Source organism: Bubalus bubalis, chromosome 11, assembly GCF_019923935.1.
Source record: "Bubalus bubalis isolate 160015118507 breed Murrah chromosome 11, NDDB_SH_1, whole genome shotgun sequence".
In the NCBI taxonomy this organism is placed as follows: Eukaryota; Metazoa; Chordata; class Mammalia; order Artiodactyla; family Bovidae; genus Bubalus; species Bubalus bubalis.
The window spans coordinates 98651857-98894269 of NC_059167.1; the positions used below are offsets into that span (position 1 = coordinate 98651857).

General features: G+C 42.0%; 1 protein-coding gene, 1 long non-coding RNA gene and 1 pseudogene across 6 annotated transcripts; 2 read left to right on the forward strand and 1 right to left on the reverse strand.

Annotated features, from left to right (window-relative positions):
- The first annotated feature begins 32493 nt into the window (after positions 1–32493).
- TRIM36 (tripartite motif containing 36) lies at positions 32494–75236 on the forward strand. Of its 4 annotated transcripts, none has more exons than XM_044925502.2 (11): positions 32494–32903; positions 45502–45736; positions 49073–49102; positions 53327–53652; positions 56225–56371; positions 60455–60550; positions 63731–63984; positions 64216–64340; positions 67897–68187; positions 71285–71582; positions 73163–75236. In XM_044925502.2, exons 1-11 carry the CDS (start codon positions 32841–32843, stop codon positions 73515–73517), a joined length of 2220 nt encoding a protein of 739 aa, XP_044781437.2. In that variant the 5' UTR covers positions 32494–32840; the 3' UTR covers positions 73518–75236. The 4 variants fall into 4 exon arrangements, with proteins under 4 accessions (XP_044781437.2, XP_006047333.2, XP_044781438.2 ...); XM_044925503.2 differs by lacking the exon at positions 32494–32903 and adding an exon at positions 43153–43458; XM_006047271.4 differs by lacking the exon at positions 49073–49102 and having other exon boundaries at positions 32512–32903.
- A 5785-nt stretch (positions 75237–81021) lies between these two features.
- Positions 81022–226419, forward strand: LOC123328260. 2 transcript variants are annotated; one of them, XR_006543100.1, is made up of 4 exons: positions 81022–81354; positions 212985–213134; positions 213394–213478; positions 226377–226419. It is a non-coding gene; the product is annotated as an uncharacterized LOC123328260 (long non-coding RNA). The 2 variants fall into 2 exon arrangements; XR_006543099.2 differs by having other exon boundaries at positions 81025–81484.
- LOC102411444 lies at positions 129749–131379 on the reverse strand (annotated as a pseudogene).
- Positions 226420–242413: the final 15994 nt, after the last annotated feature.

The following is a 242413-nucleotide window of genomic DNA, read 5'->3' on the forward strand; positions in this document are numbered from 1 at the left end:
ATCAAGTCTTAAAAGCTGGAGGAAAAAGCAAACCCAAAGGAAGTAGAAGGAAGGGATTAATAGAAATGGGGAAGGGGGAAGACACATAAGATAAACAGCCAGACTTTCTAACAGAAAAAGGATAAGTTTCAGTAGCAAGAGAAATAACCGTTTTAAACCAGGAAATTTTTCAAAATTACAACACTATGTAATTTTATGTGATAAATTAGAAAATAATAGCTTTTCTTAGAAAAATGCCAATTGCCAAGATTACCCTAGTTGATACAGAAATTTGAAAACAAATGGGCTTTTTACCAAAACAATATCAGGCCCAGATTGTTTCAAGGGTAATTCTACCAGACTGTCATGAAATAATCCTAATATTGTTTAAACAATTCCAGGGGCTATTAAGAGACTCTTGAACCCCAAAGGGTAAGAAAATAGAAACAAAGACTTCTAAATTCATTTTGTAAAGTGAACATGATGGCGTTTTTTAAAACCTAACAAAGATTGTACCAAAGAGAAAATTATAGACGGCTCTTACATGAATGTATCAGTGCATGTATTGCACTGATAACATTAGCAAATAATTCAAAAGCACTATTAAGTCATGACTAATTTGGGTTTATTATAGGAATGCAAGAATAATATTAGTACATTACGTTAAAGAGTTAAGGAGAAAAATAATGATTATCTCCATCTTTGCAGAAAAGATATTTGACAGAATTGAGCATTCATTTATGTTAAGTATACTCAATAAGCAGAACCTGTTGAGTAATTCGTTTCACAGTGTACTTCTCCCCAGAAGCCAGCGTGTTGATGTTGATACGAGAGGCTTTCCAACTAAAGTCAGGGACAAGGCCTGCCCCTCCTCTACTACTTCATTTTGTGGTGGAGGTTTTAGCCTATGAAATTAGACGAAAGAAATGTGAACTGAAAAGGTAGAGGGGGACTATTTGCAAGTTTGATTTTATATCTGGAAAACCTAAAGGAATTTGTTGGAAAGCTGTGAGAACTACTAAGTAGCAGTTGCACACAGCTAATAGGTAAATATCAGTAGCTTTCACCGGGCAGAGTGCATGCTCTGATGCCATTTAGATGAAGTTCAGAACGGGCAGAATTGATCATGAATGGTGTCAGAAATCAGTGCCCTTGTTTAGTCACCACCTCACTTCTCAAGTGTCAGCAGTAATGACTTAAATCACCGCCAGTTTTTGAACTTTGAGTGGCGTCATAATCAACACATTAGTTTCCATCTGGTTTCTTCTGCCCTGGAGGGCCTGGAAGAGCACACGGCACGGCAGAGCCTGTGGTGCTGGTGATGTTCTGTGTTCTGGGTGCTGGTTACATAGGTGCATTCACTTGGTGAATATCAAGCTGGACACTTAAGACTTGTGCACTTTTCTGTATGTGTGATTTTAGTTCTATAAAAATGTCTACTAAGAAGAATAAAAAACTTTACATATAAACCTAAACTAGTTAGAAGGTGTGCTTAAAGAGATTCCTCTTATTTAATGATTGCAAAAAAAACAAACAGAAACCACCTATCTATAAACTTAAAATGGCCATATCCTGTATGGAGAAAATTGTAAAACTCTTAAAAGCCCTCCAGGTGGCTCTGGTACACATCGAAATTTGAGAACCAATCACTGATTTAGAAAAAGTACCTTGGGAGGAGGAAAAAGTAAGAACCCCATAGTTATTTGCAAATTTAAATTGTAAAAAGGTTTAGGTGACGAGTGTGGTTCAACAATGTGATCTTTGCTCCCACCCTAAAAAGGTTAGTATGATCTTAGTCTGTGGTAGTAGGGTTGAAAGGTAATGAAGGTGCAGCGGTGCTAAGAAGATGCAAATTTTCTCAAATAGACCCAGGCTTCATTTGCCCACGTCTTTGGCTATCAAAGGGTAGAGGAGGTTAAGGAGCAGGACCATTTACATTTGTCAGCTAAGTGATCTCACTCTTCTGATATCGGTGTTGTGTTTTGTTTTTTCCTTCTGCTCCTTGTTGTGTGTATGTGCCCCCTGGCAGTCCGTGGTGGGGAGTGCGGGGACTCTTGTAGGTTGCTGGCCTGATGTGGTGCCTACTGGGTGTCTGCCCCTGGTCTAGTATGGCCTTTCCGGGTGGGTTTCTGCCCTTTGCTTCTGATTACACAGTCCCATGGCTATGGCCTTTTTGCTCTAATCCCAGGCCACCACCAGTCTCCCTGATTTTAGTGAGACTCTTCTCTGTACCCACAAGTCCCCTACACACACCATCCCATCTCTTTGGCCTATGCAGAAACTCCTGGGTCTTTATCCCTGAAACATGGTCTTCATTTCATGTATCTAGTAACCTCCCCTCCCACGTCAGCGTTCCTGAGCCACGCTGGGCGTAGAGGTAAGCGAAAACTGTTTCTCCTGGGACTTCAGGTCACAGGGCCAGCACATAAGCTATATGTGTACATATTTTAACAGCTGGAATTCATGCGAGGGAATTACATTCTATTGTGGCTCAGCTGGAAAAGAATCTGCCTGCAATGTGGGAGACCTGGGTTTGATCCTTGGGTTGGGAAGATCCTCTGGAGAAGGGAAAGGCTATCCCCTCCAGTATTCTGGCCTGGAGAAGAATTCCATGGGACAGTCCATGGGGTCACAAAGAGTCAGACACAACTGAGCAACTTTAATTTTTCAAACTAACAAATACATCATGATGACAGATCAGGGGCTGGGCAGCAAGTGATGCAGAATGATTGTGAATAGCTTAAGTGCACAATTAATTTCACTTTCCACTCCAGGCCATGCTTTGGCAATGACTGTTGCTTGTTTGAAGCAGAACAGGCAGACAGAGGGAAAAGGCATCCCCTGGCTTGCCAGCCCTGGCTCCCTGCCATGGTTAGAAATATCAGCAGAATACGCATCCACTTTCTTTTCTTCTTGGAGGGAGTGTAGGGGGTGACTCTTGCACACACACCCACCCCCAGACTTGATCTTTCTCTGTGCCCCTGCACCTCTTCCATCCCAGCACAAAGTTACTCCACACAGTCTGAGCCAGGTGATCTTTGCCCACATCGTCTGTCCAGACTCCTTACCCACCAACGTCACCCTATCAAGCATCTTGGAACGGGCGCTGAAATCTAGAAATCTTGGCCTCCTCAGGGATCACAGCCCATGGCCAGCCCACTCCCCAACGTAGGCACCCTCCCACACCTTGAAGGGCCGGCTCCTTTATGCTTGTGACAAGATTCATATCGCCTCCAGCTCCCCTAGGCAGCTGCTCCGTCATCATACCTTGGGCCGCAGGGTGCGCACACACTAGCAGCACAGTCCAGCGAGAGCCACGTGCAGGTCCTGGAAGTGGGCTCCTGTTGGAGTTCCATTGTCCCTGGTACCTGGGGGAATGCTCCAGAAAGGGGGCCCGTCAGTCTCCTACCGGGAGCACTGCAATGGGGCCTCCTTTCCCAGATCGAAGGGCAGCACTGACAGAGTGCCAGCCTCTGTTCTCTTCCTGCACGCTAGTAGACCTTGCTAGTAGGCCGTCCACACACCTCCACTCCATCTCTCTCATCCCCTGCACTTCCCCAGAGCTGAGAGTAACACGATTTCTCGTGTGTGTGTGTAGCAGGGACTTCTTTCTTTCTTTCCCAACTTCTCTCTACCATCGCCTTGATATGTTAATTGGAGTTTGATTTAGAAAATTCTCAAGTGACAGAGGCTGGCTTTATGATTTTTATTTTGCTGCAGACTCGAAGGTTTATTGCTTCCCTTTCTCTTTGTTGTAGTATGCTAAACCTCTCAAGGTAAATGAGTGCCTCTGGTGGAACAGGAAATGCAAAGGCAAAAACACCGCCAGGTTGCTCAGTTAGCCCCTGCCTATGGAAGCATCCCTTCAGTAGAAGCAGGGCTGCTAAAACGAAGGAGGTGATGACACCGGCTCGCTCTGTTCTGTCAGTTTCACAGGACCACACAGCAGAACGGTTACAAGTGGGAAGAGGAGGCTTTCCAGGGGGACAAGGAATGGGCCATATGTATCACATGCAAATACTTGAGAGCCGTTCTGTGGAATAAGGCTTAGATTCATTGCCAACTCCAGAATGTGTTTGGTGTGGGCTTAGGGAGTGGCCATCAGGAAGAAGGTGAGGCCTAGAGGACTTCCCTGAAGCTGATTTGCGTGTCACCAAGCACTTTGTTTATTGCGTTTATTTGAGCTGGCTTCAAAGAGCAGGCAAGGATTGGGGGTTAATCCCTATGTGTACCCCTCGTTTGTCACAGTCTGGCTCCACCAGGAACTGGCAGCACTCAAATCTTTAAACATGTAAAACAATAATATTTTTTGAATAATGGATTGATAAGGGAATCTCTACATGAGAAAGATAAAGAACTTTGCAACGTCAGAGCTGCATGAAGCTGGAATGGAACCAGTTAGCTTCCCACCCCAGAGAAGGTGAACTCAGCTGGAAGGCAGGAACTGATCAGAGGACCACAGGCTGGCCATGCATGGCTAAACTTGCCTTTAGACTATGGTCAGTTTGGACAGCAAAATGTCAAAGAGGAAAACAAGCACTATGATTTTAGAACATGACTCCATTTCTAAAGTCAGCATTCCTATTGCCTGTTCTTGAACAAACTGCATTTTCAGAGTAAACAAATCCTAATTGATGTGGGAAAGTTCCTCTTTTCAGAAAAAGTCTCAATTTAAAAGGAATGATGGGAGATGGGCGGGGGGTGGGGGGGGTTTGAAAAGAACTATTTTAAAAATTCTCATGGATTCTAGGTAAAAATCATCAGTGGATACTGAAGCCATTAGGAGAAAAATTGATGGAAAACTATAAAATGGAAGGTTCACAATTCCCGCACTTGAGTCCACTGGTCAGTCCCACCGTCTCTAAAAGGATAATCAGTTCAGTTCAGTCACTCAGTCGAATCCAACTCTTCATGACCCCATGGACCACAGCACACCAGGCCTCCCTGTCCATCACCAACTCCCGGAGTTTACTCAAACTCATCTCATCCTCTGTCGTCCCCTTCTCCTCCTGCCTTCAATCTTTCCCCCCATCAGGGTCTTTTCAAAAGAGTCAGCTCTTCGTATCAGGTGGCCAAATATTGGAGTTTCAGCTTCAACATCAGTCCTTTCAGTGAACACCCAGGACTGATCTCCTCTAGGATGGACTGGTTGGATCTCCTTGCAGTCCAAGGGACTCTCACGAGTCTTCAACACCACAGTTCAAACGCATCAATTCTTCAGTGCTCAGCTTTCTCAAATTTCACATCCATCTACATGACTACTGGAAAAACCATAGCCTTGACTAGATGGACCTTTGTTGGCAAAGTAATGTCTCTGCTTTTTAATATGCTGTCTAGGTTTGTCATAACTTTTCTTCCAAGGAGCAAGTGTCTCTTAATTTCATGGCTGCAGTCACCATCTGCAGTGATTTTGGAGCCCCCCAAAATAAAATCTGACACTGTTTCCATTGTTTCAGCATCTATTTGCCATGAAGTGATGGAACTGGGTGCCATGATCTTAATTTTCTGAATATTGAGCTTTAAGCCAACTTTCTCTCTCCTCTTTCACTTTGATCAAGAGGCTCTTTAGTTCTTCTTCACTTTCTGCCATAAGGGTGGTGCCATCTGCATATCTGAGGTTACTGATATTTCTCTCAGCAATCTTGATTCCAACTAGTGCTTCATCTAGCCCAGCATTTCACATGATGTATTCTGCATATAAGTTAAATAAGCAGGATGACAATATATAGCCTTGACGTACTCCTTTCCTGATTTGGAACCAGTCTGTTGTTCCATGTCTAGTTCTAACTGTTGCTTTCTGACCTTCATACAGATATCTCAAGAGGCAGATCAGGTGGTCTGGTATTCCCATCTCTTTCAGAATTTTCCACAGTTTATTGTGATGAACACAGTAAAGGCTTTGGCATAGTCAGTAAATCAGAAATAGTGTTTTTCTGAAACTCTCTTACTTTTTTGATGATCCAGTGGATGTTGGCAATTTGATATCTGGTTCCTGTGCCTTGTCTAAAACCATCTTGAACATCTGGAAGTTCACGGTTCACATATTGCTGAAGCCTGGCTTGGAGAATTTTGAGCATTACTTTACTAGCATGTGAGATGAGTGCAATTGTGCAGTAGTTTGAGCATTCTTTGGCATTGCCTTTCTTTGGGATTGGGATGAAAACTGACCTTTTCCAGTCCTGTGGCCACTGCTGAGTTTCCAAGTTTGCTGGCATATTGAGTGCAGCACTTTCACAGCATCATCTTTCAGGATTTGAAAGAGCTCAACTGGAATTCCATCACCTCCACTAGCTTTGTTCATAGTGATGCTTCCTAAGGCCCACTTGACTTCACATTCCAGGATGTCTGGCTCTAGGTGAGTGATCACACCATCGTGATTATCTGGGTCGTGAAGATCTTTTTTGTACAGTTCTTCTGTGTATTCTTGCTACCTCTTCTTAATATCTTCTGCTTCTCTTAGGTCCATACCGTTTCTGTCCTTTATCGAGCCCATCTTTGCATGAAATGTTCCCTTGATATCTTTAATTTTCTTGAAGAGATCTCTAGTCATTCCCATTCTGTTGTTTTCCTCTATTTCTTTGCATTGATCGCTGAAGAAGGCTTTCTTATCTCTCCTTGCTATTCTTTTGAACTCTGCATTCAAATGGGTATATCTTTCCTTTTCTCCTTTGCTTTTCACGTCTCTTCTTTTCACAGCTATTTGTAAGGCCTCCTCAGACAGCCATTTTGCTTTTTTGAATTTTTTTTTTCTTGGCGATGGTCTTGATCCCTGTCTCCTGTACAAATGTTATGAACCTCCATCCATAGTTCTTCAGGCACTCTGACTATCAGATCTAGTCCCATAAATCTATTTCTCACTTCCACTGTATAATCGTAAGGGATTTGATTTAGGTCATACCTGAATGGTCTGGTGGTTTTCCCTACTTTCTTCAATTTAAGTCTGAATTTGGCAATAAGGAGTTCATGATCTGAGCCACAGTCAGCTCCCAGTCTTGTTTTTGCTGACTGTATAGAGCTTCTCCATCTTTGGCTGCAAAGAATATAATCAATCTGATTTTGGTGTTGACCATCTGATGATGTCCATGTGTAGAGTCTTCCCTTGTGTTATTGAAAGAGGGTGTTTGCTATGACCAGTGCATTCTCTTGGCAAAACTCTATTAGTCTTTGCCCTGCTTCTTTCTGTACTCCAAGGCCAAATTTGCCTGTTACTCCAGGTGTTTCTTGACTTCCTACTTTTGCATTCCAGTCCTCTCTAATTGGAGAAGGAAATGGCAACCCATTCCAGTATTCTTGTCTGGAGAATCCCAGGGACAGAGGAGCCTGGTGGGCTGCCGTCTATGGGGTCACACAGAGTCGGACACGACTGAAATGTCTTAGCCCCTATAATGAAAAGGACATCTTTTTTAGGTGTTAGTTCTAGAAGGTCTTTTCGATCCCATGGACTGTAGCCTACCACGCTCCTCCGTCCATGGGATTTTCCAGGCAAGAGTACTGGAGTGTGTTGCCATTTCCTTTTTAGTAGGGCTTCATAGAACCGTTCAACTTCAGCTTCTTCAGCGTTACTGGTTGGGGCATAGACTTGGATTACTGTGATATTGAATGGTTTGCCTTGGAAATGAACAGAGATCATTCTGTCGATTTTGCAATTGCATCCAAGTAGTGCATTTCTGACTCTTTTGTTGACCTTGATGGCTACTCCATTTCTTCTGAGGGATTCCTGCCCTCAGTAGTAGATACAATGGTCATCTGAGTTAAATTCACCCATTCCAGTCCATTTTAGTCACTGATTCCTAGAATGTCGACATTCACTCTTGTCATCTCCTCTTTGACCACTTCCAGATTGCCTTGATTTGTGGACCTAACATTCCAGTTTCCTATACAATATTGCTCTTTACAGCATCGGACCTTGCTTCTGTCACCAGTCACATCCACAACTGGGCATTGTTTTTGCTTTGGCTCCATCTCTTCATTCTTTGTGGAGTTATTTCTCCACTGATCTCCAGTAGCATATTGGGCACCTACTGACCTGGGGAGTTCATCTTTCAGTGTCCTATCTTTTTGCCTTTTCATACTGTTCATGGGGTTCTCAAGGCAACAGTACTGAAGTGGTTTGCCATTCCCTTCTCCAGTGGACCACATTCTGTCGGACCTCTCCACCATGACCCGCCCGTCTTGGGTGGCCCCACACGGCATGGCTTAGTTTCATTGAGTTAGACAAGGCTGTGGTCCATGTGATCAGATTGGCTAGTTTTCTGTGATTGTGGTTTCAGTCTGTCTGCCCTCTGATGCCCTCTCTCAGCGCCTACTGCCTTACTGGGGTTTCTCTTACCTTGGACGTGGGGTATCTGTTCATGGCTGCTCCAGCGAAGTGCAGCCGCTGCTCCTTACCTTGGACGTGGGGTAGCTCCTCTCAGCCACTTGTGGCTCCAGCACCACGCGGCCGCCGCTATGACCCTGAACATAGGTCCAGACAGTAGAGCCTCCTGACTGATGCCCTGTGAGGTACTCTGTACTAGCAATAAAGCATCCTTGCCAAAGACGAGGCTGGATCTACTCAATCTGCTAGACCTGACACCTAGATCTCACCGGTGAAATGGAGAAAGTAAAATGGCACCATGAGGAAGCAGGCAGCCACGTCGGAGGTACCACATCCTGAAGACGAATCTGGATTCTTCAGGAAGGCAGTGGCATGAAGAAATGGAGGGGACACGATAAGGTAGACTGTTAAGAGAAGTGAGAGACATAACACATGCACCTGATTTGAGATCGGGTCCTGATTTGAACAAACTTAATTTTCAAAAGACATTTTTGAGAGGACTAGGAAAATTTGATATGAACTAGGTATTTAGTGACACAGCTGCTGCTGCTGCTAAGTCGCTTCAGTCGTGTCCGACTCTGTGCGACTCCATAGACTGCAGCCCACCAGGCTTCTCCGTCCCTGGGATTCTCCAGGCAAGAACACTGGAGTGGAGTCGCAGTGGGTGGGAGTGGCTTCGTGGGCACCATGGGGCCACGCTCTAGGCTCTTCCTCTGCTTTCTGCTCTGGGGAAGCACGGAGCTCTGCAGCCCAAAAAAAAAAACAAAACAAAACACTGGAGTGGGTTGCCATTTCCTTCTCCAATGCATGAAAGTGGAAAGTGAAAGTGAAGTCACTCAGTCGTGTTAGTGACACTAAAGTTTTTAATTTTGTTAATTGTGATAATGGTTTATGTTATACAAAATTTTTTTCTCATATTTTAAGATTCACTGAGAATTTGGATTGATAAATTCAGAGCTGCACTTTTAAAGAACCAGAGTGAGGCTCACCTCCAAAGCTTTTTCATTCAGAAGGTTATGGTGGACAGGAATCTTTAAATACCACAGGTCATTCTGATGAGAAGCCAGGTTTAGGAGTTTATACTAAGTAATTCAAAGGGCATTTTAACCTGGATTGTAGATAATGTTAAGGTGACTTCAGACTGATAAATGTATGTATCTTGAATAATAGCTGCAAGCAGAGGTCTTTAGGAGGCAGTCAGAAGGCACGTGTGTCCCTCTCCTGCCCCGCCCCACACACGCATACCCCAAAGTTCATCAGTATTGAGAAGCCTGAAGATTTGGAAGAGGGGAAAATACAGGTAAAGGATACTCATAGCTCTTGATTTTCTATGTCAGACCTAGCTGTAGGAGGCTAATGTCCAACACTGGAGACGGAAGATGTTTTTATTGAAAAGACAGGAAGTGAGGTTTGCCTCAATGTTAGCTATTATATTGAAATGTTTTAGCTCAGCACTCACAGATGAAACCAAAAAATGCAGGAAGAATTTCTAAGTGGAGGACCTATTAATATGTAAGTAGACAAATGAGTTTTAGGAAGTATTGCCTGGCTAAGTTTTTTCTTTCAAACATTGTGCTACCTCCTATAAGGAGAAGAAACACAGATTACAGAACACAGTGCTCCAGACCGAATTATCCCAGCTTTTATTTCTACAGCAGGCATGTACCAACTTTACTTTAGTGTCTAAATGGCTTCAGAGAGCTCACTCCAATTCACTAAAAGGAGATTTCATTTAAGTCAGAGATTGCAAACTGGGTTATTATAACTGTTGCATGTTTAATACTCATAGTGTCTATGAATGTTTAATACTCATAGTGTCTATGGAAGTAGCTTCTTCTCTGCTTATAAATATATAATACCATAATGGAAACTATCCATTAAATTTTAACAGTGTAGCATCTACCTGGAATGTGCTTTGCCCCAGAGTTTTGTGATAGTATATGTGGGGAGACAAAGTGGTAGGAAGGGCATCAATGATGAAGTTAGCCTGTGTTTAAAAAAGAAAACATGCCTTTCCCTCCAGTTCTTTTTTTTTTTCAAACTTACGTCTCATTTTGATTTTGTTTCACTGTTGTCTGAAGAGAAGGCAGAAACTGTCAACCAAGGACACAGCTGGAAAAAATTCTGACTTAACAGGGAATTTATTTCAAAGATTTATTTCCTTAATAAATTACTCAGGCCCGGGTAACTTAGCTTCAGGAGACCTGACGAGTTTCTTTTTGGCCCTTGAAACACATTGAACAAGAAGAGCTTTAAGACCAGATGATTGTTACTGCCCAAACCAGCAGACTAAAGGGTGTGGCAAATGTCATCATACTTTCAACCATGGTGACCTCTGTCTTCTCTACTCTTTTTTTAAAGGCAAGCGATCATATCAGAAAAATTTTAAGCAAGACCACAGTGACATGCTGACCCCCATCCTGCAGCAGCCGTCTGCAGAGGCAACACGTGTGTCCAACTGCTAGAAATGGACCTGCAGATACAACCACATCCATGTGAATGTTTATACCCACACGCTTATATACGATGGTGACCTCGACCAATTTACTCAGCAGAAACACGAGTTTTCTTTTATTTGACAGAGCCTGGTATATTCATTTTCCATATTTCTATTTCATTCCTGAGAATACTGAGGAAGTGGGGGCTGGCTCAATGTTACTATATTGAAATACTGATATTTTATAAGAAAAAATGGTCAGTTTTATCATCTATGTTATATTTTTAGAAAGGACTAAGAAATGACTTAAAATCACTTATAAAAATAATTAAACAATAGTAACTGGGAGGTCATAGAACAAGATCTTGAATTTCTCATTTCCGCCACTCCTTTGCCACCTCTGCGTAGTGGCAACTTTGACCTCGGTAAAGTGGGGCTGTTGCAGACACCACCACAGGCTGGATGACCTGTCTGCTGCAGAGGTGGGCTGGAAGCAAAATTTCAATCTCCTGACAATGCTTGAGGAGAGAAGGCCCTGGGGCCATGCCAACAACCAGTATCAGCCGCTGAGGGTAACTGGGGTTATTTGTTGCAACACTGTGGTTTCTCAGTAGAAAACCAGATTGCGGTTCTTACAGCGAGACCTGCTTGTTTGTGCCGGCTCGGTTTCTCCACCTTCCTCACATCATAGAACACATAAGAGATTTTGTTTGTAAGCCACTCAGTCAGCCCAGGAGGCAGCTTTTGGGGGGCATCCAACATCCTAGAGGCTCTGTTGCCCATGTTGGTTGCTCAGTCGTGTGCGACTCTCTTCAGCCCCGTGGACTGTAACCCACCAGGATGTTGGCCCAGGTCCTACCTAGACCCTTCTCAAAGGATTAACAGTAGCATATCTTAGCACACAGGGGATCCATTCCAGCTACTGGAATTGGTGATTATTTGCTACCCAAGTGAGGCCTGAAAAATACTGCAGCGGCAGCATCACCTGGTGCTTGTTGGAAAAGCTGACACTCAAACCTGTCCAATCAGCATCTGTTTTAACGAGCTCCCCAGTAAGTCTTGTGAACATTAAAGTCTGAGGGGTGGAGTCCATGGAGTAACCACGTACCTCCTTAGCAAGCCGGATAAGGCCCTGGTGAGCTAAGCCCTGCCTCCCTTTGCAGCACTGCCTTTGGTCCTTCCCTTCTCTCCAACCCCTCATACCAGGGGGCACTCTGCTCTCTCTGTTCTTTACTTTGCATAGACTGCCTCTCAGCCTAGAACGCCCTTTATCTGCCCTTCTGAACTCTTCCTCTCCCTTCAACCGTCAACTTAAAAGTCAGGTTTCACCCGCCCAGCTAAATTGGGCAGAGCAAGATGCTGGCCTGTTTCAGACTTTTGCTTCCACCCTGTTGCTCCCTAGTTCTGATTATGTGCCTCTGCTAAAGAACTTCCCAGGTTGGACAGTAATTACCTGTTTACTCAAGCAGACTGTGAATGCTCGGTGGATAGTGGTAGGTGTGACAGTCATGCGCACTGGATAAATCAATCAGGGAATCTTGTTGGCCATTTTTACAAGAAAGCTATTTCCCTAAAGCAGTAATGTATATAATATTTACAAGTCATTTCAAAATAATTCTGTTTGTATTCCTCTGATTTGTGGCTGGTTTTCATGAAATGCACACTACCCCATTTCTTATCCTTCAGGCCAGGTGTACAATTATGCTCTTTTTATGATTTAATATTATCACTGTAACAAAGTTGTTACAAGAGAAATTAAATCATATCAAATAAGTTATAGATGAACACATCTTGTGATATGACTACTGTCTACTAAACCACCATCCAGTGCTTATTTTTCAACAGTGTAACTCTAAATACTGATTACCATCTTTTCTTTAAAGATGCTAAAAAAAAATCCTGATTCCTAGCTGGTCTGCATTCACTTTATTTTTTTTTTAACTTTTTAAAAATTTTTTAATTTTATTTTATTTTTAAACTTTACAAAATTGTATTAGTTTTGCCAAATATCAAAATGAATCCACCACAGGTATACATGTGTTCCCCATCCTGAACCCTCCTCCCTCCCCATACCATCCCTCTGGGTTGTCCCAGTGCACTAGCCCCAAGCATCCAGTATCGTGCATTGAACCTGGACTAAAAATCACATTCTCAGAGTGTATCCTTTTTTTCCCCTGGGTATTGTAAACTTATGTATGTATCCCCACATACATCTTCAGCCAGCCTTTTAAACACACCATTTTTAAAATCCAGCTCTGGGTATGAAAGAAATTTAACTGTTAGGAAGACTCATAAAAGGAAGATGTTATAAAAGACCAATTTCCCCCAAAGGCGGAACAATTATTGGGGTAATTTACCAAAGAAGTGCAGCCCGTGAGACCACACCGGCAACAGTGCCAGCAAATCGAGTCTCTTTCCTCTTCTGGATTTAGGGAAATGAGCATGAAGGGAAGGGTGTTAACTCTCTCGGGGTAAGATGCGGCATTGTCTTTGAGAGCAGGAACTTCTAGGACATCGAGAGGGGCTGGTGGTGACAGAAGGCTCCAAGGAGGGATGGAAGAGGGGCCCACTTGCTGGCTGCTTGCCATGTTCAGAGAACGAGGAAAAGGAGCAAATAATTTCAAAAATATATAGAATAAAACTAGCAGATAACAACTGATTTGAGACCTCCCATTTAGGGAACTGCTTCTTTAATTCAGAGACTCGCTATTACAAAGAAAACAATCTCTCGCATTTGCAAAATGGGCTTTGTACAGTACCTCAGACCACGGCCTAGAGGAGCACAGAGTTACCATGACTCCTTGCATCTCCCACAGGGAGGAAACGGACCAAGGAGAGGTTCACAGCCTACGAAGACCTGCCTGTGCCCTGCTAGCAAAGGGTGTAAGAAAACCGCATTAGTCTATGTGGTCTTGAATAGCTAATCACTAAAGGCACAAACAGAAAATTCAGGCTGTCGACACTCTCCTAAGAGTGCCAACATACCTCACAGTCCAGAAAATCCTGCACAATTTCCCTTTTCCATTTATACTTCAGAGACACAGGAGGAAGCCAAGCAAATTGGACAGTAGCTTCTTTTGCTGTTTTGCTATTCGTGTCTGTCGGAGCCCTTCCATGCTCTCACGGGATCTGGGTCACTGACTATAAGATCATTGCCCTTCCAGAAAGCGGGTTTCAGTGCTGCAGCCTCACCCCTGCCTCCACGTGACCCTAAGAGGAGGCCTGAAGGGGCCGAGAGGCCAGACACAGCAGGACCCCTAACGAACCGAGAAACACATTTCCCCTAAGCAGGCCTCTTAGGGAAAGCACTTCAGGCTGAGATTCTGTTTTCTAGGACTAAATAGCCACCTCCTTCCTGGGGAGGCTTTCCTCTCAACACATGCTCTTCGCTTGTCTGCCTTGGCACTTAGCTCTTCTGTTGAAAATAACTGTTGATATATTTCTCTCTCCCTACCCGCACCATGCAGCCTTTGAGCAGGGAGCACCTCATTCAGCTTAAGGCCAGTACTGGTGGGTGCTAGTTGACGTCGATCTCCCCACCTAGCCTGCAGGGGTACCAGGAGAGGTTAGCAGTCAGGGCTCCACACCCAGCTCGGCTCCCATCCCGGTGACCTTTAGCAAGCCATGCCTGTGCAAGATCTCATGATTGCATAACATGGGGATCATAAAATGTGCCTCATGGATAGCTCCAAATAATGAAAACTAAGGTGTCTCTCTTTATAAATTGCCCACAGCTCTTCGGACAACAGGGTTGTTGAGTTCCGTAAATGAAGAACAGTATGTTAGCCAGCCCAGCAGATTCTCACATGTGTGCTAGGACTTGACAATATTGCCCATGTTTGCTCCAAGTTAACAAGCTTTTCATTTTTAGACATTTTAGATTTACAGAAAAATGCAAAGATGGTCCAGAGAGTCCCCAAACACTCCTCACGCAGTTTTCCATATTATTAATACCTTACATTAGCAGGGTATATTGGCTACAATTACTTAACCAATATTAATGCATTCTTCTTATTATTAACTCTATTCAGATTTTCCTTAGGTTTTGCTTGGTGTTCTTTTTTTGTGTCAGGATCCCATTCAAGATACCACATTACGTTTAGTTTTCATGTCTTCTCTGGACTGTAACAGTTTTTCAGACTTTTCTTCATAACCTGGACAGTTCTGAGTACTGGTCAGGTATTTTGTAGAATGTATTCAGTTGGGATTTGTCTGATGTTTTTCTCATTATTAGACTGGGGTTATGGGTTTTGGGGGGCTTCCCTGGTGGCTCAGTGGTTAAGAATCTGCCTGCCAGTGCAGGAGACACGAGTTCGATCCTCGAGTTGGGAGGATCCTTTGGAGAAGGAAATGGCAACCCACTCCAGTATTCTTGCCTGGAGAATCCCCATGCACAGCGAAGCCTGGTGGGGTACAGTCTGTGGGGTCGCAAAAGAGTCGGACACGACTCAGCAGCTAAACAACAACAATGGGTTTTGGGAGGAAGATCACAGAAGTAAAATACATTTTTATAGCTTTCTGCTTTTTAAAAGTTCTTTCACTTCCTATCTCCCCCTGCCTCTGCCCAAACGCTGTTAATACATTGATGATGCCAGTTAGTATCAAGGAAATAGGCCCTATTCTTGCACATGTTACAAGACATCTTTCTCCTCAATCGGATATCACTAGCAGGAATGGACTCTTCAGAAAAAATGTCCGCGGAGAAGTGGCCTCGGAGCCACAGACCAGAAGTTCCTGTGGGCTTTTGATAGTGAACTCAGATAAAGGACCAACTGACGACAACAAGCCCCCAGCACAAAAAACAGTACAGTCCTGGTATTTGATCTTGCCTGAGAAGTTTTATCATCCTTTGTGAGTAAAGGAAGAGTGGAATAACAAGTCATAAAAATACGACTACAATTAAAGGCACTAGGTCAAAGAATCACACCTCCGCCCACCTGAGGCTTGAAGAGTTGAGGCAGAAGTGGAGAGTTCATGACTAGGACAGATACTGTGTAAAGGCTAAGACCGTGGGCTCTCTCCTCACTCTGCCGCTGCTTCTCCCAGGGATGCTGGGCAAGTCACCCCACTGTTTGTGGCTTAGGCAACCTCCTCTGGACACAGTGGATATGGTAATAACTGCCTTGCAGAGTTTTGTGGGGATCAAATGGGATGATATGAGTTAGCACTTACAATGGTGCTCACTCAGAGTGAGTGCCTCAGTACGTATCAACCTCTTCATTTTTATATTAAAATTGGAGTGAAGCTAATCTGAGAGGCACTCTAGAGTTAAAACCCTAAGGCTCAGAAGCCTTCTAAATAAGCCAGATGGAAAAAAAGTCAGATTTCTGAAAAAGATTTCAGAAATCACTTAAAAAAAGAAAGCCTGTTACAACCCACGTGCACCTGCTGGCAGGTGGAGAAGGCAGAGAGTTTCTCCAGCATGGCTGAGTGGCGCGCCCACATGTCTTCTCCCACACGCCTGAAACTTGGAGTGCTGTTCAGAGGGCAGTTAACCAGGGTTGAGTACACTGCACAGTCTAAGGCCATGGAATGGAACCAGCCAGCTGGCCCTCACTGGAACGACGAACTTGGGCTCCAGCCACTGAGCCCGTCAGCTAGTGACCTGCCAACGCAAACGAGCCTCAGCATTCACCTTCATCTCAGCGCTCTGGTAGGGCCTAGAGGAACTTGGTTATCTGAAGGTGTTTGCGAATCTCTGAAGTGATTTAAATTGAGAAGCATGCATTATTGTATTATCAGGGTTCTGTTAGGCCTTTTGCCCAGGTCTCTGACTCTGAAGGATGCAGCAAGAAACAAATTCCGTGAGTTCGCCTCTTCACACACACTCTCCTTTCACATTTAAACTCCAAGTATGGTATTATGGATGGTACAAGTGCAGAATAGTGAGAGACAGGATTCATTGAGCATTCAGTCTGCTCTGCTTACAATTATAATCACTGTACATGTATTAGTTCATTTAATCCTTATAACAATTCTCTGAGCCAGTCCTGTTATTTTGCCCATTTTTGCAGATGAGTAAACTGAGATACAGAAAAGTTAAATGAATAACTAAAGGCCAAATAGCTATGATGTGGTTCTATCAGTTGGGACTATATTTGGTTGCATGTAACAGAAAACTCAAAAAGAAAAGAAAGAAAGAAAGTGAAGTTGTTCAGTCCTGTCTGACTCTTTGCGACCCCATGGACTGTAGCCCACCAGGCTCCTCCATCCATGGAATTTTCCAGGCAAGAGTACTGAGGTGGGTTGCCATTTCCTTCTCCAAAAAACATAGTTTAAACAAGTTAGAGTTTAACTTCCTCTTCAGTAAAAGAAGACAGGGGTGTGGTGGGGCGGGGGGTGGGGGTGGGGTGGGGTTAGGTCGTCTAAGGCTAGAACGGAAGCCCCAAGATTCCTAGAGAACTGGACTCATCTCTTTTTCTTCTCTAGTCCTAATACATGACTTCTATCCTCAGGGTGTCCTCAGGAATCCGAGGTGGAGGCTGGAGTGCCAGGCATCAGAACTGTGTTTCAGTTAGGATAGAAGAAAGGAGAGGGCAGAGGGCTTCCCCGGAAGCCGCACCTAACAACTTCCGGTGACAGCCCATTGACTACCTCTAGCTGCAAAGACTGCTGGGGTTTTGTTTTTATTTCTCTATACTGGGCACATTGATCAAGGTTCTATAACAAAGAAGGGGGAGAAAATAAATTTGGGACTTAAGTGCCAAAAAATGCAGGCTTCGCAGGTGGCACAGTGGTAAGTCTGCCAAGCAGGAGACGCAGGTTCCATCCCTGGGTTGGGAAGATCCCCTGGAGAATGGCAACCCACTCCAGTATTCTTGCCTGGGAAATCCCATGGACAGAGGAGCCTGGTGGGCTACAGTCCATGGGATCGCAGAAGAGTCAGACATGACTTAGCAACTAAACAGCAAAACAGCCATAAAATACAGCTTTTCAGATTAGAACTGTGGGGCTGATAGCAGGTAAAGATATGGCTCTATTTCTGGTTTTATTTCCCACTTGCAATAGTCATTTGGAAAATACGAACAAGATGGTGTATGCAATTTTTAAAAAGTTATAACTTTACTAAGATTTCCAGCTTTTTCTTATCCACAATTTCAAGTCATAATTGACGAGACTCTGTAAATTCATAGTATTTAAACTATTTTTCCAGACTTTTATAATTAAAAGAAACACAGAAGTGGTATTTTAGATCAAATAATTTTCTTCCTTATTTTTATTCTGAAATTTTAATCTGAGGCTTTTTATCTGCAAAACATTACTCCCAGGTTTCCCTTTCAAAGAGGAAATGTCCATTATTAGAACTTTCTTTATCCTTTAAGGAAATATAGGAAAAGAATATTTGAATCATATTTTCAGAGAATTTCCTGAGTTATACATAATTATAGTTAAAAACCTTTCTTTTGACCTCAGTTTCTCCAGTTATAAAGTAGATATAGTCATTCATTCACTGAATATATACTTGTGGGCTTATTAGCTGTTGGATACTTTATATATGGTAGTCCTTTTTGTCTCAGTGTTAACAAAATAATGGGGTAATTATTAATTATGGAGTTTGTTACTCAATCGGTACTTTTACAGTTAAATTTCTTTTCATATAAGTAAACCAAATTTGATATATTGATAAAAGAAACTTAAAACTCCTTCTGGAATGAGATGCAAATATTTCAACTAGGTACACATTAAGTTCAGTTCAGTTCAGTCGCTCAGTCATGTCCGACTCTTTGCGACCCATGAATCACAGCACACCAGGCCTCCCTGTCCATCACCAACTCCCGGAGTTCACTCAAATTCATGTCCATCGAGTCGGTGATGCCATCCAGCCATCTCATCCTCTGTCGTCCCCTTCTCCTCCTGCCCACAATCCCTCCCAGCATCAGAGTCTTTTCCAATGAGTCAACTCTTTGCATCAGGTGGCCAAAGTACTGGAGTTTCAGCTTTAGCATCATTCCTTCCAATGAACACCCAGGACTGATCTGCTTTAGAATGGACTGGTTGGATCTCCTTGCAGTCCAAGGGACTCTCAAGAGTCTTCTCCAACACCACAGTTCAAAAACATCAATTCTTTGGCGCTCAGCTTTCTTTACAGTCTAACTCTCAAATCCATACATGACCACTGGAAAAACCATAGCCTTGACTAGATGGACCTTTGTTGGCAAAGTAATGTCTCCGCTTTTCAATATGCTATCTAGGTTGGTCATAACTTTCCTTCCAAGGAGTAAGCGTCTTTTAATTTCATGGCTGCAATCACCATCCACAGTGATTTTGGAGCCCCCAAAAATAAAGTCTGACACTATTTCTGCTGTTTCCCGATCTATTTCCCATGAAGTGATGGGACCAGATGCCATGATCTTTGTTTTCTGAATGTTGAGCTTTAAGCCAACTTTTTCACTCACCACTTTCACTTTCATCAAGAGGCTTTTGAGTTCCTCTTCACTTTCTGCCATCAGGGTGGTGTCATCTGCATATCTGAGGTTATTGATATTTCTTCCAGCAATCTTGATTCCAGCTTGTGCTTTTTTCAGCCCAGTGTTTCTCATGATGTACTCTGCATATAAGTTAAATAAGCAAGGTGATAATATACAGGCTTGATGTACTCCTTTCCCTATTTGGAACCAGTCTGTTGTTCCATGTCCAGTTCTAACTGATGTGCTGCAAATGTTATCTATTTTTTTAGAGTTCCCTCCGCTTGCTAAAGGGAAGTGTTATATTTCACAAAGCCATTTCATATTATATTGTTTACTCTTAAATAGGAAAATTGTTAATATTAATCTTCTAGTACCCTTATATGTAATGATTCACAATACATGTTTTGGTATATAGCAAAGAAGATAAATATTGTACTAGATAAGTACTAGAAGATAAATATTAACAATTTTCCTATTTAATAGTAAACAATATAATATGAAATGGATTTGTGAAATACAACACTTCCCCAGCAAGCTGAGGGAACTCTAAAATAGATAACATTTGCAACACATATTTTTAAAAATTTATATTAAAGTAGCTATATTGCTGCATCTCTAAGGAAATACTTATAGTGTCACTGTGTTCCAGAAATATGTTAGAAAGAGAATCATAGTAGAATCCTCTGCAACAGGAAATGTCATAATAATGTTTCCCCTGATAGAATTCAAAATTGTGCACATCTTGGTAAATGAAGAGAGAGTTTAGAGTCAGAGCCAGAGGATGGGGTACTGTGGTTTACTCTCAGTTTGTTACTAATTGTAATTACCTTCTGACACTGGCCGACCTAGCCAAACTCTGGACGTCCTCACTTTCCTCTGCCAGAGTACATGGGGCGGCAGCGGTCAGGGAGGAACCTTGGCAATCCTGGGAGCTTCGCGATGCGGCTGATGACCAGTGAGTGTTAGGAGAGGGGCCGCAAAAGTTATTTGAGTCCTTAAAAGAGAGCGTATCTATTTCACATCACAGAAGACACTGCTGCTGCTGCTGCTAAGTCGCTTCAGTCGTGTCCGACTCTGTGCGACCCCATAGACAGCAGCCCACCAGGCTCCGCCGTCCCTGGAATTCTCCAGGCAAGAACACTGGAGTGGGTTGCCGTTTCCTTCTCCAATGCATGAAAGTGGAAAGTGAAAGTGAAGTCGCTCAGTCGTGTCCGACTCTTAGCGACCCCATGGACTGCAGCCCACCAGGCTCCTCCATCCATGGGATTTTCCAGGCAAAAGTACTGGAGTGGGATGCCATTGCCTTCTCCGGAAGACACAGGTCCCTGCATTTCAATTCTGGATTCAAATAAGAAGCAGATGAAGTAGAGTCAGTGAGGAGAGGTGAGACAGTGAGGATAGCCAAACTTGGAAGGAGAGTGTTCCCTGAGAAGGGAGTAACTGCAGGAGTTACCGAAGAGCAGCAAGTAGATTAATAAATAGAAGTTTCATGGGTGTTCCCATGTGCCCTTAATCTTATTCAGACAAAGGTGCTACTTTTAAAATTTTGAACATACTCCATAGCTCACCTCTGCCTTGGCTGGCTAATTGTAAGTGAAAATTCTTGAAAAAGCTTGTCCTTCCTACTGCTCAAAGTCAATGTTGTTTTTATAGTATGATGTTTAGAGTCTCTTTCTTACCATTTTTTTCTACTCTGTAAATTTCTCCCCAGATATTTCTCCCCTCTATAATAGAACCCCACTACTTGAAGCCCTATCAAATATCAGTACTTGGATTAACCAGTAAATTGGTGGCCAATATTGATGTTGACATTTTAACTTCAAATTAATGGAGATATGAGCTATGTTCTTTGTTGAGGAACAATGGCACAAGAAGGAGATTTTTAAAATATGTTTTGTTGCAAAAGAAAACAATAGACGCACAATATCACTTTTACCAAAGCCAATGAACTCTGCTACGTGATAATCTTACACTAATTTCTTCCTTTGAATACAACCCCATCTCCTCACTCACTGCTGCCAAAACCGATACCAGATCTGAATCCTGAAAATTACCCCTTCTCCTTCCTCCCATGTCTTGCCTCCCACAATTCTCACAAAAGAAACAACCCTCTACAATAAACAAGGAATTAGAGGAGAATGGTCTAGAGCCAGCCCATTTATTACAGCACTAAGTAACTTCTTTCATCCCTGGCTTGTAACATCTCAAAGCAGCAATGGACTCAAGATTCTCCAGGATGGTTAAAAAACACTGATGCTAACCTGTTAGGCAGAAGAAATAACACAAAGTGGACCTTTGCCCCCAGAGAATGACTGAGGTCCTGTGGGAAGATTCGTCAGCCTTGCAAAGAGCAAACTTATGTGGCAGTAACACAAGCAAGCGTGATGAGAGAAGGAGATCAAAGAAACTAAAAACGGAGTATGTGGTTAAATTATTTATGATGATGCCGCAGCTGTATTGATCAGAGGCAGGTTCCTCTCTTAACCCTACCTTCCCTGTACTTATAGAGGGTGTGGATGTCATCCATCCTCCAAAGAATTACGTCCCAATGTGAACGGGTTGGGGACAAGGTGTGGGGTTAGTTTTCAGGACCTTAGTTACAAGAAGCCTAGTTATCTAATATAGTTCTACCATATCTAGTGACAAACAAACCAGTGATCTCTTTGCATATCCCATTTCCTAGGAAAGAAATGGTGTATCATTTCACAGTGTACCTTGCAGGAAAAAAAAGTTCTGCCCTCCCTGCCAGATCATATTACCTTCAGCATCAAAAAGTCAAATACAAAATTGAGGTTTTGAAAGCACAGCATGGTATTGAAAGGGCATTTATATTTTAAGAGTCTTGCTTATCTTGTTCACGGCTGAATCTGCACTGCCAGAACACTGCTGGTCGCACAGTAGGTGGTCAGTCATATTTGATGAATGAATGAATGAATGTTGTTGTTGGACTCAGTGAATGGACATGGAATGCAGGCATTCAAGTCTCTATGCTCAGCAGCTTGGCTGATGGGACCGCAGGCTCCTAAGATAGCTGGAACTGGCCATTCCAGGCTTCCTTCTGGGCCCAGTCTTGCTTGAGAAACAACAGTGTCCTCTGAGACCAAGGATGAATTTAGGATATGTGCACACAGTTCCAACTTTGTAGTCTGGGAAACTCTGAGACAAGAATTGATCCTCTGTCCTTCAACAAACCGCCCTAAAGCAGTTTGCCACCCTCTTTGGGCCAAAGATTGTCTGTGATAAACTTCTGAAGAAAAGAAGCTGGTAGAAAACACAATATCCTTTTGACTTCAAGCGAAAGGGGACTTAAAAGGAAAGCTCTTCTTAATGTTGCTGAGGTAACTAACATTTCATTTGGGGGGAAAACAATCCTTATTCTGATGCAGAGGGGAAAAAAAGATTGGTAGCTGATCAAGCTGGTTCATTCTAAGAAAGTCTAAGAATTTGTCCCAACTGAGTGTTGAAAAGTCATTTAGGGAAGGCAAATTGTGACTTATCTCTGTAACAGACAACTTTGGCTAATGTATTACTACCTTTATTCCTAACAGCTACATTTTATGGAATTTAACCAAAAAACCACACTAGAAAGAGAAGAAAATGTTACTAGGTAGATGTGTTTAGCTTCTGGTGATAGTTAACTAATCAGAGAATACTAGAAATTATCAGGTTCCAGCAAGAGTCTAAAATGGCATCAACCTTGGAGTTTGAGGAAGATGGAAATAGAGCCATGCAAAGACCTCTGTTCCTTCCATGTCAGGCTCCTGGAAACGACAGACCTTTTATGCTTTTTAAAAAAATTCATAGCAGTACTAGGAAACAGGAATTGATACATTGGGCAGGCCAGAAATTATTATAAGGAATCCTGAAATATATGCAAAGCAGATGGAATAATGTTAACAGAGAAAATCTACTAAGCTAAAAATGGAAATGACTTCAAATGCGCTACTGACTCGGCACATACAGGGAACAGGAAGAATCCTAGGCCCCCAGAAAGTGGGAACAGGAAGAACCCTAGGCCCCCAGAAAGTGGGAACAGGGAGAACCCTAGGCCCCCAGAAAGTGGGAACAGGGAGAACTCTAGGCCCCCAGAAAGTGGGAACAGGGAGAACCCTAGGCCCCCAGAAAGTGGGAACAGGGAGAACCCTAGGTCCCCAGAAAGTGGGAACAGGGAGAACTCTAGGCCCCCAGAAGTGGGAACAGGGAGAACCCTAGGCCCCCAGAAAGTGGGAACAGGAAGAACCCTAGGCCCCCAGAAAGTGGGAACAGGAAGAACCCTAGGCCCCCAGAAAGTGGGAACAGGAAGAACCCTAGGCCCCCAGAAAGTGGGAACAGGAAGAACCCTAGGCCCCCAGAAGTGGGAACAGGAAGAACCCTAGGCCCCCAGAAAGTGGGAACAGGGAGAACCCTAGGCCCCCAGAAAGTGGGAACAGGGAGAACTCTAGGCCCCCAGAAGTGGGAACAGGAAGAATCCTAGACCCCCAGAAAGTGGGAACAGGAAGAACCCTAGGCCCCCAGAAAGTGGGAACAGGGAGAACCCTAGGCCCCCAGAAAGTGGGAACAGGGAGAACCCTAGGCCCCCAGAAAGTGGGAACAGGGAGAACCCTAGGCCCCCAGAAAGTGGGAACAGGGAGAACCCTAGGCCCCCAGAAAGTGGGAACAGGGAGAACCCTAGGCCCCCAGAAAGTGGGAACAGGAAGAATCCTAGACCCCAAGAAAGTGGGAACAGGAAGAACCCTAGGCCCCCAGAAAGTGATTGAATGAGACAAATACGGACATGAAGCAAAAATGCTGAAAAACGTGTTGGTACATCAGTAATATCAGTAATGTACTAATAGATTTATATATCATAACCAAGCAGGGCTTATCCCAGAAGAGATTCAACACTGGAAAAAAATTAACATAATTCACTCTATTACTAGATTAAAAATGGAAATCCTACAGTCATGTAAACAGATGCCTCATGAAAGAATTCAATTAATTTCAACATGTATATCTAATAAAAAATTCTTTTTAGCATAGTAGGAATAGAAAAAACTTTCTTACCCCAATAAAAGATATTATTAACCCAAAATCCTTAACCTCCCAAATCCTCAACTACAAAGATGAACTATTTGGAAGGTTTCCATTAAAATCAGAAATAAGTCCAGAATGACTTATCTTTCTGCCAGCCAACATTATAATGAAAACTGTAACAAAATGGGCAAAAAATTCTCTAAATATTGGCAAAGAATAGGAAAAGTGAGCTATGTATATTCAGATAATATAATGTGTGTTCTTTTTTTTTTTTTATTCCAGGAGACTTAACTAGCAAACTATTAGAAATAATAACAGAGCTCAACAGTGCGACCAGAAACAAGACAGACAGACAGCCTTCAGCCTTAGACGGAATGTGTGTGTTCCCTCCAGAGCACTTGTGTGGAAATCCCAACCCCTATTGTGATGGTATTAGAAGGTAGGAGCTTTGGGAGGTGATTCAGTTCAGTTCAGTTGCTCAGTCGTGTCCGACTCTTTGCAACCTGGCATGCTGGACTACAGCATGCCAGGCCTCCCTGTCCATCACCAAACTCATGTCCATTGAGTCAGTGATGCCATCCAACCGTCTCATCCTCTGTCATCCCTTTCTCCTCCCTCCCGCAATCTTTCCCAGCACCAGGGTCTTTTCAAATGAGTCAGCTCTTCACATCAGGTGGCCAAAGTATTGGAGTTTCAGCTTCAACATCAGTCCTTCCAATGAACACCCAGGACTGATCTTCTTAGGAGGTGATTAGGTCATAAGAATGGAGCCCTCTAGAATGAGATTAGTAGCTTCTACTAAAGAGATATTTTTCTTTCACAAAAACTGTACCTCAGTTAACATTGATATTACTAATTCTTTGAATTCTTTGCCTGGTAAAGAATGAAATTGTTTATTTCATTTTTTTCCCAAGGAGTTTTCTTTTTCTCTTTCAACTGGGACAGATGCCTCTGTCTTCTCATTCTTTCTGACTTTGTCTCTCTGAAATCATGTGAGACAGTTACCCATTGTGGTCTTGAAGGAGTGTCCTTATGTGGGAGCATACTCATTTGGTGAGTGCCCAGTGGCTTTGGCAAGAGAGCTGAATCTGCTGTGGTCCTGAGTCACATCTCGCCCAGGGTGTGCTGGCAGCTATCGGCTTGGTAGGAGGTGTGCTTGAGTTGGAGAGGCTTGGGCTGGAGCCAGATGTGAGCTAGGTCTTCCTGTCTTTCCTGTGACCATCATCACCCAGTCAGGGGCCGGCTTGGGTCCCAGGTTACTGGAGCGGAAGCCTTGAGGATTGGGTCTGAGCTGGTTCCATTCCCTGTTAGTGAGTTCTCCTGCCCATCCCGGCACCAGGCCCTTCACGCTATGGGGAGGCAGTGCTGGACAAGGAGGGCTGGTGTGGGACCTTGGCATGAGTTGGGGCATGGCCTGTAGCAGTCTGGCTGGGGTCAGAGACCCAGGCTGCTTTCTGACCTGCCGCCTATGGAAGAACCAGTGACGGCTGGCCCTGCCCTGCTCAGATGTCACATCAGGCCTGAGGCACATGTGGTCTCTCTGCTGAGCCCTCTCCCTGAGCCTTGGCAGCCCCCAGCCCAGAGTAGAGCTGGTTGTGATGCAAGCCGCTGTCTCAGGCTGGGGCAGGCTCGGGGGCAGCGGTGTGCTGTCTCAATCCACTGTCTCTGCCTTGCTTCGGGAGCAGGCTGGTGGCCATGTCCTCCTCACAAGTGGAGTCCTGGCTTTCTGCAGGCCTCCTGTTAGCCCCACCAGCCCTCCAGCCAGTCAGGGGGGCTTCTCCTCCCCCTGTTGGACCCCAGGGCTAGGGTGCCGGTTTGTGCCTGAATGACTCACTCCCAGGGCGAATCTCCACCCGTGTAATCCCTGTTTGCCTCTGACACTCTCCCAGGACCGCAGGTCCCAACCTGACTGTTCCCCTTCTCTTCCCACCTGATTCTGCTGCATGTATCTTTTGTACCGCCTTGGTTGTATGGCAGTCTTCTTGCCAGTCTCCAGTTAGTTTCAGTGTGAATTGTTCTACATGTAATTGTATTTTTGATGTGTCCACAGGGGCAGGTGAGTTCTGCATCCTCCTATTTCATCACCTTGCTCTCCACCCTTTCATCACTGATTTGAAGTATCACCTGTATTACTTAGAAAATAAATATAAATCATGTAAAATCTAATCACAAGTTTTAATCTAGATTTTCTATTCTGTTTTATTTATCTACTTACTATTCTTATACCAATTGTTCTAATTATTATGGCTTCATTTTTGTATTTGCTACAGCATTGTTCTTTTATAAATTGTTTTGACTAAAATCTTGTGTATTTCTCTTTTGAATTAATTTTATAATTAACTTGGAAAATTCCTGGAAAATCCTGAGAGTACTTTTATTGTGATTATTTTGAATTTACAGATTAATTAAAAGATTGAAGAAATTTGTTGCTAACACACTGTCTTGCAAATATACTAAAGGAGGTTTTCAGAATGAAAGGAAATGACTACAGATAGCAGAAAATGATGAGTACCAGAAATGATAAATCATGAGTAAATAAATTGTGTACATATGTTTTTAAACTCAATTTCTTTTGCAATCTTAGACTGCAATGTTAGACTGTGTAAAGTGCTAATTATAAGAATGTATTCTTGGGTTTATAACATACATAGGTGTTATACATACATAATATATATGGCAATCGAGGGGGGAGAATTGGAACTACCTTCTTAAGCTGCTATATTTTACTGGTATTAAGTCACTATTAACCTAAAGTAGTAGATTGTGACAGGTAATATTTATATCATAACTCTTAAAGTAACTATTAAGAAATAGGAATTGTTAAAAATCAACAGAAGAATGAAAATAGGTTCATTAAAAAAATATTAAACACAAAAGAATACAGTAAAGGAGGAACAGAGGAAGAACAAAGATCTGAGACATGGAATTCTCTACCCAACAGCAGAATGCACTTGCCTTTTAAGCATACATGGAATATTACCCAAAACATAATATTTTAGGAAACAGTAAACTACAACCCAAGGGCCAGGCACCTAATTTTTCAAAACTATTTTAAGTGTGTAATTCATTGGCATTATTTGCATTCATAATGTTGTACAACCATCACCATTATCTATAGCCAAAATTTTTATCATCCACAGCATAGTCTCTGGACCCATTAAATGATAATTCTCCATTCCCCACGCCCTCCAGCCCATGTAATCTACTTTCTGTTCCTATGAATTTATTTATTGTAGACATTTTACATAAGTGAAATTACACAGTATTTGTCCTTCTGTGTTGAGCTTATTTCACTGAGCCTAATGTCTTTAAGGTCTGTCCATATTGTAAACATATATCAGAAGTTCCTTCCGTATTATAGACAAATAATATTCCATTATATGTATCTGTTATACTACATTTTGTTTATCCAGTCGTATGTTGATCAGCACTTGGGTTGTTTATACCATTTGGTTACTGTGAAAAATGCAGCAGTGAATACTTTGTGTGCAACCAAGTATCTCCTGAGTCCTGATTTCAGTTCTTCTGAGAGGTGGAATTGCTGGTAATTTTATGTTTAACTTTTCAAGGGACCACTGAACTGTTTTTCACTGCATCATTTTCTACTACCGCCAGCTATGTAGTAGGCTTCCAATTTCTCCATAGCCTTAATATATTTAAAAAACACTGAAATCATTTTTTTAAATGATTTTTGTTCAAATTAGATGAGAAATCAACAGGAAGAAATACGGGAAATCTAAATTATTTAGAAATTTGGAATAATTTGGAAATTAAGCAATATATTTCTAAATAGCCTATGAAAAGGCGAAATTAAAAAACATTTCTCTAAAACCTGTATGTATTTTTACTTGTGCCTGTGCTGGGTGTTCGTTGCCGTGCACAGGCTTTCTCTAGTCTTGGTGACGGGCGACCCTTTGCTGCGGTGCCCGGGCCTCGCACCGGGGTGCTCCCTCTTCTTGGGGAGCAGGGCTCTAGGGCGAGGGGGCTTCAGTGGTTGTGGCACACAGGCTTAGTGCCCCATGGCACGTGGGACCTTCCAGACCAGGGATCGAACCCATGTCCCCTGCCTTGGCAAGCGAATTCTTCACCACTGACCACCAGGGAAAGCCAAGATTGTTTCTAAATGAGTAAAACAAACCCACAGTGTACCAAAATTTATGGAATGTAGCTAAACCAATATTTACGGTTAAGATGGAGTGCTTCTCCCCTACCATTAGGAATAGGCAAGGATGTCAACTCTTGCCACTTTTATTCAGTATTATAATGGAGGTTCTAACTAGAGCGATAAGGCAAGAAAAATCAAGGTATAAAAACTGGAAAGGAAGAAGTAAAACTTCCTCTAATTACGAATTAATGAATTTTACAACATTGTAAAATACAGTCTACCATGCAATTATTAGTTGCATTTCTATGTACAAACAATAAACAACCCCAAATGAAATTAAGAAATCAATTTCTTTCACAATAATAAGATACTTTGCAATGCATTTAACAAAAGCAATACAATATATCTGAACACTAAAAGCTATAGCTAGAGCACAGCTGGAGAAATTAGAGAAAATCTCAATAAACAGAGAGATATTCCTATGTTTTAGAAATAGATTATGAGATACCTGAATAACTCCATAATTTAACAAAAATTTTACCCTTATGATTGGTGAGGTTTATGGTATATAAATTATACCTCAATAAAGCTGTTAAAAAAATTTTTTTAAATGACCTTTCTGGGTATAGGTCTGGATGCATGTGTGTCAGAAAGCTCTATTTTATTAATATGTTTGTACTCAAAATAAAGACTGCTGCAGTAAGTACGCAAGTTAAGATACTTTTATATTCCTAATTCCAGTCTCTAAGTCTTAAACTGCTAAACATTCATCATCATAGATTTCAGCTTCTAAACTTGTACAATTATTTATTTGTGTCCACAGCCATAAAAAAATTGGAATGTGTATTTTTTGTGTTATTTGTTAAGACTATTGTATTATGTTGTGTACCACAAGGAAGAGAAAATAGGGTGTCTTGGGTGAAAACGAAGCTAAAAGTTGTGGCTCTCTGCACATGCTAAGTTGCTTCAGGATTCTCCAGGCAAGAATACTGGAGTGGGCTACCATGCCCACCTCCAGGGGATCTTCCCAACCCAAGGACCAAACCCATGTCTCTTATGCCTCCTGCATTGGCAGGTAGGTTCTTTACCACTAGTGCCTCCTGGGAAGCCCGTGGCTCTCTATAGGTTACAATTACTTCAGTAATCCACTTGGCAGTCAAGCCGTTATAGTGAAAAGTTATGCCCATTAGATGGAAACTAGCAATTAGATTTCCCTCAGCGAGGGATTCTTCAATATTGCTAGACTTCTCAGTGTGAAAAATTCACACCTCATGTAATCCCTCTATTAAATATCTTCCTTTTAGGTGGGTAAGTCTCCTGTGAAGCAGCACCTGCCTTGTTACCTTAATTATTTTCAAGAAATGTGAATTCACTTTTTTCTTCATTTTGGTTTCTCTGGGGAATGAAGTTAGATATTACTTTGTATACTAATCTTACTGTCTTCTTAGAAGTAAGAGAAATAATAAAGCAAGTTTTGTTGGGTGCCTGAGCCTGTGTCTTAGAAGTCCATACAGAGAACGTCAGGGGAAGTGTTAATGCTGTTTTCATTTTGTATGCCCCTCATCTTTGAAAGGGCTTCCCTGGTGGCTCAGATGGTAACGAATCCGCCTGTAATGCAAGAGACCTGGGTTCAATCCCTGGGTTGGGAAGATCCCCTGGAGGAGGGCAGGGCAACCCACTCCAGTATTCTTGCCTGGAGAATCCCCAAGGACAGAGGAGCCTGGTGGGCAACAGTCCATGGGGTCACACAGAGTCAGACATGACTGAGCAACTAAGCACAGAGCACATCTTTGAAAAGTTCTTAATGCTCCATAGTGCTGTTCACACGCTGACTAAATGAAGAGCGGTAAATACCACCAGGCATCTGAATACATAAATGCTCAGTGTTCAACTTGTGGACACCTATCTAGACTCTCATGGGCAGTTTCACTCCCTGCCTCTACAGCAGCTGATTCTAAGACCCTTGCCCCCAGCCTTGGGGGTGGAATTCAGGCAACTGTTGAGTATATTGTGCCTGAAGTAGTTCCTAGTAGCAAGTGATTGGGTGGACAGATCTTTTATAATAGCAGTTTGTTTGGGGGGAAAAGAGGAACAGCTAGTGCTGCCAGGTGGCAAAGGGATCCTTAAATGGGAGATATTATTAGCACTAAGACCCTGAAGAGGTTAGAGACTGTTTAGGTCAACATCAGTCATTTTACAAAAGAGAAAACTGAAACTCGGGAAACTGAGTGGATTTACCCCAGGGGTAGCCAAAACTGACAGTTTCCTACTCAGTATCTGTTTCTTCTTCCTCACTAATGAACCCTGGATTTTGTTTAGAGTGGCAATGTTCCCAGAGTAAAAGAATCACCTTCTCAGCCTTCCTTGTAGCTAGGGATAAAGACATATGTCCCAGTCCTCACAAGGGAGATGTAAGCGGAGGTCATTGGATGGGGTTTTGGAGAAAGCTTTCTAAAGGGAGATGTCAGACTTCTTTTTGTCTCTTCCTTCCTCCTTCCTGTGTGCCACGCAGACACTAGTTGTTTGGCTCTAACATTGTGATTTTTATTATTTCTGGGTGTGAAAAAAACTTTCTCTTTTAAAGCAATACCTCTTTTTGGCAATCTATCAAATATTGGTGGAGAAGGAAATGGTAACCCACTCCAGTATTCTTGTTTGGAAAATCCCACGGACAGAGGAGTCTGGCAGGCTACCGTCCATAGGGTCGCAAAGAGTCCAACACGACTGAAGTAACTTAGCATCAAGTATTGGAGGAATCCATTCATGAATGTTACAGCTGGTGCTGCTGCTGCTAAGTCGCTTCAGTCATGTCCGACTCTGTGAGGCCCCATAGATGGCTGCCCACAGGCTCGCCGTCCCTGGGATTCTCCAGGCAAGAACACTGGAGTGGGTTGCCATTTCCTTCTTCAATGCATGAATGTGGAGTAGCTTAGTCATGTCCGACTCTTAGCGACCCCATGGACTGCAGCCTACCAGGCTCCTCTGTCCATGGGATTTTCCAGGTAAGAGTACTGGAGTGGGGTGCCATTGCCTTCTCCGTGAATGCTACAGATTCACAGAGATTACTTGAATTCTGTACCTAGCTTTTCTTATGGAAGCAAAGGACATACCAAGGTTCTATAGAACCTGAGAAGGACAAGAAGCTTATCAGCTAGACATATGCTTGTTTCTCAGTTTCTACTGAGCCCTCACGGTGAACCCCCAGCACATTAACTTTTGCTGCTTGCTATAAGAGGGGATCAGCAGCAACTCAGAGAGGACAGTAACACCACCAACAAAAAGGCAGAGAGGGAAGTAACTCGCTGAAGAAGGAGCAAAGTTCTGGTGGAAGAAAGGGGCAACGTTGTTAGAGTTTTATGGAGAAGTATGTAGGGAAAAGAGAAATCATTACATACTTTTGGATTTCTGGGCCAGAGAAGAAAGGTCTTTTTTTGCTTTTTTTTTTAAAGAGAAAAGTTCATGCCCTTATCACTTTTCTCCTTTTCAAGAAAGATAAAGAGACTACATATAGAGCGGGAATAGAGTAGACCTGACTTTGTTCACCAAGTTTTCTTCTCAAGAGAAGCAAAGATTGTCAGGTTTGAGTGAAGCAGAGAGAAGCCTAAGAGGCCAGTTTCAGCTGCAGCCTGTAGGGGAGCTGCTATTTTAAAAGAGAAGTATAAAATGTGAGAAAAGCGGCACTTAATGTCTAAGTCCATGAAATGAAAATAATTGGAAAGTGAGTTAGTAGTAGCAAAAGGGTGAGAATGTTTATCCAGGAACCACACCTTGATGGCCAGAATCATTTTTTTTTTTTAATTAAAGGAAAGTTGAGTATCAAGAGGATATAGAGATATAATCGACCTTACACACTTTGTGTGTTTAAAATACAATCCCTGGTGTTTGTTCTCATCTCAGGAGCGCTGGCTTGGTCTTTGTTACCTATCGGATTTCAGAAAGGCTGACTTGAGATGCGGAGTTGCCATTTCCTGGGCCCTCACTTATTCTTTTTTTTCCGGCGCTGTCAGCCAGATCCTTTGTTGTGCCTGCTCTGCATTCATTCTCTCTGCCCTCACACCTCCAGACAGTGGGATGGGAATTTTTCCCGGGCCTTGCAGGAAGAGCTCCGGACGGCCACCGTCTCAGGCATCAGATAAAGGGCAGCTTTAACCAGCCAGTGGGTGTCGGGGCTGGGTCGGCGCCACGCCGGGAGCAGACTCCCTTTTGTGTCGGTGTTTGTCTCCGCGGCCGTCCGACCCCCGGGCGGGAGGCGCGGGCCGCGACCCCCAAGGAGGCGGGGCCTCCGAGCCGGGCTCCGCCTGGTGTGGATTTCACGGTCGCCGCCGCCGCCCTCGTTTGTTCCGTTACATCGCCCTGTCCTGAGCTAAGAACGCCAGTCGTGGCTGCCCAGGAGCCCTCCATGGCCTTCCTTCCACCCAACTCTGCATTTTGCTTTCCCCCCTCGCTTTCTCGTTTTTCCTCGTTAACAGCATCCTGGCAGGGCGCTTGGCAAAACTCAGGCTAAAAACAGAGAAAAGAGAGAAAAAGGACAAATTCGGTGCACCTGCCTCCTTTCTCCAGAGTTTGCGAAGAATCTTAACCATGTCTGAGTCGGGGGAGATTAGTGAATTTGGCTACATCATGGAATTGTTAGCCAGAGGCAAGGTAAGTGCCAGGGCGCGCGGAGCTGCGGCCTGGGTTCCGCCCCCAATCCCACCCCCGGCCCCAGCTCCGGGCACTACTTGGTCTGTGGCTGCAGGTGTCCCGGGCCCTGGCAGCCCCCGGGGAGGGCGGGACTGGAGTCCCAGGTCCGTGTCCTCAGCCAGGACGCCCAGCGGCTGCTGAAAGCAAACCAGACGTCTGACCTCCCACCCTCTCCACTCCCATTAATAGCGCGGCATCTCTGAAATGAGCCAAAAAGGACTTGGCCAGCTGGGTGACGGCGGGGGCTCTGGGGGCCGAAAGGGGCAAGGGCTCAGCCTGCGAAGATGGGCAGGAGGGCCGGGCGTTGGCCAGGGGGCGCTCCTCGACGCGCCCAGGGCTCCTAAGTGTGGTTGACATCGTGTGGTTGACCTGGTCTGTCCAGGCGCAGAGTGCGGAGGGAAGGCTGGACCAGACGGTGGATAGGCTATGGAGGGTGGGATGGGGTTCACGCAGTCCGACCTTACGGCGGATAAGTAGGGGGCAGAACCCCGGTTCTCCCAGCCCTGGTGTTTTCAGGTCCTCGGCCGTTGTCCTAGGCCCGGAACATTTCAGGCATCCTTCCTTTGGAGGGGAGAGGGAGATGCAAAGGCGCCGGGTTTCAGCCAGGCACCTGTTCCTTTCGGAGTCCTTTGGAAACCCAGGCTGGCGCTGTCGGTGGCGCCTGGTGACCCCGCCCTCTGCCGGGCGGAGTGGCGCCTCGCTGAAGCGGAAAGCCTTGCCGGAGTCTGCCTTCCGAGCTACATCTGAGAAAGTGCCTGGAGAGGCTCCTATATGGTTTACAGGCGGGAAGAACTGGGAAATGTGAAGGTCCCGCGGTCCGCCGGGATTCGTCTGTGCTTAGAAAGCGAGAAACGGCGTCTGCATTTGTCCTCTGCAGCTGGAGTTTCGAGAAAAGGTTATGGCACAGACGAGAAAAAGATGCCCTGCGCAAGGTCATCATGAAAAGAAGGATGATCTGCAGCTGTGCTGTGAGCCCCTGGAACATGACTCTCGTATCTCACTAATCCCGGAAACGTGGATGCTTCAGGCCAGACAGTGCCACGGCTGGGGAGCAGGTTAACGTCCTCACCGACCAAAGGGTCCCGGGCTAACTGTGGGCCTCCTGAATTCCCTCTCTTGTTGTGCAAACAAGGAATACACGCACCCAAAACAGAATGCTTATTCACTTTTCTTTAGTAGAGTCAGTGTTTCAGGCCATCCCTGCCTTTTACAACCCGGACCAGAAGCAGAAACGGAGGACACCGGTTCGACTTTCTTTCGTGACCCGAGGCTCCATCCTACACTTCGAGGGGCCTCCAGCGCCCGCGTAGGGACATTTTGGCCAGCATCTCCAAGCTCTTTGTCGCCCCAAACAGCTTCCCCTTGGCCACGAGCACCTCCCTTCGCCACCCCCGGTCTGGAGTGCGTACCACAACCCTCTCCACCCTCTGGAGGATCGACCCTGGGGAGAGAAGTTCAGAAGAAAGTGCTGAGCGAGGAGGCTGGCTTCCAGGGGGCGAGCCTATCCTGTCTAAAACACAGCAGGACCCTGGTTGCCCAGGAACCAGACAGGGGAGGAGGATGCCTTTTGTTGGTTACAAAATCAATGGCCCACCCTAGATGGGATCAGGAGCAGAATGGCTGAGAGGTCAGTTTAGGCCCCTGGTGCTCAGGCATTCTTCAGAGTTAGCTGGAATTGTATTCCTTGGCTAATACTGTCCTTCAGTAAGCAGTCAACAATTGATATTAGGAGAGAATAGTTTTGAGGTAGGATCCAGGGATCTGCAAGTTGACATCCCAGGTGATTATGAAGCAGGCAGGTGAATTTCTCATGAACACTAAATGGGCAAGGAGGGCAGAATCATTCATGAACCCTTAAAACGTCTTATAATAAAGTCAGGTGAAGAAAATGAACCTCTTGCAATTAGCATTGTTTCACAGTACGCTCATTGTAGTGAAAAAACATGACTCAGAACCTCCTGGCTTTATCCCCTGAATTTCTCTGCCTCACTCTCCACTAGGTGGACCCTCTTCAGTAAAGCGCCTGTAGCGGATGTGGAGGCATGAGCTCAGCTGACTTCCAGAGTCAGAGGGGCAGGTGTGCCTGTGAAATCTCTGCGTTGGGAAAGTGGGCTCTCACAGTAGGGTCTCTGCCTTTTTTCTGGTGGAGTGAGGGGTCAGGAGTAGCCTCTTAACCATTACAACTCAAGCTTCTTCTCTGCCCTCTTTCCTTATAACTCTGCTCCTCCTGGTTCTGCTTAAACCCTCCTCATATATGTGATTATACAGGATTTGAACACTGAATACCTTACTGAGCATTAGCCATGGACTAACAGACCTCTGAGATTTGACTTGCTTTCTTTTTCTCTGAGAAGTTAGGTTCCACCTTGTAGCTCAAGTTGGTAATGTAAAGAATAATATGAAATGGATCTAATTACACCAGGTTCGTGAAGTTTAAAACCAAAGAGTTGAGGCTCTTGTCTTCCTGCCCCCTCCCCTTTCCTCCCCTTCCTTCAAAGTTGGGACCAGTGGGTTGACCATCATCATAACTTCTTTCACTTTTCTCTGATGGCTTTAAAATTTTAAAACATTTAATATATGGTCATTGCAAAATATTCAAACTTTACTGAAAACTTTACAAAGTCAAAGGTGGAACTTCACTCCCACCTCCAATCCACTGGGTTTCCCAGTGGCAGCAGTTTTCTTTGTGTCTACTTCAAATTAAATTAGCCTGCCGTTGTGTTCTCTGAATGTGGGAGGTGAGCCTTTCATCTCAGGGTAACATAAAACCCACATGATGAGCTTGATCAGCTTATTGGCTCTACTGTGACGATTACTTTAATCTTTAAAGTACACAGTGATCTCTCCCATTGTTGTCTTTCTGTTCATCCAACAATACTCTATGAGTGTGGGTGATACCTATGATTATTCTCAAGAGGTTTAAAAATCAATATAAACGGACTCCTTATATTTCACTATCACAGAAATGTGTACCATTTCTGGAAGCCACTTTCTGAAGTTTGTGGTTTTGTTTTGTTTTTTTCCAAAAAACTTCATATTTTGTACTAGCTGATTAACAATGTTGTGATAGTTTCAGGTGAACAGCACAGGGACTCAGTCATACATACACATGTATCTATTCTCCCCCAAACTCCCTTCCCTTGCAGGCTGCCACATAACATTGAGCAGAGTTCCATGTGCTATACAGTAGGACTTTGTTGGTTATCCATTTTAAATATAGCAGTGTGTAGATGTGGAGAAGGCAATGGCAGCCCACTCCAGTACTCTTGCCTGGAAAATCCCATGGACAGAGGAGCCTGGTAGGCTGCAGTCCATGGGGTCGCTAAGAGTCGGACGCAACTGAGCGACTTCACTTTCACTTTTCACTTTCATGCATTGGAGAAGGAAATGGCAACCCACTCCAGTATTCTTGCCTGGAGAATCCCAGGGACGGGGGAGCCTGGTGGGCTGCCGTCTATGGGGTCCCACAGAGTCGGACACAACTGAAGCAACTTAGCAGCAGCAGCAGTGTGTAGATGTCCATCCCAAACTCCTTAACTATCCCTTCCCCCATCCTTCCCCTGTTCAGCCCGCTGGCCTGTCTCACCCAGAAACCACAAGTTCCTTCTCTGAGTCTGTGAGCCTCTTTCTGTTTTGTAAGTTCACTTGTATCATATCTTTTTAGATTCCACAAATAAGGGATGTTATATGATGTTTCTCCTTCTCTGTCTGACTTACTTCACTCAGTATGACAGTCTCTAGGTCCATTCATGTTGCTGCAAATGGCATTATTTTATTCTTTTTAATGACTGGGTAATATTCCATTGGTACATGTACTACACCTTTTTTGTCCATTCCTCTGTCAACCTGTGAACATTCAGGTTGCTTCCAGGTCTTGGCTATTGTAAACAGTGCTGCAATGAACATCGGGGTGCATGTATCCTTTCAGATCACGTTTTTCTCTGGATATATGCCCAGGAGTGGGTCATATTTTTAGTCTATTTTTAGTTTTTTAAGGACCCTCCAGAGTGTTTTCCATTGTGGCTGTACCAATTTACATTCCCACCAACAGTGTAAGTGAGTTCCCTTCTCTCCACACACTCTCCAATCTTATCGTTTGTGGATTTTTTTATAATAACCATTCTGGTTAATATGAATTGATATCTCATTGTAGTTTTGATTTGCATTTCTCTAATAATTAGCAATGTTGAACACCTTTTCCTGTGCTTCTTGACCACATGTATGTCTTCTTTGGAGAAATGGCTGTTTGGTCTTCTGCCCATTTGTTGATTGGGTTGTTTGTTTTGATGCTGTTAAGTGTCATGAGCTATTTGTAAATTTTGGAGACTAATCCCTTGTTAGTCAGATCATTTGCAAATATCTTCTCCCAATCTGTGGTTTTGTTTTGTTTTTCTTCTGTAACTCATCTCTTTGGACTAAAAGAGAGCTTTCCAAATCTGTGATCAAAATCTAGCATTACACAATGCAGTGTTTTCAAACTGTTTTGGTCTCTAGAAAGATGTACCTTATTAATTTGTTATCATCTTCACACATTTATTTTTTCCACACCATTGCATACTTTTCTAGAATCATATAATGAAAACTTGATGACAGGAAACCTAGAAGAATTTATATTTAGTGTACGTCTTTATTTAGAGTTTAAACATATTTATATTTATGTATTCATAGCCAGAAAGCACTTATTTCCTACAGGTCAATAGTTACTGTTAGGGCACATCCAAAGAGTATGATAATTTGAGCAAAATAAAGAGGCTTTGGAAAGCTTACATTTAATTTTAATAGAGAAAGTGATGATTCCATTACTTGGTGAATTATTACTTTTAACTTTGAATATCTTTGTCGCACAAAGAATTGAAGAACTTTTATAAACACAAAATTTGCTTTCAAACAAGATGCTTATACACTGAAAGAAGTACATTTAGAAAACCCTCAAATCTAGTGTGAAGTCTTAAACATCTCCTGGGACTAAAGTAAAAATACCACCAAATGATCTGTCTCTGAAGACTCAATAGATAGTTGCTTACACAACCGAATCTAAACTGGGTGATAATACTAAGGTTGTGTCCACTGCAAAGTGTTCTTTAAAATATTTTTTTATATCTTGGGATTGGGCAAAGTGTGTGTGTTGTGGGGAGGAGGGAAGGCAAAGAGAAGATTTAGGTGTTAGCAATATCACTTGAAAACAGCTAATTTTGTAAATATTGGAATTTTCCTCTGATGTTTTTACTATATTGCTCAAAGATAATTTGGGAGGGAAAAACTTTCTGTGAAATGACTTTGTCAAATAATGTTTAATCACATTTTCTATGAAATTGTAAATTACATGTTAGACGCTTACCTGTGGGCAGTGGTAAAGTAGGGAGGCTAGAGTGAGTCTCAGGTTTGAATCTTAGCTCTTGGTGTGTAGGCACATGTCCTTGATGGTATTACTTAATCTCTGGATAAAGCTGGAGAGAAGTTGTCATTGTTACATGTCCCCTCTGAAGGGAAGTATACCTATTTCACAGGGTTATTGCAAGGATTAAATGAATATTTTGTGCAAAGTTCCTAACGCTGTTATTAGCACTTAGTAGGCCTTCAATAAGTAAAGCTATTACATCTACTTACTTTGACAATAGGTTTTGGTCTTGAGACACCTTATGTGCAAATTATGATCATTTAACAATGGAAGGTAGAGGTGCCAGATAAAATGCCAGATGTAGAGTTAAATTTGAATTTCAGGTAAACAACCAATTTTTTAATCTAAGTATATCCCATTCAATATTTGAGATATACTAAAAAAAAGTTCATTATGTATGTGAAATTCAGATTTATCAGGGTGTCCTATGTTTTTATTTGCTAAAACTGGAAACCCTAAGTATAGGAATAGTGAGACGCAGTTATAGGGACCTGCTAACAGCCTCTAAGTATTATTGATGTTCACCCTAAGTTGGCTAAAGGACCCCTTTGTCTACCAGTTACGCAGCCAATACACTCCTGTCATTAATGGGAACATGTCTACCAGGGCAGCGCTGTGTACCTCCTACCAACTCTGAAATTGTTGGTCTGGTGCTATCAGTTAGCCGATGAATGCCTCCTGGGTTTTCTTTTAAACAAACAAAAGCTTGAAATGGATGGGGAGATAAAGTTTATAAAACGTCAGACATGAGTGTATGGAATAAGAGCATGTAATCGTGTTAAACTGAGCAGTAAGGGGAGTGCTCCAGCAGCTCAGAGTAAGGGGAACTGATCAGTGAGAACTAGACTCATGAGGATGGAGACCAGATCTGCAGCTTGAAAGGTGAGCAGAAGCTGGCCCACCAAGGGAAATCTGAACTTCCTGGCTGGCTGGACTCCTCTCCTCTGAGGTTGTTCCCATAGAAACTCTTTATGACAGGTGAGCTGGGCCTGCCAGAGACTTAAGTCAATAACTGGTAAGTGTCATTTATTGTCCCTTTACCTGTAACTTCCTGGTACCCAGCAGCATAGACAGTGCATGTGCCAATCTACTGGAATGCCCTGTGGTTTGACTTCATTGCCACCTTCCTCACCACCTAAGTCCAGGGCTCTCTTAATTGAGAACCTAGATTGTTTCCAAACAGGGGGCAAGGTTTAGGAGTATGCTGGCCATGTCACCTGGTTGCTCATTCGTGCTCAGGATATACTCACAGAATGGTACTCTGGCTGTTTGACCTCAGACTGAACAGATGAAGAGCCAGAGGTGCTCATGGCACTGACTGAGATACGCACCATGATTAGGACATGACTCAGCCTGGAATTTAATCTCTTGTTGGGTATTAGGAATCAGTGTGGAAAGAGAGCTGGTTAATTTAATGAATACTGTATAGCCTAAAGGGTATCAGGTTTATATTTTAAGTGTGAGCTCGTGAGCATTTTTTGGGCCAGACCTGAATAATATGGGTGTGAGTGTGTGTGTGTGTGTGTGTGTGTGTGTTTCGGGAGTGGTGGTTGTTAGCAGGTGCAGGAGGAGAAATTGTCCTTTTGGACTTCATGAAACAGATTTGAAACAGCTCACGGCCCTGTGATAGAAGAGTAATTACACAATGCCAACAAGCATAAGGTATCATGATGTAGGCAAGAGTATAAAGGTCAAGGGACTGAGTGGGTGACAGATGTGGAATAGGTTTCCTTGTGTTGAATTCTGACCCATGTTTTAAAAGAAACTTGGAAAAGAAGGTACTAGGATACTCCAAAGTGAGGGGGAGGAGGCACCAAGGGATAGTATATACAGGACAAACTGGGAGAATAGTGATTTATAAAACAAAACACATCTTCTGTGCCATTCCTACTTAAACATCTTCAAAAGCTTCCCAGTACCTACTAAGAAGAAGCATGGTAGTTCTAGGCCCTCCATACAATACTGGACTCTTGTGTTTCTGCAAGAGCATTTGAAGGCTGTCAGAGAGAGGTATGGGGAAAGGAGAGAGAAGGATTTTTAAAAATCCCCCAACCCATAGGATTTTCAGTTGAGCAACTGAGAAAGATGTTGGTTCTCTTTGATAACTGGGAGGCTGAGATGGATGGGTGTTGGGAGAAAGTGATAAGATGACCCCAAGCATGGCAGCCATGGGAAGAGCAATGACTAGGTAGGTGGGAGAGTGGCAGTTTAGACTGATGGTTTTCAAATTTGCTGTCTTCTTACCAATATTCACGCTCCCCTGTTTTGCTTTTAAAAGTATATGGATGAGTTTACCTAAGTATAAAAACGGTTATGGGTTAAATTACATTAAAAAGTTTCTAGAACTAAAACAGGTACATATTATAAAGTGCAAACAATACAGTGTGGACAGAAAGTGTCTTCCACACCTGCTTCATCCCCTTACTTCTTCACAACACTGTTAGGATTTTTTGTGCTCTATTGCAGACATTTTTATTTGCTTATTTGTGTACATAAACAATATGCCTGCTTGTCTCATCTTTTTTATTTTTGCCAAAATGGCAACATACATAATCCATATGGTTTTTTTTTTGGTTTGTTTTTACACTATTTTAGAAGTCCTTTCTCATCAGTGCATTCATTTTAACTGCTAAATAGTGTTCCATGGTGTGAATGTGCATTATGAATGGTAGATATTTAATTTTTACAAATAAAGTCCCTCAGAGATCTTTGTACATATTTTTGTGCACACACACAAGTCTTTCAGTGGGAAAATTATTAGAAGAGGAATTGCTTAAAAGTAGAAGCACTGAAATTTTTTGATAGGATTTGCAAAATTTCCCCTCAAATAAACCAAACCAATCTGCACTATTACAAAAAAGTTTGAAGGTGCCTGTTTCCCCCATTCTCAACCAAGTGTATTGAGGTAACTTTTGAACTTTGAGAATAAGATGGAAAACGGCAACTTACTGGCATTTGATTTGCATAATGGAAGGACTTTCAAGTTTATTTGCAGCCAAATGTTGTCTCTACAGTTTTTTTCTTTAGTTCATGTTAACGAAACCTTCTAATCTCTTTTAGTCTGTACTTTAACTGATTCGTTTTGGACTAACGCACTATTCAAGTGGGGTGGTGTAAGATTAGAGCGACAGGGTAATTATTGAACCCAAAGACCATAATTAAAAACAAAAATTGGTTTATGATGCTTATTAATGGTTGAGCCTTTTAAAATCTATACGAGAACATGGTGTCGGACATCGTACAGGCTACTAAGTTTCGCAGGCATTTATTTTCCTCAGTTCCCCCGGATTAGGACGATTCAGACCCCGTGGGGAGGAAGCAGCCTCAACTCCAGCCTGTAAAGCCACGCAACCAGGCATTACTCGCTGAGGTGTTCATCCTCTCTGCACCTTATCTGTAAACTGAGGGCATTCCATTAAAGACCATTGCTCTGGTCCATTGCTGTTCTCAATTGTACCCTGCCACACTGTCATTTAACTGTCGTCTGGAGAAGAGGCTACCTCTGCTGACAGTGCTGTGGAAAGACGGCGGAACTGGTCACAGCGAGAGACTTGTCCCAAATAGGAAATAAAAGTGGGAAGCGCGTCAAAACCTACTCGGGATTCCGCGCTACAGCTCTGCGGTTCCCTCGCCCAGCTGTTTGTTTAGAGCGCCTGTTTTCTCAGTCTATACATAAAAGAATGGAATTATTTAGCCCGCTGGAAGGGCAGGGGCGTGATCTAACAAGACGGCTTTCAACAACCCCAGGTTCATTTGTTTTCGAATTGTCTTGAAATCTGGAGGAAACGCGCTTGGACTTCAGCAGGTGAATTTTGCGCAGCTAGTCTTCGAGCTGGAGAAGCTGGGCCTGACCACTGGCTGGGCGCGCCCACCAGCGGGTGCGTGGGTGCGGGAGCAGTTCAGGACCACCTGTCCCCATTTCCCCGCACCCTCCATGCCGGGGCTGGGTGGCAGAGACCCGCAGAGCAGCGGCGGCGTGGACGGGACGCACACCCTAGGTCGGGTAGGAACGCTGCCGCCTCTAATTCCTGGCCAGTACCCAGGGAGAGGGACCCCAACCCTGCGGCGTGTCCAAGCGCCACTTGGCAAGAACGTGCCGTGCGTGACAGCGCCGCGCCTTGGTGTGTAAAAGCAGAAGCAGAGCATGAGTGCCTGGCGAGCAGTTAGGGAACGTGCAGCTCGCCCTGCGCATCGGGCCGAAGAGGAGAGCTGCGGGGCCCGGGGCAGGGACCCGCTCGGGGAAACCCCCGGCCCGGGTAGGGGCGGTGTGAGCCGGCTCTTTCCCTGGTCGCCTCTCCGCCGCGCGCGGCACCGGTGCGACAACACGGGGAAGGAGGTCTGGGCTCGGCCTCGCCCCACCGCCCCGTCTAGAGTCAGGAAGTGGTGCTTGTCTGTGATGCTCAAGGCGCGCTTTACCGAAGGCGCGGACGTCCGGAGGCAGAGCCGAGGGATGGCGCGGAGAAGCGGCCCAGGATGCAGGCGGCTGCGGCGCCGCGGGACCGCTCCACCTCGGCCCCGCCCCGGCTCGGCCCTCCGCCGCCGCCGCCCCTTCCCCGCCTTCGCTTCCGCCTCTCCGAGGCTCCCGACCCCGTCAGGGGGCTTCGGCCGCGGCTCGGGCGGGCGCGCCGGGCGGCAGGGAGAGGGCCGAGGCGGCTGCGGAGCGGGGGATCCCAGCACAGGCCACACCCGCCGGCCGCGCGGCCGCGGGCCTCCCCGCCCCCTTTGTGCGGTGGGCGCTGTCGCCCGGGCGACGCCGCCGCCCCGCCCCGCCCCGCCCTCCGCGGCCCGCGCCTGGGTCTCCGCGCTGCCGCCCGCCCCGCCGCAGTCCGCAGGAGCCGCCGCCGCAGCCGGTCGCGGGCCGCGATTCCCGGGGCCGTCGCAGGAGCAGAGCTCGGCTCTCCGCGCCTGTGCTGTCGTCCGCCCTGGCCGCCTCCTGCCCGCGTCGGTCCGCTGACCGGGGCCGGCTGACCAGCTTGCCCTCCGGGTCCGAACCGAGGCTCGGCGGCCGCCGCGGGGACCCGCCCGCCAGAGCCTCCCCGGGGCCGCGCGTCTGCCTGCTGGAGCCCTGCCGTTGATGACACCGAGGCTGCCATGGAAGGGGACGGCTCAGACTCGCTGGTGGGTAGGGGCGCGGGCGGCTGCCTCAGCCCCGAGGGCGGCGCGCCGGGGCCCCGCGCGCTCGGTCTCCGCTGCCCTGAGCCGGGAGCGAGCCTCTTTTCCCGAGGAGCGGGGGCGGGCGTGCGGTGGCCCCGCTTCCTCTTCGCCTTCCGCGCCCCGGGCCGGTTCTGTAACCCCGGGCGCCCCCTGTCTGCCCCTGGGAGGGGAGGGTCGGATTCGAGGTCACCCGGGCCCGGAAGGGGGCGCCCCTCGGGCACGGCGATGGCCCACCTGAGAACCTCGGGGAGTTGGGGAGGGGCTCTCCAGTGGCCTTCAGACTGCCGAATTCGCCTTAAGGAGTCAGGGGCCCGCTGCGGCCCCGGGCGCCGGGACCGCCGCCCTTTGTCCCGGAGCACGGCGGGGCTGGCGCTCGAGTCCTCCTCGGACCCCCGCGAGCCCGGCCCGCGGTCGCCGCAGCGCTGGCTCTTCCCCGGCTTTGCCTGCCCGCGCGGGGCGGGCTTGCTCCGGCAGCTGTCGGGGTTCAAGTGCTTTTGTTTCAGGGAGTCGGGTGTGCAGTGCAGTTCTTCTCAACTTGTTGGTTTTCCGTCGAACCTCATTTATTTTGAAATGGCTTAATTGGGGGAGCCACCACACCACATTTCTCGTAATCAGATTGCTTCCCTTCAATGTATGTAAAATGAACACTCGTTTTTCTTTTGCGCAAGAATTGCTTTATATCCATCGTGATTAGAAAGCTTATACACTGCTCTGTGTACATGAAAAGTGGAAATGATTTTAGATCTTCCAGTGAGAGGTAAACCTCCCATAAAATGAGGCGTGAGAATCTGTTTTGGATTTTGAAAGACAATATTTCCCTTTGAATTAGGTGTCAAATTCTTTATGAATTGAGATAGGATGTGAAGATTCTGTATTCTTTGATGTGAATTGTGAAGTGTGGATATCTTCCAGATTTTCTAAAACTGACGTGATGCGGGCTTTTACTAAATAATTTATTGAGTGATGCAGCAAGAACCGCTGCATTGCACGACCCATGGACAGTGATAAAGCCCGTTGGCTTAAGTACTCTCGTCAGGGATTATTAACTCACTTGGTGTGATTTTAAGGGGAATAGACTCGCATACATTTTTATTTAACTAAAAGAAGTGAATTGATTCAGTTTTAATTTTCTGTGTGTAGTTGAAATGGTTGACTAACGTTGTACCATTATTACAATTGCAAGGATGCTAAATATAGATTCATAGCACCTGAAGCTTGGGATCCATGAAGGGAAAACTGCACAGGCAAAGGATGGGAAAGCTGGTATGATGTCATTAGACCTTTATAGTTGTGATGAGTCTTAAGTGTTTCTCATTGAAAATATTGCAAGCTTGTAGCATTGAGAGCACTTATAGTGGTTCTTTGTAATCCTCCCTACCCTTTTAGTATTCATAAAGTGCTTTCAAGATAACTGCTTTGGTATTCAGCCTGAGAACCTCAAGTATTTTACATACATTACAGTTTCTGCATGTGGAAAATGGTCACGTTTAATGTAGAAAATTGCTGATAATTCAGCTTGTAAGTAGATTTTAAATAGGGTCCAGGAACATAATGGCTAGTCTAGTTTTTACCAGCTTCTGTTACTTGTCAGTTACAGAGCTAATGTGCTAAATAGGAATAATCCTGTTCTTAGTGCTGCATTCTTTTTTTTTTTTGGTGCTATGTTCTTAATTTTTATTAAAGTAATCTACTTTCAGAATTTCACTGAAGGCAAAATGTTATGGATGCCAAATATTTTATGCTAATTTTTCTCATATTTCAAATATATATATATATTTTTACCATCTCATGTAAAATCTCATGTCTGTTCACTTCTAGGCCATGCGATGATGAGGGGGTGGATAAATAATGGTGTAGACTTTCATAGCCCAAAAAGAAACTTCAGATTTTAAAAAATCTTTAATTCTTTTAGGTAGTAATTATATATGTATTTATACACGGAGTATAAGCAAGTTAATGTATTTACACACTAAAAGCCTTTTGTTCTGATTTCTGCTTCTCATTAAGGTTACCATTAAGAATATCGAAAGAGAGCTCATTTGCCCGGCATGCAAGGAGCTGTTCACCCACCCGTTGATTCTCCCTTGTCAGCATAGCATCTGTCATAAATGCGTGAAGGAGCTCTTACTGATGCTTGATGATTCATTCAATGACGTGGGGTCTGACAACTCCAATCAGGGCAGTCCTCGACTTCGGCTTCCCTCCCCTAGCGTGGATAAAATTGACAGAATTAGCAGACCAGGTATGTGGTAGAACTGGCTGATGAAGCTTGTTTATATGTTCAGAGATAATTGTAGAAGGGAAATCTCATCATTTTGGGGGTTAATCTTTCTAGGTGAATAAATGAAAACTGTACTTATAAAAGAATCTCTCTTAAAATGAACTTTTAAAATGTCAGAATGAACTTTTAATTGTCTTTTGATATTCATTTAAAGTGGATATTGGATGTTGAACACCAGCTTTGTGTTAAACCCATTGTTAACTGTGTCTGTATTTTAGGGCATGTTCTATAATCCTGTGATGTCCTTTATAGGAGGGTTGAAATAATGGACTACTGAAGTACTTACTAGAGACTCTTCTATGTTTGGTAATAGGTAAATAAATATGCAAAATTAAAGGATGAAACTACGTAATGCCTAGTCCCAGAAGCCTTTTTAGAGTAATGTTATTTGGTATCATTCTAATACATTTTATTCTTCAGCCATTTTTTTGATCCAGATTTTAAAATAACGATTTTGAACATCAGCTAAACAGTGGAATTCTTTAATAGTTTATAGAAGTAGATCTCAGTTCAGTTCAGTTGCTCAGTCGTTTCCAATTCTTTTCGACATCATGGACTGCAGCATGCCAGGCTTCCCTGTCCATCACCAACTCTGGGAGTTTACTCAAACTCATGTCCATTGAGACGGTGATGCCATCCAACCATCTCATCCTCTGTCATCCCCTTCTCCTTCCACCTTCAATCTTTCCCAGCATCAGGATCTTTTCCAAGGGGTCAGTTCTTTGCATCAGGTGGCTGAAATATTGGAGTTTCAGCATCAGTCCTTCCAGTGAATATTCAGGACTGATTTCCTTTAGGATGGACTGGTTTGATCTCCTTGCAGTCCACGGGACTCGAAAGTCTTCTCCAACACTATTGGGATGGTGTTTTTTTCTTCTGAACATCTATTGCAGGATTAATGTAGATCAAAATGAATTTGAAATCACTGGGAACAAGGCCATTGGAAAATTAAGGGCCAGAATGAGCAGTGAGAATCAAGGGAAGGCAAAGGTTTGGATAGACATGTCACAGCCTTCCGTTCAGCACTTCCTTCCTGTTGAGGAGAGTCCTCTAGTGGCCATGAGCACCAGATCTCAGGCCTTCAGCTCTGCCCAGTTTGGGCTTTGAAGTTTCCAGTTTCATCCTTTGTCCACTCTATTTCTCTCTCTTTCGTTTAGGAGTAACTTTTTAATATTGTGAAAAAAAAAAAAACAACCAAAAACAAAACGTTTTTTTTTAAATCAGAAAAGGATCTTTTTCTCATTTGCGTGCTAGAGAATGTCACACGTCTGGTTGTGCTATGATACGGAATCTCCTTGGGCAGTGTTTGTGTCTGTGTGTTCCATTAGAGAGTGGGTAAGAGGAGATTTGTGCTAAGAGTGGCACTATGGTATTTTAAATCCATGAATTTTTCTTTAAATGGGAATCACTAGTTGCTTGGAGGGTATTTTACGCACATAAAAGTTGTATGTGTATACATAAAAGGGAGCATCGGGTAACTGGGAGGTGCAGGGTGCATGAGGGTGGAGAGGGCTTTGCTGTTTGTGAAGTCATCACTTTCATGTTTTCCTCCTGAGAGGAGACTGGTGTGCTGAGGAGGGTAGGAAAGACGGTGATAGCTTGAAACCATTCTACCAGATAAAAGTTCATCTTCTATTAGCAGATTCTTAGAGAATAATTAGGGACCCTGGCTTGATTGACGAACAAGATCCACTTTTTGTATATTAATGTTCAGCCCAGCCCATTAAATGAGATTCTAGTTAAATACTAGTATTTTTACTGATCTTTAGATTGAGCTCACATGTGTATTTCATGAAATTCTTTATTATATTTAGGCTTTTAATCTTAAGACTTGGTTAGTTTTTGTAGAATCGGTATAAAATATGAATAAAAAATAGTTAACTGTTTGTTTCCAGGAACTTCCCTAGCCCAGCAGTTGGTAGCCATTCAAAAAATATTCGTCGCGTGGATGTTGAATGGCAAACGTCTGCTATGAGATTTGTATAGAGCATGCCATAATGGCTTATCTTCAGTGATAATAGCATTGTTTTCCAGGACAAGAGATCAAAAGTAGATTTACTAGGTATGTTCTTCCCTCTTCTTTAGGAAGAGCCCTTTTAAGCTGAACTGTGTCCTGACAGGGGACAAGTTAGAAAGCTGCTCTGTGGAGAATGATTAAAGGAAATAAGAATGTTTAGCTGGGAGAAGGGTGTGACTGCAGAATATGATGGCTGTCTCATGGGAGAGTAGTAATGCTCTAGGTATCTTCGCGGCAGACGTTCCAGATCTGTCCAGTATACTGGCCACATATGGCTGTTGAGCACGTGAAACACAGTAGTCTGAACGGAGGGATACACGTGGAGCTCTTAGAAGGAAAAAATGAACATAAATATCTCTAATCAATAATTTTATATTGATTACATTTTGAAATGATAGTTTTTGAATATATTGTATTACTAAATATGTATTTCTAAAATTAGCTTCACTTGTTTATTTTTACTTTTTTAATGTGGCTATTGGAAAATGGAGGAGGAAATGGCAACCCACTCCAGTATCCTTGCCTGGAAAATCCCATGGACAGAGGAGCCTGGCTGGGTACAGCCCGTGGGGTCACAGAGAGTCGGACATGCCTGAGTGCACACACATTGGAAAATGTAAAATGATGTGTGGCTTACACTTTCACATGCATTTCTTTCAAATTGCATTGCATGTTTCATTTGACACATTTTAAAATAAAAGGATGCCTTGAAAGGAGAGCAAGATGTGTGTCTATAACATTAGCATATTAAGTTGTAAAATCTAAAGGAGCTGTATAACTGTTTTTGGTCATGTGTGTGTGTATATTATACACACACACAAGATTTTTCTCCCATTTTGTTGTCATGTCCCATTTGTCTGTTGTCATTAAGATACAATCAGTGTTAGTAATATTTATTTATTGTGCTGATTTCGGTCACTTAAAACAAGCAAAGATACTTTACTTTGATTTTGTATTTTCAACAGTTACCATTAGTAATTGTTTAAAAACACAAATGTGTGATTGTTTAAAAACACAGATCCACAGGATGAAGTATAGGCTCTTAATTGCTGCACCAACAGTGTTTAATTCTGAACTGTGATAAAATAACCTCGATGACTGCTTTACATTGGTGGCTTTATATAAATACCATGTGTACCAGGAGGAATACATTTTTTACTGTCAATTCAATAATTGTGTTATGTGTAGGACACAGTTACTGCTTTATCTTTTGTTAACATGTTGTGAATCTTCTCTTTGAAATTAAATTCTAAATCCAGCTTTCTGTTCATTGTTCACAGCATCACAACGGAGATCTTTGGGGTGGAGAGGTAGAAAATGCTTTATTGCTTGTGTGGCCGCAGGCAGTATAGTGTTGGATTTAAATTAAATAACTTTATAGAGATAAATTAAAATCATCATCAGTGGTCAAGTCTTCAAAATCATGTAGAAAGTGAACAAATTGGGCTGACATGACTTAAAGGTCAACAGGACTAAATTTTCAAGCAAGTTCTGATGTTTTTAAAGGGAGTTCTGATTATTAGTGCTTGCATTTTGTCATATATGCACACACACGTGTATGTATCCATGATGGGATATTTTTAAAGAAAAAGACATCCCCTTGTTACTGTTTTTTTTAATGTTACCTTAAAAATGCTTTACATTTACTTAATGGAGCAAAGCTTAAATTAACAGCCATATTGCTGCCTTGGGGAGGTTAAATAAGCCAGTACCTTAATTTGCCTAAATGTATTGATAATTTCCCTGGTGGCTCAGATGGTAAAACATCTGCCTACAACGTGGGAGACCTGGGTTCGATCCTTGGGTCAGGAATATCCCCTGGAGAAGGAAATGGCAACCCACTCTAGTACGCTTGCCTGGAAAATCCCAAGGACAGAGGAGCCTGGTAGACTACGTCCATGGGGTCACAAGGAGTCGGGCATGACTGAGCGACTTCACTTTGTTTCACTTTATTGATAATTTTGGTAGTTAATACCATAAATCTTTGCTTGTTTATGCATATGGTGTATTTTTTGTTAATATTTTAAATTATTTGGGATCTGAGTTTTAATATTTGGGTCTTTCTCATTGTGAATAAATAATGTACATTGCTTTTGTGTGAAAGGTGGGCAAACTCATCATATTAAAATAATTTCTTTTTTTATTCCAGTTGACCTTTAAAGTAAAATTGGCTACTTTTTTTTTGAGGGAAAATGCTGGTGATACCTTAAATTTTGGTGGAGAAAATAAACACCTGAAATATTACCCTTTTCTGTTTTCCTCACCTTCTTCTACATGCCTCAATTTAAAAATCTTAAGCCACTTCTAGAAGCCACACGTAATCCATTCTCTTATAGGTTTTAGTGAGACCCTGAGAATTTGAAGTGTTGAAACTTAGTAATTAGGAGGAGAGGTAGGAACAGTTTGCTTAAAAAAATAATTGCTCATTACCCACTTTTGATTCAGAGGGTAGTCGAGAAAGTTTTTGCAATTTGAAAATCTAATACTCAAAGGGATAATGTAACTCATAGGCATCAGATGGTCAGAATGTGGCTGCATTAAGGTGGTGCGTAAGGCGGCAGCCTTTGCACAGCACCAGGGAGCCAGCGTGATGTCAACTGAGGAGATACCGTCTACTGTGTGGCCAGGTAGTAACAGCGGGGAGTTGTTTGCAGCCAGAATATGGCAGAAGATAATGCAGTTGGAATAGGTCTGGGATTGGTGATGAATGTTTGTTTTGAAGTACTCTATTTTGAAATGCTTTATTACTATTTTTTATCATTTAAATGGAAAAATGTGATGGAAAGATGACTTTTGAGGGAAGATTTGCTATAAACCAGTTTGAAATAATTTTGGAGTCTTCATTTTTATACTTAACTGGTTTAATCTGTCTTTGAAGTTAAAGGTATAGGGGTAAAGTGTTGATTCTGCAAAATGACAGTGTTCAGATAATTAGCAAATATCATTAACCCCATGAATGGAGTTTGACTTGGAAAGTTGTCTCGCTTGGCCTATTTTGCTGCTTTACCTAAGTGGTCATTGCTCCCCTCCTGTTATACCGCGCTTTTGGGTAGTGCTGTCCATAGGCCTTTGTATGATCGTGGAAACGCTGGACCCTGTGCCATACAGGATGGTGACCAAAAATGGCTTTTGACAGTTTTAAATGTGGGTACTACTAAGGAATTGACTTTTTATATTAAATATTAAGTAAATTTAAATAGCCACACTTGGCTAATAGTTACTATATTAGCAGAGTTATAGAGAAATATTGATTCTGTTATGTTTTATTCTTAGTTCTATTGACTTGATTTTTTTTTTCCATCTGGCTTACTTCTCAGAATATCTTTAGATTTGTCTTGTTTTCTTTATTGCCCTGAAGTATGTTTTATTGTTTATTTTTGTGAAAACAATGGTAGAAGATAAGACAGACAAAATAAAAGTTGAGTATTCATAAAAAATTTTTGAGAGCTTTTAAGATCTGTTTAGAAAAATAGCCAAGATATATTGATTTAATAGTTTGTCTGGTTTAAGTAGTTCAGTGTGATGCCTTACACCTTGTTTTTTATTGTAAAAACAAAAGAGGTTTACAGAAAAGGGATAAAACTTGTTTTTGAAATTTCTGAACATGAGGGTCAAAATCTGGGTGTCACCAGTGTACATGTTAAAGCATGATTTTACTGGCATAATTTAGTTTTGTTTTTTCCCCATTACTTAATTGAGCACAACCTTCAATTCATAAAACCAATAATTCATTTTTTTAAAACATTGACTGTTAAGATTAGTTATCCATTTTAATTTTTATCACCTAGTTCATGTGTGGAAGCATGTAACTAAATATGAATTTCCATTTGTTTAAACTTGACCACTGCACTGTATCACTTCCAGAGTTATTTGGCTTGTTTTTTCACTAAATGAAATTTTCATTGGCATGTGTTTTAAAAATAGTTCTGCTGCTTATTTTATTATGTGCCTGCTGTGGTGTGAAATAGCTCATACTATATTGCATGTTTTTGGAATTATTACAAGGATATATTTTACATAGGATTTTCACATTTTTATGTGACTGCTTTCTCGGGTATATTTTTAAATGTAAAGTTTAAAAATGTCTTTAAATTTTTTGAAGATATTTAAAATTTAAAATAATGCAGTTGCATGCTTGTGGCATAAGTAGCTTTGGGGGCCTAATGCTGTTTTGCATGTTGTAAAGTCACTTCAAATGTCTCATACCGTGGACTGATCACTAAATTTTTACCTGTAGTGATTTATGTAGTGATATGTCAGACATCTTTTAAGATAGTCTTCAGTGATGATCATAATGTTGCCTAGGCGATATTAATACAGCTGTTTAAAGACATTTTCTAAATGTGATTTACTAGATTTAACCACTCACTTTTGATATTGGATAGTAGTATGAAAGAACGCTATAGCCAAAACAGTTTGTGTTTGTACTTAGGGAGTTATTTTGTGGGCAACCAAGACTACCTGCTTGGACTAGATTTATACAGGAGAGGAGGAAGCAGGATAGGCATGCCCCTGTGTTAAACAGACCACCCCAGACTCCTGCGAACCTGTGGGTAAGGACTGTCATGCCTTGGTTTCTTGATTTGTTAAAATCAGGATACTCCTGAGGAAAGGTGTGTTGTAAAGTTACTTGTAGTATTTTTGGTATATCTTTTGGCTTACTGAATTAAACAATCTTAATGATTCTTTTTTTCAGGTCATAAGAAGATAATAAATGGTTGGTTCCTCTTAAAGTCACTACATTCTAGGTCTATGAATAAGCTTTTCACTCTCTCATAGATTGCACTGAATTAACTAATGATTTTGCCAACTGAATTTTCTAGATAAAACAATACTACAGTGGGATACCCTCTATTGCTTCTTAATAATTTTGTTGTCACGTATTTTTCTGAGAATCTGAGCTATGGATTTGATTGTTTTTTTAAATTTTTTAATTTCTTTTTATTTTTTTGTGCTATGGCTTGTTTAATCAGAAAGTATGTATGGATACATAGATACAAAATTTTGCATGCAATTTCAAATAGTTTACTAAACTCTTTGAATCTTCCTGGAATCAATCCATGGACACTGCCTGGGTTAAGGGCTCCTGCCCTTTTATGTATAAACTCAGTTACTATCAATCAGCCAAGGATATTTTCATTTAAATGCAAACCACATTCCTTTGGGTATGATGTATAAAAATAACCATGTTTATATAATTGTGTACTTTCAAAAGATCTTGACCCTGTGTAGTATTGTATGCTCCGTCCACATACCTGATTTAATATGGGATTTATATGGGATTTACTCTAGAATAATTTCTTTCATCTTTGATTTGATAACGTAGTAGCTTGGGCTTTTGTATACCAAGGAAAAACCATTAAAAAAAAAAGAATTTTCAGTACACGAACTGATTCATATGCAGCCACTTTGAGTATTATGTTCTTGGAATATATATATGTAGATACATACCTTTGCAAAACATGGCTCCTTTTTTTTTCATTCTATTCATTTTCCTACCTATGTAACTAAACAAGAACTTATTAATTACACAGGCTGGAAGCGCAATTCACTGACCCCTAGGACAACCACTTTTCCTTGTCCTGGCTGTGAGCATGATGTGGATCTTGGAGAGCGGGGTATCAATGGTCTGTTTCGAAATTTCACTTTGGAAACTATTGTTGAAAGATATCGGCAGGCAGCCAGGGCAGCCACAGCCATTATGTGTGACCTTTGTAAGCCACCACCTCAAGAATCCACCAAGAGCTGCATGGACTGCAGCGCAAGCTACTGCAACGAATGCTTCAAAATTTACCACCCGTGGGGCACTGTAAAAGCGCAGCATGAGTATGTGGGTCCAACCACGAACTTTAGACCCAAGGTGAGTGACGTTTCTATGAAGTTAGTGTATTAAACTTAATATGATGAGATGAATTATACCAAGTCCAGAACCTGACAGAAGGAAAATAATTTTAAAAGCTGAGAGGAGAAATTAAGGCCTTATAGTTGGAGTTGCTGCCGCTGCTAAGCCGCTTCAGTCGTGTCCGACTCTGTGCGACCCCATAGACGGCAGCCCACCAGGCTCCCCCATCCCTGGGATTCTCCAGGCAAGAACACTGGAGTGGGCTGCCATTTCCCTCCCCAATGCATGAAAGTGAAAAGTGAAAGTGAAGTCGCTCAGTCATGTCCCACTCTTAGTGACCCCATGGACTGCAGCCTACCAGGCTCCTCCGTCCATGGGATTTTCCAGGCAAGAGTTAGTGTGTTGCTAAACGTCCCCAGAGCTTAGAAGGCAGTAGTATGGTTCACTCTATTAAAACACAATGATGTACAATATCGAGTATTTGTAATGATTACTAAGAAATAGAGGAAAAGTTCTGTCAGATATACTCTCTATACTCTTAAGACTGAAATAGTTAAAGTTAAAAAGATTTTGTCCTTTAATATGACAAGCCTGTCATTGTCTAAAAGGTGTGATTGGGCAACATCCTGACATTTTTAGTTACCTAAATTGTACCCTGAATAAATAAGAGTAATTACAGCCGAATAGTTTGAAGCTTATGACATAATGGTTATATAGTATCTGAAGTGGAATTTGCATTTTTAAATATTTGGGTAGTTTCTGTAATAATGTACAAAGGAACTTCATGAATGAAGTTATAGATGAAACAAAGTTGTCTCTGAATGGATATTTGTTGAAGCTAGATAAAGGATACATTGTGATTTATTTTATTATTCTTCCAGGTGAATAAATAAATAAACATTACTCTGTTTTTTGAAAAAGGATTCTATGCATTGTGGTTTGCTCTACTATGTGATTCAAAAGCAGAATGTGTTTTTGACATCTTCACTTAATACTGCTTTCTGATTTTATATAGATTTAAAACATGTAATTGATTCTTTTGATTGCTGTTCTCATTCCCCTAAACCTAGTAACTTGTGTGAATTTGAATTCTATTTATGTTCTTAAACATAAGACACTGAGCATAAGACATTTCCATAGAAAAATGGAAAAAAAAAAACTAGTCTTCAAAGTTATCTTGAAACTGTGAGCTGAATACTTCTCATTTCATATTAAATGGGGTAGGCGTAGTGGATTAAAACAAGAGCAATCTGCGCCTGTGCTTTTTAGAATGACTTCTTTCTCAAATTATGCCAGTTTAGCGATAGACTTATTAAATACTTTAAAATTCGCTATTATATTCCTTAGCTCAGCCTAAATGCTTACGATCATAGATTTTTAAAAATTTATGACTTCAACCTAGTGTTTGATGTGTTTTTTAAAATATTAATTAAATTGATTAGTACTATTCTATTATGAAGGAACCTATAATTATTAAGTATGTTGGACTTTAGTTTTTAGGAGTTAATTTCATAAAGTTGACCATTTTTGACTATAAATTACAGTCTTGTTCTGTTTACAAATGTAAGATTGATAAGAGAATGAAATATGAATAAGTTATATTGAGGAGAAGTTTTTTCCCTCCAAGTGTTATTCACTGTAGTAAAATTCTAAAAAGGTGTCTCTTATCCTATAGAATATTTACTTGTAATTTACTTGTAATTTTGAGTTCTTGCATTCTTTGCATGAAGCCAAGCTTTATATTCTAATTGTAATGGCTTTGAGAATGTAGGAACCTGGATGTGCCTAAAAATTTGAAATCTTTTCCATTATTTTTCCTGGAGCTACATATTAGTATTAGGACTTTTTGTATTAGAATTAAAAAAAAAATTTTCTAAGCTATCAGACCAGTTGTAGCTGCTTAAAATATTATCTTTTGGAATAATTAACAGCTTTTTGATTAAAACAATCCTTTTCTTCCAAATGAAAACAGCTATATTATATAAAATTCAGTTGAACTATGATGATAGTTTATGGAATAAATAAAAAGGTAGAAACTAAAATCAGGAAAGCACAGTCCTAAATTTGTTCATTGTGTGGTTAAACAATATGTTAAACCAAACATTTGGAACCTTGTATGATGAAGTGTTCCAAGTTCCTTAGTAACAGATTTCTTGTGAGGATAATGAAGCAATAGGTTCTCATGGTTGTTTGTTTTAATACTTTATAAACATTGATCATAATCATGAATAATTGCCTAGTCATTGTGGTCAGAGGACCTTTCTAGCTTGTTTAAGCATTTTACTTAAGTCTGATAGGAAAGGAATTTTCAACTTCTTAGCACTGAGTTTAGGGGAAATAACATTTACATAATTAATTGACCATTTGAACCCTTAAATTAAAAAACAATAATTCTAATGTAGACAATTTTCATACAATGGACCAAATGCTTTTATTTCTTTTTATACTTTTGTTACTTTAGATGGCTTTAGTTAGTGATTTTATAATGCAAATCCTTGTGTTTTGGTACTTTATCCAATTACTTGACGTCTTTTGAGTGTCATGTAATCTATGAGGACCCTTGATCCCACTTTTATCCTTTGTTCAATAGATTTTGATGTGCCCAGAGCATGAAACAGAGAGGATAAACATGTACTGTGAATTATGCAGGAGGCCAGTCTGTCATCTCTGTAAGTTGGGTGGGAATCATTCCAATCACCGCGTAACCACCATGAGCAGTGCCTACAAAACCTTAAAGGTAGAGCTTATTTTAGAACTAAATTTTGATTCTTTGTAACTTTAGACCTTTAACTTTTTTTTCTGTATAAAATCATGGCAGATTGTGTGATCTGTTTTACTGAAATGAGTTAATAGTCTGAAGCATTACTTAATGATCTGCTAATATTAGGTTGTTAGTATATGTGACCAGGCAGCTCTTTGTCCTTGTAATGTGCTAGTTCTAAAGTCTGAATGCTGAGAGGGACAAAGGACTCTTCATTATGATCCATCCCTGTGTGAGCCCAGCGCCATGACCTTGAGTGTGGTTAGTAGCTTTTTTAAAACGCTTGATTCTTGTTGCTTGCCAGTAGAATAAGTATAAACTTTTTTTGTCTCTTCTGTGGATACTAGCTAAACCTGAGTTACTTGCTGTCTGTTAACATTATACATGGCCCTCTTAATACTTTTAAATTTGTTTTTTTTGTTTCATTCTTTTTTCCTTTTTTAAAAGGAATTCATTCATTTATAAATCTACCACCCATGTAAACTGTTGTCTCCTTTAACAATATACGTATGTGTTTTTGGCCTGTATCTAGTTTGCATATCTACCTACAGTTTCATGTTTTGTGTTTTATGGGTCTGTCATGCTCAGCCTGACCTCTTGAACACGTGGGTTACAGGTTCTGTTTATTGTCCACCTTTGTTTACCTAATTCTGTCAACCTGTGTCCTCATTTTCCTGATTTTCCTCATCATTTTGAGTTGGATTCCCCTCCTGCCTTGCAAGCCTGGCAACTTTTGATTGGCTGCCAGGTATTGCAAAGCTTACCTTGTTGAGCCCTGGATATTTTTGGATTCCTACAGTTCTTTGAGGGTTTTCTTCTAGTGTATGATTAATTTACTTGGGAGCAATTTGCTCCTTTTGGGTCTTAGTGTTAAGCTTTCTTAGACAGGACAGAACAGCATTTCGGTCTGGGACTAATTTTATCTGACTATTAAAGTTGTTTGTTTACTCTTCCCAATGCCCTGTGAATTTTGAGGGTTTTAATGTTTTTTTTTTGTCTGACTGGTGGGGAATAGGCACTATTCTCAACTTGTGTGAGCTCTGAAATTGTTCGTTTCAATTCTTGTGGGTGATATTTTCCCCAGCCTGTGGCAATTTCCTTACACACATGAATTGACCAAAGCTCTTGTGAATAAAGCAGAGAGGCCCTTGGTAAATCTCTGGAGTTCTTTTTTTGGTGGCTATCTGTTCTTAGGTGTTACAGTCTATAAACTCTGGCTTTCCCAGACTCTGAGCTCCATTTCCTCTTCTCACAGGAGATCCTGAGCCTAGTTTGAACTCTCTGCATCTCTGCATCAGGTCTGGGAAGTCTTCTCCAGACAATAAGCCGGGGCCAGCATATTCCCTTGTGGCTCAGATGGTAAAGAATCCTCTTGCAATGCAGGAGACCCAGGTTCCATCCCTGGATCAGGAAGATCCCCTGGAGAAGGAAATGGCAACCCACTCCAGTGTTCTTGCCTGGAGAATCCTATGGACAGAGGAGCCTGGTGGGCTACAGTCCATGGGGTCGTAAAGTCTCAGACGCGACTGAGCGACTAACGCTTTCACCATAGGCTCATCTTGTTTCCCATCCCTCAAGGTCACTGCTTTTTGTTTCTTGATGTCCAGTGTCTTGAGAGCTGTTCCATTTGTTCTGTTAGTTGTTTCAAGTGAGGGAGTAAATCCTGTCTTAGTTTCTCTCTTGTGCCTTACAGTGGCAATATACCACTGTTTGCTAATTTTAACTTTGGCTTCTTTTTTGTTTGTTTCTTACTGGTTGAATATTACACAAGTTGTTCAGAAAATTTTTTTTTCTGTTACCTGGAATTAATCTTTGGCAATAATATACACCTAAGTTAGCCTTTGTATTCTGTTGTTAATTTCTCTCATTTATGTTTCAGACTTTAGAAGAAATAGACTCCCTATGGAGTTTTCAGTTTATTCACTTTTTAGTAAGGATAAAATGATTTGGGTTGGCTAAAAATAGCAAGAAGATCTCCTAAGATTGTCCTTCTTACTTGGTTTTAGGTTTTACGTCAGAGGGCTTCATGATCTAGGTGACAGGTTTATGATATCATTTCAGTTTTGCTCGCTGGAGTGTTGCAGGGGGTGATTACACACTCTGGTGGGCCTTAGAGTCTCCTGGGACACTTGGTTAAGTTACAGAGGCCAGTGCTGACCTCCTTCAAAGAGCTTGGGCGTCTGTGTTCTCATGGGCTCTCAGGAGATTGGTACTTACCAACATTTGAGAACCAAGCTAGCTTTGAGCAGCTTTGGGTTCCTTGAGAATTTAGCCTTTCATCATTCCTGGAGAGCTGGGGTCTTAGTAGAACCAAGGGGTTTAAACCTGCTCCCCAGATGAGATGAGCTTCCCAGGTAGAGTGTCTAGTATCCGTGTCTGCTGCATATACTTTTTGGAGGCTTATGAATAAATGGGCCACTGATTCTTGGTTAAAACAGATCTAGCCTTAACACAGACTGCCCAGGTTTAAGGGGACTCGGAAGACTGGAGCTGTCTCAGGTAAAGGCTGCTGTGGGCTGTGGACTTGCTCTCAGCATCACAGCTCACTGGAACCGCTCAGACCTCGGACCGTGTTTCTGAATTCTGTCCTCTCTCCTCCTCTAGCCTGTTTAGCCCTGCTAACATCATCTGTTGACTTAGAACTAAGTCCAATTCAGTTTAATTGTCCAAATTCCTTTCTTTGCTGCTGTAGCTAAAAAGAGCGCCAGCACTCACACCCAGTGGGTTTGGTCCTAACCTGGGCCAGACAGGGGTGGGGTCCTGGAGGGACTGTCGTCTTCCGCACGGCCTGGTGCGGAGGCAGCGTGTCTGCCTGTGGCAGCGTGGTTAGTGTGCATGAGGAAGTTTCCAGTTCAGCCTCTTACTGTGGCATGTTTGTGTTCCGCTTTGGTTTCCTCGTCTGTAAAATGCTGTATTAAGACACAAGATTTTAATGTCTCTTCTGATCCTTAACATCCTGCAGTTTCCTTCTTGGTCCCGTCCTGCCCTGATTCCTTAGAAATCTTGTTTTGCACCCAATAGGCCTTTCCTCTGTCCCTCTATCGAGTCGTGAGGGAAACTCACTGGGTCTGATCCTGGGTGTCCCAGAGAGTTGTAAAGGTGGGTCCTACCAGAGAGACCTGTTACTTTGATTTCTGTACACTTTCTCTTACCCTGTAACATGGTCTAAGTTGGGGGGCGGGGGAAGATGATATAGGAAAGAGATTCATTCCTAAAGCTTTAATTCTCTGCCCTGCTTCTTAATAACCCTTTTCAACCCTTGGTCACCAGTTGTGACCACGAATGCCCAGAGCTTCTGTGAGGGCTACAGCTTTGCGAGGTGTTTTCTGGATTTTCTTAGTCTTGCTCAGACTCAGAATACGTTGTCTGTCGCAATTTTTTAGCCCGTCACGCTTCAGGGTATGGTCGTTTGTTTTAAAATACATTTTAGGCATACTGTGTTTTGTGGACTGTGCTAGTGATCTCACCAAAACCTGTGACTGTCTGTGTGGTAACCTGTGCCAGTGCCAGGATGACTGCTTTATAAGCAAGCTATTCAGTGAGCTCTGCAAGTTACCTGTTATTTATACATCTGTATTTCATCACTGTATGTTGTATGGCTGTTTAATGACTATCTAGGCTGGGATGGACCATGCAGATTATTTTGAAAGGCTCTTTGTTGTTTTTCCTGTTGTGTGTGTGCTGTGTCAGTGTTTATGAGTGTGTTGTAAAATCTAATGGAAGAAAACACTATTTGGATTGCTACTCTTCTATTTACTTTGAAGCTTTGTGAGGAATCATTCTGGGAGTAATGATGGGAGACAACAAAAATGTAGTTTGTAGACTCGGAATTTTTGAGTGATTTACCTTGTTCTTTTTGTTTGTGTGTTTTTAGGTAACCTACTTCTAATTGCTCGTGTATCTTTGGGCCTGTGTGCTTAAAGCCACTAACTGTTTACCCTGGGTTAATAACAGTAATCACTATAGTTGAGAGAGGAGGATGCTGTGTTAGGAAAATTCTGCAAGCCCTTTGTTCCACTTCTCTTTCTACTTATTTGTGTTTCTAATGTGTTCTAACAGGAGAAGCTTTCAAAGGATATTGATTACCTTATTGGCAAGGAGAGCCAGGTGAAGAGTCAAATTTCTGAGCTAAACTTGTTGATGAAAGAAACAGAGGTAAGTGATGTTTTTCTTTTCTTTTATATTTCAGAGGTGAGGTTTGCATATTTTTCATTCATTCATCTAGACATTCATTTATTCATTCATAACCCTAAGGATATATTATGAGCTGGGAGTAGAGTTGTGTTAGATTTCCACCCCTGCTTTTCTGGGACTAGGAGAACAAAGGTAAGGAATGGAATGCTGTGTGATCGGTGTTGATAGAGCAGTGATTAAATGATACTGGAACACAGATGAAAACATTATTTTCCTTATGTTGCTACTTTTGAGACCTATCTTTTTTTTTTTTTTTTTTTTTGAGACATGTCTCAAAAGTAGCAACGTAAGGAAAATAATAGCTTTCAAAATTATTATTTTTTTTTTACAAAACTAACAAATTGCATTTGAAAGATGTATTGTATGTTAATAGGACTAGGTTTATTTAAATTTCCCAGATATTCTTAAATATATACCTGTCATATGTTCACCAAAAGACATGTATTAGAATGTTCATAGCTGCAAAAAAAAAAAAATCAGAAAAGGGTGTTTGTAGCTGTGTTATTTGTAATAGCCACAAAATGGAAAGCACTCAAAAGCCCATCAATAGTGGAGTGTAAATAGCAATGATGAATGAGTATCTACAACTGTGGGCAATGATGTAGATAAATCCTGCAGTAATATTGAAAGGAAGATGCCAGACACAAAGGAGGACTTGCTGTGTGAGGCTAAGAGAGGCGAAACTAGGCTGTGCTGTTCAGGATAGGAGTTGTTGAAGAGGTGGAGGGTCAGTGTCTGGAAAGGTTATATGGGGTAGCTTCTGGGATACTGGTAGTATTACTTAATCTGAATGCTGGTCACATGGGTGTGTTCACAAAGACTCTGTGATCCTTACACTTATGTGTACATTTTTCTCTTTGCATATTATATTTCAGTAAAAAATTGGAAAAATTGATAGCATTTTAAAAATATAGCAAAAGAGGACAGAATTAGGTTATTTTAAAATTATAAATATTCTTCACTGACTTTGATCCCTGTTTTCTTTTCTTTATTTGAAATAAATTGAAGGTCATTTACTCTTGATCCCTTTAAAAGTTTTAATTAAATATAAAAATATTCTGACTAGCATGAGACTTATGTCTTAAAACAAATACTTTCTAAAAGTGGGTTAAATTATTGAAAAATTGGGTGAATTAGCACATTACCAGTATTGCTTTAGTTTTTAATATTTTGCTGATTGCTTTCACCATCCTAAGTAAGTTGGTTTTATGTGTAATTTAAAAGGTAGGGTTTTGTTTTTCATATTTGTGTCTGACTGACAAACTCTTCACAGTTTACTCTAATCCCTAACACGTGGCACATTATCACCCAGGCAGGTGGCACATACCACCCAGAGATTGTTATCTGTCGTCATTTTAAGTTTGTCCTCATAGTTTTCTCAGTCATCTGCCTTTATTTTTTAAAATGTATTTTTGGCTGTGCTGGGTCTCCACTGCTGTGCAGACTTTCTCGCGCTGCGGCAAGCGGGGGCAGCTCTTGGGCGCAGTGCAGGGGCCTCTCATCGCAGTGGCTCCTCTCGTTGTGGAGCACAGGCTCGAGGGCATGCAGGCTTCAGTACTTGCGGCGCACGCGCTTAGTGCCCCCACGGCGTATGGACTCTTCCTAGACCAGGGATCAATCCGCGTCCCCTGCATTGCCAGGAGGACTCTTATCTACTGTACCACCAGGGAAGTCCTGCCTTTGCTTCTGAGATAAGGAAATCCAGTGCTTATTTTTGAGTTTGTCATTCAGTAGCTTGAAAACTGAGGAATTCAGGCATTAAGTATTCGTGTAGGCACGGACTCCTTGAGATCCTGGAGACATCATTTAATGTTTTTTGTACCTTTGACCTAAGCTGTATTTGTAGGGTTATCCGTAAGAGTCTTCTGTACTAGAAAATTTGTCTCCGTTCTTGGTGAAGATTGCAACACAGTTTTTTATCTATAATTATACTTTGCTGGAAACAGCCTCCTCTTTACCTGTGTATAATGATATTTCTGAATTTAATGTGCTATGTCACTGAAAAACTACCAGAATGTCATCACTTTCTTTCTCTCTTCCCATCCCCCCTTTAAAAGATTGGCTGTTGGGGTTAGAAAACAAGAGAAGGAAATCTGGAAAAAATTTCCTTTCATTATAAATGTTGGCCAGAAGCCACTGAAAAATGTACAGTGCACTTATGCCATATATTGTCAGCTTTTAAGAATGTTCTCGAAGACTCTGTACTGTTGGCTGCTGCTATGAGTGTATTATGAGCGCTTGTAAGTGCTTTGCAGTCTTATTTCCAAAGTCAAGTCAATCTCTGATTTTGTGGACATCCAAAATGTTCAATAAGCATCTTATAGAGAGGATCATTTTATGGCAAAGTAGTGGAACAGCTATGTATATAGTGAAAATATGTGACATTGAGGTATGCATTTATGTATTAATGAGTAATCTTTCTCAATCTTCAGAAAAGCCTACATGGTCTCTCTTATCCCTAGTTTTCAGAACAGAAAAATAAGAATAAAGAAGTTAATTTGCATAACATGTAATTAAATCAGTATTAATTAAATTACAATTTATTTAGAGTTACTGGGTTGTCTGAAAAGTTCGTTTGGATTTTTGCATAAGATGGTACAGAAAAACCCAAATGAACTTGTTGGGCAACCCAATATATCACTAATACTAATTTGAAGAGAAAAGTTACAATTTTATATCTTAGTAATGTACTTTTTTTCAGTTTTATATCTGTGGGTTACCTTTTTAAAAAATTGGAATATGGTAGAAAGAATAAAATTTCTTGAATTAGAAATGAATAAATAACTGCAGAATTTTTTTTTCCTGTGTCCTTAGTTAAATCAGATAATTTCTGCCTACGTTCCTTCATATACAAATTGAACGTTGCTTTTTATTTCATTGAATACATTGTTTATTGCTGGACTTTGGAGATTGAAAGCTTAAGGAAATACAGTTATTATAAAATCACAAACTACGTCTAAAAGTTGCTCATCATCCCTCATTAAGTGCATTTGATGTCAGGTTATTGTTCTGACAGCTTCAAGGCGTCAGACAAAATCTTCTTCCTTCCAGGATTTGGGTTTGTTGTGCTGAATTTTGACTCCTTTTGAAAAGGCATTTGGATTTAGCAGATGAGCTAATGCTTTGCTTCTTTTACAATAGTGTAATGGAGAGCGGGCTAAAGAAGATGCAATTATACATTTTGAAAAGCTCTTTGAAATCCTAGAAGACAGGAAATCATCTGTTTTGAAGGCAATTGATGCTTCTAAGAAACTAAGATTAGACAAATTTCAGACTCAAATGGAAGAGTACCAGGGGCTGCTGGAGAACAATGGGCTCGTGGGGTACGCTCAGGAAGTGCTGAAGGAGACGGATCAGTCTTGCTTTGTCCAGACGGCAAAGCAGCTCCACGTCAGGTATTTTGATTTGAACTGACAGTCCTTCTAGCAGCGTCATTAAACGCTGCTCCGAGTTTCCGCTGTAGCTCTGATGGCTTCAGAATGCTGTGCCGTGTGCAGTACCTCTTGCTTCACTCTTAACCGAGTGCTGAGTGAAGTTTTCTTTCGTTAATCTCATTGCAGATTTTTAGTCTGATTTGCCTTTTTAAAGAATCATTTTTATATAAAACATTTTATATCTGTCTATAGAATACAGAAAGCTACAGAGTCTTTGAAGAGCTTTAGACCTGCGGCTCAAACTTCTTTTGAAGACTATGTTGTTAACACATCTAAACAAACAGAACTTCTTGGAGAATTATCTTTTTTCTCAAGTGGTAAGTTTTAATATCAGCATACCTTCACTTTTTTGGTTGGAAATCATACTGTGTAGACGACACATGGGCTTTCCTGGTGGCTCAGCGCTAAAGAATCCGCCTGCCAGTATAGGAGATGCAGGTTGGATCTCTGGGTTGGGAAGATCTCCTGGAGAAGGAAATGGCAACCTACTCCAGTATCCTTGCCTGGGAAATCCCATGGACAGAGGAGCCTGGCGAGCTACAGTTCTGGGGGTTACAACTAGTTGGACTCGACTTAGCAGAATACACACAAATTCTCTTCAGCTTGACACTATAAAGCAGCAACTCAGTTGCCCAGACCTTCCTATCCTAAAATTGTATGCCATTTATGTTTTTATAACCATATTTTTATGCCCCAAAGCTAGGTTCTATTGGTTTGTATGTTTTTAAACATTGTGTGAATGGCATCACACTGTATGTGTCTTTTTTGGTAAATTGCTTTTTTGAGAAATTAAGTTTAGGATAAATTTTTGTTAATATATGAAGTTCTGGTTTACAACTGTATTTTAGCTTTACTATTCCATTATATAAATAACTTTCCTACTGAGCGACAGTCTGTTCCTGTTTTTTATCTGTTGTAAACAGCTCTATCAAACATCTTAGTCAGTGTTTCTCTGTGCCTGTGTACGAGTTTCCCTAGGGCAGAAGCCTGGAAATGGTATCTCCAGGTTAAAGGTGACTCTAAGATGTTTAAGCGTTTACAGTGCTGTATGAGTTTGCTAGGGCTGCTGACACGAAACACACTGATTGGGTGGCTTAAACACCAGAAATGTGTTTTCTGCGATTCGGGAGCCTAGAGGGCTGAGATGAAGCTATGGCAGGGTCGGTTTCTCCTTGAAGCGCAGGTGGCCGTCTTCTCCCTGTGTTTTCACACAGTCTTCCCTCCGTACGCATCTGCATCCAGATGTCATCTTAGAAGGACTCCAGTCATACTAGTCATATTGGACTAGGTCCCCCTTACGGACCTGATTTTAACTGTGGCACTTGTTTAAAAGCCCTCTCTCCAAATAAAGGCACACTCTGAGGTATTACTACCAGGGGCCAGAACCTTACCATGTGGATTTTAGGGCGCATGGTTCAGTCCCTAATGATTACTTGTGTTTGTGTTCTGCTGCTCACCAATAGGGAGGTAGTCCATTCCTTTTTCTTCTCATCTTGTTTATCTTCTTCAGATTTCTCTCCATGGTGAACAGTTACTCTTTGGAAAAGTATCTGTGTGTGTCCTTAGTTGCTCAGTTGTGTCTGACTCTTTGCAACCCCGTGGACTGTAGCCCGCCAGGCTCCTCTGTCCAGGGGATTGTCCAGGCAAGAATACTGGTGTGGGTTGCCATGCCCTCCTCCAGGGGACTTCCCAACCCAGGTCTCCCGCATTGCAGGCGGATTCTTTACCATCTGAGCCACCAGGGAAGCCCAAGAATACTGGAGTGGGTATCCCTTCTCCAGGGGACCTTCCTGACCCAGCAATCGCCTGCATTGCAGGCGGATTCTTTACCAGCTGAGCTACAAGGGAAGTATAAGCTTGGAAAAGTATAAGCTTAATTATTGTGTAGATATAGATGTGTACATTTGTATTTAGTCAAAGGAAATATGTCTTGTTATAAAGTTAAATACTGAAGGATTATTACTATGACCATCTTTCTCTTCCAGTCAGTGCCTGAATCTCCTTTTGACTATATACTTTTCTTATCTAGTCTCTTTTTCCAAAATATATACTTGAATTGTTTTTTATATATATGTTATTGTTTGTTTACTTAGGAGTACAAGGTCCTTCCTCCTCTGGCGGGGTGGGGGTGGGGGGTTGGGTGGTCCCGGAATTGTCTTTTGAAAGAGGAGATTGAGGTTGGGTAATCTCAGGCTATGCCAGTGCATAACGCAGAACCAGTAAAACCTGCGGGTCAGGATGTAAAGTGGTCACCCGTCTTCCGCCTGCTGGGTGCTCTCCTTACTGTTCCCTGCATAACATTTTTTTAGTAAGCTGTGGTTTAAAAAAAAAGAAACGAAAAGAGGTATAGGGTGAGGCATACCAGTCATGATGGTTGTTTTTTTTTTTTTTTAACTTTAAAATGTAGTTTGGATGACTTTTTAGATCCCTTGGCTGCACAGAGGCATACACAGACACACTTATGCTGTCCATTGCTTGTACACAGCTGGAGGATAAAGGAGGCTTCTGCTTTTCATTTCACGTGTTTCTCTGTGATTTGATACAAACGTGTGTCTGTTGATGTGTGCATGTGCATGTGTAACCCTTACAGCTTTTTTTTACCGTATGACCAAAGCAGTTAAGCTGTTTAGAATTTATTCTATGGAAAAGATGATGAATACACACAAATATTTAGCTGTGAAATTTTGATCATTGTATTTTTAGTGAAAAATTAGAAACATGTTTCTGAAAATAGTCAAGTGTTGCTATAGTGGAATACCGCTGGGAGAAAAATACTGGCAGGAGCTATACAAAATTATTTTAGTGATAATCTTTGAATTACTTAATTTGTGTATGTGTGTGTTTTATGTAGTTTCTGATTTTCTTACCAAAATGTGTATCTTGTTAATGCCAAGAAAAAGTCATTTTAAATTGCTTTGCAATTCTGAGAAAGATAATACAAAAGGAAATTATATAACATTTTGACATTTGTTATTATACTAACCAAACTTAGATTTTTTACTAAAGTTAGTAACTAAGTTACTAAAATAACTTAAAAGAGGACAGAAATTAGAAATTTCACATCCAGGGTTGTTTTTTCAGTAAATGGGCATTGAAAGGTATATGGTTAAAAATTTTGATTTATGACATTAAATGGCAACCCACTCCAGTGTTCTTGCCTGGAGAATCCCAGGGATGGGGAAGCCTGGTGGGCTGCTGTCTATGGGGTCGCATAGAGTCAGACATGACTGAAGCAACTTAGCAGCAGCAGCAGAATTAATATGGAAAGCTAAAGTTGTTTTACTAATTTTGTCTTATTTTTCATTATTCTTTCCCCTTTCAGTTTTAAACATAAATATACACTTTGAAAATCTCTATTTTATTTTTTACTTTTCTTTTAAAATTTTATTGTAAGAAAACTTATCCTGAGATCCACCCTCTTAAATTTTTGGTATAGAATGTGGTTTTGTTGTCTATGGTCACAGGGTGTACAGCAGATCTCTAGAGCTTATTCATCTTGCTTAACTGAAACTTTATGCCTGTCTATTAATAAGCACACATTTCTCCCTGCCCCCCAGCCCCTGGTAACCACCATTCCAGTCTTTGATTTCGTGAATTTGGCCATTGTAGATACCTCACATAAGTGGGATCATGACATCAGCATTGGTCTTTCTGTGTCCTTTTTGCTTCATTGAGCCTGTCCTCAGAGTCCATCCGTGTTGTTGTATTTGCAGGAATTATTCTTTTATTTATACACCTTATTATAAATACAGAAAGTTCTTGGACAACAGAGAAATCCTTTAGTTTTTGTCAATAAATCATTTTTACTGAGGGAAAAAATAAAGGTTCTGAAATAATAGTTTAATGTTGTTTTCTGTTTTATAATTCTTTCAGGTGTAGATGTGCCAGAGATCAATGAGGAACAGAGCAAAGTTTATAACAACGCTTTGATAAATTGGCACCATCCAGAAAAGGATAAAGCTGATAGCTATGTCCTTGAATATCGCAAGATTAATCGAGATGAAGAAATGTTGCCTTGGAATGAGATAGAAGTGTCTGGCACAAGTAAAGTTATTTCTGAACTTGAGAGTAATTGTAACTATGCTTTCAGAGTAAGAGCCTACAAGGGTTCCATCTGCAGTCCTTGCAGCAGAGAACTGATTCTTCATACTCCTCCAGCTCCAGGTAGTGTGAATACTGGGGATAAGAAAAGCGTACAGTTGGAAGAGACCATGATAAAAAATAAACCTGCTGATGTGTCTGTGCAGACCTACATTAAAGCCACCTCTCATTTATAAAAGATTCTAGAAAAGTAGATTCTATATCCAGCTAGGATTTAGAAATAGAATGAATACTTGAATTTCACCATGCAGGCTGAGAATAGGATTAGACTTCTAACTGATAACAGATACAGAATAACATAACATTTGAATGTGTAGGGTTATTAATTTGGAATTAAAATAATGTAAATGCTACCTTACAAGTTTTAAATAGTATAATTCTATTTTTTTGATCAGTTTATAGAGATCTCTATTAGCATAGGATCTGGGTAGATATTTTAGAAATTTATTGGTATAATAACATGAAGTATAATTTTAGTTAACCTAATTCTGACTTGTCTGGCTTTTCTAACCCAGTGATTGCCAGCCCATGGGGATGGAAGGCACATATTAAAGCCACATGGATAGCCCTCCTTCCCCTTCCCCCCACACCAAGAGCTCCTTCTACCCAGCACTGCCTCTCCTTTCCAACCTGGTAACCACCAATACTACTTAAACAAGGCCTGTACATTTTTATAGAATGAGAATGACTTACAGGTTAGTTGATGTTCACTACAGTGCTTCCACGGATAAGGGACGTGTAGAAGAAAGTTATGCTCATCCTAGTGACCAGGAAATCATTTTGCCCTTAGACATTCCTTCACTTGGCTTTTAGACCCCATCACGCCTGCCCATTTTAGTGGCTTATGTACCCACTCTGCCCTTCCTTGCCATTTTGTCCAGGGTGTGCTATTCACTCTTTGTTTTTCATGTATATTGTAGCTAATTAAGAAAAAACAACAACCAAATGCATAAGGTTGGCTAAAATTATTTTTCTTGAATTTTAATAATATCCATAAGAGAGTTTTAGGGTACATTTACAAGTATTAAGTAAATATTTTATGGTTTATGCAGTTTCCACTTTATTTTCTAGTCTGACTGAAAGCGGAAGGAAAAAGAAACCTGAAAGCAGCTGCTGTTTTCAGTGACGAAGTGGAGGTGGGTGGAGGAGGGGGAACATTAAAAGCTGTCTTCCTTTTCTTTGGGAGAAGCCATATGAATAGGGTAACCATCTAAATTTACTTTGCAAACTGGGAGACATTTGAGATTGAAAGCAAGAGTGAATTGTCATGCCAGGACAAACCGGGAAGACTGGGCAGATCTCATTCATGGAAAATGGTTTTAGCTTGTTAGCAACATGGCACCCCACTCCAGTTTCCTTGCCTGGAGAAGCCCCATGGACAGAGGAGCCTGGCGGGCTACAGTCCATGGGGTTGCAAAGAGTCAGACATGACTGAATGTTAAAAATAGCCATTTTAGCTATTTTTAACTGGATGCATCAGTGGTGTTAAGTACATTCTGTGCACCTATCATTATAGTCTCTGGAACTTTTTCATTTTTCCAAATCAATACTGCATCCATTACGTGGTAACCCCTCCATCCACCCTTCCTTCTGCCTCTGCCTCTATGAATCTGCCTCTTCTAAGTACCTTGTGTGTGAATGGATTTGCATAATCCTTTTGTGACTGGCTTTTATTTTCAAGCTTCCTTCATGTTGTGGCACCTATCAGAATTTCCTAACTTTTTAGGTTGAATGGTATTCCATTGTATGTATATCCCACTGTCAACTTAAAAAAAAAGAAAGCCCAATGTGAAAGTGTTATTGGGGGCAAATTGAGGACTGCAGTCTGGGAAAGCAGCCGCTCAGACAGCTCTGAGAAACTGCTCCAAAGAGGCAGAGGGGGAAGGTCAACACATGTATGATTTTGGTGAAGGGAGAATCCGTGCAATCAAGCACTTATTTTTTTATTTTTCAGAAGGTTTCTGCTAGTCACAAGGAGCAGTCGTCACCATGAAGGATTTTAGTGCTTTTTTAGATAGGAGGCGATAACAAGAACTGGGCTCATAAACTAGGCTCCTGAAAATAGAGCAGGCCTGCCAGTCCACCCTCCCCGCCCGCCCCCTGCACCGAGGGCCTTATTTCTGCTCACCACCCTGAACTCATTTCAGGGGTGTTGAAAACCAGCAGCTGCAGCAGCACATGATTTAATCCTTGCAGAGATAGATGGCAAGTCCCAGTGGCAAGTGCCAATTTGAAGTTGACACCACATTTTCTTTGTGCATTCATCTGTTGACGGGCATTTGGGATGTTTCCACTTTCTGGGCTAGCCGCCAATGAATGTTAGGCTTAATGGGTTTAAGTTGATAGGCTTAGGAGAGTAGTGTTGTCTCCATTCTGCAGTTGAGGAAATTAAAGTTTAGGTTAAGCTCCAGTTAAATGTTTGAGCTAGGAATTCAAACCCAGGTGTCTCTGAACCCAAAGCTTGTGCTTTTTTTTTTTTTTTTTTAAAGCAGAACACTTTCTTGTGTCTGCTATCTTGATTGGTAAGGAGAAGACCTTATTAAAATTGCTAATATTTTCCGTATTTATAAAATTTGGGCTTCCCTAGTGGCTTGGTTGGGAAAGAATCTGCCTCCAATGCAGGAGACCTGGGTTTAATCCCCGGGTCAGGAAGATCCCCTGAAGAAGGAAATGGCAACCCATTCTGGTATTCTTGCCTGGAAAATTCCATGGACAGAGGAGCGGGAAAGGCTACAGTCCATGGAATTGCAAAGAGTCGGACATGACTGTGACTAACTTAAAGATAAAATTTGGAATAAATTTAAGAAAACATGCAGATATTTTTGAAAATATACAACCCCTTATTTTAGGGATAAAAAAGAACAGATTCAGTAGTATAAGGTGTTTAGGTTTGCTGTATCTATTCCAGGGAGCTACATTCATAAATTTCTCCTACACTGAAAATGTTTCTTCCACTTTGAAATTACTGAAAATTTTCAGGTATAGAGAATTTGCTGGAAATCGTTTCTAAGTTGGGGTTTTGGTTTGTGAGTAGGGTAGGATAATATTCTTCCTCCTATCTCTTTTTAGTAATTTCTGTTTGAAAACCTGTTAAATTTAACCATAGAGTGTAGAAATGCTAATAAATAATTTGCAGGCTCATTTTAAGCTCTGTTTGCAGTTTTCAGTTTCCTCTTTGATGAAAAATGCGGCTATAATAACGAACACCTCCTGCTGAACTTGAAGAGAGACCGTGTGGAGAGCAGAGCTGGCTTTAACCTCCTGCTTGCTGCGGAGCGGATCCAAGTGGGTTATTACACCAGCTTAGACTACATCATTGGAGATGTTGGGATTACTAAAGGGAAGCACTTCTGGGCCTTCCGTGTGGAGCCGTACTCGTACCTGGTGAAAGCGGGCGTCGCTTCCAGTGACAAACTGCAAGAATGGCTCCGGTCTCCCCGGGACGCAGTGAGTCCAAGGTAGAGTATTTTATTGATAATTCTTTAATTCTGTAAAATGTAAACATCCTGGTTTAGCACGGCAAGCCTGAAAGTGGACTTGGATTTACTTCCTGCATTTAGAGTATTTAGTATGTAGAGGATGCCTTTCTTAGATTCAGAGGTTTTGGCTGTGCTTATGTGGCTGGCTAAGAAAAGATGTCACGTCGTCTTGTATCACAGTGACTAATGAGCTTTAGCAGTTAAATTCTAATGCTGTGAGGAAACAAGTCTTTTTTGGGTACACCTCTTGATTATGGTATAGCTTTGCAATTTAGAATATTCAAAGGCTTTCATATCAGTTGTCTTAATTATAAATAAAATTGCATAAATGTTTTTTATTTATTTTAGTCACTCAGTCGTGTCCGACTCTTTGCGACCCCATGGACTGCAGCCCTCCAGCCTCCTTGTTCCATGGGATTCTCCAGGCAAGAGTACTGGAGTTGGTTGCCATTCCCTTTGCCTCTAAAGGCCATATTTCACAATTGGTGCTAAATGGATACAGTTTCTTTAAACAGTCCTATAAGTACTTTAAAAATGTGGTCACGGTAAACATGTTCCCATGGCAAAGAATTTCAGTTTCTTGAGAGTGACTGTTTAATGTTCTGTACAGTTTAGTTGTGTTACATGATGTAGTGTGAACTAGTCCAGACAGACAGTTTTTGATCATTTATGTCTACAGAAATCCCAGAGTAACAGTCTGAGTGACAGGAAAAACTTGTTGCCCTAAGATGAGAAATTGAAACAATAGTGAAAATTGAAATACAGAAATAGTTACTTAAACATAGTGGCATGTCTACTTGGTAAATTATTAACAATGTTAAAAAAGTTTACAACATGAGAAATACTAGAAGTGAAAAGACCTGATTGAAATGGTTCATGTACTGTGTTCACAAGTGTACTAACATAAGAAGCACACTGCACAGGGAAAAGTGGAAGGAACTTTGTATCAAAATTTTCTTTAAGGTTTTACTGTTCTATAATCAAAGGAGACTAAAACTCTTCATGATACTTGCTTGCATCATAGAGCCATGTAGAAAATCCCAACCAGGAAATAACAGTTCTTAGCAGCAGAATGAAACATGCTTTTTTCTCCTGCTTTATTTTGTAGTGCCCATTTATTTTACATAGTCTGATAAAGTCTTTGGATTAGGAGATCCGTGTTGGTTTCTGTTTTCTTATATATGATTTTATGCTATAAATATTCAATATTTGTCAAGCCCCTTCCATTTCATCCCCCCCCCCGCTTTATTTTTGATAGGCCAAAATTACTAATTATTTTTAACTTCTCATCTGTTTGTTTATATATATAGGTAAAAATGGGTGATACTTTATGACAGAATTTGGATCTGAGTCTGTGGTGTAATTCTGTGACACTGTGTAGTCCTTATGTTTCTAACTGATTATGGTTTAGCAGAAAGGTTTTGATGTAAAAGCGGTTAAAATTGATTTTAATTTAACTCAATGTATATCATCTGGTGAAAATGTTCTGAAGCGACTTGCAGGCCTTCGGATGATGATGCAGATAAGATCCTGCTCTGTCTGTCTGTGCTGTGTTTTAGGTACGAGCAGGACAGCGGGCACGACAGCGGCAGTGAGGACGCCTGTGTCGATTCTTCACAGCCCTTTACGTTGGTTACTATAGGTATGAAAAAAGTCTTTATTCCCAAGTCACCTACTTCTTCTAATGAACCTGAAAATAGAGTTCTTCCCATGCCAACAAGTATAGGAGTTTTCCTCGACTATGATAAAGGCAAAGTGGCTTTCTATGACATGGATCACATGAAATGCCTCTATGAGCGCCAGGTGGACTGCTCGCATACAATGTATCCAGCGTTTGCCCTGATGGGCAGTGGAGGAATCCAGCTCGAAGAATCCATCACAGCGAAGTACCTAGAATACCAAGAGAACATGTAGTCACACATTTGATGTGACTTAGGATGAAAAATGTGAGCGGAGCAGCGCCTCGGGGTTAGCCTTTGTAACTAATTATATATCATCTGAGTGTTGGGCCACTACACTTATTTTTTGTGTCTGTTTCTTCTTCAAACACAGAAAACCTAAGCAGCCTTTCTGCCTTTCACAAATGCCGGGGAGAGACGTTCTTTCCTGGTTAACACTGAGATGGGTAACTGGACTTTTCTTTTTTATGCACAGGAAATCTAATTTATTTGTATCAGCTTGTGTTGCTGATACTTAGACATTCGTTGTTTTGGGCTGGGGGGAAGGGATCCCAAAGTATTTATTACTCTTCTTTTGTGTTTGGTTTTCATTTTTGTATCATGTTTATGTCCCCACAGAAGATATTTTTTAAATGCCTTATGGATAGAAAGTAGTACTAAGCATGGTGTTGTGCATTTGTTTTTAATAGGAAAACAAAGGTATAGATAGATAAAACGAAAAAGGCCATAGAAATAGTAGTATATTTAAATGGAAAATTATGTATTTAAGAATATATTGCCTAGAAAATGAATACTACTGTTTGTTTTCTTCTGAGAGCACAAACTGTAAGGACATCTTAAAGAGTTTCCTTGGCTGGTAATGCCTATACTTGCATGTGTAAGAAACATGGTTTATTGCAGGAAACACAGAATTCTTGGCTAACACATGAAGCTTTTCACTTCATATGATTTTTTGGGAAACTTTTTTCTTCATTTTTTTTTTTTTTAGTTACTCTGTAAGCATATTTGAGCTTATATCAAATATTTATTTTTCATAAATACTAGTGACAATAATGATGCCATTCTTTTGCTTTTTGTGTTTAGTAATTTTCATTTTGGGACACGAATATTACATATCAGATTGTCCTGGTTTATGTTTACATATTTGAAAAGTTCACAATATATTTCAGTGTCATTAAGTATGTTATAAAATGTGAAGTCACTATCTGGTCAGTTGTATGGCATTTTCTATGGCTCATTGGTAATAAGCATTTATTATAGAAGGAAATAAAAGTATAGATTTGTTTAGAAATAATAACTGAAATCATAATGACTGTGTATACCCTTCTTAAAAGTTGAAAGTTCTTTGAAGAATTACATTTGATCTAAATTTTATCCTCATTTTTGAAAGATACTCTTTCTTGGGTGGTTTTATTTAAACTGGTTAGTTTTTTTAAAGTTAGAGTATTCAGAAACTAAGACTGTTAAGTATATTTAGTGTTAATCATTTTGGAATTCTTTCCATACATTTTAATTGACTAACCAAAACACTTAGCTCTGGCTTTTTTGTTGTTGTTATATACATATATTAATGGAAATCTGTTGTTCAGGTTGGTAGCACTAAATTAGTACCTTTTCCCCCAGACCCAAGAAGGAAATATCGTGGAGAGTTTCGGTGTTTAGTAAGCTTTGCTCCTTTCCCACCTGTGAATGGCACTTTATGACATAGGCTGAACTAAACAAATGTGCAGTGCTATGTGGGTCATTGTGCAATAAAGCCACTGGCGTCACATCTATGGTAATGTCTGATAGTCTCCAGCCTGTGAAGCGCGTATCATGTAGACATTTTAAATATAAAGCTTTAATAGGGATAAGAAAGCCGGATTTATAAAGGGATATAAAACATTGTATAGTTGCATATAAATTGTTCTCTTGAACTTCTTTCATTTTTAATAAAAATTAAAAGTAAGTCAAATGTCATTATTGAAGTTTGCATTCCAGGAGTTCTCAGTATGTTTATATGGAAAATAGAAGCAGTGTATGAAAAGATGTTTGACTGAATGTATTAACCTAGAGGTAAAGTTCTATTTAAAATTAGTTTGGGCTTTTGCTAGTTTAATTCTTGTGGAAGTGATCATTAGAAAAGCTTAACATCAACAGGGACTCTTGAATAATGCAGAATTAGGGGGGAGTCCACTCTGTATGCAGTTGAAAATCCTAGTATAACTTTATGATTGGCCTTTTGCATCCTCGGTTCTACATCTAAGAACCCAACCGACTGGGGATTGTATAGTACCATAGAATGTGTTCACTGAAAAAAAATCCATTATAAGTGGACCCATGCAGTTTAAACCTGTGTTGTTGAAGGATCAACTGTCTAAACTGATCAGTTTGTCTAATATTTCTTTTTTAAAAGTTACCTATTGTTTCTGACTGCTCTGGTTCTTCAGTGTGCCACGTGGGCACTTCTCCTGATGTGGCTCACGGGCCCTGGAGCACACAGGCTTCCATAGCCGTGCCACGTGGGCTTAAGGCCCCTGGCGTGTGGGGTCTCAGTTCCCCAACCTGGAAGCAAACCTGAGTCCCCAGCACTGGAAGGCACTTTCTTTCTTTTTTTTTTTTTTTAAATTTTATTTTATTTTTAAACTTTACATAACTGTATTAGATTTGCCAAATATCAAAATGAATCCACCACAGGTATACATGTGTTCCCCATCCTGAACCCTCTTCCCTCCTGGAAAGCACTTTCTTAACCACTGAACCACCAGAGAAGTCCCATTATATTTCTTCTTTGATCTATACTAGGTCAGATATTTTTCAGACGAGCAGCCCCTCCATCACATTTATACTCTTCGGTTATGAGGCTCTTGGTATAGTTAAGTCTGAATCGCAGTGAATTGTTACTCGTGGTTGATGGGTCTTAATTTTAAAATAAATAAGAGTATATTCACAAATATCCCTATAATAGTGTGTAATAACTTCATTCTCATATTCACAACTGCTTTCTTGAAAGTAGTAGAAACCAGACTACTTCTGGGGGATTGAACACCATCTGAACCTGTTACTCTTTGAATAGCCCCCGTCATCTGATAGCCCCTGAGAATGCACACTGTGTGGAAATAGAATCAGTCGTTGGATTGCTACAGAAAGCAGTTGTGAACTAGTGTTGTGGGTAGGAACACTCTTAAGAAATGATGTTCCACCAGACAGATTTGCATTCATTTTAAATGAGTTTTACCTGCTTATGGGAATAACATCACATAAGAATTGGAGGGTGTCTTGGGACTTGAATTAAACTTGAAGGACTTTTTTTCCAAGTTTGACTTGGAACTACGTCATTTCACGGAAGTCTTGGACTCCTGCTCTTATTAGACGCTGTGCTGTGTAATGGGTAAAAAGTGAACGAGACAGTCTGGTTAGGTTCCTGCCTTTAGGAGCCTACTTTCTAGGAAGGAGAGATGATAAAAATGAAAGGGACCAAGGGGGTGCTGGAGGTGGGAGCTAATACTTGATTTGTGGTCAGGGAAGCCCCTCTGAGGAGGGTGATAGGAGTCTGACACTTGATCTCCAGGAGCTGGTCGGTGTACGAAGGGCTGAGTGCTGAGCATGTTAGGTATAGTGAACGTGAAGTGCAAAAAGGCTTTGAGATAATAGAGTTCTGGCTGGTAATAGAATTGCCCTAGCTGGTTCAGTTGAAAAGAAGTTAATGGAAGAGTTGCTTAGAGATACGGGCAGCCTTAAAGTTGTGAGATGGCTGGCACGAGCTAGCCACAGCTTAAAGCCATTACCGCATCTAGAGCAAGGAGGACAAGGGGAAATAGTGTTCCTAGATCCCAGGGAGAGGGAGACCGGGAAGGGAGGGTTGCCATGGGGGCAGCTGTTGCCACGGGTGGGTGCCAGGCGGGGAGGGGAGGAAGACATACCGTCCTCCGGATCTGCTGGGCTGCCTACTGACCAGGCCTGACTGGCCGCCACTGGCACCCTCTGGAGATGCTCACTGCGGGAGTCTTCCTGGGGCAGAGGTGGGGTGACCGGGTCTGTGGTGGTTGTGGAGGGGGTGGTGTAGGGGGAGAGCAATGGGCAGAGCTGGAAGGAGGTTGTTGTCTTTGGGGGAGAAGAGGGGAGGCTATAGGCCACTGTGCTGGCTGCTTAGGTGAGGGCATTTATAATCTGAAATGTAAACAAAAGGAGGTATTTTGATCTCTAAAGACTTAGACAGCTAGCACACTTTCCCCTCTTAGCTTCCTGGTACTTCTCTTCTTTGCTGCCTGTTCTTTACTGAGATCTGAGTCTAATGATGTTACTTTTTTCCCCGAGTTTGCTGTCTCTTGTCTGAAATACCTTTGAATAGGGAAGAATAATTAAGTGTCGTGGTTAAGAAAAAAACGTTTCCTTGAAGTTCTGGGCTAGACTGATGCCTGCAAGTAAGTTTGTAACATACTGTCAAAATAAAATTGAAATGTGCCGTAAGTGAATTTTAGACTATAGCCTACCCGTGGATACTAAAAATATTTTTAATAAAATTATTTCCCTTTTTTTAAAGGTGCATTTATTTATCTTATCTGAACACAATGGTTTATTAGTTTTTCAGATGCCATATTGCATATTTTTAGAAGACCTAAAAAAGTTCCTTGGCTTTGTTTATGTTGGGATGTGGTTCAGTTGAGTTTGAATCTCTGCTCACTGGCCAGATTATATATGACTGCTTCCAAAGATCTGCTTGCTTTTCTTCCAAGTCTTGGTCTCATTAAAAGACTATAAATCTTTTTTTTTTTTTAAGACTATAAATCTTTTAAGTGCAGAGGTAATGTCCTTTGGAATAGTGTACCTGTCATGTGATACTAAAATTATTGGAGCAACATTGATTTTATTTTCTTAGTAGAGTGGTGAGTACTCTTAGCTGCTGTAGAAATGTTTTCTCTCTCTTAAGTAATATCTATATGTCTCAAAATAACAAGTTCAGGGTTTATAAAGTTAAATAATAGTAAAAAATGCTTAACAAAACCCAGAGACCTCCCAAAGCCCCACCTGTACCCCTTCTAGCTCCCTAGAGTCAGTGACATAGTGACTCTTATTTGTTTCTTCTGTGTTTATAGTAATGTTCATTTTCTCCTAATATAAGAGATTATTTACCAACATCCTGTAATATTAAATGAAGGTTTTAACTCTCTAAGTGAATGTTGTTCCATATTCAGCTAAGTAGGTCTGTTATGTCTGCCTTTCTTGTACAACTTTTGTTTTTCTCTTGGAATTAAAAATTGCCTGTTTTGTTGACTTAATTTTCTTTTGCTGTCTGTCTAGCTAAATTGTCCTACCTCTTTCAAAGGTTTGTAAAATGCCTCTAATATGGCAATTCCAGAGGTCAAACATATTTCTATGTTTTTATTTTTCCTGGGGAATCTGCTAGAGCTCTGTCCTCCTGCTCCAATGTGGACTGCTTGGTTCCTGGGCCTGTTATGAATACATAGCTCTCTTGGGGCTTCCCTTTGCCTTTATGCTAGGAATAACCCATCCTTCTAAGTTGAACCCCATTTCCTGGATCCCATGTTTTTCTTGTAATTTATTTATGCCCTCATTTTATAAGTAAGTATAAGTAAGTATCTTGAGAGATGGTTCAGGGGAGGTAGAATTTTTGGAAATCTTGCATTCTAAAGTTTCTTTACTCTAACATCCCACTTAACCATTTGAAATAATTCTCCTGTTTTTCAAAGAACTTGTATCTGGTGAGTAGATTCAGTATTTGATAAAATTGGGGCATTTTAAGATGCTATATGACACCTTAATTTGTTTTACTCATTTGAAATCTTTGTACCTAAATGCTCCCTCCATTTTTAAGCACATCTGACTTAAGAGGAAATATTTGTATTCCAGAAGTTATTTTGCTGGTCAAATTTCTTGGGTTACCAGTTCTGCCCATAACTTTGACATGTAAGCATTTGAATTCCTTCTTGGAGAGTCCTAGTAACTGAGCAACTTTCATTTTCACTTAATACACCCTAAAACTGTTGAATGACAGAGAACATTTAAAAATGTTTTAAAGGTTAGTACATCATGGTATCTAAAGGGTGATATGTCTAAGAGCAGTTTAAAGGTGTGGAGGAAAGGGGAGGACTCCATGAGCAAATAAGGTTGGCTGTTACTCCATAAATTTAAATTAGTTACTTGATGTGTTTTTGACTGCAGGAATTTTCACAGCGTTTACTGCCTGTTGATTTGGCTCAGTCTCACAGAGAATTCTGTGGATCACATGGACACAGTAGCAGTGGTTATTGTGAATTTTTGGCTTGGACTTATATCTGAGATTTGTCATTTAATAACTGTATGATCTTAGACAAGTTCATAACCTGTAAGCTTTATCTAATCTGTAAGATAGTTGTAGTGCCATGTACTGAGGCTCGATAATGTACACGAAGTACTTAACGCAGTGTCTTGTATACAGTAAGTACTTATATATGGTGGCTTCACATACACATTCTGCTTTTAAATAGCGCTTCTGAAAATAGTATTTAACTTTATAAGATATCTTTTACAAATGATAGAAATATATTTGAATACAGAATTATACTAGGGAAGTCTTAGAGTTTTCAGCTGCTATTATTTGCTTATAAAGTTCAAAACCAAACTGGAGAGGTACAGTGGTCCCCCCCTTATCCACATGGAATGTGTTCCGAGCCTCTCTGGATGCCTGAAGCTGCAGATAGTGTTGAACTCTCTCTATATATGTACCTACATATCTACTGTAAAGTTTAATTTATAAATTAGTCACAGTAAGAGATTAACAACAACAATAAAATATAACACTTGCAACACTGTGTGTACTTATTCGCTCAGTTGTGTCCAAACTCTTTGTGACATTCTTGGACTGAGTCCTGCCAGGCTCCTCGGGATTCTCCAGGCACAGAATGCTTGGGTGGGTAGCCACTCCCTTCTCCAGGGGATCTTCCCAACCCAGGGATTGAACCCAGGTCTCCTGAACTGCAGGTGGATTCTTCACCATCTAAGCCACCAGGGAAGCCCTTTTGTAACACTATCCTGTGATAAAAGTTACCTGAATGTGGTCTCTCACAGTATCTTATTTTCCTGTACTCATCCTTCTTGTGAGATGTTAAAATGCCTACATGATGAGATGAAGTAATGTGAGTGATGGAGGCACTGTGAATCTCGCTAGGCTGCTGCTGATCTCCTGATTCTGGATGTCTGGTGTGGACCCTGTTGGTGGTTGAGGGTTCTGGGCAGGCGGCAGCCAGACAGTGTGAGTACATCCCTGTTACTCAAAGCAGCACACAGTTTAAAACTCATGAATTGTTTCTGTCTGGAATTTTCCATTTAATATTTTTGAACTCTGGTTAGCCATGGGTAACTGAAAAAGCAAAACTGTGGCTGACGGGGGGACTATTGTATCTGAATAATTAACTTGAGGAATAATTCAGCCAGTTTTCTGTGAGATCAAGATAATATGGTCCATGTGTTTCTTTGCTTGTTACTTAACAGGCAAGAGAACGTAAAACACAAAGGAGAAGGATTAGTAGCCTGTGTCGCCTCTACAGGGTCTCAGATAAACTCAGTTCACCCTACATCTTTCAGTCGCTCCTGGAACCTTGTGAGGATCATGTTAATTAAAATGCATGAGCATGCACAGGGCTTCCCAGGTGGCGCTAGTGGTAAAGAACTCATCTGCTGATGTAAGAACTGTGGGTTCGATCCCTGGGTGGGGAAGATCCCCTGGAGGAGGGCATGGCAACCCGCTCCAGGACTCTTGCCTGGAGAATCCCTTGTAGAGAGGAGCCTGTGGGCTGCAGTCCATGGGGTCACAAAGAGTCGGACACAACTGAAGTGACTTAGCACAGTACAGCACACATGTACTTCGGGGCAGTGCTTCTCCAGTGTTAACGTGCCTGTGGGTCACCTGGGGACCTCATTAAAATGCAGATTTTGATTTGGGAAGGCTGAGAGGGAGCTTAAGAGTCTGCATGGCTAGCTGGCTCCAGGTGAAGCCAACTTCTACAGACCGCAGTGTGAATAGCCGGATGTCGAGAGCAGGACACGACTAAGCAGAGCCCAGCCCAGCCCAGCGAGCAGGATGGCTCCTCTCTGTGAGTACGGCTGGGGAGCCCCGGGTAGAAGAAACTATAAAACATAAGGCAGTTTGCAGTGAAAGTTTAGCAGTCTCAGCGCAGCTGGACTGGGAAGTATCATCTGAGTTCAGCTTCATGAGATTTACAGGTAAGTAGTTATGTGTTAAAGAAGCTTTCAGTCGACTCCACACTTGGGCAAATATTCAATTGAAATTTCTGGGCTACTGAGTTTTACAGTATTAAGACTGAGTTTGGGCTTCCCAGATTAAGTCCATGGGTTCCAGAACCCATCCATTTAAAACAAACCAGCTGAACTCAACACGCGTCTTCGAGAATGTATCTTGTGTAAAATTGCTTGATCCTAAACTAAGATCATGGCATCCAGTCCCATCACTTCATGACAAATAAATGGGAAACAGTGGAAACAATGGCTGACTTGATTTTTCTGGGCTCCAAAATCACTGTGGATGGTGATTGCAGCCATGAAATCAAACGACGCTTACTCCTTGGATAGAAAGTTATGACCAACTCAGACAGCATATTAAAAAGCAGAGACATTACTTTGCCAAAAAGTTCCATCTAGTCAAGGCTATGGTGAGAGTTGGACTATAAAGAAAGCTGAGTGCCAAAGGATTGATGCTTTTGAACTGTGGTGTTGGAGAAGACACTTGAGAGTCCCTTGAACTGCAAGGAGATCCAACTTGTTGAGGTCCTTTAATGGACTGGAACTTGGTGGTCCGGAGTCGACCGATAAGAAAGTAAAGGAGAGAGAAAGAGGCTGATATTCCTTGGTTTACGCAGAAAGCCAATAAAGCCCCTGCATGGGGCTTGCTCTGTTCACGAAGGCCTCAGGTGCCCTCTCGATGGGGTGAAGGCGCAGAGCACCTTCTCCAGAGGGTCTTAGAAGCCTGGGCAGGAAAGTGAACTCAGCCTCTGCACTCCAGGGGATCAGCCTGAAAGAGGGGGAGAGAGAGAAAGAAAGACATGGGGACCAGAGCTCTGATGGAACAAAGGTGTTTGATTAAAACATGGTGTGGGCATATATACTGTCTTACAAGGTAGTTATTCTCAGCAAAGATAAAAATTCCAGACTTACAAAACATAGGCGATTCATATTAAAGACAGAGTTGTAAACAATCACTTTTAGCATGTGGTTCACAAGAAGGAAGAGGGTACTTACCACTGTAGGGAAAAACTAATGAAGGAAATGCCTGGATTCCTCAACCCCCGGGAGAGGCTTTCCTCTCCTCTCAATTCCTGAATGCTCATAAATTAATAAGGAACAGAGAATGCCTGACATCCAAAACAGCACACAGGCAGCCTCCTGTTAAATGCTTCCTGACAGTTTTACCTATTTTACAAGTAACCTCCCTAATGTCTCAATGCTAGTTGGTGGCAGAGGGGGATTTGAACTCAAACCTTACTACAAAATCTAAATATTGAACCGTTATCTAACTTTCTTGTTAAACTCACTTAAATATTGAGGAATGTTTGTAAATAAAATGACAATAATTGAAAAAAATAAATTCTGCCATCAGCTCTTAGAAAAGTTTTAAATGACTCTGCTGCTGCTGCTGCTAAGTCGCTTCAGTCATGTCCAACTCTGTGCAACCCCATAGATGGCAGCCCACGAGGCTTCCACGTCCCTGGGATTCTCCAGGCAAGAATACTGGAGTGGGTTGCCATTTCCTTCTCCAATGCAGGAAAGTGAAAAGTGAAAGTGAAGTCGCTCAGTTGTGTGCAACTCTAGCGACCCCATGGCCTGCAGCCCACCAGGCTCCTCCGTCCACGGGATTTTCCAGGCAAAAGTACTGGAGTGGGGTGCCATTGCCTTCTCCGTTAAATGACTATAACATTTAATTGTTGGATCGTTAGATTTTCTAGTCTTTGCTCTTGTTCATGTTGCTTTGAAGAATGTCCTTGGTACAGGGGTTTCAAAGTGATGACTCCATGAGGAATGTACCTGTATATATTTTCCTCATCTGTAATGGGAAAAATGCCTATCTTGTAAAGAAACAAAACTTGAATTTGAACATTTTTCTGCTTTGGGGCAGGGCATATACTGTGCATTTTAGGGTCACATCTAACCTTTGTAACTTTCCCTGCCTCTGAAAGCCTTTGAGTTTTTCAAGGCTCATATAAAGTTTTGAAGAGATGTTGTCATCTTAGAAGATGAGAAATAATCTTTTCAGTATCTTTAGTAGACTCAGCTTTTATGTGTTTTTGAAAGAAACCATGCCTAAGTTGGTGTTAACACAAATGGTTTGATAATTCTGCTGATAAGAAATCATGTTCATAGGTAATTTTCAGTTTTATCGGTTCTAAAATGGAGTTACTAGATTCCAGCTAAGGAAAAGCTCATTATCTGCAAAGTGTAGAGATGTGTGTACTTTGGTGACAGTTTATTCATTATTGGCTTTGTCTACAATATCCAATGCCTTTTCCCTTTACCCTGAAATAGAAGTGGTTTCAGAAAAGAATTTAATCTGTGTGTAGTCTTGGTTGAGTTCTTTGAGATAATTTCCCTAACTCCTCCGAAGATCTTTTTGTTTCCTCAGTTTTAATTCAGCCATCTGCCACAACCACTTCTCTACAGTTTTCCACCTGTCCGCAGTCCATTTAGTTAGTAAATTACTATGTATGTATGTAGTTAGTAAAATTACTTTATACTTCAAAGGGTCATTTGTGAAACTAGAAAAGCTTCCGGTCTGTATTAACTTTATGCTCTCTGTATGTTAGCATTCCACTGATGTACAGTTTAATTTAGGGACAACTGAAATGAAAAAGGCATTGATTAAAACAAAAAAATCACATTGAAGATAGTCAAAACTATTTTGATGGTGGAGATAAATGTTACAATTATTTGAATCAGTTGTGTCGGTTCCTAATCTTGTAATGTAATTGACTCACCTGGACTTAACTTATGGCTTTTAATGGTCTTGAATTATGTTGACCCATGTGTTTGAATCCCCCCCCCCCACAATTGATCAATTTCCTAAGGATATTTCCAAGTCTTTCCCATCCAGACTCCCTGTGAGTAGGGACATTAGCCAGCCTTTGCAGTTAGGTGACTGTAGATGGGAATCTAGACATCTGAGAAATCTGTCCTTGTATTAATAGAAGACAGCAGCGTGCCACAGAAACGTGAAGACTGAAGGATAGGTTCCTACAGGTGCTGTGAACTGAAGTTAGGCTGCCTCTCCTGGGCTCCTGTCCTAAAAGGTTGGATTGCAAATGAGTTGATTTGAAGAGATGAGATCTTATAAACAATTAAGTCTTTGGAGGAAAAACAGAGAATCTGGATCATGGCGTTTTTCTGCTGCTGACATTCTGGGAGAAAATCTTGAGTCATTTTGGACCATCTGTGTTTGCTCTGAGTGTTTAGGATTTTGTAATTCCAAACTCTGAATTGATTAACACTGGAAGCAGAGTGGGGCCCTGACTCACACATCATCTTAATCCCTTAGGTGCTCTCATCTTTGCACCTGTCATGGTTTCAGTCATGGTTCCATAGTTTATTACCTCCAGCCTGTATCTCTCCTATATTTCCCAGACCATTTATATAACCGCTTACTTGCCCTGGACAAGTCAGGTGTCTCAAGAGTCCCTCAAAACTAAAACTAAGCTGCAGATTCCCAGGGCTCTTGACCCTTGCTCTCCCCAACCAGGCAATTCATTTTAAAAGGAGAGCTACTAAGTTTTTTTTTTTTTTTAAAGATAGAATAGTGAGTCAGAGATATAACTTAGATAGAGGGTCCTTTGGGGATCTTCAGCTGCTCACGAAGTGCATCAGAAAATCACATCAGCAGTTCACTGTCCCTTCTCTGAAAGCCTACTAGACGGTGAAGAATAACGGCTTCTGTGGTAAATTCTCCTCACCTCCCCAACTCCTGTCAGTGTGACTCAAGTTCTGGCCCAATTGCTTTCCTGTTCTTTAGCAACAACATCCTCATTTGGCATGCTTACTGGATCCACTGCCTAGGGATTGTGGTGCCATGTAAAGAATTTCAGAGTGAGGTTATGTGTTGTTTAATCGCTCAGTCATGTCTGCCTCTTTTGCAACCCCATGGACTATAGCCTGCTAGGTTCTTCTGTCCATGGAATTCTCCAGGCAAGGATACTGGAGTGGGTTGCCATTTCCTTCTCCAAAAGATCTTCTCAACCCAGGGATTGAGCCCACGTCTCCTGTACTGGCAGGTGGATTCTTTACCACTGAGCTACGAGGGAAGCCCTTGGAGCAAGGTAGACAAGTTCAAATCTTAGGTCCACTACTTTTTATGGAATAGCCTTTGCACAGTTTCACAACCTCTCAAAACTACTATAACAGTAGTTATAAAATGAAAAACACGCACATCATAGAATTTGTTGAGTATTAGATGAAGTAAGTATGCCTGGTGTAGAAACACTCAATGAATATGAATTCCCTCCTGCTTTCACAAACTGGGAGCAAAGGTCACAAGCTCCCTGTTTCTAATTCACCCACACAGTAAAATATACTTGTTGGCTTCCTTCAATAACATGAGCATCTCTCTTGGTAGATTGAGGAAGTAAAATTCTTTCTTCTGTTTTCCATTTTTTTGGTTGTTGTTCTGTAAAGTGTCCTATTAAAAGAGTATGTTCAAAGAAAAACAGTTTTTTTCCTGGTAATTTAACAATTTTATTTTTTAAGCTAAACCAATATCTTGAATCAGATGATAAAGAGTTGTTTTTAGATTGTTCTTTTGCTTCTATTAACAATTACCTTGAAATTACCTTTTGAGGTGACTTCCTGCTGTAGCTTTCTTGACATAGTGTCTGGCCTGTTCAGTTCAGTTCAGTTGCTCAGTCGTGTCCGACTCCTTGCGACCCCATGAATCGCAGCACGCCAGGCCTCCCTGTCCTTCACCAACTCCTGGAGTTCACTCAAACTCACATCCATCAAGTCCGTGATGCCATCCAGCCATCTCATCCTCTGTCGTCCCCTTCTCCTCCTGCCCCCAATCCCTCCCAGCTTCAGAGTCTTTTCCAATGAGTCAACTCTTCGCATGAGGTGGCCAAAGTACTGGAGCTTCAGCTTTAGCATCATTCCTTCCAAAGAAATCCCATGGCTGATCTCCTTCAGAGTGAACTGGTTGGATCTCCTTGCAGTCCAAGGGACTCTCAAGAGTCTTCTCCAACACCACAGTTCAAAAGCATCAATTCTTCGGAATTCAGCTTTCTTCACAGTCCAACTCTCACATCCATACATGCCCACTGGAAAAACCATAGCCTTGACTAGACGGACTTTGTTGGCCAAGTAATCGTAGGCGCTAAACAAATCCTAGACCTGCTCAGCTGGTGGTACAACTGTCATTGTCTCAACAATACCTAGGGACCTCCCTGGCGGTCCAGTGGTCAAGCCTCCACACTTCAATGCATGGGGTGCGGGTTCAATCCCTGATTGGGAAGCTAAGATTATGTATGTCTTGTGACATGACCAAAAAATAAACAGTTAAAAAAAGACCGATAACATCTAAATTCTGATGACAACCTGTAGACTTGCAGTATCAGACATATGCTCAAGATCAGGTTTGCTTGTGTATTTCACTGTCAGTGAGCAGACTAGACACTTCGGAAAAGAGGAAATCCAAAAGACCAACGCATGTTTAGAGATGCAAGACAAGATGACATCGAGACGTCACTAACACCTCTGATTGTCTGGCAAGTACTTGTAAAATTGTGGATTTTACAGGAACTCAGACATGGCTGGTGAGATGGTAGATAGGTGGAAGCCTTTTTGGATAGTTGTTTTATTTTCTAGTCAATTTGAGGGTTTGCCTATCTTAATTGCCTAGCAAGTCTGCTCATAGATGTATATCCTAGAGATTTAAATCTCCTGTCCATCTGGATACATACAGGAGAAAAGAGTCTCAAAGTGGATGTAAACCAGATGTCCATCCATAATGGAATGAAGAAATATGAAATATTTGTATGTGGGATACCGTGTAGCCCAATGAAAGTTATCTATAGCTGACACATAATGAAGTGAATATTACAATGTTGTACAGAAGAAATATGGTGCTGTATGTCTGCATGATATTTATATCAAGTTCACAAATTTGCTAGAATCTAAGCTCGGTGAGGGGAAGGATCTTACTATTTCACATGCCCCAAACAGAGAGCCTGGCCCACATAAGACAGATGCTCAATGAATATTGAATGAACTGAGCCATATTGTTCAGGGATTTGGATGTGGATATCAAAGTATAAACCTTTAACATTAAAGTCAGGATAAGGTTTCCTCTAGGGATAAGGGCAGTGGTTATGACTAGGCAGGGACTAATGGAAAGGTGTCTTAAGTGCTGGTAATTTCCTGACTTTTGTGATTATAGGCGTGTTCGCTTTATACGTTTGTTTTATATACTTTCTTATATATGGTGTTTCACAGTGAAATAGCTAATGCAGCAGCCTTGTAGTTTATCTGGCTTCATTTTCACATACTTATTTTGGAGCCTAGGTGAGAGGAGGGTGGGAGCGATCACGTGGCAGCTCTTCTTCCTGGGACGGCACGTGCACGTTGGGGGTCAGATTGACAGTGGCGACCACACAGCTTTTCACTGTCTGCACCAGAACATCTTAGGAGATGCTTAGACACCGGGAACTTGGGTTCGATTCCAGCTTTACCACCCACTGGCTGTGTCACGTGGGAAATGAGGCAGGCTCTTCAGCTGTGAAGTGGGCACGATAGGAGCCACCTCATAGGGGTGTAGTCATTAACTGAGGATTAAACAGGATAAACCATGAAGGCATCTTCACTGGCAGGGTCTCTGCTAGTCCACGGGGTGCTTTGCATGAATTAGAAGAGCACCTTCCTCCTCACAGACACTGCCTTGGGGGTACACAGCTTGGTGAGCAGATGATGCCATTGTATCCGTTAGAGGAAGAGGCAGTGCTGAGTTTGGGCCCCTGAGCCGAGTCCTACTGTGCAGTAAGTAAACTGCAGAACTCTGCAGCCACCTTGGCATTTGGCGTAGAGTAAATGTTTCATGTACCTGCCGTGATACAGATGCAAATTGCTATCCACTCCAAACATGAGCTTGTACAAGGAATCAGCTGAATTAACCGTGGTGGAAATGGAGTCTCAGTTCTTCTGTTGGAGAAGTTTTATTTTACACCCCCTGGAGGAATCGTTTTCTGTCAATTCTATTAGGATGTTTGTAAACACAACTTCACTGAAAAGAGCAATGTTTTGGGGTTCCCCAGGCTCTGGTCTCAGAGCTGGATCTGGAAGCTATGAATAGGACCTAAGGTTCTGTTCCCTCATTTCACAATGGGAGTTGCATTGGAAACTGTGATCCATGTACCTGCTGGGTGAAAGACAGGGGTGCTTTGAGGTCAGCGGGGCCAGATGTGATGAGGCTGGGGTCCTGCGCTTGGCGCATAAGAACAGAAGTCATTCATACTGGAAGTCACAAGTTCTAACTGCCCAAGTAAAAATGACAATTCAGGGGCCACTCTTGGGAGTTTTCACAATAGTTGGAGAGCAAGTCTTTCACAGTCCCTAAGAAAATTCTGAATGGCATTTTTTTTTTATTTTACTCTCTGGATTCTTCGCTTTAATGGGACAGATACCCTAATATGGAGGAATAAAGCCACAACAAAGATGCGTTAGGTGTGTGCAAGTGCGGATCAGATTCTGAATGAGGCTGGCGCCCCCTAGTGCCGAAAGATAGCCCAACAAGGAGCACCCCCTTCCCCAAACCGCAGCTGCACACTTCGGAGCTTTTCATGTTTGCCCCTAAGACCCTATCACCCTGATTCTGATTTGATTGTGGGTGCTCAAAAGAACTAATGGTAATCACACAATGTGAGAGAAATGTGTAACTAACAGTTACTATTGCCGCTTTGGGTGCTGGTTGGAACGCGAGCACGGCTATTTTCAGGGACAGGGCTCTCGTGTATGAGAGATGGCGGGAGCTATGCAAGTAAGCAGCTCATTTCAGGAATGAATTTCAGCTCACGAGGTCTTCCACATTTGTGGTAAGTGGGTGCTTTGGGGCATGAATCTGGCCACTAGGATATGGAATTTACTGTCCTTCATGAAAGAAAATCTTCACGTGCCTTTTATGTACCTTGTATTAAGATATAACTGGTGTCAGATTCTGTGAACAATGTCAGGATATTGGATTCAGTTTTTTCATTTGGAAAACTGGCCGGGCCAAAGTCTTATCAGGGTTTTGTTATCAGATAGAGCAAGTGTGTGAGAACGGCTCCTCCCTCTGAGCACCTGTGTCGGTCAGGGTCCAAACAGGAGACAAAGACCACACGGTAATATGAAAAGGAAATGTTAAAGTGTAAATATTAACATTTACTGGGGGTTGGAGTAATGGAATTGGCTAGTAAGGAGGACAAAACCTTCATGAATGAGAGTAATACCCTCGCCAAAGAGGCCCCTGAGCACACCCATTTCCACCAGCAAGACAACACGGTTATGAACCAGGAAGTGGACCCTCATCAGACTCCAAGACTGGCAGCTCCTTGGCCTCTGTGTTTTAATTTCTGATATATATCGGGTCTGCCTATGAGATGGTGATCGAAGAGGCTCTTTTACTTAAAAAACAAATTCCCTTTTACCATGGCTAAAAGCCCAGTGAAGCCGTGTGCCTCAGGTCATTTAAAATCCAACTCCCGCCAAACCTCCCCTTCTCTCTGCTGCCCACGCAGAGTGTGAGTCTGGTGGCGGGAGAGACTCTGGAGGCACAGGCACTTCTGTGATGCTCAGATGTGTGCGGTCTCTCTTCCGAGCTCGCAAGTCCCTTGTTACCCATCCTGAAAACTCAGAAGATGCGATAACCGAGGCTCTCCAGATAACTGACGTGAGACAGCCAGTATCATTTCCCAGGCGCGCCTCCCACGGTTTACCTTTTCTTCTGCATTCTCCATCCTCCATGCTCCTCCCTCCCCGCTACCGCCTGCCATACTCCTCCGGCCTGCCATACTCCTCCGGCGAGTCCCTGGAGAGCTTTCATACCGTCTGTCCTTTTCCTATCCCCACCGTTTCTCGTCATCATGCTCCATTCTGGCTTTCATCTCCATTCAGGGATGGATGCTGGTTTGTGGACCTGAAGCTTCTACAATTTTCTGGGTAGGGAAGCCTCTGTAAGAAAGGATCTAATTATGAACACAAAACTAGGCATGAAAATAAATGTGTGGAGTGAAAAATAAATCACTACAAATTAAGATTTTTTTAAAAAAAGATGTTAGAGATCACAAGCATTACAAAATAAAAACAAATTTTTAAATAAGTATCTGATGTACCTGTATATAACTTGTTCCTTACCTTTATTGGTTCTGCATGTTCTTTGTCTCCTCATATGACAAAATTCTGTAATATAATTTTCTACAGAGGGATTATAAAGATAATTTAGTCTTTCCTCTAGCATAACTGACCACACTTTTAAAAATACTTCTTTTCGTTTATTTATTTGGCTGCACTGGGTCTTATCTGGGGCATGCAAAACCTTAGTTGTAGCAAGTGGTATCTAGCTCCCTGATCAGATATTAAACCCAGGGCCCCAGCATTGGGAGCTCGGAGTCTTGGCCAATGGACTACCAGGAAAGGCCCAACATTCGTGTTTTTTTATTGGTCCTTAGGCTACATAAAACATACAACTTGGCACATCACATTTCATTGTTACAGATTTATACCCAACAAACACAGGAACTCTGACAAAGTCTGTTTTATGTGATTCACAAATAAAAGGAAATAGCATATTTAATAATTGCCTTCACAGCAATATCAAGTGTATTCTTGGTAGAGAATTTCCATGTTGACAGTGTGTGGGTGATGAGAATGAACACCCTGCTTATAACTGGGGACTTGGCACAGGCTCGTTTCTCGCCCTGTGTACCTCGAGCCTCTTCCCTTCCACCACGCAACTACTCCACATGCAGGCTGCCAAGCCCAGAGGCCCCTCATCATCCCTCCTGTGTCACCAGGGCCGGTTCACTCCCTTCTCAGTTCAGTCCAGTCACTCAGTCGTGTCCGACTCTTTGTGACCCCATGGAATGCAGCACGCCAGGCTTCCGTGTCCATCACCAACTCCCAGAGCTTGCTCAAACTCATGTCCATTGAGTCGGTGATACCATCTAGCCATCTCATCCTCTGTCGTCCCCTTCTCCTCCTGCCTTCAACCTTTCCCAGCATCAGGGTCTTTTCAAATGAGTCAGTTCTTTACATCAGGTGGCCAAAGTATTGGAGCTTCAGCATCAGTCTTTCCAATGAATATTCAGGACTGATTTCCTTTAGGATTGACTGGTTTGATCTCCTTGCAGTCCAAGGGACTCTCAAGAGTCTTCTCCAACACCACAGTTCAAAAGCATCAATTCTTTGGTGCTCAGCTTTCTTTATAGTCCAACTCTTACATCCATACATGACCACTGGAAAAACCATAGATTTGACTAGACGGACCTTTGTCGGCAAAGTAATGTCCCTGTTTTTTAATACAGTGTCTAGGTTTGTCATAGCTTTCTTCCAAGGAGCAAGTGTCTTTTAATTTCATGGCTGCAGTCACCATCTGCAGTGATTTTGGAGCCCAAGAAAATTAAGTCTGTCACGGTTTCCATCACCCCGTCTATTTGCCATGAAGTGATGAGACCGGATGCCATGATGTTTGTTTTTTGAAGGTTGAGCTTTAAGCCAACTTTCTCACTCTCCTTTTTCACTTTCATCAAGAGGTTCTTTAGTCCCTCTTCCCTTTCTGCCGTAAGGGTGGTGTCATCTGCATATCTGAAGTTATTGATATTTCTCCCAGCAATCTTGATTCTAGCCTGTGCTTCATCCAGCCCAGCATTTCATATGATGTACTCAGCATATAAGCATCAATGAACTTCTCGGGGAAAGCTTCCTTCTCAGGAAAACGCTTTTTCTCTCAGTTTCCATGACTTTTCCTGGGTTTTTCCTTTTTTATAGGCACTTCCTTCTCTGTCTCTTTTGTGTGTCATGAGGCTCAGTATGGGCTGCTGCTGGTTTATATTCACTCTTTAGTGATCACTTCCAGCCATATCATTGCATGTACTGGTTAGAAAATGATGCCTCCCAAATTTACACTTCTGGCCTGGACTTCTCCCAGAGCCTGAGACATATTTACCTACTCACGATCCCGCTTGGATTCAAATGAGCATCTCAGAGAAATCAGTATGTTCAAAATGACCTGCAATCCCAAACCTGTCTTCCCCATTTTAGCAAATGCCTCCATTATGACTCAGCAGGTCAGTCTAAAACCAAGGAGTCACTTGATTTCTCTCTTTCTCTCTCATACGCATTAGTCCATTGGCAAGTGCTGTCTGTCTTACTTTCAAAATAGATTCTGAATCTCACCATTTTCACCCCCTGCTACTCCAGCCAGCTAGTTCAAGACCATCACCATCACTCCCTGAGCTAGTGTTGCTCCCCAGCGGGGAGCTTTACCCCATATAGATTTCCTTCATCCCCTGCTTGAAATCCCCCAGTGGCTTCCTGACACATTTAGAACATAATTGGAGGTCTTCTATGACCTGCAAGGCTCCACAGTGCTGATTTTCAGTGTGGTCTCCAGGCCAGCAGCATCAACCTCACCTGAGAACTTGGTAGAAACGCATAATCAGAGGCCCCACCTATTGAAGCAGTAACCTTGAGGGTGGCCTGCAGCCTGTGCTCCCAGCTGTGCTCCGGGTGGTTCTGAGCGGGCTCTGTGCGTCTGCATGGCCTGGCCAGTGGGTGGCCACTCCTCTGCCCTCCTGAGCCCAGCCCTTCGCTGCCCCCGCTCCTGTGCTGGAACATGAGGTATGCAGTCCTCCTGGCTGTGGCTCTTGTGCTCGCCTAGTCGACACCCTTCTCTCCAGCTGGCTGGTGACTCACTCCTGCTTCAGACAGGGCTGTGCTCAAGAGCCATCTCCTCAGAGGGCTGGTCCTGGCCACCCTTCCAACGTCACTCGCCCTTTCCCCTTTGCTCACCCTTGCATATTTTTCTTCATTGCCCTTGTTGCCACCTGTCATGACTTCATGTTTATCATCTCTCTCCCTGACTATAAGCTCTACAAGGCTAGGGATTTTTTTTCTGCCCCCATCCAGGCCATCTCTAGTACCTAGAACATTCTCTAGTACATTAGATGCTCAATAAAGGCTTGTTGAGTGAATGAACGAACCGATGGTATTGGATTGGTGTGGGAACCACTTCTCATCTTTCTCTATTTTTTCTGCAGTAAGAATCTTGTGAGTTTATGCAGTCCCCTATTATTAATAGATTGACTTTTGTGGACCTTAGCCCAGTTTAGGTGCATTTTATTTCATATCCTCACACCTAAGAGCAGGGTGATGAAGTGGAAGAGTCCCCAGGTTTAGCGTCAGTTGTCTTGGGTTTTTCTTTGCTCCAGTTGCTGACTTTGGGAAGGAGTTTGAGCCCAACAAGCACTGGCTCCTTCTTTGGTGAGATAGGGGCAGTTATACCCACACCCACAACAGGGGTACAGTGAGGGGTAATTACATATAAGTCACCTTTTGGGGGCTTCCCAGTTTGGTGCAGTGGTAAAGAATCCACCTGCCAATGCATGAGGCATAAGAGACTTAGATCCTTGATTTGGGAAGATCCCCTGGAGGAGGAAGTGGCAACCCACTCTGGTATTCTTGCCTGGAGAATCCCATGAACAGAAGAGCCTGGTGGGCTACAGTCCATGGGGTTGAAAAGAACTGGACGTGACTGAACACACACAACTCACATTTTACAGTGCTTGACATGGGTAGGTAGGTTCTAGAGAATATTAGTTTTCTTTCAAATTTAATGTTCTTGGTTTCTGAATAGGAGTGATTTCCTCAGAAGGTGATGGGAATGGCCTGACCATCCCGGTTTTAGAATGAGGAAGATTTGAGCTTGCTTAGAATGCCCAGTGCAAAGCAGTTCTTCTGAGGTGTTCAGCATCTGGAGGTTTTACCAACTATTTTTTTTTTTTTTTTTTTCAGAAAACCTCTCTTGCCTTTCCTGAGGTGCTAACTCATCTGTGACCAATTGTTTTCCCTGTTAAAACCCAGCAAAGTGTGCAAATAGAGAGAAGGGCACACAGTGGCTGTGGGGAAGTTGGAAAGTTCACCCTCGTTAAGAGGGTGGGTGTGTGGATTTCTGAGGAGGCCCCAAAGACTGAGGGTTAGTGCCAGGAGTGACGACCTCCTAGGCTGGTCAGGGGGGCCTTATCCGAGCCAGTAATCACAAGAGCAGTCAGCTTCCTCTGGAATCCAGAGGTGTTTTCTTCCGAGCCGCACAACCTTCCAGGCGTGCCTGTGAGTGTGCATGCCCCGGGGCAGGCCAGCTGGCATCATTGGGATGGTTCAATGTGTGTATTTTCTTCCTCCCAGATCTTCCCATTTTAAGGTTCTCACCTCAGTCTCTCCTCCCCACTTCCCTTCCGTCAGAGCCTGACTCTACGTTGAGAAACATCTTCCCCAAAAGGTGACAGTTGGAAATGACTTTCCTTGGATAGCCTTGTTGCTACTTGAGTAAGAAACCAAAGTCCTCTGTGAGCTCGGTGGACTGAATTTCAGGGGCGAACACAGAGACACGGTCTCCACCAGCAGCTTCTAGGGCCCCTCCCATTACAGCGCTGGCATCTGCCTCTGTGTGGTCAGCAGTCTCTGAGGACTGCAAGGCGGTGCTTTCCTCTGTGCTCTGTGAAATCTCGGGCTTTGATGTTGCTTTCATTTTTACCAAAATCATTATCTCACATTTTTATTTTGTGATTATTTCCAAGCTTGCCAAAACCAACCAACCAACCTATAGAATTGTCGAAACATTGGCTTATTAAAAACAGAGCTATTATTGAATGATCCCCTTATTATTCATTTTCCCAATAGCTTGCCTGCACTTTGTTAACTTTTAGAAAGCCCTCGGTCACAGGGTTAAATGCTGTTTAACAGTTTAAATATACGACTTCAGCCCTAACATAACACTTCCCTTTCCTTATTTTGCTCGGTGTAAAGCCATGGAAATGAGCCAATGCTTTCCCCAGATTCCTTCACAAAATCTAGCAATTTCATTGCCATTGATAAAAGCTGACTTCTTTTGACCAGTGAAGCATTTAAAGTTTTCTCTTAAGTCAGCATAGAATTCCAAATAATCTGCTGAGAGCTGACATTCTCTTTCAAGGCAAATATGTTGGTAAAGCTTATGAATAAAGATTGTTCACCATCTATCTGTTGTTTTTATTTATTAGGGGTATTAACCCTTTGTCATAGTATATATTACAAGTATTTTTTTTTCCAGTTTATTGTTTAGCTTTTGACTTTCTTTTTATGGTGTGTTTTGTCCCTCAAATCTTGTATTTTATATGGTAATTTGAAAATGTTACTGTTGGTCTAGCCTGTGACATGTGCTAATTTATTTTCTCTCAGTGAAAAGGGAAATTTCAGTGACAGAAGCCACATGAGGTCATCATTTGGTGGCCTAGGTGCTTTCTGCTCCACTGGACTCAGAAGGTGGGTCAGAATGGCTCGATCCTGCAGGCTGGTGAGTCTTGCTCTGTTTCCCAACATGGAGGTTGGGCTTTTCTCCCATGCTGGAGTTGGTTTCCAGTGGTTGCACATAGGTAGTCTGGCTTCTCCCATCTAGGCCTTCTTAAAACCCTAGCAGAGTCAGCTGAGCCTCCCCAGCCTGCTCTCTGGGAGCACATGAGCATCTTCGGGGAAAAGCACTGGCCAGACCCAGGGTGGTGGCGGCCTTGTCCCTGGCTGTGTTTGGTGAGTCTGCTAAGAACTCTGAGAGCAGTGCTATGCACAAAACCCTCAGCAGTGTGACGCTCTCATTCTCCCTCTTGGAAGGACTTTCTTCCTTCAGCTCCAAAAAAGCAGTGGTCAGTCTCTCTATTCCCTTTTCAAGCATATGCTTTCACATGCTTGTGGTTGTAAACACAATAAACAAAACAATCATCTTTCAGTTGACATTATAACACAGGTCCCTTTTTGTATTCCTATGTATATATCATTTTTAGTGATCACATAATGTTCTATTAATTGGATATATCAAAATTTTTGGAGAAGGAAATGGCAACCCACTCCTATATTCTAGCTTAGAGAATCCGATGGCAGAGAAGCCTGGCAGGCCATGGTCCACGGGGTCGCAGAGAGTTGGACACGACTGAAGCAACTAAGCACACACATGTCAAAATTCCCCTCACTTTCTGGTCTTAGCCTGAGCTTCCCCTGAAGTAGACGGAATCAAGGATTTGAGTGTAAGAAATTCATCTGGGAGGTGATCCCAGGAAATACTCAGAAGGAATGGAAAAGTGAGACAGGAAAAGGAGGAAGCCATTTAGGTGGCATTAAACAAGGGTTTTGTCTGGGGGTAACTGGGACTCAGTCTTGTTGGGATCCCTCTAAGAAACAGTGGGAAACACAACTCAGAGTTGTGCCACCCAAAGGTGAGAAAGCTGGAGTCATTATCAACTCCAGAATCAATGCCTCTCATTGCTTGAGATTCACTCAGGGGCTGTGAACTCCCTGGCTCTTCCGCCTTTCCCCACACTGGACAGCCAAGCACTCTTTCTGGGTAGAGAATGCTCTCCTGCAGAGAGACGCAGGAAGCCACTGGACCATTGGGGATGACTATCTTCACATGATCTCCAGGGGTGTCAAGGGGACAAGGGCAGGACATGGATGCATCTTCCCCAGTGCATTCCTTGAACTGCTCATTGCCATGCCCCACAGTAAGTCCCTCTGGCCCTGAGTCTCCTTCAGGATGGTTTTCAGTCATATCTCTAATATAAGGATGTAACAGCAGGAGAGTTGGTGGGGCACAGCTGTGGTGTTCCGCAGGCTATAGTGATATTCATCCTTTTCCTCCCAGATAACTCAATCTGGATTCTCCTTGCTTTTGGTTATCATTTTCACTGTAGATTGCTAGCCTGATGCAATGACCTGGACCTTCTACCCTGCTGAGACTCCCTGGTTATCTTGCCCTTGTAAAGCTGTGGAAGCATTAAGAGGCACCCCAGTGAATCACCCACATTCTTAGGCATATTGCTTCCTGCTCCCATTATGTGGCACCCACCTTCTCTTTATAACCACATTTAGTTACCCCTAGTATATATGGGGCTTCCCTGGTAGCTCAGCTGCTAAAGAATTCACCTGCAATGCAGCAGATCCTGGTTTGATTCCTGGATTGGGAAGTTCCCCTGGCGAGGGGATAGACTACCCACTCCAGTGTTCTTGGGCTTCCCTCGTGGCTCAGACAGTAAAGAATCCACCTGCAATGCAGGAGACCTGGGTTCAATGTCTAGGTTAGGAAGATCCCCTGGAGGAGGGCATGGCAACCCACTCCAGTATTGCCTGGAGAGTCCCCATGGACAGAGGAGTCTGGTGGGCTACAGTCCATGGGGTCGCAAAGAGTTGGATGCAACTAAGTGACTAAGCACAGCACAGTAGTGTGTGAACTCCTATAGAGGAGCCCCAAGTGATCAGGTGGCATTGGTAACTAGATTCAGTGGAATTCTGTACTGTACTTGTTCTGTACTGCAGATCTCCTTTGTGACTATTTCTGAATATTGCTCTCTTGCTCCTTTTAGGCCTCTGACCAACCTACCAAGTCAGTTGCCACTTCCCAGGAGTTCTTGAATATCCTGACTTCTGATCGCTTCTCCCTCTACACAAAATTAATGACTATGTATGCTACTTGGAGGACTTTTTCAGGGTACCTTTTATGGTGGTAGTAGCACATTTTATGACTCATTCATGAACCAGGCTTGCTGCTGTTCTTTTTTTTTTCCTTTTATCATCAACTGGTACTTGGGACCCTTTCATAAGATCATAGATGACAACTAAGGGAGGGACATACGTTCTAATTTGCTTCAGTCTTGTCCAACTCTTTGTGACCCTATAGACTGTATCCTGCAGGCTTCCTCTGTCCATGGGATTCTCCAGGAAGAATACTGCAGTGGGTTGCTGTGCCCTCCTCCAGGGGATCTTCCTGACACAGGGATCAAACTCACATCTCTTACATCTCCTGCATTGGCAAGTGAATTCTTTGCCATTAGTGCTGCTGCTGCTGCTGCTAAGTCGCTTCAATCGTGTCTGACTCTGTGGGACCCCATAGACAGCAGCCCACCAGGCTTCCTCATCCCTGGGATTCTCCAGGCAAGAACACTGGAGTGGGTTGCCATTGCCTTCTCCAATGCATGAAAGTGAAAAGTGAAAGTGAAGTCATTTAGTCGTGTCCAACTCTTAGCAACCCCATGGACTGCAGCCTACCAGGCTCCTCCGTCCATGGGATTTTCCAGGCAAGAGTACTGGAGTGGGGTGCCATTGCCATCAGCACTACCTGGTGCTAAATACTGAATGTTGCTCAGCCATGTCCAACTCTTTGTGACCCCATAGACTATAGCCCACCAGGCTCCTCTGTCCATGGAATTCTCTGGGCAACAATACTAGAGTGGTTAGCCATTTTCTACTCCAGGGGAACTTCCCAACCCAGGGATTGAACCCAAGTGTCCTGCATTGCAGGCAGATTCTTTACTGTCTGAGCTACCAAAGGTTGGCAACTTGGGGTCTAGAATGCCTTTTTGTGCAACTTTGTTGTGTCTGAAACCTGTTTGGGCTCAGTCCAAATGTAACCCTTCTCTTGTGCCAGCCACTGATGTTGTGCCTGCCTGACCTTAGACCTTCATGGATCTGACCACACCCAGCTCCTGAATGGCAGCTCTCGTCATGTGGTCTCTTGATTTTTTTTTTTTTTAATATAATTAGCCATGCAGCCTCTAGCAACATGTTATAGCTGCTTTCCAAATGGTGAACAGCTATTTGTTTTGCTGCGATTCTTCCATTTGGGCTCTCCCAAAGACTCCATCAGAGAAGGCAATGGCACCCCACTCCAGTACTCTTGCCTGGAAAATCCCATGGATGGAGGAGCCTGGTGGGCTGTAGTCCATGGGGTCGCTAAGAGTTGGACATGACTGAGCGACTTCCCTTTCACTTTTCACTTTCATGCATTGGAGAAGGAAATGGCAACCCACTCCAGTGTTCTTGCCTGGAGAATCCCGGGGACGGTGGAGCCTGATGGGCTGCCATCTATGGGATCGCACAGAGTCGGACACGACTGAAGCAACTTAGCAGCAAAGATTCCATATGGGAAGTTTATTTGAGAGGTGGTTGCAGAAATTTCTATGAGGGATTGTGGGAACAAGACAAGGAAAGCCATTAATGAGCCGTGGACAACCATGGACAAATGGATCTTCATTGTGCTGGAGACCACAAGAGAAATTTGTCTGGAACACAGCTCTGAACTGTTCCACTGAGCATTAGGAAACCAGGACATTTACCCACCAATCTTCCCCCACCATCAGGCATTACATCCTCGCCCTTGGTCTTATACAGGTATGTTGACAGACTCCCATGGCCTGATGGAACCTTTGGGGACTAGAGATGCCTGAAACCAGCAGTGGGAATAAGAACCACCTACAAGTGCTCAGTGGATAAAGAATATACCAGCAATGCAGGAGACACAGGAGATGTGAGTTCAATCCCTGGGTCAGGAAGCTCCCCTGGAGGAGAGCATGGCAACCCACTACAGTATTTTTGCCTGAAAAAAATCCCATGGACAGAAGAGTCTGACAGTCTACAGGCCATGGGGTCACAAAGAGTTGGAAATGACTGAATGACTAAGCATGCACACGCACAACCCCTTCCAGGGTGGGCTGAGCTCGTTAACACAGGGACCCATAGCACTGGCTTTGTGTGTCTCTATTCTGTCAGCTCTTACTGCTTTCACAATGAATACCACACAGTCTTTCCTCAGAGGGGTTCATAGTTCGATGGGGAACTAAAGAGGATACAGGTAATGTTACAGTGGAAATGGAAGAGAATTAAAGTGTATGTGGGATCCTCCATCATGGAGAAACTAAACCAGATTCCCAACATTCCCAAGAATACCTGAAAAGAGATATTTTTCAGGTCAAGACCGGAGGAAGTCAGTTGGTAGCATTAATTAGATGATTTGGAGATAAGTGCTTCCATAAGCATGTAAGATTTCATAGGAATGAGCTCCATCAGACAATTTGTTTGTTTGGTCTTAAGGGTATGCTCAATCACTCAGTATGTCCAACTCCTTGTGTTGGACATGACTTAAGAAAGGCTTGCCTCTCTTAAGGGTGACATAGTGAAAAGTGAAAGTGTTAGTCAGTCCTCTCTGACTCTTTGCAATGCCATAAACTGTAGCCTGCCAGTCTCCTCTGTCCATGGGATTCTCCAGGCAAGAAAATAGAATGGTTTGCCATTTCCTTCTCCAGGGGATCTTCCTGACCCAGGGACATAACCTGGGTCTCCTACATTGCAGGTAGATTCTTTACCCTCTGAGGTACCAGGGAAGCCTGTGTAGGAGGACATGGAGGCACAACAAAATAAAAATTGAAGACTTGCCTCTAAATAGTGAAAGAAAGTGAAAGTGTTAGTCACTCAGTTGTGTCTGACTCTTTGTGACCCCATGGACTGTAGCCCACCAGGCTCCTCTCTCTATGGGATTCTCCAGGATATTGGATGGGTTGCCGTTCCCTTCTCTAGAGGATCTTCCCGACCCAGGGATCAGACTTGGGTCTCCTGCATTGCAGGCAGATTTTTTTTTTAACTTGTTTGAGCCACCAGGGAAATCCAAATCATAAGTTAAAGATGAACTCTGAGACCAACAGAGAAGGAGGGGGATGCCATGCACACACCTCTTCTCTAAGCTACTGAGTCTCTGTATGAATTGTCCTGTTTGCTTCTGTTGGGTGGTTTGAAAAATGGGGCAGTTTCCGCAGGTGAAGTTTTCGGTTTGTTTAAGCTAGGGGAACGTGAGTGAAGTTGAAGGATAATTGCCTCGGGATAGTAGAACCAAGAAAATTAATTAGCAAATAACTAGACCACAGATCAACTTCTCTCTCTCCACCTTCCCTGCCCTGCCCTGTCCAAGCCCGTGTCTCCCTGCCCAGCCTCAGACTGTCCGTCTCTCTGTTCAGGGTGACAGATTGTCAGAGAAAGCCTTCTTTTGCCCTGTAACACCATTTCTTGCTGACTTTATTTCAGAGGCCCTGTGGCTGTTGAAGCTTTAAACATCAGCCTCCCCAGGTCCAGTATTTCTGTTGTATTTGGACAGCCTGGACCTCTGGGAGAGGCCACTGGCTTTCCTGGGAATGCTCTCTTCAAAAGGCATCTCCTCTGAAACTCTTCCCTGGTATTTTGGATAGAATTATTGGGTAAATTACTGTAAAACTTTGTTAATATACACCGACCGTACAGCAATTGTTTCCAGTTTCTGTTCAGCATTGACAAGCACTCATGGAGTGGTTGCTATGAGGTATCATCTAGGTATTTTCACAGACTACCTCTTAGATTCTTAGATATACATTATTGATAACTCTTCTGTCTTTGTTCAGCTTTAAACTGTTTGATTCAAAATGTGTCTTTCATTGTTCTTATCATTTTTAGTCAAGCGCTTATTGCATTGGGCTTCCCTGGTGGCTCAGATGGTAGAGAATGATAACTGATAACTTTTTTAAAAATATAAATTTATTTATTTTAATTGGAGGCTAATTACTTTACAATATTGTATTGGTTTTGCCATACATCAACATGAATCCGCCATGAGTGTACATGTGTTCCCCATCCTGAACACCCCCCCTCCCCCATACCATCCCTCTGGGTCATTCTAGTGCACCAACCCCAAGCATCCTGTGTCATGCATCGAACCTGGACTGGCAATTCATTTCACATATAATATTATACATGTTTCAATGCCATTCTCCCAAATCATCCCACCCTCGCCCTCTCCCACAGAGTCCAAAAGACTGTTCTATACATCTGTGTCTCTTTTGCTGTCTCTCATACAGGGTTATCATTCAGTTCAGTTCAGTCGCTCAGTCGTATCCAACTCTTTGCGACCCCATGAATCGCGCAGCACACCAGGCCTCCCTGTCCATCACCAACTCCCGGAGTCCACCCAAACCCATGTCCATCGAGTCAGTGATGCCATCCAGCCATCTCATCCTCTGTCGTCCCCTTCTCCTCCTGCCCCCAATCCCTCCCAGCATCAGAGTCTTTTCCAATGAGTCAACTCTTCGCATGAGGTGGAGAAAGTACTGGAGTTTCAGCTTTAGCATCATTCCTTCCAAAGAACACCCAGGGCTGATCTCCTTCAGAATGGACTGGTTGGATCTCCTTGCAGTCCAAGGGACTCTCAAGAGTCTTCAACACCACAGTTCAAAAGCATCAATTCTTCGGCTCTCAGCTTTCTTCACAGTCCAACTCTCACATCCATACGTGACCACAGGAAAAACCATAGCCTTGACTAGACGAACCTTTGCTGGCAAAGTAATGTCTCTGCTTTTGAATATGCTATCTAGGTTGGTCATAACTTTCCTTCCAAGGAGTAAGTGTCTTTTAATTTCATGGCTGCAGTCACCATCTTTCTAAATTCCATATATATATGCATTAGTATACTGTATTGGAGTTTTTCTTTCTGGCTTACTTCATTCTGTATAATAGGCTCCAGTTTTATCCACCTCATTAGAACTGATTCAAATGTATTCTTTTTAATGGCTGAGTAATGGGGAAACAGTGGAAACAGTGTCAGACTTTATTTTTCTGGGCTCCAAAATCACTACAGATGGTGACTGCAGCCATGAAATTAAAAGACACTTACTCCTTGGAAGGAAAGTTATGACCAACCTAGATAGCATATTCAAAAGTAGAGACATTACTTTGCCAACAAAAGTTCGTCTAGTCAAGGCTATGGTTTTTCCTGTGGTAATGTATGGATGTGAGAGTTGGACTGTGAAGAAAGCTGAGCGCCGAAGAATTGATGCTTTTGAACTGTGGTGTTGGAGAAGACTCTTGAGAGTCCCTTGGACTGCAAGGAGATCCAACCAGTCCATTCTGAAGGAGATCAGCCCTGGGTGTTCTTTGGAAGGAATGATGCTAAAGCTGAAACTCCAGTACTTTGTCCACCTCATGCAAAGAGTTGACTCATTGGAAAAGACTCTGATGCTGGGAGGGATTGGGGGCAGGAGGAGAAGGGGACGACAGAGGATGAGATGGCTGGATGGCATCACTGACTCGATGGACGTGAGTCTGAGTGAACTCTGGGAGTTGGTGATGGACAGGGAGGCCTGGCATGCTGCAATTCATGGGGTCGCAAAGAGTCAGACACGACTGAGCGACTGATCTGATCTGATCTGATGTTCCTTGTATTCCTGCTTTCTGGAGAGTTTTTTTTTTTTAATCATAAACAGATGTTGAATTTTGTCAAAGTCTTTCTTTGAATCTATTGAGATAATCATATGGCTTTTATTTTTCAATCTGTTAATGTTGTGTATTACATTGATTGATTTGTGGATATTGAAGAATCCTTGCATCCCTGGGATAAAACCCATTTGGTTATGATGTATGATCTTTTTAATGTGTTGTTGGACTCTGATTGCAGACTTTTATTAAGTATTTTTGCATCTATATTCATCAGTGATATTGGCCTGTAGTTTTTTTTGTGGCATCTTTGTCAGGTTTTGGTATTAGGGTGATGGTGGCCTCATAGAATGAGTTTGGAAGTTTACCTTCCTCTGCAATTTTCTGGAAGAGTTTGAGTAGGGTAAGTGTTACCTCTTCTCTAAATTTTTGGTAGAATTCAGCTGTGAAGCCGTCTGGACCTGGGCTTTTGTTTTCTGGAAGATTTCTGATTACAGTTTCAATTTCCATGCCTGTGAGGTCTGTTAAGATTTTCTATTTCTTCCTGGTTCAGTTTTGGAGAATTTGTCCATTTCTTTCAAGTTGTCCATTTTATTGGCATATAATTGCTGATAGTAGTCTCTTATGATCTTTTGTATTTCTGAGTTGTCTGTTGTGATCTCTCCATTTTCATTTCTAATTTTATTGATATGATTTTTCTCCCTTTGTTTCTTGATGAGTCTGGCTAATGGTTTGTCAGTTTTATTTATCCTCTCAAAGAACCAGCTTTTTGTTTTGTTGATTTTTGCTATGGTCTCTTTTGTTTCTTTTGCATTTATTTCTGCCCTAATTTTAAAGATTTCTTTCCTTCTACTAACCCTGGGGCTCTTCATTTCTTCCTTTTCTAGTTGCTTTAGGTAGAGTTAGGTTATTTATTTGACTTTTTTCTTGTTTCTTGAGTTATGCCTGTATTGCTATGAACCTTCGCCTTGCACTGCTTTTACAGTGTCCCATAGGTTTTGGGTTGTTGTGTTTTCATTTTCATTCATTTCTATGCATATTTTTATTTCTTCTGTGATTTGTTGGTTATTCAGCAGCATGTTGTTCAGCCTCCATATGTTGGAATTTTTAATAGTTTTTCTCCTGTAATTGAGATCCAATCTTACTGCATTGTGGTCAGAAAAGATGCTTGGAAAGACTTCAATTTTTTTTTTTAATTTACCAAGGCTAGATTTATGGCCAGGGTGTGATCTATCCTGGAGAAGGTTCTGTGTGTGCTTGAGAAAAAGGTGAAATTCATTGTTTTTGGGTGAAATGTCCTATAGATATCAATTAGGTCTAACTGGTCTATTGTATCATTTAAAGTTTGTGTTTCCTTGTTAATTTTCTGTTTAGTTGATCTATCCATAGGTATGAGTAGGGTATTAAAGTCTCCCACTATTATTGTGTTATTGTTAATTTCCCCTTTCGTACTTGTTAGCATTTGTCTTACATATTGTGGTGTTCCTATGTTGGGTGCATATATATTTATAATTGTTATATCTTCTTCTTGGATTGATCCTTTGATCATTATGTAGTGTCCTTCTTTGTCTCTTTTCACAGCCTTTGTTTTAAAGTCTATTTTATCTGATATGAGTATTGCTACTCCTGCTTTCTTTTGGTCTCTATTTGCATGGAATATCTTTTTCCAGCCCTTCACTTTCAGTCTGTATGTGTCCCCTGTTTTGAGGTGGGTCTCTTGTAGACAACATATATAGGGGTCTTGTTTTTGTATCCATTCAGCCAGTCTTTGTCTTTTGGTTGGGGCATTCAACCCATTGACGTTTCAGGTAATTATTGATAAGTATGATCCCATTGCCATTTACTTTATTGTTTTTGGCTCGAGTTTATATACCCTTTTTGTGTTTCCTGTCTAGAGAAGATCTTTTAGCATTTGTTGGAGAGCTGGTTTGGTGGTGCTGAATTCTCTCAGCTTTTGCTTGTCTGTAAAGTTTTTGATTTCTCCTTCATATTTGAATGAGATCCTTGCTGGGTACAGTAATCTGGGCTGTAGGTTATTTTCTTTCATCACTTTGAGTATGTTCTGCCATTTCCTCCTGGCCTGAAGAGTTTCTATTGAAAGATCAGCTGTTATCCTTATGGGAATTCCCTTGTGTGTTATTTGTTGTTTTTCCCTTGCTGCTTTTAATATTTGTTCTTTGTGTTTGATCTTTGTTAATTTGATTAATATGTGTCTTGGGGTGTTTCGCCTTGGGTTTATCTTATTTGGGACTCTCTGGGTTTCTTGGACTTGGGTGATTATTTCCTTCCCCATTTTAGGGAAGTTTTCAACTATTATCTCCTCAAGTATTTTCTCATGGTCTTTCTTTTTGTCTTCTTCTGGGACTCCTATGATTCGAATGTTGGGACATTTAACGTTGTCCCAGAGGTCTCTGAGGTTGTCCTCATTTCTTTTGATTCGTTTTTCTTTCTTCCTCTCTGATTCATTTATTTCTACCATTCTATCTTCTACCTCACGAATCCTATCTTCTGCCTCTATTGTTCTACTATTTGTTCCCTCCAGAGTGTTTTTGATCTCATTTATTTCATTATTCATTATATATTGACTTTTTAAAATTTCTTCTAGGTCCTTGTTAAACCTTTCTTGCATCTTCTCAATCCTTGTCTCCAGGCTATTTATCTGTGATTCCATTTTGAGTTCAATATTTTGGGTCATTTTCACTATCATTATTCAGAATTCTTTATCAGGTAGATTCCCTATCTCTTCCTCTTTTGTTTGGTTTGGTGGGGATTTATCCTGTTCCTTTGCCTTCTGGGTTTTCCTCTGTCTCTTCATCTTGTTTATATTGCTGTGTTTGGGGTGGCCTTTCTGTATTCTGGCAGTTTGTGGAGTTCTCTTTATTGTGGAGTTTCCTCACTGTGGGTGGGGTTGGACGGGTGGCTTGTCAAGATTTCCTGGTGAGGGAAGCTTGTGTTGGTGTTCTGGTGGGTGGAGCTGGATTTCTTCTCTCTGGAGTGCAATGAAAAGTCCAGTAATAAGTTATGAGATGTCAATGGGTTTGGAGTGATGTTGGGCAGCCTGTATATTGAAGCTCAGGGCTGTGTTCCTGTGTTGCTGGAGAATTTGTGTAGTATGTCTTGCTCTGGAACTTGTGGCCCTTGGGTGGTGCTTGGCTTCAGTAGGTATGGAGGCGTTTTATGAGCTCCTGTCAATTAACATTCCCTGGAGTCAGGAGTTCTCTGATGTTCTCAGGATTTGGACTTAAGCCTCCTGCTTCTGGTTTTCAGTCTTATTTTTACAGTAGCCTCAAGACTTTTCCATCTATACAGCACCATTGATAAAACATCTAGGTTAAAGATGAAAAGTTTCTCCATCGTGAGGGACACCCAGAGAGGTTCACAGAGTTACATGGAGAAGAGAAGAGGGAGGAGGGAGATAGAGGTGACCAGGTTGAGATGAGGTGGAATCAAAAGAGGAGAGAGCAAGCTAGCCAGTAATCACTTCCTTATGTGTGCTGAATAGTCTGGACTGCTCAGAGATGTTCACAGAGTTATACAGAGAAGAGAAGAGGGAGGAAGGAGACAGAGGTGGCCAGGAGGGTAAAGGGGGGAATCAAAAGGAGAGAGACAGATCCAGCCAGTAATCAGTTCCCTAAGTGTTCTCCACTGTCCAGAACACACAGAGATTCACAGAGTTGGGTAGAGAAGAGAAGGGGGAGGGAGGAGATAGAGGCGACCTGGTGGAGGAAAAAAGAATCCAAAGGGGGAGAGAGCAATCAGGCCAGTGATCTTGCTCCCAAGTAAAAATGGGTAATGAAGATTGGGTTCTTAAAGGTAAAAAATTGATAACAAATACCAAAAAGCAAAGATTAAAAATCCAGAGAAGTTTGATTTTCAAAAATACAATATTAATGAAAAAAAAATTCACAAAATTATAATAAATATATGAAGTTTACTTTAAAAAGTAGGGTCTCTTTTTTTTTTTTTGCAAAGTAATAGTAGGTTATAAAAATGAAAATTAAAAGAGTAATAGAGGACTTAAAAATAAAAAAAATTAAAGAATGATAGTAAAAATAGTAAAAATATATCTAGAACTTTCTCTGGTGTTGTGGGCAGTGTGGGGTCAGTTCATTTTCAGATAGTTCCTTGATCCGGCTTATGTTTCTCAAGATCTATAGGCCCCTTCCTATGTAGTCGATACTAACTACAGGGTTTTAATCTATTGCACCTGTCACTTCCAAGGCGGTTCCCTTTGTTTTGGCTTCTTCTGTCTGCTGGTCTCTTCAGTGTCTAATTTCCGCCCTGACACAAGGGGGCGGTGGTGAACACTTTTTAGGCTCACTTGTTCAGTCGTACTGTGGGGAGGGAGGGACGCTGCAAACAACACTGGGGAGTCCGCACAGTGTCTCAGCCACAGTGGGTTTGCCCCCACTCACGGCGTGTGTGCTTTCCCTGTCTACACTGCTTAGGTTCTAGGTTGCTCTGCCGGGAACTGTCTGAGGCTGGCCCTGGGTTGTATGCACTTCCCAGGTCTAAGCCGCTCAGGTTCAGGCACTTGGGTAGTCCTCAGAGGCGTAGACTCGTTTGGGCCTGCGTTTTATGCCCTTCCCAGGTCCGAGCAGCTCAGGTGATGAGGTGTTTGGTGAGTGTGGCCGCTGTGACTTATTGCCTCCCCCGTCCCTGCCGCTTGGTTTTCTGGGTGTACAACTGGTGCACCTTCTCAGGCGGATGTTGACCATCCAGAATCCCAAGAAGTCTTGGTTAGCAATGAAGCCTGCTTGGAGTTTGGTAGATAATGCCTCTCTGGGGCCGTGATTGCCCCCTTCTGACTCTGGCTGCCCTTGCCTGCCTGTTACCAGAGAGGGATAGGCTGGTCTGCAGCTGGCTAGCTCTGCTCAATCCTTTGTTCTGTGAGTGGGCCTGACGGTGTCTTAGGTTAGGGCTTTTCATGTAGCTCTGCTCAGTCCTTTATTCTGTGAGCGGGCCTGGTGGTGTCTTAGGTTAGGAGTTTTTGCGTGGTAGTTATCCCACAGTCTGGTTTGCTATCCCAAGTTAGTTCCCTCAGATTGCCCTGGGGGGATTCAGGCCCAGTCCTTACTCTAAGCAATGTAGCCTGTGCCTCCCTGCCCAGCCCCCGCTTTTTAGTGGCAGGTGCAGGCATCTGCGCTGCTTCTCTGCTGGGAGAGTTACCATTGGACATGTAATCTATGGGTTTTAATTATTTATTTATTTTTCCTCCCGATTATGTTGCCCTCTGTGGTTCCAAGGCTCACCACAGACTCGGCAGTGAGAGTGTTTCCTGGGGTTTGGAAACTTCTCTCTTTTTAAAGACTCCCTTCCCAGGACGGATCTCCATCCCTATCTCTTTTGTCTCTCTTTTTGTCTTTTATATTTTTTCCTACCTCCTTTTGAAGACAATGGGCTGCTTTTCTGGGTGCCTGATGTCCTCTGTCAGCATTCAGAAGTTGTTTTGTGGAATTTACTCAGCATTCAAATGTTCTTTTGATGAATTTGTGGGGGAGAAAGTGGTCTCCCCATCCTATTCCTCTGCCATCGTAGGACCTCTCCCTGCCTGATAACTTTTGAGTGAATTTACGATGTAGTAGTAAAGAACCTGCCTGCCATGCAGGAGATGCAGGAGCCTCGGGATCTATCCCTGGGTTGGGAAGATTCCCTGGAGTAGGAAATGGCAACCTACTCCAGTGTTCTTGCCTTGAAAATTCTGTGGACAGAGAATTCTGGCGGGCTGTAGTCCATGGGGTTGCAAAAAATCAGACATGACTGAGTGACTAAGCATTCACATACTGAGTAAAAATTAATGACTGCCTGGGACCAAGCAGCTTAAGCCTGTAAGTTTATGCATATAAGAAAAATCCCTTAGTCTTGCCACATAATATGGATGGCAACAAATGGTCGGCTGTTCCATTATCCCTGATTTAATCACCAAATGCTATTTTAATTAACCTTTTTTTATGGTAGTAAAAATAGATACATTAAAATTTACCTTTTAAATGGTTTTTAAGTGGTGTTAAGTGCAGTACCATTGTTGTGTAACCATTACCACCACGCATCTTCTGAATTTTTAGTCTTCAAAATGAAACTGCTTCACGATTTTCATTTAAAAAATATTTATCACAGTAACACATGCACCTAATTTAAAAATAATTTTAATACAAGAAGTCTTATAAAAAAGATCAATTCCCCTCTCTTTTCATCTGAGAAGCAATTACTTTCTACTCTTTTAACGGTTTCTTTTGATGTTTATCTGCATATTTACAAGGATTAATTTTTAACCTCTATTTTCAAATATATCAATTTCACATTATTTCTAGACTTCTGTGATAGCAGTTAAGGCTCCAGCCCTCTTCCTTCCTCTCTGCCACCTACATTCTCTGAATCTTCCCTACAGTTATCCCCAAATTTTTGGTTAAATCATTAATGACTGTGACATAACTTTGATTAAATGAATAATTAGTGTTTACACCGTCTGAGTCCACAGTGGTGTGTAAACCTGGATGCCGGTATTCAAGGCGCAAGTGGAGGAGGGATGGGCTAAGTTCACTCTGAATTATTTTATTTAAGCCTTTTTATTTTTTAAATTTTTTGCCCGGTGCCACATTGAGTCCTTCGCTGTGCTTGGCTTCCCAGAATTCTGAGCCTCTCACACTTGCTTCCCTTGGAGAATAAACCTCTGTCTCCAGAGCGGGCAGGGAGGGGAGCCTGGTGGTGGGTGAGAACCAGGCGGGTCACCTGGTTCTGTGGGGATGGGGTTGGTGGGGGCAGTGGCGGGAATTGGCTTCTAACTTCTCTCTCTCTAGACTTGATTCCAGCCTGCACACACATGGATCTCCTCAGTGACCTTGCAGACTCAATTCCTGTGCTTCTCTGCAGCACTGATTCACATGGGCAGTTACGTGGAAATACCACTCCATACATGTACCAGGATGTATGGAGTGAGGTCCATCAGTGCTCAGGGCTCCACACATGTGCCAGGATCTTTGTCTGCCATTGCCTCCTCTTGAATTCTCTTTGTCCTGGGGGGTGATGTCTTTTTAATTTTGTCATTGTGATTTTAGTCGAGTGTTGGAAGGGAAAGGAAGTGAACACAGGCGGTCAATTTGTCGTGATTAACCTGAAATTCATATGCAAATTAAATGGAGAGAAGACCCCAACATTTAATTTACTTACAGCCCATTAGAGGAGTTTCTAACAAGAGAGAGCAGAGGGCAGTGATGGGCCCATCTTTCTCCCTTATTCTCACCTTTTCTCAGGATGTGGAGAAGATTAGGGAACAAGATCAAATCTTGAAAAAGAAAGTTATTTTTGGAAGGATGCTCTGTTACTGAGATATTCGGGATGTTGCAAGGGTAGGGGTCTGGAAAAAGAAGACCTTGAAATCAAATTTGCATGATATATTTTTGATATGTTTAATGTAGAAATTTCTATTTTTATGTGAGCTTGGCAAGGATATTATTATTTTTCAGAGAATCTTTCCACTGAAGGTCAGTAAGAGAATTAACATTAGGGTTTAGTTTGGTCTGTAGCATGTTACTGGCATTCCTTCGAGTTGGGGCTCACCAGTTCAAGCTCCTGGAAAGAGCAGTGAACTTCTTTCTCAGCCCTTTGTCCACTGGCCCCTCAGCTGCAGGCTTGTGTATTCTTCATGTTGTCAGCTGGCACACTGAGAAGCATGAAACTCCTCCTGGCTTGTCTTCTGGAAAATTCTCTGGGATGTTCACGCTTGCCCCTTCTGTCTGATGCTTTTTCTTAAATGGAAGAAAATTTTCTGCCAAAGAAGGGCACAAAGGCCATTTATGTATCAGAGGGTTTCTTTAGGGGGACACAGATGTCACTAGCATCTTGGGAGTGAGAGTTTGCCTTGCCCCAGTCTTTCTGTGGCCGTCCGGAAGATCTGGGCCTTAGGAGATCTAAGGACATGAGTATTTGGCAGATGGCAGCTGTCTGGTTAACTCCTGTCTTTCTTGTCCTGTGTCCTAGCTCCTGGATTCTTGCTCCTGTTTCTTGCCAGTAGGTGGCAAGCTAGGCCTGGGGAAAAATAGCAAGAACCTGATGGTTTTGTGGATTCGGTTTGATCTGGCAAGGCTGTTTTCTGCAGACATGTGGGGTGTGAGGAATTCTCTGAAGGAAGCAAAAGGATTCCTGGAGGTCTATCATCAGGCTAGCTGGCGGGTCATCTTAGTATTAGCTTATTATTATTTTTTAAATAAAGTGTATCTGTGTCTAACACACATAAGTTTTTGATAGAAAGACTTTCTTAGCTCACATGCTGATCGCTTCCAGTTCAGGAGACGGGCTTCCAGACCGACAGACAAAACTACTCTGGAAGGGTTGATTAGAGGTGAGGATTTGGGATAAATGAGACCGGAAAGTAGACACCAAAGTCAGAAACAAAGAGATGAGAGTCAGTGCAGCAAGTCAAAGCCAGGATTCTGGAGGGTAAGGCCGTAGCCAAGCAGGGCAAAGGCACCAGAGGGGACTACGGCAGTGTGGACTCACCAGCTGGCACAGCTAGGCAGAAACACATGTCTGGGGGTGTCCCTGGCACCAGCTCCTGTAATCCTGTTAACTCTGGGCATGCCGGGCTGCCTCTTGGCAACGTGTCTAGTGTGGTGGTGAAGAGCTTTGGTTTTAGAGACAAAGAGGCGTGGGTTGGAATTGCAGCTCTTGCAACTCCTAGGACTGGGAGTTGTGGTGCTTTGTCCACCTTCTCTGTGCCTCTGACGTCTCGTCGTCCAGATGTGACGGTAATACTCAGTTCGAGGTTGTCAAAGTTAAGTGAAAAGTTTTATTACTAATTCTGGAAAGGAATAGGGGCTTTATAAATAGTATCTTTGATTATGCTTATTTGTGGATTAAAGCATAGTGAAAAATTAAAAAGAGGCATCTCAGAAATACACTTTTTGGTCACCAGGGGAGATAAATATGAGAAAACAGCACTAAGCGACTTTCTAACCCTGAGAGGGTGTTTCCCCTCTTCCCATTTTCCTCAAGAGAGCGGTGTACCTTTCTTCGTGATGGGTGAGAAAATTCTGAGCACAGAGCAGCAGAGTACCTTGAAGGTGGCAGAAAAACCACTGTTGAGCTTGTCTGGAGGCACATCCCTAATTTCTGTCTTTTTATTCAGATAGTAATGATAACGGTATTTTCTAGTCCAGACATGTTTAGCTTCATTTAGGAAGAAGATACAGAAGTATGTTCAGAGCATTCACAGATATGCTTTTTTTGGTTGATGTTTATTTGTAGATTTCTTTTGATGTGGGCCCCTTTTTCCTTAAGTCTCTATTGAATTTATTACAACAGTGCTTCTGTTGTCTGTTTGGCCACCAGGAATGTGGGATCTTAGCCCCCCGACCAGGGATGGAACTGGCACACCCTGATTGGAAGGTAAAGTCTTCATCTCTGGGTCACCAGGGAAGTCATCCACATATACTTTTAAATAAAATAAGGAAGCTGCATAATGGAGGGCAGACACAAGGCAGAGGCAAATGACTCCTCTTTTCTTTCCTGGCTTCCTACCCAGTTCTCCACTTCTGGGGTGAACAGCATCACCCCTCAGACCCACACACCAGCCTAGGCTGTGGGGAGGTTTTGCTGTCTCCGGGGTAGAGTTTCTTGTGTGTTCAAGTGTGTGGAGTGTGCCAGCTCTTAAATCACCGACTTGAAATAAAGACATTCTAGATTTTATCTCTCCCACCTCTAATTTTATTGTGCTCCAGCTTATTGATGCTCCACGGTTAGAGCTGATCATGATGGTCAAAGGGTAAAGAATCCTCCTGCAATACAGGAGACCCAGGTTCAGTCCCTGGGTGGGGAAGATCCCCTGGAGAAGGGAAAGGCAGGCAACACACTCCAGTACTCTGGCCCGGAGAATCCCATGGACAGAGGAACCTGGCAGGCTGCAGTTCAGGGGGTCACAGACTCAGACACAACTGAACGACTAACACACACACACACACACACACACACACGAGGGAAGCCGTGGTCTTCTTTTCCAAGTGCTGTGTTGAAACTCCTCTGGTGACACCTGGTAGGCATGAAGGGCATGGAGAGGGAGACTTCCACCCCCAGTTCAGTTCAGTTCAGTTGCTCAGTCATGTCCGACTCTTTGCAACCCATGGACTGTAGCCCACCAGGCCTCCCCGTCCATCACCAACTCCCTGAATTTACTCAAACTCATGTCCTTTGAGTCAGTGATGCCATCCAACCATCTCATCCTCTGTCGTCCCCTTCTCCTCCTGCCTTCAGTCTTTCCCAGCATCAGGATCTTTTCCAATGAGTCAGTTCTTTGCATCAGGTGGCCAAAGTATTGGAGTTTCAGCTTCAGCATCAGTCCTTCCAATGAATATTCAGGACTGATTTCCTTTAGGATGGACTGGTTGGATCTCCTTGCAGTCCAAGGGACTCTCAAGAGTCTTCTCCAGCACCACAGTTCAAAAGCATCAATTCTTTGGAGCTCAGCTTTCTGTATGGTCCAACTCTCACATCCGTACATGACTAACCCTTCTACCCTATTGCTAGCCAGTTCTGCTCCTTAGAGGTTTACTCTACTCCACGGCCACAGCATCTTCCTGAATCCAGTAAACAGAGATATGTGGTTTGAGGGAAGCATCAGGATAAAAGCCCAGGAGAAGAACCCAGGCCTCACTGAAAAGTCACTGTTAGAACCACCATCCCATTCAACACACATCAACTTGTTATCCATTAAACAGAGGCCAGCACCGTCACTTAACATACATATTTTTACATTTCCTAGTCACTGTTACAGTGTGATTTTATTGAACCGGTTCTGTGAAAATACCACTTCACATGTAGTTATGGTTTAAAAAGAAGGCAACCACCGATTTGCTCTAAGAAGAGTTGGGGAGGACTCATGAACGTGTCATTTCCTTTTTTCTTCAGATCAAAAACTCAACAGCAAGTAACCTATAGACTGAAACATTCCTAGGTAACTGCCTGCCAAGCTTTGGAGCCCACTCCTCTGGACTGGATCACCAGTTGATCTGAAGTTGGTTCTAAGTTTCTATCATTAAGCATCCTTTTTATTACTCTCAATAATTTTTTTTCCACCAGCACCTCAGTAGTAAGCTGGACTTATGAAAGCATTTCTCAGTTCCTTTTCCATTAAAACATTCAGTGTACTGGTCTAATGTGCTGGTTATATTTTAGCATCTTCGTGTCTATAAGTAAGATGTCTATTATGACTCTGCATGCATGCTAAGTCACTTGAGAAATGTCTGACTCTTTACAACCCTATGAACTGTAGCCCACCAGGCTCCTCTGGCCATAGGATTTTCCAGGCAAGAATACTGGAGTGGGTTGCCATGCCCTCCTCTAGGGGATCTTCCTGACCCAGGGATTGAACCCACATCTCTTATATCTCCTGCAGTGGCAGGCAGGTTCTTTACCACTAGCACCAACTTAGGAACACCAAAGATTCCTCTCAATCTCTAAGAGGTTCAGGAACCCCAGTTTGGAAATCACCACATTCAATAGATCCTGTATTCTCTTAATTTCTCCTTCCTTCCTTCTTTCTTTCATCGCAAATAACCTACAATATCTACCAGTGAGTACCCTAGTTAGTTACTAAGACAATAATACTTTGGACATATGACCATAGGATGAGATATTTGAAACTGAAATTGTCCTGGAAATTCTAAGATACATGATCTTTTAAAAAAATTAATTTTATTGAAGTAAAGTTGACTTACAAGGCTGTATTAATTTCTTCTGTACAAGAGAGACTGTTATATATGTAAGTATTGCATTTATACATATATTCTTTCTCCCAGTCTTTCCCATTATGGTTTGTCACAGGCTATTAAATGTAGTTGTCTGTACTACAGTAGGACCTTGTCATTTATCCATCCTATGTATTCTAGTTTATTTCTGCTAATTCCAAGCTCTCAGTACATCCCCCCTTTTCAACCACAAGTTTGTTCTCTCTCTCTCTGTGATCTATTTCTGTTTCATAGATAGGTTTATTTGTGTTGTAATTTAGATTCCACATATAAGTGATATTATACATTTGCTTTTTTCTTTCTGACTTAGTTCGCTTAGTATGATAATCTCTAGGTCCATCCATGTTGCTGCAAATGGTATTATTCCATTCTTTCTTATGGCTGAGTAGTATTCCATCACGTATATATCCTTATCCACATCTTCTTTATCCCGTCATCTGTGATGGACATTTAGGCAGTTTCCTTGTCTTGGGTATTGTAAATAGTGCTGATATGAATGAACACAGAGGTGCAAGATACATGATCTTTTTACTCAACCTCTTGATTTTCATGACAGTATCAAGATTTATAGAATCTTTACTGTAACTGTTGTAATCAATTAATTAATAAAAAGAATAGCTACTGCTAGTATTATAGAGAATTTACTGTGTATCGTGGGCTAGGTCCTTTACATACATTAATCTTAAATCCATAATAATACAATGAAGCAGATAACGGCTTAAATTGCCTAATGAGGGCACAGACGCTTCAGTTCTACTAGTAGGAAGAGGAAGAAGTGGGACTCAAGTTTTCTCAGACTATGCAGGACATGCTTCTCTTGCTCCTCTATAAATGGAACCTGAGAACTCTCAGGTTATGATGGGAAGCTGGTTTGCTTTTGAGTTTCTTTCTTTCCAGAGAGAAAAAGGAGGGCAAGCACCAACTGTGAGAGATGGCCTTTGTCTTGGATCCTGAAACATTACAGCATGATCTGCCAAAACAGTGCAGTGAAGACCACAAAGCCTTTGATGGTAACATGGGTTGTTGTAACTGACTGTGATCTTCCTTTTGTGGCTGTTGGATTTTCCATCTGACAATATCTGTGAAGAAAAATATTTTTCCATGAAAACCTCTGGGACGCAGCTCTGTTATTTGGTTTGGCTTCAAGTGTTCTTCACCTGATATTTGAGAAGAAAAATATTTCCTCTTGAAAACCTCTGGGAAGCAGCTTAGTGTTATTTAGGTTTGGCTCCATATGTTCCCCCATTTGTGTAGAAACCTGCAGTACTGTTTTTCAATTCTGTACTGATGTCCTAGGAATGGTGAGCAATTGGTCTTTCTATTTGTGTATCTGGGCTTCCCTGATAGCTCAGTTGGTAAAGAATCCGCCTGCAATGCAGGAGACCCTCGTTCGATTCCTGGGTCAGGAAGATCCACTGGAGAAGGGATAGGCTACCCACTCCAGTGTTCTTAGGCTTCCCTTGTGGCTCAGCTGGTAAAGAATCTGCCTGCAATGTGGGAGACCTGGGTTCAATCTAAATATCGATCACCAACCTCTCTGTTGATCTATCAGTCTATCTCTATGTATCTAGGTCTGTCTATCTAGATCTGTCTATCCATATCTATCTTTATTTTTGTATCTATCTGTATATTTATAAGGGCTTCCCAAGGGGCTCTAGTGGTAAAGAATCTGCCTGCCAATATAGGAGATGCAAGAGACACAGGTTTGATCCCTGGGTTGGGAAGATCCCCTGGAGGAGGAAATGGCAACCCACTCCAGTATTCTTGCCTGGAAAATCCCATGGACACAGGATCCTGGTGCATTACAGTTCATGGGTTGCAGAGTCATACACAATTGAGCTTACACATACACATATATTTATAAAGTATTAAATATTTATGTAGTATATAATATATACCTAAATATGGCATTAATATATAATTATATTACATTTAAATATAATTTGTATATAAAATATTAAAATATATTTAAAATGTTTATAAATATTAAAAATATTAAAAAATTATAGATATGTTTTGTGTTAAGCATGGATATGTTTAACATTAATACTTCCTCACCAGAAAAGTATAACTGACTATTTTCTCGAGGATCGATTAAAATCTCACTCCCTTTGAAAAGGATTTCTGAACCCTAGGGTAGTCATCAGTTTCTCTGATTTGAATTGAAGTGTCTTCTTACTTTCAGCTCCATTCTTCTTGTGTCACCTGTCTGTGTTTGCAAGGTAAGGAATGCAGTTAGGTGACCTTGCTGCCTAGGGAACTGAGTTGCGGCTGTCTGCTTTCCCATAGCCCAGTTCACTCCTCCTTCAGGAACATTCAGTCTGTTTTCAGGGACTCTGGATCCATTCATGAAAATGGAAAACTAAAGTTTCAGGGGGGAAATGATGGGAGGAAAAAGAAGGGGGAGAGGAGGATTTACTGGAATGCGGTAAGGAAATGAATGTTGTTTCTTATAACCCAGCATGTCTTCACTTCCTGAGCCATCTGGACTTATTACTTAAATGGGGAATGAAAGAGTTTCTAATGACTTTGAGCTTTTAAGATCTGCATGCTCCCTTTTTACTAAATGAATGAGCTTCATTTTTGGTTCAGGGGCTGTCTGGTTCTGGTAGAATGAATTTGCCAAATGATACCCCAAAAGCCAGTCTCCCCAGCATTGTCCCCAACTAGAGAGAACTGGTGAAAAGATCAGATTCCAGCTGGAGGCAATGCTTTTTTTTAAATTAATTTTTGTTATCTTCCCCTATCGTTTTTGTCTGTGGAGCTCAGTTATTAAATTTAGGGACCTTGTGTCCAGTTCATGGCTTTAAAATCACATTACAGATGTCACTACCAGGCAAGACAAGAGTACATTAATTGGGATAGAACAGTAAAAATAATGTTTCTATTCTCAGCATCAAGTGCTCATTTAGTTTTTAGGAAAATGATTGAGAAGTCTTTCTCTATTCTCGGTGAGGTGTTTCTGAGGGGAGTAGAAGGTCCTTTGGTCCAATCCACCCTCACAACAAGACTTTAAACCAAGAGAAGCAAAAAGAAGTTATGAAGCCATAAGATAGCTCCAGCTGCAGGAACTGGAGTCTATAGCTTAATTTGTTTGAATAGAAATAGAAATAGAAGCTCATGTTCTTCGAGCATAAAACATCCAGTAGGTTGAGGATCTATGAACTTCCTGTGATTTTCTTGCATTTGCAGTACCCAAGCTAATGGCCAAACTTTCTCATCATTGACTTTTTGGGCAGCTTGAGTGGGAATCAAATGCATCACTGGTTATCTGAGAGCAGTACAGTAATACTTTATGAGAGTGCCGTGTGCTGTACTTGAAGTTCAAAGATGCTTTTCACCCACCTTGGGCACAACCTGTGCTTTGCTTCTCTAGCCAAGGTGCTGACTTTGTAGAAATCCACCTACAGCCTGTTCTGTCTGCCTCAGGACCGACAGTTCCCAAGGACAGGGCTGTGAGCAGGGAGCAGGGTACAGGGTGCCTTCCCAGCACAGTGTTAAGACCAGTGGCTCCAAAGAGACTCGCCTAGGTCTCCAATGAGGCTATGCAATTCAGACAACTTCCACAGTAATCTATTCACCACATTAAGATATCACTGGAAAATATCTATGAGTGAAGAGAGAAATATGGGTGAATTTCTACATTTTAGAGGCCTAGGAAAGTTAATGAAAGAAGGCAAATATCAAACTCAACTACAGTTTATGATACCAAGTCCAAGTAACAAATATGCCTTAATGAAACTCCCATCACCCAAAGCTTACGCTTTTTAAAATTTCTATTTTATTTTTTATGAGTTGCTTTTGAAGTCAGAAAATATAAGCAGAGTAAAAATATGTCTCCATGATGTCAAATCTGGGTAAAAAGTGGAACAAATCAGACAGGCAGGGACACGACAGGATCTGCTTCACGACAGATTTCTTCACGACAGATTCTTTTGACTTTTGTAATTTTCTTATCTTTGGTAGCTGGCCAACTACTAAGTTCATTGTTCTTAGGGAATGCTGAAAGTGGTGCTGACTGGAGTCAACTTGGTCTTAACATGTTTTGTCTTTTTCTGTGGGAGGGGGGGAAAGGAAAGGATAAAGAGCGAGATGGGAGGTGGATAAGATTATCAGCAGAATGTTTTTAAGTTTTTAATAAAATAAAATAGAATATGGGACCTCACTGGGAAAATGCAGAAACCATTCTCTGAGGATATTGGTCTCTTTGTCCCTTGTCTTTCCTTTATGTTGCGATATCCAGAGAGGAGAATTCTTAGTGGAAATTCTGAGGCCCAGGATGAAGTAACTAAGCTTTAGAAGTACATGGACCTAACCTACATCAAGTCTTGAGGCAGATCTCAGAGACACAGTGACTTATCTTAAGGTCACACACTTGCTAGCAAGCCCAAGCTGGCTGGTTGAGCACCGACTCTTCTTTACCTCGAAGGGAATTGCCCCCCGTGGATACGGATCTGCATCATGGTCAGTGAGAAATGTTTTCCTGGAAGTCTGCTGTATGGAAAGCACTTGCTGGGCTCTAGGGATTTAGGGAGGAATTCAGCATGGCCTCTAATGGTAAGCTCTCCACAGTTATAATTTAGTGTGGAAAATCCCATGGATGGAGGAGCCTAGTGGACTGACGTCTCTGGGGTCGCTAGGAGTCGGACACGACTGAAGCGACTTAGCAGCAGCAGAAATAATGTAATAGTAATTACTGACAACAAGAGAGTTCCACATGAAAGCTACAGATGAAAGCATTGTTGTAGATAGTAGGTATTTGGTAAATCTTTGAGTGAGTGAGTAAATGAATGTGAATTTGGGTCATCAGTGATGTGCCATCCTATCACATCTGTTGGGAAGAAAGACCTCACATAAAAGGTTTTAAAGGAAAAGTAGGACTTGGCTGGATGGTCAATGAGGGAATCCCACCACTGGAAATGTACTTATTATCTGTAAGATCTGACTCTTTAGCATAGTTAAATGTGGGAAAATCCAGTCCATTCCCCTTCAGCACTTATTTATCATGGGGCAATGCAGAGCAATGTATTGGTTGGAGAGACAGTTTTAAAAAAGCTGTGATGCTGTTGGGGATAATGCTACTAGATCTGGGTAAAAATTCAGATGTCAGGTATACAAGCAAATTTGGAAGCCAGGAATAGAAAATATTTTTAGCAGCAGGTGACTGACCACATGAAGCCAGTGCTAATTAAGAAGCTGAGTAACACTGAGGCGTCACAACAAACATAGTAATGAAACTGGCTAACATAATACTCGTGGAGCTTTGACTATGTGCAGACACTGTGCTACCTTCCTTCATTTCATACTTAAAACAACCCTGAGAATGAGCTTTCATTATTACACTAATATATAAGCAATGAAGTCAAGACTCAGAGAGTTTAAGTTACTTGCCCAAGGACACATAGTTATGGAGACCGAAAAGAAACTCTCTAATTCTGCCTGTTTTTCTCAAGAACTCCCTCACCCAGCCTCTTGCAGGCCAACGAGGAGACAGAAAGAGTCTTGTATCTACTGTCTCATAGGGCCTGAATGATGGAGCCTTTCATGAGGTAGGGTGCGATCAAGACCTTTCTCAGTTACTTTGTCAGAACCAGGCTTCAACAGTATGTGAACTGAGAACTTCCAGATGTTCAAGCTGGATTTAGAAAAGGCAGGGGAACCAGAGATCAAATTGCCAACATCCATTGGATCATGGAAAAAGCAAGAGAGTTCCAGAAAAGCATCTGCTTCATTCACTACGCTAAAGCCTTTCATGGTGTGGATCACAAGAAACTGTGGAAAACTCTTAAAGAGATGGGAATACCAGAACACCTTACCTGCCTCCTGAAAAACCTGTATGCAGGTCAAGAAGTAACAGTTAGGACTGGACATGGAACAACAGATTGATTCCAAATTGGGAAAGGAGTACGTCAAGGCTGTATATTGTCCCCCTGCTTATTTAACTTATATGTGGAGTACATCATGAGAAACTCTGGGCTGGAGGAAGCACAAGCTGGAATCAAGATTGCTGGGAGAAATATAAATAACTTCAGATATGCAGATGATACCACCTTTACGGCAGAAAGCAAAGAATTAAAGAGCCTCTTGATGAATGTGAAAGAGAAGAGTGAAAGGCTGGCTTAAATCTCAACGTTCAAAAAATGAGGATCATGACATCTGTTCCCATCACTTCATGGCAAATAGATGGGGAAACAATGGAAACAGTGAGAGATTTTATTTTCTTGGGCTCCAAAATCACTGCAGATGGTTACTGCAGATATGAAATTAAAAGACGCTTTTTCCTTGGAAGAAGAGCTATGACCAACCTAGACAACATATTAAAAAACAGAGACGTTACTTTGTTGACAAAAGTCTGTATAGTCAAAGCTATGTTTTTTCCAGTAATGAGAGTTGGACCATAAAGAAGGCTGAATGCCTAAGAATGATGCTTTTGAAATGTGGTGCTAGAGAAGACTCTTGAGAGTCACTTGTACTGCAAGGAGATCCAACCAGTCCATCTTAGACGAAATCAGTCCTGAATATTCATTGGAAGGACTGATGTTGAAGCCGAAGCTCCAGTACTTTGGCCACCTGATGCGAAGAGCTGACTCATTATAAAAGACACTAATACTGGGAAAGACTGAAGGCAGGAGGAGAAGGGGACACCAGAGGATGAGATGAATGGATGGCATCACTGACTTACTGGAAATGAGTTTGAACAAGCTCTGAGAGATGATGAAGGACAGGGAAGCCTGACGTGCTGCAGTTCATGGGGTTGCAAAGAGTCAGATACGACTGAGTGACTCAACAATTACTCAGGGGATTCACTGACTTTTCCTAATTTTAGGTCTAAAATTCCTAAGAAAGCAGAATCTCTAAAAATACAGCCAGGTCTCAAGTCAGCTTATTGTTTGACTTTTCTTTGAATTCCAAATAAGTCTTCTTTATTAGCAAATTTATTAGCACAATGGATGCCCTCAGGGTCTGCCGTGCTGGGTGTTTTTTTGAAAATCATCTGGCTTTTGAAAATAATTGCTAAGTGTTCCATTTGCATTTAATTCTATCCTTCTCTCAAAGATGACTTTCCCATTGTATTGTATTTTAAGTTTTTTAAAACCTGAAACCACTCAACGTTCTTTTGAACTAGGAAATAGCTTTCAAAATTGTTACACTGGTTGAGGCTCTCCTGTCAGAAAGGCTGTTGGAAGAAGGTTCTAGACTATTGCTGTTTCACAGACATGTCTGCTCTTACAAGGACCTGTACTCCTTATGAAATAAAACACCTATGCCTTGGACCCTAGAGACTCAGGTTCAGTAAATATCCAGTGAGGCTCAAGAATTTGTATGTTTAAAACAAGTGCCCAGGTGACTCCTGCTCAGGCAAGTGTGGGAACCCTGTCGGGGAGAGGGGGCTATTGGAGGGATACCTGGAGCTTGGGCTTCTGACCTTGTTTCTGTCACAGACCCGTGTGAGCTCGGGTGAGGCCAGTTTAATTTTTTAAAATTTACTATTAAAGTTTTAAAAAAATTTATTAGGGTATAGTTGCTCTACAATGTTGTGTCCGCTCCTGGTGTACAATGAAGCGAATCAGCCATATGTTTGCATGTGTTCCTGCCTCTGGCTCCTCCCTGCCGCCATGCTTCTTCCCCCTCCCACCGTCCATGCTGTCAGGGCACAGGCACTGAGCTCCCTGGGCTATAGGGCAGCTCCCACGGTCAGTTTCAGACGTTATCATGGATCCACGTCCACCCTAGTCTCCCAGTTCATCCACCTTCCCTCCCCCGCCTCGTGTCCACGTCTGTTCTCTGCGTCTCTGTTTCCTGCCCTGCAAAGAGGTTCATCTGTACTATTTTTCTAGATTCAGTAATTCCAATATTTCACGTGATGTTCTGAGGCAAACACATTGGGGTCTGAGGTCTTGTTTGCAAGTTGTTCAATTCTTTTTTTACAGAATGGATGTTTGGGATTGAGGTCTAGTTGATGTACATACAATATTATGTAACTTTCAGGTATATGGCACAGTGATTCACAATTTTAAAGGCTATAGGTCGTTTGTAAAATATTATTATTTTATAAAATATTGGCTCTATTCCTCATGCTCCTCCTTGCAGCTCGTTTTGCATGTAGTCATCTGCACTTCTGAATCCCCTACTTTGTTCATTTCTTCACGGGGCATCTGTGGAGCATCTCCGAGGCTGGAGTCTCCGCGGCCAGCAATGGGTCTCCTCGGCCTTTCAGGCCTCTGTCTGCTCCCCGAGGCTGCCTCTCTGCAGAGCCCGGGCTGTGAGAAGTGGGGGCCCGAGCGGTGGCCTCCTGTGGCCTGGCCCTGTCAGCTTCTTCAGCACCCAGCCTGCGGTGGAGGGGAAGACTCCTCACAGAGGGACTCTCAGTTCTCCCTTCACCAGAGTCACGGCTTCTGCCTGGCCTCCGGGAGTGCCATGCTCTGCTCTGCGGGTGTGACGGCTGGGAGCTGGCCCCTCCTGGGAGTCGGGCCTTCCGCTGCATCAAAGGGCCTGGGAGCCACTTGGCCTAAGTCTACTCTCTCCTGGAACAAAGGGGGCCTTGTGTCACTCCTTGTCCCCCTCCCCCACTTACTCTTCCGACCAGCAGGCGCGTGTTGTCAACTCCCCTGGGGCTCTAGCGCTGGGAGCCGGCGGTAGGTGGGGCTGTGGCGTTTCGGTTCCAGGTAGTTTGCTGACCTTCTGCTGTGGCAGCCAGGCTGCAGAGATGGACAAGATGCTGCTTTGCTGTGGGCCGGCAGTCCAGGGTCTGATGGTCTGTGCTCTCTCGCTGTGTGACCTGGAGCAATTTGACCCTTCAGAGCCTCAGATTCCTCATTTGTGATCTAGGGGTAATGAAAGTACCAATCTTGTGGGGTTATGGTGAGAAATAAATGGCCACATGCAGATAAAGCATTTTAAATAGTGCTTGGCATACCAGCGGACTATAGCATCCATATGGTGCTCTAGGGGCTTCCCTGGTAGCTCAGCTGGTAAAGAAGCCGCTTGCAATTCAGGAGACCCTGGCTCAATTCCTGGGTCGGGAAGATGTGCTGGAGAAGGGATAGGCTACCCACTCTAGTACTCTGAGGCTTCTCTGGTGGCTCAGCTGGTAAAGAATCCACCGCAATGCGGGAGCCACAGGAGGCATGGGTTTGATTCCTGGGTGGGGAAGATCTGGAGGAGGGCATGGTAATTTTTAATTGGAGAAAAATTGCTTTACAATGTTGTGTTGGTTTTTGCCATACATCAACCCACTCCAGTATTGGTGCCTGGAGAATCCCATGGGTAGATGAGCCTGGTAGGCTACAGTCCAAAGGGTGGCCAAGAGTCAGACACCCCTGGAGCAACTGAGCACGCACGAACCCATGGTGCTCTAGAGCAGTGGTCCCTAGCATTTTTGGCACCAGGGATCAATTTTGTGGAAGACAGTTTTTCCACAGACCCTGGGGATGGTTTAGGGATGATTCAAATGCATTACATTTATTGTGCACTCTATTTCTATTATTATCATATCGGTTCCACCTCAGATCATCAGGCATTAGATCCCAGAGGTTGGGGACCCCTGCTCTAGAGGCTGCCCCTTGTGTGAACTCAACAAGATCAAGCTGGCGCTCAGAGCCTTACTCAGCTCTGGCTACTTTTCCTGTTTTTCAAGCTTTACTTTAAACCATTGATTCCACCCACAGCTTGCACTGATGTCCTTCAGCAGCTGCTGCTCTCTGACCCCTTTTTGTCATCGTCTTCTTTCTGTTTCCCATCCTCAGGTCAAGAAAGCATATGATTTCTCCTAAATTTACTTCCTCTGGGGGTACAGAGCCCCAGTCAAGCTCAGAGAGTTTGGGGAAGCATTCAATTCAGTTCAGTTGCTCAGTCATGTCGGACTCTTGGCAGCCCCATGAATCACAGCACGCCAAGCCTCCCTGTCCATCACCAACTTCTGGAGTTCACTCAGACTCACGTCCATCGAGTCAGTGATGCCATCCAGCCATCTCATCCTCTGTCATCCCCTTCTCCTCCTGCCCCCAATCCCTCCCTGCATCAGAGTCTTTTCCAATGAGTCAGCTCTTCTCATTAGGTGGCCAAAGTACTGGAGTTTCAGCTTTAGCATCATTCCTTCCAAAGAAATCCCAGGGCTGATCTCCTTCAGAATGGACTGGTTGGATCTCCTTGCAGTCCAAGGGACTCTCAAGAGTCTTCTCCAACACCACAGTTCAAAAGCATCAATTCTTTGGTGCTCAGCCTTCTTCACAGTCCAACTCTCACATCTATACATGACCACTGGAAAAACCATAGCCTTGACTAGACGGACCTTTGCTGGCAAAGTAATGTCTCTGCTTTTGAATATGCTATCTAGGTTGGTCATAACTTTCCTTCCAAGGAGTAAGTGTCTTTTAATTTCATGGCTGCAGTCACCATCTGCAGTGATTTTGGAGCCCTCAAAAATAAAGTCTGACACTGTTTCCCCATACTCAATTGTTTTTACTATTTTTTCTAATTTTTAATTGGAGAATAATTGCTTTACAATGCCATACAGCAACATGAATCAGCCATAGGTATAACATGTGTTCCCTTACTCTTGAACCTCCCTCCCATTCCCCCCCACTACCCCCGCCTCCATTCCCCCATCCCATCCCACTTCTCTGTGTTGTCACAGATCACTGGGTTGAGCTCCTTGTGTTATATGGCAATTTCCTACTAGCTAGCTATTTTACAAATGGTGATGTATGTGTTTCAATGTTCCTCTCTCAATTCATCCCATGCTCTCCTTCTCTCACTGTGTCCACAAGTCCATTCTTCATGTCTGCGTCTCTTTCCTGTCTTCAAATAGGTTTATCAGTACCATTTTTCTAGATTCCATATATTACATAAACATTTTTTTGACCCATTGCCTGATTTTGCTCTGTTTTTCGGTCACCACAGAGCACTGAGTAGAGTCCCCTGTGCTGTACTTGGTTTTTCTGAAATGCCTGGCATGTGGTACCATGCTTACTTTGGGGGCTGACCCCTTCAGAATCCCGCTGTCACGTGATTCTGGGTTGTGGGCGCGAGTGGCAGGGGAAGCTTCAGTGTGGATGAAAGCACTGGCTTTCCCAGAAGAGCCAGGGGGGCCTCCTGGGCTCACTCTGGCCGGTTGTGGCTGACCCTTGCTGTGGGGAGTGAGGAGAAGAAGCGACATGGCTGAGCACAGGGTTGCCAAGGGGCCTGGAGAATCCCCTGCTGGATAATCCCGTCAGTGAAGACAGGGTGAGCTGCAGTGTGTGTGTCTCATCACGGGCAAGCCTCGTGAAGCACACTATGAATTAGAAATATTTGAGGCTTATCTATATGAGCTGCTTTTTAAACTGAGAGTGGAAAAGAGAAGCTTTGGTTCAAAATGAAAGTTCAGTGCCATGAGCACGTGAATCTCTATTGCTTGTCTTTAGGGACTGAAAAAACCTCTGTCCTTTCGTCTTTTTCTTTTTTCAAATTTCGAATGAATCTGACAAAGTGGTATCTTTGTACAGTTACCGTTTTTTCTCCTTTCCTTCGTCTCTTGAGCAGCACAGTTATTTATGAAACAGAAGCCTGCAGTGATCTTGACCTTACCTCCAGTGGCCTGGGTCCAGCCGGGTGCACTGGTGGGACTCAAGTAGAAGAGGTCAGCCTGATGCAGCCCTGGCTAGGGACAGGGCAGCCGTTGGGCATGGATAGGGGGCTGCCTCGGTCCCACTGGGGGTTTTGTGGTTTGCTTCACTGGCTTCACTAATGTCCCTGTCCCTGAAACATAACGTGAGGAGTTTAAACTGACTGGAGTGAGTCTTTCGTGGGCGCTGAAACTCAAGGTCCGCTCCTCTCCTGGATTCCTTTTCATCTCTGCTTTCCCTTGAACCTTCTTCATCATCACAGACATTATCTACTGTCAAGAGAGAGTCCTTCACATTTATGTTGGTTATTATTGGCAAAGTTGCATTTTTTTTAACATTTATGCTGAATGCCACTCGTGATATTAAAAAAAAATATTGGTGCTTGGAGTTCTCTTGATAAGTGTTCTGATCTGAATTTATCAGCAAACCAGAGGAATCTTGCAGTGGAGTTTATGTTGTTTACTCTGGGACAAAGTGAAAGTGAGAATGTTAGTCACTGAGTCGTGTCTGACTCTTTGCGACCCCATGCACTGTAGCTGGCCAGGCTCCGCAGTCCACGAGATTCTTCAGGCAAGATTACAGGAGTGGGTTGCCATGCCCTCCTCTAGGAGATTTTACCATCCCAAGGATCGAACATGTGTCTCCTGCATCTCCTGCATTGCAGGCAGATTCTTTATGGTCTGAGCCACCAGGGAAGCCACTCTAGGAAAGGAGGGGACCTAATTCACAGGTCCTCAACAGGGACCCCAATCACTATCCCTGGAGAAAAAAAAAGGTTGTTGATGGTTTGACTACAGTGTGCTGTGCTGAAATTCTGTGCCCTCGCTGTTAGGAGCTCCCCTCCACCATCAGAGCCCCACATTCTTTGTATCAATTCATAGTATAATACAGGCTTAGGTAATATCAGAAAATTGGATGTGGGTGAAACCAGGAAGGGCCTGGGAAAGAACTATATTTCAGAGACCAGGCAGACCTGTTAGGGAGGGCAGGTCATGCATCCCAGGGGTGAGGGGGGTACCATTAGGCAGGATGGTGCTTGGTGGCCTCTGGTCCTATGTCACTGGGCTTCATGTCACCTCTCCAGCACTGATTCCCACCATGTTCATTGACATTGTGCTCTAACCCCCTCAGCTTTTTTTTACTGTCTCTAATGTGCAGCCCTCTGCTGCCTCAGGACCTTTGTACGTGGTTCCTTCAACACTTGTCTGCCTACCTTCCTCCCATCCCTCTCCAGCTCTCTCAGGGTCGCCTTCCTTCACTCCACTCCCATAGGTCAGATCCCTATGATGTGCTTTCTGGCACCCTGGGCTTTTTCCTTGTTGGCATCTAGAGTAGTTAGTGTGTTTCTTTGTTTGGTTATCAACTTTTTGTCTTTAACCATGAGGTCAAAGATGGTCAGTTTTGCTGACTGCTGCAGAGGGCAGGGTGCTTGGTGCACAGAGAGCATTCAGTAAGCATGAATCTGGATGGACGAATGGGAAGAAAGAACAGCTCCTTGGTGGTCTCAGTGTCTGTGATGGTGTAGACTTTGGTGGCCTGGTCACTCTGATGGTGGAGACCCTGTGTATTTTCCATGGCTTGACTGCTTCCACGCTCTAGCTGACCATGTGCTGGTTGGGACTTGTTGCAGCATCTTTCATGACAGTGGACTAAAGGGGAGAAGGTGATGATACAGAAAGAAAATACAGTAACTGAAAAATATTTTCTTTAAGATACAAGTACATGCATCCCCATAAACTCCCTGTGAAACTTCTTTAGTATAAACGTTTCACAGACAGAAGCGCTAAGGCTCAGGAAAAAGCTGAAAGGAGAAGAACATCTGTTTCTCAAATTTCCAATTTCAAATGTGATGATTTGAACGGAGTATTTTGACCCACGTCATTTTTACTTTCTAGTTGTGTTGGTGAAGGACCAGCATTGTGAGCCTAGAGAGGCTGAACGCCTGAGCTCCATCTCCTCAAGAGTTGCCTCCTGCCTCTTCTGCAGGGTTTAGAGTTGGATCCTTGAAAAGGCTTCGAGTCTTCTTTCTAGTACCAGCAGGATGGCCTATGCTTCCCAGAAGCAGATTCTGAGACCAAGGTCGACATGCAGGAGATTTATTGAGGAAATAATCCCAGGAAAAACCACTAAGGGGGTGGAGAGGCAAGATGGGGAGGGTGAAAGAGAAAAGCAAGGATGGCATTTCAGCTTGATCCCACCAGGGAACTCAGAGTTTGTCCTCACACAAGGCAAGAGAGCTGGACTTTCATACTGTACCTGTCATTCTCCAGACTCCAGTAGCCTGAGGTGTCACCTAAGAGAGGTCCAGGTGCAGGCTGTCAGAGGCCAAAGAACACAGTGGCCAGGAGAAGAGCAGTCAGAAAAGAGGAGGGAGACTGAGGACGTGCAGGGAGCACTGACAATGTCCGGGAGAGATAAGAGATTATGCTACAATGTAGTAAACAGATCTCACATGCAAGCATGGTCACATGCTCTCTCATTAGTTCTAATAACATACTATTTATTAAGCTGACTCTATGGGCTTCCCCAGTGGTGATAGTGGTGCCTGCCGATGCAGTAGACACAAGAAACACGGGTTTGTCCTGGGTCAGGAAGATGCCCTGGAGGAGGGCATGGCAACCCACTCCAGTATTCTTGCCTAGAGAATCGCATGGACAGAGGAGACTGGCGGGCTATGGTCCATAGAGGTGCAAAGAGTCGAACATGACTAAAGTGACTTCGCACACAGGCATATGTCAAATATTGTGTAAGTGCTTTACATATATTATCTCTAATTACTATGATATTCCTATAATAATGTTACTATAATTACTCTTCTTATTGTAGGGGTGAGGAAACTGACTTCCTTTTTATTTATTTATTTTGACTTCCTTTTTAGATATTTGAAATAAAACTTTATTCTGAGTCTAAACGAAAAGGAATGGGAATGACAGTAACAAACAAGATTTCACCTCTCCATAATGTCACGTGACTATGCTGCTGCTGCTGCTGCCGCTTCAGTCGTGTCCAACTTTGTGCAACCCCACGGACAGCAGCCCACCAAGATCCCCTGTCCACAGGAGTCTCTAGGCAAGAACACTGGAGTGGGTTGCCATTTCTTTCTCCATGTCATGTGACTATAGCAGTTTTACATTTGAAACTCAAGGAGGAACAATTGTGTTCCAAATCACCTAAATCTGCAGGTCCAAAAATGAAAGTTTTTTTTTTTTTTTTAACTGCCACATTCACTCCAAAGCCCATCCACCTCCTTCAGCATTCAAACATTAAGCACACGTTCTGCTTAGCTATGTAATAAAGTGGCAAACACGCTGCACCGCTGACCTCATGGGACACTTGCCTATGAAACAAGACTTCTGACGCTGGGCCCCAGCCTCACCTTCCCACAGGCCGTCATCTTCATCTCTGCAACCTCTAAGCCCTGCTTGTCCCGCACTGCCAAGGCTGGGTCCCTGACCACCCCTGGCGGGGCAAGAGCAGGCATGGCAACGAGCTCCACGTTAGGGTCTCCGATCAGTTTTCTAGCAAGCCAGAGGGAGGGCTCTTCAAAGCTGTAGTCACTTTCGGCAGAAATGTCATTGTACTGAAGAGTCTTCTTTCGGTGGAAGGCAGATGACTTTGCCTCAACCTTTCTGTCCTTAACGTCCACTTGGTTGCCACACAACACCATCGGGATGTTCTCACACACTCGTGCCAGGTCTCTATGCCGGTTAGGCACTTTCTTGTAAGTAACTCTTGATGTTACATCAAACATTGTAACGGCACACTGAGTTTGTATATGATAGCCGTCTCTCAGTCCACCCGATTTCTCCTGACCAGCTGTATCCCATACTTTGAACGTAATACGTCCTCTGTTGGTATGGGACACAAGAGGATGGACCTCAATACCCCAGATAGCTACGTACTTCTTTTCAAATTCACCAGTCAGATGACGTTTCACGGACGTAGTTTTTCCAGTACCGCCATCACCAATACCAGTTTAAACTGAACTTGGGGTTCTCCTTGGGCAGCCATCACGATGTTGCTTCCAGAAGCATCTCCGCGCCTGTCTGACTGAGCAAAACTGACTTTAAAGAATTCAAATGGCTTGCCCAAATTCTCACAGATAGAAGTAACTTTCAGGCCTAGGCTGACAGGACCGTTAACTCCAAACTTTCAAGCAATACGTTAAAGCCATTATTACTCTCCCAGGCAAATTCAGAACGACATGTATTTTAAGTGTTCCTCCTGAGGCTCAGTGTTAATACAGTATTTTAAGTCCTCTGACGGTTTGACAGGCCACCTCGCTCTCCATTTGTTGAGGGCCTGCCTTCAGATAGAGAGGAAGAGGGCAGGATGGAGGGAGCATGGTGGGGACACAGATCACACAGCTTTCCCATGGAAAGACTCTCCCCATCCCTACTGCCTGCCTCCTCCTTCCATGGCCACCATGGTGAACCCTTGAGGTGGGTTCCGCCAGCTGGGCTGAGAGCCGCTCTTCAGCTCCCACGTGGAAGGGAGACTCAGCTTTTTATAACACTCACACTTTAAGCAATGATCCAGATTATCCCCAAGAATTCCAGAAACACTGGACAAGTTTTTCTCAGGAAGCCGTGGCATGAGTGTCTGAGCAGAGGCTCTGAGTCCAGGTGCTCCTTGCAGATCCAGGAGCTGCTGAGGTTCCTCCTCATCAGGGAGCAGTGGTTCTCGTTAGAGTAAAAGGAGAGAATGTAACAGAGGGTCAAGGGCAGACCCTGGCCTGGGGCATGTGCTCTGAAACTGATAGCTGTTATTTTTGGATGTGATTTAGGAATTTTGTTTAGGTAAGATGTTTGCTGGGCCACTGTACTGAAATATCCTAGACTGGGTGGCTTACACAACAGTAATTTCTGTCTCACAGTTCTGGAGGTTGGAAGTCAGAGGTCAGGGTGTCAGCAGGGTTGGTTTCTTCTCCTTGCTTATAGATGGCCATCTTCTCTCTCTGTCTTTGCCCGGCCTTTCTTCTGTGCGTGACTGTGTACCAGTTTCCCCTTATTATAAGGGTGCTGGTCAGGTTGGATTAGAGCCCACCCACATGACTTTACTTAATTACTTTTTTAAAGTTGATCTCCAAATACAGCAACGTTCTGAGCTACTGGGGGATCAGGACTTTTAACACTTGAATTTTCAGTAGGTCAGGAGGAGGGGGAGCACAGTTCAGCCCATAACAGAGGAGCATTTCCGAAAGGCAGTGAGTGGGAGCTTGATTTCAGACTAGACTGGAGAGGCAGGCAGGGGCCTGGCTGTGTCCTGCCTCGTAGGTCATGTTTGACAAGAAGGCAGTGATGGCAGGATGGGATTTGCTGTTCAAAAGGTTACTCTGGTTGTACTAGGGACAAGGTGTGTATGTGTGTGTATGTGTGCACGCATCTGTGGGGTATTTAGCTTAACTGCCCAGAATCTTAGGAGAAGGGGATGGGGGCAGAGTAAACTCAGGTAGAGCAGTTGGGAGGATCACACATTGGTCCAGATAAGAAGTGGCCAGGACTGGGGTGGGTGGGGGGTGTTGGTGGTAGTGGAAGAGATGGACTGGAGCCAGTGAAATTCCTAGAGCCACCTAGCCTGATTTTAGGAGGTAAAATCAGCTGGGCTTGGTGATAGACTTAATAGTGGGATTGAAGAAGAAATAGATGTCAAAGGGAATTAGATTTTTGACCTGAGTGACTGAATGGGTGGTGGTGTCATTTTCAGGGATTGAAAATGTTAAAAAAACAACAACACTGGATTGTGGGGGAATAATCATGACATGGGTTTTGGACATGTTGAATTTGAGGTTCTTTTGAGATATCCAAGAAAAGCCATGGAAAAGATATTCATAGGTAGGGTCATAGATGAGGAAACAGAGGTTGCTATTGCAGGAAACATTAAGTTGCTCAATGTTCTAACTAAATTACATCATTATCAATTGAAAATCCAGTTTCGAGGTCTCAGATCTCCTGATTTACTACTCCAGCGCTCATTCCCACATCAGTGCTTCCTTCCCTTACATAATTTTTAAGGATAAAGGACAGTGTACACACATCCCTGGGACTTTGGGTATCCAGTCCAGATCAATCTGCTAAAACATCACATTTATTTGAAGTTGTCTGCTTTTTTTTTTTTGAAAAGTCATCTGATTTTTTTGTCTTACTGTATATTAATGGAGAAGGAAATGGCAACCCACTCCAGTATTCTTGCCTGGAGAATCCCAGGGATAGAGGAGCCTGGTGGGCTGCCATCTGTGGGGTCGCACAGAGTCAGACACGACTGATGTGACTTAGCAGCAGCAGTATAACATATTGTTATTTCTATATAGTAATGCCATTAAAAATGACTGATCTTGGAGAGGAATTTCTGCTCCCGGAGGATGCTTTGAATATATTCTGGAATAATGATACTTTGTGCCAGAGGATGCAGTGCCAGGACTATGCAGGTGATGCAGATGAAGATGGTTCATTCTGCGGTGTGCCATCCACACCTACTTTACAGCAAAGGAAGTGAAGCAATACAGCCCTGACCATAGGCTCCACTGTTCCCACCACATATTGTACCTCCATCCCTAATGTACCATGCCACCTGGAAGCTGCAGCCAAAGACAGCAAGAGAATGGCCTTTCAAAGGCATAGCTGTGGCACCAACTTTGAGATGATAGTGTGCAAGGATGGGGTCATCCTCCTGGATGCAATAGACATTCTATATCAACAGCTAGTACACGGTGCTGTGACCAGAGAAGGCAGAATACTTGAGGGTAGAAGTAGAAGTGATCTTGGCATCACTTCAGTGAACCACTTAGGGAATTTCTGTTTCTCATCCCCGCAACTCTGTTCTCCATAGGTTTAGAAGTTGTGGTTCCCAGAAGGACATGTTTCCATCGGGAAACACAAGAAGAGTCTCTATGAAACTTCAAGCCATGACAGCCGTTAGTTACTTCAGGCTCCTCGTGCCAGGATAGCATGAGGCAAGGGAAGAAGTCACGGTGTTGGCAGGAGCATCAACCTCTAGTCATCAGGGGGAGATAAACCTGCTGGATATGCATTTTCCCAGCGGTCTGGGAAATTGGCTGCCGTGGTTCATGGCTGAATTCCAACGTGGGAATTGCCATAAAGGGACTTGCTTTCACTCAAGATTATGCCCCTTCCCTGGGGGTGACCTACAACCAAGGGTGGGTAGATCTTGGGGTATGAAGTCTGAGCTTCCTTGGCCCAATTTGGAACAGATTTGAAGGGTCGTCAGGTTCCTATGGGACTGAGTCTTTGTTGGGGCTGCAACACAGTTCAACCTCTCCTTGTGCAACCCTGCAGACATCACTCCTTCCCAGGTGGTGTTCTTAAGGGCACCCCCAATAAACCACCACGTGGAGATCTCCACCTCAGATTCTGCTTCCCAGGGAAGCCAAGCTAAGCAAGATGGCTCAGGGATATGTCAGACAAATAGCTGAAAATAGAGGCGGGCATTTAGAAGAAAGATCTGTGCTGCAGATATAGACATGGACATCATCCATCTGAGGACAATAGTGAAACCATACTTGGATGAGTTTGCTAGGATAGTGATAGATTCTGACAAAGAAAAGGAGGACATCTGCTTTAATAGATTTGAAGTAATAGTAATATATGGCTCTATAAATATTGCTGTTTGGTATTGGGTAAAATGCCTTGTGAAAAGGAGGGAGGTGATCTTGGAGACCTTAGTATTTGAGGTTTTTTAAGTTAGATTGAAATACTCAGTTCACCAAGATAATGAAGAGGGGGCTAAAGAATATCTAAATTACTGTAACTCTATCTCATAATATCTTGTAATTCTTGTACTCTTGTGACTTAAACAAGGAACACACTCAAAGTGCAACCAGAGAGGACAGAGGTCTTAATAGACTGTAGATGGTACCTGCTGGGCCCCTGGTTATTGGCATTAGAGGTCTCTTCTTGAAAATGATATTATAATGAGACAAGTCAAATGCAAATAAATCAAACAGTAATGATAAATGGATGGTCTTTGATCAATCTGGTCCCGCCCTGGAGAAGGATCTGGAAAGGAATTTGCAAGGGTCACAGGATGGTTAGCACGTCATAGGGGTGGCAGTCTTGGAGTTGTAGACAAAGGACAGAACAGTTTTCACACTTGGAACTTCCTCTGTGCTACAACCTGTCCTGTCTCTTGTTGCCTTGGTGTCATGAAAATAAGAAGAATGTTTTTACGTATCTGTGTTACCATTTTTTTCCTCCTAGTGATCATTGTTGCTTGGAATGAAAGCCCCAGATTGGTAGGGTGTAGAATACTTTCTCCTGACATGGTAGCTTTTGTAAAGCGATTCGGGTCAGTGGCAGTTGTCATTACTGATTGCTGCCCCTCAGAAAGTTTAAACTTTCCCAGTGGAGTGAGGGTAGGAGGTAAAACTCAGCAGAGAGCGTGTAGGGTGAACAGAGAAGGGGGCTGAGGACAGGTCTCAGAGGTTATCTGAGGGATCATTTATAACAGTTAAAGCTTTAAAGGCTTTAATCCAGGATGGGGCCAGCTCTTGCCCTAAACCTGGTTTCCCAAGAAAACAGTCTTGTGTGTTCAGTTTCCAGAGCATTTGTTGCTAAGCTTTTCATTTCTCTGTCAGTCTTCCTTTCTTTGACCATGTTCAACTTCTACTTCAAATGTGGGAGTCTGTAACTGCCGAGAAACTCCTTGGATGAAAGCAAGTGTGTCACATACCACTCCCACATCTTGGGAGTCAGAAAAAAGAGAAAAAGAAGAAAGAAGGAAGGAAAGGAAGAAAGAAAGAAGGAGAAGCAGACACCCGTTTGGCATTTTCCATCTTACTCTGGATCGTATGGAATTTCATCAGTTTAGTGATGCTTGGATACCCAGTCTTCAGTTCCAGTGGAAAACATCTCAGGGACATTTCTGCATCAGATAAGGGCAGGTATAGTGTTTGGGACCTTCCTACTCACAGATTCTGTGGTCCTACCAGGCATAAGACAGAAACAAAAGCCAGAGATGTAAATTTTTCATAGGGCATCAGACTCAGGGAGTGTTTCTGCCCAGCCGATTCCATGTGGGCATTCTCAATTGTTTCCTGTCCTCCTTTCTTTTCCTGGCACCTTCAGGCACCAGGATAATGACAATGCATTTCTTTGTTTATTCACCTTCCCTCGTTTTGTTCTTACCCAGTTTCTTCCTTTCCCTCTATTCTTGTGGTTTAATTCTTTTCTCTTTTTGCTTCATATGTTGACTTGCTTTGGTCAGTCTCTGTCTATGTGAATGAAGTCTGTTTGAAAGTTTGTAATGATTATTGAAGTCAAGGGACTTCCCTGGTGGCTCAGCTGGTAAAGAATCCACCTGAAATGTGGGAGACCTGGGTTCAAACCCTGGGTTGGGAAGATCGCCTAGAGAGGGCAAAGGCTACCCACTCCAGTATTCTGGCCTGGAGAATTCTATGGACTGTATAGTCCATGGGGTTGCAAAGAGTAGGATGCCTTTGAGTGACTTACACTTTCACACTGAAGTTAAAGTGTAATTCCAAAGTAACATGGGTGTTAAGATTCCAAAGGGCAATCCAAAGAGATGTCATGAAACCACATACCAGCAGAGAGGGGAGTCTCTGCTATTGTAAATTGCGACTGTTGCCTGACACTTTGATCCAAAAATTGCTACCTCAGTGATTCAAGTAACTAGCTTTTGGCTTGATTTTAGTATTTAAACACACCTAACATTGCTCTTTGAGAACAGATCAACAGATCAATGCTGTTTTTCAAGTTGCATTCATCTTTTAGGTTAGTAAGTTTTCCTACCTCTCATAATCAGATGTATGTTTTACAAATGTTAAAAAAGATCACTTTAAATCAAAAATTAAAGACAACCTAACATGTGGACTAGTCTTCTCTTTTTGGGCTTCTGCTTGTGAGTTTTATAGTTGAGCTGCTTAAAAAAGACTTTTTTAACAGCTCGGTACTTTTTAACTTTAATATTTTTTAGTAAAAATTTCTGCAGATATTTAAGGGAAAAGGTATTCCCTGTTGTTTTCTTTTGGTGAAGTAAGGAAAAGCTCCATGCTTGGTGAGATCAATTTTGGGTGAAGAATGGCAATTTTTGGTGATTCAGGTAAAACATTGCAGATGAAAGAACACGTGCTAACTTCTATTAGTAAGAGAACCCTGACACCCTGGGAGAACTCTTCTGAAGGCTGTATGAATTTGGTTAATTTCAACCACGCTGTTTCTTCTGGATTTTTAAAAGCATTTATTTATTTATCTGACTGTACTGGGTCTTAGTTGTGGACTGTGGGCTATAGTTACCTGACCTGCACCCCCTGCTTTGGGAGCATGGAGTCTTAGCTCTAGACTACCAGGGAGGTCCCTCTTTTGGATTTTTTTTTTTTTTTTTTTTTTACCAAAAGTACAGTTTATGAAACATCTGGTTGGGGATTGTGTAGGGACTACTCAGCACCTACTCTGCTGACTCTGAAATGTCAAATGCTAAAAGGAGTTTTTCTCAAGCACAGAGTGTACCAACCGGGGTATATAGGGCAGGGGCCCTGTGCCTGGCAGTTACTCTGAGGCTTGGAGCGGCTGTCTCGGAGCTTGACTGACTGAACAGTCTTAGGTTGCTGCGAACAGTGGAGGTGTGAGGAGGATCCTGCCGGAAGCTTTTAAGAGCCAGGCTTGCAAGTGTCCTACTTGACCATTGCAAACATTCTGTTCATGAGAACCCGGTCCTATTGACCCACAAACTGCAAGGGAGGCTAGAAAAACTGGTCTCCCTGTGTGCTCAGGAAAAGGGATGCGAACTGGGAGTTTGTCAAAACATGGAATTGTCTCTGCTCAGTCTGCTTTGCCAATGATCTTTTCACAGTGGATTATAGTCACCTTCTCTTGAGGGAGTGCAAACTTTAAAAGAATATATATATATATATATTTAGCAGCTTGAGAGTTTTTTCTTTAAATTTTCAGTAAAAACTTCCTCAGTTATTTAAGGAAAAAGGTATTCCCTGCTTTTTTTGGTGAAGTAAGAAAAAACTTCAAATCTTGAAACATGATGCTGTGAAAGTGCTGCACTCAACATGCCAGCAAATTTGGAAAACTCAGCAGTGGCCACAGGACTGGAAAAGGTCAGTTTTATTCCAATCCCAAAGAAAGGCAATGCCAAAGAATGCTCAAACTACCACACAATTGCACTCATCTCACATGCTAGTAAAGTAATGCTCAAAATTCTCCAAGCCAGGCTTCAGCAATACGTGAACTGTGAACTTCCAGTTGTTCAAGCTGGTTTTAGAAAAGGCAGAGGAACCAGAGATCAAATTGCCAACATCTGCTGGATCATGGAAAAAGCAAGAGAGTTCCAGAAAAACATCTATTTCTACTTTATTGACTATGCCAAAGCCTTTGACTGTGTGGATCACAATAAACTGTGGAAAATTTTGAAAGAGATGGGAATACCACATCACCTGACCTGCCTCTTGAGAAACTTATATGCAGGCCAGGAAGCAACAGTTAGAACTGGACATGGAACAACAAACTGGTTCCAAATAGGAAAAGGAGTACATCAAGGCTGTATATTGTCACCCTGCTTATTTTACTTCTATGCAGAGTACATCATGAGAAACGCTGGGCTGGAAGAAGCACAAGCTGGAATCAAGATTGCTGGGAGAAATATCAATAACCTCAGATATGCAGATGACACCACCCTTATGGCAGAAAGTGAAGAGAAACTAAAAAGCCTCTTGATGAAGGTGAAAGAGGAGAGTGAAAAAGTTGGCTTAAAACTCAACATTCAGAAAACAAAGACCATGGCATCCGGTCCCATCACTTCATGGGAAATCGATGGGGAAACAGTGGAAACAGTGTCAGACTTTATTTTTTGGGGCTCCAAAATTACTGCAGATGGTGATTGCAGCCATGAAATTAAAAGACGCTTACTCCTTGGAAGGAAAGTTATGACCAACCTAGATAGCATATTCAAAAGCAGAGACATTACTTTGCCAGCAAAGGTCCTAGTCAAGGCTATGGTTTTTCCTGTGGTCATATATGGATGTGAGAGTTGGACTGTGAAGAAGGCTGAGCGCCAAAGAATTGATGCTTTTGAACTGTGGTGTTGGAGAAGACTCTTGAGAGTCCCTTGGACTGCAAGGAGATCCAACCAGTCCCTTCTGAAGGAGATCAACCCTGGGATTTCTTTGGAAGGAATGATGCTAAAGCTGAAACTCCAGTACTTTGGCCACCTCATGCGAAGAGTTGACTCATTGGAAAAGACTCTGATGCTGGGAGGGATTGGGGGCAGGAGGAGAAGGGGACGACAGAGGATGAGATGGCTGGATGGCATCACTGACTCGGTGGATGTGAGTCTGAGTCAACTCCGGGAGTTGGTGATGGACAGGGAGGCCTGGCGTGCTGCGATTCATGGGGTCACAATGAGGGTACACAACTGAGGACTGAACTGAACAGAAGAAAAAGCTTCAAGATTGGTGAAACTAATTTTGGTCAAGAATGGCAATTTTTGGTATTAAGGTAAAACATCTGTATGTTTTACCAGTTACTTCACCCAGCTCTGGGTTTAGGATCTCCAAGTGAATTTCAATAGTTTCTTTTAATTCAGTAGACTCCCCCTTGGTCCTATAAACTAACGAGATAAGATTTTTGCCCCCTTGTTGTTCAGTCTCTTAGTAAGGACAGCTAAACCTCCAGAGACACACATTATCCAAGAATAGCCAGGTCTAATTAAGGTATAGTCCACCCTTCCAGAATTAGGGGGCCTTCACAATGTCTGCCCAGTGGGATTTCAGAATCCTGTAAACCAGTGACTGCTGTGGGTCTGCCATTCTTCCCCCTTCCAAATGGGAGTAAAAAAAAAAAAATGGCTCCACAATTATATATGAGGGTAGGGGACAAAAATTTATAATTATTAATTATATACAAGGGTAGTAGTCATGTACAGATGTGAGCATTGGGCCATAAAGAAGGCTGAGCACTGAAGAATTGATGCTTTAAAACTGGTGCTAGAAAACTCTTGAGTCCCTTGAGCAGCAAGGAAATCAAACCAGTCAGTCCTAAAGGAAATCAACCCTGTATATTCATTAGAAGGTCTGATGCTGAAGCTGAAGCTCCAACACTTTGGCTACCTGATGTGAAGAACTGACTCACTGGAAAAGACCCGGATGCTGGGAAAGACTGAAGGCAGGAGGAGAACGGGGCCCAGAGGATGAGATGGTTGGATGGCATCAGTGGACATGGACATGACTTTGAGCAAACTCTGGGACATAGTGAAGGACAGGGAGGCCTGGCATGCTCCATCCATGAGGTTATAAGGAGTCAGGAAATTTTTGAGCAGATGAGTGATGTCATTGAAGCTGCACTTTAGGAAGTGCATTTGGGTCAGAGACTGAAGTTAGGAAGCTATTGCATAAATTCAAGGGATAGATTTAGATAATCATCCTCCAAACCAAGAGATCAATCAGAAAGGGGGAAGTGGTGACTGTGAGAGGCATGTTGGAGGCCACGTTCAAAGGGTTTGCTGGCTTGCAGGTGGGGCGGGGAGGAGAGGAAAGGAGCTCTGACTCCAAGGACTCACTCCTGGGTGACAAGGAGAATGGTGATGCGGCTGGAAGTTGAGAGTCAGTGCTGACTTTGGGGAAGATGAGTTCAGTTTTGGCCATTCTTTGTATCTTACCCACTCACACAAGGGGCTTCCCTGATAGCTCTGTTGGTAAAGAATCCATCTGTAATGCAGGAGATCCTGGTTCAATTCCTGGGTTGGGAAGATCCCCTGGAGAAGGGAAAGGCTACCCACTCCGGTATTCTGGCCTGGAGAATTCCACAAACCCATGGGTTGCAAAGAGTCAGACACAGCTGAGTGATTTTCACTTTCACTTCACTTCACTCACACAGTGGAAATGAACCCATGTCCTAACTTCATCAATGTCTTGGAGCTTCCTGGTTATAAATTTTAGTGGAAAGTATTTTTTAGGTTTATGAAACTTTATTTGTAAAATTTTTAATTAATTAATTAATTTGTATCACTTTTGACTGTGCCGGCTCTTCACTGCTGTGCGAGGGCTTTCTCTAGCTGCAGTGAGTGGGTGTTACTCTCTAGCTGTGGCGCTTCTCATGCAGTGACTCCTCTCACTGCAGAGCACAGGCTCTAGGCATGCGGGATTCAGTAGTCGTGGCACATGGGCTCAGTAGTTGTGGCACATGGGCTTAGTTGCTCCTTGGCATGTGGGATCTTCCCGGACTAGGGATTGAACCTGTGTCCCCTGCATTGGCAGGCAGACTCTTATCCAATGAGTCCCGGTTTAAGAAGCTTCAAGTACCTACTTGTTATACATGCTGATCAAGTACTCAGTGAGCATTGTAAGTTGCTGGTATTAAAATGGGTCGTATTATTATTAAAATGCCTTGATTGTGTTTTACCTTGGGAAAGGTTTCCTTGGCACGATCTCTACTTTGTGCTCCTTTTTTTTTTAAATTTTATTTTATTTTTAAACTTTACATAATTGTATTAGTTTTGCCAAATATCAAAATGAATCCGCCACAGGTATACATGTGTTCCCCATCCTGAACCCTCCTCCCTCCTCCCTCCCCATTCCATCCCTCTGGGTCGTCCCAGTGCACCAGCCCCAAGCATCCAGTATCGTACATCAAACCTGGATTGGCAACTCGTTTCATACATGATATTTTACATGTTTCAATGCCATTCTCCCAAATCTTCCCACCCTCTCCCTCTCTCACAGAGTCCATAAGACTGTTCTATACATCAGTGTCTCTTTTGCTGTCTTGTACACAGGGTTATTGTTACCATCTTTCTAAATTCCATATATATACGTTAGTATACTGTATTGGTGTTTTTCTTTCTGGCTTACTTCACTCTGTATAATAGGCTCCAGTTTCATCCACCTCATTAGAACTGATTCACATGTATTCTTTTTAATGGCTGAGTAATACTCCATTGTGTATATGTACCACAGCTTTCTTATCCATTCATCTGCTGATGGACATCTAGGTTGCTTCCATGTCCTGGCTATTATAAACAGTGCTGCGATGAACATTGGGGCACACGTGTCTCTTTCCCTTCTGGTTTCCTCAGTGTGTATGCCCAGCAGTGGGATTGCTGGATCATAAGGCAGTTCTATTTCCAGGTTTTTAAGGAATCTCCACACTGTTCTCCATAGTGGCTGTACTAGTTTGCATTCCCACCAACAGTGTAAGAGGGTTCCCTTTTCTCCACACCCTCTCCAGCATTTATTACTTGCAGACTTTTGGATCGCAGCCATTCTGACTGGTGTGAAATGGTACCTCATAGTGGTTTTGATTTGCATTTCTCTGATAATGAGTGATATTGAGCATCTTTTCATGTGTTTGTTAGCCATCTGTATGTCTTCTTTGGAGAAATGTCTATTTAGTTCTTTGGCCCATTTTTTGATTGGGTCATTTATTTTTCCGGAGTTGAGCTGGAGGAGTTGCTTGTATATTCTCGAGATTAGTTGTTTGTCAGTTGCTTCATTTGCTATTATCTTCTCCCATTCTGAAGGCTGTCTTTTCACCTTGCTAATAGTTTCCTTTGATGTGCAGAAGCTTTTAAGGCTAATTAGGTCCCATTTGTTTATTTTTGCTTTTATTTCCAATATTCTGGGAGGTGGGTCATAGAGGATCCTGCTGTGATGTATGTCAGAGAGTGTTTTGCCTATGTTCTCCTCTAGGAGTTTTATAGTTTCTGGTCTTACGTTGAGATCTTTAATCCATTTTGAGTTTATTTTTGTGTATGGTGTTAGAAAGTGTTCTAGTTTCATTCTTTTACAAGTGGTTGACTAGATTTCCCAGCACCACTTGTTAAAGAGATTGTCTTTAATTCATTGTATATTCTTGCCTCCTTTGTCAAAGATAAGGTGTCCATATGTGTGTGGATTTATCTCTGGGCTTTCTATTTTGTTCCATTGATCTATATTTCTGTCTTTGTGCCAGTACCATACTGTCTTGATAACTGTGGCTTTGTAGTAGAGCCTGAAGTCTGGTAGGTTGATTCCTCCAGTTCCATTCTTCTTTCTCAAGATCGCTTTGGCTATTCGAGGTTTTTTGTATTTCCATACAAATTGTGAAATTATTTGTTCTAGCTCTGTGAAGAATGCTGTTGGTAGCTTGATAGGGATTGCATTGAATACTTTGTGCTCCTTGAGAGAAAATTTCTCTCTGCTTTTGATGGGCATCTCCACTATTGTTCGGCAGTTCTGGTTGTTGATAACCTCCATTTTATATTGAGCTAAAAGTAGTTTTCCTGAAACTTCTGCTCTGAGTACCCAGTTTTTAACTACAGAAAGCCACAGAACAAGTTAACATTTTGGAGTCTAGAGGGTAGCAGCTGTGTTCCCTTATCTTCTTTCATTGTGCTCCACAAGGCTTGTCTCTCCATTGCTTTTTAAAAATTAATTTATCATATTTGGCGGTGCTGGGTCTTTGTTACTGTGCCGAGGCTGCTCTCGGGTTGTGGTGTGTGGGTTTCTCACTGTGGTGGCTCCTCTTGTTGCGGAGCATGGGCTCTCAGGCAGACTCAGTAGTTGTGTGTGGTACATAGGCTCAGTTCCCCCATGGCATGTGAAATCTTCCTGGACCAGAGATTGAACCCATGTCCCCTGCGTTGGCAGGTGGATTCTTAACCACTGGATCACCAGGGAAGTCCTTGCCATTGCTTTTGTGTGAGTTCCTCTGCAGGAGCCTCCACAGGCCGCTGCTGGAGGCATTTGCAGAAGCTCCTGCATGCTTCCCAGGAGGCCCTGCCCCTGGGGGTCCTGCAGGTGGCAGAGGCTGCATATACTTTACATGGTCTGAAGGTCTCTCTGCTCTCTGATAATCTGGTCAGGAGTCTGATGAAGGGACCCTTAACTTTCAAAGACTTTTCATTTGTAAACCTTCCTTTAGAAGTGGACTCTGAATTCAAGAAGGGATTTAGAACATATTACTATCCCCCTCCCTTGTATGTATTAATAGCATGCTTGATGACTGCCTACAGCAGGCACCACTGGGGGCCCACCAGATAGCCCTTTCCTCCTTTCTCCTTTATTCAGGCCTCCATACTTCTTTCACATGTTGTGCTTCAGGAGAAGCTGTCTCTACTTCCAGATCTAGTGGTGGATGCTAGTTGATCCCCGAGAATACTGGGAACCCCAGTCTTTCTGTGCACTGCCGCTTCAAAGGAAGGCTAGTGACCTGGGTCTGGTAAGAGACGCAAGGGGAGACGCAAGGGGAGAATTCTGAGGATGGGGCTCCTGGGCGAGGCTTCCTCCTTCCTCGGCAGAAGCTGCTGGGAGAAATGACACCCACCATTCTGCCTTCCCTGCGTCTGGATGTGAAGCTCAGAGCTCTCCCAGCCATCTGGAGGATGAAGCCAGCACATGGAGAAGAATGAAGCCAAGTGAGTCACAGGAATCGGATGGCCAGATTTCCGAACTTCTTGTATTTGAAGGTAACACATTCCAGTGTCATCTGTGGTGGTTTCGTCTGGAGTTTTCAGTTACCAGCAACGGAAAGCAGCCCAGCTGATAGAATGACTCTTTTAAAATGAGGCCCTGGGAAGACGGTGCCAGGACAGTGGGGACACCGCCTCCCACGTCTCACCCACTGTACTTCTGGACACGGGCATGCACTCCGAGACTGACTGAGTGATGGAGTAACTCATCACACGTTTATCACACAGGGATCCTGAAGACAATTAAGCCCTTCAGGTTTTTTTTTTTTTGTCTCCACAAATTCTATTTATGTGTAAATAAGATTCCTAAAAACCTTTTTTTCCCTTAGGCTGTGACTCCAGGGAAATGGTTGGGACTGGTCAACTTTCTGACTGATGAGGAAATCTGTAAGACAGCCAGCCTATGGACGGCCTTGCAAGTCCATGCGTGCAAGTCCACCTATGGAGACAGGGGTCACTGATACCTGATGGAAATGTCTCCAGATGAATAGGCACCTGCAGGGATGGCAGTGGTTTAGTCGCTAAATCCTGTCCGACTCTTTGTGACCTCATGGACTGTAGACTGCCAGGCTCCTCTGTCCATGGAATTCTCCAGGCAACAATACTAGAGTGGGTTGCCATTTCCCACTCCAGGGGATCTTCCTAAGACAGAGATCAAACCTGTGTCTCACGATGGCACGCAGATTCTTTATCCCTGAGCTCACCAGGGCAGCCCAGAAATGGCAGTGCCTACCTCTAACACCGTTGGAAGGAGCAGCTCTGTATTTAGCTGACTGTGAACTTGTCAGAGAACTTTGGGCCTTCCTCCTTACCCTACTCCCTCCTCCAACCACGCAGCACCCAGCCTGGACAGATTACAGCCATTCTGCCCTTGCAAGGGTCCCCTTCTATTTACACCCCCAAACACACTGTAATGTGAGAACTTTCCCCTTGCCTACAGTCAGTCTGAGCTCATTTCAGAGGCATGTCCTTTCCAGCCCACTGGCGTCCCCTCTGAAATGAGCTCAGGTTCATGCGAGCTTGGAGTATAAATCCCTTTCCTGAACTGGTTTCTCCTCTCAGGTTGGTGTTCCGGTGCTCATCCACAAGGCTGCCAAGGGCATTTGCTCACCTACGAAGTCAGTGAAAGGGATAAGGAAAAGTGTCAAGCTTCTGACACCTTGCCTTTCTTAATAATCAGCTGTCAGCTGCCAAAGACAGAAATTTCAAATCCTCCCAACCCCTCCTCTCTCCCAGCCCAGGAATTGGGCTTTGATGGTTTTTCAGGAAATTCAAGTAATCACTTATTCGGATGCTTGCTATTATGTAACCTCTGAGGGCAATGAGCATCTTGAAAGAATCTTTCTGCAGAATCTCTCAGCTAAAGCAGTGGAGAAACCTAATAGCTGCTGGGGCTGGCAGCCAATTCTTATAAAGTCCATCAGTCATCTCTTCTGTTTCAGAGCCAGTGTCCCCTCCGAGAGAGACAAAAAGGCCTCAGAATGTGAGAAGTGCCTGCAGCAAGATGGCCACACTCCTGTGGCCAGCTTCTTCTTTGTGGGCATCATTGTGGGCATGGCAGTGGCTGGGTGCGCAGAGAGCCCTCTTTTAGGAAGCCACTCAGTGGAACAGCTGCATATGAATGTTTTCAGTGGCTTTCAAGAGGTGGTTTTGACTCTGTCCATAGTAAGCATTGCGGCTGTTTCTGGCTTAACGGAGCAGCATGGAGAAGTACATGTCCTCTGGGTACTATTCTAAATAGCACTATGATAAAGTGCTTTTGTAGGAAGAAGGAATGCATCACTGCTTATTCTTACTGTGAAGAGCAAAATGTGTAGAAGTCACCAGGTCTCCACCTTTGACATTGCGTAAACAGTGCTTTTCAGTATAGGTCATCAGAAGGATGCCTGGGGTTTAGGTATATGGATTTCTTCCAAAAGAGTCAAAGCTCTTTTGCATGAATTGTGTCCCATATTATATTGTACTTTTGCTAGATGTAGAGAGCATCAGGTTTACTACTTGCTCCTTGGAAGTGATGAAGGAATTGGAACCATGCAATGGGATTCAAGAATGTTTATAATCGACTGGTGCTCCCCATTTAATTTTTGAGAAAAATGTATATAATACACCACGAGACAGTGACCTACAACTAGGGGGCAGAGAACTATCTTATTGTTTGCCATAGTTTTGGACACAAGCCCCTACTTCTGGGAAGCTGAGCAGGACCACCTGGAGTTCCTCTTTCCAAAGCTGCTGCTGCTAAGTCGTTTCAGTCGTGTCCGACTCTGTGCAGCCCCATAGACAGCAGCCCGCCAGGCCCCGCCATCCCTGGGATTCTCCAGGCAAGAACACTGGAGTGGGTTGCCATTTCCTTCTCCAATGCGTGAAAGTGAAAAGTGAAAGTGAAGTCGCTCAGTCGTGTCCGACTCTTCGCGACCCCATGGACTTCAGCCTACCAGGCTCCTCTGTCCATGGGATTTTCCAGGCAAGAGTACTGGAGTGGGGTGCCATTGCCTTCTCTGTTTCCAAAGCTAGTGAGCATTTTATCTCCTGATCAGATCAGATCAGATCAGTCACTCAGTCGTGTCCGACTCTTTGTGACCCCATGAATCGCAGCACGCCAGGCTTCCCTGTCCATCACCAACTCCCGGAGTTCACCAAGACTCACGTCCATCGAGTCAGCGATGCCATCCAGCCATCTCATCCTCTGTCGTCCCCTTCTCCTCCTGCCCCTAATGCCTCCCGGCATCAGAGTCTTTTCCAATGAGTCAACTCTTCACATGAGGTGGCCAAAGTACTGGAGTTTCAGCTTTAGCATCATTCCTTCCAAAGAAATCCCAGGGCTGATCTCCTTCAGAATGGATTGGTTGGATCTCCTTGCAGTCCAAGGGACTCTCAAGAGTCTTCTCCAACACCACAGTTCAAAAGCATCAATTCTTTGGTGCTCAGCCTTTTTCACAGTCCAACTCTCACATCCATACATGACCACAGGAAAAACCATAGCCTTGACTAGACAAGCTGACACCAAATCTTCAATCTTGCCACCAGGAGAGGACTATCTAACACTCACATTACTTGTGCTGGAGGTATCCATCTGGCACTGAGTGGAATTGGTGGAGGCTGCCTGAGAACCCCAGCCTTTTTTTCTGGAAAGCCAGGCTGAGATATGCTTAACTGTGTGCTTACAGCACCTGAAAAGCTGGAAAAAAGAAGTCAGCTGGTTTGCACATTCCTAAAAAAATCTAGAAATAAACTTCTATTATAAACATAATAGATGTGGTTAGATTCGACTCACTCAGATAATGCAGAATAATATCCCCATCTCAATCCTTAATTTAATCACTTCTGCAAAGTCCTTTTTGTCATATAAGGTACCTCTTCATAGGTCTGAAGATTAGGGTGTGGGCTTATTTGGGGGGCATTATTTGGCCTACCATATTTCTTTGATAAGTTGTAACAGTTAACAATGGAGGCAGGGGAGGAAATTTAGGAGGAAAAGAAATTAGGTGATGAAAGATGGAAGAAACCTCTTCTATATCCTTTCGTGGGTTTAATCAGCTTTTAGCTGATGGTTTCTAAACTCATCTTTAAACAAGTCTTGGTGCTGAGCTCTGGAGTAATATTTCTAGTTGCCCACTGGATGTCTCTACTCTTTTCTGCATAGGTTAAGGTCAACAAACACCTGCCCAAATGAACTCATTCTTTCCCACTGTACCCCTGCCCCTCACTCCAAAGCTCTTCCTGCTGTTCCCCTATATCAGTTGATTACTTATGGTCCATCTAGGTGCTGAAGTCACCACAGTGTGGAGTGTGGAGTCTCACTTCACACTGGATAGTCACTTAATTCTGCTAAGCCTATTTTTTATTTCCTTCTTAACTTTATCATGACAGCTTACAAGTCAACCTGACCCAAATGTCTTTCTCTCCAATTAGCTATACTCATTTGTTTTCTTATTTATTTTTTATTTTCATGGAAGCTGTGCTTAAAAACCCACGAGATCCTTATCACATATTTCAAGATGTAAATACTTTAAAACTATTACCCAGTTGTACTTTCATACTGCACAGTAGTTAAAATTTATGCAGAATGTTCTGAAAAACAAGCCTGCCTTTCATGAGTGTGGCTCTTCAGTAGCTCCCACCTGACTAGATGATAAGGAGAACACTGAACATGGCATCTGAGGACCTGTCTTACCTGTCCCCACCCCACTTCCTGCAGCTCCTTCCCAGTCCAGCCGGCAATTCCAGCGCTGGAACCAAAGAGACTTCAGATCCAGTTCTGACTCAGCCCCTTGAAAGCTGAGTAATCCTGGTTCAGTAATTTAACCTCAGTTTACATCAGTTACCTCATCTATAAGTTCAGGAATGGCATTTAGTAAAAAAGAGATGAGAGAACTAACATAATGTATAAAGATGTCAGCACAGTGTTTAGTAAATGTATCTTAAGTGCTCAATGACTATAAATTCATCACATGTATTTTAATGTCATTTATTTAAATGCATCATAATTATTTATGTGCTCACCTGTCCCTTGTTAATACAAGTCTAATGACTCAATATGCTTTGATATCATTCAGTGCAGAATCCCCAGCTCTTAGTCCTACCCATAGTAGGGTGTTTTATAAATGTTTGAACAGATGAGTGGTGGTCAAGATGTAGCTCATACTCTAAAACTGGTTTTTAAAATAAGAGCAAAAATATTTGAAGGCAATTGACTACACATATCTTGTCATAAGCCTTCCTCAGCGACCAATGCAAAGAAATAGAGGAAAACAACAGAATGGGAAAGACTAGAGATCTCTTCAAGAAAAGTAGAGATACCAAGGGAACATTTCATGCGAAGATGGGCTCCATAAAGGACAGAAATGGTATGGACCTAACAGAAGCAGAAGATATTAAGAAGAGGTGGCAAGAATACAAGAAGAACCGTATAAAAAAGATCTTCATGACCAAGATAATCACAAAGGTGTGATCACTCACCTAGAGCCAAACATCCTGGAATGTGAAGTCAAGTGGGCCTTAGAAAGCATCACTACAAACAAAGCTAGTGAAGGTGATGGAATTCCAGTTGAGCTCTTTCAAATCCTGAAAGATGATGCTGTGAAAGTGCTGCACTCAATATGCCAGCAAATTTGGAAAATTCAGCAGTGGCCACAGGACTGGAAAAGGTCAGTTTTCATTCCAATCCCAAAGAAAGGCAATGCCAAAGAGTGCTCAAACTACTGCATAATTGCACTCATCTCACACGCTAGTTAAGTAACGCTCAAAATTCTCTAAGCCAGGCTTCGGCAATATGTGAACCGTGAACTTCCAGATGTTCAAGCTGGATTTAGAAAAGGCAGAGGAACCAGAGACCAAATTGCCAACATCCGCTGGATCATGGAAAAAGCAAGAGAGTTCCAGAAAAAAACATCTATTTCTGCTTTATTGACTATGCCAAAGCCTTTGACTGTGTGCATCACAACAAACTGTGGAAAATTCTGAAAGAGATGGGAATACCAGACCACCTGAACTGCCTCTTGAGAAACCTATATGCAGGTTAGGAAGCAACAGTTAGAACTGGACATGGAACAACAGACTGGTTCCAAACAGGAAAAGGAGTACATCAAGGCTGTATATTGTCACCCTGTTTATTTAACTTCTATGCAGAGTACATCACGAGAAATGCTGGACTGGAAGAAACACAAGCTGGAATCAAGATTGTTTGTAGAAATATCAATAACCTCAGATATGCAGATGACACCACCCTTATGGCAGAAAGTGAAGAGGAACTCAAAAGCCTCTTGATGAAAGTGACAGTGGAGAGTGAAAAAGTTGGCTTAAAGCTCAACATTTAGAAAACGAAGATCATGGCATCTGGTCCCATCACTTCATGGGAAATACATGGGGAAACAGGGGAAACAGTGTCAGACTTTATGTTTTGAGGCTCCAAAATCACTGCAGATGGTGATTGCAGCCATGCAATTAAAAGACGCTTACTCCTTGGAAGGAAAGTTATGACCAACCTAGATAGCATATTCAAAAGCAGAGACATTACTTTGCCAGCAAAGGTCCGTCTTGTCAAGGCGATGGTTTTTCCAGTGGTCATGTATGGATGTTAGAATTGGATTGTGAAGAAAGATGAGTGCTGAAGAATTATGCTTTTGAACTGTGGTGTTGGAGAAGACACTTGAGAGTCCCTTGGATGGCAAGGAGATCCAACCAGTCCATTCTAAAGGAGATCAGTCCTGGGTGTTCTTTGGAAGGACTTGATGCTAAAGCTAAAACTCCAATACTTTGGCCACCTCATGTGAAGAGCTGACTCATTGGAAAAGACTCTGATGCTGGGAGGGATTTGGGGCGGGAGGAGAAGGGGACAACAGAGGATGAGATGGCTGGATGGCATCATCAACTTGATGGATATGAGTTTGGGTGAACTTGGGGAGTTGGTGATAGACAGGGAGGACTGGTGTGCTGCGATTCATGGGGTCGCAAAGAGTCGAACACGACTGAGCAACTGAACTGAACTGATATTGTTATATTTTGTTGAAACAGTGTTTTAACTTTTTTTTTTTTAAAGGTTAGTAACCCCCATACCAGACCACCTGACATGCCTCTTGAGAAATCTGCATGCACGTCAGGAAGCAACAGTTAGAACTGGATGTGGAACAACAGACTGGTTCCAATTAGGAAAAGGAGTAAATCAAGGCTGTATATTGTCACCCTGCTTATTTAACTTATGTGCAGAGTAGATCATGAGAAATGCTGGGCTGGAGGAAGCACAGGCTGGAATCAAGATTGCCAGGAGAGATATCAATAGCCTCAGATATACAGATGACACCACCCTTATGGCAAAAAGTGAAGAAGAACTAAAGAGCCTCTTGATGAAAGTGAAAGAGGAGAGTGAAAAAGTTGAATTAAAGCTTAACATTCAGAAAACTAAGATCATGGCATCCGGTCCCATCCCTTCATGGCAAATAGATGGGGAAACAGTGGAAACAGTGGCTGACTTTATTTTTCTGGGCTCCAAAATCACTGTGGATGGTGATTGCTTTTGAACTGTGGTGTTGGAGAAGACTCCTGAGAGTCCCATGGACTGCAAGGAGATCCAACCAGTCCATTCTGAAGGAGATCAGCCCTGGGTGTTCTTTGGAAGGAATGATGCTAAAGCTGAAACTCCAGTACTTTGGCCACCTCATGCAAAGAGTTGACTCTTTGGAAAAGACCCTGATGCTGGGAAAGATTGAGGGCAGGAGGAGAAGGGGATGACAGAGGATGAGATGGTTGGATGGCATCACTGACTCAATGGACATGAGTTTGGGTTCGCTCTGGGAGTTGGTGATGGACAGGGAGGCCTGGTGTGCTGTGGTTCATGGTGTTGCAACGAATCGGACACAACTGAGTGAGTGAACTGAATCCCCCATAGCTTGCCTCCCTAATAAGATGGCAGTGTCTCATTTAATTTTCTATGGATGGTAGAACATTTTCAGAGAATAAAAGCACTTCATTTTTTGTCATTTGAGGATAATGTCATTTAAAGATTTTTTAAAGCCAGATAATATTTTTTGCAACCCAGAGCACAAATGTGATCACCTCTTAGGATTTGCCTTCCTGTCCAGAAGCAGTTTAGCTGAGAATCGGGGGAAGCTGGAGTTTGGAGGCTGTTTTTCTTGTGTTCTGGTAAAGGAGAGTAGTTATGATTTACTTTATGTTTGAGAAAGAATTGCATTTTTCTTGACTTTGTGCTTAAGGATGACAGTGTCAGATTGATTCAATTGATATAGTAGTTTTGTATGATGACAATAATAAGTATATACAACTTTTTCTCTTATTCTACTTATGCTTTCTTATTTATTTATATTGTGGAAATTGTAGTTAAAAAACCACCAGAGTCTTGTCACATTTTTAAGAAATTATATACTTTAAAATTACTTCTCCAGAGGATCTTCCTGACCCAGGGATGGAACTTCTGGGTCTCCTGCATTGCAGGCAGATTCTTTACTGTTTGAGCCATGAGTTCAGTTCAGTTCAGTTTCTCAGTGGTGTCCGACTCTTTGCGACCCCATGAATTGCAGCACGCCAGGCCTCCCTGTCCATCACCAACTCCCGGAGTTCACCCAAACCCACGTTCATTGAGTCAGTGATGCCATCCAGCCATCTCATCCTCTGTCATCCCCTTCTCCTCCTGCCCCCAATTCCTCCCAGCATCAGAGTCTTTTCCAATGAGTCAACTCTTCGCATGAGGTGGCCAAAGTACTGGAGTTTCAGCTTCAGCATCCTTCCTTCCAAAGAAATCCCAGGGCTGATCTCCTTCAGAATGGACTGGTTGGATCTCCTTGCAGTCCAAGGGACTCTCAAGAGTCTTCTCCAACACCACAGTTCAAAAGCATCAATTCTTCGGTGCTCAGCCTTCTTCACAGTCCAGCTCTCACATCCATACATGAGGAAAGCGCATTAAAATTACCACACAGATGTAATTTCACTACACAGTATGTTATTTAGCTAGCCATTATTAAAATTCATTGTATTGGCACCTCTGTCTTGACCATGGAAAAGTCCAGACATTTGGCATTATCGTATATCCTTTGTCACTTACTAATATCTTACACATCAATTCCTGTGGGTTTCTAGCTACATTTCATAAAGAAGAGTTTACTTGAGATGGGAAGAGATTCATGTTATTCGTTTCTCAGCAGCACTCAAGTGCAATTTTATCAGGATGCTTGACTTTACATGATAATGGTTTGGGATGCATCCATAGACTAGGTGTTTTAGGGCAGCAGGTAGGTAGGGTAAGAGGAATTGACCCATTCCCCCTCCCTCGCTATCATCCTTGCTGTTTAACACACACCGTTTCTTGGGTTAGACGCGCCGAGAATGGAGCAGAGCTGTTAGCCTGCAGAGGGGAGGGGTCTTGCCTTTCTAAGGGCTCAGGAGGCTACACAGACTCAGCCCACCGCTTCCACTCCTCTAGCTCCATTGACCCTTCCTCCCGACTCGACACCGGCACAGACTCTGGTTTTCCCATCTTGAGGGCTGGAGATGACCATCTTCCTGGGCAGCGGTAAATGCCTTTTTTTCCGGCAAACAGGAGCGCAGCGCTGGCGGCACCTCCTTCTCGTTTGTGACGGGGCTTCATTTTCTCACGCAGCACGCCCGCTCCTGACACTTCGATGGTGGCCTTCGCCTTACAGCTAGCACCCCGCGGGGGCCTCGCTGAAAAGGTGATGCATTTCTTGTTCGTTCACGTCCTCTCAGGTCTCCTTAGTGTGATATTTGTTTCCAGGACAGAGAAACCTTGAAATAAATACTTACTAATTTCTGAGTACAAAAGTGTTACGAGCACGTTAGAAAGCCCGCCATACGCCGGACACCCGTAATGGAGAAGATGAAAGCTCTTTAGTTGGCACCAGCTGCCTGAAGGCGTCCCCACGTTTGGTTGGTCTTCTCTGCCGATCTCCACACTGGCTCCCGAAGTGTGGAATAGGAAACACGAGTGGGACACATAAGTGATGACTTTAGGAGGTGCAAGAAAGAACGTATTTTAATATTCTGCATTCGTGTTCCAGGTGTATCAGAAAACACTGAACTCAAGATTTTATGGATGTTATCACTTTTCTAATACATTCATTTATATTAAAAATGGTTGATTTTTAAGAAACTTATAATAGAATAAGTGGTATAGAACATGGCAACAATTTTGAAGGTAGTACCCTAATACTCATTGGAAAAGACTGATGCTGGGAGGGATTGGGGACAGAAAGAAAAGGGGACGACAGAGAATGAGATGGCTGGATGGCATCACCGACTCGATGGACGTGAGTCTGAGTGAACTCCCGGAGTTGGTGATGGACAGGGAGGCCTGGCCTGCTGCAATTCATGGGGTCGCAAAGAGTCAGACACAACTGAGCGACTGAACTGAACTGAACTGACCCTAATACTACCCGGAAGTTAAAAAAATGTTGCAAATAATTATTATTTTAAATGAAATCATTTTATGGTATTACTCTTTAATAATAATCATTTAATACTATTCTATAATTTTCATTTAAATAACTATACTGGGCATGTTTATATCTCAGAACATTTTCATTTTGGTTGTTTTAGTGGGTGTATAGAATTCTATTCACAGATGGGCCAAAAGTCACTGAACTGGCAACATACACAATGGCCATATGGTTATTTCCAATATTTTGCTGTCTTAGTGTTGCTGTAAACATGTGTTTTGCATTCCCACAGGTATATCATAGGACTAATCCCCAGAAATGTGATAGGTTAAAGGATATAAACATTTATCTTTTGGGATATTGTCAGTTTCCCTCTAAAGATGCTGTCTGACTTTACAGTCCTACTGACAGTGCCTGTTTTCCTACCTAATCTATGCCAGCCGTGATCAGTCTTTTTAATTTTTGTCAGATTGCTCTCCTCATGAGCAGTGCTGTTTCTTTTGTGAATTACTCGTTTATATCCTTTGCCCATTTTGCTTTTAGGTAGTTTAAGTTTTATATTCCTCAGTAGCGTTTCATAATTTTCTTCTTAAAGCCCCATTATATTTTTATACTTAGTCCCAAAGAACTCCTTTACACGTAAACACAATGTAGGTTGCTGTAATTCAGGCAGAAGTAGAGAAGATGTCTATAGAGACCAGATGGTTCTCACTGGATATATTTATCTTGATGTGGTTATTGTATTTTGAGACAGCAGTCTAGGAATTTCTGCATCTTTTTGAAGTCTGGAATCATTTATTTTATCAATGTACAAAAAGGTGTCAGGTCTCTGAAACTGCTTTACTCAGACCCCATTCACAAAGACTGCTGAATAAACTTCAGCACGAAATTTAAAACCTACTCTAATAATAACAAGTGCTAATGCATGAATAATAAAATATAAATGCAAACAAATATTCGCTGGGCACCGACTATGGGCCAGGCCACTGAGGCATTAAACAGGATACAAAGGTGACTGAAAGTGGCTTTACTTTCCAAGAGCTAATACTCTCAGAGGCAGGCACATTTATACACGTAATTGCAATAAAATACTGTAGGTGTTATGATGTGCAGGGCAGAGTGAAGGAACAACAGAGAGGAGTTCTTTCTACCTATGGCAGTGTGAAACGATGGTTGTCAGGAAGGCCTTGAAGAAGTGGTGTGTCTAAGGGAGCATCCTGGAAGATGAAGTGGGAAGGAAACCCCTTCACAAAGGCAGGGCTGTGTGAAATGGCATGAGGCTCCAGAGAGCCTCAGGGGCTTCGGGATGACTGGGGAATGGATGGACTTAATGGGGACAAGCTGGGGTTGAACTTTTATTCCATCAAAGAGTTTGAAATTTTTCCTGCAGCAGTGTGGAGCCACTGGAGGCAATAAACAGGGCAGAGATGTGGGGAATGTTTAGGTGTTAGAGGGCCTGCTGTGACTTCGGCTGGAGAATGGAGTGCTTTTGGGACGTCCCATGATGGGACGTGGTGATCTGGGGGTGAGGGAGGGAGCAGATCCCAGAACCTTCACCTGGGTGAGGGGTAATGGCATTAACCTCCTTAGGGAAGGGAGCAGAGGGACAGACTTGGGGGGGAAGATAGTAAGGTCCACTGTATAGATTAAATGTGAAGTGCCTCTGGGAAGGCCAGGTGAAGAAATCCAAGTAAGCCATGTGTGCCCAGCTCTCACATTCACTCATTCATTTGGCAAATATTTATTAAGTGTGTGCTCATGCCTTATACCTTAAATAAAAGGAGGTGCTTCCAAAACCCCTCAGCCACATCTTTACAGACAAGGCCTTTGCTACTTCTAGCCATTCCTTAGTATGATCACTTCACTGCTCCCATAAACTGACCACATACAGTAACACAAGAGACAGAATAGTAAATATAGTTATTAAATTACATATTTTTTACCTCAGAATTTTATATTTTCATTTGTTTGTTTCAGGTATGTCATCTGCATTTTTCACTTAAAGGCTTTCATCCCAGACTAAACTATATTCCAACTTTTTAGAGTTGATCTAACTTTGTTAAGAGGTATTATAAAAAAACGGGCTTCCCAGTGGTGTTAGTGGTAAAGAATCCGCCTGCCAATGCAGGAGACGTAAGAAATGTGGGTTTGATCCCTGGGTCAGGAAGATCCCCTGGAGGGAAGGCACAGTAACTCATTTCGGTATTCTTGCCTGGGCATTCTTGCCATGGACAGAAGAGCCTGGCGGGCTACGGTCCACAGGGCTGCCCAGGGTCAGAAAAAGCCAGATACAACCGAAGTGACTTAGCACACACACATTCTAAAAAGCAGACAACTACCCAAAGACCTAAGGAGAACTCAACCATTATTTTTATTATAAATAGTAACATTAATAATGAAATTTACCATTTATTGGGTACCTATTATGTATCTGGTCTGTCAGGGGCATTATGTTGGTTTTATATACACACATTGTCCAATTCACAAAACAAACCTGTAGGATATATACGTTATTTGCATTTAATGGAGAAAAATTTTTCCTGTTCATTTCTTTCTCAAAGTTCTTTCACAGGATCTTTGGTGGTCTCCTCTGCACATCTCTTACATATGGATGTTTCCCAGGCCATTGTTCTCTTATCTTCTGTGTATCTTCGCTGAGCTATTGCGCCCGCTATGTGCCTCACTCACTATGTGCCTTAGTCACCGCCTGTGTGATGATGAGTTTCACATCTGTATATTCTCTCTTGAGGTTTTGAGCTTCAGTCAAGTGAGCCCAATGCCTGCTGGTCTCCTGCAGTTGACTATGTCATTGATGCCTGATGATTTAACACATCCAAGCTTGAACTCATTGTTTTTCTAAAATATGCCTGGGCTCCAGGAGTCCCTCTTTTAGAAATGACCTTGCTGCATGTACCAGAAACCTGGAAGTTACTATTCCCTCCTTTTCTTTTCTTTCTCTTCACATCAACCTGTCTCCAGGTTCTATCAGCTCTGGTTCTTCGCTCACAAACACCCGCTCCTCTAGTTCTTCTAGGCCAGGGCCTTAGTTTGGGTCCTTAACATTTGTCTTACCTCTGGGTTTGGCCATAGACCAAGTATCAGTTCAGTTCAGTTTAGTCGCTCAGTCGTGTCTGACTCTTTGCGACCCAATGAATCACAGCATGCCAGGCCTCCCTGTCCATCACCAACTCCTGGAGTTCACCCAGACTCACATCCATTGAGTCAGTGATGCCATCCAGCCATCTCATCCTCTGTCGTCCCCTTCTCCTCCTGCCCCCAATCCCTCCAAGCATCAGAGTCTCTTCCAATGAGTCAACTCTTCGCATGAGGTGGCCAAAGTACTGGAGTTTCAGCTTTAGCATCATTCCTTCCAAAGAAATCCCAGGGTTGATCTCCTTCAGAATGGACTGGTTGGATCTCCTTGCAGTCCAAGGGACTCTCAAGAGTCTTCTCCAACACCACAGTTCAAAAGCATCAACTCTTTGGCACTCAGCCTTCTTCACAGTCCAACTCTCACATCCATACATGACCACAGGAAAAACCATAGCCTTGACTAGACAGACCTTTGTTGGCAAAGTAATGTCTCTGCTTTTGAATATGCTATCTAGGTTGGTCATAACTTTCCTTCCAAGGAGTAAGCGTCTTTTAATTTCATGGCTGCAGTCACCATCTGCAGTGATTTTGGAGCCCCCCAAAATAAAGTCTGACACTGTTTCCACTGTTTCCCCATCTATTTCCCATGAGGTGATGGGACTGGATGCCATGATCTTCGTTTTCTGAATGTTGAGCTTTAAGCCAACTTTTTCACTCTCTTCTTTCACTTTCATCAAGAGGCTTTTTAGTTCCTCTTCACTTTCTGCCATAAGGGTGGTGTCATCTGCATATCTGAGGTTACTGATATTTCTCCGGGCAATCTTGATTCCAGCTTGTGCTTCTTCCAGTCCAGCGTTTCCCATGATGTACTCTGCATATAAGTTAAATAAGCAGGGTGACAATATACAGCCTTGACGTACTCCTTTTCCTATTTGGAACCAGTCTGTTGTTCCACGTCCAGTTCTAACTGTTGCTTCCTGACCTGCATACAAATTTCTCAGGAGTCAGGTCAGGTGGTCTGGTATTCCCATCTCTTTCAGAATTTTCCACAGTTTATTGTGATCCACACAGTCACAGGCTTTGGCATAGTCAATAAAGCAGAAATAGATGTTTTTCTGGAACTCTCTTGCTTTTTCCATGATCCAGCGTATAGAGCCATTTAAATAATTTCAGGGCAATTATTGAAGAACTCGGGATATAAAAATTAATATCTGAAGCCTATTTCATCAAGTAAGAGGGAGTAATGCTTACTAGAAAATGAAAGTCACATTAGCAGCTCTGGAGATGGGCTAGGACTTAGCATTGCAGCTGCATCTTGAGGCAGTTATAAGTTAGAAACAGAGAGCAGAGGAGGAGCTGTTGAGGGACTAAAGCAATAATCCAAGTGTGAGTTGCCTAGAGCCTGGAGCCAGTTTTCCAGAGGGAAGGGTAGCTGTTTCTCACATCAGTACCGTGGATGGTGCTCAGCTTCTGACTGCAGTACATGAGTACCGGGAGGAACTGGCATCAACCTGTCATCACTGGTCCTCTTCTACCTCCTTCAGAGACCCTCCACTTTATTTGGTTTTTTTTTTTTTGCTCTTTCCTTTTTTCTCTCCTCTCAACCCAATACTTTCTATAGAAAACTTCAGGTACTAATATGTGTTCATCTTCTCTGACATTGTAAATTGTTTCTAACTTTTGCAGCAGAGTTAGCTTCAGGTAAACTTATTCGGTGGACAATGCTTGTGTGCAGGTATTGTTTTGTCTTTGTCTTACCAGCAGATGCTGTTTTATACTCAGTGCCTAGCCCAGTGTTAAATGCGACTGAAGCAAAAAGTTAATCCAGATAGTTTGATGAACAACAGAAGATTAAACTGCTAAGTTAGAATGAAATGGGTAATTCTTCCAGTCATAATATTTGGGATTTATACACATAGGCACAACATAAAAATTCTTTAGTGAAGTCCAAACATAGAGAGACACAAATTATATAATAAACAATTTGGAGTTCTTGAAGGTTGTGTCTAAATATTGCCCCAGAATATATGGAAATCAATGAGAAAGGAGATGTGATAAGACAAGTACATGGCCAAGTGTCGAGTGAATTATGCAGACAGCAATTACTTCAGGTTCAGGGATGAGATCATTTCGGACTGCATTTAAGGGAAAGCATTGAAGCTGGATGAAGAAGCAGAGATAAAACTGGGGTAAGAAATGAGGCTGGTGACAAACATGTATCTGAGGCTAGAAGTTAAGAGAAGAGTTTTGTGCTACCTTTCCTTGGTGGTTCAGATGGTAAAGAATCACCCTGCAATGCGGGAGACCTGGGTTTGATCCCTGGGTTGGGAAGGATTACCTGGAGAAGGAAATGGCAACCCACTCCAGTATTCTGGCCTGGAGAATCCTATGGACTGAGGTGCCTGGTGGGATACAGTTTCAGTTCAGTTCAGTTCAGTTCAGTTGCTCAGTCGTGTCTGACTCTTTGCGACCCCATGAATCACAGCACACCAGGCCTCCCTGTCCATCAACAACTCCCGGAGTTCACCCAAACCCACGTCCATCGAGTCGGTGATGCCATCCAGCCATCTCATCCTCTGTTGTCCCCTTCTTCTCCTGCCCCCAATCCCTCCCAGTATCAGAGTCTTTTCCAGTGAGTCAACTCTTCACATGAGGTGGCCAAAGTACTGGAGTTTCAGCTTTAGCATCAGTCCTTCCAAAGAAATTCCAGGGCTGATCTCCTTTAGAATGGACTGGTGGGATCTCCTTGCAGTCCAAGGGACTCTCAAGAGTCTTCTCCAACACCACAGTTCAAAAGCATCAATTCTTCGGCGCTCAGCTTTCTTCACAGTCCAACTCTCACATCCATACATGACCACTGGAAAAACCATAGCCTTGACTAGATGGACCTTTGTTGGCAAAGTAATGTCTCTGCTTTTGAATATGCTGTCTAGGTTGGTCATAAGGTTCCTTCCAAGGAGTAAGCGTCTTTTAATTTCATGGCTGCAATCACCATCCACAGTGATTTTGGAGCCCAAAAAAATAGTTTAGAGGATCGCAAAGAGTCGGACACGACTGAGCGACTAACAACAATGAACAGAGGATAAGAGATCTGAGCAGTTAATACGTTCTCGGGTTAATTCTCTTTTTCTGTCTAGTCAGTGATTCTTTGTTAGGAGCCAAAGTGTATTAATTCAGGTGACAATTTTGCTGTTTGACAGAAGTAATTCTGTATTTTATGCTGCATGTACTTATTATTTATCATCTTCATTATACCTTAAATATTTTTTTTCTAGAAATAATCTTACTTAGAAAAACCTGTGAGTTCTAAAAGTAAGGGAGTGGACCAGATTTTGTGCATCAGGGCCTGGTTCTTCTGCCAGTCAGGGTTGGAATGGCAGCGGGGCCTCTTTATGAGCTGTGAGGATTCAGCTTGTGTACTTGCAGGATTCAACTTGTGCGGTGCAGATGTGATGCAGAAGACCCTGAGAAATAGTTTATTTCTGTCCTTTATGGCCCCGTGTTGCCCCTTGACACAGCTCCTGTCAACTTAGAGCCAAAAAACACAAGTGTGCTCAATGTCCCTTCAGAAGGGGACAGACAAAAACGAAGCAAAATTAGCAGTCTCTGCTGTTTCTGAAGTCTTTCCTTTTCACCCTTTATATTTCACACCAACAGTATCAACAGTCATTGTTTTTTAAAGCCTCCCCTTTCTGAAAGCAGAGCCATTACTCATTCTTCCCCAGGAACGGGAGGTCTGCGAGATGCCTACAGTGACTGTTTACCTCCTTACCAGAATCCTACATTATCTTTCCTCATGTCCAAAATCTCCACCGGGAAGTCGCCCAGCTCTCTCAACACACAGGTTAACAATAGGCATTCTATCCCTGGTTATAGAATTGTTCTCTGAGAGGAGTTTTCTAAACACCCCCAAGTCAAATTCACAGCATTTGGTTCTGCGATAAGATGAGCCACTTAGCAAAATTGAAGTCAGTTGCTCTCAAGCTTTAGTGAGCATCAAAGTCCCCTGCAAATGGGGTGTGTTAAAAAAGATGACTGGCTCTACTTCCTTAAAGTGGAATGCAGTGGGTCTGGGGTGGGGCCAGAGAGTCTGCCTTTCTAACTAGTTTCCAGATGCTGCTGCTGTTCTGGGCATCTGACTATGAGACTCAGTGATCTGATACGCAGATCTCTGTCACAGAGACAAGTTCAGAGTGGTTTATGATGTTTCACTAAATTTAAGACTTGACCCATTCCAGGAATGTATGTTGATGTTGTCTTCAAGTTCAAAAGATCCTAAAATTTTACATCTTCTGTGTGGGCGTTCATGGATAAAAACCATGTCTGGGACCCTGCTACAAGATCTTGAACAACTGGAGGAATTCTTGGTAGTGTTTCTGAGTGTCTCCCAGAAAAAGGCACCAACACAAGGTTATGTTCCCTGCTAGTCTAGTATTTCTGAGTGTCTCCCAGAAAAAGGCACCAACACAAGGTTATGTTCCCTGCTAGTCTTGAGTAAAAACTGGAGTCTGTATTTATATGGGCTCATCAGTAATACGTGGAAGCAAAGCCGGCTCTTCCAAAGAATGTGTGAAACCTGCAAATAAGAAATCTCTGAAAACTGAGGAAAAACAAACAATGTCCGAAGCATGTGGACTTGACTTCCAGGAATGGACTGCTTCTGGCTTTAGGTCCCCCAGCTGCAACCCGCTGAGGGAGCATTGAATGTGAATGTGAGGTTTGATCAAGCTAACTTGGTAATGGCAGACAACAGGATGGGCCTGCTTAAGCTTACGTGTAACGGTTTGTAGTGATCAAAGGACCAAAACGGCCAACAAGAAATATCTACCAGAGTCGTGTTATGTGATGACCGAAGACCTGCAGCTTGGAAACTGTTGTGGCTAAAGTGGGATTGGGAAGGGAATTGACTTACAAAAGCAAACAGAACCGACAAAACTGTAGCTCTAGTAAATTGATTACTAACTCTTTATATTGAAATATTATCTAAAGCAAACAAATGATATTTTAAATATAATTAGAGATGTTTTAAAGCAGTGGTCTCCAACCTTTTTGGACCAGGGACTGGTTTCATGGAAGATAATTTTCCCAGGGACTGGGGTAGAAGGGATGGTTTTGGGATGATTCAAGTACATTACATTTTTTGTGCATTCTATTTCTCTTATTATTAGATCAGATCCAGCCCAGAACATCAGGCATTAGATCTTGGAGGTTGGAGACCTCTGTTTTAAAGGGTCCTGAATAATTTTTTAATTAAAAAAGTAAAATGTATATTCTAATATGTGAAAAATAAAAATGAAGTCCTCATGCCCTCCTTGGAGAAGGAAATGGCAATCCACTCCAGTATTCTTGCCTGGAGAATCCCATGGACAGAGAAACCTGGCTGGCAACAGCCCATGGGGTTCCAAAGAATTGGACATGACTGAGCGACGAACACAGACACATACACACAGCCCCTCCTGATCCCAAATACTATATCTAGGGAAGTAATGTATCTGTTAAAAAATTTTTTTATTGGAGTATATTTGATTTACATTGTTGTCAGTTTCAGGCATACAGCAAAGTGAATCAGTTTATACATATATCCACTTAAAAAAATATATTCTTTTGTTTGGCATCTTTGAAAAGCTGTAATTCCCTGAATGAATGTAAGGAGTCAGGTTTTTCTCTAATGTCAGAGTGAAGATTTATGCAGTCTCATTCAGGAGTAGCCTCCTGGGAAGGCATTCCCTTCCTAGCAACAGGGCAGGAGACCATGCCCCTGGAGACTGTGAGTAGAGGGGTGGGTGTCCCCAAGTAGACACAAGGGGCCTACTTGTGAGGGACTGCGGACAAGGATTTACCCTACCTTATTACTATGAAGAAAATAGTGCTAACAAGGGCTTCCCTGGTGGCCCAGTGGTAAAGAATCTGCCTGCAATGCAGGAGAGCTGGGTTCAATCCCTGGGTGGGGAAGATCCCCTTGGAGGGAGGGCATGGCAACCCACTTTAGTACTCTTGTTTGGAGAATCCCATGGACAGAGGAGCCTGGCAGGCCACAGTCCATAAGGTCAGGTAGAATCAGACACGACTGAAGCAACCAAGCAGCAGCAGCAGTGTTAACAAGATGTAAAATGTTACCTGCCTTTGCACCTGTCTTCTTTGCTCTCCTCCTGTACAAGTCAGCCATGGACTTTTGCCCTACATCCCAGCCCCTCTTCATCTTCAAGGGTTTTGCTGCTTGAGTTGTCTTCTTGGTCCATTGCTGGGTTGCTGCACCATTTCTCTCCTCCCTTCCTCCCGAGCTGGACTTCTCAAGAGAAATGTCTACTTTCTCTGCATTCTCATCTCTCTTGGCACCCTGACCCATTTCTAACCTGGCTTCTGCCTTTCTGTTTCATATGCAACTCTTTGCAACATTTGGCATAATTTATCACTCCTGCCTTCCTGTAGCGTCCTTGTGTCTTTAATCTTCTGCTACATAACCAATTAGCCTAATTTAGTGGTTTCAAATCATAGACACGTTTATTGTCTAACATGGTTTCTGAGGGTCAGGAGTCTAGGAGTGGCTTTGCTGGTAAATCTGGCTGCTTAGGTTCTCTCCCCGGGGCTGGAGCCTGTTGACTGGGTGAGAGGACTCACTTCCAAGATGGCTCACTTACATTGCTGTTGCCTGGAGGCAACAGATTTTTACCATGTAGGTCTGTCCACACTTTGTTATATTATGTTCGAGTGTCATTTTTAGCATGCTATTAAGAAGCCAACACAGAGTATGTTTTGTTTTATTTGCTTTGCCTAAACTTGTGTTGTTTATTTACTTGATTCTAATTTGCATTATTAATGCAAGGTATATACCATTTTTAACCCTTGGAATCCTTATGAATAGACTTTGATATTGAGGGTACATGTGAAATGTACTGTTTATTTGTCCTAAAAATGTTTCACTTTTCAGAGGGTGAACTTTTAGAAACTCATTTCATCCATTTTTCCCTAAGGAGCAAGGTATCACCAGAGGATTGCTTTCTTAAAATGTCTGTAAAAAGAATTACTTCCAGGGCTCCATAGTTTTCAATAAATCACAGACCTTACTAAGTTTTCCTAATATTAACTTAGTATTTTTTCTGCTGCAATATCACCTCTTAAATGATTATCAGTAAAAATAATCATGTTCATGTCACTCTTATATTAGCCTTTGTCTATTTAAAGGAAATTACTAAGTTTCCCTTGAGCCTTTTCTTTTCTAGGTTAAATAAGTGCCATTTCTTTATATTTTCCTCATGGGTGAATGTTTCCTAATCATTTCACTGTTCTTTCTGGAATCCCCTCCAGATTTTCAGTATCACACTTTAGTTGCTGAGCCCAAAACTGGGCATTTAGTAAAAGCTTGACCAGTGCTGAGTGGGAAGGGAGGCTGATCCATGTTTCTTACATGACTAATTATAGATCCTCTGCTATCAGCCAGAGCCTATCTCCAGTGAGGAATAACCAGTTCCAAGCATACACAATTTTTTGTTACTTCCTCAGTTCAGTTCAGTCTCTCAGTCATATCTGACTCTTTGCCACCCCATGGACTGCAGCACGCCAGGCTTCCCTGTCTATCACCAACTCCCCGAGCTTGCTCAAACTCATGTCCATCACGTCGGTGGTGACATCCAACCATCTCATCCTCTGTGGTCCCCTTCTCCTCCTGCCTTTGATCTTTTCCAGCATCAGGGTCTTTTCAAATGAGTCACCTCTTCGCATCAGGTGGCCAAAGTATTGGAGTTTCAGCTTCAGCATCAGTTCTTCCAAAGAATATTCAGGACTGATTTCCTTTAGGATTGACTGGTTGGATCTCCTTGTTATCTAAGGGACTCTCTAGAGTCTTCTCCAACATGACAGTTCAAAAGCATTAAGTCTTTGGTGCTCAGCTTTCTTTATAGTCCAACTCTCACATCCATACATGACCACTGGAAAAAGCATAAGATTTGACAAGAGGAAACTTTGTAAGCAAACTAATGTCTCTGTTTTTTAGTATGCTATCTAGGTTGGTCATAGCTTTTCTTCCAAGGAGCATGTGTCTTTTAATTTCATGGCTGCAGTCACCATCTGCAGTGATTTTGGAGCCCCCCAAAATAAAGTCTCTCACTGTTTCCATTGTTTCCCCATCTATTTGCCATGAAGTTATGGGACCGGATGCCATGATCTTAGTTTTCTGAATGTGGAGTTTTAAGCCAACTATTTTACTCTCTCTTTCACTTTCATCAAGAGGCTCTTTAGTTCTTCTTCACTTTTTGCCATAAGGGTGGTGTCGTCTGCATATCTGAGGCCATTGATACGTCTCCCAGCATTCTTGATTCCAGCTTGTGCTTCATCCAGCCCAGCATTTCACATGATGTACTCTGCATATAAGTTAAATAAGCAGGGTGACAATATACAGCCTTGGCGTACTCCTTTCCCTATTTGGAACCAGTCTGTTGTTCCATGTCCTGTTCTAACGGTTGCTTCCTGACCTGCAGACAGGTTTCTCAGGAGTCAGGTCAGGTGGTCTGGTATTTCCATCTCTTTCAGAATTTTCCACAGTTTGTTGTGATGCACACAGTCAAAGGCTTTGGCATAGTCAATAAAGCAGAAATAGATGTTTTTCTGGAACTCTCTTCCTTTTTTGATGATCCAGTGGATGTTGGCAATTTGATCTCTGGTTCCTCTGCCTTTTCTAAAACCAGCTTGAACATCTGGAAGTTCACAGTTCACGTATTGCTGAAGCCTGGCTTGGAGAATTTGGAGCATTACTTTACTAGCATGTGAGATGAGTGCAATTGTGCAGTAGTTTGAGCATTCTTTGGCATTGCCTTTCTTTGGGATTGGACTGAAAACTGACCTTTTCCAGTCCTGTGGCCACTGCTGAGTTTTCCAATTTGCTGGCATATTGAGTGCAGCACTTTCACAGCATCATCTTTCAGGATTTGAAATAGCTCAACTGGAATTCCATCACCTCCACTAGCTTTGTTTGTAGTAATGCTTTCTAAGGCCCACTTGACTTCACATTCCAGGATGTCTGGCTCTAAGTGAGGGATCACACCATCATGCTTATCTGGGTCATGAAGATCTTTTTTGTATGATTCTTCTGTGTATTCTTGCCATCTCTTCTTAATATCTTCTGCTTCTGTTAGGTCCATATCGTTTCTGTCCTTTATCGAATTCATCTTTGCATGAAATGTTCCCTTGGTATCTCTAATTTTCTTGGAGAGATCTCTAGTTTCACATTCTGTTGTTTTCCTCTATTTCTTTGCACTGATCATTGAAGAAGGCTTTCTTATCTCTCCTTGCTATTCTTTGAAACTCTGCATTCAGATGCTTATATTTTCCTTTTTCTCCTTTGCCTTTCACTTCTCCTCTTTTCTCAGCTATTTGTAAGGTCTCCTCAGACAACCATTTTGCCTTTTTGCATTTCTTTTTCTTGGGGATGGTCTTAATCCCTGTCTCCTGTACAATGTCACAAACATCCATCCATAGTTCTTCAGGCTCTCTATCAGATCTAATCCCTTGAATCTATTTGTAACTTCCACTGTATAATCATAAGAGATTTGATTTAGGTCATACCTGAATGGTCTAGTGATTTTCCCTACTTTCTTCAGTTTAAGTCTGAATTTGGCAATAAGAAGTTAATTATCTGAGCCATAGTCAGCTCCCAGTCTTGTTTTTGCTGACTGTATAGAGCTTCTCCATCTTTGGCTGCAAAGAATATGATCAGTCTGATTTCAGTGTTGACCATCTGGTGAAGTCCATGTGTCGAGTTGTCTCTTGTGTTGTTGGAAGAGGGTGTTTGCTATGACCAGTGCATTCTCTTGGCCAAACTCTGCTAGCCTTTTACCTGCTTTGTTTTGTACTCCGAGGCCAAATTTACCTATTATTCCAGGTATCTCTTGACTTCCTACTTTTGCATTCCAGTTCCCTATAATGAAAAGGACATCTTTTTTGGGTATTATTTCTAGAAGGTCTGGTAGGTCTTCATAGAACTGTTCAACTTCAGCTTCTTTAGCATTGCTGGTTGGGGCATAGACTTGGATTACTTTGATATTGAATGGTTGGCCTTGGAAATGAACAGAGATCGTTCTGTTGTTTTTGAGATTGCATCCAAGGGCTGCATTTCAGACTCTGTTGTTGACTATGATGGCTACTCCATTTCTTCTAAGGGATTCTTGCTCACAATAGTAGATATAATGGTCATCTGAGTTAAACTCATCCATTTCAGTCCATTTTAGTTCGCCAATTCCTAAAATGTCGATGTTCACTCTTGCCATCTCCTGTTTGATCACTTTCAATTTACCTGATTCATGGAGCTAACTAACATTCCAGGTTCCTATGCAGTATTGCTCTTTCTAGCATCAGACTTTAGTTCCATCACCAGTCACAACCACAAATGGGTGTTGTTTTTGCTTTGGCTCCGTCTCTTTCATTCTTTCTGGAGTTATTTCTCCACTAATCTCCAGTAGCATACTGGGCATCTACCGACCTGGGGAGTTCATCTTTCAGTGTCCTATCTTTTTGTCTTTTCATACTATTCATGGGGTTCTCAAGGCAACAGTACTGAAGTGGTTTGCTATTCCCTCCTCCGGTGGACTACGTTTTGTCCAAACTCTCCACCATGACTCGTCTGTCTTGGGTTGCCTACATGGCATGGCTCATAGTTTCATTGAGTTAGACAAAGCTGTGGTCCATGTGATTAAATTGATTAGTTTTCTGTGATTGTGGTTTTCATTCTGTCTTCAGAGTCTTAAAACACCCCTGGTGGATCAGCTCAATAACTCAGCTTTGAAGCAATGACTGTGTCTTATAGGAAGACTGAGAGGTTTTTCCAATGCAAGTGAGCACCTTATTTTGGGTTGCTTTTCTAGGTTGTTCTTGCAGTATTACATTGCTCTAACTGAACTTTTATGTACATCTGAACTACTTAGGTGTGTTTTTGTTTATTTGTTTTAGCTCCTGTGTATCCTGTTTTTGTTTTGATTAAGTCAAAAAAGAGAAAAGGGTATGACCTCCTTCCTATGCCTTTTGCTTGTCCAGGACTCATAGGGCATCCCCATGGTCTCAGTGACACACAGGCTACTGGGGGCTTTGCAGAGCATAACATGCCTATGTTTATTTTTAAATAAAAAATAAATGTATTTATGGCTGTGCTGGGTCTTCACTGCTGCATGGGCTTTTCTCTGGTTGTGGAGAGTGGGGCTGCTCTCTGGTTATGGTGCCTGAGTTTCTCACTGTGGTGGCTTCTCTTGCGTAGGATGGGCTTTAGGGACTAGGCTTCAGTAGTTGTGGCTCCCAGACTCTAGACCACAGGCTCAGTAGTTGTGGCACAAGGGCATAGTTGCTCTGAGGCATGTGGGATCTTCCCGGATCAGGGATTGAACCCATGTCTCCTGCACTGGCAGGTGGATTCTTTCCCACTAAGCCACCAGGGAAGCCCCTAAATTTTTTATTGATGTATAGTTGATTTGCAGTGCTGTGTTGCAGAGCAGCAGATTATTTCATTGTTGACTAGCCTGATTAATGGATCTGGGGAAACCTGGGGTTTTCCTTGAATAGGGGGTCCTGGACAGCCAGGACACTGGAACACTCTGTAGCACCCTTTGCTCAGAAGAGAGTTTTGAAACGGCTGGGTTAATGCTGCTCCCTGTATACTTAGCATGTTCTCCATGGAACATTAGTCAGTTCAGTTCCTACAGGGTGCTAAGAATTGAACATGGATATAATTTCATTGGCCCTGACTAATCAGTGCAGTCTCTATATTGGTGACTTAAAATAAAACCATATATTAATCAAAGCAGATGTAAGCACTGGTCACTAGATTTATTAGGAAAAAGATATTCACCCTGTTAGCTGAAGTTTAAAACTGATTTTGCACCCTTGATATCCAGCAGTGGTATAGCCCTCCATGTCCACTAATGGTTAATTTTCTTGCTTTAATCTCTGCTCTGCGTTACTGCTGTTTTAGCATCTTTGTATTTCTGGAACTCCATGTCTGACACTGCTGGTGAGATTATCTGCAAACAGCTGGGAAAGAACATCTGCTTCATAATTTAAATGACTTTCTTTTTTTGATGAGCTAAAGCTCCTCATTTTAGATAAAAAGCATGGTTATTGATCTTTGGAATAATTCCTCTCAGCAAAAAATTTCATTGTTGTTGAAGGAGAAGCAAGGGACAGTGTGTATGCATTATGATAGGATTTTATTTCTTTATCCCTTTTAAAAAAAGATAGACTTGATTTCTTAGAGTAGTTTTAAGTTCACAGCAAAATTGAGGGGCAAGTAGAGAGATTTCTCATATAGCCCTTTCTCCACACATGCATGTCCTCCTCCACTCTCAGCGTCCCCTATCAGAGTAGCTATTTGTTATAATTGATAAACCTACATCACCATCACCCTAAGTATATACTTTACATTATGGTTTGCTCTCAGCATTGTATGTTGTATGGGTTTGAACAAATATACAATGACATGTTTCTACTGAAGCTTCCCTGGTGGCTAGGTGGTAAGGAATCCGCCTGCCAATGCAGGAGACATGGGTTCAATTACTGGGTTGGGAATATCCCCTGGAGAAGGAATTGACAACCTACTTCAGTATTCTTGCTTGGGAAATCCCATGGACAGGGAAGCCTGACAGGCTACAGTCCATGGGGTGGCAAAAGAGCTGAATATGACTTTAGCAACTAAACAACAACAACAACATAAATATCTACCATCATAGTGCCATTCAAGTTATTTTCCCTGTCCTAAAAATCCTCAGTGTTCCACCTGTCCATCCCTCCTTTCCCCTTAACTCCTGGTCTTTTTATTGTCTCCCTAGTTTTGCTTTTTCCAGAATATCATGTAGTTAGAATCCCTCATAGCTCAGTTGGTAAAGAATCCTCCTGCATTGCAGGAGACCTAGGTTCAATCCCTGGGTTGGGAAGATCCTCTGGAGAAGGGAAAAGAAATTTACCCACTCCAGTATTCTGGGGTGGAGATTTCCATGGACTGTATAGTCCATGGGGTTGCAAAGAGTTGGACAGGACTGAGTGACTTTCACTTTCAGAATCATACGGTGTGTAGACTTTCCAAATTGACTTCTTTCACTGAGATACATTTGTTTCTTTTGTGACTTGGTAGCTTCTATTTATCCATTCATTTACTAAAGAACATCTTGGTTGTTTTTTAAGTTCTGGCAATTATGAATAAAGTTGCTATAAACGTTTGTGTGCAGGTGTTTATATGGACATAAGATTTTTCGACTTCTTTGAGTAAATCCCAAGGAATGCGGATTCCAATTTGATTTATCCCTTTATGTGTCATATCTTCTCCTATCATAGAGAGCTGGCATGTGTTGAGGACCTACTCAGTGTCAGAATTTTTAATAAATCATATGACTTTAGCCTCATTACTCCTATGAAAACTTTTTTTTTTAAATACACAAAGAAACTGATACTTAGAAAATTTAAGTACTTTGCTCATTTGAACAAATTGAAGATTGAAACAGAGAAACTTCTAGTTCCAATGTTCGTTTATTTTCTCTGAAATAAGTTAGAGCTGGAAGGGACCTTAGGAATGATCTGGACAGGTATACCTCTAACATGTGTGGGGCTTACGACAAGAATACAAAGGGAGATCCACATATATCGATTGTTTAAATGTTTAAAAGTAATAAATCAGGCTGGAACACTGTGAGTAAGATGTTCTGTCCTCCCACCTTGATAAGACCACCTTCACAACAACCTGAAGACCAATTTTGAATCTGGAATTCACATGCTCAGAGTCTAATAGCGGAATGAGGCAGCACAGGAGATATTCCCACAGCACTGCTGCTACTCCTTTTCCCCCTTCCTTAGGGGCCTTGCATGGACATATGTGGATTCACCAATCCACATGTACAAATGCCATCCATGCTGCCTGCCTGCAGCTGTCCCTTGGCCCCACCTCAGGTCGAAGATGTACACAATGGGGTGTGTTCCTTTTTTGAGAGGGTAGGCCCAGGGAAGAAGTCCACCCAGAGTTATGGTCCCTGGACAGGAATGCAGGGATTCCAGGGGTCCAGAGTATGACTAGCTAGTGCAGAATTTAGGCTTCAGGCAGGCAGATTTTTTTGACCCTGTGGTCTCCCCACCCCACTGAAGGCAGGAGAACAGACGGTGTGGCCAACGAGATCCACAGTCAGGCCCAGAGCAAGGCCCTTCTTGCTCAGGTCTGAGGATGGAACTGGATCCAGATGCCCCAGTTGATAAACGAGAAAACAGAGGCCAAAGTCACATGGCTGCTTAGTGGCTGCACAGGGATGTCCTGATTTCCAGCATTTTTCGTAAGGCTGCCCTCTTAGGAGCCTGGGTTGTTCTATATGTGTATTTATATAAACTCATTCCAGGGATCACTTCATAATCACTTTTACCAAAGAACTAAAAAAATCTGCCCAAGGACATCATTTCTACTCATAGTCCCAAGTAGGTGCTCTTGAATGAACCAACAGTCAGTTAGATGACATTACAAAGCAATCAATACCTCAGGCGATTTCTAAAGGCTAATTAGAAACCTTTGGGAACATCAATCACAGAACGTTCCCAAATAATTTCCAAATTACTTCCTATATAGGTCAGTTTATTGATGTGCTTGATGAGTCAACCAGCTCACCAAGAAACCGCAATTAGAAATGTGATCAACATAAACTTGGTTGAAACCACTGGCAGATGTTTTCAGTGATTTGCATATAAATGAGTCACCAGCTTTAGAAATCCGGCTTATCAAGGGTTGAGATTATTTCATACATTTTTTCTTTTGTTGGAATGTGCTGAAAGAAGATGTGTGTTTATTAAAAGGTCATGTCTTGTCTTCTAGTGTTTAGGTTTTTCCTCTGCATAGTTAATTCCTGATATAATTTTCTCAAACATTGATAAATGTCTTTAAAGATGCCTTAACGTTTGAACAGCACTTTATTTCTTAGGATGTATGTTTGAGATGCTATTCTATGTTGATTCTTAGTAATATTCTGTGAGATAACTTGGGCAAAGATGTTGTCACTCCAATATTGCTTCAGATGGGGACACTGAGGTGCTTAGAGAGGGTTCACGCAGTGGCTCGGGGCAGAGCTGAAGTTTGACTCTCCCACACTTTCCATGATGCCAAGGTGTTCTTTACAAGTGGAGGGCCCTCAGCCTGTCTTTAACTCCCAAGTGGCTTTGCTTTCTAGCCATTCTTGTGAATGCCCCTGAACCACCTGGATGCAGAGACCCATGTTGTACTGGGAGGGCTCCCCACCCCAGTCTCCAATCTGGAACATACTCTTTTCATAACTAAAGAATCCAAATGGATTCTGGAAGCTGTAAAGGTATCACGAGTCATTTAATAATGAAATAAAATGTGACCTATACTAATGATACTTGCTGTTATTTCAAAGAATACGTTTATTATTATACATTTTATCTCTCACTATATAATCAGTGAATCAAATTTTTATGTTGCCTTTTTAATTTTTAAAATAGAGCAAACTCTATGAACTTATCCAAACTTGATGTGAGATTGGATCCCTTCAATGCTAATCTAATCCACACTGCCCCCAAACTAGTGATAAGGAGCAGTGGGGAAGATGCTCAGAAGAGTCTCTCTGTTGGGTATATTCCTCAACCAGTTTTCATGATTTCAGGTATTTCTTTCCTTGAAACACACCAAGTTGTTTATACCATGAGGTTATCACGACACTATAAAGATAGTAAACAAAGAAAGGGCACAGTTCAAAGCAAGCCCACGTTGAAGGTGTGATGTCTCTTCTTATAGGAAGTATTTTCTGATGTACATTTAGGAAAATATTGTGTTAAAAAATAATCCATTATTTGGCCCCTTATGTCAAAGTACAGGGCAAGATACTAGATAGTTTAAGGCCCGTGGAGCACTCTGTCTGTCGTAACTACTCAACTCTGTTGTTGTGGTGCTAAAGTGTGCATAGACAATGTGAGCACAAGAGCATGGCTATTTTTCAATAAAACTTTATTTATAGGAAGATGCAACGGGTAATATTTGGCTCACAGGGTATAGTTTGCCACCCCTTAGTTTGTATATATGAACACACTGCAAACATTTAGTTAAAAAAACTTTTTATTTTGTATTGGGGTACAGCCGATTATCAATGTTGTGATAATTTCAGATGAACAGTGAAGGGACTCAGCCATACATATACCTGTGTCCATTCTCCCCCAAACTCCCGTCCCCCATCCAGGCTGCCACATAACATTGAGCAGAGTTCCATGTGACATGCACTAGGTCCTTGTTGGTTATCCATTTTAAATATAGCAGAGTGTACCTGTCCCTCCCAAACTCCCTAATTATCCCTCCCCCTCCTCCTTCTCCCCCAGCAAGCATAAGCTCATTCTTTAAGTTTGTGAGTCTGTTTCTGTTTTGTAAGTAAGTTCATTTGTATCATTTCCTTTAGATTCCACTTATAAGGAATCTCATATGATATCTCTCCTTCTCTGTCTGGCTTACTTCACTCAGTATGACAATCTTCCTGTCCATCTATGTTGTTGCGAATGGCATTTAAAATTTATTTTTAATTGGATGACAATTGCTTTACAATGTGGTATTGTAAATTGGTTTCTGCTGTACAACAAAGTGAATCAGTCATAAGGATACATATATCCCCTCCTGAGTCACAGAGCACCATGAATCCCCTTCTTGAGCCTGTTTGTCAACAGTCTAAAAGGATGCTGTCCAAGGGTGGAATTAAGGGTCTGACACCCCTGTTCATTACCATGACTGTCCTAGACACAAACCTTTCTGACTTTACACATGCATTCTAGTGTCAGCATCTTTATCTGGCAAACACTCCAAGCCAAGTTGTCCTGCGTCTTTTTCTCTTAGCTGTCACCATGTCAGTTACCCACAGCATGTTTGCTGTTTTTTAGTTTATCTGACTAAAGTCCTGTTTGACTCTTTGCGACTTCATGGACTGTAGCCAGCCAGGATCCTCTGTCCGTGGAATTTTCCAGGCAAAAATACTGGAGTGGGTTGCCATTTCCTTTTCCACGGTATCCTCCTGACCCAGGGATCAAAGCCATGTCTACTGCATTGGCAGGCAGGTTCTTTACCCTTGAATCACTGGGGAAGCCCATATCCACAATCAGTTCAGTTCAGCTCAGTCGCTAAGTCGTGTCCGACTCTTTGCGACCCCATGAATCGCAACACACCAGGCCTCCCTGTCCATCACCAACTCCCGGAGTTTACCCAAACTCATGTCCATCGAGTCGGTGATGCCATCCAGCCATCTAATTCTCTGTCGTCCCCTTCTCCTCCTGCCCCCAATCCCTCCCAGCATCAGGGTCTTTTCCAATGAGTCAACTCTTCACATCAGGTGGCCAAAGTACCGGATTTTCAGCTCTAGCATCAGTCCTTCCAATGAATACCCAGGACTGATCTCCTTTAGGATGGACTGGTTGGAGCTCCTTGCAGTCCAAGGGACTCTCAAGAGTCTTCTCCAGCACCACAGTTCAAAAGCATCAGTTCTTTGGCACTCAGCTTTCTCCACAGTCCAACTCTCACATCCATACATGACCACTGGAAAAACCATAGCCTTGACTAGATGGACCTTTTTTGGCAAAGTAATGTCTCTGCTTTTGAATATGCTATCTAGGTTGGTCATAACTTTTCTTCCAAGGAGTAAGCGTCTTTTAATTTCATGGCTGCAGTCACCATCTGCAGTGATTTTGGAGCCCCCCAAAATAAAGTCTGACACTGTTTCCACTGTTTCCCCATCGATTTCCCATGAAGTGATGGGACCGTATGCCATGATCTTAGTTTTCTGAATGTTGAGCTTTAAGCCAACTTTTTCACTCCCCACTTTCACTTTCATCAAGAGGCTTTTGAGTTCCTCTTCACTTTCTGCCATAAAGATGGTGTCATCTGCATATCTGAGGTTATTGATATTTCTCCCAGCAATCTTGATTCTGGCTTGTGCTTCTTCCAGCCCAGCATTTCTCTTGATGTACTCTGCATATAAGTTAAATAAGCAGGGTGAAAATATACAGCCTTGACGTACTCCTTTCCCTATTTGGAACCAGTCTGTTGTTCCATGTCCAGTTCTAACTGTTGCTTCCTGACCTGCATACAGGTTTCTCAGGAGTCAGGTCAGGTGGTCTGGTATTCCAATCTCTTTCAGAATTTTCCACAGTTTGTTGTGATGCACACAGTCAAAGGCTTTGGCATAGTCAATAAAGCAGAAATAGATGTTTTTCTGGAACTCTCTTGCTTTTTCCATGATCCAGCGGATGTTGGCAATTTGATCTCTGGTTCCTCTGCCTTTTCTAAAACCAGCCTGAACATCTGGAAGTTCACGGTTCACATATTACTGAAGCCTGGCTTGGAGAATTTGGAGCATTACTTTACTAGCATGTGAGATGAGAGCAATTGTGCAGTAGTTTGAACATTCTTTGGCATTCCTTTCTTTGGGATTGGAATGAAAACTGACATTTTCCAGTCCTGTGGCCTGGCATATTGAGTGCAGCACTTTCACAGCATCATCTCTCAGGATTTGAAATAGCTCAGTTGGAATTCCATCACCTCCACTAGCTTTGTTTGTAGTGATGCTTTCTGAGGCCCACTTGACTTCATATCCAGGATGTCTGGCTCTAGGTGAGTGATTACACTATCGTGATTATCTGGGTCATGAAGATCTCTTTTGTACAGTTCTTCTGTGTATTCTTGCTACCTCTTCTTAATATCTTCTTCTTCTGTTAGGTCCATACCGTTTCTGTCCTTTATCGAGTCCATCTTTGCATGAACTGTTCCCTTGGTATCTCTAATTTTCTTGGAGAGATCTGTAGTCTTTCCCATTCTGTTGTTTTCATCTATTTCTTTGCACTGATCACTGAGGAAGGCTTTCTTATCGCTCCTTGCTATTCTTTGGAACTCTGCATTCAGATGCTTATATCTTTCCTTTTCTCCTTTGCTTTTCACTTCTCTTCTTTTCTCAACTATTTGTAAGGCCTCCTCAGACAGCCATTTTGCTTTTTTGCATTTGTTTTCCATGGGGATGGTCTTGATCCCTGTCTCCTGTACAATGTCACGAACCTCATTCCATAGTTCATCAGGCACTCTATCTATCAGATCTAGGCCCTTAAATCTGTTTCTCACTTCCACTGTATAATTGTAAGGGATTTGATTTAGGTCATACCTGCATGGTCTAGTGGTTTTCCCTACTTTTTTCAATTTCAGTCTGAATTTGGCAATAAGGAGTTCATGATCTGAGCCACAGTCAGCTCCCAGTCTTGTTTTTGCTGACTGTATAGAGCTTCTCCATCTTTGGCTGCAAAGAACATAATCAGTCTGATTTCAGTGTTGACCATCTGGTGATGTCCATGTGTAGAGTCTTCTCTTGTGTTGTTGGAAGAGTGTGTTTGCTATGACCAGTGCGTTCTCTTGGCAAGACTATATTAGTCTTTGCCCTGCTTCATTCCATATTCCAAGGCCAAATTTGCCTGTTACTCCAGGTGTTTCTTGACTTCCTACTTTTGCATTCCAGTCCCCTCTAATGAAAAGGACATTTTTTTTGGGTGTTAGTTCCAAAAGGTCTTGTAGGTCTTCATAGAACCGTTCAACTTCAGCTTCTTCAGTGTTACTGGTTGGGGCATAGACTTGGATTACTGTGATATTTAATGGTTTGCCTTTGAAATGAACAGAGATCATTCTGTCATTTTTGAGTTTGCATCCAATTTCTGCATTTCAGACTCTTTTGTTGACCATAATGGCTACTCCATTTCTTCTAAGGGATTCCTGCCCACAGTAGTAGATATAATGGTCATCTGAGTTAAATTCACCCATTCCAGTCCATTTTAGTTTGCTGATTCCTAGAATGTCGACATTCACTCTTGCCATCTCCTGTTTGACCACTTCCAATTTGCCTTGATTCATGGCCATAACATTCCAGGTTTCTGTGCAAATCTGCTCTTTACAGCATTGGACCTTGCTTCTATCACCAGTCACATCCACAACTGGGTATTGTTTTTGCTTTGGCTCCATCCCTTCATTCTTTCTGGAGTTATTTCTCCACTGATCTCCAGTAGCATATTGTGTACTTACCCACCTGGGGAGTTCCCCTTTCAGTATCCTATCATTTTGCCTTTTCATACTGTTCATGGGGTTCTCAAGGCAAGAATACTGAAGTGGTTTGCCATTCCCTTCTCTAGTGAACCACATTTGTCAGACTTCTCCACCATGACCTGTTGGTCTTGGGTGGCCCCACATGGCATGGCTTAGTTTCATGGAGTTAGACAAGGCTTTGGTCCATGTGATCAGATTGTATATCCACAATATACAACCACAAAAACTTGGTAGCATGCAGGCTTTAGTTCCTTGCTCTTAAGTCGAGGGTTAGGTGGGACGGCCTAGAGATGGCTCTACCAATCTTGGTTGGACTCACTTAGCAGCCTGGGGCTGTGCTGACTGAGGGGCCAGGTGGCTCAGCTCTAGCTGACTATGTTTTCAGGACAAAGGCAAAGGTACAGAGCATTCATAGAAACCTGCATGACTTCTAGGAGCCTGGGATCAAACAAACTCTCACCCCTCTGCCTCCTGCAATTGGATAAGTCCAGATTCAAAACGTAAGATGACCCCATCTTTTTAGTGGGACTGACTGCAAATCACATGGTTTTGTATGTGGTTACAGGGAGGAGTGAAGAACTGGGCCTGTTGGCCTCAAGTCCGGTAGGTTCTACCTCCTTTCTGCCTCTCCATGTCATCTCCCTGGATTCCTGTTGCCTGTTCTTTGGTTCCACATCTCAGTTGAAATGGATGTGTGACAGTTCTCCTTACTTGCCTTCTCTAGCTCTCAAAGCCACCATGTACTTCTCTCTTATGGCTGAGCCCCGGTCCCATCAGGTCCACGATTAAGAATGCTTAGTGCCTAGCCACCAAATTCTCTGGGGTTGATTTTCTAAGAGCTTCACCTTTTAGCTCCATTTTACCTGTTATCTGGGTTCCCCTATGGTTAGAGGAGAAGGCAATGGCAACCCACTCCAGTACTCGTGCCTGGGAAATCCCATGGACAGAGGAGCCTGGTAGGCTACAGTCCATGGGGTCGCAAAGAGTCGGACTTGACTGAATGATATCACTTTCACTTTTTACTTTCATGCACTGGAGAAGAAAATGGCAACCCACTCAAGTATTGTTGCCTGGAGAATCCCAGGGATGGGAGCCTGGTGGGCTGCCGTCTATGGGGTTGCACAGAGTTGGACACGACTGATGTGACTTAGCAGCTACAGTTAGAGCAAATTACTCCCCCCTCTAATCACTCCTCAGTTTTTCTCATCTTGAGTCTTTGTTTAGGCCCTGTTTCTTTTCAGGATGCTCTTTGATGCTGTCTTTGTTTGCAGGAATTGTAGTCCTCCTTGAAGATATGACTCAGAAGTCTCTCCCTTTCAGTAACTGGCTCAGGTTCTCCTCCCCCACTGACTGCCTCTCCTCCTTGGCAAGCCAGGATTCTTTCTATTTTTTCATCAGCATTTGGCACATTGCACCTGGAGCTACAGGGCATGTATTTGGATGATGACTCAACACTTCCAGCAAATGTAAGTTCCTTCAGGACCAGAGGTGGCTGTTTGATGTCTCCATGTCTCTGGTTTGGGACCTGTTCCAGGGTAGGCATTCCAAACAGGTCTGTGGCAGAAATTAATGCTGGAATGAATATGACTAAGGAAGAGGCCTTAGGACAACACTTTGAGGTTCTAGAATTGCTGCTGTTTTCATCTTTTCAGAATCCAGTGGAAAAGAAAAACCCCTTCCATTTATTTCCTAAGAGCTAAAGCAAGCAAACAGCTGAAACTAGCCTGTCCTTCACCTGATGCTAAAAATGCTCTCTTTTCTTTTCAACACCCACCCCCCTCCTTTTTTTTTGCCTAGTTATCATCTTGTCTATTTTATGTTTTGGCCACACATGCAACATGTGGGAATCTTAGTTTCCCCATCAGGGATGGAACCCATGCCCCCAGCCTTGGAAGCCTGGAGTCTTACCCACTGGACCGCCAGGGAAGTCCCCTGTCTTCTCTTTTCTAAAAGGACTCCTGGCCTGGGTGAGGAGGACAGGATACCTAGTGGCTGCCTGTACTGTGTTGGATGATTTTCATCCTCCCAGGCTTATGATGCAGAACCAAGCTTGGAATCTAGCACAAACCTTCTTCTACCCACCCTGACTCCCTTGCCCATTGGATCTCTGAATATCAGATGGATTCTTCTCTCTACCCCATGCTCTGGCTACTAGTATACCCCTGTCCTAATTCTTCCTATCCCGTGGGTAAGTGTGGACTTCACCTGTTCTGAGTACATTCACCTCTATGAACCTTCAGACTGAGTTCAGTATTGTTTCAGTGTTTTCTGAGCTTATCCAGTGAAATTGTGGCAATAGGCCACTTGTACCTGATTATCATCCTTTTTTTTTATTCTGGCCCTGTCTGCTTTCATTGTTGTGTGTGTTATCTCCCTCTGTGTGTTGGACCATGACAGGGCCTGAGGCCCTGGAGCTCTTCAGCCTCTTTCTACCGTTTGTTAAGAGTCTTGATTACATGTGCTGATAGCTGATTGGTCTTTGGCCCATTTTCATCTCTTCGTGAGTTGGAACCATTGGGCTAATATTTATTTTATGATTAATTTGTCTTTCCATCGACGATGTGAATGATTTCCAAGACTTGCTATCTCTAATTTGAGCTTGTAGCCTATTTTAGCACTTATTTTTTTAAGAGCAATTTTAATTCAAATCAGCTAGAAATTATGGCCATCATTTTCTATTTAGTTTTCTTCATTTCCTGCTTTACAAGAAAGATAAGACCAGAGGAGGTGGTCATGTTGGTGCGATGGAAACTTTTGATATTATATCCTTCTTTTGAATATATTTTGTGTGCTAAGCTAGAAGAAGCTTTTACTGGTTAGCTCTCAGGGGTTTATGTTTTTGTTCTTTTTTTTTGGAGATATTATTTCTAAAGGTAAACCAGTGTTTGTCTGTCAATGAATAGATTTCAAATGGCCATTGAGGATGGTGACCTAGAATTAGAGTGACGATTAGATTTACTTCCTGGCTAATTTTCTCTTATGTTCTTGGGTGGGTGGATTTGTAAGAAGATCAGACATTTGTTTTTCCCAACACCCTCTCTCCTCTCTTTCTTACTAAAATTATTAGGCAGTGTACTATAGCGTTAGCAGTGTGCATGCTGAGGCCAGAGCTCCTCAGTTTAAACCTCAGATAAATTGTTTACTAAGTGTAAGACCTTGAGGAATATATCTAAACCTGTGACTCAGTTTTCTTATCTCTAAAATAGGGGCTGCTATGTGAATCAAGTGTGGTAGGATATATGAAGCTGTGGGCATAGTTCATGGACATATTAAAGTAATATGAATACTGTTATTATTATTGCTGATATTGTTTGAATCCTTGCTTCAATTTTGCTCAAATTCTCACTTGAGCAAAAATTATAGCTAGAACTTGATCATGTCATAAGATAGGCAAATGGAAGGATAGAGTGGAAATGCTATTGATAAAACTAGGTAGAAGCATCCACAGAAAACTGGGAGTTTACTGGGATAGCACTGTAGAGGGAAGTGGAGTCGCTCAGTCGTGTCCGACTCTTTGCGACCCCATCAACTGTAGCCCACCAAGCTTCTCCATCCGTGGGACTTTCCAGGCAAAAATACTGGAGTGGGTTGCCATTTCCTTCTCCAAGCGCTGTATTGTAGTTGTATTTTTTTTTTTCCTTATGCTTACAATTTTATTCACAAAATAATGAGCAGGGGTATAGTAGATATCTATCTTCACAAAACAAATAATTATTAAATTCTAGGAAGCTATTCATCATGAATGCACTTTTCTTTTCAAGGACAACAGAAGGCATGATATGTTTCAAGAATCTTTACAAGGTTTCTGCATGAGTCATTGAGGAATCGCAAACCTATTGTTTTTAAGCTTAAATTATAAGACAAAAATTCAATATACTTATGACTAGAAATCTTTAAAAGTTCCAGTGAGTAGGCTTCCCTGGTGGCTCAAACAGTAAAGAAGCTGCCTGCAGGGCAGGAGACCCAGGTTCGATCCCTGGGTCAGGAAGATCCTCTGGAGGAGGGCATGGCTATCCACTCCAGTTTTCTTGCCTGGAGAATTCTATGGAGAGGACCCTGGGGGTCTGCAGTCCATGGGGTTGCAGAGAGTTGGACATGCCTGAGTGACCAACACTTCACAATCATTCTTTAGAAATATGATTTTTAAAATGGCCAAATAATTTTCCATTTTACAGAAGAAGCATAGTTTTTTCTATAGCTGGCCAATTGCCCAACTTATGCTTTTTCTCCCAACTCAAGTCTCTCTCCCCAAAGAAGATATTATTATCAGTCAGATGCTATTAAGCCATTAGGACAACTGTTCTCCATACAGGGAAGGAAAAATCAGGTCCTTATCCTTGGTCCTTATCCTTATTCTTGCAGGGCATCCTGGAAAATGGAGCACTCCTGTTCATTCTATTTATGTTTTTTTTTTTTTTTTTTAAAGGCTACTTCCAACAATTCTGAAAGGAAGAGAGAACACTGAGAAATGGAAATGAGTAGAGAGAAAGCCCTTGCATGTCAGGGTTTTGGTCTTAGGGGAGAAACAAAGTGGTTAGATGGAGTATTTGGATAAAGCATGTACACATCTTGGTGAAACAAACCTGATTTCTTATTAAATGCTAAATTTTTGATGGAGTTCTACTTAGAGAATATTGCCGAGACTCCCCTCCCCCAACTTCAATGCTTTAAAACTGATCAAGTGGAAAAACCATCTGATTTGGTTTTCATCTCTACAGGAGAGTGGATTTTCCAAAAATAACCATTGGCTGTGTAATGCCATTTTTCACTGGCAAGCAGCTGAAATGGGTTTTAAGCCTACTGTCTTCTCTATTTTGGGTGAAGAACTCAGAAAAAGCACAAGTGTAAGCACCACTTGGGATGTAGAGGAAGGATTAGGGGCTTTGGGGCTTCACGTAATGAGTATGGGAGTTGGTTCTGTTTTCTTTAAGGGATTATGTCTATAATAACATGCTGCTTTTCTCTTTTAGATTCTCTGAAACATTTGTCTGGTGTCCCAGCAGTTACCATGCCCCTCCTCACAGCATTTAGAAAAGCCTGCTTTATTTTCAGATTCTCTTCCCTGAGAAATCTCAGCTCTTTCTTAGTCAATAAGGTCATCAGTAACTTGTGGTACTGTAGTAAATATGAAGAAAGCAAGCAAAAAAAAAAAAAAAGTTTGTTGTACTCTCAGTGACCTTTGAAAATAGCCACAAGTAAGGGGAAACCTCCTTACTTGTGGAGCTGAAAGGAAAATACCTGTGCACCAAACCCTGCCTTCCCCTTTTCCATAGCAGGTGGTCCGTGCTGCATAACCCTCTGGTCATGTGACCAAGCCCTCATACCGGGGCTGAGAATGAGAGCAGAATGTGATGTGGACCACCTCCAGGCCTGGCCCACGATACCACCTGTGACATTGTTAGGATAATCCTCCTTTAAGTAAAAACTACATTCCTATCACAGCTATTTGCTAATCTTTATTTCTTTTATGAAGTACATATGATCAGCCTACCCTTTCTTCCATTTGCCTTTTTCTAAGTCTAAGAACCTGTGACTTCATAACTAAGCTCAGCATGCCCTTTCAAAATGACTCAGTGATTAGAATTGAGGGCATCTAGTTGATTTTAGGGACTTCCCTATAGCTCAGATGGTAAAGAATCTGCCTGCAATGCAGGAGACCTGGGTTCGATCCCTGGATCAGGAAGATCCCCTGGAGGAGGGCATGGCAGCCCACTCCAGTGTTCTTGCCCAGCCCATGGACAGAGGAGCCTGGTGAGCTACAGTCCATGGGGTTGAAAGAGTCAGACATGACTCATATACACACAGGTTGATATTTACAGATAATTGATTATATATCTGTGAGAGGTAGGTGAGTATAGGGTTAAGAGTTCAGGCTCTGGGGTTTTAATTCTTGCAGGACCAGCATCTGGCTATGTGACATTGGGCAAATTGTTTTAGCTTTTTGAGTCTCAATTTGCACATCAGTAAAATGGGGATAATAGTACTTTATAGGGTTGCTGTGAGGATTCAAAGAATTATTGTGTGGAAAGACTTAAGAGAATACCCTCAAAAAATGCACCCGATGAATGTTAATTGTGTTCATCACTTAGTCATGTATGGCTCTTTGTGACCCCATGGACTGTAGCCCACCAGGCTCCTTTGTCCATGGGATTCTCCAAGCAAGAATACTGGAGTGGGTTACCATGCCCTCCTCCAGGGGATCTTCCCAACCCAGGGATCGAATACAGGTCTCCTACCTTGTGGGCAGATTCTTTACTGTCTGAACTACCAGCTATCACTATTAATACTTGTAATAAAACAGGTCAGCAAAGCAGGACATCAAGTATTAAATCTACCACTGCTCCACATACCTATACTCAGTTTATCATCTGTAATGATAGCTTCTCTCTCCCTGCATGTTCCTTTTCTGTCTGGAGAAAAGTCTGTGTCATTTCTGATCGTTTGACTTAACTCGTTGCCTGCCAGCTCTGACATGAACAGAATGAAACGATGAAGGAGCACTGGAAGATGATAAATGGATTTCTAGAGGGTGAAATTTGGCCAAAGGAAATCTGGTTAAAATGAATTATGTTTCTAGCCTCATTAGTGCCCATCAATTGCCAGGCTTTGTCCTTCTGCAGTTTGGGCCTGGGAGCTGCTGTCTCTTTGGCGCTCCTCTCCCTCCCTGGCTCATGGCCCCCATGTGTTCTCCACAGGGGGTTATTTGGAAAACTGTCCCAGTGAACACATTTCCTGGCTACAGGAATTCAGCTGTCCTCAGCCTATCATTTTCAATCCCTCTGGAAAAGGGAAGAATAATTCTAAATAAAGTTCTAAAGATACACATACTAGAGCATCCCTCAGGATTTGTGCAGTGTGAGACATAAGGTTTATATACCAGTGACTGAGGTAAATTGGAAAAAAGTACAGTCATGTCACCACAGAAGATCCATTTTTGTGAATAGACAGCAGCATCTCAGGGTTTAAGGCTGAAGTCTGGGGGCCTTTTGCGTTCTTTGTGCACTGTCTCCTGTCATTGGAACTGAAGGGAGCCCTAGGGTCTCTCTCTATCTTTGTGTCACCTGCATCTTTGCAGGCCTGAGGAAGACTAGCAGAGAGTTGAAGAGTGTGATTCTACTATTCACGCCCTTTATGGACTTGGACGTGTTGGCCAAGTGCTGAAGTCTTGGTTCCCTCATATATGAATGGAGAACTCTTGGTCCCTCTCCTTGGGTTGCTGTGAGAGCTTGTGAAGGGCTTAGTCTGGTGCCTGACACAGAGTAAGAGTTTGGGAAATGGTTGCTTTTGGTGTATGAGCGAGGAGAGTGTGCTTTTCTGCATCTGGGTGCAGTGCCCTGATTTCCTCAGCATGTTAGTCTCACACTCCCAGAAAATTTCACAACTTGGAGACTTGAGAGTGGATTCTGAATGCTCTAATGCTTGCTTACATGTAACAAAATACTAACTGGGGTTTTCATAAGTGATGCTACATGTACAATAAAAACAAATTGAAAACTTAGAGAGCCACACATCTCAAAGGTTGGGTGAAAAACTCTTCTTATAAAAGAACAGAGAGCAACAGCTAGGATTTGTAAGTTATTGGGCTCCTGCCACATGATGACTTTAATAGTTATGGAAATGGTACATCCACCCTTACAACTTCCTTACTTCATTCACTCATTCTTTTATTCATCCTGCAAATGTCTAATTTAATTTTGAGTTGGTGTCAAGCATTGGTTCAGATGCTAGAAATACCATGATGAACAAGGCAAAAGTATGCCTACTTTCATGGAGTTAGCATTTGAATGGGAAATATAGGCAAACACTGAGAAATATCAATAACTCAGATACACAGATGACACCACCCTTGTGGCAGAAAGTGAAGATGAACTAAAGAGCCTCTTGATGAAAGTAAAAGAGGTAGGTTTAAAAGTTGGCTTAAAGCTCAGCATTCAGAAAACTAAGATCATGCATCCAGTCCTGTCACTTCATGGCAAATAGATGGGGAAACAATGGAAACAGTGACAGACTATATTTTGGGGGCTCCAAAGTCACTGCAGATGGTAACTGCAGCCAAGAAATTAAAAGATGCTTACTCTTTCAAAGAAAAGTTATGACCAAACTAGACAGCATATTAAAAAGCAGAGACATTACTTTGCCAACAAAGGTCTGTCTAGTCAAGGCTATGGTTTTTCCAGTGGTCATGTATGGATATGAGAATTAGACTCTAAAGAAAGCTGAGCACGAAAGACTTAATGTTTTTGAACTGTGGTGTTGGAGGAGACTCTTGAGAGTCCCTTGGACTTCAAAGAGATCCAACCAGTCCATCCTAAAGGAAATCAGTCCTGAATATTGATCAGAAGGACTGAGGCTGAAACTCCAATACTTTGGCCACCTAATGCAAAGAGGTGACTCATTTGAAAAGATCCTGATGCTGGGAAAGATTGAAGGCAGGAGGAGAAGGGGATGACAGAGGATGAGATGGTTGGATGTCACCACTGACTCGATGGACATGAGTTTGAGCAAGCTCCGGGAGTTGGTGATGGACATGGAAGCCTGGTGTGCTGCAGTCCATGGGGTCACAAAGAGTCAGACATGACTGAGCAACTAAGCTGCTGACTGAAGAAAACAGCTGCATTATTAAAAATAACTGAACTCAATACTTTGGCCACCTCATGTGAAGAATTGACTCATTGGAAAAGACTCTGATGCTGGGAGGGATTGGGGGCAGGAGTAGAAGGGGACGACAGAAGATGAGATAGCTGGATGGCATCACCGACTCGATGGACATGAGTTTGGGTGAACTCTGGGAGTTGGTGATGGACAGGGAGGCCTGGCGTGCTGCAATTCATGGGGTTGCAAAGAATCGGACACGACTGAGTGACTGAACTGACTGATAAATTATAATAAGTACTATGAAGGAAACCAACTGGAAGTCATGGCAATAGAGTCGGGGAAAACTGCTTTATACTTGAGAAAGAGTAGAAGGAACTAGGCACGTAAAAAATAGAGGGGAAGGGCATTTCAGCTGGAGGGAACAGCATATACAAAGACAAGTAATGAAGTTCAAGATGGGTCAGGCCAGGCCATGCAGGGGTCTACAGTCAATGTTAAAGGGTTTAAATTTGTATCACACAAAAGGGAAGCCGTTAAAGGATTTGTTTGAGCAGGAGAAAAAATACATCACTTATATTTTAGGACTGCTCTGGCATCTGAGTGAAGAAAGTGGGGGAAAGGGAGGGTCAAGAATAGCAGCCTGGGACTTCCCTAGTGATTCAGTGGCTAAGACTCTGTGCTCCCAATTCAAGGGTCCTGGTTAGGAAACTAGATCCCACAATCTACAACTAAGACCGGGTACAATGAAAAATTAAAAAAATAAATATTAAAAAAAGAATATAGAATGGAGACAGGAGACTATAGTTGTGGTTTCATCTTAGCCTTGGTGTAGGGGCAGTGGAGATGGAGAAAAAGGAATTGAGTCAAACAATCTGTGTCTCCACCTATGTATTAGAATAGACAGGACTTGTGGAGGAATTAAACATCCGTTGGGCAGTTGGGTATGTGAGTCTGGAGAGCAAAGGAGAGGTCTGAGGTATAAATTTGAGAATTCCTGACCATCTATATCTATATCTATATCTATATCTATCAGTGTTTTAAGAAGGGAATGGCAACCCACTCATGTTCTTGCCTGGAGAATTCCATAGAGAAGCCTGGTGGTCTACAGTCCATGGGATTGCAAAGAGTTGGACAAGACTGCAGCAACTAACATTTTCATTTTCTTTCAAGTTACATTAAGGAGAAGATCACCTAGGAAATGTGTGGGAAGAGAAGAGCCTAGAGAGAACCAATACTTTAGAGCTCAGGTAAAAAGCTGCAAAGGAGATTGAAAAGGAGTGATTAACATGGCAAAGGAAATCCTGGAAACCATAGAAACCAGAAGATGAAAGAGTGTTTCAAGGAGGAGAGAATTATCAATGGAGCTGAATGCTGACATGAGGTCTAGTAGGATGAAGAGGGTTTTGTTGGGCAACATGGAGAAGGAGTTGGTGACTGTGATAAGAGCCATCCAGCGGGATGGTGGGGGTGAATTGGGTGGTGCTATGTTGGAATTAGAATGGATTGAAAAGTGCATGGGAATGAGTAAACTGACATTGCATGTATAGACATCTCTTTGGATAATTTAGTTTTGATGAGGTCATGGAAAAAGGAGGACTTTTAAATGTTGGATTTCAAGAGGGCATGTTTATGTGTCATGGGACTATTCCTCCAGAGAGTTAATAAGGGAAGAAAAAGCCCTTGATCCAGAGCATAGGGGTAGGGATTGGTTTTGAGAGAAGGAGGAAAACCTCCTTTGTTAACAGGAAGAGAGACTTCAGTATATGATGAGGCCTGTGGCTGTTAATTTGCCTATTTTTTGTCAGTGAAGAATGACAAGATCATAAGGTGAGGATATGGATAGAACAGGGAGAATGGGTGGTTTGAGAGAAAGCAGAGGTATAAAATGATCAAATCACACAGTGGGAAAGCAGGCATACAAAAAAGTAATCATAAAGTTGCTGACCTTTCATAAGAGCGCATTTGAGCTCATAAACTTCAAGCAAGTCATGTTGATTAGAATATAGGCTCCACGATTATACAGAGTGAAGTAAGCCAGAAAGAACAACACCAATACAGTATACTAATGCGTATATATGGAATTTAGAAAGATGGTAACGATAACCCCGTATGCAAGACAGCAAAAGAGACACAGATGTATAGAACAGTCTTTTGGACTCTGTGGGAGAGGGAGAGGGTGGGATGATTTGAGAGAATGGCATTGAAACATGTATAATACCATATAAGAAATGAATCGCCAGTCCAGGTTTGATGCAGGATACAGGATGCTTGGGGCTGGTGCACTGGGATGACCCAGAGGGATGGTACGGGGAGGGAGGTGGGAGGGGGGTTCAGGATTGGGAACACGTGTACACCCGTGGCGGATTCATGCTGATGTATGGCAAAACCAATACAATATTGTAAAGTAATTAGCCTCCAATTAAAATGAATAAATTTAAATTAAAAAAAAAAAAGAATATAGGCTCCAGAAAGCAAGTGCCTTGTCTGTCTCCATGTTGTCTGAATGGCCTGGTAAATAGTAGATGCTAGAGAAATATTTAGTAAATGAATGAATGAGTGAATGAACTCAGTTATTAACTTAAGCTGGCACTATACAGCTCCTCAGCTAAAGACACTGAAAAGATAAAAGGTAACTTATAGAGGACTAGGGTTTTCCCAGGTAACTTATAGAGGACTAGGGTTTTCCCAGGCAAGGATGACAGACAGAGAGCAGCCAGGGCGTTGAGGGTATTAGCAAGGAAGGGATTATTATGATGGGCCCTAGAATCAAGGATGGATGAGAACAAAAGGGAAGCTACTGGGTAATTAGCTAATGGACAGTGAAAAAGTGGTTTTGAGGTCATTAAGAAATCAGAAGGAGTTCTTGAGAAAATCTTCTGGACCAGTAAGGGTCATGGTTAGAGAGTGGCAGGTTTGAAACTGGGATTAGGGGGGAAGGGCAGATGCCAGTGATAACATAATTCAGGGCATAACCATGACAGGAGCCCAGGTAGAGCAGAGGGAAAGGTCACCAACGTGGAGGTGGTCAAACAGCTGACTATCTGTAGTCATTTTCTCTTTAGTATCACTTAGTACATCATGCTTATGATCCTGGCCCATGTGGAAAAACAGATGAAACTTGAGATGAATTCAGGGAAATGTAAAGTTCCTGCCTTTTAAACCCCTAACAAATACACATAACCAAGCCTGACATTCATGGATATAAGGATATTAACTTGGTATTTAGGGGAGCCAAAAAATATTATGCAGAGAGTTGGTCACACATAATTAAATTATACTGAATATAAGATGTCAGAGGAAAGGCTTAACTAAGCATGAATATATTGTTAGGCCCGCTGAACTGTGGTTGGTGAATTGTAAAAGCTGAAAATCTGAATAGGATATTGTTTTGCCAAAAATGCAGTAATAATATTAGGGCTCAATTCCTCTAGGGTGGATCGTCACAGCAGTTATCAAAATTTTTTTTAAAATTTGAAATATTAAAAATTGTTGGAGAAGGTGGTAAGAAAAAGATTAAGAAAGTTTATGAATTTAAGAATAGAAGGGGCTATGCCTGGCTTCCTTTTTCATTGCTATTATAGCATGCAAGAGCAGGGATCAGGCATCCACATAGGCTGCCAAAGCAGAGGGCCCTGAAGGACAACACTGGATGGGGTGTGGGAACAGTAAGATGTCCTTTTCCCACGTGGGTGCCAGTAATCTGGACAAAGCTGAGAAAAGGCCAGTATACAGGGCAGAGCCTTACATGTATGTGAACCTGTAAATAGATGTCCCATGAACTTCAGGACTAGAGAAATCTCAATATCTAGCCAACGTACAATTTGAAAAATGCCAGCATGTCTTTATTGTGGCCAAGTCCGTAAGTCCCTCTTCATATATAAAGACTCTCAGAGGACCAGGAGTGAAGAAAACCCTAAATTACTGGAGAAAACCTTGATTGGCTGAGAAAATTCTGATTTGATTGGGATGACTTTTTTTCACCATCATATTAGATGGAGCTTGAAATAGAGGTTAAGTTGCCATAATGACTAATTAACTTGCATTTCTTGCACATTTGAGTAAGTGGATTGAAAAATTCAGGCTTATTACATAAAAGATGATATTTTAGTTATGATATTGGTATGGCTGCTAACAAAGGCCCAAATAATAGTAGCTTAAAGAAGATATAAATTCACTTTCTCTCATGAAGCCGTCTGAATATAAGCAGTACAGGCCTGATAGGGTGGCTTCACACTTTTGGGGATTCAGTCTCCCCCTGTCCTATTGCTCTGCCATCCTCAGTGCATTTTTTCCAAATTACAGTCTAAGATGGATACTGTGGTTCTCGTCATTATAACCATATTCTGACCAGTGGAAAGGGGAATAATGTGGAACACACAGCCTGTAAGTTGCAAGTATCACTTTCTTGCTCATCCCATCGACCAGAACATAATCACTTGGCACAGATAGCTGCAAGAGAAGCTGAGAAATGTACACTTGAGCTGGTCAGCCATTTATTAAGCTAAAATTTGGGGAGAAATATTGAGTAAAGAACAAAAGAGAAAACATATTTTGGGGAGACAGCTGGCCATGTCTGGCACTCAGTGTTATGATTACCTTGGGCAATTGAATGAGGTATTGAAAAAGAAGCATAGAGAGCATGAAATACCCCTGGGGACTGAGAGTTGAATTTCTGCTATTAACTCATGGGTGCGTCCTCCATCCCCTGGGCCATTTAATTTCTGACTTCCTGAATGAGCTCATGTCTGGCTCATCCTAATGGTTTCTTTGCGTTAGTGCTAAGTGCTAGAAGCACAACAAAGGCTGCTCTTGAGTTTACCTGTGTGAGTTATGTTTTGGTAGCGTTCTGGATAATGGATATGCTTTATTTATATTGTTAATAATATTACAAAACAGTAACTTAAAACTGTAAACCCACGTGTATACTTTTGGTGGCTTGTTTACACTTGTGATCTGATTTGACTGTCACTGAGATGATAAATAAAAGCTAAAATACTAGGTGTTTACGACTCTCCCTGTCTTCTCAGATTTCAAATCTATAAGCACATTCCAGTTTTAGCTATTTCTCTAGTTATGACTTTTGGGGCTTCCTGTAGGTGCCTCTGTTCATTTCATGCAGGACACCTTTTCTTTCCCTACCTTCCAATTTTTCCCTTGGTTCTAGGCTATTTTCTTTGGGTCCCTTCTGTAGTCATAGGAACACATGAAGTTTATTTTCTGTGCTTTTTCCTTGTCTTGGTTTCCCCACCATTCTCTGTTTTCATCCTTTCCACCTTGATGCCTTTCAAATGTGGCCACTTCTCTGAAGCAGTTCCTACACAAGTCCTTCCCTCTATAGCACATAGCTTCTCTCTTTGATTCTGTACGTCTTGTTCACTGCAATCATTTTCTCTGTTTTTCTTGGCTTTTCCCCCAACTGTCCAAATCTAGTCTTTATTTATACCCATGTCTCCTTTTTCTTTTTAAATTATTTATTCATTTATTTTATTTTTGTCTGCTCTGAGTCTTCCCTGCTGCATGGGCTTTTCTTTAGCTGTGGGGCACAGGCATTACTCTCTAGTTGCCGTGTGTAGGGTTCTCATTGCTGGCTTATCTTCTTGCAGAGCATGGGCTCTAGAGCACAATGGGCTTCCGTAGTTGCAGCTCCTGGGCTCTAGAGCGCAGGCTCAGTAGTTGCGGCACACGAGCACACACATGCTCCATGGCATGTGGGATCTTCCTGGATCAGGGATCGAACCCATGTCTCCTGCATTGGCAGGAGGATTCTTTACCACTGAGCTGCCAGGGAAGCCCTACATCTCCTTTACTGAAGCACAATTAACAGCCACTCTTTCAGTAACTAACTGGGAAGTGTCCCTATATCTTTTGGGGCCATAGAAGTGTCCATAACCAGTTGCAGTTATTTGATTTATTCTTTCTTTCTTCCCTCTTGAGGGTGTCTCAGGGTGTACCTGCTTCTTAGCTGTAATCCAGGCTTGGTTTGGGACTCTGCCTGGCATAGTTTCTTAGCTTTCCTGCCAGCAGCTTTATTTTTCTCCTTTGACTGCCCCATGACTTCTGTTCACAACAGCCACCCACTGCCTTCCACATCTAGAGCTGCTTTTCAGAGCTGGTTAAACTAAGCTGCCTGCTTCTCCTCTGACAATGCTCCCTCCACTACTATTTCACTTCCAGCCTACTGGTCTGCTCACTGGCTCACCCTTATTTGATGAGAGCAGCTTTCTTCTTCTTCTGGACCACTGTTTGCTTGGCTGTCTTCCTTCTCTGGGATAGACTATAATTTAAATATTCTGATTTTAGTGAGTCAGAAATTCCAAGAAACTGGGACCTGTACCAAGTGATGTCAAAGTACCCACTGCTCTGCCTCTGCCCACTGTCTGAACTATTCTGGGCCCCAGGACTGCTGGAGAGAGAGTTTGCAATGCTGAATGCTGAAATGCCTGCAGAGCTAACGGGGCTGTTCTTTCACAATGAGGACGGAGTGGGGTCCTGACTTTTTCATTCTTTTCCTCATGGCAGAAATGTGGATCCAGGGCTATCTTCTGTCACTTTGCACTTGCATGCTTTTGGATATTGTAGGACAGGTTTCTATTTATTCTTCTATAGAAATGTAAGAGTTCTATACAAAAATTTTAGAAGAAGAAATGAATTTCTTTTAGGAATTCAGAGACAGAGAAAAATGACAAGTAAGCAATATTTAGGCAATACTATTTCCTCCACTTGTTGAATATATGTGGTCCATTTTCTGGGAAAAGTTGTTGTGATTTTACTGACTGCTTAGAGAATAACAGCTAGTGATCAATCTGTTAATCATCTTTGTTTTCTATCAGAAGAAAGAGTGTCAGGATGGGTGGGATTTCTGGTAGGGAACTAACCAGAGAGCTCCCACTGTAGCCGTCATGTCACTTGTTCATATATTTGGCCAATTTTTTAAGTGTATCATCATTATCTGTTTACAACAGTTACCTCCTTCACTAGACTGTGAGTTGTTCAAAGGTAGCGCTATCATTTTATTCTTGGTGAATGGCAATTATGGAACTCCGCAAAAGTTTATTTAACAAACAGAGAAATAAGTAAGTGAGGAAACTGGAATCAAAGGAGATGATAAGCTGTGTGGTCAAGGCCTGTGTGCTAACCTCTCTGGGCCTTGCTTATTTCACCTGTACATTGAAGATGTTGGCAAAGCAGAAGGGAGTAAAGAGGGCTGGATGTGGCATTGGGCACCTTCCCTGGTGAAAGGTAGAGGTGTGAGAGAATGTGTGATCCAAGGTCTGGGAGGACCTGTCCTTCATACTTAGGGATCAGGAAAGACAACAAGTCAAAGAGTACCCAGCACCCCTCATTGTGTGGCAAGAGCAGGAGAATTGAAATGCTGACAGCTGAATCCAGACAGGCAGGGTCTGACAAAAGTATCAGTCTTCTTACAGTCTGAAATTGGCAGAGGAGAACTTCTAGACCTTTCCCACATACTTTCTGACAGGGCCAGAGGAAGAACTGAAGGAGGCCCCAGGATGTGAGGGAGCCTCTCATTGGAATGAAGAGAGTGCAGCCTGGCTGATGTGGCGATGGCATTGGAGAGCGTGGCTGGCCAGGGACCACACAGGCTGTGTGGGGTTCTGCACACGGCAGTGGGAGACAGGCGCAGATCAGTGACTAGAGTGATCCAGGACGCTTCAGTAGATGTCAGTGCAGACTGATGAGACGATGATGACGGTCATTTCCCAGGTTCTGATGCTAAGGATCACACAGTCTTTGCTCTTTTTTTGTGCTTGGAACTTAACTGCAACCCTGAGGATAAGAGTTACAAAAACCTGACTTGATTGATTTTTACCCAGAAGTGTCAAATTCAAGTTTCTGCCAAAAGCGGGAATGGAAAGTTTGAGAAAGAAAGTCAGGTCATATATAGAAAATAAAGTTGCATTTTGGCATAGTTGAGTTTTGTGGATTGAGATTCTGTGCCTCCTACATACATGAGATAATGCAGCCAGGAGCACTGAGCACTAACTGATGGTAGAGACTCCAGGTGGCGACTTAGAAATGCAGGGGCGAGAACGGGGATTTATATTGGCTGTGGTTCTCTAAGCATGGATTTTTGGGTTTCATTTCAGGATTCTGATAGTGTCCTTTCATCCAACCCGTAATCAGGATTTTATTTTTCTTTCTTGTTCTCATTTATAATGTCCATAATTTCCATACATTTGCATTTTAATTTTTCTAACTGAAAGAGTGGAATAAATATGCCATCTCTGCATACCACTGGAGCTGAAATGCATCAAACTCCAGTGATATGAATAAAAGTCCTGTTGATATGCTCCTTACTTTAGCCTCAACTTATTTTCTAAGATATGGGTGTACTTTTCCTCTTTGGCACCTGAATCAAGCAATACTATTCTATTTTCATTTTTCCTTGCATTGCTGAAAGATTCTAGACTAGCAGCCTAGGCCAGATCCTTCATTTTGCTGATGAAGAAATGAGACTGCAGAAATGACTTCTCCAGGACCATGAGCAATCGTTAGTTAGAGGCAGAAGTGGTTTTAGAACCCAGGTCCTGTGATGCCAGTGCTTTTCCTCTTATGTTCTCATCTTCCCTAATTCTGCAGGCAGCTTCCTATCTTTTGGAAGCTAATTTTTGGAGCATCTCTATGGTGAAAGCATTAAAGCCTTGGCTTTTTATTATATTTCAAAAAATGTGAGAGTTAAACATTTTGATGATATTAAAGTACAAGTGCAGCTATGGAAGCTGGGGTATACTGAGGGTAAGAGAAAGAAAAATTGGAGAATGGGTAAGGAGGCTCAAAGTGAAGCTCAAAGCCTAATGTCTAAAGTTAATGGAATAATAAGGTTTAAGTAAGATGTGTGATAGAATCTATCTACCTATCTACTGATTATCAATCTCTGTATCTCTATATCTATCTATTTATCATTCTATCTCTGTTTCTACCTGTATCTATATCTGTATATCCTTGCAGGCTATTTTTAAAAGTAGGAAAAATAATAAATGAGAAAAATTTCATTTTCTAAATTGTGTAGCTAATGAAAGTGAAAGTTGCTCAGTCATGTCTGACTCTATGTGGCCCCATGGACTATACAGTCCATGGAATTCTCCAGGCCAGAATAATGGAGTGGGTAGCCTTTCCCTTCTCCAGGAGAAAGGGAAAGAAAGGCTTATATATCCTTCACACATTTCCAAAACTTTTCTATTCTCATGGAATTTCACCAAAACTGCTCCAACATCTATCACTGCGATTTAACAGTAATTATTTTCATCTTATAAAAATGGCTGAGTAAGTCAATGGCATTTCAGTGAAATGAAGGTAAAGAGGATCGCCTTGGCCAGACCTTACAAAATGGTGCCCTTTAGCAGATGGAGCACAGACATGAAGTCTGTGTTTAGTTCCAGTTCTTTTACTGCAACTGAATGGAGAATTGTGTACTTGGCCTTCAAAAAGGCTACAGTGGCACAGGCAACAAAAGTAAAGACAACCAAGTGGAACTGTGTCAGATATTAAAGCTCCTACATATCCCAGAAAACAACCACCAGTGAAAAGGCAACTTAGGAAATGTGAGAAAATATTTGTAAACCATATATCTAATATAGGGTTAATATCCAGCATACTTAAAGACTCCTACAATTCAACAACAAAAAGAAAAAAAATAATCTAATTAAAACTATAGGCAAAGGATTTGAATGGACATTTCTCAGAAAAAAAAAAAAAATACAAGTTGCCAACAAACATTTGAAAAAGATGCTAAGCAATACTAATCATTGTGTGTGTGCTCAACTGCTCAGTCGTATCTGACTCTTTGTGACCCCAAGGGCTGGAGCCTACCTGGCTCCTGTATTCTGGAATTTTCCAGGCAAAATTACTGGAGTGGGTTGCCATTTCCTCTTCCAGTGGATCTTCCCAACCCAGGGATTGAACCTACATCCCCTGCACTGACAGGCAGATTCTTTACTACTGTGCCACCAAAATTTGAGATTTATCCATTAACAAAAGTGTCTGTGTGGGAACTGTGGCCCCACACACCAAGGAACCCTGGAGGAGTCTTACCCACTTGTATATCAAATAACAGGCAGAGAGACCTCCATGGCTGGGGTCCGTGCAGTGGCCTGTGAACTGGTTCCAGCCCCTCTTGGCCACTGTATGGGAAGCAGAGAACATTGACTTGGACAGTCATCCAAAAACCAGAGAGACTTTGTTCAAATCTAGATTTTCAGAGAAGTTCCAGCACTCCACTGGAGGAACGAAATACCGAGTTTAGAGCAGATAAGAGAAACAGCTTGACTGTGCACGTATCACCCCTCCCCCAAGGCATGATGGCTTAGTACTAAGCAAAACCTTCTTGCTCTGTAATTTCTCCTGCAAGGAAGGAAAGGAGAGCAGGTGAGTGAGCACTTGGCTTCCCCAGCTGTGCCAAGTGCTGGCACAAAGACTCAGCTTTCTCCTGCAGCTCAGATTCTCTATAATTGGGGAGAGGAACAAGCTTGGGAGAGTGGCAGATAAAATTCTTGTAGAGCATTAGAGAGACATCCTTCCTGCCACTTGCACTGTGGACTCCATCAGGAAGCCAGTCTACAAGCCACTGGGAAACCATCACCTATGGATGCTATCTAGAAGGTGATGGTTGGGCAGCCTAAAGGGAACCCTCTTCCCAACCCTACATAAAGTCATACTCCATTACGTTACTTCTTGTTTTATCTGAAATGCTTTAACCAATATCAGGAAACATCTTATATGTTTAGTTTCCTGAGACTAAATATAAACTCAATGAAAGCAGATATTGTAACTCATCTGGTTTTCAGGAAAATAATTCGCAGAGTATTTTATTAACTCCTCTGTTGTTCTTTCTTATATAAAACTCACCTCTGTTAATTCTGAGACAAATGATACTTGAGGAATCATTAGAACTGATATAGCAGAAATGCAATCAAATTAAAAAATGTTCAGATTTTTTCCCCTAAAATAAACTTCTGAGGTCAACATAACACAAAGAGTTGAAAAGCCAGACTTTAGCTCCTGTAAAAAATTTTTTTCTATAATTTTCAGAAGTGTCATTTTACATACCAAGAACAAAACTTAGAGATATAACAGAATTTACCACAAGCCATAGATAGAGTTTGGGATATGACACAAAGGCAGCTCTCAATTGTCCATGGAAGAAATACTCTTCCTGTTGAAGGAAGGAGCCAGGATGGACCTAGGGTAGAAATGATGCTTGGGTTCTCTAACTTTAGTGCATCAAGAAGATAGAAATCTTAGGTTGAAAGAGAAGTCAAATCAGTAAGAGTCTGAGCCCCAATTTCCACTGGTAATTGTGGGAAGGCAGCACAGCAGAGTAGAAAGGAAAATGGTGCCCCTAGTCTTCCCTGGCTTCCATGTTATGTACTAAACAGAAGAAGAGATGGAAGAGGGTAAGGAAGAAGGCTGAGGGTAGAAACTGAGAGCTTGTTGAGGTGAAGGTTGAAATGTCCACATACCAAGGGGTGCAGGAGTAATAATCTAGAGGAGTCAAGGTTTTGAGGAAGAGTCATATTTAGACCTTAGATGTTACATGTGCCTAGCAAGAGCTGCATGCGTGCTAAGTTGCTTCAGTCATGTCTGACTCTGCAACACTATGAACCATAGCCTGCCAGGCTCTTCTGTCCATGGGATTCTCCAGGCAGGAATACTGGAGGGGGTGGCCACACCCTCCTCTAGGGGATCTTCCCAACCCAGGGATAGAATCCAGGTCTCCCACATTGCAGGCAGATTCTTTACCAGCTGAGCCACAAGAGAAGCCCAAGGACACTGGAATGGGTAGCTTATCCCTTCTTCAGCCGATCTTCCTGACCTAGGAATGGAACTGGGATCTCCTGCATTGCAGGTGGATTCTTTACCATGAACATCAGGAAAGCCGATAGATAGTTTAATAATGTTGATAAATCAAGAAGAGTGGGATAGCTTATTGTCTAGAGTCATGGAAATAAAAACTATATGGGTAATGGAACTAAAAACAGGAACAATTAAGAGCTTGCTTAGGTCAGGATGGGATGTGGATAAAGTTGGGATTGGGATGGTGGGATTTTGGCTTTTCAGCACAAACACTGCCAAATGATTTTGTAAACTTCCATATGCATGTGTTCCTTTGACAAAAAGTATATGTAGTGTATATTTTGATTGGTATTTGCCAATATACCCTTTGAAAAGACTGAACAGGGGCGGTCTTAAGATGGCAGAGGTATAGGATGGGGAGACCACTTTCTCTCCCACAAAATTTATCAAAAGATCATTTGAATGCTGAACAAATATCACAAAACAACTTCTGAACGCTGGTGGAGGACACCAGGAACCCAGAAAGGCAGCCCATTGTCTTCAAAAGGAGGTAGGACAAAATATAAAAGATAAAAAGAGAGACAAAAGAGTTAGGGACGGAGACCCATCCTGGGGAGGGAGTCGTAAAAGAGAAGTTTCCAAACACTAGGAAACCCTCTCACTGGCGGGTCTGTAGGGAGTTTTGGAATTTCAGAGGGCAACATAACTGGGAGGAAAAAATAAGTAAAACCCATAAATTAGGCACCTAACTGCAACTCCCAGTGAAGAAGTAGTCCAGACGCTCGCCTCCACCTCCAGCAAGCAGGGGCTGAACAGGGAGGCATGGGCTGCATTGCTTAGGGTAAGGACCAGGCCTGAATGCCCTGAGGGCAATCTGAGGGAGCTGATGTGAGACAGCAATCTAAATTGTGTGTGTGGGGTGGGGGGGGGGGGGCGGAGAGAGAGAGAGAGAGAGAGAGAGAACGAGAGAGAGAGAGAGAGAGAGAGAGAGAGAGAGAGTGAGAGAACGAGAGAGAGAACGAGAGAGAGAACTTTCCCACGAAAAACTCTAACCTAAGGCACTGCCGCCCGCTCACAGAACAAAGAACTGAGCAAATACCAGAGGAGAGCTAGCCGGTTGTGGACCGGCCCATCCCCTGCTGGAGGCAGGGAGGCAGGTGGGCTACAGCCAGAGCCAGAAGGAAAAGGGCAAACTCGGCCCCAGAGACGGCATCCTCTACCAAACTGCCAGCAGGCTCCCAGTTGCTAACCAAGTCTTCCTGGGATCCTGGACAGTTGATATCCACCAGGAGGGTCACAGCCAGAGATCAGCGCCCCAGAAGAGACACATGGCACACCTGAGACAGCACTCCCACTGCGCACCCAGGAAAAGCATCCAGGACCAGGGAGGTGATAAGACGCACCGCCCCACCCAGGGAGAATGTGCTTGCCAAGCACCTGATCATCTGAGCTGCTCGGACCTGGGAAGGGCACAAAACGCAGGCCCAACTGAGTCTGTGCCTTTGTGGGGTACCCGAGAACCTGAACCTGAGTGGCTTAGACCTGGGAAGTGCATGCAACCCAGGGCCCACTTTAGACAGTTCCCCTGCAAAGCAGCCTGGAGCATGAGAATTGTAGCCCATGAAAGCACAGACGCCGTGAGTGGGGGCAAACCCAGTGTGGCCAACACTCCGAGCACTCCTCACACACACCAGTGATATTTGTTTGCAGTGTTCCTCCCTCCCTGCAGCACAGTTGAACAAGTGAGCCTAAATAAATGACCAGCTTCGCCCCCTTGTATCAGGGTGGAAGTTAGATACTGGAGACTTGAAAACAGAGGAATCTGAAATAAATAAAGAAGAGGGAACTGCTTTGGAAGTGACAGGTACCACATATTAAAACCCTGTTAGCATTGTTAGCATTGACTACATTGGAAGGGACCTATAGACCTTGAGAAGAAGTATAAGCTTGAACAAGGAACTATCTGAAACTGAAATGACCCCACATTGCCCTCAACAGCTCCAGAGAAATTCCTAGATATATTTTACTATTTTCATTAAAAAATTTTTTTTTAAGTTCTTTATTACTCCTTTAATTTTCATTTTTAAAACCTACTATTACATTGCAAAGGACCCTATTTTTAAAGCAAATTTCATATATATTTTATAATAAATTTTGCTATTTTTTTTTTTTCAGTTCAGTTCAGTTCATTGTATTTTTGAGAGTCTAACCTCTACTCTAGATTTTTAACCTTTGTTTTTTGGTATTTGTTATCAATTTTGTACCTTTAAGAATCCAATCTTTAGAACCCATTTTTACTTAGGAGTGTGAGTACTGGCTTGATTGCTCTTTCCCCTTTTGACTCTCCCTTTTCTCCCCCAGGTCACCTCTATCTCCTCCCTCCCCCTTCTCTTCTTTACTTAACCCTGTGAATCTCTTTGGGTATTCCAGGCTGTGGAGAACACTTAGGGAACTGATCACTGGCTAGATTGGTCTCTCTCCTTTTGACTTCCTCTCTTCTCCTCCTGGTCACCTCTATCTCTGTCCTCCCTCTTCTCTTCTCTGTGGAGCTCCATGAACCTCTCTGAGTGTTCCAGACTGTGGAGAGCAAATAGGGAATTGATTACTGGCTAGATTCTCTCTCTCGTTTTGATTCCCCCTCTTCTCCTGGTCAACTCTATCTCTGTCCTCCCTCTTCTCTTCTCCATGTAACTCTGTGAACCTCTCTGGGTGTCCCTCACTGTACAGAATCTTTTCACCATTAACCTAGATGTTTTATCATCGGTGCTGTATGGATGGAGAAGTGTTGAGGCTACTGTAAGAATAAGACTGAAAGCCAGAGGCAGGAGGCTTAAGTCCAAAACCAGAGAACACCAGCAAACCCCTGACTCCAGGGAACATTAATCAACAAGAGCTTATCCAAAAGCCTCCATACGTACACTGAAACCAAGCTCCACCCAAGAGCCAGCAAGTTTCAGGGAAAGACATACCAAGCTAATTCTCCAACAACGCAGGAACATAACCCTGAGCGCAAAAATACAGGTGGACAAAAATTACACCAAACCCATGCTGCTAAGTCACTTCAGTCATGTCTGTCTCTGTGCGACCCCATAGACGGCAGCCCACAAGGCTCCCCAGTCCCTGGGATTCTCCAGGCAAGAACACTGGAGGGGGTTGCCATTTCCTTCTCCAATGCATAAAAGTGAAAAGTGAAAGTGAAGTCGCTCAGTCGTGTCTGACTCTTAGTGACCCCATGGACTGTAGCCTGCCAGACTCCTCCATCCATGGGATTTTCCAGGCAAGAGTACTGGAGTGGGGTGCCATTGCCTTCTCTGACCAAACCCATAGACACCTCAAAACTCACTACTGGACAATTCATTGCCCTCCAGAGAGAAGAGGTCCATCTCCACACACCAGAACACCTATGCAAGCTTCCCTAACTAGGAAACCTTGACAAGCCACACTCGTCCAACCCCACCGACAGGGAGGAACCTCCACAATAAAGAGGAACCACAAACTTCCAGCATACAGAAAGGCCACCCCAAACACAGAAACGTAAACAAGATGAAAAGGCAGAGAAATATACAGCAGGTAAAGGAACTTGATAAAAGCCCACCAAACCAAACAAAAGAGGGGGAGATAGGATGTCTACCTGAAAAAGAACTCAGAATAATGATAGTAAAAATGATCCAAAATCTTGAAAACAAAATGGATTTACAGATAAATAGTCTGGAGACAAGGACTGAGAAGATGCAAGAGAAGCTTAACAAGGACCTAGATGAAATAAAAAAGAGTAAATCAATAATGAATAATGTAATAAATGAGATCAAAAGTACTATGGAGGGAACCAACAGTAGAATAACTGAGGTAGAAGATAGGATAAGTGAGGTGGAAGATAGAATGGTGGAAATAAATGAAGCATAGAGGGAAAAAGAAAAAAAGATTTAAAAGAAATGAGAACAATCTCAGAGACCTCTGGGACAATGTTAAATGCCCCAACATTTGAATCATAGGAGTCCCAGAAGAAGAAGACAAAAAGAGAGGCCATGAGAAAATACTTGAGGAGCTAATAGTTGAAAACTTCCCTAAAATGGGGAAGGAAATAGTTACCCAAGTCCAAGAAAACCAGAGAGTCCTAAATAGGATAAACTCAACGTGAAACACCCCAAGACACATATTAATCAAATTATCAAAGATCAAACACAAAGAACAAATATTAAAAGCAGCAAGGGAAAAAAAAAAACAAAAACAAATAACTCACAAGGGGATTCCCATAGGGATAATAGCTGATCTTTCAATAGAAACTCTTCAAGCCAGAAGGGAATGGCAAGGCATACTTAAAGTGATGAAAGAGAAAACCTACAACCCAGATTACTGGACCCAGCAAGGATCTCATTCAATTATGAAGGAGAAACCAAAAGCTTTACAGATAAGCAAAAGCTGAGAGAATTCAGTTCAGTTCAGTTCAGTTCTTCAGTCATGTCCGACTCTTTGAGACCCCATGAACCGCAGCACGCCAGGACTCCCTGTCCATCACCAACTCCCTGTCCATCACTAACTCCCAGAGTCCACCCAAATCTATGTCCATTGAGTCAGTGATGCCATCCAACCATCTCATCCTCTGTTGCCCACTTCTCCTGCCCACAATCTTTCCCAGCATCAGGGTCTTTTCAAATGAGTCACCTCTTTGCATCAGGTGGCCAAAGTATTGGAGTTTCAGCTCCAGCATCAGTCCTTCCAATGAACACCCAGAACTGATTTCCTTAGGATGGACTGGTTGGATCTCCTTGCAGTCCAAGGGACTCTCATGAGTCTTCTCCAACACCACAGTTCAAAAACATCAATTCTTCAGTGCTCAGCTTTCTTTATAGTCCAACTCTCATATCCATACATGACCACTGGAAAAATCATAGCCTTGACTAGACAGTCCTTTGTTGACAAACTAATGTCTCTGCTTTTGAATATGCTGTCTAGGTTGGTCATAACTTTCCTTCCAAGGAGTAAGCCGCTTTTAATTTCATGGCTGCAATCACCATCTGCAGTGTTTTTGGAGCCCAGAAAAATAAAGTCAGCCACTGTTTCCACTGTTTCCCCATCTACTTGCCATGAAGTGATGGGACCAGATACCATGATCTTAGTTTTCTGAATGTTGAGCTTTAAGCCAACTTTTTCACTCTCCTCTTTCACTTTCATCAAGAGGCTCTTTAGTACTTCTTCACTTTCTCCCACAAGGGTGGTGTCATCTGCAAATCTGAGGTTATTGATATTTTCCCTGGCAATCTTGATTCCAGCCTGTGCTTCCTCCAGCCCAGCCTTTCTCATGATGTACTCTGCATATAAGTTAAATAAGCAGGGTGACAATATACAGCCTTGACATACGCCTTTTCCTATTTGGAATCAGTCTGTTGTTCCATGTCCAGTTATAACTGTTGCTTCCTGACCGTACAAGTTTGTCAAGAGGCAGGTCAGGTGGTCTGATATTCCCACCTCTTACAGAGAATTCAGCCTCACCAAACCAGCTCTTCAACAAACTCTAAAGGATCTTCTCTAGACAGGAAACACAGAAAAGATTTATAAACTCAAACCCAAAACAACAAAGTAAAGGGTAACGGGATCATACTTATCAATAATTACCTTAAATGTAAATGGGTTGAATGACCCAACCAAAAGACAAAGACTGGCTGAATGGATACAAAAACAAGACCCCTATATATGCTGTCTACAAGAGACCCACCTCAAACCTAGGGACACATACATACTGAAAGTGAAGGGCTGGAAAAAGATATTTCACACAAATGGAGACCAAAAGAAAGCAGGAGTAGCAATACTCATATCAGATAAAATAGCCTTTGAAATAAAGGCCATGAAAAGAGACAAAGAAGGACACTACATAATGATCAAAGGATCAATTCAAGAAGATATAACAATTATAAATATATATGCACCCAACATAGGAGCACCACAATATGTAAGGCAAATGCTAACAAGTAGGAAAAGGGAAATTAACAGTAACGCAATAATAGTGGGAAACTTTAATACCCCACTCACACCTACGGATAGATCAACTAAAGAGAAAATTAACAAGGAAACACAAACTTTAAATGATACAATGGACCAGTTAGACCTAATTGTATCTATAGGACATTTCACCCTAAAACAATGAATTTCACCTTTTTCTCGGGTGCACATGGAACCTTCTCCAGGATAGATCACATCCTGGGCTATATTAAATCTAGCCTTGGTAAATTAAAAAACAATTGAAATCATCTCAAGCATCTTTTCTGATCACAATGTGGTAAGATTAGATGTCAACTACAGGGGTTCATGGGGTTCTCAAGGCAAGAATACTGAAGTGGTTTACCATTCCCTTCTCCAGTGGATTACATTCTGTCAGACCTCCCCACCGTGACTTGTATGTCTTGGGTGGCCCCATACTGCATGGCTTAGTTTCATTGAGTTAGACAAGGCTGTGGTCCATGTGATCAGATTGGCTAGTTTTCTGTGATTATGGTTTCAGTGTGTCTGCCCTCTGATGCCCTTTTGCAATACCTACCATCTTACTTGGGTTTCTCTTACCTTGGTCGTGGGGTATCTCTTCACGGCTGCTCCAGCAAAGCACAGCCGCTGGTCCTTACCTTGGATGAGGGGTATCACTGTTTCTGCTATTTCCCCATTTATTTCCCATGAAATGATGGGCCCAGATGCCATGATCTTCGTTTTCTGAATGTTGAGCTTTAAGCCAACTTTTTCACTCTCCTCTTTCACTTTCATCAAGAGGCTCTTTAGTTCCTCTTCACTTTCTGCCATAAGGGTGGTGTCATCTGCATATCTGAGGTTATTGATATTTCTCCCGGCAATCTTGATTCCAGCTTGTGCTTCTTCCATCCCAGCGTTTCTCATGATGTATTCTGCATAGAAGTTAAACAAACAGGGTGACAATATTCAGCCTTGACATACTCCTTTTCCTATTTGGAACCAGTCTGTTGTTCCATGTCCAGTTCTAACTGTTGCTTCCTGACCTGCATATAGGTTTCTCAAGAGGAAGGTCAGGTGGTCTGATATTTCCATCTTTCAGAATTTTCCACAGTTTATTTTGACCCACACAGTCAAAGGCTTTGGCATAGTCAATAAAGCAGAAATAGAGGTTTTTCTGGAACTCTCTTGCTTTTTCTATGATCCAGCAAATGTTGGCAATTTGATCTCTGGTTCCTCTGCCTTTTCTAAAACCAGCTTGAACATCTGGAAGTTCATGGTTCACGTATTGCTGAAGCCTGGCCTGGAGAATTTGGAGCATTACTTTACTAGCATGTGAGATGAGTGCAATTGTGCAGTGGTTCGAGCATTCTTTGGCATTGCCTTTCTTTGGGATTGGAATGAAAACTGACCTTTTCCAGTCCTGTGGCCACTGCTGGGTTTTCCTAATTTGCTGGCATATTGAGTGCAGCACTTTCACAGCATCATCTTTCAGGATTTGAAAGAGCTCAACTGGAATTCCATCACCCCCACTAGCGTTGTTCGTAGTGATGCTTTCTAAGTCCCACTTGACTTCACATTCCAGGATGTCTGGCTCTTGGTGAGTGATAACACCATCATGATTATCTGGGTCGTGAATATCTTTTTTTGTACAGTTATTCTGTGTATTCTTGCCATCTCTTCTTAATATCTTCTGCTTCTGTTAGGTCCATACCGTTTCTGTCCTTTATTGAGCCCATCTTTGCATGAAATGTTCCCTTGGTATCTCTAATTTTCTTGAGGAGATCTCTAGTCTTTGCCATTCTGTTGTTTTCCTCTATTTCTTTGCATTGATTGCTGAGGAAGGCTTTCTTATCTCTCCTTGCTATTCTTTGGAACTCTGCATTCAGATGCTTATATCTTTCCTTTTCTCCTTTGCTTTTCACTTCTCTTCTTTTCACAGCTATTTGTAAGGCCTCCTCAGACAGCCATTTTGCTTTTTTCATTTCTTTTTCTTGGGGATGGTCTTTATCCCTGTCTCCTGTACAATGTCATGAGCCTTCTTCCATAGTTCATCAGGAACTCTGTCTATCAGACATAGTCCCTTAAATCTATTTCTCACTTCCATTGTTTAATCATAAGGGATTTGATTTAGGTCATACCTGAATGGTCTAGTGGTTTTCCCTACTTTCTTCAATTTAATTCTAAATTTGGCAATAAGGAGTTCATGATCTGAGCCACAGTCAGCTCCTGGTCTTGTTTTTGCTGACTGTATAGAGCTTCTCCATCTTTGGCTGCAAAGAATATAATCAATCTGATTTTGGTATTGACCATCTGGTGATGTCCATGTGTAGAGTCTTCTCTTGTGTTGTTAAAAGAGCGTGTTTGCTATGACTAGTGCGTTATCTTGGCAAAACTCTATTAGTCTTTGCCCTGCTTCATTCCGTATTCCAAGGCCAAATTTGCCTGTTACTCCAGGTATTTCTTGACTTCCTCCTTTTGCATTCTAGTCCCCTATAATGAAAAGGACATCTTTTTTTGGGTGTTAGTTCTAAAAGGTCTTGTAGGTCTTCGTAGAACCATTCGACTTCAGTTTCTTCAGCATTACTGGTTGGGGCATAGGCTTGGATTACCGTGATATTGAATGGTTTGCCTTGGAAACGAACAGAGATCATTCTGTTGTTTTTGAGATTGCATCCAAGTATGGCATTTCGGACTCTTCTTGACCATGATGGCTACTCCATTTCTTCTAAAGGATTCTTGCCCACAGTAGTAGATATAATGGTCATCTGAGTCAAATTCACCCATTCCAGTCCATTTTAGTTTGCTGATTCCTAGAATGTCGATGTTCACTCTTGCCATTTCCTGTTTGACCACTTCCAATTTGCCTTGATTCATGGACCTAACATTCCAGGTTCCTATGCAATATTGCTCTTTACAGCATCGGACTTTGCTTCTATCACCAGTTACATCCACAACTGGGTATTGTTTTTGCTTTGGCTCCATCCCTTCATTCTTTCTGGAGTTATTTCTCCACTGATCTCCAGTAGCATATTGGGCACTTACCGACCTGGGGAGGTCCTCTTTCAGTATCTTATCATTTTGCCTTTTCATACTGTTCGTGGGGTTCTCAAGGACTGATGCTACAGCCGAAAGTCCAATACTTTGGCCACCTCATGTGAAGAGTTGACTCATTGGAAAAGACCCTGATGCTGCAAGGGATTGGGGGTAGGAGGAGAAGGGGACGACAGAGGATGAGATGACTGGATGGCATCACCGACTCGATGGACATGAGCTTGAGTAAACTCCAGGAGTTGGTGATGGAGAGGGAGGCCTGGTATGCTGTGATTCATGGGGTCACAAAGAGAAGGACACGACTGAGTGACTGAACTGAACAGGGATTCATGGGGTCGCAAAGAGTCAGACAAGACTGAGCAACTGAAGTGAACTGAACAGGAAAAAAGACTATTAAAAATTCAAAAATCTATGAGGGCTAAATAATACACTTCTGAATAACCAAAAAAATCACAGAAGAAATTGTAAAAGAAATTAAAATATACATAGAAAAGAATGAAAATGAAAACATAACAACCCAACACCTATGGGATTCAGTAAAAGCAGTGCTAAGGGGAAGGTTCATAGCAATACAAGCCTACCTCAAGAAACAGGAGAAAAATCAAATAACCTAACTTTACACCTAATGCAACTAGAAAAAGAAGAAATGAAGTACCCCAGGGTTAGTAGAAGGAAAGAAATCATAAAAATTAGGGCAAAAATAAATGAAAAACAAACAAAGCAGAGCATAGCAAAAATGAACAAAGTTAAACCTGGTTCTTTGAGAAGATAAATAAAATAGACAAACAATTAGCCAAACTCATCAAGAAAAAAAGGGAGAAGAATCAAATCAACAAAATTAGAAATGAAAATGGAGAAATCACAGCAGACAACACAGAAATACAAAGGATCATAGAGACTACTATCAGCAACTATATGCCCATAAAGTGGACAACTTGGAAGAAATGGAAATATTCTTAGAAAAGTATAACTTTCCAAAACTGAACCAGGAATAAATAGAAAATCTTAACAGACCCATCACAAGCACAGAAATCGAAACTGTAATCAGAAATCTTCCAACAAACAAAAGCTCAGGACCAGACGGCTTCACAGCTGAATTCTACCAAAAATTTAGAGAAGAGCTAACACCTATCCTACTCAAACTCTTCCAGAAAATTGCAGAGGAAGGTAAACTTCCAAACTCATTTTATGAGGCCACCATCACCCTTATATCAAAACCAGACAAAGATGCCACACACAAAAAATAAAACTACAGGCCAATATCACTGATGAACATAGATGCAAAGCCTTAACAAAATCCTAGCAAACAAAATCCAACAACATATTAAAAATATCATACATCATGACCTAGTGGGCTTTATCTCAGGGATGCAAGGATTCTTCAATATCCACAAATCAATCAACGTGATACACCACATTAACAAATTGAAAGATAAAACCCATATGATTATCTCAATAGATGCAGAGAAAGCCTTTGATAAAATTCAACATCCATTTATGATGAAAACTCTCTACAAAGAGGCATAGAAGGAACATCAGTTCAGTTCAGTCACTCAGTCGTGCCTGACTCTTTGTGACCCCATGTACTGCAGCATGCTAGGTCTCCCTGTCCATCACCAACTCCCGGAGTTCACTCAAACTCACGTCCATCGAGTCACTGATGCCATCCAGCTATCTTATCCTCTGTCGTCCCCTTCTCCCCCTGCCCCCAATCCCTCCCAGCATCAGAGTCTTTTCCAATGAGTCAACTCTTAGTATGAGGTGGCCAAAGTACTATATTTTCAGCTGTAGCATCATTTCTTCCAAAGAACATCCAGGACTGATCTCCTTTAGGATGGACTAGTTGGATCTCCTTGCAGTCCAAGGAGACTGCAAGTCCAAGACTCTCAAGAGTCTTCTCCAACACCACAGTTCAAAAGCAAGGAACATACCTTCATAGAGGAACATACTTCAATATAATAGAAGCCATATATGATAAACCCACAGCAAACATTATCGTCAGTGATGAAAAATTGAAAACATTTCCCCTAGAGTCAGGAATAAGACAAAGAAGCCCACTCTCACCACTACTATTCAACATAGTTTTGGAAGTTTTAGCCACAGCAATCAGAGAAGAAAAATAAATAAAAGGAATCCAGATTGGAAAAGAAGAAGTAAAACTCACTGTTTGCAGATGACATGATCCTGTACATAGAAAACCCTAAAGACTCCACCAGAAAATTACTAGAGCTAGTCAACGAATATAGTAAAGATGCAGGATATAAAATCAACACACAGAAATCCCTTGCATTCCTATACACTCACAATGAGAAAACAAAAAGAGACATTAAAGAAACAATTCCACTCGCCATTGCAACAAAAATAATAAAATACTTAGCAATAAATCTACCTAAAGAAAAAAAAGACCTATATATAGAAAACTATAAAACACTGATGAAAGAAATCAAAGATGACACAAATAGATGGAGAAATATACCATGTTCATGGATCGGAGGAATCACTATAGTGAAAACGAGTATACTACCCAAAGCAATCTATAGATTCAATGCAATCCCTATCAAGCTGCTACTGCTGCTGCTAAGTCGCTTCAGTTGTGTCCGACTCTGTGCAACCCCATAGATGGGGGCCCACCAGGCTCCCCCGTCGCTGGGATTCTCCAGGCAAGAACACTGGAGTGGGTTGCCATTTCCTTCTCCAATGCATGAAAGTGAAAAGTGAAGGTGAAGTCGCTCAGTCGTGTTTGACTCTTAGCGACCCCATGGACTGTAGCCCACCAGGCTCTTCTGTCCATGGGATTTTCCAGGCAAGAGTACTGGAGTGGGGTGCTGTTGCCTTCTCTGCCCTATCAAGGTACCAACAGCAATTTTCAGAGAACTAGAACAAATAATTTCACAATGTGTATGGAAATACAAAAAACCTCTAGTAGCCAAAGCAATCTTGAGAAAGAAGACTGGAAGCGGAGGAATCAACCTGCCTGACTTCAGGCTATACTACAAAGCAACAGTCATTAAGACAGTATGGTGCTGGTACAAAGACAGAAACATAGATCAATGTAACAAAATAGAAAGCCCAGAGATAAATTCATGCACCAATGGGCACCTTATCTTTGACAAAGGAGGCAAGAATATACAATGGAGAAAAGACAATCTCTTTAACAAGTGGTGCTGGGAAAACTGGTCAACTACTTATAAAAGAATGAAACTGGAACACTTTCTAACACCATACACAAAAATAAACTCAAAATGGATTAAAGATCTAAATGTAAGACCAGAAACTATAAAACTCCTAGAGGAGAACATAGGTGAAACACTTTCTGACATACATCACAGCAGGATCCTCTATGACCCACCTCCCAGAATAATGGAAATAAAAGCAAAATAAACAAATGGGACCTAATTAAACTTAAAAGCTTTTGCACAACGAAGAAAACTATAAGCAAGGCGAAAAGACAGCCCTCAGAATGGGAGAAAATAATTGCAAACGAAGGAACTGACAAAGAATTAATCTCAAAAATATACAAGCAACTCCTGCTGCTCCATTCCAGAAAAATAAGTGACCCAATCAAAAAATGGGCCAAAGAACTTAACAGACATTTCTTCAAAAAAGACATATAGATGGCTAACAAACACATGAAAAGATGCTCAACATCACTCATTATCAGAGTAATGCAAATCAAAATCACGAGGTACCATGTCACGCCGGTCAGAATGGCTGCTGTCAAAAAGTCTACAAACAATCAATGCTGGAGAGGGTGCGGAGAAAAAGGAACACTCTTACACTGTTGGTGGGAATGCAAACTAGTACAGCCACTATGGGGAACAGTGTGGAGATTATCCTTAAAAAACTGGAAATAGAACTGCCATATGACCTACCAATCCCACTGCTGGGCATACACACCAAGGAAACCAGAATTGAGAGAGACACGTGTACCCAATGTTCATCGCAGCACTGTTTACAATAGCCAAGACATGGAAGCAACCTAGATGCCCATCAGCGGACGAATGGATAAGAAAGCAGTGGTACATATACACAATGGAGTATTACTCAACTATTAAAAAGAATGTGTTTGAATCAGTTCTAATGAGGCGAATGAAACTGGAGCCTATTATACAGAGTGAAGTAAGTCAGAAAGAAAAACACCAATATAGTATATTAACACAAATATATGGAATTTATAAAAATGGTAACGATGACCCTATATGCGAGACAGCAAAAGAGACACAGATGTAAAGAACAAACTTTGGACTCTGTGGGGGAAGGTGAGGGTGGGATGATTTGAGAGAATAGCATTGAAACATGTATATTATCATATGTGAAACAGATTGCCAGTCCAGGTTTGATGCATGAGACACAGTGCTCAGGGCCGGTGTACTGGGATGACCCTGAGGGATGGGATGGGGAGTGAGGTGGGAGGGGGGTTCAGGATGGGGAACACATGTACACCCAGGGCTGATTCATGTGAATGTATGGCAAAAACCACCACAATATTGTGAAGTAATTAGCCTCCATTTCAAATTTAAAAATATATAAAAAATAATAATTAAAAAAAGAAAAGACTGAATAAATTACACTTTATAAACAGAGTGGAAGAGTAGTCTTTTCCCTACATATTGCACCAAATACTTGTACCAAAAGTGCACATTGATTATTTGCTATTCATTGATTCTTGCTACTAAACCCTTATTTTTTGTCTTTTCTGTGCACATAAAATAAATTAATCTTTTTTATTGCTTTGAGTTTGTTAATTATGATGTTTAATTCTCCTATATTTTTACTAATATTATGTTTAATTAAACTATAAATCAGTGAAAGAGATGTTAAAACATTGAACTCTCAGTGTGAATTCATTAATGTCACCTACATCTGGCAGCATTCCTTTGTATATTTAGATGTCATGCAGTTAGGCAAATGCAAGTTTAAAATTATGATATTCTTCTTGTGACCTGCTTGTTTTATCATTATATGGTGGCTATGAATACTTTATTTGTAGTAAATCAGGATTCCTTTGGCTTAAATAGGAATCTTACTACTTTATGTAGAAAAAAGTCCCCAGAAAAGAGGGGTAGAGGAATAAGGAATGATAGCCATAGGAGTGTACCTTGCAGACTTCTAACTACAGAGAGTGTGATCAATCAAGAAACTTAGCTGCTGGTCTCTGAGAACCATTGCTTCATGTTCATGGAAGCCATGCTTCCCACAGGCTGCTCCCCACCAATGACTGAGTGTGGCATTGAGGCTTAGGCAACCCGATTCTTGGAGACATTGGACTCCTCTGATAGCTGGCTTTGGCTTGTGGACCCCCAGACCATCTTGGACACTTCTATCCAAACCTTCTTCCCTCAGGAGTCAGACTTGTATTACAATTGGATGTCTCTTCCAGCCTTTCTCACCTGGTCCCTTTTCCTTAATCAAATCTTTGCACATTTAATCCTGTTTGGTATCTTCTTTTGAAGGACATATTGAACGCATTAAGGCTGTTTATTTGTTGAATTAACAGCTTGATGATTTCATCAATTTACCTGATTCCCTTCTTTTCTCGTTCTGTCATCCTCAATGTGTTCTGTTCCCAGGCCAGCTCCAACACTTTTATGGCCTTTAAGGAAAAACTTGTTATCTAAAAAAAGTCTGCTACTGCTGCCAAGTCGCTTCAGTCGTGTCCGACTCTGTGAGACACCATAGATGGCAGTCCACTAGGCTCCTCTGTCCCTGGGATTCTCCAGGCAAGAATACTGGAGTGGGTTGCCATTTCCTTCTCCAAAAAAAAAGTCTAGTATATACAAAAGTAGGAAAATAGTATGATAAATTCCTATATACTCTCATACACATGTGGAAATTATCAGTTTTGCTACATATAATTTATTTAACCCTTCTCTCTCTTTTTTGTTTTAGAATTTTAAATGAAATCACAGATATCATGCTGTTTCACCTTAAATATTTAAGTGTAACTGATTGAGTTCTCTTTATTTTCCATTTTCCCTGTAATTCTTTGATATTACATTCATATCATATTTGTCTTAAATATGCATAATTAGTCAATATAGCTACTGTTTTCCCAAACAAAGCACAGGCTTTAGAATTAACTTCCCTCCGTATACATTACCCTTGTCTAGTGGTTTAGTTCCATCTTGATGTGTTAGTTAGGCTAGGTGCAGCTGTGTGATAAATAAATCCTGAAATGCCTGTTGTTTAAAGGTGTTTTCTTGCTTACAGCCCAGGCTCATGTGGACTGGGAAACTACTACAGAGAGGACATCAGGGAAACAGTCTGCTTCCACCTTGCAGCTGCGACATCCAAATATGTGACTTCTGAAGTTCTGGTGAAAGAAAAAAGAGCCAGATAGACCCCAGGCTATTTAACATGGTCTCTAGGAAATGCAGTCTCTCTATTTTTAGAAAAAGTCTGTATAGCATATCAACTCTTACTTAAATGTAACTCTTTTTTCTTAAAATTGCTTCATTTTCTCACTACTTGTAATAGAATCTTGAGCTGTCATAAAAATATAACAGGCTGGGTGGCTTAAACAAACATTTATTTCTAATAGTTCTGGAGGCTGGGATATCCAAGATCAGGGTACCAATAAGGTAGGTTTTATCGTGATACCTCTTCTCTTGGCTTACAGGTGATCACCATCTGTTCATATGTCCTTTCTTTGGTTTGCGAGTGGAGAGAGAAGCATCCTGGTTTTTCTTCCTCATCTTTGACAGGTACTGGCCCTCTAAGATTGGGGTTCCACCACTAAATGGCCTCATTTAACTTTGATCACCTTCTGTTAGAACCTATCTCCAAATATAATCACATTGCAGGTTTGGACTTTAACATATGAATTTTGGGGTCCACAGTATAGTTCATAGGACCTCTGTTACTTGGGGCAAGAATATGACCAAAGAAACAATCAGATCCTTTTTTTTTAAAAAAAAAGAGATTTATACAGATATTGATGGAGAAAGAGTGGTCTCTGCATCAGACATAAGAAATACATAAAATTAGATCTGCTGGGGGAAGTGGTCATTGTTGTTACTATGTGAGTAAGGCCTGACTGAACGTATTCAACTGAATGGAAAATTGAATGGAAAGAAATGAAAAGATGGGCAAAATCCTGACAACATCATTAGAAACTTTGAATTTAGCTGTAACCGAAGTTAAGATCTAATCCCTGTATTTCTCAGTTTTGTTAGCCAATATGTTTCATGTTTTTACTTTGAATTTCTGACACTTGAAATGGCAGAATCCTGAAAAGATGGTGGTGCCAAGTAGAGACTAGTAATACAAGTAAATGTAAGCCCAGAGAGTGAGATAATTTACTGGATGACACTTTGTTGTGTCACATGACATAATGGGGCATTATTAACATATTGTTTGCTATTTATGCTTCAGAATTTCCTCTACAATAGTAAACCATAACTGAACTTGACTACAGCATTCTAGGCTGCCGTGGATTAGGTCCCTGTTGAAAAAGAGAATTAGAGAACTGGGCTTGGGAGAAAGATTGAAAACACTGTTTTCTTTTTGGCTGGACCCTGCATTCTCTGTCTACTATGAGTGAGAAGCCTTTGACTGCTAGAATAAGAAAATCTTGGCTCAAAATGATTAATCAATAAGAAAATGTATTATCTCATATATTTGCTTCAGGTATAATACAAATCAGAGGCTCTATAATGCCACTAATATCCCAGGTTCTTCTGTCTCTCCATTTTGCTGGTTATCAGTCAGTCAGTTCAGTTGCTCAGTCATGTCCGACTCTTTGTGACCCCATGGACTGCAGCATGCCAGGCCTCCCTGTCCATCACCAACTCCCAGAATTTACTCAAACTCATGTCCATCGCATCGGTGGTGCCATCCAACCATCTCATCCTCTGTTGTCCCCTTCTTCTCCCACCTTCAATCTTTCCCAGCATTAGGATCTTTTCCAATGAGTTGATTCTTCGCATCAGGTGGCCAAAGTATTGGAGTTTCAGCTTCAGCATCAGTCCTTCCAATGAATATTCAGGACTGATTTCCTTTAGGATGGACTGGTTGGATTTCCTTGCAGTCCAAGGGACTCTCAAGAGTCTTTTCCAACACCACAGTTATATTGTTGACTAAATCCAAGACTCGCCCTGATATGACCTCAGAGTGGTCTTCTGCATTACTGGGACTAACTACTTGCCTTTCCATGTCCAGCTGCCCACCTCTGGATCATTTAACAGTGGTCAGGGAAATACTGTTCTATTTTTGACTTAGATTAATCAGAAGTTGAATTTAGTGTACATGAGGGTATATCACTATTGGTCTCGGTGTTGGGTCTTTGAGTCCCCCAACTCTCCCTTAAGGGACATGGTGGGAAGGAGTGGATAGTTGTATAAAACTGAGGTTCTGTTATTAAGGAAAAAGAAGGCAATGAATGTTAGATTTGACATCAGCAGTGTCTACTACACACTTTGTTGTAGCCATGAAAGAGGAGAGTTGTATTTACTTATGAATTTAAAGGAGGAGCTTAATGTTACCTTGCTACCAAGGCCCTTTTCCTTGGTACATCACTCTGATAGTTCCCATGGCAACATGAAACTCATGTGAGTCATCGTAACTTGTATATAGCAGAGGAAGAACATAATGCCAGATTTGTTGTTAGTTAATGAATATCTTAAGTCTCAGATCTTAATTTGGGGATCCAGAATGGATTGCACAAGAGCTAATAATACTTTTCAAAGGGGGAACATTTAAGCCTGTCTTTGAATGACACTGGAAATGTGAGACAGCTTTGGAATTTATGGAATAGTGGCAGAGACATTGCAAGACATCCCGGTTGGATAGGCCTGGAGATTAGTGGAGGAAGTTTCCGCAAGTCACTGTAGGTGGTATAACAGTTGAACCGTATTTCTATTAATTGCATGAGTGGAAAAGTAAATCAGAAAAAGAAGTGCAGTGTTTACTGGATACCTGAACCACAATGTACTTGCTGTTGTGGGCATCCCGCCCCCCAGATTAGAGAAAGTGTTAGACTCATAATGAGTCTGAAGCAGCTGTTCCATCAAGCTGTTTTCCAAACGGGCTTTCACCATTATTGTTGTTAGACAGAGAGAGAAGTGATTTCAGTGTGAATGTGAAAATGAATTAATGTTGCCTGTCAGGAAACAAAACCAGTGCCAGGAGATCAGCTTCTGCACAGCTGAAATATTGAAAAAGAAAACTCTGGGAAATCAGAGAGCTAAAAAGACAGTGATCCCAAATTCACACTAGTCTTGAAACATGGAAGTCAGTGCTCTATTCTGGAGAGGAAGGAAGCGTCACGGATGGTGCTTTGCTCACTACACCTGGGCAGGCTGAGAAAGTACTGATGATAGTGATACTAAGATTGTCTCACTCCCAAGCCCAACCGCAGATAAAAATATCAATTCCTTGACCATCTGAGTTACTCTGGGAGAGGGCTGCCATACTTAGCAAATAAAAATGCAGAATATCTACCACAATGTTAATTAATCGGGGATTAAGTATGTCTTGAATATTGCATGGGGCATGGTTGACACTAAAAATTACTCATTGTTTTTCTGAAGTGTAAATTTAACTAGATGCCCTGTGGCAACTCTAATCTGGGATAATTGATAATATCTTGATTCCCAGAATATGATGGTATGGTTGCCTTTGAGTTCTTCCCTGAAATGCCTTTGCTTACTAACCATTCATGGCACATTTATACCATATATCCCATCCCACACTGTCTTCTGACAATGTCACACTGACACTGCTCTTTTAAGAGCTGGGGTCTGGGTGGACTTTGTAACTGCCCTGACCAATAGAGTGGGCTGGAAGTAATACTATTTGATTCCTAAGCTTGAATTATTAAAGGTAGAATAACTTCCAGTAAGCTCTCTGATCCCTGAGCTGATACATAAGAGTTTTGGCTAACCTAAAGCCACCAGTCTGCAGAAATCACATGGAGAGACCACACAGAGGCAGGGAAGATGCCTGAGGAGCAAAGGTATTCCAGTCTCCAGCTATTCACATCTCTGCACAGATAGCCCCAACTTTGAGCTGACCCCAGTTTCAACCACTATTTGATTGCCACCTCACTTAAGAATGAACTGAACTGCCAAGCCAAGCCACTCTGACATTTTTGACCCATGGAAACATGAGGGTTAATAAATAATTGTTTTAATTCACTGTGTTTTGGGTTAAATAGTTACACAGCCATGGATAACTAATAAATATTGTTTTTTTCAAGGGCAGGGAAGAGGAATGACACCACTTTCTAGGTAAACATCTTTTACAATTGCCTTTTAAGATAAGTTGCCTTGTTTTAAGGGATGTGGGCATAAAAATATGCCCAAATCATTATTTAAGTCAGGTTTTTGAAGGTTTTATTGTTATTGTCTCTTCAGCTACCTTTTTTGAAAGTTAAATTGTTTAGTAAGTGCTACTGGAGAAGGCAATGGCACCCCACTCCAGTACTCTTGCCTGGAAAATCCCATGGACTGAGGAGCCTAGTGGGCTGCAGTTCATGGGGTCACAAAGAGTCAGACATGACTGAGCGACTTCACTTTCACTTTTCACTTTCATGCATTGGAGAAGGAAATGGCAGCCCACTCCAGTGTTCTTGTCTGGAGAATCCCAGGGACAGGGGAGCCTGGTGGGCTGCTGTCTGTTGGGTCTCACAGAGTTGGACATGACTGAAGTGACTTAGCAGCAGCAGCAGCAGCAGTAAGTGCTACCGGAAAATCGAATTGTCCATGGTGGGGGAAAACCTCCAACCAAAAACTTAGCCCCAGTATTGTAATGAATAAGTTCAGTACTGATATGGGAGACTTTGTCATGGCTTTGACAATAAGTAGCTCCTGGACTTTGAGCAAATTGCTTATTATCTAAAACTCAGTTCTTGTATCTGTAGTTGGGTTCAGTTCAGTCGATCAGTCGTGTCCGACTCTTTGCGACCCCATGAATCCCAGCATGCCAGGCCTCCCTGTCCATCACCCACTCCTAGAGTTCACTCAGACTCACGTCCATTGAGTCAGTGATGCCATCCAGCCATCTCATCCTCTGTTGTCTCCTTCTCCTCCTGCCCCTAATCCGTCCCTGTATCAGTCTTTTCCAATGAGTCAACTCTTCATGTGAGGTGGCCAAAGTACTGGAGTTTCAGCTTTAGCATCATTCCTTCCAAAGAAATCCCAGGGCTGATCTCCTTCAGAATGGACTGGTTGGATCTCCTTGCAGTCCAAGGGACTCTCAAGAGTCTTCCCCAACACCACAGTTCAAAAGCATCAATTCTTCAGTGCTCAGCCTTCTTCACAGTTCAACTCTCACATCCATACATGACCACTGGAAAAACCATAGCCTTGACTAGACGGACCTTTGTTGGCAAAGTAATGTCTCTGCTTTTGAATATGCTATCTAGGTTGGTCATAACTTTTCTTCTAAGGAGTAAGCGTCTTTTAATTTCATGGCTTCAGTCTCCATCTGCAGTGACTTTGGAGCCCCCCAAAATAAAGTCTGACACTGTTTCCACTGTTTCCCCATCTATTTCCCATGAAGTGATGGGACCAGATGCCATGATCTTCGTTTTCTAAATGTTGAGCTTTAAGCCAACTTTTTCACTCTCCACTTTCACTTTCATCAAGAGACTTTTTAGTTCCTCTTCACTTTCTGCCATAAGGGTGGTGTCATCTGCATGTCTGATGTTATTGATATTTCTCCCAGCAATCTTGATTCCAGCTTGTGCTTTTTCCAGCCCAGCGTTTCTCATGATGTACTCTGCATAGAAATTAAATAAGCAGGGTGACAATATACAGTCTTGACGTACTCCCTTTCCTATTTGGAACCAGTCTGTTGTTCCATGTCCAGTTCTTACTGTTGCTTCCTGACCTGCATATAGGTTTCTCAAGAGGCAGGTCAGGTGCTCTGGTATTCCCATCTCTTTCAGAATTTTCCACAGTTTATTGTGATCCACACAGTCAAAGGCTTTGGCGTAGTCAATAAAGCAGACGTAGATGTTTTTCTGGAACTGTCTTGCTTTATTGATGATCCAGTGGATGTTGGCAATTTGATCTCTGGTTCATCTGCCTTTTCTAAAGCCAGCTTGAACATCAGAAAGTTCACGGTTCACATATTGCTGAAGCCTGGCTTGGAGAATTTGGATCATTACTTTACTAGCATGTGAGATGAGTGCAATTGTGCGGTAGTTTGAGCTTTCTTTGGCATTGCCTTTCTTTGGGATTGGAATGAAAACTGACCTTTTCCAGTCCTGTGGCCACTGCTGGGTTTTCCTAATTTGCTGGCATATTGAGTGTAGCACTTTCACAGCATCATCTTTCAGGATTTGAAAGAGCTCAACTGGAATTCCATCACCTGCACTAGCGTTGTTCATAGTGATGCTTTCTAAGTCCCACTTGACTTCACATTCCAGGATGTCTGGCTCTAGGTGAATGATCACACCATCGTGATTATCTGGGTTGTGAAGATCTTTTTTGTACAGTTCTTCTGTGTATTCTTGCCATCTCTTCTTAATATCTTCTGCTTCTGTTAGGTCCATATCATTTCTGTCCTTTATTGAGCCCATCTTTGCATGAAATGTTCCCTTGGTATCTACTTTTCTTGAAGAGATCTCTAGTCTTTCCCATTCTGTTGTTTTCCTCTATTTCTTTGCATTGATCCCTGAGGAAGGCTTTCTTATCTCTCCTTGCTATTCTTTGGAACTCTGCATTCAGATGCTTATATCTTTCCTTTTCTCCTTTGCTTTTCACTTCTCTTCTTTTCACAGCTATTTTTAAGGCCTCCCCAGTTATTCTAGATACAAATGATGGCAAATAGCTTGCAAGCTAATATTTCCCTTTCAGGCATCCCTAATGAATTGTAGCACTTTTCTCCCAGGAAATGACCTTAGAGTTCTTCTCAAAGCACGAGTCCAAGCAGTCAGGAGCAGTTAATCACACTTGGAAATAATGACAAAATCACTTTTTGCCTTCCCAGACCTTGAACATGTCTACTGTTACTTTTGGTGTTAAAATTTAATATCTCTGTAATTTGAGTCTTTCAGGAGTTGCTAAGGTGATTGCAGAAGTCATGTTGGAAATATCTGAAGACTCAAAGAACAACATTAACTGACTATGCATTGAGTGACATAGCTATGTACGTACTGTGATGGATAGAGCAATGGAAAAGACAGTTTCTCAAAGAAAGAGAAGCAGACACACAAACAACTCTAATTAAGATAGTTCTATTATCCTGACTCAAGTTAGACTGATTTTGCCCAGATGGTTAGGTAAGACTACTCAACTGTGGCCTTGCGGATAATGTAAGAAAAGAGGTAGTGATGTGTCTCAGGAGTCCTTTGTTCACACTTTAAAAAGAATTGAAATCATGCCATTTGCAGCAACAAGGATGGACCTAGAGATTTTTCACACTGAGTGAAGTAAATCAGAGAAGAAGAAATATTGTATGTTATCCTTTATATGTGGAATCTAAAAAGAAATGATACAAACAAATTTATTTACAAAACAGGAAGAGACTCACAGACTTAGAGAATGAACTTATGGTTGCTGGGGGGAGGATAGTTTAGGAATTTGGGATGGACATGTACACACTATTATATTTAAAATGGATAACCAATGCATGGAACATAGAACTCTGTTCAGTGTTATGTGGTAGCCTGGATGGGAGGGGAGTTTGGGGGAGAATGGATACATGTTTATGTATGGCAGAGTCACTTGCTGTTCACCTGAAACTATCACAACATTGTTAATTGGCTATCAGTTCAGTTCAGTTCAGTTCAGTCGCTCAGTTGTGTCTAACTCTTGGCAACCCCATGGACTGCAGCATGCCAGGCCTCCTTACTGGTTGGATCTCCTTGAAGTCCAAGGGACTTTGAAGAGTCTTCTCCAACACCACAGTTCAAAAGCATCAATTCTTTGGTGCTCAGCTTTCTTTATGGTCCAACTCTCACATCCATACATGACTGCTGGAAAAACCATAGCCTTGACTAGATGGACCTTTGTTGGCAAAGTAATGTCTCTGATTTTCAATATGCTGTCTAGGTTAGTCATAACTTTCCTTCCAAAGAGCAAGCATCTAATTTTGTGGCTGAAGTCACCATCTGCAGTGATTTTGGAGCCCACAAAAATAAAGTCTGTCACTGTTTCCATTGTTTCCTCATCTATTTGCCATGAAGTGATGGGACCAGGTGCCATCATCTTAGTTTTCTGAATGTTGAATTTTAAGCTGACATTTTCACTCCCCTCTTTCACTTTCATCAAGAAGTCTTTTAGTTCTTCTTCACTTTCTGCCATAAGCATGGTGTAATCTGCATATCTGAGTTTACTGATATTTCTCCTGGCAATCTTGATTCCAGCTTGTGCTTCCTGCAGCCCAGCGCTTCTCATGATGTACTCTGCATATAAGTTAAATAAGCAGGATGACAGTATACAGCCTTGATGTACTCCTTTCCCTATTTGGAACCAGTCTGTTGTTCCATGTCCAGTTCTAACTGTTGCTTCCTGACCTGCATACAGGTTTCTCAAGAGGCAGGGCAGGTGGTCTCATATTCCCATCTCTTTCAGAATTTTCCACAGTTGCTTGGCTATACCCCAACACAAAAGAAAAAGTTTTTTTTTTTTTTTAAAGAACAACATTATACTTCCCTGTCCCTTCTTTCTAGTGTTTGAGAGGTAAACCTTTATGATCTTGATTTTTAATACAGTAGAAGAAATTTTTATTGACTGATCTATTTTCTGTCTTTTTATTTATTCCAATTTTTATTGGAGTAGAGTTGATTTACAATGTTGAGTTAGTTTCTGATATACAACAATGTGAATCAGTTATAGATACATATATCCACTCTTTTGTAGATTGTTTTCCCATAAAGGTCATTATAGAGTATTGAGTAGAGTTCTCTGTGCTATGCAGTAGGTTCTTATCCTTTTTTTTTTTTACAAAAAGTTATCCATTTTATATACTTTGGTAGCTCAGTTAGTAAAGAATCCACCTGCAATGCAGGAAACCCTGCTTCAATTCCTGGGTTGGGAAGATCTGCTGGAGAAGGGATAGGCTACCCACTACAGTATTCTTGGGCTTCCCTTCTGGCTCAGCTGGTAAGGAACCCATCTGCAATGTGGAAGACCTGGGTTCGATCCCTGGGTTGGGAAGATCCCCTGGAGAAGGGAAAGGCTACCCACTCCAGTATTCTGGCCTAGAGAATTCCATGGACTGTATAGTCCAGGGGTTGCAAAGAGTCAGACACAACTGAGTGACTTTCACTTCAGGGTGTATATGTCAGTTTTGATCTAAGTGTATCTAAAAGATGCAGTTGTATAGCATCTCCAAATGCAACTCCAATTCTGGAAGAAGTTAAGGGTTAACTCCTCTCAGCTCCTTACACCTGGGCTTAATACCAAGAATTCATACTTCTCTGTAGTACTGCTGACAGCTCCCATCTCTCACTCTTTCCTTACATGGTTCTCTGCTTTTAATTTAGACCTTCTTTCAACTATATTGTTATCTGCTTATTTTTCCACCCTAAGCTTGGAAATCTCCCCTAAAGGCTACTGCTGATCCCCCTTTCACGTGCTTCTCATTTGATCATTAGCTGTTTGTTATCTTTTTCTATCCTATACCAAGTTTTCAAAAATTTTCTCCAAACATGTGGTTAGATTTTTTTTTTCTAAATTAGATGAGGTTTCAATTTTTGTTTCTGTGTAACATGTTTCTGACCATTATATACATTTATAAATATATATATTGAGGTACAAAACTTCAATATAATTTTTTGAACCTATGAACTATGTAATACAGGACTCCAATTTTAATATCATCCACACTGTCACATATTAAATACTGATCTCTTTGCATAGACAACCCCATATCTGAACCAAATAATAAAGTAACTGATCTCAGAAGGTGGAAAAGAGAGAGGTGCATTTCCAGCTAGGAGAACTGGAGAAGGAATTCTAGAGGAGGTAGCATCCTTGAGCTTGAAGGACAGATGGGAAATCAGAAGGCAGAGGTAGAATGGGATGGGGATGCGGGGGACATTTCAGATTGAGGGAAAAGCATGAGCAAGGCATGAAGACAGAAAGATAGGATAGTGAAGTGTAGATTTGCCTGAGGTATAGTTGTCATTAGAGTAGAAGGGAAACGGTGGAAAGACCATATGGCAGAGGCCCTTGGTATTTGTGGATTGGTTGCTTAAGTACTTGAAAGCTAGTCTTGCTTCACTTAATTTTGGGGAATAGGTGATATATTTGCACATGGTCTCTGGTGCTTAGTCTCTGTTGTATTTTTGAAAATTAAGGTTTGGCAAAGATGGCTCTCTTGTCTATGTCTCCAGACTTTTCTGTGGGGAAGAAATGTGGCAAAGGCAGATATTCAAAGTGGTGAAAATTCACTGTGCATTTAAATGACCATTTTAACAATCTGCTTGGGATTCTTTCTTTTCCCACTATAGACATCCCTAAGCCTCTAAGAGTTGATTATTCTTGCATACTCTTAAAGACAAATGTATCAGTTGGGCTTCCTAGGAGCCCCCAGAGAAGTAACACAGATTTCTTTCATAAAGGACTTTGTCTAGCAGTCATTCTCCCTTTATCCATCCATTAAGGAAATGTTTAACATCTACTCGGAGAAGGCAATGGCACCCCACTCCGGTACTCTTGCCTGGAAAGTCCCATGGATGGAGAAGCCTGGTGGGCTGCAGTCCATGGGGTCGCTAAGAGTCAGGCATGACTGGGCGACTTCCCTTTCACTTTTCACTTTCATGCATTGAAGAAGGAAATGGCAACCCACTCCAGTATTCTTGCCTGGAGAATCCCAGGGACAGAGGAGTCTAGTGGGCTGCTGTCTATGGGGTCGCACAGAGTCGGACATGACTGAAGCGACTTAGCAGCAGCAGCAGCAGGTATGAGACAGTGAACTGGATATTGGATATAGAGTAGTATAAAACATAGAATATCCTTCACCTTTAGGGGATGAATTCTTGAGGACCAAGTGTTAGGCATAATGCATCAGAAGAGACTGACAAGCAATAGTACACATCAGATGACAAGGAGGAAACTAATAGATTGTAAATATAAAGACTCAATGGGGGGAAGAAATTGGGAAATTCGATCAAACTGATAATGCTCTAGCCAACTCCAACCTCAATCCTTAGAAATAATAAAGAGGCCTTTTTAGTCAATGTATAGGTAACACTAGCTGCCATAACAGATGAACCCCAAACTCTCAATGGTTTCACATAACAGAATTTTATTTATTTTTCATGTAAAATTTAAACCAAATGTTTATGATGAACTGATGGCTCTCCTCTAAGATGTGATGTAGGTGTGACTCCTTTCTTGTGGTTTTGTCCCTTTTGACTTGTAAGGTCATTGTGTTTATCAGCTGAAGTCTTAAGAAAAAAGAAGCCCATGGATCAAAAGTGGGAAAGACTTGGAAGTGGACAGTTTGCTTCTTCTGTCAGTCTTCGGCCATATCTGCCAGGATGGGAGGCTGGGAGATGTAATATGTATAGAAAGAAAAGGAAGCAGTTTTGGTGACCAGCATATGTATATATAACCTTGTGTAAAACGTTATCAAACAGATCATGTGTTAGGCCATGAAAGAAACCTAGACTGATGTAAAAAGGGGGAAAAATCACACAATCTGTATTCACTGTTTATAACACAATTCAAGTAGACATTCTCAACAAAAATTAGTTTCTACCTCAAAAAATCTGTACAAAAACCTTTTCAAATAATTTTGGCTTATTGAGATTATAAGAATAAAATGATAAAGTAGTTTAAAATGAACAACACTAAAAGCAGTACTTATAAAAATTTGTGCTTTGAGATACGGTCAAAATGGTAGAAAAAATGTATAGCTTTAGATGCATATATTAGCAAATGAGAAAAATAGAAATGAATGGAACTGAGTGTTCAGTGTAAGAAGTTAGAAAAAGGACAAGTTAGAGAAAACTATAAAGACTAACAAAGATAACGACACAAATAGAAGACAAAGACAAAATAGCAAACAAATGCAAAAACAAACTCATGAGAATAGATCAATAACAGTTTCTTTCATTAGTTTTTTTTTTTTAATCTAGAAAACAGAAGACATTAATATAACAACAATAAGAATATGAAGGGGACATCCTTATAGATATAACAAAAATTAAAACAACATAAATATGTTTAAATATTGCCAACATATTTGAACATTAAATAAATTAACATCAAAAATGTGAAATATTAAAATTGGATAAAAAGTAGAAAAGTAGATTTTAAGCAGGAAACTTAAGGTCTAAAACCATAGAAAACAGCTAAACTGTATAATATCTTCTTAAGGCTAAGGAAACTTAATGAGTAAAGTCTTTCAAAATTTCAAGGGTGAGCTAGTCCTCATGTTCTAGAACAGAGGAAGATACAGCATGATACTCAACTTATTTGAGGAAGTTAATATTTTGTTTTGCATGGGTCTGAAACATGAAATGAATTCTTTGCAAATGTAATTTAGCAGGGGATATAATATGCTCAACATATTACTGTAATGGAAGAAGGATCTACTTAGAAAAAAAAATCCATTGATATAATCACTATTTTAAAGAACTCATGAAGACATGTCAATTGATTATCTTACTTATCATCTCACTGAATGTGGAAAAGCATTTGGTAAGAATAAATACTGACTTTAAAGAAAAACCCTAAGAAACTAGGAATAAATGAAACTTCTTTACACTGATGCAGGCATCAGCATCCCACATCATTCTTGAGGGTAAACTAGGGCTCTGGCAAGTGCTTACATCTGTATCCTGATACCCTCCAAAAACCAGTATAGAACAACCAGAGCACATCATATCATGCTTTCAGAATAAGTAAAGGGCAAAAGGTACTGAATTTCAAATTAACTGTTAATAAAAAGTGAAAAGTCACCAAATCTCAGTGAGTGATTACTTATGCTTCTGGTACAAGTTTGGGGCAAGTAAGGGCAGCCACAGTAAGGGCAGAAAAATGGAGTGGAAGAGAGAAGTAGAGAGCTACAGGTGCACTTGAAATTGCTTCAAAGCAACCTCTGAAAAAGAATGTTCATTTGAAATTTAAAAAATGGTAAAAAAGTGTCCTGTTGGATTAGAGCACTGGCCACAGAAAGGGTCTTAAAATTATGCATGATATGTAGTGGCAGTCTTTCAAAAGCATACCCTCTGGGTGAATAAGGCAAAAAAGGCTGATAAAGGGGAGTTAAGGGCAAATTTTAGAACCCTTTGAGACAAAAAAGAAGGGAAAAAAAACCCCAGAGGACCATAATTGCTTCTCCAAAAAAAAAAAAAAAAAAAAAAAAACACCTCCCCCCAAAGCAAACAAACACAGTACTAGGAAGTGAGAGGTTTCTCAATAAGTAAAAGGATGGAGGCATGTCAAAAGGACACAGGACCCAAACTGAAATAATTACCAGTGGCCAAAGTTGGAATATTTTGAGGAACAAAATATTGAATTATAAGCCAAAGTATTAAATAAATATAGACAAGTCCATACTGTTATAAACAAATGATCAAATCAACACATAAATGGGGAGGAATAGACTACTATTTCTATAGAAGAATTCTAAATAATATATATGTTGATATTCCTCTCTCCAGGAGGTAAAGCCTAGCTTTTTGTCTTTTGATTCCAGGCTGGATTCTATAACTTGCTTCCAAAAACTAGAGTGTGGAAAAGAAAAAATAGAAACTTTACAGTGGAGAAAACTGGCAAACACCTTTTAGCAAGAAATCAAATTTAACATCACTAGTGAAGACATGAGAATATCCTGTATCCTGTGCTGTGCTGCGTTGTGGTGAGAAAGTCACCTCACGTCTGTGGTATTCTTTCCAAGCCCTGTAAGTCATCCAAGCTGAACTGAGGGACAGTCTATAAGGTATCTGACCAGTACTTCTAAAAGCTGTCAATGTCATGAAAAATTAAGGAAGACTGGAAAGATTTCATAGAGCAGAGGAAAAATGGCACCTAGATACCATGTGTTAAGTTGGATTGGGTCTTGGGACAGAAAAACATATTAGCCAAAAAACTGGTGAAATCCAAATAAAGTTGAGTACAGTTAATAATAATAATATGGCAAAGTTACTTTTTTCTAGTGAAGTCTAGGGTAAACTGAAATTGGCTGATGGGTATACACATGTTCTCTATACTTTTTACAACTTTTCTATAAATCTAAAATTATTCCAAAATAAAAAGAATGTTTTCTTATTATTGTTCTAATTTTAAAAAATCCTGAATATTCACTGAAAGGACTGATGCTAAAGCTGAAGCTCCAATACTCTGGCCACTAATACTCCAGCCACCTGATGCGAAGAGCTGCCTCACTGGAAAAGACCCTAATGCTGGGAAAGATTGAAGGCAAAAGCAGAAGAGGGCAGCAGAAGATGAAATGGTTAGACAGCATCACCGAATCAATGGACATGAACTTGAGCAAACTCTGGGAGACAGTGGAGGATAAGGAAGCATGGCATGCTATAGTCCATGGGATCACAAAGAGTCAGCAACTGGACAACATCACCAAAAAGAATGCAGAAACAAACATGCAAACAAAAACACTGAACTCATCCCCTAAAGAAACTGCACTTTGCTCAGTGATAGAGATGGTGCCTTTGAACTAAGAATCTAGAAACCACTCAAATTTGCAAAATGAATAGAAAAAAAGTCGGATAAATCTATATAAAATTACTGTATTAGAAAATGAGAAGTAGTCTAACTCAGCTGATGACTGTTTCCCTGTTCAAACAAACAAAGCAACCAAGAAGTATTAGAAAATGGTCAGGCATCTCTCCAAACTGATGAAATGTACTTCAGCAGCATTTGGGGATATGATGGCCTATCTTGAGTCCTAAATACAAAAATTAAGAACAGAAATAGACAGAGTCAAAGAAAGAAATGAAGAGAGTTGATTAAACTCATGAAAGAAATAGAAAAGAGATCAAATCATCTCACAAATGAAGGCTAAATTACAAGTTGCCAAAGGGAGAAGAGACTCAAAAGGAAATTTAATGAGGAGCATTTGAGAAAGACAGAAAATAACCAAGAGAGTAAAAATAGGATGAAGAGAGAAGTAAAAAGAGTCAGGGAGGAAGTGGTTGAAATGGAAGAAAAAGAAGAAATAAATGTTTGATTAAAGCCCTTGAAGAAACAAAATAATAAAAGTATCATTTAAAACTTTAATTCAAGAAAACTTTTTAGAAATAAAAAGGATCTAGATTTATGTATTTAAAAAGCTCACTGGATGCATGCAGAAATTAACCCAGAAAAATTAACTTTAAGGCATATCTGAGAAAAATAATTAGACTTAAAAGATAAAAAATTCTCAAGGCCTCCAGGTGTAAGCATCAAATAACAAAAGCCAAGGAGTCAGATGGCTATCAGATTTCTCAAAAACATCATATGGAGCAGCATTTTCAACAAAGTGAAAGTGTGAACTAAAAATTTATTTCGAGTCAAGCTCTCCTTCAAGTACCAAATGTATCAGTAAATCACTTTAAACATAGAGTAACTTATGGAAGTCCAAGTCATTATTTCCACTACTATTCAACATTATACTGGAGGTATTGACCAATTCAATTAGACTAGCAAATCAGCTAGGGAATAAGAATTGATAAAGAAGTAAAACTATTTCAGTTTACAAATGATATTTTCCCGTACCCAGAAAACCCTAAAGAGTCAATGATAAAATTAACTCAAACAATAAAAAGTAAAGTACCAGATAATAAAATTAATATACAGAAATAGTTTTCATATCCACACATACATAAAAATGAGTTACAGATTATAAAGTTAGAGAACACCCAATATGCAATAGGAAAAATGAAGACTAAATGTGTAGAAATAAACTTAAGAAATGTGCAAACCTTATTTGAGGGAACTGTAATATACTTTTGGAAAGCGTAAAAGTTTACTTGAACATATGGAAAGACACACCCTTCTCTTGGATGGGGTGATTTGCTAAATTCATGTGTGAGTTTAATACAATCCTTATAAAAATATCAGTAAGTTTTTTTGTTTTTTTTTTTTTTTTTTTTTTTAGCTAGACAGGTTGTTTCTAAATATCATTTGGAAAAACAAACATGTGTGAACACCCAGGAAAGCAGCAAAAAAAAAAAAAAAAGAAAAAAGAAAACCAAAACATGAGGAAGACTAATCTTATCAGACGTTAAAACATAACATGAAGCCTCTATAATTAAGGCAATGTGATACTGGTACATGAGTAAACAGAGTAGTGAAATAACATAAAAAGTTCAGAAAAAGACTCAAGTATGTAAGGAAATTAAGCATATGATAAAGTTGTATCTCAGATCACCAAGTCAAAGATCCAGTTTTTAATAGTGCTTAAAAAATTGTTTACTCCTTTGGAAAAAAATAAAATTATGTCATTCACTCACACCACACACAGAAATAAACTCCCAATGCATGCAGATTTTAAACATAAAATAGAGTAGTAGAAAAAAATTGAGTGAATTCCTCTATAACCTGGATATAAGGGAAGGTTTTTAAACTGTCTCAAAATCAAGAGGCTATAAAGACAAAAATGGACAAATTTCACTAGAGAAAAATAAAAATTTCACGTCAAAAAACACTATAAACAGAGTTAAAAGACAAATGACAAACTGACAGAAAATATTTCAGCATATATCACAAAGGATAATATCTCTATTAAATATAGTATTCTTAAAAATTGAGAAAATAAACATCCAAAAGCTTGACAGGAAAGTGAGCCAATGATATAAACTGATTTTTAAAAAGATGAAAATCACCTTTAAGTTAATGAAAAGCTCTTCAAGCTCACTCATAATTACAGAAATGCAAATTAAAACTGTACTGTGATGCCATTTCTCACCTATCCTATTGGTGAAAATTAAAAACCAGATGACTAAAAATGCTGTTGATGAGGCTGGGAAAACAGCCATTTTCGTATAACATTGGTGAAAATGCAAACCAGTACATCCCATTTGGAATGGAATCTGGCAAAATCTAACAAAGTTATATATGCAGTTACATTTTGACTCAGCAATCCCACTTCCAGAAATTCACCTGAAGATATACCTTCCCAAATCTCAAAACACATATATGCCCATGGCTATTTATAGAAGCTTTAAAAAAAATTTCAAAATAGAGCTTAAGGAAACAAATACCCACATATAGGAGGGTGATTGAATAAACCAAAAAACACCACCTAATGGAGGGTTAATGGAAAGAATCTCTATGAATAAAAAAAGTATGAATGATTTCTGGGAATATGTTGTTAAGTGAAAAATATAAAATGCAGGAGAGTATCTGCAACATGCTATCTTTCATGTAAGAAAGAAGAGGAAATAAGACAATGCTGCTCATTTGTGCAACCCCCTCAACTCCCCAAATAGAAAAACAACTTAGGAAGAAGTGGTGAAACAGAATAATATGGTGGATGGGAATGGGGTGGAAGGGATGGAGAGAGTGACCTTCTCTGAGTATACCTCTTGCTCTATTTCTGACTTTTAGAATCGTGTTAATGTTTCTTGTTGCTGTTATCATTCAGTCGTGTCTGACTCTTGGCAATCCCATGGACTGCAGCATGTCAGGCTCCCCACTCCTGTCCTTCACCATCTCCTGGAGCTTCCAAACTCATGTCCATTGAATCAGTGATGCCATCCAACATCTCATCCTCTGTTGTCCCCTTCTCCTCTTGCCTTCAATCTTTCCCAGCATCAGGGTCTCTTCCAATGAGTCGGCTCTTCATATCAGGTGGATAAAGTATTGGAGCTTTAGCATCAAGTCCTTCCAATGAATATTTAAGGTTGATTTTCCTTTAGGATTGACTGGTTTAATCTCCTTGCAGTCCAAGTGACTCTCAAGAGTCTTCTCCAATACCACAGTTCAAAAGCATCAATTCTCTGGCACTCAGCCTTCTTTATGGGGCAACTCTCATATCCATATGTGACTATTGGAAAAACCATAGCATTGACTATGTGGACCTTCATTGGCAAAATAATGTCTCTGCTTTTTAACATGCTCTCTAGGTTTATCATAGCTTTTCTTCCAAGGAGCAAGAATCTTTTAATGTCATGGCTGCAGTCACCATCTGCAGTGATTTTGGAGCCCCCAAAATAAAGTCTGTCTCTGTTTCCATTGTTTCCCCATCTATTTGCCATGAAGTGATGGGACCGGATGCCATGATCTTAGTTTTTTGAATGTTGAGTTTTAAGCCAGCTTTTGCACTTTCCTCTTTCACGTTCATCAAGAGGCTCTTTAAGTTCCTCTTCACTTTTAACCATTAGAGTGGTGTCATTTGCACATCTGAGGTTATTGATATTTCTCCTGGCAATCTTGATTCCAGGTTGTGCTTCATCCAGCCTGGCATTTGACATGATGTACTCTGCATATGATGTGTCTTACTATCTATCTATCTATCTATCTATCTATATATCTCCACATATGTATTTTTTCTAACTTAAAAAATCTGAAATTATTTCAAAATAAACATAAAGTTCACACAAAAATCATTTTCTTCCTAGTCAGAAATAAGTTGGTGGTGCTTGCTCTCATTGCTTTCTTTGCTGCATTTCTACTTCGTACTAGGAATCTTAATGAATTAAATATAGGGAGCAAATGCATAATATGTATTAATGTTAGGAGAAAAATCACATATATATGCAGATGTCATGCTGATCTACTTGAAAATGGAAACAGAATCTGGTGATGTATGAATTGTATTTCTAAGAGAGTAAATCAAAATCAAGGTATAAAAGTCCACAGCTTTCCTGTGGATCAGTAAACAATTATAACACAGAAGGCAGATGGTATAAAATGCCAGGTTGAAGGGAATTGAGGAGAATGGAAGCAGGTTATAAAGACTGTGTGTGCAGCCAAGTTTTTTGAGAATTTTGTATATGAAGAGAAGCAATGGCTGGCAGGCTATGTGAAAGAGCGTAGCTTTCTTCTTCCTCCTCCTCTTCCTTGTTCTTGAGGAGATATGTTAGAGCATTTTGGTGTACTATTGGAAATGATCAGTGGAGGGAGAAAGATTGATATTGCTGGACAGTGGTGGTGACCAAAGTTCCTGTGAAAACATTGGGATAATCTTAAGGAAGAATGGCTTCCCTGGTGGCTCAGACAGTAAAGAATCCACCTACAATACAGGAGACCCAGGAGACACAGGTTCAATCCCTGGGTTGGGAAGATCCCCCGGAGAAGGAAATGGCTAATCACTCCAGTATTCTTGCCTAGAGAATTCCATGGACAGAGGAGCTGGGAGGGCTACAGTCCATGGGGTCGCAAAACAGTTGCACACAACTGAGCAAGTAGCATAATACTTAGGGAAGACTAGGGCACGTCCTTAATTGAAACAGAGGAATTTGTAGCCCATATATACACATGGCCAAGTTGTAGGTCTGGTGATGTAATGATAAGTAAGCATTGTCAAGTTTGAGGCAAGGTCAACATCTGAGACTGAGAGGGAGTGGGAAATTTAGGGAGACAAGTGAATATGTGAAAGAACAATCATAGAGGACCGAAAATCAAGTTTACTACAGAAGGAAGTAGAATTGCTGGGTAGCTGAGGTTCTCTTTGCCACGTACAAACATGAACTGAAAGTGAAACTGTTCTTCCTGGTTGTTTCCTTGAGTTTCTCTAGCCATATTAAGCTGCTCTGGGTGAAGGCATAGAAAGGTTAATGGTTGCTTTGTATCCAACGTGGGATTTTTTTTTCAGGTGGGTATGATGGGGGGAGAGAGGGGACAAGGAAATGGATGATGTTTGCCAACACCAGTTATGGCATGATTATCATGATGGAGCATGTCATCTAAGCTGAACAAGCAGGGAAATAAATGGAAGACCAGGCTTCGGATGGAGAGAAAAATTATTGGGCCAATAGACTGGAAGGTCCTGATGGAGTAGAAGCATTTTAAAATGTTGGTACTTAAGCAAGTGGGCTTGCAGGGGAGCAGACTGTTCAGAGAGTGAGATGTTTGCATTCGAGATGCCAAAGTTATATAATTTTTGGTAATGATAAGATCCAATCATGGTTTGCCCTTGAGAATACAGAGTAAAGTAAAATTACATCACAGAATAATGAGGTCAAGAACTTGAGTCCCGGGGTGTCAGTGAGGTCTTCTATATGTATGTTGGTATTATTAAAAATGATGAAAGGAGTTGGGGTACAAAGGAAAGTTATAAGCCAGGAGCACGGTGATATAGCCAGATGGCAAGCCTCACAATTGGTGGATTTGTAAGAGAGTGAGAGTGCAATGGAATGGGCATGCCAGTGAGAAAGGGAAGATGACCCACTCACTGCTACATGAGACTGAATACAAAAATAGCTTGTATAGGGAAGTCTCCCAGGAATGCTTTGTTCTCAGGAGATAACCAGATTTCAATTAAATGAAGAGGTGGAGGAACTATTCCAAGAAGTTGAGTATGTAGGATTGTTTGCTGATCATGGACATGAGTGAAAGGCATTAGGAGAAAGGGGATCAAATAGAGATTGGTTCAGATGGGACAAAGTAGTGTGGGTGTAAGGGTTTCAGCAAAAGTAACCAGGGAGGCTTGTACTATGATTTGAATCATGACAAGATTCATCCTGATCATTTTCTAAAGGGGCAGGAATGTACTTCACTATATTTTGGTTCAAGAAGTGTAATTTATTTTTCCCTATTAAATCATACTGGGCTCTGAGTCTTTGCCTGTTTGATAAGAAATGAAATGTTTGGCATGTTCGGTGGTCCCTTTCTATCTCTGGGGTTATATAAGCATGGGAGGTTTCTTACACTGTGCAGAAAGCTGGGGAGGCTCTTCTGGGCTCCATGTTGTGGTTGGTGCTGGTAAACTGCTTATTGTCCAAATTGTGTTTCCCTCGAAGTCAGGCAATTATTCTGCTTAAAAGGGTCTGTTTGTTTCACTCCAGTTTTGCCCTATGAGGTTTGACCATGGACTACTAGGCTGTGTCTCCAGGTCCAGTCCCTGGGAATCCACATTTATATCAAGGTCTTAGTGTCTCCTTGGACATATGGTGGGATCAGGGCACTGATTTCTGCTTCTGGAAGAATCTGCTTTACTTTCTGTCCTTATATTCACAAAATCCTCTGTGCCCTGAGGTTGAAGGAAATGGCATTTTAACTGTTTGTTCTCCTGTGCAAAGACTTTTGCAACAAATAGTTCTATTCTTTCCAAGAGGTAGGTCTGGGAGATTAAAAACAAACAAACAACACTATTTGCCCACAGTGTAGAAGGATGGGAGAAAGACTGAATTTTATTTTTCATTTTGAGGCTATAGGGACATTTCTCTTTTCTTTGGGAATGGCAGCCCACTTCAGTATTCTTGCCTGGAGAATCCCATGGACAGAGGAGCCTGGTGGGCCATAGTCCATGGGGTCACAAAGAGTTGGATATGACTGAGCGACTAACACTTTCACTTTTGTTTTAAACAGCACAAGTTTATTATCTTATAGTTCTGGTCAGAAGTCTGAAATGGGTCAAAATCAAAGTGTGGGCAGAGCTGTATTTCCTTCTGTATTTGGGTATAAGAAAAGGCAATCCACTCTAGTATTCTTGCCTGGAGAATCCCATGGACAAAGGAGCCTGGTGGGCTGCAGTCCACGGGGTCACAAGGAGTCGGATACAACTAAGTGACTAAGACACACACACAATCTAATATTTATTTTATTTTTCTCTATTAAAGAGTACTGGACTCTGTGTCTTTGCAGTTCCCAGAGAGAATCAGTTCCTTGCCTTTTTTGGCTTCTCCAGGCTGCCCCCATCCCTTGGCTCATAGCCCCTTCACCACTCCAACCTCTGACTCTGATACTTCTGCTTCCTCACATGAGGACCTTTGTGCTTAGATTGGGCTCACATGGACAACCCAGAATAATGTCCCCATATCAACATCTTCAACTGAATCATATTCGTAAAGTCCCTTTTGCCACGCAACATGATGTTCAGAGTTTTGGGGATTAGAACAAAGACATCTTTCTGCCTTTACTCTGCCTACCATCCTGCCGCTATGTGGTCAGCTGTATCTCTTCTCTTCTCAAAGCAATGGCTCTTTTCAGGTCCTCATTGTGCCTCTTCTGGAAGAGTCCATCAGCCACCTGACTGGCCTCCCTTTGCTCATCTGGCACTCTGCAATCCCTGGCCACTGTGGCCAGGGTGTCTCACCCAGAATATAGGGTCATTTAAAAAATCTTATTATTCTCATCTGCCTCTTAGAGTTGAGTGGGCACTCAGATCTTGTCCTGGGGTCTGAATATATTAAGCATGGCATGGAAACTTCCAGGGCAGCAAGTTTTTCTGCTTGTAAGGGCTCTTGTGACTAAACTGAGGTGGTTTAGGGTGACAGGAAGCACTGCTTCCTTACACGGGCGGGGTGACAGGGCTTCACTCTCTGGCTCCCCGTCCCATAGAAACTAGCACTACATGTGGATCTGCAGAAACAGGAGAGACTTCCCCACACAGGACTCCGGGAGTTCTCCACCATTATGCAAATCACTTATCACCAAACAGCTGCTTTCACAGTCACACAGTCATGGTGCCCAGAGTAATCGCTTCCGTTGCCACCATCGAGTGGGTGTGAGAGCTGGGCTCGTGTTAAAGCATATGACTAATGAGCATGCATCCGGTGGTCCATCTGGCATATTGATGGGGCTGATCTGAAACGGTGGCAGTGTGGCTGAGACCTGGGAACACAGTTTATGGGTAACTGACTGAGTTCATGGGGGCATTGGTGGTGGGAAGGGAAGGGTTTGTGTCTCCTATTTCACTCAGAGTATCTTCCCTTTGAGAGCATTTAGTTGAAAGGGATCCAGACCAATCAATTACTGAATGAATTTGTCACCATTGAAAATACAAATAAGGAAACATTTAAATAGTTTTGTGCAGAACCAGCTTCTGGTCACTTTGATTGGCACTGCTTGCCCTTGGGTTTGATCTCACTTAGGAGGAGCATCAGCTTGTTTTCACAAATTGAGGGCACCATTCATAGGGAGAAATGTAAGTTCAATCATCCACGTGAATAATTAAGAATAGGAAACACAGGGTAGATCTGATAAATGCAACATGTAGCACAAATGTATTTTAATTAACCACTACATATTAGTTAAGTAAAAGAGGTTAGTTAAATAAAAGAGATTAGTTAAGTAAAAGAGGATGGATAGCATGTAATATAGATAAAGGCAGGAAGCAGAGACAGCTAGAGAATGGAAAAGTGAGAGAAAAAGTAATAAATTATATTTAGCAACAAATACTCATTACCATAGAACTTTATTTTTTTCCATTTTTATTTTATCTTTCAGTTGGGTTATAGTTACACTTGCTGCATCAGTTTAAACTGTACAGCAAAATGAAGAGCTATAGGTATACATATATCTCCCTTTTTGATTTCCTTCCCATTGTGGTCACCACAGAATTCCAAGTGAAGTTCCCTGTGTTATACAGTAGGTTCTCATTAGTTATCTATTTTATACATAGCAGTGTGTATATGTCAATCCCAAATTCCCAATTCATCCACCCTTCCTGCCCCCTTGATATCCATATGTTTGTTCTCTACGTCTGTATCTCTATTTCTGCTTTTTAGGTAAGTTCATCTGTACCATTTTTCTAGATTCCACATATATGCGTTCATATACAATACTTGTTTTTGTCTTTCTAACTTACTGTGTATGATAGGCTCTAAGCCCATCCACATCTTTGCAAATGACACAATTTCATTTCTTTTTATGGCTGAGTAATATTCCGTTGTATATATGTACCACATGTTTATACATCATGAAATCTTATTTATGTTTTTCCTTTGATTTTCACTTTCTTTTTGACCTATTTCTTTATTTCTGTTTGACTTAAAGACCTAAATTTGACCAAAATCAAGTTTTTATAGTGTCAATTGAATTGATTATTATCCATTTTATTTACTAGATTTGGGTTTATGTGACTTTTAGTTTATATTCTGATCTCTAGTGTTACCTGGGTGTTTTCTGGTAAAGGGCTAAAACCTGTATCTTATACCTCTATTTTCTGTTGCTACCTTAACAACTTAATACAAACTGATTATACCATCTTATACTTCTGAAGGTCAGAAGTCCAGTACAGGCCTTTTAGGCTAACGTCTTGGTACTTGAACTAAAGTCAAGGTGTTAGCAGGTCTGCATTTTTTTCTGGAGTCTGTAAGGAAAAATTTCTTCTTTTGTCTATCCCAGCTTTTAGGGGCCACTCACATTCCTTTGCATATCCCCTACACTGCAGAATCTACCTGCAATGCAGAAGACCCTGGTTCGATTTCTGGGTTGAAAATCAAAGGAAAAACCACTGGAGAAGGGATAGGCTCCCCCCTCCAGTATTTTTGGGCTTCCCTGGTGGCTCAGAGGGTAAAGAATCCTCCTGTAATGTGGGAGACCTGGGTTTGATCCCTGGGCTGGGAAGATTCCCTGGAGAAGGGAAAGGCTACCCTCTCCAGTATTCTAGCCTGGAGAATTCCATGTACTGTATAGTCCATGGGGTTGCAAAGAGTTGGACATGACTGGGCAACTTTCACTTCACATTCCTTGGCTTGTGGCCCCTTCTTCTATCTTCAAAGCTGCAACACTGCGTCTTTCTGACCCTTCTTTCATCCTCACATCTCACTCTCATCACAGCCAGGGAAGGTGCTCCACTTTCAAGGGCTGTGTGATTAGATTGGGCCTGCCTGAATAATCCAGGATAATCTTCCCCTCTCAGGGTCAGCTGATTAGCAATCTTACTTGCTTCTGCAAACTTAATTCCACTGTCATGTATCAGTAACATAACACCTTCAAGGGTTCCAGTAATTAAGATGTGGATATCTTTTGGAGTTATTATTAAGGGTAGGCCATTGATATGCCTATCACAATTTCTTTTATTTTATAATAATTAGATAATTTCCCTTTTAGATCTACCAGAAGTTATTTTAGTGTGCCAATAGGATTAATCTGTAAGGAATATTGAATAAGGATACTGTGGTCCTAGAAGTGGTTCATTTTTAAAAATTTTATGGAGAATTCACTTCTCCCAGTCAAATCCATACATATATTTTAAAGATTGTTCTAGAAATTTTGATCTACTTGAGCCACAGAATATGTGACTTATATTTAATTTTATTGTGTCCCATAATATTGATATTTGTCATCTAATAATATTTGGAATTAGTTTTTATGTGTATAGATAGCAGCAGGAAGAGGGGAAATCCATTATGAGGACATAGATTTAATCTACATTTCTAACTCTGGACTCCTGAGTGTCCAGTGTCTCATTCCTCTTGGGAGGGAAAAGTCTTGAAGTGCTTACTTTGAATATCAACTGATCTTTCAAAATAAAAATGTCAATATCAGTGATTTTGCTGACATTGTCTCTGGTTCAAATTTTACCTGAAATGTTTAAGTCTTTTGACTGTGGTCATGCCAAAAGGCATGAGTAAATTGAGGTGAATGGAAATCACCTTGTCATTTTTCTCTTTCCCCATTTTCTTCTACATCACATCAATTCCTTCCACCCTTAGAGAATTAGGGATGGCTGCCATGGGGAAGCAATTTTTTTGGTAATAAAACTCTGAAAAACTATTTGGTTTTTGCCCTCTTACTTCCACCTCAGCACTCACAAAGAGCATTCTCCACACAGTGGAAATTAGATATCAGAGAGGGTAATTAATTGTGCCCAAGAACTGATGTTAATATTCGTCTCTGGCTCAGCCACTGTGAAGAGCATAATTATTCTTCCCGCTTCATGCACATTATAACCTGGTCTCTACGATGCTGGAAAATGTACTCCTCTCATCTGTCCTGTAGGAAATGACCCATGTCAGAAAAACACTCTGAGACTGCTGTTTGACCGGCTAGTGTATCAACAAAGGGGTAAAAAACAGTTGATCCTTTTAATGCCAGAATTCTTGCATGACAACTCCTGAAAGTCTTAATGCTCTATAATCAGTTTTTTTGAAAAGATTGGACACAAAAGAATACACTTAGGAAATCATTTACTTTTTCTCTCTGATTCCTGCCTTTAAGCCTATCTTCCTTCTGTTCCTAAACAGTATTTTGGGTGCCTTCCAGAGTTTTGAATTCTAAAATAAATTTATTTTTATACAGTTTTAAAGGTTACTTTCTACTTAGTTATTGAAAAATATTGGTTATATTTCCCATGTCATATAATACATCCTTGAGCTTATTTTACACCCAGCAGTTTGTACCTCCCACTCCTCGACCCTTATATTGCATTATAGCCTCTTTTGAATTGTCTCATATGAAATGAACATCAGAATGTCACCTGATCAAAAGCTCCTTGCCTCTGTCCAGCGTGGACCCTCAACCCAGGCTTTTCCCAACCAGCCCAAGAAAAAGAGCACCTAAAGTGTGTCCATTTTCTCTCTTGACTCTACTCTTCTTGTGTTTGTGGTTGGCAGCTGTAAAGGGAAAGTAGAACAGGGGGAGAATGCAGGCTTCATTGTCTTGTCCAAAGGCTGGCTCTCTCTGTGGGCGTTTTAGTTGACTATTTTGACACCTTCCTACTGTGGACTCCTATGCTAGTAGCCTCTCCTTAGTAGTTGACAGCTCTTGCTCCCTGGAGAATACTTCTGGCCATATTGATGTTCAGCCAGTATGGATCCGTACTGGAGTATCATCTGCTGCAGTCTATCCTCATTGTTTGGTGCTGGTGTCTTATCGTGATTCCCTTGTAGCTCAGTTGGTAAATAATCTGCCTGCAATGCAGGAGACCCAGGTTCTATGCTTGGGGTGGGGAGATCCCCTGGAGAAGGAAATAACAACCCACTCCAGTATTCTTGCCTGGGAAATGCCATGGAAAGAGGAGCCTGATAGTCTACAGTGTCTTACTAGTAGCAGGTATTTAAAATATCATCCCTACTTCTAGTCTTTCTTCTTCTGGGAACACTTTCCAGCATGTGGTCCTCCTGAGTGATCTCCTCTTAAGATGACTCAAGCCCAGTTACATTCTACTTAGTCTAAGGCAATGATGTTAGCAACACAGTCAGGCTTTTCAGCAGTTTTTCATGAGCATAGCCAGGCACCAGTCTCCACTGTACCACCCGTTCCTCAAATCCAGGCAACAGGTATCAAGTTTCCCAGGGAACTCTACCGTCATCCTTCTCTAGCTGTCTGGCAACATCAGAGCCAGCAAATTTCCTTACTTGAAAGGAAAAGGGAAAGAACCATTTTCTGCTCTTGGGAATTCCTGTAAAGACAATCTTCTGATTTAACAATATTCACTATTAAAATCAAGTCTCAAAGTTTATTGATCCCCACATTGAGTGCCACTGTAAACAGGAAGATGCTGGATTAAGTGGTGCTGGAAAAGCCAAGAGGATTTTGTTTTTCAATCATGCAGTCAATGCACTTGGAGGCTAGAAGATAGCAAAGATATAACCTTGACACCAGTAACCCCAAATCTGATCATCATAATAACAAAGGTATAACAAATATGCTATGACAATTCAGAAAAGAGAAGCTGTTTTTTGCTCAGAGACCAAGGAAAGTGTCACAGATATTTTTATCCAGTAAGACTGGATGAACTAAAATTAAGAACTGGGCTCTTAATCTGAAAATCAGCAGCAAACACTGGCAAAAATTAATTCATTAGTAAAACACTCAACATTTTTGAGTCCTCACTGTGTGTTAGGCTCTGTGTTGTTATTTATAAGCATAGAATTTAATTTGCACAATGACCTTTTGAAAAATTTGCCATGATTATCTCCATTTAACTATCAGGAAAATTGAGACATTGATTAAATCAACTTGACCAAGGTCACATAGCTAGTAAGTAATGGAGCTGGAATCTGAGTCCAGGGTTTTTCTGACTTTAAAGCCCAGAAGTTAGAGTCTCCCTAAAAGGCAAAAATGCACACAAAGGCATGAGTTTATAAATGAAGGAAAATGCCCACTAATGAAGATGGATGTACACAAATGTTGTTCAATTGCTAAGTTGTGTCCGACTCTGTGACTCCATGGACTGCAGCACATCAGGCTACTCTGTCTTCCACTGTCTCCTAGAGTTTGCTCAAATTCTTGCCCATTGAGTCAGTGATGCCATCTAACCATCTCATCCTCTGCCACTCTTTTTTCCTTTTGCCTTTGTTCTTTCCCAGCATCAGGGTCTTTTCCAATGAATCAGCTCTTCATATCAGGTGGCCAAAATATTGGAGCTTCAGCTTCAGCATCTATCCTTCCAACGAATATTCAGGATTAATTTCCTTTAGGATTGACTGGCTTGATTTTGCTGTCCAAGGGACTCTCAAGAGTCTTCTCCAGTGCCACAATTTGAAAGCGTCTATTATTGGGTGCTTCAGCCATCTTTATGATCCAACTCTCACATCCGTATATGACTACTGGAAAAATCATAGCTTTGACTCTATGGTCACAAATGTTACAGTACTTAGTTCAGCTGATCTCTTAGTTCTCCCAGGATGATGCCCTGCTTCTGAGTTTCTGTTCTCATAGTCTCAGATGTTCTTCCTATCTTCTTTGTTCAGTCCATTCCCATGTCTCTTCAAGGCCTAAAAAAGACTTGTTACTATGAAGGCAGTTCTGGTCCAGCATTCCCACAGGCCCAGGATTCTGCACTTTTTCATCACCAGTTGTAATCCTAGCTCACATCACTAAATACTAAATGACATACTTTATTATTTCTTATTTACCTCTTCAGATAAACTATAAATTCTTAGAAGATGAAGCTATATGTTCCTTTTGTATTTCTCACAGTGCTTGTGAGTTCTGCTGATTGATTATAGGGTTAGGGACTACTTTTAGAGTAGAATTAATTGCTGGTATATAAGGTTTTGCAGGAAAGATTTGACCTTCCATTTGTCAAAACTCTTTGCAGGATAAAACTACAGGGTTGAGAAACTTCTTGTGAGTTTCTAAGGTGCTGGAGTATAAAGAAATTGAGAGGATACTTATAGCGCTGAAGAGTCATTAAAGATGCCTCCATAAGCAAGGGTATTGGGTTTGATAAGAGCCAAAGCAACAGCAGGGAGAATCCAAAGATTTATAAGATCAGTCTGCACAGAGTAGTGTGTGAAACATGAAGGGCCGTTGTTTTTGTCTCAAGTGTTTCCCTTCACAGCAAACGATCTAAAGGGAATATGTGGTTTCAGAGATTGCCTTCTGTTCTCCAGCTTTTGTGACACCCCAGCAAATGCAAAGTATTGTGCATGCATGAATTTCTTACTTGAACAGGAAGAACTCGGGAGGCAGTGACAAATATTTCACAGTAACTCCCTGGCATCTGAGATGGTTTTCTGAGAGAACACAAGCTCCTATTTAGTGGATTCTCAGGGGACATCTGTGGGAGGAGCTTTCCATAGCAAATATGTACTGTCTCACCATCTCCACAGGGCAAATGCCACGAGACTTCTAAAATCTGGTGCAAACCGAGAACAACTGAGGGAGAGTTAAGGAAATCTTAAGGAAGATGTCTGACCACACACTGTCCAGAACACTGCATGGTTATTACGCAAATCATACATGTTGTTTTCAAGAAGTCACAGAGTGGATGCAGTGGCAGGAAGCTTAGGAAGGCAGCAGCTTGGGGTAAAACAAACCTTTATGAGGAAGAAGAACCTTTTGAGAATTGGTCATCTTGAACAATATGACAGTGTCAGTCTTTAGAAAAAAGTGACAAGCCCAAATACATCAATCTTCAAATAGCAGTAGAAACCTGGATATGGCTTAATTGAG

Bases quoted from the DNA above. Each gene is read 5' to 3' on its own strand.
- TRIM36 (XM_044925502.2), top strand. From the start codon at position 32,841: ATGTCTGAGTCGGGGGAGATTAGTGAATTTGGCTACATCATGGAATTG. The intron at 53,653-56,224 runs GTGAGTGACGTT...TTTGTTCAATAG, and splicing joins CCACGAACTTTAGACCCAAG to ATTTTGATGTGCCCAGAGCA. The intron at 63,985-64,215 runs GTATTTTGATTT...ATCTGTCTATAG, and splicing joins GCAAAGCAGCTCCACGTCAG to AATACAGAAAGCTACAGAGT.